The sequence below is a fragment of the Mytilus galloprovincialis genome, chromosome 1, assembly GCF_965363235.1.
Source record: "Mytilus galloprovincialis chromosome 1, xbMytGall1.hap1.1, whole genome shotgun sequence".
Taxonomy (NCBI): Eukaryota; Metazoa; Mollusca; class Bivalvia; order Mytilida; family Mytilidae; genus Mytilus; species Mytilus galloprovincialis.
Window position 1 is genome coordinate 119,850,536 of NC_134838.1, and position 288,358 is coordinate 120,138,893.

The 288,358-nt window shown below is 32.4% G+C and overlaps 6 protein-coding genes and 1 long non-coding RNA gene across 19 annotated transcripts; 3 read left to right on the forward strand and 4 right to left on the reverse strand.

Moving 5' to 3' along the window:
* Positions 1-1,142: 1,142 nt before the first annotated feature.
* On the reverse strand, positions 1,143-43,897 carry LOC143055015 (uncharacterized). 7 transcript variants are annotated; one of them, XM_076228182.1, is made up of 7 exons: positions 14,857-14,919; positions 9,656-9,750; positions 7,880-7,960; positions 7,400-7,638; positions 2,886-3,030; positions 2,148-2,285; positions 1,143-1,856 (listed from the first exon to the last, which is right to left on the reverse strand). In XM_076228182.1, exons 3-7 carry the CDS (start codon positions 7,950-7,952, stop codon positions 1,651-1,653), a joined length of 801 nt encoding a protein of 266 aa, XP_076084297.1. In that variant the 5' UTR covers positions 7,953-7,960; positions 9,656-9,750; positions 14,857-14,919; the 3' UTR covers positions 1,143-1,650. The 7 variants fall into 7 exon arrangements, with proteins under 7 accessions (XP_076084297.1, XP_076084313.1, XP_076084304.1 ...); XM_076228198.1 differs by lacking the exon at positions 14,857-14,919 and adding an exon at positions 12,122-12,202; XM_076228189.1 differs by lacking the exon at positions 14,857-14,919 and adding an exon at positions 12,080-12,121.
* LOC143054984 (cysteine-rich secretory protein LCCL domain-containing 2-like) lies at positions 42,821-108,230 on the forward strand. 3 transcript variants are annotated; one of them, XM_076228099.1, is made up of 8 exons: positions 42,821-42,916; positions 65,784-65,898; positions 101,035-101,223; positions 101,600-101,839; positions 105,953-106,071; positions 106,705-106,805; positions 107,526-107,654; positions 108,084-108,230. In XM_076228099.1, exons 1-8 carry the CDS (start codon positions 42,879-42,881, stop codon positions 108,086-108,088), a joined length of 936 nt encoding a protein of 311 aa, XP_076084214.1. In that variant the 5' UTR covers positions 42,821-42,878; the 3' UTR covers positions 108,089-108,230. The 3 variants fall into 3 exon arrangements, with proteins under 3 accessions (XP_076084214.1, XP_076084221.1, XP_076084228.1); XM_076228106.1 differs by lacking the exons at positions 42,821-42,916; positions 65,784-65,898 and adding an exon at positions 94,889-95,020; XM_076228113.1 differs by lacking the exons at positions 42,821-42,916; positions 65,784-65,898 and adding an exon at positions 100,802-100,866.
* Positions 54,972-66,759, reverse strand: LOC143055058 (uncharacterized). Its single transcript, XR_012971930.1, has 6 exons — positions 66,711-66,759; positions 66,133-66,237; positions 60,203-60,441; positions 58,190-58,331; positions 57,043-57,171; positions 54,972-55,309 (listed from the first exon to the last, which is right to left on the reverse strand). It is a non-coding gene; the product is annotated as an uncharacterized LOC143055058 (long non-coding RNA).
* Positions 71,439-85,439, reverse strand: LOC143054948 (lachesin-like). The gene is made up of 7 exons (XM_076228045.1): positions 85,329-85,439; positions 81,817-81,881; positions 80,011-80,123; positions 77,487-77,745; positions 75,627-75,784; positions 74,942-75,143; positions 71,439-74,258 (listed from the first exon to the last, which is right to left on the reverse strand). Exons 2-7 carry the CDS (start codon positions 81,872-81,874, stop codon positions 74,011-74,013), a joined length of 1,038 nt encoding a protein of 345 aa, XP_076084160.1. The 5' UTR covers positions 81,875-81,881; positions 85,329-85,439; the 3' UTR covers positions 71,439-74,010.
* A 921-nt stretch (positions 108,231-109,151) lies between the features above and the next one.
* Positions 109,152-167,777, reverse strand: LOC143054956 (uncharacterized). 5 transcript variants are annotated; one of them, XM_076228053.1, is made up of 33 exons: positions 167,646-167,777; positions 149,501-150,267; positions 146,569-146,663; positions 146,215-146,229; positions 143,648-143,764; positions 141,555-141,640; positions 141,090-141,145; positions 140,085-140,230; positions 139,189-139,200; positions 135,678-135,941; positions 134,950-135,306; positions 134,375-134,482; positions 132,888-132,917; positions 129,198-129,304; positions 128,351-128,551; positions 127,373-127,438; positions 126,822-126,930; positions 125,781-125,882; positions 124,807-124,885; positions 124,228-124,339; positions 123,932-123,987; positions 123,131-123,257; positions 122,418-122,527; positions 122,115-122,217; positions 121,029-121,179; positions 120,171-120,246; positions 119,832-119,898; positions 119,169-119,254; positions 117,908-118,034; positions 117,282-117,323; positions 116,615-116,677; positions 115,991-116,021; positions 109,152-114,923 (listed from the first exon to the last, which is right to left on the reverse strand). In XM_076228053.1, exons 2-33 carry the CDS (start codon positions 150,160-150,162, stop codon positions 114,343-114,345), a joined length of 4,344 nt encoding a protein of 1,447 aa, XP_076084168.1. In that variant the 5' UTR covers positions 150,163-150,267; positions 167,646-167,777; the 3' UTR covers positions 109,152-114,342. The 5 variants fall into 5 exon arrangements, with proteins under 5 accessions (XP_076084168.1, XP_076084176.1, XP_076084192.1 ...); XM_076228061.1 differs by lacking the exon at positions 167,646-167,777 and adding an exon at positions 157,613-157,682; XM_076228077.1 differs by lacking the exon at positions 146,215-146,229.
* Positions 167,778-177,625: 9,848 nt separating this feature from the next.
* Positions 177,626-188,522, forward strand: LOC143055067 (flavin-containing monooxygenase 5-like). The gene is made up of 7 exons (XM_076228209.1): positions 177,626-178,214; positions 178,780-178,835; positions 181,097-181,284; positions 181,728-181,885; positions 182,999-183,193; positions 185,090-185,187; positions 187,930-188,522. The coding sequence occupies exons 1-7, from the start codon at positions 177,644-177,646 to the stop codon at positions 188,281-188,283; spliced, it is 1,620 nt and encodes a 539-aa protein (XP_076084324.1). The 5' UTR covers positions 177,626-177,643; the 3' UTR covers positions 188,284-188,522.
* Positions 188,523-196,058: 7,536 nt separating this feature from the next.
* Positions 196,059-208,859, forward strand: LOC143055075 (NACHT and WD repeat domain-containing protein 2-like). Its single transcript, XM_076228221.1, has 7 exons — positions 196,059-196,385; positions 198,037-198,125; positions 200,838-200,957; positions 201,468-201,680; positions 201,924-202,068; positions 203,154-203,728; positions 204,155-208,859. The coding sequence occupies exons 1-7, from the start codon at positions 196,262-196,264 to the stop codon at positions 208,127-208,129; spliced, it is 5,241 nt and encodes a 1,746-aa protein (XP_076084336.1). The 5' UTR covers positions 196,059-196,261; the 3' UTR covers positions 208,130-208,859.
* The last annotated feature ends 79,499 nt before the right edge of the window (positions 208,860-288,358 follow it).

Genomic DNA, 288,358 nt, shown 5'->3' on the forward strand with positions numbered 1-288,358 from the left:
GTTACCATACGTTATTTTACCGAGTCGTTATCTTGAACTTGCAATCGGGAGTGCGTGATTTTGCACTATGACCTCACTGCGGCTTCGAGATAAAAATTAACAACAAAGCTGTTTTATAAGATATTTTTTCTTCATGTGTAGTGCATGTAATGAAATTGTGTCGTGATTTGATTTGATTTTTGGTGTTTTAGCGCCACTTTTAAGCACCGCATTTAGGCTATTTCGTAGCGGCCAGTTTTATAGGCGGAGGAAGTCGAAGTGCATGGAGAAAACAATCGACCTTCGATAGGAAAACTGACAATCCTAGACAATTAAGCTCGAGCGTCATATGCCCCTTTAAAAAAATCGTATGTTTTATCATTGAAACGCTGGTTTGGTGTGTCCTTTTGTTCATGTGTAGATTCTAGGGTCCAGTTATTGTATTATTTGCATTTATTTGGTACTTTTATTGTAATTATTCCGTTTTTTGTCTATGATAAAAAATTTGGTGTGTGTTTGTGTAATTTCATGCTGATTTCTAGAATACTGAAACGAATTGGTCGTTTCATCTCATTGACGTTCTTTTAACAGAAAACAACATCCAAACGATGCCTACAAAAATTGTGTTGAAAATTACATTCACTTGAAATTAACTAAAAGATAAAAGTTTTGAGATAAAGATATGAAATTCAATATTCACAATTAAATATTGAATAAAGGCAACAGTAGTATACCGCTGTTCAAAACTCATAAATCTATGGACAAAAAAACAAAATCAGGGTAATAAACTAAAACTGAGGGAAACGCATTAAATATTAGAGGAGAACAACGACACAACATTAAAATGTAACACACACAGCAACGGACTAAGCATTAGACAAAATCCGATGACAATAACCAATATAACATCAAAACCAAATACATGAATTTGGGATAGAAAAGTACCGTGACACGTCTTATAGTAATTTGAATTCACACTCAAAAATAGGAGAAAACAAAGGACACAACGGAAACACAACGTAAAAATGTTACATACACAGAAACGAACTATGATATAACAATGGCCATTTTCCTGACTTGGTACAGGACATTTTTAAAGAAAAAAAAATGGTGGGTTGAACCTGGTTGAAACAGTCAATATACATAATCAATTAAACAAGAAAAAAATCATTATTTTTTATAAGATCGCATCGCATAAACACTTTTTAGATTACATTTGCTTCTACATAACTACAGAATAAATAAAAAGGTATGTATTATAAATAATGTAAACACAAACAATGTTTTATAAATACATTGCATTATTATTTCATAAAGTATTTCAACAACAATGCATTTTGACCTAGACTTATATACAAAAAAAAAAAAGAAATCTTTGAAGTGTATTATATAGACTCTTCAACACGGAAATGTTCCAAAGTTTCACATTATGATTCTGTTACGGAACAAAATATTACCGTGACCATATGTCTTTTACACACTTAGTCGCACGAAACTAGAAAGGTCACACCATTGAACATGGCGTAATTCGTCGAGTCGACATGAAATCCGACAATCTTTTTTTTTAAAATCAAGATGAAAGTAATCACTATCACAGATTAGATAGACATTTCATTTAAAGAATATCAAATGGATTTAACACTCAAAATAAAAAGATATTTTTATATCGGTTTACATTTTTGAAGCTGTATTGTATGCTGGCGGAGGAGCATTGTATGTGTAGCCAGCAAACGCAGGCGCTGATGGAGTATGACCATTTACGATTTGTTGTGTAGGTTGACTTCCTGTTGGTTGAGTGGGATAGCTTCCTGTTAGTGGTGGAGCATAGTTTCCTGCTGGTTGTGATGCATTAGGTGACTGAAATTGTCCCATCCTTACTAAAATGAAAAATTAGACAAATGTACACTGTTTAAGATTCACATAGAGAGACAGTTATCTACCTTGAAAATGAATGATACCCACCCAAAAAACAAACAAACAAAAACAAAAGCAAACAAAACCCAAGTCAACGAAATTGAAGCTACCACCTTATTTATAGTCAATGTCTAACTAAATCTGTATTGACATGTTTTAACATTTTATGCAATGTCTACAATCAGATTGAATTAATGATTTTTATACAAAATAAAATTTCCAAGATCGACAACCATTAATAGATATAATCTTACCTCCAGTACCTGGGTTCATGACCTGTCCAGGTGATCTTCGTCCTCTACAGGCTATACATAATATTACTCCAATAACGACACATATCACCAAAATACCACCAACAACGCTTCCTATTATTATTCCGATTCTTGTATAGTCTGAAATCAAATTCTTTGAGTTGTTACCAAACGAGTCTACATTTATACACAATTTCATAACTACTTAAAAACTGAAGTTTGAACAATCAGATTATCAAGATATAACAATAACAGAGTTGGGTCATATCCTCGGCTTTGACTCTAAATAAATAGTATGGTTTTTTTTGCCGAACACTTAAATTTTGTCTTAGATCGGTTTTTCAAATCTCCTGATCATATTATAATTAGATGTATATTTTTCTGATTTTTTTAACCATTTTATGCTAAATTTGATTAATAATAGGTGAATTTACACTCCTTCAAAATTAATAGTGCCTCGTTGTCCTTAAATATGTAAAAGTTAATCTGATAATCTACAAACATGTCAAATGCACTGATATTTTATCAATATGTTCACTCCTATATTATTGCGTCATAAAAAACGAAGATGAATAATTCAAAATCAAACTGAACAACCTAAAACATGTAAAAGATAGCTAAGAATAATATGCATACAGAAAAAAATATATATACAGAAAAATAACGTCTGCAAAGTGCAACCTTCAACTTCAAATTGCATTATAAGTTAATAAAGGAAACTGTAATCATGTTGTAACTTACAATTGTATGTCATTACAGCTTCAACTTTCAGTTTCACTTGAACATTCTGCAGATTTCTTGAATTTTTATGTTCTAGATAGATGTACATATATTCATCTTGTTCTCCACAATATTTCGTTGTTGGTTTATCGTTACATGTATATTTCTAAAAAAACAAACAAAAACAAACAAAAACAAAAAAAAAAACCGAAAATATGATTTGAAAATAAAACAAAATCAAAACGAGGAAATCTTTGTAAACAAAGTAAGCATATGCATAATACATACATTTAATTTACATGTCACTTTGAAAACATAAAACTCGGTATAAAATGATGCTTGATTGAACCAATGAACAGTTCGGTCATAGAAACAAGCAAATCGGAAATATGCGTCTGAATTTAGGCCAATAATGTTGAAACTTCAATTTGTGATAGAAAATATGTGTTTTCCCTCAGTGGTCCATGATCTCTGTCCAGTGTTCAAGACATCTTAGCAAACATTGCTTTAGGAAAAAAATTGTCAGCAGGGAAAAGCCTTTGCTGTTTAAAGCCGGTTTCATTTACGGCTGTAAATAAAGGTAACAGTAGTATACCGCTGTTCAAAACTCATAAATCCATGGACAAAAAACAAAATCGGGGTAACAAACTAAAACCGAGGGAAACGCATTAAATATAAGAGGAGAAACACAGAACCTGATGTATTGTTGTTACATGCAGAATGAACACCCTGTGGATCAGCTGTTTTTTGTCTGTCGTAAAGGTTGACATAATATCCCCCCTTAGATTCAATATATCAATTTCACCTGAGTATTGAATATACATTTCACAACTCGTTTAGTATTTAAGAGCTTGTAGCTGAGCACAAAGTTGATAAAACAAGGTGTTGTTTAAGAACGTAGTCCTTTTTCTAAAAAAAAGTTCATTAAAAGATACCAAGACCTTGTTGATAATTATTCCCTATCAACTTCATAAATTCAACATGAATGCCCTGAAGTACAGATCCTCCCAGTTTTGCTTATATGCTTTGTCTTTAATATTCTGTTCACAAAACTGTGAATTTTTCGAAAAACTAAGGATTTTCTTATCCCAGACAAAGATTACCTTAGCCGTGTCTGGTAAAACCTTTTGGAATTTCGGGTTCTCAATGCTCTTTAACTTTTAACTTGTTTGGTTTTATAACTTTATTGATTGGAGAGTCACTGGTGAGTCTCAAGCATACGAAACGCGCGTCTGGCGTATCAAATTATAATCCTGGTATATGTACTTTTGATAACTATTAATGTCATTTTGTTTTCTTTGTTGTCATAGTTGTTATGTCATTAGAGTGGAATTTTATACAAGCAGGTTAAATCTATCATTTTCTGCATAAGGAAATTCCTATGCCAAGTCAGGAATATGACAATTGTTTTCCATTCGTTTAATGTGCTTGAGTTTTTGATTTTTCCATTCATAAGGGACATTCCGCTTTAAATTTCATTGGTGTTCGGTATTTTGTTTTCTTACTTTTTATACCATACAGAAAAACAAGTCTGCAAATTGGTGGTTGCAAATTGTGTCCTTCCCATAGTAGGATATTAACGCATGTTATCATGACATTTTGTATATATTATTCTATGTTTTAAATATACACATGATCTAGGATTATCCAGAGCTATCAGCACATATGATAAAATTGAGAATGGAAATGGTGAATGTGTCAAAGGGACAACAAACCGACCAAATAGCAGAAAATAACAGGAGGCCACCAATGGGTCTTCAATCCGCACCCAGAGGCGTGCTTCTGATGGTCTCTACACAAAAATGTGTACTAGTTCAGTGAAAAAAACCGTCATATACTAGTCAACAAAAGAAGACTTACAAGAAATACAAGACTTTTTTCAAATTTAAGATAAAGTTTTCCGTTTATAGGACCAATATGGAAGGTAGTAAAATACATATCATTATGGAAATATAAATCAGTTTAAAAAAATATTTGTTTTGCTTCGTGATGTTTTTTGACGATTTTTTTTTGTTTTTTACAAAATTTACATAAAACGACAATTTGAAAAACAGAAGTTTCAACTAATGATGCCAATCTCTCATTTAAAGGTAAAGACAATGTTTGCCATCAATTTGTTTTTAAAAATCATACAGTTTCTTCGTTTATTTGTTTACCAAAGTTCGGCCCCACGAGAAATCGTTAAAATGTATACATTATCAACTGATTTACCATAGACAGTATGTGTAAAGTGATATTCAAAAAGCGGTCACAATCTTAAAACTAATCCGAAATGTTCCAAATTTACTGTGTGTTGTTTTCATATCCAAAGCATTGATTTGAGACAAAAATAAAAATTTTTGTTTTGCATTTTTTGAGATTTCAAAAAAACACTTTTTTTCTCAATAATTTAAAAAAACAATATTTCAACCCATTAGTTACAACATGAAACACAACTTGATCAAACACATAATAATACGCACAGCAGACTCAGTTTAAAAAAAAGGTCGAGCCAGATGTCAGAAAAGGAAAGTAAAGAAATTAAACAAAATGACAATAATATATAAATTAACAATGTACTAATAGCAGTTACTGACATGCCAGCTCCAGACCTTAATTGAACTAATTGAATGACGATGTCTTCATCATATGAAGCATATCCAGCACAATCCATCCGGTCAGGGGTTTAGTAGCATACCATCATAAAATATATGAGAGGTACATAACCCGTATCATGCCTATACTTGGTTTTAGACTTATATAAATTTGACTGTATGGCTATTTTATAATCCTTTACCACAGATGAAAACAAATTATCTGCATTGAAATCATGTGTTTAGACCGTTTTTCCCCGTTTGAATGGTTTGACACTAGTAACTTTGGGACCCTTTATAGCTTGTTGTTCGGTGTGAGCCAAGGCTCTGTGTTGAAGGCCATACATTGACCTGTAATGGTTTACTTTTATCAATTATTATTTGGATGAAGAGTTGTCTCAATGGCACTCATTCCACATCTTCCTATATCTATTTGAGCAATCTAAGATAAAACCGACCGAATTATACATTAAACAACCTCGTTGAAATGTAGATGCTGCTTTAGCCTAGTCAGTCTAGCTATGAACTTGACGTAGAGGTTTTGGTTTAAGTTTGCTGACGATACAAACATTTGCAATCCATTTTTTGCGTATTCAAAATTGTTGGTATTCATTTGAGATTTGAAATAAAGTTTCTTTAATGATATTTCGGTATTTTGACAAAAAAATGGTTGGCTTGTTATTGTAAGTTATGCTTGAAGTCTCGGAGAGTAATGTGACTAAGACTACGGTATATGTGAACGAGACTGTAGAATATAAACAGCAAAACAGTTTGGATTTGGTTTCTTAAACACTTTTTTATGAAATTGAATTGTTGAGTATAGATATTTACGATTATCTTACCTCCTATACATTTCTAGGAATATGATTGGTTAAAAGCGTCCTAGTGGAAACCGTGTATATTTAATATTAGGTTAGTTGGGAGGCGGGGCTTTTTTCATACACGACTAGTAGTGGAGTTACATCCCTTTATATTCCATATAAGGTGATAAAGAGGCGGGGCGTATTTCATACACGGTTAGTAGGGGTGTTACGTCCCTTTAGAAAAAACAAAACAGTACTGAGAAAAATCTTCAAGGTTTCAACAGACAAAGAAAGTGATAATAAAGTGAAATAAATTCATAAAACACATTTAAATATAACAAGTTGTCATGGTTGGAATCTGTTTTTGTAGAATCAAATGAAGTAGTTTCTTAATCAGGTTAATTAAGAGATAACTGTATTGTATTTGAAGCTTTAAGGACGTCCATCGGAAGTTTTACTGTCGCAAATTTAGTTTACCTGGCGACGCGTAGCGGAGACAGCTTAACGGGTATTTGCGACAGTAAAACTACCGATGGACGTCCGAAAAGCTTCAAATACAATACAGTTATCTCTATTCTAATGCAAAACAAGTTCATAATTAAATTTCAATCATTATTTCAGTGTAAAATCTTCATTAAAGAAAATTCCGCGAAAAGATGTTATCTTTTTTGGTCCCTACACTAGGTGACGCCATAGGTATGCTTCCGGCGTCAAAAATTAACACCGGGCGTTTTCTGGCTTCTGTCCCGCTTCTGAGTGAATTTAAATTTGATAAAAAGAAGATTTTTAGGTGCAACATGTGAGTTTTTGGCTTATTATTGTAGAAACTACATGTCAATACATTCAGCATTTCAAAATGTCGGCTTCCTTAGTTACAGACAAGGAGATAGAGAATTTTACGCTAACTGTCATCCAATCAGAACCATTGATACAAAATAATTGCATTAGAATGCTTACTGTATTAAATGCTCATTTTTATAGATTACTAGTCTAAATTTCACACGTTGTAAAGATAGTCGGTAAGATAAATTCGTTACATAGTGTGCTTCCCTCTCACCCCATATGGAATTTACGGACCCCATATATACCGTATTAGGTCACTAGCACATTATGTAACTAATAATATAAGTTTAGGGGATAGTTTTGATCTAATTGTTACCTTCAATGGTGTACCATCATAACTCTCCCTGTATGTTAACTCTACTGCACAATCAGGGTCCTCGTACACTTCCGGTGTTATACAGATCTCATATTCATTTAGATATCCATCATCTCTCCCGATAAAAGACATGTCCTCACACCAACTGTTAATATCACCTCGCCCATTGTATAGAAGTGTTATTGTTTTTTCTTCGTCTATATGCTTAAGGGTCACAGCACAGTCTTCCCCAAACGTGTCTGCATTATACAGTTATATATACACGCTTTATTTTCTTTTAAAAAATATTAAGAGTATTATTGTGCATTTTTATTTATTTAAGTCTACCATTGCAGTTAATCAAACAGAAATAAAATGAAAGTATAAATATATCCAGTGATTATATTTGTTTCACGTTGTCAAATTCGAATCAGTTAAGGTCTATTTTTCATATCACGAACTATAGCAAATTATAAATATTACCAATGTGTAAATTCTTACATGTTTTTTCACTCTTTCCAATCACTGGCGCAAGAAAATGAAGAAGAGACACAGCTGTGAACAGCAGTTTCATCTTGTCGCCTGAAAATAACAAACTGATATGTGAGAAGTACAGGTATCAACTAGACTAAGTCTTCATTGAGGAAATTATTTTCTTTTTAACTAGAATCACTTATTATGAGATTTGTAACGTATATAGTTATCAAAGGTACCAGGATTATACTTTAATACAACAGACGCTCGTTTATTTCCATAGACTCATCATTGACGCTCAGATAAAAAAGTTATTAAGCCAAACAAGTACAAAGTTGAAGAGCATTGAGGACACAAAATTCCAAAAGGTTGTGCCGAATACGGCTAAGGTAATATGTGCCTGGGATAAAAAAATCCTTTGTGTTTTGAATAATGGAGGCATTTGCAAACAGTTAATTTATTATTTCCAAAACTAATTTAAAACAAAAAACCAAAACCCGGAAGCAAAAAACCCGTGAAGTTAAAAAAACACCACAAAACGAAACCAGTCTCTTATTTATTGTAGTTAAATTTACAACAATAAATAAGTGACGGCTTATAATGATATCCATTATAACAGTTAAAAAAAATAGTAAAATCACATTAATATCGAACTCGGAGGAAAATTCAAAAAGGAAAAGTCCCTAATAAAATTGCAATATTAACGGCTCAAACGCTTCAAACTTATGGATAACAACTGTCATATTCCTGATTTTGTGCAGTCAATTTCTGAGGTAAAAATGATGGATTGAACCTGGTTATATTGATTGCAAAACTTGTTACTTGTGTGACAGTCGCACTAAATTCCACTGTATTGTACAAAACAAACAGACATAATAGGTAAAAATCTAAAAATTCGGATAAGGGTTCAACATTATGTTATCATCCTAATCACTATAAAAACAAACAAATGGAACAAAGAATCACATAAAGGCCTACATCAAATTTAACAACCTTATTCATTGCTAATTTATTATAAAGAAAAGAAACGTTTAAAGTTGATCAAAGGGTTGAAATGTATCTACAAACTGTAAATACTACACATTATGACTTCACTTCATCAGGAGCAAAGTTTTGGAGAAGAAAAGATTTCATATGATACACATTTTTTTAAGAAATGAAATAATTACAATATGATTGATTAAATGAGTCAAGTATGTCATACACGTCAGAGTGATTGAATCGGTTGAATGTCATATGAAATAAATAATAATATTTCTGAAGGCTATTTAACTGTAGAAATCATAGAAAACTTTGCTCATTCGCTGAAATTGCGTTATACAAAGTTTTCCCTGTAATCTATCAAAATATCACCTGACAAGAGCGATGCCATTTTTTTTTTGCAAGAGCAATTACCTCTATTCTATTTGTACTCATGATGTCAACAAAATATGGAAAATCAGACATGATTACACGACATTTCAAACAATCATGGTTCAGTTCCATAATTGAGTAAGCCTAACCCTCCCAGCGCATTCGAGATCATACCCGGTTTATTGTTGGGCAGCGCCTTAAGCTGTTATGTTGTGTTTTGTGTACTGTTTCTTGGCTGTTAGTATTTTCCTCGTTTAGCGATGGGTTGTCAGGATATTTTCAACTTATGAGTTTGAAGGTCCGTTTGTCATTTTTAAAGTATAATTATTAGAATCGGAGTTATATTCCTCTGTCCATAGTTATCAATTATAACCCACGTTTTTAACAATGCAATGTTCAATTGTACATCCCAATGATAGTTTTAAGCAATCTGTACCTTTCAATACTTACTAGCACTTTGATTTTACTACCATAAACTGTAATTGAAACCAGTCTACCACTGTTGACAGTTTTAGAGATCGGCTAACACCAGCTTTTCCCTCTAGCTTCAAATAAACAAATTCAAACAAAATATGTACATATATTTTTATTCACAATCTGTATATACAAACACTTCAATTGTTATAAAATATTATAATGAATTTGTATAAACTTTTATCAATCATGCATGCGCAACAGCATGTATTCTTCAGTATTGAAGCCTTGTTGACCTTAAAGAAGAAGAAGAAGAAGGATATATCTTATCTATCTTAAATATATACTGAAAAGAATTACATTTGTTAACAATACTGTACACTTGGATTGGAACAATATAATTTGCAACATGTATACATGTAATAACCATGAACTGTAAAACTAACTATATATAGATATGAATTCACTGAATAAATTCCCTGGTTATCCAGTGACTAATACACAGGGATATTCGACCAACTGCTGTAGGTCGAGTAATTTGTCACAACAGCAAAGAAAAGTACAATAAAGATATTATTTAAAAAAAAGTAAATATTTTAAATATTTCGTTATCAATACACACCTGATAAAAAAGTATGGGACACCAAAGGCGACTTTATCATTGATGTTCTGTAATGTGACTTAAAGCTCATAGTTACACTGTTTCATATCATAGTATGTACATATGACATTTTTTTAGTATATGGCGCATATATTTGTAATACAGATATACACTTGAAGAATAATAGAATTGTATTCCAATATAAATTTTTCATTCAAATAACCACATCAAAGAATGACACGACCACATCAAATAGTAAAACAAACACATCAAGTAGTGTAAAATCGTAAAATTTTGAAACATCATTACGTAATGTTAAAACCATATAAAGAATAGGCAAATCATCATTACGAAATAACAAAACCACATCATGTAATGAAACAACTATATAACGTTAAGTCACATTCACATCTAGTAATGTTAATACCACATTAACTAATGTCACAACCACATCGAGTAATGACAACCACATCGAGTAATGACAAAACCAAATTGAGTAATGACAAAACCATATTGAGCAATGACAAAACTATACCAAGTCAATGCGAAATCATAACGTGTAATATCGAAACATCATTAAGTAATGTCAAAACCATATTAAGTAAAGACAAAATATCATCAAGTAATAGTAAAACAACATAAAGTTATATCAGAGTTCTACATAAGACAGCTGTGGCGTTCCATAGATTGTTTCCAATTTAAGACCTGATGTGTTCGACTTTGATTTTTCATTGAATGAAAAACTGAAATGATTTGGGATTTAAGAATATTTAGCAAACCATGATTTATATTCAATATGCGAATTATGAACTTTGATTAAAATCAATACTATAATACAATAATAAAAAAAATAGAAGAAATTAAACTGTCAATTGTTCTTGAACAATTGAGAGGTCTTTCCTTTTGTAATGTAAAATACATGTTCAAACAGACGTAGAATGTATTGAAAAGCTTTAAAACACACTGAAAAACCTTTAAATAAGGTTAAAAACACCAAATTCGCTATATGGGACATGACCTTGACCTTTGAACTTTTGACCTTTGTCAAGGTCATTAGTCCCCAATGTCATTGCCGAAGACCCCATGGGTCTAGGACCTTTGGTTATATAGTAAAAGATGATTTTGTCTTTCCAGAAACATAAAACAGGTGTTATGCCCCTTAAAAAAAGGTCAAATCTCTTCGGTCAAAATGTAACAAAGTTGTGCCGTAATGACCCAAACATTTTCCACTATTTAAAACTTCTGTAAGTATAATGGTTTCTGAGATTATCCCATAACAAGGTGTTAGGTCAAAGGTCAAGGTCAACATACAAATTTGACCTTGAGGTATTTTTCAAAGATACATAAATTGATGATGATTGGTGAAGATCCTAGGTGTCTACGACTTACGGTTTCTGAGTTTTGGTGGTCAACCGACACCGGTTAATTTTCATAGGGGCATAACCCTACCAATGAGTCGTTGAATCTTTTCGATCCAAATGTAACGAAGAACCAGGGTCTGGTCCTGAACAAATTTCACCCTTTGTTTTTTTTCTACCTATTACGGTTACGGTGTTGGAACGATAACAAGGTTTTTGGGTTTCGGAGGGATTACTCCGAACCGACAAAATATTTCGACTCACAGGGTGAGTTCCGGAAAGGTATTCATTACACCGATACAAAGTGTGAACATGAAAGCGACACGTCTTACGGTTACGGAGGCTAACTTCGTCAAAGTTTGGCGGAACAATAATAATAATAATAATAATAATAATAATAATAATAATAATAATAATAATCAGAAGAAATACAGTAAGGTCTTTCCTTATAGAAAAGGAAAGACCTTAATAAAGTACTGAAATACTTTTGTTTATACTGACCGTACAGTGAAATGAGGTAACTAACATATTACACCTACATACCCGCTACCTGTATTGTGAAATGATAAACAGGTAAAAATGTAAAAGATGAAATTGATACAATCCCAAGTAATGATCAATACACACCTGGTTAAAGTATGGAATACCAAGGGCGACTATATTATTCGTATTCTAAAACACATCAACGTCTTTATCCGTTTTTTTCTTTCAGTTGAACAGTTCTGTATTCTATTATACTCATATAATTTTGTTTGGTATATAGTTTTTCTCTATTCAATCTATGTCAATTCATTTCGAATCATGGCCTTCATGTTCGGTAGAATATTCATGAATTGTCGGAAGATATAAAAAAAGCTGCAATGTTTTAATGCCTTACAAAAAGAATGGCATTATGCACGACAAGATTTAAATGATGTTGACCAGATATTGTTTTTGATATTATTTTCATCGTAATAAAATATAGACAAGCTGATTGATTCAGATTATATCTGTAAAAAGATAAGATACCAAGTGGGCAATCAATAAAATATTGGATTAAGCACAAACAATACACACAATACAATGGAGAAAAAACTACGAACAGACAAACAATAATAACAAATTATTACACACAGAAAACAGCTGTTGAAGATTGAGGAAAACGAACACCACCAACAACCGGAGATGAACCAAGATTCTCTGGAAGAATAAGTAATATGACATAGAATTTGGTATAAAATCATTTTCAATACAAAATTTTGCTTACCTTTCATAAAGTTACATTAATTATTAATACACGTGTTTTTCATTCTGTTTATCAAGCGATGAAGAACCAATTCATTCAATCAATTTTTAAAAGGGGTAAACTAGTTCAAAGATAACAAAAGTAAACTTCAAAAGAGAGGAAATTGTATTGTAAGTCCACTAACAGATGTTTGAACTATTTAGTATCAATCACAGCACTCCTCGAATAGACAGATTCACACGAAGTATGAAGGCTGATGTTCATTGCTAATAAAACAAGGTTGCAAATACAATGAGAAAAGGTCTTGAGGAGCATTTGGGAGATCCGGCGCATATACCGTTATTTGAAAGGACATTGTAATTTAGTTTTGTTGTCCTTATTCTGGGGTAAAGGACAGTCCTGTTCTCTAACATTTTGAAGATTAAAAACTGACCTCCTTACGACACACCCTAGTTTATCTACCCTTAATGTTTAATTATCATTTCATATTATTTTACTTTGACTTGATTTTTTTCAATCAATTTATGACCAGGAACTTGATAAATACAGGTAACAGTAGTTATCACTGTTCCAAAATAATAAACTACTGTCTCTAACACATGATTATTAGAATTAATTTCCTCCCAAGTAACGATTGCGAGAGTATTTCTGTTTTCGAAGTGAATTGGCAACACACAATTCCTTTAGAACACATATTTAAAATAGTCCTTGGACTTTAATGAATGATGATTGTTTATCACTCCAGTGCCATTTTTTTGTCTTCGTCGGAGCAGAAAAGAAACAATCAAAACACCAAGGACGCTATGGGCAGACAATTTAAAAACCCAAGGCAAACTTGGCAGAAGTTAAGATGAATATTGTGGAAGAATTTCTCAAGTATCAAATAGTGTTTGTAACGTAATGTTTAAACTATCCAAATCTTCCTCTTTCACAAAAGTTATTTCCAATTTATTTTTCAGATTTTAAGTCTAAGATTATGCACATACACTGTTCCATGTCAGAGAAGAGATTGGTGACAGTTAACATGTTTAACCTGTCACATTCTGTATGTATTTGTGCATAGTGAGGACCCAGTAATTTGGTGATTGTTGATTGTTGCTGTATATCATATTTATTTGTTTTGTACATAAATCTCCATAAGTTTAATTAAATCCTCAGTGTATGGAGAAGATTTCAGAAGTATATTACTAGATCTGGTATGAAGCCTGCAGCAACAATGAGAAATAGTAAGCTTATAACGACCACGAAATGACAAATGTAGTAAAATAAATTTCGGCATTTCTCTTCGAAAAATGACTAGTTTTATGCAATAAAACGTCTAATTTGTAAACTTTCTCTTTAATCTCAACAATAGGCTTTTGAAAAATAATCTATTTACAGTGTATTCGTTTTTTTTTAATTTTAAATTTTATAAAAATAGTGGCAATTCTTACCATTCATACCTTTACTTTATTAATAACACATAATATTGACTCGTCCAGTGTCCAGTTTAAAGTTCAGTCACCGTACACATTCGTGCACTTTCGGATTAATCTAAAGTCATGTATGAAAAGCATAAAAAGTTTGAAAGTAAACTAATAACAACTTAAATTAATCAAAGTGCCTAAGATTCAATAACAATGGCCAGTTATAAAAAGTAATAGGGGTAAACTGGATAGGGAGAAAATGTCAGATATTTTCAGTTCATCATTTTGCTACAACGAATAAAAAATGATCAATCAAAAGATTTGCTACAATTTCATAAAACATGTCATTTTGTATTGGTGTAGATTTTTGATCTTTTATTTGCGTATTTAAGCCTTTAGAAAGTTTGGCTTCAAAAGTCAGCATAATTGTTGACTTTATACAAAACCTTCTCATGTTTTAAACATGGAATGTTTCAAAAATAATACGTGACTACAAAGTAAAATCTAATCTTAAAACAATGCTAACAAAATCATTTTGATTGATATAGTGGTATTGTCATTAATTGCGTTGGAATCAACAGTTGTATAACAAACATTGAATTCCCTCACAAAATGTTATCACACACTAAAACAGAAAACGTACATACCCGCTACCCGTATTGCAAAATAATAAAAAACAGGTAAAAAACATGGATACCAATCTCAAGTAATGATCAATACACACCTGGGTAAAGTATGGAATGTCAAGGGCGACTATATTATTTGTATTCTGTGACACATAAATGTTTTTATCTGTGTATTTCTTTCAGTTGAACAGTTTTGTATTCTATTATACTTGTATAGTTTTTGCTTTAAATTTGCCTCTATTTAATCTATGCCAATCCACCTCGAATAATGGCCCGCATTTTTGGTAGAATCTTCATGAATTGTCAGAGTCGAGCATTGTTAGTTCTCTAGGGGTATAACAACGTGAGAAGATCTCAAAATGCTGCAATGTTTCGGTGCCTCACACGAAGAATAGAATTACGCACGGCAACATCTAAATGATGTTGATTATATATATTGTTTTTGATATTTATTTGCATCGTAATAAAATATAGACAAGCTGATTGTTTCAGATTATATCTGTAAAAAGATAAGATACCAATTGGACAATCAACAAAATACACACAATACAATGGAGAAAAAACTGCGAACAGACAAACAACATTAACAAAAACAAATGATTACACAAAAAACTGTTGAAGATTGAGGAAAACGAACACCACCAAAAACCGGGGATAAACTAATATTCTTCGGAAGAATAAGTAGTCCCATAATGTGCTAATGTTTCGTTTCGTGTTACTCTTTTTAAGTAAAAACACGATGAACAGACAGTCTCATTCGGTATTGTTACAATAGAGGACAAGATAATGAAATCATTGTAACAACAATCGAATTAAATCTTTAACACGCATATTTCATAATGGCCAAAAGTGATGTCCATAAAGTATAAGAAAGAACGACTCTTACTTTATCATTTTGGAATAATTGATTCAACATCTTCATTTTACGCAGCTGCCATATACCAAGGCAATATGTGTAATGAAACATAAAGTGGGATATATATACAATCCACATGTTGCTAGCATTTTGCTACACAGTAAGGTTAAGTTCAAAGTGGGAAAACCGACTCTCATTATCAATTGTTAGATGCAAGTCGAGTAAGAAGGAAAATATGAGTTAGTTCCTCTATATTATGTGAATTTAGATATATTCAAATCAGCTTCTTTCCAATCGTTAAGTTTTATAATGTAATGTGATGTAATAACACCATTTATTTATTTATTTATTGGGAAGCTCTCTGGTATATATAAAATCATCTTCATCAAAATAAAGTACGGAGTCGGCATGCACAATAGCGTAGTTATTTTCCATAGTAATGTTAAAAGTCTTTTGAAAATAAAATTTCTGCTGATGTAACAAGTAGTTTTTTTTCAATTTCAAAATCCAGCATCTTCATTGTTTCAATTTCTGGAAATTATATTTGACAAGACTGGTTTCTTTTTATCAATACAAGGTTTGACTTACCTTTTATAAAGTCACACTAACTATTAGTACACACGTTTTCCATTCTGTTTATCAAACGATGTTAAACCATTTTTTAAATCTATTTTTAAAAGGAGGAAACTTGTTTGAAGATTACAAAATTAAACTTCAAAAGAGAGGAAATTGTATTGTTTAGTTCCCTAACAGATTTTTTGAACTATTTAGTATACATATATGATTCACAGCTCCCATAGAATAGACAGATTCAAAAAGGCTTATATTGGTTGCTAACAAAAAAAAAAAGGTTGTAAATAGTATGGAAATAGGTCTTCTGGAGCATTTGGCAGATCCGGTGTATATAATGTTTTTTGAAAGGACATTATTATTTGAGTTTTCAACTTATTATGGAGTAAAGGACAATCCAGGTCTCTAAAATTCTATGGATAAAAAACCGACCTCCTTACCAAGTTGACACACCTGATCTGTCCGCTTTTCAAGTTATCTTTTTATATTAGTTTACCGTGATTTGAATCTTTTTACACAATCTTTTCGATCAGAACCTTGATAAATACAGGCAACAGTTGTATATCGCTGTTCGCTGTTCAAAAATGATAAACTACTGTATCTAACACATAATAAATTGAATTAATGTCTTCCCAAATGACGGTTGCGAGAGTACTTGTTTGTTTTCTTAGTGAAATGTCATCCCACAATTCCTTTAGAACATATATTAAAAATAATCCGTGGATTTTAATGAATTATGATGGTTCATCTTAAATTACTCCAGTGCCATTGTTTCGTCTTCGTCAGAGTAGAAAGAGGAACAAAAAGCACAAACTTTACATTAGACACCTTATGGAACTTCACCCCAAAAAGTTGACAATAACAGTCGGTTGAGTCACTGATGAGTCTTTTGTAGACGAAATGTAGTCCTGGTATCTATGATCAGTTTATTGAAAAAAGAATGATTACGATAAAAGAGATGATTTCAGCCTCCGAATTGTGCACTTTCAGTTTTATGAATCAATATCAAAACAGCGCCTGCATATCAAGTATATATTACACAGCTTGCGTTTTCTCTTATATTATCACTGGTAAAGGATTGCTGGTCACAATGATATTAAACAAAATAGAAGGCATTCTGCGACGTTTTACTCAAACAGGCTTAATTGTAACGAATTAAATGGCATCACCAGAATTCACCTTTAGTTTAAGATGGGGTTTGTTTTACTTGTCTTTAGTTTTGTAAATTTGTGTCTTTTTTTTTGTCTTTCTTATTCTGTCATGGCGTTGTCAGTTTAAATCGACTTATACCTTTTGAATGTACCTTTGTATCATCATTATTTTTCACAAATACTAAAAAATATAATAAAGTAACTTATCTAAGTATCCAGGTTTAAAATTTGGTATGCTATGTCTGTCTTTTTTCTACATACGGCTCGATAGGGGCAAACGAGTCAAGACAGTTAGAAGGCAAATGCAAATACAAAGTTAATGAGTTGCTGTATATGTATATGCATAAGGTAAAAAAAACCTTTATGTTTCAAAGGATTCATCGTTTTTATAAATATTTACAAAGTATAAAAATATCACAGATATTTAATGTAAAACGGAAGGATTAAACTCGACTGGTAATATGATTGGAAACGAAAGGTTCCCCAGCAGCAGCGTTATCAACCAAGTGGTTGTTATCAAAGTGCTTGTCAGCACTGAACGGTAAGGATTACTTTTAAGAAATTCATCAATTAAATATTACATTTGTTGTAGTTGATTGAACAGCAATTGTAGACAAAGGAATCTCTTAAAGATAATTTCAATAATGACATCATTCTATTTTTTTGAACAGATATTAGAATCCTGCACCTTGCAAAAGGTATGTTATTTTCTCGACAAGTGTAGCATGATTTTGTGTCTTGAATATCTGAGCATATATTACATTGATAAATTTCGTGAAATTTTCATAGATAGGATGTATAGAATGTTAATATGATCAATGACTATATTTTGTGTATAAAAACAGGTAGTTTTAAGCCTTGGAACATTTAGAGATCAAGTCAATCCCATAAGGTTGTGATTGCATTTCATGCAAACTTTACCTAAAAACTCTTCCAATATGCTAGGGTAATAATTTGATACGTCAGACATGCGTAGGACTCACCAGTGTGTTTTGGTTCAAAATAGTTGGAAGACCAAATACCATACAATTAAACATTTTATTGACATGTCAATTTTGTTTACACAAAAGAATGGATATTTATATAATATATATGTGTTCTTAGCACTTTATATATAGATTCGTATACATACTAAAACATATATAATAGGAAACTATGACTATATCATATATCTTTATTTAAACTTAAATATTAGATGAGATTCACATAGTGAACATCAATAAAGTAAGTGTCACTGTGGATCTAGTGATATATAGTGTACATGCAAGTACAGGAGAGAGATATGCATCTGAAAATCACAAAATTATGTGTAAAACTTTCATATTTTTGGAGATTTCGTAAACTTAGGTAGATTTACTGTATACCGCTATCCAAGATTGTACAATATCAGTACACAATAAGTTTAGTACTTTGCCTAAATTTCAAATTTGTACACAGATTTGCAATCTATGTGTAAAACTGCTTACTTGTGTAAAAAAGACAATTCATTACATTATACAAAGCATTTAAACAAAACAATATACATTTGTTTTTAGAATTAATTTCAAAGGGAAGATAAGACTTATAATAAACGATATTTTATGCTTGAATGATCCGTGAAGTTTTCGTATTTTACTTGTAGCAAGAAAACCAGTTTGTTGACACCATATATGTATGTAATAATAATAAACTTTGGATCATCAACATTAAGTACATTCTCTAGGTTCTTGCTTTTATTGTAAACGATGTCGATTACTTTGTCAGAATGTTTAATTTCTTTTTCAATGAGAGGCAATTCAAAACAGTAAAACAAATGTCATGTGCTATAATTTGAGATTAGTACAAATATGAGTAAAGAAAATACGAGAATATAAATTGTAATTATGGTTAATTAATATAATTAAAAGTGTTTCCAAGAAGTTTTTACCCTTTACACTTCTAATATAGTTAACTGCCTGTATTTTGGCTTAGTTACAATGAACTGAATATAAAATTGTTACATCACAGAGATGCTAAATAACTAACTTGTAAACATAAGTTTATAATTGTGTGTGACATCATTCATATAAATATATTACGGCATAAGATAAAAAAAGACGTATTCTTCTTTTTTCTTCTAGTTTAAATATATATCTACTAACTGTGTATACTCTTACAAAATAGCGTGGAGAAGATAGGGATAACTCATACAAATGAAATATAAAGACATTTCATCAATAAGAATGCAGAGTATATTTCATGGTCACCATTTTGAATGCATGTTCATGTTTGTATTGATCTACGTTTTTGAAAAATCTGTGTCGGCTGGTGGAGGAGAATTGTATGAATAGCCAGTAAATCCAGGCGCAGATGGGGTATTAGAAGTATCATTTCCGGTTTGTTGTGACGGATAACCAGTTGGTTGGACTGGATAGTTTCCTGTTGGTTGACTTGGATAACTGCCTGGTGGTGGTGCATAATTTCCAGTCGGTTGTGATGGATACGATGCATTAGGGGACTGATATTGAGCCATTGTTACTAAAATGTATAAATAAGCAAATATAAATCATTTAAATGCAAAATTTTCAATCGTTAACTATCTTAGTTTACAACACAACTGTGAGATAATTATCCATATATAAGTAAAGGAATTTTAGTCCGAAACAGTCAATTTGATCTTAACAGTATCTAAAAAGTCTAAACATTGAACTATTGAATCATGTTCAACTTTTCATTTTAATTTTAGACTTATCTATTCCATCAGCTTTTTGGATTAGTCTTATAAATTCACTGAAAAAAGGAAGATAACGTAATATGTTATTGCTCAAGTCTTTTAAGAGCTGTTCAGATCAAAATGACAATTTAGATCCAAATTGGTTTACTATAGGTTTACTATAGCGAATTAATTATGACAAGACCTACAGCAGAAGAAAATGCATTTTTGAACAAGAACATTATTTGGGTATCTATGGTTTTCTATGGTAGAACAGGTAAATTGTTTTGCAATATGTTAAATGCTGTCCTTTTAAAAATTAATCAAATTAATAAAACTTTTTACACATCGATTTGATACAAAAAACAATCTATATTGTATTTTGACCAAACAAAAAGATGGTTTATCATAAAATATGACTGATCTTACTTCCGGTTCCTGGGTTCATAACTTGTCCAGCTGATCTTCGTCCTCTGCATGTGTAACATAAAATAACTCCGACGATAACAGAAATTAATACAATGCCACCAATTACACAACCTATTATAATGCCTATGGTTCTATAGTCTGAAAAAGATGAAGTTTTAAAATTTTACCATTTAGTTCTACATGTGTAAAATACCCTGGTAATCTGCTTGTAACTGTCATTAAATAATGTGGGACCAAATATTATTCTAAACTTTCCTGTCAACATTCCAGACCATGAACATGCTGGTAAAGTTTTAATTAATGATAAAAATATATTTTAGCTATGTGCTATCAAGGCGGGTGGCAGGGATATTTGGAGGGAGTGCGGGCGTTGGTAGGCTTACCGTTAGGAAAATGATACCAAAATAAGTTTTATTCGTAGATTTGTTCAACTATCAAAACTTGCATGATAAATCAAAAATAAGAATGTCATTATAATGTAAAAATGTTTGCACTTCAAAGTTACAGAAGCTTAGTAAGCAAGATGACAATACAATAACGCCATACATAGAGTTACAATCGATAGGTTTTTACCCCATTTACATGCATGTGTTTTTCCTGTGCATGAAATAAAATATGATATACTAATAGAGCCTTTGTATGAGGTCGATACAAGGATATATTGACCTGAAAGAAGTATATTGACTGAGGACAAAGTCAAAGGTCGATATACTTCTTTGGGTCGATATATCCTGTATTGACCTCATACAAAGGCTACATTTGTTATATTATTAAAATTTCCGATAATATTTGTATTTTATTGGACTTTTTTAGATATCATATTGTCTCCTTTATAATAACAAAATATTAGTTGTTATTTCAATTGCTTTTTTTGTTTTTTTGTTTGTCATCTTATGTATTTGAAGATTTTTTTTGTCAAATAATCGATCACAGATATCATTTGTTTCAAAACGTTTAAGATCGTTTAACAATATCCTGAAATTCATTACATGAGGTCACAAAGTATATCGCTTTTTAAATATTCTAAAAATATCCATGCAATATGCTTTTTGCTATCCGCCGTTTTCTCTCTACCTTCGAAAATATAGTTTAACATGCGACTATCCCTAAACGAATCAAATTTGTTAAAATATACGAATTATCAATATGACAAAATACAAAGTACGAAATATGATCAGAGAATGATATAATTTGATAAAATGAAAATAAATACAATACATCATGCAATTAAGTTAAGTTTTTCTGCTGATCATAAAAATATACCTAAGTTATTCAATTCTATAACATGTTTGACAGGTAACAACTGGATAAGTTTGTCTGTAGTTTTGATTTCTCCAATTATAACAACAAGGAAATACAATACGGTATATAATTTGGAACGCGTTGTTCAGAGACTTTATTCTTAGTGACCTTGATGTATGGACCTCGAAATCAAAACGGATCATCCTCCCATCATCTGTGACCATTTATGCATGTTTGATTCCAGTTCAAAACGATTGCATGGTTATTATCTAGAAACCTCCTTTCTATAATAAGGTCAGTATACTTTTAGAAACTATGATATTAACCATAGAAGCTTTGAAACGACTGCATAGTTATTATCTAGAAACCTATTTTCTATTATAAGGTCAGTTTATTCTTACAAAGTATGATATTAACTGTAGAAACAATGATATCAAAATCAAAATAGTATTGATAAAGACAATGCTTAGAATTACTTTTCAACAAAGAAAAGTTCCTTTATGTAGATTAAGCTATGATGATTAACTTACAATTGTAAGTCATAACAGCTTCAATTTGCAGTTTCACTTGAACATTCTGAAGATTATTGGGTTGTTTAGAAGTTAAATAAATATACATATATTCATCTTCTTCTCCACAATATTTCATTGTTGGTTTGTCATTGCATGTATATGTCTAAAATATAAATAAACAAAATCAATAAACAAATAAAATCAAACACAACCAACAACCTATCCTCATCTCCATAGACAAAGAAAAAAGAAAAACGAGAAGACAACACAAAACAATGAATTTCAGTTATTAAATGTGAAAACATGGGAGTACACCAAATTCACTTCTTAATACAAAAAAAACATGTTCCGTGTACACTACTTCAACATCAAATCAATCTTGTTATAGACCGAGTTAATGCCAGCTGTATGTATCTTTTGTCTTTATCGTTGTAACATTCTGTAGAACTGTACAATTTATATGTTTCTTTATAATCGAAATTTCCTCTTTCATGTTCCCCTGAGTTTTGTTGGGTGGGGTTCGTAAAGGTCAGACTTTAGTTGTCTATAGTTTTGTATACTGTTGTTTGTTGTTTGCTTGTTTTATTGCCATGGAATTGTCAGTTTGTTTTCGACAATCAGTTTGAATCTCCCTTTTATATCTTTCTCCTCCCTCTCTTTTCTAGACGACCCAATACTTAAAACGTTTGATAATTTGTTGTTTTCTTCAGATTCACAATCGTTGAAATGTTAATTTGGTCATTCAGTTATGAAGCAAACATTAGAATTATCAAAATCGAACATAAATGTTAAGCATATAAGAAAGTTATTTGTGATAGACTCACCTCGACTTATTCGTCATGATGACATTTAAGGGTAATCTAGTGGTATAGAATGACTAAAATCAAGTTTAAGTGTGAATGAACTCATCATAAATACCTGGATTGAAATTTAGTGTTTGCGCGAGACGCGCGATTCGTCTACAAAATTATCACCAGAGATTATGGTCTGATGAGGAAACGCGGTGGAAGCTATTGAGAGACAAACATCAAACTCAGCTGAGTATAACATATTTTGGAATTATATAGATATGAAACTATTAAACAGAACAAGATAAAAGTACAAATGTATATGTTTAAAGGCAAACATTTGAGTTCGGAAAAAGCTTTGTATGTTTAAAAGATCTTCAGTGTTTGTTGGTATGTGTTATTTAGGCAGTAAGCCAACCTGTGTATTCACTGGTGTCATTAATTGAGAAAGTCAAAGATTAATTTTGTATTAAATAATTATATTCTCGAATCAGAGCGGTTATGGTAGAGGTTTATTTGATGATATATTGATGCTTATATAAAATAACTGTAATGGATTATTTTGATGAAATTTTACTGGTTTTGATTACTATCTTTTAATATCAAAATATATAGAGAGAAACTTTAAATGTCAAAAATGCTCAGTTGAGAAGGATCTACAAATAAGTCAATTGAATCTTTAAGCCGTAGTCAAACCTTACCGGATAGCTTGAACGGACGCCCAACGGATGAAAAAGGTTTCTGTTATTATCCATTTGGAGTCAATTGGTGTACTGAAAAACAACGGACGCGTAACGAATGGGTAACGGACACACATAGAATATGCAACGTACAAGAAATGGAAACGTACCGGACAGAAAGGATGTCGAACTTACATTCAACTGACGAGTACTGCATAAAACGAACACCTAACGGAAGCGTACCGGACAAATCGGAAGACAAGATGCGCGGAAAATTAAAGGCGGCAATAATTTAACATGTAGATCACAAACATATGACCTTAAAATGATTGAAAAGTTTTCGTGTAACTGGTTTAAGATTATAGCTCTGGTCACACCTTACCAGATAGTTCGAAAGGACGCACGGAAAGGATAAAAAGGGTTCCGTTGACATCTGTAATACGTCCGTTAAACGTCCGGTAGAAGTCTGTTGGTGAATTGGTCTAACGGATGTAGAACGGACAAATAACGGCTACAAAATGGAAACGAAACGGACGACTAACGGACGTCAAAAGGACACTTCATCCGTTTGACAACCGTTCGAAGTTTTGAATATACTCAAAAATTGCAGACGGACAGAACGAATGCCGACGGATAAAACGAACTCTGAACGGACATTAAACGGATATGGACAGATTGAAAACAAGTTATCCGTTCGGTGTACGTTTGCGCTATCCGGATAAGACGTGCCAGAGGTTTCATTCTTTTAAATACTTCAAAAGAGGAAGGGTGAAAAAAGAGGCAATAAAATGTCAGAAAAAAACTGTTAGATAGTGAAGACTTACTCCAAGATCCAGCATGAAAAAATAGCATTCATGACACTCAAGAAATCTGATAAATGGCATTTCTGACGCGAAATTTAAAATTAAGAAATAATTCATGGAAGCCATAGATTGTTGGAAATTTACACATGGCTTGTGGCCGTGATATTCGAATTTTATCCTGAGCGTTAGCGAGGGATAAAATCAACGAATATCACGGCCCAGGCCATGTGTAAATTTCCAACAATCTATGGCTTCCATGAATTATTTCGATTCTAATAGGACAAATACGGTCATTAAAAAACTTAAGCGAAGATGGGTATGCTGTGTGTGTGGCTGTTCTTTTTTACTCCCTGTTAGATAAAGCTCAGTCAAATATCTTTATGAATATGTAGCTTGCGTAGGTTATTTCGTAAATAACTGCTAGAAAAAAACTTTTTAATTCTTTAAATTCTCAAACCCGACATTTGCCATTTTTAATTTACATGTTTTGTTCGTAAGCTTCCGTCAAATCCAAAGTTGACATTTTCTAACTAAGGAGCCGCCATGTTGGCTTGCTGAAATGAGTAAATATGCCAATAATGCAATAGCATAGAAAATAAAACAAAACCTACCTCAAAAATCAGTTTTAATATAATATCATACAAATTCCGATGGTTCACGTAAAAGAAAACTTTCAACTTTAGCGGTTTCATTTGTATGACGTCATGTTTTGAAATTACTCAAATGCGTCAAAAAGATTAATAAATTTTCGCGGAATTTTATTTAATTTTTATTTTGTTGATTTCACCGAGCTCTAGTGCATTACTTCTTTTTATTATGCATAGGAATAAGAATAAAAGTTATTTTGTCTTTTTTTAATTGCACGTTTTATAACAATAAAATCGGCAAAGGATCTGCAAATAGGTTCCAATACATGTAGATTTACGTGGGAAGTATATTGTAACTGCCATCATTGTGTATATCTCTGAGTCTGCGCTAAGTATATTTTATCGAGAATTTTATCACAGTGTTGTTTACAAAGCTAAAGAAGCACGTCATATTAGAATTGGCATTTACATTCGGTACGTATCCGTTTTATCCGTTATCATCCCAGTCAGGTCCGTTTCGAATCCGTTTTAGCCGTTAAACGTATAGTAGAAGTCCGTTGGTGAATTGGTCTACCGGACCTCCAACGGATTATAAAGGCCAAGTAAAGAATACAAAAACGGAACCGGAACGGACGAGTACCGTTGAAAACGGCGCATACCGGACGTGCAATGTACACTCCAACCGTTGGACGTCCGTTCAAAGTTTTGAACATTGTTTAAAATTCTCTATCAGACAGACCGGACGTCGACTGATGAAACGGCCGCTGAACGGACATAAAACGGATATAGATGGGCACCTAACAGTTCGAACAGACGTCTGACGAACTTGAACAAAAAAAAAGTAATCCGTTCGGCGTCTGTTCGCGCTATTCGATAAGGTGTGACCGCGGCCTTAAGGTGTTATTGCCTTCAAACTTAAGTTTTTTTTACATTTTTGTCGTGCAAATCTATTTCTTGTTGAAAAGTCTTCTTTAATATTACTGGGCATAATACCATATGTTAACTTAACGTTCCTTAGGGTGTAAAGTTTGTAAATTGTATCCAAAGTGTTGATCCATTATCAATCATTTTGGCTTATATTTCAAAAACTACAGCAGTTAGAGCAAAAGTGACAGGAAGTGAAATTGATTAATGGGCCATAATCTATCTGTTATGACATTTTCAAACAAGGTCGACATTCGATTGTAGGGTTACTGTTGGAAATAATTTATTTTTATTAAATGTTACTGTTTTTGTTATTACCTTTACAATTATAATAGATAGAAAGTATACATTGCAATAAATGTTCATCTAAGTAGCAGTACATCTTTAGAATTTTTAAGAATCCGCATCTGATTAAAACCACTGAATAAATAAAATCTAATCTCAATATTTGTGAAGTCGATCTTTTACTGTAGAAAAGAATAGTAATTGTCAATCAGGAGATATTTTTTTAATAATAAATAAAATCGGAGTAGTTTTAATCACATAAATACCTTCAATGGTGAACCACCATAACGCTCCTTGTACGTTAACTCTACCGCACAATCAGGGTCTTCGTACACTAACGGTGTTATGCAGATTTCATATTCATTCATATAGCCGCTATCTCTCCCAGTAAAGGACATGTGATCACACCAGCTGTCTAAATCTTTTTTTCCATAGTATTCAGCTATGAACGATTCGTCATCATTGACCTTCTCAAGGGTCACAGAACAGTCCTCGCCAAATGTATCTGAATGACAAAGATGTACATGGTTCGTTTTAACGTTTCTTTTTATAAATAATGCAAAGCAGAAGTTTATTTTAGTTGCTGATAATTTGAATTTCCCTTCCCAGAAATGCAATCGAGACAAAAGGAGTCTCCTCTTAATGAAATAAGTGATGTAATAAATTTCATTTTTTTAGACGAGAGGCGCATGCATCTTGTCAATTTCTATTTCAAATTTGTTTACATTATCTAGCGAATATGATATTGACAGCAAATAAATCCGGTTGAATAAACATTAAAAGCAGAAACAGACTGTGCAAAATGTGAACTCTAATTTATGACCAGAACTTAAACACAGAAATCTTACATATTTGCACACTGGTTCCACATACTGCTACAATAACATTGAGTAGATATACAATAGTTGTAATTCGGAGTTTCATCGTATGATCTAAAAGAAACATAATATAATATTCTTGAAATACATTTAGCAAGGCGTTTTGATTAAAAGCAATGGACAAGCATATAGGGCTACAACAATCACCATTGTGTTATAATCTTAATCACAGTAAAACACAAAGAATACAATGTTTAGCTGAGCGCAGTTGCATACATGTACGACCGCAGAGTTATGACCTTAACCCTCAAAATCAATCCAAACCTTCCATTTGTGGTTATAAACCTTGTGTTTAAATTTCATGGATTTGTATTTATTTAAACTAAAGTTATTGTCAGGAAACCAACCGTCTTCGGACGACGACGATCTGATACCAGTATACGACCGTTAACATTTTTTGCAGTCGTATAAAAACATAAAAATACATAAAGACAATCCCACAGCACATTAGGGGAAAAAAACGAACGACAAAGATACAAAAATTCACTATCGCATTTTAACACAATGATGGAAAGTATAAGTACCGAGCCACGTCAAATGGATATTGCCAATCAAAGATCAGATTGCTCTGAGGGATACGATTGCCGTTGTTTCGTTGACACATGTATACATGTAGCTGGATAATATTATTTTCAAAACTAATTCAACTGCACATGTAAAATGTAATTTACGTAATTTGAATAGTTACAAAATAGCCAATCCCGGATAAAAGTGTATGAACAATGTACTTAGACCTATTGTGTTTTATTTTTGTACTATCTATTCCAAGTTTACTTTCCACAGCAGTCACTGAGACTCGGAGTGAGAGAAGGTATTTCACTTCGTATCTTATCATCTATTTTCCTACGTTGATTCTAGGAGGAACCCCATTCCTAACTCTTTAAATATTTAATTTCCTTTGGGTCGGTAATCATGACTCCTTTCCGTACACATTCCTCGGTTTAAATTGCAATCGTTTTTAATATAATACGACGGTTATCGACAGAACGAGCTAATACTCGACGTGTTGTTTTGATTCACAATTCTCGGAAGTTACTTCCGGAAGGGAGACCACTCGAAACGATAATATGGAAGACTCCATTACGCCTGTTCTGGTGACATATGAGTTTCTATACGTGTATGGATTCACTATGCAATCCTGGATATTATGTTAGTTTTTTGTTTTTCTCCGTATATAAGAAAATAGCCATCCATTCGAAAATTTAAAAAAGTAAGCCGAAAAAAAGGCATTTCCCCTATATACCTAAGTAAATTTGTCGCCAAAATTGACGTTTTCCTATGAAAATTACAAAAAAACAAAAATGGTGACCCCCATTTTTTATTACATATTCCGATGTAACTCGATTCAAAGTACACGTATGCCAAAAATTTTGGAAATCAGGAGATACGCCATTCGGTATCGTGTTACCTTAAATAGATAAATAAAAGAACACTTATATACTCAACGTCAGTACATAGCATCTATACTTCAAGGGCATCGTGTATCATTTGTAACACAGAAGTTGATACGAAATATTTATCAGCAAGGTCTTACGATGAACATTCAAGCAAATACATCACATACCCAACTATATCAGTCCTAATCAGGACCGATAACTCTGTCGATAGATATTATAGGGTATACAATATTGTTGAAATCAGAGCAATCGTATTATAGGTCTCTGTTGAAATGTAAACAATAAAATATTTTTTACAAATGTTAAACTTTATATCGATTCATTGAATGCCTGGATTTAGCTTAAAACATTGAATTAAAAGAAAAAATTTAATCATATGCAATGAAATCTCGTTGAATTTCCTATAAAATATAAAAAAATCCATTTGAATTAAAATTTGAATCATAATATTTCTTTAAAATAATTATGGAAAAATAAAAATATTTGAAAATCTTTTAAGCAAAAAATTATTTTCTTAAGACATTTTCATAATATTCATATTTTCTTAAGTTTATTATGATAGATACTTCTTCTGATTTGAAACGGGAAATTAAGAGAAAGTTTATTTGTACATTGATGAAAACTTTTGTATATCGCAAAATTTAAACTCTGGTAATACATGTACACACCACACAGGATGTTTAATATCACCTGGTTGCTTTTGGTTTGCACGTCTACCTGACACTATATTGTTATGTAACATTACAACCCAGTCAGAGTTCACCTGTTCTGTAAAGGGATGAAATTTTAAAGGTATTATAGAATATTTACTATCTATATTAATTTTCGGGCATTGTCATTTTTTCCTCATGGGATGAAAACATTTTTTGTTCTAAAAGGGATGTATAAATACATTTCTAAAGAAAGATAAAATATACAGAAAAACAAAAAAAAAAGAAGAGAAAAATTTTATTTTAATTTTATTGTAAACTATTTTCATGTAACAGTATATCCTGGATATCTGTCAAATAAATGTTCCCGTATTACACTTCAAATAAAAAATTTTATCAAGAAATTTTGAAATCAATCATATCGAAATATCACCAAAGAAAAGAACAGAAACATCAGAGATTCTGCATGAAAATATTAATATAATCTAGGAATGTCTTATTATACAAATCCTTGATTTGATGCAACATTTCCATATTATGGGATATTCATCATCCGCCATTTTGAAAAATTCCGAAAAATTCCATTTTTTAAATCGATATTTGACCGACTTTAACATGAAATTAAACTGTTTTAAGTAGTATTTTTCGCCAGATATATGTTTTAATATACTTAATCGATTTGCAAAGTTTGTTTTTAATGCACGGAATGTCTTTATTCGTTGTACAAATAGACATGGAGGCAACGGAGAAATGACGAGAAAAGTACATGTTTTTACAAGTCTAAAATGGCCGACTTTAATCAAAAATTAAACTGTTAGGATCAACATTGTTTGATGAAAATATGTTTGAATATCAAGGATTGATTTGCAAAACTTAGAAAACTGGTCAGGTTTATGAGAAAATTAAACTTTATTGAAGCATCTATGCATTTTATATTGGGAAATATAATACAAAATGGCGGCCAGAATACGTCACAAAAGTCACGTGATGTCTAACTTAGTTGGATATGATCAAAACAAACAAATAAAAACGAGACGTTCTTTGACATAACTTTTGTTCATCAACTTTTTCCTCAGACACTTGTGACATTTTACATAATCTGAGTAGCATCTGCTCCATCTTTTTGGAGTATTTTAAATGTTTACTCCATTTTTTAAAAATTTATATGGACAAGAAAACTACGGACTGAGTTTTGATTGAGCCTGACTGTCCTTAGTCAAGAAGTTTGTGTATGGTTGCCTCTAGTTGTGCATTAATGTTTTTATCTGGAGGAAATGTGACATGATAGATCTGTTATTGTCTCATTAAAATTTGTACTTGGTTTTTTATCATTTATCTTTATGTCTACTTTTATTCAAACGTTAAACTTAAAAGATGGACGAAAGATACCAGAGGGACAGTCAAACTCATAAATAGAAAATAAACTGACAACGCCATGGCTAAATATGAAAAATAAAAACAGACAAACAATAGTACACATGACACAACATAGAAAACTAAAGAATAAGCAACACGAATCCCACCAAAAACTAGAGGAGATCTCATGTGCTCCGGAAGGGTAAGCTGATCCTGCTCCAAATGTGGCACCCGTCGTGTTGCTTATGTGATAACAAATCCGGTAAATTGTCTTAATTCGGTAGGTCACGTTCATGAAAGAGAAGGGGATTGCAGTTACGACGTTTAAATTATTTAGTGAAAGAACATGGTATATATCATCTATATAGCGGAAAGTAGAGTTAAAGGATATTGCTAACTTCTTATCTTTCTTCCTAAGAAGGTCCTGTATGAAGTTAGCCTCATAATATTAATAAAGAAACAAGTCGACAAGAAGAGGGGCACAATTTGTTTTTAATCTATGTTAACCAGTTGTACGTGTTCTTCAAATTAAACGACAAGGCAAGATGCCTTCCAGAGAAATACTAGATTTGCAGTAAATGGGAATAATCGTGTGGCAAACATATGAGATCAATGAGAGTTGAAAACCAAAACAATTTAAGGGTTATTATCAACCATTTTTTAAAGAGTAATACATCCATATAAACGTATTTGCCGTGGACTCCTTAAATTTTGTACATTTGCGGTTCACATCGTTAATAAACATATGTTCATTTTAGAAGCTGGCGTCGATCGAGTCTTCAGTTGTGAGTAAAAAATACCATATTAAAACAAAATACACTAAGAATTTAATAAATAAGAAGCTTTCTTTCACATATCAAACCGTGTCTGTCTATGTATTTGATAAACATCGAAGTTCAAGAAATATTAATACTTTTCCTCGTTCTTTTGATCGGTGATTGTCTTTGAATTGACAATAATGCTTATTACTGTTATCTATTTTAATTGTAATTAATTTTAATTTAAACATAAATTTGTATTTATTTATAGTGGACTGGGAAACAAGTTTTGCAACTTATATTAATCCCTTTCCTCTTTGTGGGTGCGAGTGCTGCCTAGTAGCGACATTAGCCTGCTCTTTTTCGAAATCTACAAGGGTGTCTTTAACGTGAAAGAGATATGCCTCTCTTTTAACACGGGTCAACCATTAATCGTCCCCTTTCGACGGACTATAATCGTTTCGTCGGGACCACTTGTATTTTTGTCCATCTGATTTTTATAGTTCGTTCTTATGTTGTACTGTTATACCACTGTCCTATGTTTAGGGGGGAGGGTGCCATTGGATCCCACTAACATGTTTAACCCTGCCACATTATGTATGTTTGTGTCCGTCCCGAGTCAGGAGCCTGTAATTCAGTGGTTGTCGTTTGTTTATGTGTTACATAATTGTTTTTCGTTCATTTTTTTTTATATAAATAAGATCGTTAGTTTTCTTGTTTGAATTGTTTTACATTGTCATTTCGGGCCCTTTTAAAGCTTGACTATGCGGCATGGACTTTGCTCATTGTTGAAGGCCGTACGATTACCTATAATTGTTAAATTCTGTGTCATTTTTGGTCTCTTGTGGAGAGTTGTCTCATTGGCAATTATACCACATCTTTTTTTTCATATGTATACACTGTGTATCATCGCCATCGGAAATTGGGTACTAACGAAGCGGAGAGAAATAGAAAAAAGTAAACAAGTTAAGAATTCATTCAATTTAAAGCATTTCCACTCTTTTGATGAGGGTGCCGCTTAAGAAATGATTTTCTGATATACAGTTCTTTAAATTATTAGGCTAATAAGTACAAAATTAATACAAGATTTTGTGTAATACTCCAAAACTTGCCACTTAGTACCGGAAATTTTTGAGGTCGATCGTCCTCTGTCGCCCCATTCTCAAGATATTGAACTCTTTTTCATTATTTTTCTAGACACGTTTTTAGATTATTATAGTGTGGCATCATATTTACTGAAATTTGTCAAAAACATGTTTTTTAAAGAATATGAACAAAAACATTGTTTGTTTGTTGTACGGCGAATTGCAGGACGTTGTACGGCGAATTGCAAAATAACAACTTTTGTCTGTACGGCGTCTTGCAATTTATTATAATTTTAAGAAGAAATTAATCACTGTTTAGGTAATATCAAGTGACGATATTTTGTTAATATGAAAGCTTTACAGGCTTACAAATATACAAAATGTCTACCTTATCAAATATTATTAAATATATGCCGTTAATTCAGTTCAGAAGGCCTCTTTGCGTACCGCTTTTCGATTTTGTACAAAAGTTTTTTTTCAACCATATTATCCTAAATACATCCATAGATCGTTATACTACTAACAACTGTTGTCTTATTTGTTGTTTATAGGGTGAAATTTTGTAAAGAAAGAGTTAGAATGAGTGAAAACTATAGGGCGCGAACATTATCTTTTTTTATAACGGGGGCTCTTATAAATTCGGTTACACTCAGTCAGGGTATTCATACGACTCATTGCTTACATGATTTTATTTTAAGGAATTACGAAGGTTTTAATTACTATTTTTTTTTAAATCATCAAAACCAGTGTATAAATCAGAAAGTAACATGTAAGGTGTCACAAGTTGAAGCACTCTTTCATCTCCAAGTCCCAGTTAAGAACTCTGAGCTGATATAAAAAAAGCCTTGGTCCATCTTTACATTTCTGAAGTCTTAAACTAGCAAATTTGACATCAATTTGAGAACCAAGTCCTCATTGTTCGGCCTCTTCTACCAGGCCACACTGTTCAGTTATTTTACGCATTGCAAATTGAAAAGATACTTTATTTTTGAAAATTCCGTCCAGGTACTTTTGGTCAATATAACTTATCAAACGTTCCACATACATCTGAATTATGTTCATCATAGGACTGACCAGGGTTTTAGCTGGATAAGAAGTGGCCTTTCCTTTTCAAGTTTTGGATACATTACAAAATAGAAGCCAGAAATAACTACATTGGTTAGACGTATAAAGAGGGGCATGAGATATTTTTGGAGAAATTTTGGTTCATTTATATGTTTCAAGAAACACACATTGAACGTCTACCCCCTTTTTGTAGTTAAATGATTGCTCACTTAGGAGACAGCTACAGGTATACCAATACACAGTTACAAGTTTAGTTTCCAGGGGCGGATGCAGGAATTTTCGAAAGGGGGGGTGCTAACCCAGGGCACCCAGGGCAAAGGGGGGGGGTGCAAAACATATGTCCCGATACAAATGCATTGATCGGCAAAAATAAAGGGGGGTGCGCACCCCCGGAACCCCCCCCCCCCCCCCTGGATCCGCCACTGGTTTCGCATTATAGCCATGGTGAATTTTCTAAATATGAAAGTTTTTGTACAATTGAATTGATTTTTAGATAGTTGAATAATAATAATATAGCCTTCCTAGTGGGTTTATATGAACATTTAGATTTATTTTAGCATGTTTTATAAGCCATTTTTCAGTTTGACCGTCCATACGTTCCTATCCGTAGCGCAATAGATTTAAAAATTTTGTATTTTTTTTCAACAAAGATTTGAGGCTCGATCTTTTCAATTCAATTTTATGGAAAAACAGCAGAAATGCATATGATTTTTTTTACCTCTTGATAGATATAATTATGTCTATGGTTTCAGGAAAGGTATCACTCTTATTGATTGAAATTTTCCTTTGAACCAAATTTTTGAGATCTTTGTGACATGTTCAACCCCCTATGTTGCAATATTTGGTATCAAATAAATGCTGATTGTTGCCATGGTCACACAAAAATAAGAGATTATATTTCACCATTATTAGTATTGGAAATCAAATCTATGGACGATTCTCTTTCCATAAATATACACATGCATAACTCAAATATTAAGCCTTATTTATTAGGAAGGAAGGGAAAGAGGGTGTTTAAAAGTTATGAGTGTCAATTCTTAGTTTTTTTCTATCTGTGAATTGACACCCCACCCTAGTGCATAATTTTCTCGCTGCGTTGGGTTGTTTCTTCTATTTGGTCGGCCTTCTGTTTCTTTGACATTTTCCTCATTTCCATTCTCAATTTTATCAAGGATTTACTATACTCAAAGATTTTTTAAAGACACATATATGCTGTTTATGTTACTCCTTTGCGGAAGCAACGTAAAGAAAGAGATGGACAGCAAAGTGATTCTTGTAAATAACTGTTAAGATCAGTTAACAGAGAAAATAATGTCAACAACAGTGAATACTTTAAGTATTAAGTAACAGTTAACAGGAATCTCAATTTAAAAAAAAAACAGTTAACAACATTGCAAATTTTAACAAAACAGATTACAGACAGTTGGTCGAAAACAGTTAACAGTTTTTAAAATTTACCAGTCAAATAACAGTTTTAAACAAATTTAAACCTAGAAAAGGACAAAAACAGTTTAACATAAAAAGGTACCCCCCCCCCCCCCCCCAACAAAAAAATGATCTTTAAACTTAATACTTTATTTTCTTTAAAAGGACGGTAAATTACTATTCATTTCATTTTTGGTCTCTTGTGGAGAGTTGTCTCATTGGCAATCATACCACATCTTCTTTTTTATCTGTATACACTGTGTATCATCGCCATCGGACATTGGGTACTAACGAGGCGGAGAGAAATAGAAAAAAAAAGTAAACAAGTTAAGAATTCATTCAATTTAAAGCATTTCCACTCATTTGATGAGGGTGCCGCTTAAGAAATGATTTTCTGATATATAATTCTTTAAATTATTGGGCTGATAAGTACAAAATTAATACAAGATTTGTGTAATACTCCAAAACTTGCCACTTAGTACCGGAAATTTTTGAGGTCGATCGTCCTCTGTCGCCCCATTCTCAAGATATTGAACTCTTTTTCATTATTTTTCCAGACATGTTTTTAGATTATTATAGTGTGGCATCATATTTTACTGAAATTTGTCAAAAACATGTTTTTTAAAGAATATGAACAAAAACATTGTTTGTTTGTTGTACGGCGAATTAAAGGACGTTGTAGAGCGAATTGCAAAATAACAACTTTTGTCTGTACGGCGTCTTGCAATATATTATAATTTTGAATCTCAATGTCAAAAAAACAGTTAACAACAGTGCAAATTTTAACAAAACAGATTACAGACAGTTGATCGAAAACAGTTAACAGTTTTTAAAATTTACCAGTCAAATAACAGTTTTAAACAAATTTAAACCTTGAAAAGGACAAAAACAGTTTAACATAAAAAGGTACCCCCCCCCCCCCCCCCAATAAAAAAAAAAAGATATTTAAACTTAATACTTTATTTTCTTTAAAAGGACGGTAAATAACTATTCTAAAATTAGCAAGTTGCCATACAGTTGAAAACAAGTTGCCATACAGTAAATTTGTCAACACGAGCAAGTTGGCGTACCCTAGACTTTATTTTTTATGGTCTATATTCTTTAAAATACATCTTTTTGACAACAAATTTCAGTAAATATGATGCCACACTATCATAATCTAAAAACGTGTCTGAAAAAATAACGAATCAAAGAGCTGAATAGCTCTGACGGGAAAGACGGCCGTTGTTTCCGTACTATTTTTTTTTTGGGGGGGGGGGGGGGGGAGGGGGGAGGGTAAGAATGAAAAAAAGAACAGGTTGACATTATTGAAATCAATTGTGGTTTAATGTAAGTTCCTTTCCTTAGTTTAGGATTCAATTTGGACCAATGGAAGAAATCTGCATTTTCTAAATCTAAACATTCAATTTAGTTGATAGTTAATTATCTAAAATTCAACTGAATTCTGTCATTTAACATGTTTAAGGATGTAGTCTTCTGACTTTTCAGTCTCGTTTAGTCTCGTTGAAATCTCGTTCTTGAATTATTTCCAAAAAATGTGATACAAGTGGAAATAATATGCATTTTGTTCTTAAAAATGAGAAAAATCACAAAAATAGAAAATTGACAGCATGGTAAATTTTACTCAAAAAAGCATCAAAATATGATAAAACTTTCTTTTATTAACAATCTACCTATAGTTTTTTTTTAAGTAAAATTTATTCAGATTGGTCCACTTTATCTTAATAGAAAGTATAAAAAAAATTTAATTGTAGAACTGTGATTTTTTTCACGATAATAGCCCAAAAAACGGTAAAAGTCGATGAAAAATTGGAAAATCATCAAAATTGGGCATTTTTAGAGGGCCGTAGAAAAAAAGAAGTCCACTACCATATGATTTTTTCTTCACCAATTATTTTGTTAGAGTCTTTTAAACCCAAAAATCAGGTTAAGAAAAAAAGTTTAATTCTAGAAATTTTTGGCTCCTCAGAGGTGTACGTCCTTAACAACAACTACAATTCTTTGAAATCTTAATTGTGTACCACTGAACTGCAGGCTAGGGTGATTTTTCCATTTTTTGTGACAGTACTCTAAGATTTTTATTTTTTTTCTCAAGAAAGTTAGGACCGAAAAATCTATTCAGTTTTAAATTTCAAATGATTAAGTTCCCAGTTACAACTCTCATCACAAGGATACAGGTACTAATAAAAAAAAAATTGATGTAAACTGTGAGAAGCTTGTTTCCAGATCCTACATTTTGAAACATTTGTAAATTTCATGAATAGATAGGTTTAAACTACAAAATGCAACATTTTTAATTTAATTATTTCTTTACCATTACAATGATTATGTTGGTACACAAATTTAGTTTTAATGGAAGACTACTACATGTAATCATATACTAAACAAGTACACACCCGTGATATCGCGGGTCTGTGACTGAATTAAAGTATATAACTATGCCTAAGCCTTATTTTAGTAATTGGTATTGTCATCTGATAAAGTCATGTCGATTATAAGATACACAGTTTTCTCTGCTTTCAAATCTTTCTGTTTGAACCCGTCGACCTGGAACTTATCAATTATTGGAAATATTAATTATTTGGAAAACAAAAGGTCCAGGCTATCCAGGAATGGGGTATTTTTTAATCAACAGCATTGTCCTATATTAGTTATCTTAGAAAGTCTTGCTGATTGCTGAATAAAGCTACAATAGGGAACAATTTGACAATGATTGAATTTAGTAGTGTCAGCCCTTTGATTATGACCCGTGTATATAGCAAAATCCTAAATACACCGTTTGGTGGTGCGCCTGTCAAATGCGGAACGTACAGATAAGGTAATAGCTAACAGGTGAATATACTATTGGTATCGGTATCGGATTAGACCCGGAACTTGTTAATTATTGGCAATATTAATTATTTGGAAAACAAAAGGGCCAGTGGTGTAATTTTTAATCTACACCATTGTCCTATATTAGTTATATATAGAGTTGAATTCTTTGATTTGTCGTTTTTACCCGATGACGGCTGACAAATTGGACCTCGTAATTTTAGTATTATAGATATCACATTTTAAGTGTTCAGATACATTTACTTTTATATTAGTGAATAATTACTCATCAATTGAGGTGCTCCTGAATTGGAGGAAGATTCTCAAAACAGAATTTTACAAACAAAAAATGAAAATCAAAGCACCAAAGGCGCTGTAGGCAGTTAAGTAAAAAAAAGGAGAGGCAAACTTGGCAGAAGTTAAGACGAATATTGTTGAAAAATTGGTGAAAATATTATCTCGGCTATTTCTCAAGTATTGATTTCTCAAGTACTGAATAATGTTTGTACCCTAAAGTTTTCACTATCCAATCCTGCCACTTAGAGTTAAAATTGTGCCTGTCCATATTGAGGACCCAGTAATTTGGTAATTGTTGCTGTATATCATATCCATTTTTCATAATTGTTTTGTACATAAATCAGGCTGCTGTAGTTTTATTGTTTTACATTTGTAATTTTCTGGTCTTTTAAAGCTTACTATGCAGTATACATGTAGGTTTTGCTAATAGTTACAAGCTGCATGGAGGATTATTCTAATCAGATTAATAATTTCAATAATGGGGTCCAGCAGTGGTGTATGGTTTAATTCAACTATATTCTAAAGTATGAATATGCCATATTAGCAGTTTTAGTTGCATCAGTTGGTGCACCTACATTGTATGCACAATCATCAAATCATAGATGAAACTATCTTAAGTGGTTTAATTTTCTTGTAAGTTATATTACAATAAATGCTGATGTTGTTATAATGGTCTAGCAATGATACAACATTTTTTGAAGCCTGTATGGTTGCCTAACTATAATTGCTTACTTTCTTCATTTATTTTGGTGGATATATATATAGTTGTCTCATTATGATGCATTGGCTATCATTCCACATATTCTTATCTTTATAATAATTGTACATGTCTTATCTATAATCAGCTTTTAATACAGAGACATGTTTTGCCTATTTGTTATTTTGATAATACAAATAATACATGACTGATTGTACAGGGCTGAACAATCCCTATGGAAATAAGATGTGCCAACACTTAATATACAACTGCTTACCAAATAACATTGACTTTTCATAAGTTGTCCCCTTTAAACAAACCCTAACACATAGATTGCTGGTTTCTTAAACTAACATAATTATAGTCAAAGTCAATAGATGATGCATATGACCGAGGGGTAAGGACCAAATATCCTCTATGGAACTGAAACGTACTAATGCTTCTTCACCTACATGGCAATCATCATTAACGTACGACGATTGGTTTCCTTCATAGTAAAATAATCAAAAGCTTTATGAAATTTCAAAGTAACGTAAGTTTCCAAGTAAAAAGAGAATAATTTAGGGGGCAGGGTCAAATATCCTCAATAGAAATTGAAAGTGACAAAGTTTATACAACTGCACACCAAATATCATTGACCATTCACTAGTGGTTCCTTAATAACTCGCCTAATCAAAAACTAATACATGTAAACTAAGTTTCAGAGTCAATTGACTATGACAAAGGGGGTGGGGCTAAATATTCTGGTAATCAGGTAATGAGATATACCTATGCTAACACAACTGGGTACCAAATATCATTGACCTCCCATAAACTAGACCTAATCACACAATCACAAACTACATTTTTGTAATACATTGTTGATGCTGACCATACAACACACCTATATATACATGTATGCCTCTCTTTTTGACTCTGTCATCTTTGGCAAGACAAAAATTCCAACAAATTTGATACAAATGTTTTGTCCATCTTTTTTTAATATTTCTTTATTCTTATTTTCTTAAATAAATCAATGCTGCATTTACACATAATTCGATATCAATTTGAAACGTTTAAAATGTTTAATGTCTACTTCAATACGGGTCAAAATCACTTCACTGTCCAAATGAGCTTAATTTTTAACTCAATTAATAATATTCATTTGTTGTAACTGCTGGCAAGTTTATAAATAATTCCTGTCAGAAAGCTGAATCAAAACTTGTTGTATTAGTTGACATGATTACACCTGGCAAAAACAATCTTCAAAATTGATCATGTATGTAGATTTACATGTAGGTATATGTAAATATTTTCATAACATCGTACATGTAGTAGTCTAGAGTTTCATTGTTGTTGTGGAACTATAGGGGTGAATAGACAATCCAGTTGCTACAGAGAATCATGTATTGTACATATACATATACATGGATGCCTTGCCTCTTCTTGTATTAGCCATTGCAAAAGATTGGAATCAAGCTGAAATAAAAACAAATACAAATAGGTATAATATTCATTATTGCTTTAAATTTTTTACATATACAATGTAGCATAAAGGCTTCATGTCACGTCCACTTGTATTTTTGTCCATCTAATGAGTTAACCTTTTTCAACTGATTTTTATAGTTCGTTTTCATGTTGTACTGTTATACCACTGTCCCAGGTTAGGGGAGGGTTGGGATCCCGCTAACATGTTCAACCCCGCCACATTATTTACCTTTGTGCCTGTCCCAAGTCAGGAGCCTGTGTAATTCAGTGGTAATCGTTTGTTTATGTGTTACATATTTGTTTTTCGTTCATTTTTTTTATATAAATAAGGCTGTTAGTTTTCTCGTTTGAATTGTTTTGCATTGTCTTATTGGGGCCTTTTATATGGGGTATGGGCTTTGCTCATTGTTGAAGGCTGCACGGTGACCTATAGTTGTTAATGTCTGTGTCATTTTGGTCTCTTGTGGACAGTTGTCTCATTGGCAATCATACCACATCTTCTTTTTTATATATTCATGTCTAAAATCTTTATGTATTAGTTTTTTCCATGTTCATGTTCATTGAGGCCCTTATAATTACATTTGTAATGCTTAAATTCTCTAGGGTCCCAAGTCAGGATCGTCTGGCCTTTGTTAGACCCCCCCCCCCCCCTCTTGTTAGTCTTGTATGATTTTCAATTATAGATTCTTCAGTGTATAATTCTAACTTAAGTTTAGTATGACATGAACTCCATAATCATTGAACTAGTAACTTTTGTTTAGGGGTCAATTGAAGCAAGCCTTCATGTTTGAGAGTTTCTCGCTGCATTGAAGACCATTTGGTGGCCTTCGGCTGTTCTCAGCTCTTTGGTCGTGTTGTTGTCTTTTTAGCACATTCCCCATTTTCATTCCAATTTTATTTGAAATTGTTAGTGAAATATCTTGATCACGGATTCGCTGTCATCCATTGCCAATGTTATAATAAAATAATATATCTGTTCTATATGTAGGAATTCAGAAAAATACTGTTTGTAACTTGTTAAAAACGTAACTTCGTAACGCACAACGTTACCTTCTACAGGCTTCTTTTCGTACCATGCGAGTTTTATTTCACAGTAATTTCATAGAAAAGTGGTTTACCAGTATCAAGTTGCTGAAGGAAACGAAAAGTTATGATTCTTGAAAATTTCACGAATGCTTAAAATCCGGAAAATGAAAGTGCTTGTAAATCCAAATCAATTACGGCTTGGGAAGCGTCACAAATTTCGTACTTAATATTTTACAATTATATACTTTTGAAGTGAAATAATGCTGTCCATTAGCAAATTATTGATAAAGTAGTAATCCTTATATTTTTTAAGCGCCTTTGGCTATATCAAAGCACATGTAGCAGTCTGTAACACCAAAGCCTTAACTAAAACACGATTAAGGAAACCATCTTGAAATGACCTTGACATCGACAAAATCTATAAATACGTATTCAAATGAGGTCCCGATTAACATTGCAAAGGCCCTGATCGAGTATAATGTTTGGGGGTTTCCACGATACATAGCAAGTACAGAGAGACACGATGACAAATAATAATAACATCAGCTTGCATTAAATAATTAATTTAAATAAAATACATATCTTCATACAATGTAGAAATAAAATAATCAAGTATTCTTACAAATTCAAGACTTATACATGCAGAGAGGAAGTAAGACAATGCTTTTAAATATTTACCTTTATTGGGATGGAATCCACCAAATTCAACGGCGTGACTGATTAAAAATAGCCGCAAAATTATATCCATGCGCCATTTGGCATATTTTAATGCCTTCATTACAAACATTTTCGGCAATGAAATTATTCTTACAATAGCTCACTTACATCTTCATCAAAAGTACAGACGATAAAAAGCTATGCTTAACTTTTTAATTAGCACTTTTTCAAATGGGGAACATCAATTGTTTTGGGAAAATCGACGATCATTTAAGGTAATCTTCCTTATATCTATTGTTTTTCATAACAAAAAGTGTGAAAAAAATGTCTAATTAGTTATAAATAATCTACCAGACCTGCCAGATCAGAGAAATGACACTTTTTCAAAAATTCCCAGGGGGGAACCAAAATCCAGGGTGCTCACATAAGGCAGCTTAACTGCCTAAAAATCGTTTCTCTCCCCACGGACTTTGTTTACTTTGAAAGTTGTTGACCTACTAATTAAAGTATTGCATGTTGATGTTTGAATCATATACAGCAAACAAAATTATGTTTAAATTTAACAAATACCAATTTTTAATTAGTGCACGATCTCTTAGAATGATTTAAATAACCAGTGAAGGATATCTTTGCTTCTGTGTAGTGTGGCATTCCAACAATGACGTCACTATAATATAATGTAGGTTGGATATATTTAGAATATCTCGTCATACTGATTTTAAACGTAAATAGTGCAAAGGAGAGCTTAAGATACGATAATTTCACGAGAAACAGAAGGGAAATGAGTAAAAAGTCAATCTATTCATTTGTGTGTCTCCTTATCACCAATCTAAGTAAGATTTGTTGGGGGGGGGGGGGGGGGTTTCCACACTATAAAAACAAAATGAATGATGTGAGGGGATGTCACTCTGGTCAACCCCAAAAGGGATTGACGGCTTGAAGCCGTCTTTCCCAAAAACAGTTCAATATCTTGAGAATGGGGCAACAGAGGACGATAGACCTCAAAATATTCCGGTAATTAATTTTGAACTTATCGGCCTAATAATTTAATGAATTAAATATCAGAAAATCATTTCTTAAGCGGCACCCTCATCAAATGAGTGGGAATGCTTTAAATTGAATGAATTCTTAACTTGTTTACTTTTTTTTCTATTTCTCTCCGCTTCACTGGTACCCAATTTCCGGTGGCGATGATACACAGTGGTATATATAGCTCAATTTTCAGTGCAGCTAACCAACCCTCCAACCAATATCTACATGTATGACCATGTATGTATGTATGTATGGAGAATGTATATGTTTTTATTACTTTGTATACAGTTACTGACTGATTCTGTTGAGTCTTTCTAGATATTTCAACATAAATAGAACCATACTTTTTTGTATATATAATTACCTTGAATGAATTTTCAATTAAAAAATCCATGAAACTCTTAAGATTCAGTGTAGAATAACTGGTTTTTGACACCTCAGACAGAAAAGTCGTCCTTACAATATAACATGTGCTATTTATATTTATCTGTTTATTTTTATCTATATTTAGCCCTCGATCGCTAGCCAATCACCAATCCGTGAAGGGCATGTCATGGGTATATTTTAGATGATACTATCCCAAATCTCCAATTTCACGTAAAGTGCTTTGTTTCCTGTGTGCTTTTATAATTTTGTAGTGTAATCATATACGTTTATTTTCTTCTTCCCTTTACATATAGTACAGGTCTCCCTACATGGGAGTATTATCGTACTGTTATTTTCATTGTAGAATCTAAAAACAATGATATATAAACTGGAAAATAAATACAAAATGGTGTTTTGTTGTGCTGATCCTATAACAACATTATTTAAATGATATACTATACTTCACTTCTACATACCCCTTACAGAATGATAAACTAGTAAACAGGTAAATGATCAATATACACACACACACAACCGATAAAAGTATGGAACACCAAGGATGGCTATATTATTTGCTTTCCACATAATGTGAGAGAATGATTTTCTCCTTTTTCATTATTTGGTGTCTTGTCTTGTATTCAAGAGTTCGTGTCATTGTCAGTGCGATTTTATAATTGATTCATGACTTTCTTTTTAACCATTTCATTTCGTTTATTGATTCGTTCTAGTGATACAATGACTTTCTTATATTTTTTTAATTATTTAAGGAATGACTGTAATATTTTTTTAGTCTATGAAGAAATAACATAAAAAAATTTGGTGCACACTGAATAACGCGCGTATCGGGTTAAATAACAGTGTGCACCACATTTTTTATGTTCTTTCGAATAGACAGAAAAAATATTACAGTAATTTCTTATAATTTAATTCTAAATTCCATTTTAAACCGTAGAAAACCATGAAAAAACGTTGATGACGTCACGGTCACATGATTAAATTATGTCTATGGGCTCATAACAAAACAACGTCAGCCAATCAGAAGACGCGTTACATCCAACATTAAATTATTATAAATTGTGTTATAGACATTAGATGACACAATAGTACGATGAAATGATAGATATTCTCTAAGTTTCCTAATTGTGAATTTGAATGTAAATCATGCGATATTTTATTCAGGAATTAACTTTTTGTTTTAATTTACAGTTCGAATCAATAAAGTAAAAAAATTGAGTTAACAACTTAACTGTATTTCTCTATAGTCCAGCTACTCACACTTTTGTTCATTATGTAAAGTAATTAAAACTAAATATTCAAATAAAATGCCGTTTATATATTTTCAAAAGTTATATTAAGCTGTCAAACTGATTTGACTCAAATTCTCAGATTCGACTTATAACATAGTCATGCTAAAAGTATCCCAATAAAAAAAAGTCGGAAAAAATGCATAACTCGAAATTATGTATTAGCATTTCGTGTGTATTTTAGTCTATATGCTATCTTATTAACCACCGAAGATTGACGACGGTTACATAACCCGATATAAACATAAATTTAACATATACACAAACAGATAGATCAATTAATAAGACTAGAACACACCCGTGATATCGCGGGTCCGTGACTGAGTTAAAGTATATAACTATGCGCAAGCCTTATTTTAGTATTAGTATTGTCATCTAAAGTCATGCCGATTATAAGATACATAGTTTTCTCTGCTTTCAAATCTTTCTGTTTAAACCCGTCGAACTGGAACTTATCAATTATTGGTAATATTAATTATTTTGAAAACAAAAGGTCCTGGAATGGAGTATGTTTTAATCAACAGCATTGTCCTATATCAGTTATAAATAAAGTTGAATTCTTTAATTCGCTGTTTTACGTCATGCCCGCTAACAAATTGAAAACTGTATCTATCCGCCTTATTTTTAGTCACAGATTTTTAGTATTCGTATTGTTATCTAAGAAAGTCTTACTGATTAAAATACTACAATTATAGGTAACAATTTGACAATTTAGTAGTGTCAACCCTGTGATTATGACCCGTGTATATAGCATATTAATCCTGAATACACCGTTTGGTGGTGCGCCTGTCAGTTGCGGAACGTACAGATAAGGTAATAGGTAACAGGTGAATATACTACTGGTATCGGTATCGGACTCGACCCGGAACGTCTTAATTATTGGCAATATTAATTACGTGGAAAACAAAAGGGCCTGGAGTGGTGTAATTTTTAATCTACACCGTTGTACTATATTAGTTATATATAAAGTTGAATTCTTTGATTAGTCGTTTTTACGTGATGACGGCTGAAAAATTAGACCTCGTAATTTTAGTATTATAGATAAGAAAACTTTATTTTGATTCTGCAGAATATACAACACAAGCTCTAGGGAGCTTTTGACCGAATATAAAAACATTTAAATACCATAAAAACAGTTTAATTTGACATATAAAACAACCTGTAATACAAAGTTGAATCTCACATATACATAGCATGAATAAAATAAGCAACAAATAGAATGAAGTTAAACACGCTAGAACAGAGCAACCAAAAGCAACATAAATAATAACTAATTTGTGCAATTGAATTTTTCAATGTCTGTTTGAATTTATATTATAGATTAAAACAAAATGTTAATAATCGTTTTTACTTGTATAAGAATCAGATTATTGTGTATCTAATTAGTCAGATGGCTTACCCTTATTTAACTTTCAATTTTACTAGCTGAACACGCCTAGTTCAATTTTTTTCATAATAATATTGATGATGTCTAACCAATAGAATAATCATTTACTAGGAAAAACATGATTCACATTCGTTCTTAGCAATTATACGTATATATACAGAAAAAACAACCTTAAAGAACGTACAAGCTAGCTTAAAGTGATGACGGGCTGAGCTGAAAATCTACGATTGAGTAATGAATTTCCCAACTTATAATAACCATTTTGAACTTGGCTATAATGTTATGAGTGAACATTCAAGAGTTTTTACAGGAAAACTAATTATTGAAAGATTTCAAGTCGTTCGAAATTCATACAAATAGGGCACTTGAAAGAAAACAATAATGTTGTGTAGCTCTCACTGAAGCACACACGAACACTTTTTTATTCTATTTTACCAACCCTTACAGAACTGAAATGCAGCTTGCTGTATGTCTGCTGCAAACAAAATGCTTGCAGGAACCCTTTGAATAATGTTTGCAGATGTTCGCAGCTAGCTGCAAACCTCTTGCAAACATTGCAGCTTTTTGCTGCAAGCTTGCGGCAAGGTTGCAGAAACAAATATGTTTGCTGTAAAATTGCAGGAAAAACTAGAATATAAGGGATGTTCGCAGCTAGATTGCAGGAATCTTTGACAATTTTATATGTTTGCAAGAGCATTGCAAGAAACTACATAAAACGACTGAGCATGTATGCCTATTGGTAACTTCCTGGAAGATAAAGATTTGAAATTTGAAAATGTTGGTGATGTTTGTGTTCAGGGAGGCATTATAGTTTGGCAATTAACAGATAAGTTTTTAAAGACATTATTTGTAAGTATATTTTCGTCGTAGAATTTTAACGTATGAAATTCATTCCGTCCACAGATATCTGCATGAGGTTTAAAATACATTTTCAAATATGTTACCATGCAATGTACATGCAGTACTCCCTCATATGCTTAGAGATTATAACTTACAAAATATATGTAAGTCTAGTTGAATTTTGTGACAATTTTAGTTTAACTATAGCTGTATATAATCATATACATGCGTAAAGAAAATTTCAAATAAATCTTTTTAACTTTAGATTCATGTATGTAATTCATTTGAGAACGTACTTGGAATTAATTTAACTTATTAAACATGTTAAAAGGTATAAACTTATGCTATGATAATTTTTCAAATAATAAAGTAATTGAATTATTTTATGAATGGATGGATGTAACATACCTTTTTAAGAATTTGCTATGTAATATATAGATAAAATGATGTGTACACAACATGACATTGGTTAATTGTATAACAGATTGATTTGAATAAAAATGTTTGCAGCAGGTCTGCAGAAAACACACAGGAGAAAGATTAATTTGCATAAATATGTTTGCAGCATGTCTGCGGCAAACACTCATTTGCATATAAATGTTTGCAGCAGGTCTGCGGCAAACACTAATTTGCATGGTAAATTGTTTGCAGCAGACCTGCAGCGTATTTGCAGTAAACATGCCGCAAACACGGACTCTATGTTCTCTGCAAGTCTGCAGCAAGTTCGCAGCAGACTTGCAGCAAATGTTTGCAGGAGGCTGATTTTTTCAGTAAGGGAAGTGTCCTAAATTAAATGGAAACTTGGCCCTCCATAACATTTATAACTTATTTCGAAATATCACGCTAGAGTATTAATTTACATAAGTTTATCGCCCACAAACAAAATATACTTTATATGTTAAAAAAATATGTAGTAATTTAAGGATGTGTAAATGAACACAGTTTTTGACACACAACAACGATACACAATTTTATCTCTTATTCCTTTGATTTCACTACATTTGTTTGCTTTTTATTAATTTATTTAGGGTCCATAATTCGTTGTTATTATGAGAACAATTGAACTAGGTGTGTTCAGCTAGCAAAATGTTAATAATCGTTTTTACTTGTATAAGAATCAGATTATTGTGTATCGAATTAGTCAAATGATTTACCCTTATTTAACTTTCAATTTTACTAGCTGAACACGCCTAGTTCAATTTTTTTCATAATAACATTGATGGTGTCTAACCAATAAGATAATCATTTACTAAGAAGGTAAACATGATTCACATTCATTATTAACTATTATACGTATATATATTTTTTTGGAAAACAGACTGACGAACGTACAAGCTAGCTTAAAGTGATGACGGGCTGAGCTTAAAATCTACGATTGAGTAATGAATTTCCAAACTTATAATAACTATTTTGAACTTGGCTATAATGTTATGAGTGAACATTCAATAGTTTTTACAGGAAAACTAATTATTGAAAGATTTCAAGTCGTTCGAAATTCATACAAATAGGGCACTTGAAAGAAAACAATAATGTTGTGTAGCTCTCACTGAAGCACACACGAACACTTTTTTTTATTCTATTTTACCAAGTGTCCTAAATTAAATGGAAACTTGTGCCTCCATAACATTTATTACTTATTTCGAAATATCACGATAGAGTATTAATTTACATAAGTTTATCGCCCACAAACTAATAAATATACTTTATATGTTAAAAAAATATGTAGAAATTTAAGGATGTGTAAATGAACACAGTTTTTGACATACATCAACGATACACAATTTTATCTCTTATTCCTTTGATTTCACTACATTTGTTTGCTTTTTATTAATTTATTTATGGTCCATAAATCGTTGTTATTATGAGAACAATTGAACTAGGTGTGTTCAGCTAGCAAAATTGAAAGTTTAACCTATACGATAAGGTATGGAACACCAAGGGTGGCTATATTATTTGTTTTCTTCGTAATGTGAGTGCATGATATTCCCGTTCTTCATTATTTATTTTGTATTCAAAATATCGTGTCATTAATAGTGCGAAAAAATTGATTGCACGAATAAGCTATCTATTTGTATCTAGGATTATGTTTATATCGGGTTATATTTATAATTATAATTACCGTCGTCAATCTTCAAAAGGTCACCTCGATGGTTAATTACATGGCATATAGACTAAAATACACACGAAACGCTAATACATAATTTCGAGTTAGGCATTTTTTCAGTCTTTTTTTTTTTTTTAATTTGGATATACGTTTAAAGATGCGATAAAACTTTTTATCTGTTTAAGCGCACGAATTTCATGATAGCCTAGCCAGGAGATTTCTAGCTAGGCTTATGGGATAACCTAATCTAACATGTTCTTTTTGTATATTTATCAAGTATATCCTGAAAGAAAACACAATGTTAATGTATTTCCACAGATTCACATAACTGTGCTTTGGCTCTTTTTGTATTTCGACATATGAAGTTTTCGAAAGCGTTTGTGTATTTAAAAGTAATTATTATTTTTTACTTTTGGCTTAGGTTATAAAATAAATATCTAGTCATGTGGTAGAAATAAACGCACAGTAAATAACTTATAATTTTTACAGTATGATAATAGAATTAAATTTACGTGAATCCTATAGCTCTGGAATGACAGATCAGAAAAATTCTAAATAGATCGATCTCCTTCCGTTTCTTATTTTAGCAACTGTAGATAGTTTCGAGCATACTCAACTTATGGTACAATATATGCAAATAGTAATTTAATTAAATCTGAGTGCTGAAGTCTCGTAACTCTGCAAAGTGAGCCAAGAATTTATCAAAATCGAAAGGAGGCTTCAATCTATCACCCCTACCCAATCCCCATAAAAAAAGAAGAAAAACGCGTAAAGTTTTATGGAAATCAATCCAAACAGTTTGGAGTAAGTGCGCAAAAAATTTCACTATGGATCAGGAGTGCCACTCCGATGTATAAAAAAAAATCGAAAAAGGATTTTTTATTTCCATCCTAATGTTGCAAAAGAATTTTATTGACATTGTTAGAGCACTTTTGAAACTTTGGACGAAAGAGGAATGTACACGCGGAATGATGGGTTACGATACTATGTTTCGTTCAGTCTAAGACGAGCATTTAATACCACACTTTTCATTCTATACACAAACGAGATCTTTATATGTATCCCGTTTTTCTGATCTGTTATTCCAGAGTTATATGACTATGACTATCAGATATTCTTATCTGCCATTTCAGATTAATAAAAGATAACCGTCCGATTTTCTGATCTGTCATTTCAGAGTTATAGGAAGATAACCGTCCGATTTTCTGATCTGTCATTCCAAAGTTATAGGGCGAAGACCGTCAGACTTTCTGATTTCTCATTCCAGAGTTATATGACCATTATACGATGTTTCAATTGTCGTAACTACAGTCCTGTCCCCTTTATACCGAATGTGACCAAACGAATTAGACTTGTTACCGGGTTTGTACTAACACGAGCAACACGACGAATGCCACAGTTGGAGCAGGATCTGCCTTCCCTTTCTGAGCACGTGAGATCACCCCCAGTTTTTGATGGGGTTCATGTTGCTTAATCTTTAGTTTTCTATGTTGTGTTTCTTGTACTATGGGTATAGTGTGTCTTTCTATGTTGTACTATGGTTATAGTGTGTCTTTCTATGTTGTACTATGGTTATAGTGTGTCTTTCTATGTTGTACTATGGTTATAGTGTGTCTTTCTATGTTGTACTATGGTTATAGTGTGTCTTTTTCTGTGTTGTACTATGGTTATAGTGTGTCTTTCTTTGTTGTACTATGGTTATAGTGTGTCTTTTTCTTTGTTGTACTATGGTTATAGTGCGTCTTTCTATGTTGTACTATGGTTATAGTGTGTCTTTCTATGTTGTACTATGGTTATAGTGTGTCTTTTTCTGTGTTGTACTATGGTTATAGTGTGTAGTGTGTCTTTCTTTGTTGTACTATGGTTATAGTGTGTCTTTTTCTATGTTGTACTATGGTTATAGTGTGTCTTTCTATCTTGTACTATGGTTATAGTGTGTCTTTCTATGTTGTACTATGGTTATAGTGTGTAGTGTGTCTTTCTGTGTTGTACTATGGTTATAGTGTGTCTTTCTATGTTGTACTATGGTTATAGTGTGTCTTTCTATGTTGTACTATGGTTATAGTGTGTCTTTTTCTGTGTTGTACTATGGTTATAGTGTGTAGTGTGTCTTTCTTTGTTGTACTATGGTTATAGTGTGTCTTTTTCTATGTTGTACTATGGTTATAGTGTGTCTTTCTATCTTGTACTATGGTTATAGTGTGTCTTTCTATGTTGTACTATGGTTATAGTGTGTAGTGTGTCTTTCTTTGTTGTACTATGGTTATAGTGTGTCTTTCTATGTTGTACTATGGTTATAGTGTGTCTTTCTTTGTTGTACTATGGTTATAGTGTGTCTTTCTATGTTGTACTATGGTTATAGTGTGTCTTTCTATGTTGTACTATGGTTATAGTGTGTCTTTCTATCTTGTACTATGGTTATAGTGTGTCTTTCTATGTTGTACTATGGTTATAGTGTGTAGTGTGTCTTTCTTTGTTGTACTATGGTTATAGTGTGTCTTTCTATGTTGTACTATGGTTATAGTGTGTCTTTCTATGTTGTACTATGGGTATAGTGTGTCTTTCTATGTTGTACTATGGTTATAGTGTGTCTTTCTATGTTGTACTATGGTTATAGTGTGTCTTTCTATGTTGTACTATGGTTATAGTGTGTCTTTTTCTGTGTTGTACTATGGTTATAGTGTGTAGTGTGTCTTTCTTTGTTGTACTATGGTTATAGTGTGTCTTTTTCTTTGTTGTACTATGGTTATAGTGTGTCTTTCTGTGTTGTACTATGGTTATAGTGTGTCTTTCTATGTTGTACTATGGTTATAGTGTGTCTTTCTATGTTGTACTATGGTTATAGTGTGTCTTTCTATGTTGTACTATGGTTATAGTGTGTCTTTCTATGTTGTACTATGGTTATAGTGTGTATTTCTATGTTGTACTATGGTTATAGTGTGTCTTTCTATCTTGTACTATGGTTATAGTGTGTCTTTCTATGTTGTACTATGGTTATAGTGTGTCTTTCTATGTTGTACTATGGTTATAGTGTGTCTTTTTCTGTGTTGTACTATGGTTATAGTGTGTAGTGTGTCTTTCTTTGTTGTACTATGGTTATAGTGTGTCTTTTTCTATGTTGTACTATGGTTATAGTGTGTCTTTCTATCTTGTACTATGGTTATAGTGTGTCTTTCTATGTTGTACTATGGTTATAGTGTGTAGTGTGTCTTTCTATGTTGTACTATGGTTATAGTGTGTCTTTTTCTTTGTTGTACTATGGTTATAGTGTGTCTTTCTATGTTGTACTATGGTTATAGTGTGTCTTTCTATGTTGTACTATGGTTATAGTGTGTCTTTCTATGTTGTACTATGGTTATAGTGTGTCTTTTTCTGTGTTGTACTATGGTTATAGTGTGTAGTGTGTCTTTCTTTGTTGTACTATGGTTATAGTGTGTCTTTTTCTATGTTGTACTATGGTTATAGTGTGTCTTTCTATCTTGTACTATGGTTATAGTGTGTCTTTCTATGTTGTACTATGGTTATAGTGTGTAGTGTGTCTTTCTTTGTTGTACTATGGTTATAGTGTGTCTTTCTATGTTGTACTATGGTTATAGTGTGTCTTTCTTTGTTGTACTATGGTTATAGTGTGTCTTTCTATGTTGTACTATGGTTATAGTGTGTCTTTCTATGTTGTACTATGGTTATAGTGTGTCTTTCTATGTTGTACTATGGTTATAGTGTGTCTTTCTATGTTGTACTATGGTTATAGTGTGTCTTTCTATGTTGTACTATGGTTATAGTGTGTCTTTCTTTGTTGTACTATGGTTATAGCGTGTCTTTCTATGTTGTAGTATGGTTATAGTGTGTCTTTCTATGTTGTACTATGGTTATAGTGTGTCTTTCTATGTTGTACTATGGTTATAGTGTGTAGTGTGTCTTTCTATGTTGTACTATGGTTATAGTGTGTCTTTTTCTGTGTTGTACTATGGTTATAGTGTGTAGTGTGTCTTTCTGTGTTGTACTATGGTTATAGTGTGTCTTTCTATGTTGTACTATGGTTATAGTGTGTCTTTCTATGTTGTACTATGGTTATAGTGTGTCTTTTTCTGTGTTGTACTATGGTTATAGTGTGTAGTGTGTCTTTCTTTGTTGTACTATGGTTATAGTGTGTCTTTTTCTATGTTGTACTATGGTTATAGTGTGTCTTTCTATCTTGTACTATGGTTATAGTGTGTCTTTCTATGTTGTACTATGGTTATAGTGTGTAGTGTGTCTTTCTTTGTTGTACTATGGTTATAGTGTGTCTTTCTATGTTGTACTATGGTTATAGTGTGTCTTTCTTTGTTGTACTATGGTTATAGTGTGTCTTTCTATGTTGTACTATGGTTATAGTGTGTCTTTCTATGTTGTACTATGGTTATAGTGTGTCTTTCTATGTTGTACTATGGTTATAGTGTGTCTTTCTATCTTGTACTATGGTTATAGTGTGTCTTTCTATGTTGTACTATGGTTATAGTGTGTAGTGTGTCTTTCTTTGTTGTACTATGGTTATAGTGTGTCTTTCTATGTTGTACTATGGTTATAGTGTGTCTTTCTATGTTGTACTATGGTTATAGTGTGTCTTTTTCTGTGTTGTACTATGGTTATAGTGTGTCTTTTTCTTTGTTGTACTATGGTTATAGTGTGTCTTTCTGTGTTGTACTATGGTTATAGTGTGTCTTTCTATGTTGTACTATGGTTATAGTGTGTCTTTCTATGTTGTACTATGGTTATAGTGTGTCTTTTTCTGTGTTGTACTATGGTTATAGTGTGTAGTGTGTCTTTCTTTGTTGTACTATGGTTATAGTGTGTCTTTTTCTATGTTGTACTATGGTTATAGTGTGTCTTTCTATCTTGTACTATGGTTATAGTGTGTCTTTCTATGTTGTACTATGGTTATAGTGTGTAGTGTGTCTTTCTTTGTTGTACTATGGTTATAGTGTGTCTTTCTATGTTGTACTATGGTTATAGTGTGTCTTTCTATGTTGTACTATGGTTATAGTGTGTAGTGTGTCTTTCTATGTTGTACTATGGTTATAGTGTGTCTTTCTGTGTTGTACTATGGTTATAGTGTGTCTTTCTATGTTGTACTATGGTTATAGTGTGTCTTTCTATGTTGTACTATGGTTATAGTGTGTCTTTCTATGTTGTACTATGGTTATAGTGTGTCTTTCTATGTTGTACTATGGTTATAGTGTGTCTTTCTATGTTGTACTATGGTTATAGTGTGTATTTCTATGTTGTACTATGGTTATAGTGTGTCTTTCTTTGTTGTACTATGGTTATAGCGTGTCTTTCTATGTTGTAGTATGGTTATAGTGTGTCTTTCTATGTTGTACTATGGTTATAGTGTGTCTTTCTATGTTGTACTATGGTTATAGTGTGTCTTTCTATGTTGTACTATGGTTATAGTGTGTCTTTCTATGTTGGGATGATACACTTTTGTTTCAGATAAGGATGAATGTTGGTACCTATTACAACGTTTAAACTCGATGCAATTGTTTCCACCTGTCCTAAGTCAGGAACCAGACGTTCAGTGGTTGTCGTTTGTTGATGTGGGTCATACGTGTTTCTCGTTTCTCATTTTTTTATATAGATTAGATCGTTGGTTTTCCATTTGAATGGTTTTACACTAGTCTTTTTTGTCGTTTCTACAGTCCCGACCCCTTTGTCCCGAATGTGACCTACGAATTTAGATTTGTTACCGAGTTTTTACTTACATGAGGGTGCCACATGTGGAGTATGAATTGTTTACCCTTCCGGAGCACATAAGATCACTCCAAGTTTTTGGTGGGGTTCGTGTTGCCCAGTCTTTAGTTTTCTATGTTGTGTTTTGTTTACTGTTGTTTTTCATTTGTCCTTTTGTAGTCATGGCGTTGTCAGTTTATTTTTGACTTATGCGTTTGAATGTCAATTAGGTATCTTGCAACTCTCTTTTATAAAGACACTATGAAATAATGCTACTAAACGTAACATAGACTACGGGTATGGCTTCACACATATTGCAAACGAATATTTAAAACAAAATTTAATACTGCTGATATAAAACAAAATTAAAACAGAATGATTCAGGAAGAGTCTTTGGTGCAAAGTAGTTATCTTAGTAAGAGACAGGAACTAGTTAAACAATATACACCCTCCTTTCTTCAGGAAGGCATAATAGTTCAATCACATCATATCTGTTTAACTTGGTTGATGCTTCTTATATATATTCTTGTATCAATTATAATTTACTTTGTATTACATATTATCAATTAAGTATGTTGTTGCTGTCTGTGTGATTGATAGCGATCCTTCAGTCGATAATAAATCAATGTTCTGTCATCACAAAACCTCGCGCTCAGTCCGGTTCACTGAAATAAAAGCAATATAAACATAATGCATTTATCAAAACTTATGTTCGTACCAATATGCACATTTTATTACTGGAACATTTATTCTTTAAACCAAAGCATATCAGATAATAACTTAAAAAAATCTCTATCGTTTGCAGTCTCTATTGCTACCTGATGAAAGATTATCATACATTTTCTCGTTTTTTTGCAATGCTGACATAGTATCAACGGAAGAGCACTTATGAAACCAGTTGGCTGATACGCCATAGAAAAAGGGGAGGGGTGGGGTTATTATACATAGCATTTTCCATATCGGGCCTGGAACGAAATTTCAAACTTTAAACATGAATTGACAATACATATATATTACCTGAAAACTTTTTTGTTTACTTCTATTTTTTTTGTTTTCTTGTATGTTCAAGTCAGTCGGGCGAGCGGTCGGTTGTGAAAACAAACAATGTTTTTGAAACTGCAATGCAAGCTTGCACACATATCTAAATTTTGAAGTTGCTGTTATGGTATTGTTTCTTCTTTCTTCAGAATTGAAAACTTAAGTCATTCTCAGCAAAATTTACAAAAGACGGTTCATATTCGGTGTGATCAACTTCTTCTACAATCTCTATCCACATCATTGAAACTTGTTTACTTACAAATTTCTTTTTGTTATGCCCCACCTACGATAGTAGAGGGGCATTATGTTTTCTGGTATGTGCGTCCGTTCGTCCGTCCTTTCGTTCGTCTGCCCGTTCATTTGTCCTTCCGTCTGTCCCGCTTCAGGTTAAAGTTTTTGTTCAAGGTAGTTTTTGATGACGTAGAAGTCAAATCAAATTGAAACTTAGTACACATGTTCCCTATGATATGATCTTTCTAATTTTAGTATTAAATTAGAGTTTATATCCAAATTTCACGGTTCACACTTAAGATAGAAAATGTTAGTGCGAGTGGGGCGTCCGTGTACTTTGGACACATTCTTGTTTATTATTGTCATAAAGAATGTTTTTGTTATTCTAATCTAGTCTAGTCTTGTTACTTTGCTGGGTTTTTTTTTCTGATATATTTTTCTCTCATTATAGAAATGTGTATATGCGTTTTTGTTATTGTCATCAAGACATTTTTTGTTCTTTGCTATTCTAATCTAGTCTAGTCTTGTTACTTTGCTGGTTTTTTTTTTGGATATATTTTTCTCTTATTATAGAAATGTGTATATGCGTTTTTTGATTGAGTTAAGCCTTCCAATTGATATTTTATAGTATGTTTTTCTATGTTGTGATGTTATACTATTGTTTTAGAAAAGGGAGAAGGTTTGGTACCATTAAAACGTTTAATCCTGCTGCAAATGTTTGCACCTGTCCTAAGTCAGGAATCTGATGTACAATAGTTGTCGTCTGTTTATATAGTTCATACGTGTTTCTCGTTTCTCGCTTTTATATAGATTAGACCGTCGGTTCTCCCATTTGAATGGTTTTACATTAATTAGTTTTGGGGCCCTTTATAGCTTGCTGTTCGGTGTGAGCCAAGGCTCCGTGTTGAAAGCCGTAACTTGACCTATAATGGTTTACTTTTATATATTGTTATTTGGATGGAGAGTTGTCTCATTGGCACTCATACCACATCTTCTTATATCTATGATATTTTATTATTAAATTTGTTCAAGTATCAAACACCTTATAAGGCATCAACCAATTTATTCCTTAAGCAGAGCTCTTGGTCTCGGGTTGATGTGATATTGAAATCTCCATTAATATATTCACCTGGAGTTAACACTTGTCCTGGTGATCTTTTTCTTTTACAGGTCATGAATATAATGACTCCAGTAACGATACATATAAATACAAATCCACCAATTACTCCACCAACAACCGCCGCAACAAAGGAATTATCTGGAAAAGTTAATAATACGACGTCCTTCAAACGGTTTGAATACACAACCATGGTAAAAAGCCTATTTTCTTAAATAAAGTAAGATTATTAATTAAATGTAACTATATCGGGCGAACCTGGAATCCTGCAAAACAGGTTTGTTTTCAAATGCTTCACTTAAAAAATAAAGTATTACAATCGTCGACAAAAGTGGAACAAGTTACAAAAAAATATATGTCTTATTTGTTTTTTAGTTTTCATGTGAGAAACTAACAATTTGATAGTTCATTTAGTCTATATCTTACCCTTTCCAAACACTCTCTTCTACATTTCATTTCTCCTCTTTCAATTCAAAATCTCGGTTTACACTTTTTTCGTTTTTGTTTATTCGGCTCACGCGCATAGTATAATAGAATGTTCTTTTCATCTTAGTGTTAGGTATCGGCTTTGCTAATTGTTTTAACACGACCAATTAAAATTTCTAAAACGCACAAATCTCAAAGTGTAATGTTCAATTCTAAATATGCATTCTTTAAGTTTTGAAGCATCAGTATTTTAAGTAAAGGTAGGTGAGTTATTTATAATTTTTATTTTGATTTAACCTCCTGCATAAATGCTTAAAAAACCGAATTGAACATAGTCGGCATAGTTTTGATAAGATATTCATATTAGGGATCAGTTAATTTTTCAGGTCACAAAAACGCACGTCGCTCTACTCCACAAAGGCATCATATCAATGTCCATCTTTAAGTTTCGGTTAAAATTGATAAACTTGTCACATGACAAACATTGTATTTGAATTATAGCGAAACGTAAATTGTTTCTTTTTTATTTCTTATGTCGTCAACAAAGATTTCTCCCTTTTGAACCAGTTTGTTTTGATCGTTACGAACGACATTTGTTGTGATCCCGGTCTAAGTAATATCACCCTGTCATAGTTTGACATATACACTGTGTTTTTTTCAATTACGTTTACAGATATAGGGACTATAGTTTCAAGGCTAAATATTCTATTTTGTTTTCATTTAAATCTCTTACAGTTAAAAGTCAGTTCAGCTTCAACCTGTAGTTTAAATCTCACATCTCTTGTCATGACCGCCAGCAGTTTAAGGTCGATGAATAAAGAATCTTTTCCTTTGCCACAATACCTAGAATTGGGTTTACTGTCGCAGTTATAAGTCTAAAAATGTATAAGACACATATCATACATACTTAGTACATTATTTCTCAATCAAATAGCCATTCCATACGTATTTCTGTATTAAAAAGAATAACGGACCAAGCTTGTCTGTGTTAAATAAGCTTTTAAAGCATAGTAAAAAATAACAAGAAATAATAAAAAAGGTTTAAAAATGACTATAAAGCTATAAAGGGCAATAACTCCTTAAGAGGTAAAATGACTATTTTGGTCTTGTTGACTTATTTGTAGATTTTACTTTGCTTAACAGTATTGCTGTTTACATTTTATTGCTATCTATTATAATAAGTATTCACGATAAAAACCAAAAACTGCAAAATTTCAGTCAAATGACCAATAAAGGGACAGAACCCAACAACAGGTTGTCTGATACGTCTGAAAATTTCAGGGCAGATAGATCTTAACCCGATAAACATTTTAGCTTGATGTCAGATTTGCTGTAAATGCTTTAGTTTCAGATATATTACCAAAATCTGCATTTTACACCCCTGATTTATTTTTAGCCATGGCGACCATGTTGGTGGATGGGCGGTATCATTGGACACATTTTTAAAACTAGATACACTAAGGATGATTTAGGCGAACTTTGTTTTTAGTTGGACAGTAGTTTCTGAGGAGAAGATTTTTGAAAAAAGTTAACGGGCGGGGCCAAGCATCCAAGTGATGGGAAAAGCTCTCATTTGGCCCTTCTCAGGGGGTCTAGGTGAGCTAAAAAAAAAAAAGAAATTAAATTGAAGACGACTTGATTGGCTTACATGTTTGGGATGTGTTTGTAAACAGGTAATGTATCCCTCTTCTAAAAAAGGCAGACCAACAGTTGTTAGCTTCTCAGTATGACATATGGTATATAATGGAGAGTTATCTCATTAGAAAACACACCACATCTTTTAATTTTCTTCTCATTTTAGATAAACATCCTTTAAATAAACTCATTCTGAAAGGTTACCAATTCAACACAGTAATTATATCATATATAGCAAACTAAATAGTATTGTTATATACATATACACATTCATGGATCTACAATCTGTCGATACCTGTATCTTGGTATTGCACAAGGTCATGTTTTTCTCTGACTGTTTATGACGTCTTTACACTAATTTCATTAGATGTTGGAGGTGTACTGATTGATAATTAAGTTTTAGATGCATGATTATTTTTATTAGTTGTTAGTGGCTTGTAACTAGCTGTCAGTAATTACGAGTACTCTTTTCGTTGTTGGGATATACAAGTACCCTGCCACGTCCACTCTGTGTAATATTTGTATTTGTACAAAATGTAACCATCTGATGAGTTAAGCTTTTTTCAACCGAACTTTATAGTTTGTTCTTATGTTCTACTGTTACACCACTGTCCCAGATTAGGAGGAGGTTTGGAATCCCGCTAACACGTTTAACACCGCCACATTATGTCTGTATGTGCCTGTCCAAAGTCATGAGCCTGCAATTCAGTGGTTGTTGTTTGTTTATGTGTTACATATTTGTTTTTCGTTCATTTTTTGTACATAAATTAGGCTGTTATTTGTGTCGTTTGAATTGTTTTACATTTGTCAATTCGGTGCATTTTAAAGCTGACTATGCGATGTGAGCTTTGTTCGTTGTTGAAGGCCGTACATTGACCTATAGTTGTTAATTTCTCTCTCAATTGGTCTCTTGTGGAGAGTTGTTTCATTGGCAATCACACCACGTCTTCTTCTTTTTTTTTTATATAGTTGCGGTATGTTAACGCCAGCCTTACACCATGGCAAATTTGGGCAATTTGAAGTCCAGATAATTAATCCAAAAAATTGGTTACGTACATGTTCCGTAAGCTTGTTCAACCTGATTTAGATGTTCCGTTATTTGCATGTATACCTTAAGCGGAGATCCTCTATAGGAATTACGATATATCACTGTAACTGCACAATCCGGATCTTCATAATATTCGGGAGTCACACATACTCTGTATTCATCACCAGGGTTATCTTCGTCAAAACCAGAAAACGACATGTCATTACAGGTCTCATGAAGTTGTTCGCCATCATACTTAACAAATATATCTGCGTGATAATGTATGCGTTCAAGGTCAACTGAGCAGTTCTTACCGAATGTATCTGTAAAATACAAAACAATAAAAGTAGATGTTATCACACAAGACTTTCTTAAGGTAGCACCATACAAAGATTTTTCATCCCCAATCAGACATCTTTAAACTGATGTAATTCCACTGATCCTTCTTTAAATTTTATAAATGAGGTACCAAAAGAAAGAAGAATGATTAATCTTTCAAATTGTGATAATTTCATTATGACATAATTATTACATAATTAATTGTTATGTAATTAGTTGCTATATTGTGATGTCCACACTTGAATGAATTTAGCTTCTTTGTTATTCATAGCATCCCAAAATATTTTATAGATTCTTGCACAACACAGTTTGACCTCCAAAACTGTGTCTCAGATTTTTCCTATTGTATTTCATTCTCTCATAAATCTTCAATGAAGTTTGCAACATCAATTCATAAGAGATCACTAAATTCAATGTGATATAAAATTTGTTCTATTGATGTTTTTGGAAATCTGAGGAAAAAAGTAATTCTCTGGAAACTAGCGTACAAGCTATGAGTGATATGTATGATCAGTGTAAAACAGAATATAAAACTTCGTCAAACCAAATAAGCGCTCTCAACAAAAAAGTTGACTATCTTGAAAAAAAGTTGGAGCAAAGCCAAAAAAATATCTGTCAATCGTCTACAAAACAGGTACAAGACGATGAAATAATTGAACTTAAAGATAAAATATTAGACCTCCAGTGTCGTAGTATGAAGAATAACCTCATTTTCACAGGCCTTTGTCATTCAAAATTTGAAAATTGTGAAAACAAACTCCGAGGATTCTTACGTCAAGAATTAGAAGTAAATCACTTCATTGAGTTTGGAAACGTTCATCGCTTTGGTAAGCCTGGTCTTAATGGTGCTCGCCCGATCGTCGCTCGATTCATTTACCACAGCGACCTCCAATTTGTGCTTAATAACGCCAACAAGCTGAGAGGTGCCCCATTTGGCATAAGTGAACAGTTCCCTGCAGAAATTGTGAAACGTAGGAAAAACTATACCCGGTATTGAAAGATGCTAAACAACAACAAAGGGATGTAGTTCTCGTCCGGGACCGCCTGTATATTGATGGACAACTATACAATTTACAGGAAGATGACGACTTTGAACGACATATGGAAAGTGACAGTGCTGTAAAGCAAGCCCCTCCGTCACCATTGAGGTCACCGCCGAACAACAGAATAACGCCAGATAAAAGACCAACTAAAAGACGTCGTCAAAATGGTACAACGCCGAGTTAGGGATGTCAGGGAGAACCCACAAGCACAAGTCTTATTGTAGATAATCCAAACTGTTTTCATCATTATGACATTAATAACCCTGTTTTGAACTTTAACAAAACAAAATTAAAAAGGAAAATTGATGAAGTTGATCAAACCGAAAATATTGACAATCAAAATGTTATTGATAAAAATGTAATTATGTCTACAGACAGTTTCTATGATACAAATGCTTCTTTTGATACAGAAAATTTAGATATGTCAAATAATGGTTTAAAAAGTATATCTCCTGATATGCTCAATATTTTATCACTTAACTGTTCTGGAATTATAAAAAAACTACAATATCCTGAATTTGAAAATTTGTTAAGAAGTCATGACATTATATGCTTAGTTGAAACAAAACTTGATGATAGAGATGAAATAAAACTACCAGGTTATATATTTAGATTTAAAAATAAAAAAAAAATTGCAAAAGTGAACTCTGGTGGAATACTACTTGGTTACAAACAGAAATATGAACACTTCATTGAAGTTATTGATACAGGTAGCAAGTTTGTTTTTTGGTTCAAGATAAGTTCTAAAATTATGAACACCGATACAGATACAGTTTTTGGAATTGTGTATATTCCACCAGAGTACACGTCTTATGCATCTTGGGATGCTTTTAGTCAGATAGAAAATGAGTTTCTGGACTTGTCATCAAGATATAAATTTGTCAGTTTGGTTTGAGATTTTAATGGTCGAACAGCATCAGAGAAAGATTTTCTTATTTTAGATTCTCATGATCCTTCAAATAATTTCTCTGATTTAATAGAAAATAGTGTGTCCATTTTGGACTTTTTAGATATTCCGAGGGAAAGAAAAAATAGAGATATTGGAAAAAATAAATATGGTTCTTTATTATTGGACTTTTGCAAGGGGAATAACTGTTTTATACTTAATGGGAGGATAAATGGTGACAAGGAAGGAAAGTTGACTTGCAGGAATGCAAGTGTTGTAGATTATTGCATTAGTAATGTGAATTTTATAAATAGATTTTGTACTTTGGAAGTAGTAGATTTTTCAAAATTATTTTCTGATGTACATTGTCTATTAGTGTATGCAACAAATGTAGACGGATATTAGGTACCTGATTATATAGAAGAAAGTGCAGAAAGGATAAGAAAGTGGGACAGGGATAAATTGATAGAATTTCAGCAAAATATAAACCAAGGTAAAATAAAAGATCTTTTGTATAATTTGAAAAAACCAAGGGTTGAGGTAAATGTTAATATACATGTTGAGAAACTATGTGAAATTTTTATAGAAAGTGCAAAAGCTACATTTGGCATTTCTCATAGTAAAAACGGGAAAACACGTCAGAAATCGTTTATGAATAAACCCTGGTTTAACCGAGAATGTAAATTTGCGAGACAAAATTATCGTAAATTTAGACGAAAATTTAAAAAAAATCGAACTACAGTAAATAGATCCAATTTGGCTGGATCTGAAAACATATACAAGAAAACTCTCGACAAAAATCATAGATTATACCGGCAAAATCTTTCAAAAAAAATGAAAGAATTGAGAACCAAAAATTCTAGAGACTATTGGAAAGTACTTAACCAGGGAAAGCGTAAAAAGCAACCGGATATCCCAATAGAGAAATTATTTGATTTCTTTAAGGATCTAAATGCTTCTCCGACGGATGATAATGGAGCTGATTTACCACCTCTCGATGAAGACCAGGTAAATCAACTTAATTATGATTTGAATTTGTATATAGAAAAAGGAGAAATTTTGAAATGTATTAAAAATTTGAAAAACGATAAGTCTGGTGGTGAAGATGCTGTTATAAATGAATACATAAAAGCAACTTCAAACCAGCTTATCGATATTTATGAAACATTATTTAATTTGATATTTGATACCGGATTTGTACCAGAGAGTTGGTTAGTTGGTAATATCATACCAATATTCAAGAATAAAGGAGACCGAAATAATCCTAAAAATTTTCGACCAATTACCATTGTCAGTTGTTTGGGTAAACTGTTTACTGCTGTTCTAACCGCGCGTTTGAACAAATATTCTGACGATTTCCTAATTTTACATGAAACACAATGTGGCTTTAGGCAAGGCTATAGCACTATGGATAATTTATTTATATTACATTCTTTGTTTGAACTTCTGAAGAAAAGAAAGAAAAAACTTTATTGTGCATTTATAGACTTTGAAAAGGCTTTTGACAAAATTTGGAGGGATGGACTTTGGCATAAACTATTGTTAAACAATGTAAATGGGAAAATGTTAAATGTGATTCAAAGTATGTACAAAAATATTAAATCAAATATTATTTTTAATAACAGCAAGTCTGATTATTTTCCGTGTAATAATGGGGTAAGGCAAGGGGAAAATATGTCCCCTTTTTTGTTTGCAGTTTTTTTTAAATGACTTGGAAATTTTTTTTTTAAAACAAAAAACTGTAAGGACCTTTTCACAGTTACAGAAGAATTAGAACATGAACTTGATGTATTTCTCAATATCATTTTATTACTATATGCTGATGATACTGTTTTGATGTCTGAAACACCACAAGATCTTCAAATACAGTTAGATTTTTTTAATGAATACTGTAACTACTGGAAATTAAAAGTAAATGTATCCAAAACCAAAATATTATGTTTTTCATATGGAAGATTACCGGACAATTTACACTTTGTTTTAGATGAACAAGAAATAGAAATCGTTCAAGAGTTTAGTTATTTGGGTATCTTATTGACAAAAACGGGAAATTATAAAAAGGCGATTAAATCACAAGTTGAAAAAGGGACAAAAGCGATGTATGAGATACTAAAAAGGGGGAAATTTCATAGCCTATCAGTTTCTTGTCAGTTAGATCTTTTTGATAGAGTAGTAAAACCTGTTCTTTTATATGGATCAGAAATATGGGGATTCAGCAACTGATATTGTCGAAAAGGTTCATCTAAAATTTTGTAAGTTGCTCCTAAATCTGAAATCTTCCACTCCAAACTGTATGATATACGGTGAGCTAGGACGTTTTCCACTCTCTATTGATGTAAAATTAAGGATGATATCCTACTGGTCTAAATTAATCATGGGAAAGCAGTCAAAGTATTCATGTATTATTTATAAGCTACTGTACCACTTGTATTGTACTAAACACATAGATTTTAAATGGTTAATACGTGTTAAAAATATATTCGATGAATGTGGATTTTCTTATATCTGGAACACACAGCTCTTTTTAAATGATGTATGGTTGAAATATAATATCAAAGTAAGATTGTGTGATCAATTCAAACAAACATGGAACGAGACTATTCAAAACTGTTCCAAAGCCTTGAATTATCGTATTTTTAAGAATTTATTGTGTTTTGAAGAATATTTTAATATTTTAGACGAAAAAGATTTTTTGACATTATGTAAATTTAGAATATGTAACCATAAACTTCCAGTCGAACTTGGAAGATGGTACAATATAGAAAGGGAAAAAAGAAAGTGTAATTTATGTAAGCTAGATATTGGAGATGAATTTCATTACATTATTAATTGTTCACATTTTACAGAAGAGAGAAATAAATTTATAAATCGAAATTTTAGTATAAGGCCAAATATTATAGTATTTACTGAAATTATGTCGTCTACAAATAGGACAGATCTCATTAATTTATGTAAGTTTATACGAATTATAAACAAGCGAGTGTGTCCTCCTGAATAAGTTCTTTTTGTCTTTGTTGTAGTTGTTGTATATATTGTATATTTTATGTTTATGTAGTTAATATATTGTATTATACATGCATGTCTTCTCTGTACCTATGTATTTGGTGATGAGAATAAAGATATATATATAAAGGATGAAATGAATTACATCAGTTTAAAGTTGTCTGATTGGGAGTGAACAAATCTTTGTATTGTGCTACCTTAGTAATATAACAATTATTTCTACTTCTACTTCTACCATATAGTGAACAGCTTCAAGAAATTAAAGATTATGCCACGGAGGATCGTTACAAGATACATATAATATGTAAAAGTCAATATCCTAATGCACAAGGACTATTATAAGTGTAATCGAGTATTCTATAACACGCCAACCAATTACATTTGTCTATTTCAGGTCCATTTTTGGTCATGTAACTCTTCAACTGTTACCATCATTGGCTTTCAAATATCCGGCTTTGAGCGTTTCTGATGAAGATAAATCCAGAAAAGTGCCCCGGACGCATGACATAGTAAGTATTGTTTTATTTTTTATTAATCTGTAAAACGATCACTTCGAGGTTTTGACTTTCCAAATATCATTTAAAGAATAGTTGTGTTAGGCAGAAGTTTATAATTTGAAAGTTTCAGCGTACACATAGTTGTTCTTTATATAATTATTTTGTATTATTCACTAGTTTTTTAATATAAAAAGAACCAAAACTATTTTAATATAATATGAGTAATAAATTGATAATGTGACTTACAAGTAGTCGCTTGACAACAACAAATGATTGAAAGAAGTAAGACTAGGATGGTATAAATCATGTCTGTATATACCCAATTACGTCTTCTGTCTCTTCTGTAAGATACTGGAGGATAACATTGCAATTAATAGCTATACTAGTACGATCCAGCCATTTTAAAAGGTGATTCAAACCCATTATAAAGGGGGTTCCAACATATATCCCGATTCAAAAGCATTAATCGCAAAAGAAAAAGAAACCTTATTGTACACAGACGACAGATTTTAGTAATACATTTCCGACTGCTAAACGTATGGGTTATATTTACAAAATAACAACAAAATGTGAATAACATGTATATGTAGGTGAGTATCGATATAAATAGATGTAGATCTTGACCGATAAATACACTGACTGTCTATAGTGTATTTGTTATTGTTCCATATGTAGGCTAATGTTCTATTTACCTCATTTTAAACAAATCTTGCGACTTTATTTCTGAATATTTCACAATACACACCCGTAATATACTAATATAATTATGAGTTTTATATTTTAAAATTTCTATAAACTTATGACTTATCTATTACGTTACAAACCTGATCATGATTACAGTTAGCTTTCCCTATGGAAGACAGTTAGTGACTCTTTAGTTTTAGTGATTCAACCGGAAACTTTGAAAAAAGTGTACAACTTCTTCATATACCTGCCAATGTTGAATATAATGTTATTGGAAATGAGGAGCACACAAAGATGTTCGAGTCTTTTAGAACAAACTTTTAATGGTTTCTATTTATTTGTCGAAACAACAAAACAGGCAATATTAAAGTCATATGAAACGAGTGACTGGTGAAAAATAATGTTTATCCAATTCTTGAACCAATGCATGTTTATAACATAAACTTAGTCTTCTGTGCACGATTCTATCATTTTTTACGCAAATATAGCCTATAATCGTATTTTTTTTCACTCTCTGTCTGTTATGATTTAACAAATATGACAGCTCATTAAATGCCGTGTTTTGACTCTGGAGTTTATCGATTGTCACCTTATAATAAATAAACAATCAACAAAAAAACATGGATATTGATCACCTGTTTAACATGTACAATCAAATTATAGTTTATTTTAGTGACAGATCCATGCGTATTGCGATAACCGGATTATTACGAGAGGGTCACGCTCAGGTCACTTTTGCATACGGAAATTATGTCGGCGAAGCAAGCAATTAAAAAAAAGTAAACTTCTTCAAAATGTGGACAAATTAAAGAATTTTCTTCCGAAAAAAACATATTTATATAAGTTTAATAATGAAAACTATCCGTTTTGTTATAAAAAAACATATGCATCATTTTTTTTTATTTTGAGGTTTCATATGACTTAAAAAAAAACATGCGTTGATGCGAGATTTATACATATTTGTACTTTGAAAAAGTAATAATTACGGTGAAAATTAATTTTTTCGACTATTGCTTGCCGGGACAATTACTGTTTAAATTTCATTTCTTAATATGAAACGAGTGACTGGGGAAAATGTTGTTTATCCAATTCTTGAACCAATGCATGTATAGTCTTCTGTGCACACTTTTATCATTTTTTACGTAATTATATCGTATAATCGTCATATGTTTCTCTCTGTGTCTGTTATGATTTTACATATATGGCAGCTCATTAAATGCCGTGTTCTGACTCCGAAGTTTACCGATTGTCACCTTATTGTAAAATTCATCAAAAAAGCATGGATATTGAGCACGTGTTTAACATATACAATCAGATAATAGTTTATTTCAGTGACAGATCCATGCGTATTGCGATCACCGGATTTTTACGAGGAGGTTCACGCTAAGCTAGGTCACTTTGCATACGTAAAATATGTCGGCGAATTGCTTCCTGGAAGCAAGCTATTAGAAAATAGTAAACTTCTTCTAAATGTGGACAAATTAAAGAATTTTCTTCAGAAATAAGTATGTGTACATAAGTTTAATAATGAAAACTATCCATTTTGTTATAAAAACATATGCATATTTTTTTTTGGATTTGAGCTTTCGGAATAAAGTATTATTATGACTTTAAATGTAAAAGAAAAGGAAATTCGTGTACATGATTTATATATTAAGTTATTCTTAACGCCGGTAAAACGAGTCAAGGTAGATTGGAAAATACCTTCATTATTGCCCAGAGTTTTTTGTTTTTTTTTTATTTTGGGGGGCGGGAGGAGGAAAGGGGGAGATTGGAATTATATTAAAAATAAATGAACAAAAATACCGAATTTTAAGGTTGAATCAACGTTAAACTTTCTCAACTACGGACTCGCCGTAATGTAGCCTATTTACGCTGATCCTGCATAAAGCAATCACTAATCAACAATTAAATCGACTAACTGAACTAAATGAAACAAGTACAACAAAAAATACCGAGCTCCAAAGCAAATTCAATAAGTTGAAATCCATAAAAACTAACAAAAGCAAACGCTATCAATCGACGGAACATTTAGCGGCATTTTTAAATTCCCATATTAGAGGGAGGTTTGGCTAGCCGTCAAACGATATTTTACCGGCCCTTTTTTCATAAAATGTGCTATACCAAGTCAGGAATATGACAGGTGTTATCAGAGAGGCTGTTTCTATGTATGTTGGTGTGTGCTTTTGTTGTAGTTCAGTGTTCTGTTGTTTCCTTGTTTTCCTCTTATACTTGATTTTATTCCCTCGGTATTAGTTAGTTATCCGGATTTGGTTTTGCTTAAACGAATTAGGACTTTTGAACATCAGTATACCACTGTCGTTTTTTTTCACCTTGATTGTTCTTTCTGAATAATTGTTTTGATGAAGCACCATATTAAAAAAAAAAACAGTCTGTGGCCTATTTAATTAAACAGGTATAATCATAAACGTAATCTCTATAATACCAATCAACCTCTATTTATCCCTACTGTTTACACTAATAAAAAAAAGTATCAAGTGACACCTGGTTCCTTCGTCTTAGCTGTAATACCACCAAATTCATGTACAATTCTCTTTTATTTTGGTTTTATATGATATATTTTGGAAACTAGAGGTTACATGGTTACTTTAAAACAACATAAAACCGAACTCCAAGGAAAATTCAAATCGGTAAGTCCCATATCAAATGGTAAAATTAAAATCTCAAAGACATCAAACGAATGGAAAACAACTGGCATATTCCTTAAATTGGTACCGTCATTTCCTTTTGTAGAAATGTATGATTTAACCAGGATTTGTAGCTAGCTAAACCTCTCACCTGTATGTTGTTTTCCTCTTATAGTTTATGTGTTTCCCTCGGTTTTGGTTGGTGACTAGGATTTTTTTCAGTTAAATCGATTCATGACTATTAAACTGCGGTATACTTTATCTAATTCTGTTTGTTGACCTACATGTGTCTTTTAGGTTCTGTCGTTCGTTTGTTGTATCTCTTAAGTATACTTAACAACTATCGTCGTTCAAATCTAGTTTACCATGAACTTAGAAAAAGCTTTTTTATGAGGCAAAATATGTTAATTAGAATTTCTAAGATTGGATTTGGATTCGAGCGTCACTGATGAGTCTTTTGTAGACGAAACGCGCGTCTGGCGTATATACAAAATTTAGTCCTGGTATCTATGATTAGTTTATTTACAACCACTGGGTCGATGCCACTGCTGGTGGAGATTTATTTCTTCGAAGGTATCACAAGCCCAGTAGTCAGCACTTTTTGTGCTGACATGAATTATCATTGATATAGTTATACTTATACATTAACTGTTTACAAAATTTTGAATTTTTTGAAATAAAAAGGTTTTTCTACCTTAGCTGTATTTGCCAACACTTTTGGGAATTTTGGATCTCAATGTCCTTCAACTTTGTACTTTATTTTGCTTTTTTAACTTTTGGATTCGAGCGTCACTGATGAGTCTTTTGTAGACGAAACGCGCGTCTGGCGTATATACAAAATTAAGTCCTGGTATGTATGATGAGTTTATTTAGTATTCTACAATTTTTTGTATTTCTTTTTTTCTCTCCAGTATCTAATGTAATCAGTTCTAAACATATTAAGAATGCCCGATGAAAAACTGAACTGTAAGTTGATTTGAAAAAAAGAACAGCGTAGAATAGCAGTAACACCAATTTTAATTATGACTGTTGAGATTATCAACATTTTTTCAAACACAAATCACAAATGCAAAAAACTGCCTCTGTATGTACTTTTTCTTCGACCTTCTAGTATTGAACCACAAAATTCAGACCCGGTCGGAAAGAATATATAGTATCGAATTCACAACAGTGTGGCTATGGACATTGATTGGCGCACTTTAATATCCCATTGACTGGGACAGATTAGGTGAACGATCGTCTATAACGCCCATTGCTCACGACGTCCTTAATATAAACATTTAAACCGTGGGGTCACCAAAGGTTCTCAACGCCTATATAAAATAATTCGAAATACTAACTTCAGGAATTTGTGTTTTGATTTATATTGATTAATTAAACGTCCTTTACTTGTGTTTTTGTTATGTTTCGACAATCAATTTTCATAATAAGATATCGCAAAGCCATGTTCTTTCAGAAAAAAGAATGACTTACTGAATGCATGTATTGATTGATTATCTTTTTCGGATTTAACAATTTCGATTGTCGAGTTATGTTATATTTTAACTTTTATCTGGTCTAATTTTATTTTAGAACGAATGCATAATCCACTTTCAAAAGTTGTGCAAATACGAAACATAAAGACAAAATATACTTCTGCCCTGTCTTTTTCGTACTTGAAAGTTATTGGATAGTAAGAAAGCTATTTGGATTAAACCTTGTGAAATTTGCATGCATTTACCTTATTGTATTGGCAAAATGTATCATTTGGTGTATATAGGAAACTTAAACCGTTCTGCTATACTGCTACTATACTTGTGAAAAACACTTGGCAACAGAAACGCATTCATCTTTTCTATATAAAAAAAATCGACCCAATTTACATAGAAATGGACGTTTTCGTGCATTTGTGATCGCAAATAAAATATGTTCCGGACCTTATGAGTATTTGGACCATACGTGTATGGTTGGACCATATTAGTATACCCTTATGGTCATGATATATGCGTTTAATTTTTTTCTTTTGTTGATGGATTTGACGTCTTTCTGTGAGTGATTATTTGTTCATGACTTAAAACTTACTTGCAAATAATTTAAAAACAAGACTTGATTTATAAAAATGTCCAAACAAACCATGATTTTTTTTTTAAACATACATCACATCCATTGCAAAAGGCTAAAATTCGCCAGGTCTTTAATTTCAACTAAGTGAGTTGACTAAATTGATGTTGCGGACCATTTTCCAATTTCCATGCAGTATCCCTATTTTTTTTTTCTCGCTCATCTTTTATGTTTGTTTTTTTCATCCCAAGACCTCTTGGAGCTTTCATTCTATAAAGTGTGTATTTTGCTAATGGTCGAAGGCCATACGGGGACCTATAGCTTGATAACGCCTGTTGGTCCCTGGAAAGAATGTGTCTGATTGTCTATCACACTTCATATTCTTATTTTAACATGCAGTTATATCTATGATAAGAATGAAAATTGAATTGTCATTGAGACAAAAACCCAACCAAAGAGCAAAAAAAAAAAAAAAGCCCAAGGCAACATGTAGATCTTTCGTATCAAGGGAATTGCTATAAATATATTTATTTCAGGTTAATAGTATTAGGCCATACTCAAGTTATAAAATAGATCTTGTCGTCAACTTTTGCAACCAGCTTCTATGTTTCTATAATGCACTGTTCATCTTTTTTGGGCTTCGACTTTTCCATTGGACAGACAATTTTGTTTTCGACTGTTTTAAAAAGATGCATTTTTTTACAAAATCATACAAGTAAGGAGTCTCTGGCCTTTGGTAGTGTTGTATGTTAATTAATGTTTGTTTATTTATTTGTTTAGGAAATAAGTATGACGTACATTTTCACTGAACTAGGACACTTTTTATAATAGTTTTTCGATATCGCTCGGGCAAAAATAATCACGAATATAATGCCTACCCATGCATTGAAAAAAAACGGGTATAAACTACACAGTGCAGTTTCCAACAAGAATACAAGATTTATTGATTTTCAAAATGCGACCAAAATTAAAAATTTGCTCGCAGCGGGAAAAATTCAACAGTTTGATTTTCATTGAAATAAAATAATTGTTATGATTTACACACCGTTACTTTTTCCAATATAAATATTCGAACTATTTTGTTTGTTGTTTCCTTTATAAATTTACATCATTTTTAAAAAGACCACGCGTCTTCGATATTCAGAAGACTATAAAAGCGATGTTCATTATCTTTCTTCTGCTGTAAGTTTAATTTAGTTATTTTGTGTCATAATTGCCATCTCGTATGTTTTAAATTTGAATAAAGAAGATTCAGGTTGTCTTATACGTCAATGATACACACAAAAAAACACGATAACAAATAAAATAAGGTGCAACATTCATTCTCCATGAAAAGAATACATCACATGGATGTAATTTTTGTAAGAAAAATACCAATTTCGTGAGTAGTTGTGTGTTGGACTTGAAGAGCCAAGGCAAACTGACAAATATCTGAATGAACGAATCGATTTATGGTATATAAAAAAAAAGCCCACATGGTTAGCATTGAATAAATACAAGGCCACTCTTAAATGATCACAACGTAGAAGTTTTTGTTCTCTTAATCAATAAGATATTTTCTGAAATAACGCGGGTCCCTATTAACTTAAAAGTTTTTTTGGTTTTTTTTACCATGAATAAACTTTTTTTTTTATTATTATTTATTGATATCAGCTCTGGACATTAATATTCTTAAAAGTGAAACTGTTGTAAGTGATGGTATAACAATTATTTAAAATAAATTCCTTAAATGATTTGTGAAAAGAAAGTTTCATTTTATGTATCAGAATTTGTAACAAATGATTATTTAAATCCCCACTTGAAGGCCTCAGACAGACTGAGTGAGCATAAAATCATCGCCCACGACAAACAAGTTAAAGGTAAACTTTTCAGTACAATTACTAATAAACGTTTTACTGTCGTCCACACTGTTATGAATTTCGTTCTAACTATATTTTAAACAAAATAGTTGCTACGTATAGCTGTATCTTTGTCAATAGGTGAAATATTTGGGTAGTTGAATCCAGTGAAAGCTTAGGGCAATGTGATCACTATAGAACCCTTGTTGAAAGTTTCTTTTGAATAATAAAGCAGTATACAACATTTTAATTCAAATGTTTACATAGACACTACAAATAGATGATGAGATTTTTTCTAAGCTTCAGGAGATGGTCAGTTCGGCCATTGGCAATTCATAGTTTCTAAAACAAAAAAGTATAGAATTCAAAAGTCGTAGCTACAAAAGTATTTCTAACATTGACAAAACTAAACAGGGGGAATTTATTCATGAAACGAAAACATTACACGACTGAAATAAAACCTAGAGCTAAGAAATAACGGTTTTACTTATGGTTTTAACACAAGAATATCAACAATATTGTTTTGCAGACACGAAATATTATTGATGCTGATAGTTTCTTACTTTACTTTCCATAACATGTGTAAGCAATTAGAATACATAATATAATATGAATTTAAAGTAACAGTCAGGCCTTCAACATGGAACAAAAAGTGCGACACCATAGCAGGTTAAGGCACTACTTTGCACTTTGAAAGTGATTGAATACATGTCATTTTAAAATTAATCTTTAAAAAAAACTGCATTAGTTATATTTTCCTTGAGATTGTGACAAAATCAAATTTACAAGTTAATTTTTGATACTGAATGAGCCCAAACTAATGCAAAAGATAAATAAAATAATCATCAATTTCAGAGTAACAAGGATGTCATAAACAAGACAAAGACTGAAGTAGGACCACTCATAATTGAATGTCAACCAAAACTACTAAAAAGTGTAACTTTTGCTTGACTTTCTCCATATTCATTCCTTGCTGTACAATAGTAATCTCCATAATCATTTCGTTGTACAGTTTTTATTGCCAGAGTGTACCATCTCTCAAACGGTTTTGAGTAGTTTGAATACTGTTCATCAAGGTTGTATTTGTCACCGCCATGAATCTGTTCCCTTTCTTTTGTTGCTCTATTTTTCTTGTACCATGAAACCTCTGCTCTAGGATTAGCTTAATATGAAAAAAAGTATTTAATTTTTTTTATTATTAATTCGTATTCTTAAAATATTGATTTAATTGGCAACATTTTGTACAAAAATAAAACAAACCAGTAAGTTTAAAGGTAGCAATAATGCATCATAATTAGAAAAAAAATTAAATAACGCAATTTTAAATGTGAAATAAAGTGTTAACAATATACCACAAACGCTGCATTGAAATAAAAGATTGCCAAGTATGTCAAAGGTTTGCCAAAATCAATCATCGTATTCGTCTTTAAAAAAATACCAGTTAGTATTTCAGACAGCTATTTATAATGATGGAATATATGTTTAACCATTTAATGGCTTCATTGTATTTTTATACTCTTATATTTGGGAAAAACCTACATTTATCTGTTTTGCTTTATAATATATAAGAAAACAAATCAAAAGTAAACCTAATAGATGTAATTTGATAACACTCCTACACTGAATATTCCTAAGCAGGTGTTAGTGAAATATTTCTCACACAACTTTCTACTCAGTAGTTTTGTTCATCCCTCTAAATGTTATTTTTCCTAAGTGTTTATCATAGAAGGCACTAGTCTTGTATTACGATTGATTGTAATGCATTTAAAAAAAATATATGGAAAAACTTAAATTTCATGTAGCGAACAGAAACACAATTTGCCTGATTTCAAATTGTTATCTTACCAGCTACTAAGCACTCTAATTTCGCATTAAATCTCTGGTTTTGTCCCTGACCGACTACATCCTGAACAGCGATACAGACAGGAACAAATGTGACATCGAGTTGTACTGTGAAGGATGCTGGTGGCTTAACCTCGTTATCAGCTGTGCACATAAACTTCCCACAATCGGTAACACTGATTCCGTATATTGTGTATATACTACCCTACAACAAAGTGTATTCATTATAGAAGTTCAGGGGTATAATATTTCTTTTTAGATCAAGTCTTTGTTGACCGAACTAGATTTGTCACTGTGTTTGTACTATAACGGTTGACACAAGTGGAGCATTATCTTTTTATCTTTCTGGACCACCTAAGATTAACTTCTTTTTTGTGGGGTTCATGTTGTTTAGTCCTAAGTTTTCTTTGTTGTGATTTGTATATCATTGTTCGTCTTCAATTTTGCCATGGCATTGCGAGTTTATTTTCGATTGTCCATCTAGTATCTTTCGCCCCTCTTTTTGGTATCTTTTTCCTTTCTTTAAGTGTCGAAAAAGGCGCCTCTGGTGTATTACAATTGGTACCTTTCTCAACTTACTATTTATTTTGCAAAGTATATGCTTTTACGGTACACTATCTGTTCATACAAAGCGTGAAGTTAGTGTGTTGATATCCAAAAAAACAATAAAAGCAATCCCCATACTTACCCTTTCCTGGAATTCACCATTAGGCAGTGGTCCTCTGTCGTTTCTTTTCCAAGTTATATTTGGTAGAGGATACCCATTAGCCTCACACACCAGTGTGATATTGTGCCCCGAGTGGGCTTGTATTTCGGCGGGATTGTCAGGTTTGAAAGTAGGAGGAGCTGTAAAACAAAGTTTTATATTAAGAATGAATTCAACAATTTTTCAATTTAATTTGTTATTTTTTATTTTTTAAATCGACAAGTGCTGAAGACGGTGGTTTTAGGCCACACAGCGCACTCCCAACAGTCCACAACACCACGCACAAACATTCATGATTGAAACCAAAGATTTAAAATTCTGTGTTTTCATTTTTAGTTTCTGTACAAATCCACCTACGACGCACATGCATGTATATTTGAGAATTAATTTGTGAACTTTTCACAAATGTCTTTTTTTCTATCTGATGTGATGACATGATAAATAAACTAATATAGCAATACAAAGGGTTATTCCAGGAACACATCAGAAGAAGTAACATGAAAGATGAATTTTATACTATTTTCTTTTTTGATTGCATGATTAAGTTACTAGGCTGCTATGATTCATTTTATCTACTAACAATGTTGTACATGGTTGGCATGTCACTTTTCGTTTTCATTATTTTACAATATAATTTATTATCAATATCCATACAGAATAGTTGTTAAAACTAGATGCACATTTCATTTGGTGCTATGTACGGGGAACAAAATACCAAACCTGAAATCCTAGTTGTTATATTTTGTTTTGGTTATAATTTCATCAATTTGGATAACCCTTTTTATACTATATATGAAATGCTTAAAGGTCTAATTTTATATCAATGGAAAAGTATCATCCAAATTAATCAAACATGATTTACCTTTAGCATGTTGCTGTCCCAAGTTAGAATAAGCATATTGTTGAAGTACTCCTCTTTATAAGTTACACAAAATTACAAGGCTACGACACCTGATTAGGATGAACGTCTTCATTAGACAATTTTGACCTAAATTGGTGTATCATTTGCTCAGTAGACAGTACTTCGATACTGCCATTATTTATAGCAAACCTTTATAAAATTTTCCGTTTATAAATTTATAAAGAAAATAAGGATTCAACTCCCTCATTCAAGGTTGACCTTTGACGGATAGAGCTATATTTTAGCGTTGTATTGTTGTTATATAGCTCTGTTTGGGTTTTGGCTTTCAAATATTCGGCTTTTGACGAACCTGATAAAAGGTGAATATAGAAAAGCACTTTTTTGACATTTCTTAACATGTTGCTTCATTTTATTAGATCTGAGGCACTTCAGTCGGAAATAAACTAATAGGAAATCAACAAAAATATTACAGCAAAATAGAAAATAGTATTTAATATATATGGCATTTAATTAACAGAATTAAATGCTTGATCGAAATATGTGTAAAATTTGCCTGGATTGGTAATGGGCATGTCTTTTATCCAAATTGTTGTTGGTAACTGTCTGTAATATTTGTTTTTTTGTTTATTTGATGAAGCAATTAGAAAAAAAAAATCAAAAACAAAAACAAAACAGATCGTTGGTTTCTTTGTTTGAATTGTTTAATAATTTTATCTTGTCGATCTCTTTAATAGTTACTATTTGGAATGGACCCAACTCCTTGGTTAAACCGTACTCCTATCAATAGATGATGCTCCCACTTTATTCGGTCTTTGTTAGATAAATGTCTCATTGGCAATCATACATATAAGTCTAAACAGCGCTAGTTATTGTGCGTCTGGGAAAGGCTACCTTCATGCTTAATTCTGGTCCCCTTAATATCTAATATCTATATACACAAATTTGCTTTAAAAATTGTTCGGGCACTAGAAATCACTTACTAAACACAATTAAATCCATTATCTTTTGTGGCCATTCTTTATAATTATCATAAGGCAGATAAATTTGACATGTATAATTTCCTGCGTCTGTCTCTGTAACTGACTGTATGATCAGTTGATATATTTCACGGTTGTCGTATTTGTATTTCATCACTTCATATTTTCTGCTACCTCCGACAACAAAACCAACTCGAATTGTTTCGTCCGAAGAAATATGCAAAGGGTCCCCAGTTGGTGTGGTTCGTTTAATCCATTGTACCTTTAAAATTAGATATATTGTTAAAGAAAAAAAGTAAAATCTGAGGAAAATTAACAATGGAAAGTCCCTAATCAAATGGCAAAATCGAAAGCTCAAACACATCTAATGAAGGAATAACAACTGTCATATTCCTGACTTGATACAGGCATTTTCTTATGTAGAAAATGGTGGATTGAACCTGATGTTATAGCCAGCTAAACCTCCTACTTGTATGACAGTTGCATCAAATTCCATCATATTGAAAACGATACGTGAACAAAACAAACAGACATAATATGTACGAATGTCAATAATACAGCAGTCAACATTGTGCTATTACAATACAGGAAGAGTGTGATTTTATAATATTTTTAGAAAGAGTGAAACTATATACTTCCAAATAGAAACTAGTATATTTCCCATTTTGCTATTCATTGAAATTAAAATGAACATTATCGCCTAGTCATGCTAAAAAATAGCATTCAATGTTTTTAAAATCGTCGAGTGGCCACCATTTGCATACATCTTATAATAAATTGAACATGCATTATTACCTCTTATGAACGCAATGTGTTGTTTAGTTGTTTCATTGATGTATGCTTAACATATCTGTGTCATCGTATTGTTTCCAAAAACGGAAGTTGCATGTCTATCATTATCTATTCTTAGCAGGAACACATGCATTTATAAACGTTAATTTCCAAGGTTTGTAGCTAAGGACTAGTATAAATGCATGATTTTTTAAGGATTTCTTGGATGTGAATATATGTTATTGAGAGCTAATCTTTCATATCCGATCTGTTTGCAATCGTTAATACTAGATTCACACGTCACTTCTGTTAAATTTCGCAATGCAGGTAAAAAGGTTTCATATCGCAAACAAATTAAAACTAATGAAAAAAAAACAAACTGAAATGGCGTTGATTGAATAGGATTTAAAAGTGATATACACCGTATTACATTAATGACTATGAACTAACACGTGTATAGGTTTTGTTATTTAAAAGAATTACTCAATTGTTTAAAGTTTGCTTCTAAATTTTACAGAAGTTATATCTGTTGAAAGGAAACATTGTATGATAAATATGACTTCTCGATATAAATAAAACAATTTGCAGAAAAATAAATGCGAAAGAGAGAAGTATGAATTTTGACCAACAAACAAAACGAAAAAACTAAATATAAATTTATGTATATCTATCAATTAACTCGATGAAGAATTCTGAATTAGCTGATTAATTTCTAAACAGATTCATATGAATAAAAATCAAGAAGAAAAAAAAATGTTTATATAGTGATGAATTATAAAGAAACTGGGATTAGGGCATGACAACAGTTTCACTTTTTATACAAATTAAGCATAACATTATTTAAAATACTAATCCAATGTAAAGAATAATATTTTTTTAACATATGGTCCTTTTTTGCATATATAAAATTGCAGATAAGCAGACAATTCCTGCAAAACATTATTATGTACAAAGGTTTTATAGCTAGCTAAACCTAAAACCAGAACGGGAGTAACACAATTGGTATTTTCAATAATGGCGGTTTTTTTCACTTAAATTTTGTAAAAATAATATATTAGTAGCTAATCAATTCACATTTCTAAATAAATTTGCATGCAAAAATATGTCTTAAATGACTAACAGAGAGATGATCAATGAATATGTATGACCTGTTGTAGAAGCTTATTGAATCATATATAGCTCAGACATTTATAATAAATAACATCCATTTACTTTTGACATAAGAAACCAACATTATAACTCACCACCTATTTCAAATTAAAAGAAGCAGGAAGTCTGTTTTAGTGGATGGAGCATGCTTAGTATAGGAAATAAGCTACATATAATAGTAAAGGCATGCTATAAAGTTTGCAGTGAAGTTTCAACAAACTTTGGGCCTGCTGTTTAGCCTGATTATACAGTTCTTTCAATTTTAAGAAAGCTAAGAGATCGAGCTTTCGGCAAACAACAACAAATGAGTGTTTTTAACGACCTGGACTGGCTATAGCCCTTGCTCGATCGGTCCTTGATTGCGCCTTTTGGCGCATTTGATAATTAGTTTTTTACCATTGATATAATTTAGTGAGAGCTTTCGGCAAACTTTATATTTTTTTGTCGCGAGGTCGCTGCAAGCGACAAAACACTGGTGAACAATTTTCAGGTATTTTGGCGAAAAGACTACTGCAAGTTACCGGTATCTTCCACCTTATGGTTAGGTATCAACAAACTTCTTCTTTTCATAAGGGATTATATGTAATATATTTTGCATTTGATATACCTGTGCTGGTAACCTAACATTTGTGACAGCACAATTCAGATACGCTATCTGGCCTTGTCTTTGCACTACTGGTAAATTATCAGCTACTATTGTTGGTCGTCCGACAGCATTAGCTGAAAAAATCGAAAGAGAAGTATTCAACAGGGAATGTATTCTTCACCTTTAAAAAATTGTTAAAGTACTTTTCTTTTTCAAAACTGCATATTTAGGCTAACTCGGCTGTGATTTTTTATGTGCTGGTTTAGATTGTTTTATGTATATGGTTTTAGTCTGTAGTTAGTCACCACTTCGGTGTTATCATGTATGTCTATTATATAGTCATTTTTATAAATATACTGTTTGCAAAAATATATAATTATTCTAAATACTAAGGATGTTCTTATCCCAGGCAGATAACCTTAGCCGTATTAGGCACAACTTTTTGGAACTTTTGGCCTCAATGCTCTTCCACTTTGAACTTGTTTTGTATTTTTGATCCGAGCGTCATTAATAAGTCTGGTGTAGACAAATACGCGTTTGGCGTATTAAATTATAAACCTGGTACCTTTTGATAGCTATTGTTTGTGTGTTTATCTGTCCAATATGTTCTCCCATTTGTTATTATTGTAGTCCTGTCATGAAATCTTGTCGTTTTAATTATATTTAACATTGCCACAAAATCGGGAGGTTTGGCTAGCAACAAAACCTGGTTCAATCCACCTTTTTTTTTTTAAATGTCCTGTACCAAGTCAGGAAATTGGCCATTGTTATAATATAGTTTGTGTCTGTGTGTGGTACTTCTTAGTGTTGTGTTTCTGTTGTGTCGTAGTTCTCCTCTTATGTTTGATGTGTTTCCCTCAGTTTTAGTTTGTAGCCCGGATTTGTTTTTATCTAAATCGATTTATGAATTTCGAACATCGATTTACTACTGTTTCCTTTATTTACTTCCTATAGCTAATCTGAACAAAATTTATATAATACTAGCCAATGACTTTGAATTCAATGTAGCACGATAATCAGATGGATCTGATCAGCTTGAAATTCGATAACGACTTAAAAAACCGAGATGTATACGTATTCTAACTCGCAGATAGCGGATGACTATTATAGAAAAAAACAGTCATAGGTAGCACTGATTCACTTTTCCAACATCAGCATAATTATTAACGTGCAAATATAACATTCAACACTAACTAACAGTATTGCACCAGAGGTGCAAATCGAAATAAATGTTTTTTAATCATAGTCGAGGCCAAAATATTTTCAAAAATCTTTTATCTAACATGTGACGTTACTATTGTAATCTACTTTGACTTATCCAAAATCTAACATGTGACGATACTATTGAATACTACATTTACTTATCCAAAATTTAACATTTCATGTTACTAGTGTAACATGTGACGTTAATATTGAATACTACTTAGACTTATCAATAACAATAATTTTAGGTTTATTTGACATATTCAGTTTTTCAGCGTAAATAAACTCATCATAGATACCAACAAAATGACAAACAAATTATCCAAAGACCAAATTGAAGCCTGAACACGAACAACCAGAATGATTGGTTGCAATAAGAGCATTTAAAATTTGATAAGAAATTTCTCCAAACGTAATTTAGATAATCAAATTGCGAGAGAATATCGTTATTGCCATACAATCAAACACGACGCGATAATAATCTACTATACGGTACTACTGGTTGATCAATTCGTTCTTGATATATAAATATGTTAATATTTCCAATAACCCTCCTGTAGCTGCGGTTTGTTCGTTTTGTTCGTTTGTATCATTGTTTTATTTTCCTGAATAATTCAAAATTACCTGATGTTATGAATATGATGCCGAGCATACACACGAATCCTGCCAATAATTCGAACATTGTCAGCCTGTAACATAGAAAGTTGAATTTTGAAAAAAATATTGCTAAAATCCCTCCTATTGCAAGGATAACTATGGATGTTTATGTCCCCTAGAAATCATTTTTATGTAAAATGAGGATTCTTTCTCTTCATCGAGCGATTGTCTTCACTTGATAAATTTAATCCTAACACCAGGAATTATGTTGTCTATTTAATATAATCTATAGAAATATCTAACTATTGTGGTAATTATGTTTTATGTTAACTATTAAATTAAATATATAACTGTTGTGTTTCATATGTTTATGCTATTTGTTTGAATTAATATCTACATATTGTCTCACTTATGTTTAATGTTAAATATTTGATTAGAATATCAATATTGTGTAATGTGTTTTATATTAATTATTCGATTAGATATCTTAATATTGTGTTATATGTGTTTTATGTTTATTATTTGGTTAGATATCTAAATATTGTGTTACATAAGCTTTATGCTCTTTATTTGAATAAATATCTAAAGATTGTCTGACATATGTTTAATGTTGAATATTTGATAAGATATCTCAATATTGTGTAGATCACATAATAGATATAAAAAAATTAAAATACAAATAAAGGTGATCTCTTCCTGAAGTGTACCTGTAGAATACGAAATGTATTGCATTTCAATTTGGTCGTAATGACCGATTTTGAAAATGTTCATTCATTCATTTGCGCCGATTTCATTTTTTCATTTGCGCCGATTTATATTTTCTCCTAATTGAATTTACAGGTAAGTTACACACCATTTGGAACTCTTGGTTTAATAGCTTCCTTGTGAGCAGCAACCCTCTATCAATAAAATCACGATAGGAAATGCAAGCACGGGAATATCGTATCAATTGGGAGATATATACCCCGTATGCAGGTGCTGTTGGAATGTTGCTACTTAGAAATGGAAAGTTCACAATTGGAAAGCTGAAATCATCTCTTTTGTCGTAAAGTTTTGTTTTCAACCGACCCTCATTGTCAATTTCTAGATGTAAGTCAAGATATGAGGCCGACTTAAATGTATCTGTAGTATCCTTTATCTCTAGTTCGATGGGATAGATGCTTTCAACATAGTCACCAAATTTTGAATTATTTAGTGAAAGAACATCATCATGTTTAATATAGGAAGTACAGACCCTAGTTGTCTGCTATGCAAACATTTTCAAACTAGATGTCCATCTCTGGAAGGGGTCCGAAGGACTTTTTATGCTTCATTTAATTTTTCAAAATAGAGAAACATCAAGCCAATTGTTTACTGCAGAAAACTAGTGGGTTTTACACTTTCGAACGGCAGTAATTTCTTAAATGAGGTTGAATCAATTTTTGGAACTTGTGTGATAAATTACATCAACAGAGGTTAACTCAGAGCAATGCTCTATCATTATAAAAATTCATCATTCATCACATGGTTCTCATGTTGTGTTAAGTATATTGTTGTTGATCTTCTAATCGTTTTCCTTTTTTTTGCTATGGCGTTGTTAGTTAATTGTTGACATATAAATTTGACTGTCCCTTTTGTATTTTTTATTTAATTTTCCGTACTAATGGATGACTTTAACTTCATCACTGGGATCCAGTGGTGCAATAACTTGGTATTTAACAGAACAACGTTGTATCACGAGCATCGTGATAACGACAAAAGCAGTAAATATTGTTTATACTCCATTTACAGGGTACTGAAATAATGCTATACGGAGATGTAATTATCTCGATTTCAGTAACTGTGAGTTAAGTATTTTGTGGCTTTGTTTTTTCTGTCAGTCGGTTTGTGTGTTTCATTTCGATTTCAGGAGAAAATCCAGTTTATTCTTACGTTTTGCTTTAACACGCCTGTCAAGGTTATTAGCTGGTAGGAAGTCTACATAAAATATTGAGCCCAACATATTCTGTATGTCTGAACAGGGGAGGTGCTATATAACCCAAAAGGACGTAGAAATAATAGCCAGATCGATCTCAGATAAACTTTGCAGCAAGTCTTTTCTGTTCGTGCGAATGGAAAAAAACTACTAAAAAGGCATTCGTATATCTAATCTATGTGTTATAACTATTTTCCTATTTCACAAAACTGGGAGTAGAATAATTTTGTTAAAAATGACATGTCATAAACTTTGTTGTTGTCCACACGTTTGCTGTTTTTGATCTTTTGATTTTACCATTTGATTAGGGACTTTCCGTTATGAATTTTCCTCGGAGTCAAGTACTTTTAGCCTAAGACGTATTTTGCAGAGTTCGTAGTTTTAGGGTTTCAATGCTTTTCAATTTTTTGGTGAGACTTCAAATGGTTATGATATAGATATAATGCGTCAAGCCTGATGAAAATGATTTTGGCAGTCCGTTTTAATGTTGTGTTGCTAAACACTATCCCAAAATGGCAATGATGTTTGGTGGTAATAAAAGCAATATACATATAGTCATTTCGTCTTTGTCCTTGATACGACATCAACATATGAAGTTCATGTTAGTGAAAACATTCATAGAACTCTTTTAAATGTTAATCTAATCCATAAGTAATTTTACATGTTTAATATCGACTTGTAAGTTTAAGATTTTTCGCAAGACAGTTGCATAAGACAGATGATATACAACTAGTTCTCATGTTGTGCTAATTATATTGTTGTTGGTCTTTTTATCGTTTTCCTTTTTTTTTTTGCTATGGCGTTGTTAGTTAATTTTTGACATATAAATTTGACTGCCCCTTTGGTATTTTTCGCCTAACTTTTGTTTGATTATCAAATGATCTTAAATATCTGTCATAGAACTTTCTAGCTATAAAAAAAAGATGTGGTATGATTGCCAATGAGATAACTCTCTACAAGAGATATACGTTTCATTGACAATCATACCAGATCTCGTCTTATATTGAGACATTCCTAGCAAGACCATGAAAGAATGAGATACAGCATTATAGTAGTTGTTCCCTGGGTGTACCGTAAACAAATATTTAATACCCAACGAGTACCTATTTTGCTTATGTATTGAAATTTGCAATTAACTAATTCGTCATCATAGTAAAAAAGTAAATATCAAAATTTCAATTAGATTGATTTCATTAATTTTTTATTTTTTTTTTATTAAACTGAGTTTGTCACAATAAAGCAAGATTTAGAACCCGTTGTAACACTGATTCCTAATGAAATACTTATATATAGTTACACTCACTATCAAACATTTACTAATTGTGTTCTTGGTTTTGCTAATAAAATACAAAAGAGGGGGGTCATACTACGTACATGCTGAAAATGCAAAATCTTCTTAGTAAAAGTGACCACCAAAAGGGTCAGTGTATGTGCTTGTTGTAACACTTATTTTGGTCAGTTTAATAAATTATAATAAAGAACATTGTTAGTAAGAGGGTATTTGAACTTTTCGCTTCCTAACGGACGCGTGGTGTAATATAGTCAATTGGACATAACACCATACCATATCAAGAAATTTCCATACCTTTAGTTATTCTGCGATTATTTCTGCGAATATCCTCTCAAGTAACACACTTTTACAAAATAGGACAATTTTGTAATGCCAATGATATGAGCACAGTTAACACGGGCATACTTCAACTTAATATATATATACGTACGAAGCCTTGACACGTGCTGTAGTGAATAGTTGGAAAACACATTTTTAATCACAGGCATGAATCATTTAAAACGGAAAATTATAGTTAGAAGTACATCCGTGTTCCTGCATTATTGTGCAACTGGTTTTTTTTTCTTATTATTTAATTAAAGTTGTTTTAAACCCAATTTTGATTATGCAGCGGTACATGCAATTTTACAGAAGCAAATCATGCTGTGTTGTCATTGATTTTGCTACACCTTGTGTATGTGAACACGAACATTGAATTAATAAAAAGGTGAATCAAGTCTAGAAACTGGGTCTGTCTTGTTGACCAACGGTTCTTGTCGGGATGTTAAAAAGATAAATGAACTCAAAGTTTGTTTGCATGTCCACTGAAAGCACTGACCTATACATAATGATTCATCACCTTTAAATTATTTTTTTGTGTTCTCAGAAATATTGTTTTTCTTAACAATATAACATTTTGGTTCACTATAAATTCTGTCAGTAGTCATGTTTTTTTCTCTAAGCAAAAAGCAAAACTTTGAAACTACTTTCCATAAAGAAAACGCAGACGAGTTTGTGTTTTACCCATTCAGAATTTTCGACTGAAATGCAATTGACAACTGAGAAGCTATCAATGAATAAAAGATCACAGTTGGTTATAACATGTAATTCAATTTTGTGCATGTTGTGTCGTTAACCTATTATGTCTGTTTGTGTTGTTCAACTATCGTTGTCAATATAATGGAATTTTATGTGACTTCCATACAAGTGAGAGGTTTACCTAGCTATAAAATTATGTTTAATCCACCATTTTCTACATAAGAAAATGCTTGTACCAAGTCAGGAATATCACTGTTTGTATCCAATCATTTGATGTTGCGCTTTGTAAATACAACATTTCACAAACCAAGCCTCATTTTTTTTGGAGATAAGGTATTAGGACGTAAGGACTATATTAGTAGTTTGAATTAATAAAGTGAAAGATTGAAAACTTTTCCTGATCACAGGAGAATTGCGGGTTTAGTATCTGTTCATTCAAATATTGAACGAGTAAAACCTAGTACACATTACACATTTCCAACAATTTTATCAAATTGAAAATGCCGCATGCAGCATTATTTCTATCACGTTGGCATCATTTAAAAGACAACCAATAGCAAAGCTAATTGCATCTAAACGCAGGTACCAGATTTCAATTTGCGTCCAATGTAGGTTATTTGACATTTCAATATATGTTTTCTAAAAACAATTCGCGCGAGAACTCATGCGTCAGTATTTTATTTTTTAATTCGCTTTGTAAGAAATTTAAGACTATTAAATAAAAAAAAGTATAAAAAAAATATCTGAAGTCCAAGGAGAATGCAAAAAAAGGAATAGTGCATCAGAATTGACAAAATCAAACGCGAGACTTTATCAAAGCAGTTCAGGAAAGCCATACGGACGCATGAAATTTTAAAGTGTTGTTTTAATCTTTTTATGGTATACCAAATGTGTATATTTTTCGGTTGTATTGAAATTGCCAAAAAAAAAAAACTCTTCTGTAATAATTGAAAAACAGTTTTGAATTTAAAATAGCTATAGTTTAGTTCAATGTTTTTGATCAAATGACTTGCTAAAATGTTCAAAAAATAATAGTTGTAAAAGTGATTATTAGTTAAAAGAGGGGCGAACGATACCAGAGGGACAGTCAAACTCATAGATCGAAATTAAACTGACAACGCCATGGCTAAAAATGACAAACAGACAAATAATAGTACACATGACACAACATAGCAAACTAAAGACTAAGCAACACGAGCCCAACCAAAAATATTGAACGCAATTACAGAATTGATTATGATCATTTACCCTTTGTATTGTAATTTTTCTTATGAAATGCAGATGTGTGGTGAGATACTATCTACACATGCTACAATTTCAAAATCATCTTTTTTAAAGAGACAAAATGTCTGTGTAGGTATCTGTTTTAACAGAGTATTCACTAAGTAAGTTCAATATATAATAAATAATAACATCGCTGAATCATTAAATGCTCATACGTTTAGTTATTCAGAAATTATTTCTGAAAAAATCCTACCACTATTAACCTACACCAGATAGGTCAATTTTATAATACCAATATTACAAGCATTAACATTTACGCTGACATCATTCAAAAACGAAGATCTACGTTCTAAAATTTCAACCCGCTTAGTAATGCGTATAGATAGAAAACCTTTATTTAATTACAGGTATGAATCATTTAAACCGGCTAAAAGTACATCCGGAATCCAGCATTATTGTGAAATAATATTTTACCCTATTTAGTGAAAATTGTAAAATTCAATTACATGCTACATAGATGTGGGCCTAACATGGTTTTTAATAATTGATGTTGCCATACATTCTGTATGCGAAAACGACCAATAAACGGACAAAAGATGAATCAAGTCTAAAACTGGCTTTGTCGTGTTGAAAACCCCATCTTTTACCAAGAGATGCTAAAAGTTTAAAGAACTCAAAGTTTGTTTGTCTGCTCATTGATGCTTTAAACTTGACTTCCATTCAGTTTTTCCCTCAAACATATCATTTTTATTTTAATTATAAAACAATGCTCAAACATAAATTTTATCACAACTAATAATGTTATTTTCTGTTGGAGATTTTACTGAGCAGACCGTTCCATAAGAAAGTTATAGTGTGATCTGGTCAGGATTAAATAAATCTGGACTGAAATGACATAGACTAACGAAAACAATAACCAAAGTTACCAATGATATTAAATGTCACACATGTTTATGCCCGTCCATCTTTAACTGATACTAGTATTATATTATTCCACTGCATGTTGATTTTGACATCGAAATCAAAATTTGATTGGTGGAAACTTTCACACGTGACGACGAACAAAACTTCATATTCACTTCTGAGTATCATATTCCCCTCTGAAATGTCGGGACTAAATCGTGCGACGTTAAGCGCGGTTTATGTACATAACGTCTTGAACTTCTTATTTTCTAAATACTTTTAGCAAATATCATTATCGTATTTCAGACATTAAAACAAAAAGACTAATTAAACAATTAATGTTTATCCGTACTGTTTATCAATATGTATGTTGTGTTTAGTAATAATTCCGGTATGCAAACTAATATTTGAAGTTCAGATAGTATACAAAGCTTAGGCAGTGGAATAAAACATTCATTTCCCTTGGCCTCTGGAGATATGAAGATTTGTTCACCCAAGAATAATCATATTTCACGAGGGAGAGCCCTCGTGAAATATGATTATTCTTTGGTGAACAAATCTTCACCCTCGTGAAATATGATTATTCTTTGGTGAACAAATCTTCATATCTCCCTCAGGCACGGGAAATAAATGTATAATGTTATACTAGTGGTCGATCATTCTGTTATGTACCTTTAAGTTAATTTGTTCTCTCGACAGAAAACTTTGGTTTACATTATTCCACTCTCTACATACTTTACTGCGCTCATGTTGAATAATAAAATTGCTTAAACGCATCTGAGTTCTAATTCACTCTCGCAATCTCATTCATTTCATTGTAATTCTAAAGTGTTTAACTCAAGAAGTTACAAGCTAATATAATAATCCCATGACACACTTTGAACCCAATTTATGGTTATTGAGGTTTACATTTATCATCTAACAACGTTGTTTCCTTATATTTATCGTGATCCTGGCTTATAAATTCGAAAAGATCTTGCTGGTATAATCATCCCATTAGTCTGAATTCGTCTTAGCCGATAAAGGTGGTTTATTCGGCCCAGTCGTCTGAATTCGTCTTAGCCGATCTAGGTGGTTTAATCAGTCCAGTCGTCTGAATTCGTCTTAGCCGATCTGGGTGGTTTAATCAGTCCAGTCGTCTGAATTCGTCTATGCCGATCTAGGTGGTTTAATCAGTCCAGTCGTCTGAATTCGTCTTAACCGATCTAGGTGGTTTAATCAGTCCAGTCGTCTGAATTCGTCTATGCCGATCTAGGTGGTTTAATCAGTCCAGTCATCTGAATTCGTCTTAACCGATCTAGGTGGTTTAATCAGTCCAGTCGTCTGAACTCGTCTATGCCGATCTCAGTCTAGAAGTCTTTTAAAAATCTTCAATGGCGATCTCGATGGTATAATCAGCCGAGTAGTCTGAACTCGTCTATGCCGATCTCAGCCTAGTGGTCTTTTAAAAATCGGCAATGGCGATCTCGATGGTATAATCAGCCGAGTAGTCTGTACTCGTCTATGCCGATCTCAGCATAGTAGTCTTTTAAAAAGTGTCAATGGCGATCTCGATGGTATAATCAGCCAAGTAGTCCGAACTCGTCTATGCCGATCTCAGTCCAGTAGTCTTTTAAAAAGCGTAAATGGCGATCTCGATGGTATAATCAGCCAAGTAGTCTGAACTCGTCTATGCTCTCAGTCCAGTAGTCTATTAAAAAGCGTAAATGGCGATCTCGATGGTATAATCAGCCTAGTATTCAGCACTTTTGTGTCGACAATAATTACCATAGATAATATGTTCATTTTCTTTACAGTTAATACACTGTCAAAAATATCCGAAGCATAAATTTTTGTACCGTTAGGCAAAGAAAGTCTTAGTCGTATCTCTTCGGAATTTTAGGTTTCCAATGCTTTTCCATTTCGTTTTTGATCGGACAGCCAATGATAATGATTCGAGTCCCACTGGATAGTCTTATTAAGAAAACTTGGTCGTCTGGCGTAGCAAATTATAAGCCCCGTGAACTTATCTCGGATTTTAAATATGGCTTATTGAATCTTTATCTGGGAAAGAAGAGCAGTAGTGTTTCGGATTAACAAACAAAATAACAATAAATCAAGAGAAAAATGAACATATTATCAATGATAATTTATGTCAACACAGAAGAGGTGACTATTGGGCTTAAATAAAGGCAACATTAGGTTACCGCTGTTCGAAAGTCATCAATCGATTTTGAGATAAAAACAAATCCGGTTTACAGACTAAAACCGAGGGAAACAACAGAAACACTGAAGTGTAAGTTTAAAAGTTTATGGAAATGTCTAAACAAATATAAGTAGTTGCATTCATATCTTTTAATAAAAAAGATGAAAAGTTTAGTAACCTTTGAACTTTATTGACAATATATATGTTTTGTTTTTATATATTTCGGTCAGTAGGTTAATATTGTTTAAGGTGAAATCTGTCAAACTTTTGTGTTTGAGTACATTATAGTAATAGTTGTAGTTTGTAATTTATTTTGCATGTAACTGACGGATAAGGTCATATAAATATTGATATATTGACTACAACAAACATTGACAATTACACAATTACGAGACCCGAAAAGTTGTTTAATAAAACACATACTCCCTTTTGATACGTATTGTAATTATGAATTCATTGTAAAACAACAAAGGAAAGACCTACAAACTTGTGTGATAAATCAAACGGTCACTTCTAAAGATGACACACAAATAAACTTCGCTCAAACAAGAAAATACACGAATAAATGGACAAAAATAAGCTTTCTTTAATATTGATGTGACAGTTTCATCATGGCAAATTGAACAACAAATCTTTTTCGTTTGCATTTAATGTTCAGTCAGAAATATTTCATAAATATTCTTAACGAGATTTAGTTAAAAAAAATACAATATTGATCTCTAAAGGGAAAACTTTGGTTGTTCTTGAAAAGAGGCAATGGGGTCCTTTTAAAACATAATGTGATAACTCTTCAATTGCAAAACGTTATTTCTATTGATTGTGACATCGATATGTACACTCCACACAAATCTAAAGAAGATTTTGATATGGTAGATCATAATATGTCCTGTCAAAAACTTCAAGATGTTACAAGATCTCAAATGATGTTTCACTTTGTTGGTTTGAATCTCGTCTTTCTTTAAGAACATAAATCGTTTATGTTTAAAGGACTAACTCTGTTTTTGGAGTGCTTCAAGGGTCAATACTGGGTGTTTTTTGTTAATTTTGATTATAAATGATAAATGAATGTCAAATTGACATGTATGCTAAAGACACAACATCACAGTGTGCTCTATTCAGTAATAGTTTTATGTGTGGTGTAATAAGAACAACATTTGAATAAATCCAGCATAAAGCATAAGTATGCTTAAAGGTACCCCTGTCCAGAGGAAAAAAGGACCGACAAATAAATGTTAGCATAGATAATGAAAGTATTCAAATACTGAATACACAAAAGGTATAAGAGATTTCCAATAAAATGACATGTGTAAATAACTCGACGCACGAACCTAAAGGGGTCAGTTATTGTTAATCCAAGAATTTTCTAAAATACAGTGAATAAGTTTGAACTCAGTATTCAAATACAAAAAACAAAAACACAATTTACAAGAACTTTGTTAACATCACATAATCTTAGAGGATGAAAAGGATAGAAATCATGTCATTACGTGATTCTCAAGAGTCCCGCCTAAATTTTGCAATATAATAAGATCTCAATGTTACGATACTTCAATCATGATAGTCTTTCAATCGTTATATATTACATTTATTTAGTTCTCAATACAATGTGTACATCATCCGTTGTTATGAAAGAGAGGCGAAAGATACATTTTACAAGAGCAACATGCAAACTCGTAGGTCAAAAGTAAACTGAAAACGCCATGAATTAAACAATAATGCAAACAGCCACAATAGAATACAAAACACAACATAAAAAACTATAGACTTAGCAACACGTACCCAACCATATACCGGGGGGGGGGGGGGGGGATATATTTATTATGTGCTCCGGAAGGGTAAGTTACTTCCACATTGTTTTGTAGAACCCGAAAGGCACATAACATCTCTACTCTTTGGTCTTTTCAATGTTCACAAATACTTTTTTTAGGCCTGTGTACATAATACATTGTTTTCAACGTGATATATAAATGATCCACGACCAACATTCGTATACGTTATACCTGCACGTGGCAGCTAGTATTGTAAACAATAAGGTCAAATTAAATGGGAAACGACCTCTCTTAAATCAGGCCACAACAAAGTAATCCGATACAAAAAATAGATAAAACAAACAGATCAAACCACAAAAAAGAAAACTTGCGGTTAAATAAGTAATGGATAGATTTGAACTAACTGTGAGGTTAAAATTATTTTACTATTTTTAGATTAAATGACGATTTGAACAACTATCAATGAACTTTCAATACTCTCAGTGTTTACCATTAAATCCCGAGATACATTCTCTTATTTGTAATTCACAATGAAGGAGCCTGATATTTATAAACTCCAGATAAATAAATCGAATGCACAACTTGTAAACAGCAATTAACACATGATATATATGTTGTGTACAAGTTGTAATGTTGTACAAATTATAATTTGTACAGATATTTTGTACAAGTTATCAGAGTTTAATGAACTGCTTTACACAAATGGATGATGCAAGCAAACAGTCTTTTGTTTCACATATTTCGATCATATTTCCACAACTACATGATACAGTCTAATACTGAGCATTGATATAAAAAACATAAACAGACTTTTTATGGATATGATTTTGGTATATTGAGAAAAATAAAACTAGAAATTAAACCATTCAGGTATCCTCATTTCCAGTTTTAGGACAATGAGAATGGGACTAAAGTTTAAGTTGAAATATATAGATTTGAATTTAAGAAATTTATCTGAAACATTTTAGAAGATAAACTTGTATCATCTGTTGCAAGAAGGTAGGTGTAAAAAAACTTATAACTTGTACACAACATATATATTACACAACTGGATAATTTTGCCTGTATAATATCAGGAATAGGATAGTTGATTTCAATTCGTTTTAAGTGTTTTGGGCTTTTGTTTTTGTATTTTGATAGAGGATTTTTCGTTTTGAATATCTTTGTTATTTTACTTTTGAAAAAGTATATATTTTGCTAACATATAAAACATTTTCTTAAGAATGATGTTTAGTTTGTCATATGACAAAGAGCCAGAAGATACCAAAGGGCATTTAAACTCTTACAACTCGTACAAAAGGATAAAACTTACAACTCGTACAAAAGGATAAAACTTACAACTCGTACAAAAGAATAAAACTTACAACTCGTACAAAAGGATAAAACTTACAACTCGTACAAAAGGATAAAACTTTACAAAAGGATAAAACTTGAGTATGACAAAATATGAAACAATCCAAATGAAGAACAAAACAAAAACCCGGTTCATGCTTAGACAACAACCCACGATGAAACTTGTACGACTCCTATATATACTGGTACTTCTCGTGGATGCAACTCCTACAAAATGCCTGAATGGATTCCAATAGATTTCACACAAGTATATCTATTGCTAACATAAAACATTTTCTTGAGCCTACTGAACTTATTGGTTTCACTTTTTGTGCACTTGTGTGTAACCCTTGGTCGTTAGAATGCTCGTAAATACTTAATAAAAAGCGTGGTATCCAAATATTTTAGCTACTGGTCGATGAGTTGAGACGTAAGGTGAATGACCTCTATGATCCGAGCGCTGTGACATTTTGATCTACTTGATGACCTCCTTGATGATCTGACCTCTGTCATTGTTCTATGTCATCTTACTTTTATGACCTAGCATACACTGTCTTCAATCAAGGACAGCGTTCCAAATGCATGCCGATAATTATTGAGGGCAAATCATCATAAAATGGAGAAATGAAGAAAAAATAAAACAAAAACAAAAAACAAATGAAAATATGACAGAAATATCGTGTTATGTATGTGTAATACAGGAAAAATCTGTCTCCTTGTCTTGTCCAATGTTCACTTTTTAATATATTACGTTAAATGAAGAACACACACATGCAAATATGTCCGTTATATACATGTTATCATGACTAAACTATATTTCGGACTACATGGACTATTTAATCTGACTATCAAATTAAGGAAGTTATACATTTCTACACCAATTACATATAATAGGAGAGAAAATACAAATTCTTAAAAATAAAAAAGATTTCTAAACTTAAATGCTACATTACATACACATTTTAGAGGCATGCGCTCTGGAAATTGACAAATTCGTTGACATGCATATGAATGAAACACATACACCGTACGAATCATTATCTTAATTTCTGTACATACTTATACACGAATGATATGTTATTAAAAAGAAACCATAGTTTAACAAGTTCCCACTATTCAATAAATGTTTAATACATAGATAAATATACTTAAAAGCAACAACAAAAAAATAAAAAAGGCTACTTATATAAGATCAGATTTGGAGACTTTGGTGACTGATCACGAACAGACAGACAAGCATAGTAAAATATTAAACACTGTCTCCAAAAATAATATGGTTTTGGTTTTTGTCATTTCGAAAGTGTCAAACAGCAATCTTGTGTTTATCACGAAAAAATTTAAATCGATGTATAATGTTAAACAAATAAAATTGGTAAACCAGTGCTGGTTCATATCATATGACGTAATCTTTACGTGAATAACAGGTGAAAAAAAATACTCAACACGAAAACACTAAAAAGCTGGGACATGAAAGTAATTGTGATGTCAATGTTTTGGACACTATATAAAGCGGATGCAAGACCTTAAATGGCACGTGTTTCCAGATCACACAAGAGGTTTGTTTTTATTTATACATTTTAAATACATAACTCGGGGTATATGATTTATAAATATAGTTTGAGAATTTACTGTACTGAAAATACTTTATTTATGTTTCAAACTTTAAACATATTTTTGAAAACTTTAAACTTTTGAATATGAAACTAATTTAAAACTTATAAATGTTTTATTGAATGTTCGGTTATATTTTTATACAAAGGGAGGAACTCTGGGTTGCTTCAGAAGAGTAACTAGTCACTAACTGCAAATGAAAATTCAATGATAAGTTGCATTCAGCTATGCTAGATGTGAGATACAGTGAGTGACTTTGGCTTTAACCATTGAAATTATTAAAAGTCAAAGGTGACACATTTATTTCCTGAACTATAATGATCGCGTTCTTAAGGATGACTTCATACTTCTATCATTATTCATTCAAAAGTTTCATTGTAAGCAGCCTCTTTATACACTTATTTGTAATGCGCTACATAGTACACTAATTTAAGATTTCCAGAAAACCGGGAGTTATTTTGGTAGTACCTGTCTTTTCAAAATCAGAAATTTGTTACAAGACTTTAAACATTGGTTGAAAATTGGCATGTAGGAAGGTGATACATGTACAATTCAGGATATACCTGGTTTCCTTGAAGTTAAACTTAAGGTAAAATATTTAGAAAGCTGTGAAAATTGCAAAATTTGGTTGAACAGATAGGGATTTTTAATTGGTGGTCTGACACCTTTTGTCATTTGATTTTGCCATTTGAATAGTGACTTTCCGATTGAATTTTCCTCGGAGTTCAGTATTTTTGTGGTACGATGTTTAAATCATTGTATACATACCTAAATGTGTGTTGTCGTTTGCTGCTGTGTTTCCATGCATTATTTTGTGTGTTTTCGTTTGCTGCTGTGTTTTCATGCATTATTTTGTGTGTTGTCGTTTGCTGCTGTGTTTCCATGCATTATTTTGTAAATAAATTAAGCCGTTAGTTTTCTCGTTTGATTTGTTTTACATTTGTCATTTCGTTTTGTTTTTTTTAACCGACTATGTGGTATGAGCTTCCACATTGTTGAAGGTCGTACGGTGACATATAGTTGTTAATTTCTGTGTCATTTGGTTACTTGTGTAGAGTTGTCTCATTGGCAATCATACTGCAAGTATAATTAATTATGTTAAGATAAAAGTAAAAGTGCATATATTTAAATCAAATATCAGGGTTTTAAAGCTATAAAAAAATTAGTATACTCTGAAAGTTATACAGATTACATCAAAATGCCACATATGTATAAGGTAAAAACATAAGCCAATATTTCGCCAAACACGTCGACCTTTTTCCTTAGGGAACTTTTAAATTAGCTCTTTTTATGAGAATTATTACGACATAGTGTCTACTTTTTTGAAGAAATATTCGCTAGACAGGTGATATATAAGCATTTTTTGGAGACATAAAGCAAATAGTCTACTTTTATCCAATAACTTATAAAAACTTCTCTTATATTGACATGAATTTGATTTCAACTACAAGGAACTATTTTTGTTGTGTAATTAGTAAAGGACATATGTTATATGGTTCTCTAAGATGTTATTGCTATGTATACATACTTTATAGCATATGTATGTACTGGTATTGTAAAGAAACAAAGGACAAATATATATTTACAAAACAAGTAGCAAATCAAAGATGACCCGGTTAAATGCGTTGGCCGGTCAGTTGAGCATTATTTATCCTCCGATGTTGCTACAAAGATCTTTCGCATTTATTGGTTTATTCGTCTTAATTCCTGCGATTTTCTCACCCGAAAAGATCCAAAAACAATGAAGAATGAATTAAAGCTGATGTTTCGATAGACAATAACTTTATGAGGAGAGTATTCATTATGTGAAAAAAAGTACTTTTCACTTACTGGCTTCGTATCAATCTATGAACTAGTGTTTATAAATTATTTCTAAACTGTAGCAAGGGTGTGTGTCATTATTTTGAATAGTGATGCGTTTGTCCCGAATTGCAATCCTTAAGAGCCATGTTTATATATCTCAACTTGTACGATTCGCTCGTGTATGTAACAATGTTTTAGATTTTTACGAGAGAAATTTATGTATTACTGAAAAATTATTACACCAGGGTTTTCGATATCACAAACTAGTCAAAACATTTACTAAATTTTATCATCGGTATAAGGACATCATTCGTAAATACAGCTCAACATGCAGACTTCTTATACGTTCAGGTATTTCACATCCAATTTTTTATGGAAATATTCTTTATAAAGCACAAATGTGTCAGTATTCACCTCAAAAACTAACAAAACCTTTGAATAGACTTATTAAGAAGGGATATAGTTACGATACTGTTGTCAGGTCATTAAAGATTGCATATTTTGGCGTTAATATTGATTCACTTATAGGGTCTTTGCATTGGAACTAAACACATTTATTCAAAAACCAGTTGTTGGCATGACACGGGTTATGTTCTTCTCATATATGTTATGATGGTATTATACTAAACCCCTAACGGGAAGGATTGTGCCTGATGTTCATATGATGAAATCATAATCTTTCAGTCAGTTTAATTGAAGTCTGGAGCTGGCATGTCAGTTAACTGCTAGTAGTCTGTTGTTATTTATGTATTATTGTCATTTTGTTTATTTTCTTTGGTTACATCTTCTAACATCAGACTCGGACTTCTCTTGAACTGAATTTTAATGTGCGTATTGTTATGCGTTTACTTTTCTACATTGGCTAGAGGTATAGGTAGAGGGTTGAGATCTCATAAACATGTTTAACCCCGCCGCATTTTTGCTCCTGTCCCAAGTCAGGAGCCTCTGGCCTTTGTTAGTCTTGTATTATTTTAATTTTAGTTTCTTGTGTACAATTTGGAAATTAGTATGGCGTTCATTATCACTGAACTAGTATATATTTGATTAGGGGCCAGCTGAAGGACGCCTCCGGGTGCGGGAATTTCTCGCTACATTGAAGACCTGTTGGTGACCTTCTGCTGCTGTTTTTTTCTATGGTCGGGTTGTTGTCTGTTTGGCACATTCCCCATTTCCATTCTCAATTTTAATATTGCTTTCTTTTTGTGTTTTGTAATGCAGAAATGTTTTGATTTCCTGTATTCGCATTTAGAAATATATTTTTATGACCACGTGGCACGTGCTATTGATCAGCTCTTTTCCATTGCTCTTGCGCGTGTGTGCTACTGACCATTTAATTGCTTGTACCAAAGCTTGTTAACAACAGGAAGCTGTTGTAGTGGTCAGTTGTTAACGTTGTATTGTGTTGTAGAACATGGTTTATGTGTTAACCAAAACCCTGATATGACTTGACACTATTCTGTTATACAACTGGACAGTGGTAATTCATATAATGAGAATCTATAAAGAATCTTTATGGTGTTCCGAGTTCTTTTATTTATAGATGAACACGTTTTAGCAAACTTATTTTATTACTTCAATTTGTACAAACAGGACAGTACACAAGTTCAAATAGCGCACTCGAAATATTCGATTACCAACTATCGTTTCCAATTGGAAAACTAATGTGTGAAACTTTATTATGTAGTACGTATTAAGTCCAAATACTAATAGTTGTATGTAAGAAGCCCCTGAAATATTTCAGGATCTCCATAGTTCGAATTCTGGATATCCATCAATCATTAATAAATTCGAGATATAAAACTTTTGTATTTTTGTTTGTTTACGGGAGAATTTTCTAAAGCATACAAAACTATTTGTGAAGCGAAAATATTACTATACAGCAACAATTATCGACCACCAATCAAATAGACAATAAAAGAACAAACAACACAGTTGATAACGAGAGTCTGTCTTATACAGACACAACATGTACATGTTTTTGTATTACTTTCATTTGTAATACATTTAAAAGCTGGAGATGAGAGTTCAATGTCAGTATGAGATGGAGATCCCATTGCATAATTGAAGAGTAATAAAAACAAGACATCAAGATGTCTGCGTACAATCTTTAGCGAAATACAAGCGACTATATTAGTGGGAGATATTATGGAAATAAATGTGCAAATCGTTTACTGGTATATCAGACGATTTCTGAAGTTTTATGCAAATGAAATTGAGAAGGGAAATGGGGAATGTGTCAAAGCGACAACAACCCGACCATTGAGCAGACAACAGCCGAAGGCCACCAATGGGTCTTCAATGTAGAGAGAAACTCCCGCCCCTGTAGGCGTCCTTCAGCTGGCCCCTTAAATATATATATATATATATATATATATATATATATATATATATATATATATATATATATATATATATATACTAGTACAGTGATAATGGACGTCATACTAAACTCCGAATAATAAGCCATTTAAAAAAAATTGTAAATTTTGAGAAAACAATTGTATTATCCCTTATTTAAATATTTAAACATTTATATAATAAAATTAAGAATGAAAACAGGGAATTAATGTGTCAAAGAGACAACAACCCGACGAAAGAGCAGAACATACAGCTATTTCTGTCCTACATGAGCAATTGTTACTGTTTCAACATTTTTGAACTAATAATTTCTTCAACATAAATTTTAGGATTTCATATGCCGCACCTATGTCATCTTTAGTTATTGTGTTTTGAGCACCTTGCATTACGGGCTACCGACTAGTTAATTGACTGTTATTTGGCTTGTTCACAACAGGAAATCGTTGTAACGGTCAGTGGTTTACGATGTATTACTGTTGTAGTACATTTTCTATGTGTTATCTAAAATCTGACACTGGACAATACTCATTCATTTTTTGTGTAATTTTACACTAAAATATGAATGGAAAGTTGTTTCACCAGAGTGAATGGCCATTCATAAATATATTTATAGAAAATAATGAGGGCACTACAAAAACTTAATATAGATTTTATTCCAAAATAGTTTTGTAAGTTTTCTTCACGCACAAGTAAAAAGGGACTTAAATGAGATATTAAAACTCATTATTTATACTGCTCGAATCAGAAATAATGACCAACACTTTCCTTACTTTTAACTTCAGACCAAATAAAAAACTAGTCAATTGCACGAGACGAACAAAACATCCACGTCTACTCTGTGTAGTGTTTCTATTTGTAGCAATCTGATGAGTTGAGCCTTTTTCAACTGATTTTTATAGTTCGTTCTTATGTTGTGATGTTACACCACTGTCCCGGGTTAGGGGAGGTTGGGATTGTGCTAACATGTTTAATCCCGCCACATTCTGTATGTATCTGTCTGTCGTCCAAAGTCAGCAGACTGTTATTCAGGGGTTGCCGTGTGTTGCCGTGGGTCGTACGGTGACCTATAGTTGTTTGTCATTTGGTCTCTTGTTGAGTATTGTCTCATTGGCACTTGCCTAGTATTAAAAATGCCTATCAATTTATATATATCAACAAACTACAGTGCTTTTAAATTGTCAAAGTCTGCAGGTAAGATATTTAACTTTCATAGAATAAAATCACTTAAAATATTTTTAAAGTTGCATCAACTTTGTTTTATTCGTTAAACGACATCAACTAATACCGCTGACGGAAGAACAAACTGAACATATCTTAAGTTGATGGGATAAATTTGTGACGAAGTGTATAAATATATACGAAAAGTCTTCGAAACGAGATTTTCACGGTTCAATGGCAACATAAACAAAACATTCAAAGCTATTGTATAATGTAGAAAGTGTCGGAACCTTATGTGCCCACAACAAACAAGGAAACACAAATTTGTGGTTGGCAATGTTAATTGTGACAAGACCTTGGTTAGTTTTTTCCCTGTTTACATGATTAGTTCTTGTTGTATAAATACTGACCAGGTTTGATCCTTTCATTCATAAAGTTGAAGAAGTGAAGAAAAGGAAAGAAGTAATTCTTAGTAAGTAATACTTGGATTTATTATGAAAATCATATGGGATATTAGAACATTTTCTAATTTTAAACAAGTTAAAATGAATCTGTAAAATACATGAAAACAAAACGTAATTAAATTTAAAACTTAACTTAAAAAAATCACTTTAATAAATTAAAAATTTTATAATTTCAGGAAACCAATCAACGAATGATGTATTCGTCTTTTCTAACCACAATGTTATCACACCTATTCGTCGGCTTGTGTTTACTCTTCATTCAAGTTGCGGCTGTATTGGTGAACATAGACCGATATAAAGGGGAAATCCAAAGGACTCACAATATGCTCAGATCATGGCAAAATGCTGCAGATATGAAATATATGGTAAGTTCTTCATTCAAATACTCATACGAATCAATTTTATAAATTAAGATGTAAAAAATACTGAAAATATGAATACAGTGAAGGTACATATACTCGACTAGTAAATGTAATATGTTAATCTATAGGAACTAGCGATATGAGACAAACTCGTCTCATGACAGAAAAACAACTACATGAATTAAATCTTTAATTTCGCAAGAAGTGTAAACATGTTGCCTACCAATACTAGACCGCTGGTCCAGCGTGTATCTCTTGGTACTATTTAATGCTTACAGTAAAATAACAAAAATCTCATTCTACAACTTCATCCAATGAAGAGAATTCCGGGTAGTTAATTTATTTCTTAATTTCACATACCCTCATTATTTTATTTAAGTACTGGGATAGCGATTTGGAAGCTCGTGCCGGACAGTGGTCAGAAGGATGTAGATTTGAACATCAGATGCGTGGTTATGGAGAAAATTTGGCTTTTATGTCTAGCACTGGTCCTGCACCTAGGCCTCGGGAAACAATTATGGACGGTATAAGGAATTGGTATAATGAGATCAGTTTGTGGCAGCGCAGAAGTCCACAACAGAGGCTACAATTTTGTGGTGCAGCTTGTCATTATACACAGGTAATTGATAGGTTAAATACAATTGTAGACATAAAATCAATAACTTCGTTTGTTGACGACAAAATGTATATTACTTTTTGTCTGCAAACGGTAAATGTATCAAAGATGTTTGTCAGAAAAGACCTATATTCATCTATTTACAAGGCATACATTGCATTCTTGATATCTAAAAATCTCACCACAGATACCAGGCTTATTATTTAGTACATTAGACATACGTTTCATCTACATAAGAGATACTAACATCAAACTTGCTATATGATAAACAATACTAAGGAAATTGTTATAAGATATATCATGCTTATAAATAAGAGCACCAAACGGACAGAACTTTGCTGCACAGACGACTCACTGACACATACATGTAGGATATCTTGACTTAATGAGCAAATGAGTAGAAGTAGCGATGTATCGAAACTGCACTCACGTGTTGTGTCATCAGAATCAAAAAGCCGTATGATCAACGAAGATTTTATATTTCATTTTTGATTGTGTATATGTTGCGGACCATATGAGTATTTGGACCATACGCGTATGGTCGGGGTAATTAACACTCTGTTACAGTTTACTTTTAATACTTCTAAACTCTTCATATGGTATGACCGTTCATTAAAAAGACGCTATCATATAGGTTTTTTTATTATTATATAATAATAAAACGATTAGCTAAATACAAACAAAGACAAAGACAAAGACAAAATATTTTATTTCCTCAGACACAAACGTGTACAAGAGGTCAAACCATAATAAAGTATACATATAAATCGACAGCAGAGTAGTGTACGATAATAGCACGTGATTTTCATGACATTGAGACATATACATTATATATATTACCTATTGAGTTTAGAGGATTACATATATACAGAATTCTTTCTTATTGTTCAGTGATTGTGAGTACATAAATATATATAAATGTATAAAAATTGCATCTACAAAAAATAAGTAATCTTTCTAAGGAAAGTACATACTTTCCTATACACCTTTATGTTGCAAAATGAAAGTAAACCGATCAATTTTTGCCTTGAAGGATATTGTAGGTAATAATTAGGTACAAGATTTTGTCTAAGAAGTGATACACTAGGATGTGAACAAACACACAAATAGTGATATTCGTCGCCAATATTTTGATTACATAGATGACATATCCTATTTTCTTTTAAAATATTTTTCCATCTTCCCGTTTCAATTGGGAATTTAAGATTTGAGCATCTAAATTTAGCCATATACAATCTATCCGTATTTCCCAATCGAAGTAGATAGGGTTCTAATTCAAATATACTTTTGAATTTACCATAGAATTCTCCTTTAGAAGAATTATTAATTACAGAAAACCATTGTTGTATAAACTGATCAACAAGTTTTTGTTTGACAAGAGATTTCAATATTTCTCTATTCATAGGTATTTGATCATTCCATATAAAAGTAAGACCACATTCATCAAAAATGGATTTAATGTACGTAACCCATTTAAAATGTGTGGGTTTACTCTGGTGAAGTTGTATCATAAGTCTATATAATGTATTAGATAATTTATTCTCACTTGAGAGCATATCATTCCAAAACATAACCATACGTAGCTTAATAGTAATATCAATGGGATAACGACCCAGTTCCCCGTAAACCATAAAATTTGGCGTACTTTTCCTCACGTGCAGAATATTTTTACAAAACTGCAAGTGCATCCGTTCCAATCCCTGTTTATTTTCAAATCCCCATACTTCACTAGAGTAAATCATTATAGGTAGAATAAGACAATCAAAAAGCTTTAGCTGTATATCTACGGGTATTGCAATATTTCTTATCTTTCTATATAGTGCATACAGTGCTTTATTGGACTGTTCCAATAATTTCTTTCTAGCTGAACAAAAAGAGCCGTTATAATTAAATACAATACCCAGATAAGTATACGAGTCTAATACATCAATATTTTTACCATAGATTTCAAAATCTGCTTTAACCTTGAATTTCTTTTTGCTGAAAATTACAATTTTAGTTTTACTTGTATTAACTGTGAGTTTCCACTCATTACAATATTGCTCAAAAACTTTCAATGCATGTTGCAGATCCTTCTCTGATTCAGATAAAATAACTGTGTCATCTGCATATAATATTATAAATATTTTTACATAACATAATAAGGTCTCTTTGCATTTATCAGATATATTTTCAAGGTCTTTAACATCATTATCTAGTAAAAATTTCTCCAAATCATTCAAAAAGAGAGAAAACAGAAAGGGGGATAAATTCTCCCCTTGTTTCACTCCTATATTACAACTAAAAAATGCAGAAATATCCTTTCCCATTCTAATACATGTCTGGATATTCTGATACATATTATGTATAACTCTCAATATTTTGCCTTGAATATTATATTGTAGCATCTTTTGCCAAAGTCCAGCTCTCCAAACTGTATCAAATGCACTTTTGAAATCAATGAACGAGCAAAATAATTTTTTACCAAATGAAAAATATAGAGAAATAAGTGAATGTAAAATAAAAATATTGTCCATAGTAGAAAACCCTTTTCTGAACCCAGCCTGTGCTCCTGTAATTAAGCCTATTTCATCTGACAATTTATTCAATCTATTATTGAGCACAGCAGTGAATGTTTTACTAAGACATGAATTGAGAGTAATACCTCTGTAAGAATTCGGGTCAGATTTGGAACCCTTGTTCTTGAAAATTGGAACCATTATTCCTTTGGTCCAACATTCTGGTATAATACCAGTGTCTAACACAATGTTAAATAACATTACATACACATTAATCATATCATCTAATGTACATTTAATATATTCATTTAATATATTATCATATCCAGCAGATTTATTATTCTTTAATTTTTTTACAGCACATTTTATTTCTTCTACTGTTATTGGAGAATTTAACAATTCTTCTATATCTGGTGGTAAATTATTAACATCAATATCTATATCAATTTCATCATGTACATTATTTTCATTCATGGATTTAAAATAATCATGTAATGTTTCTACAGATATTTCAGATTTCTCATCTTTATTTTTAACAAATTTATTCAAAATTTTCCAAAACTCTTTCCCTTGTTTTTTTGACGTATTTCTCAATTTTTGTTCAAAGTCAAATTGATAGTTTTTGTATGCTTGGTTTGTAACCATCTTGTATGATTTACTTGTCTCTAGTAGTTGTTTGCGTGTTACTTCATTTTTATGAATGTTATATCGTTTTCTGGCTTTATGAACAAGAAGTTTCACAAAGTTTATTTTACTTACTTGTCAAAACTATAATAAAGACATTTTATACCGATGGTCATTACCGATTTGTTATTACGTGTGAATGGCAATATGTCGACTTAAAAAAATAAATTCCAAAAATTTCGTAATGAACTGTTACACAAAAAGTCACTTGAAAGTAACATAGTTTATTTAAGTTATCTTGAGAGTATGGTGTATTGCAGTCATGCTACGATATTTGAGATCTAGAGCTTCTAAAAAACACAAAAGAAATGTCACCGTCGACATATTATATTGGCCCAAGACCTCGGTACCACTGTACACAGCTACAAAAAGGCAAGCTTTTCACTCGCAAACAAAAGGTGTAAATGAAAAGGATCGAGCACAATCAAGACTTGCAAATGCAAAACAACTATGATACCGGTTGGAAGTAAATGTCACCCCAAGTCTACATGCAAGAATGTAATTAGCGATATAAACCAACTATGGCATCAATATTTGATTTTTACGTAGTATTTGAATTATAAAAATAATACACTGTCATGTAACCATCATTGTTTTTTTAGATTAAGTTTTTGTATTATTGAAACTTTTATAATGTAATTTAAAAAAAAACATACCTATATGGTCCAAATACTCATATGGTCCGGTCCGTTAATAACCAAACGAGTATTATACTCATATGGTCCGACCATACGCGTATGGTCGGACCAAACGCGTATGGTCGGACCATATGAGTATACGCATATGGTCATGACCATACGCGTATGGTCCAAATACTCATATGGTCCGGAACATATATATATATATATATATATATATATATATATATATATATATATATATATATATATATTTAATATTGCAATATTTCATTTCATGCAAATCTTACTTTTAGTTGGTATGGTCACGAACGAGTCGATTAGGATGTACTCTAAGTTATTGTCCAGTGTTGGTGGACGATAGAGGATCGACCTATCGAAATGCCATGTATTTTGTCTGCTTTTATGACCCACAGTGAGTATATGCCTTAGGTGTTTGATCCTAACTGTAATGATATGAATTATGTATAGGTAAACGTCAAAGAGACAGCAACCTATCACAATAAATATCGAAATAATGTATGATAAGAATAAACCATAAAGTCTTCGGTCACTATACGGTTTATTTAACTCTTCGCTTAACCGAATCTAGACGAAAACGAAAACAACACAATATAAATGTTATGCTTCCGAAGACTAATGAACAAACTACATTGTGCCATTAGTGAAGGGTTGAGATTGTACTCAGAATATAGTTAAATTAAAATTAAAAATATGATCACGTGCCTGCCAAAGTAAGTAATCCCAATGTGTTTTTTTATGACATTTCTGAATGATAATGATGATAAAATTTTGTATTGATAACTACTGACGAGGCTCAGGGACATGAGCTTGTGGCTATTTTAAAACATTTTCTGTTAAAATGTCGATTTTTTTCTGGGACTAGTATAATATTAAAAGTCCGAGATTTTTCTTCTTTCTTTTTTTTTTCTCTCTTTCAAAATATATCTTTATTGCGCTTTTCTTTGCTGTAATGACAATATACTCGAGCTACTGTCAATTGTTCTGGATCCTTATAAGACATGTTGAATATTATTCGTATTTTCAGAGGAAATATAGTGGGACAGCCTGTGTTCACTCCAGGTCCCCCATGCACCAGATGTCCGGGAGGCAGGGAACCTTGCAGAAACGGTTTATGTGCAGGTCCAGGTAAATTTAAAGATAATAAATGGTGTGCAAGTCAGGGTTTAAACTAAGGAAAAAATACTCAATACATTGCGTTACTCTTTGAAATTGGCTGCTGAATTTTCTAGATTGAAGGATAGTTTTTTAACTATTTTTCAATTTGTTTATAAATAAATTCTGTGAAAGTGCTTCCCAGAGATTATGAGTTTGGTATATATGCCATAATATAATGAAAATGTCTCTTCTAAAGTTTATCATTCTGTTTTCAACCTTCAAATGTATGTCTGAAATCTTAAGTTGGGTTAAATGTAAAGATAGGAAGATGTGGTATGATCAGTATGAACTAGTTTAACCCCGTGGTAACACTACCTAACTTGGGACAGTGGTATAAGTGTACAATATAAGAACAAACAATGAAAACTAGCTGAGATAGGAATTTTAACTCATTAGATTGATACAAGCAGAAATACACATAACAAAACACAGAGTAGACGTGGCAGTGCACTTACATTTCCACAGCTTTATGTTGTTTATTAACTCTTATTCTTTGTTATGTTGCTTTGTCCTTTGATCTCCAGTGGATATTTATCTCATTGTCAATCACACCGCATCTCTTTATTTTCATATCAACTTAAAGACAGTCGATTGACCAACAGAACTTTTCAAGTATAACTGTCCCTAAATTGGCTGTAGTATAATGAGTATTTTTTTTTTTTTTTTACAAATTCAGCATTTTTTTTACAGATATAGCGAGGAGATTTCGTAGAAGTGCAGCAATTACTGAATCTTGGATGTGTCAGTCACCAAAAGTAAAATGTTCATCGCCAAATATTCCAGAAAAATGCCCAACAAAATGCTCATCAGAAAATGAAGGTATTTTTCAAACACATTGATACGTCACTCTTCTTGACGATTGAATTAGAGAGATGTGAAATGATTGATATTAATTAGTTTTGATAAGAATTTATCAAACAGAGTTGAGATCACATGAATTTAAGCAATGCTATGTTACTATTAAGCCTTCAACAATGAGCAAATCCCATACCGTGTAGTAAATTTTTAACAACACAAAAACACAACTTAAAAACAAAAACAATTAACAGATGTAGAGATGTACTTATTTTTAAAACGTGAAGAAAAATGAAAATTGTTGTTACTGACACATGGACATGTGAAATGTAAAACAAGGAATTCATTTTAGGTACCTACCTTCCAAATTGTATTCACAATCACTAAAAAGAGCGTACAATAAAAAGACTGATCTCTATACCTATTGACAAATTATTTTTCACTTTTTTCCAGGTTGATGTAAATGGATGCTACGATTTTGTCCCAGTTTTGACTCTAATGCATAATTAATGATAACTCTGTTGTCCTTGTATATATGTACAAAATATGTATCTTTATTTATGTACAATCTAGATAATACAATAAATATGATATATATTACGTTTTGTTTCGTGTAAGTAATAACCAAGTTTCTGATATGACCGATATATGTTTGGTCATACCCGATATAACATATATCTATAGTTTTCATGTCACACGATATATCTGTGATTTAAAAAAGAATTCCTCATCTAAGATTAAATATGTATTGACAATTTTTAAGGCACATTTTTTTTTTTTTTTTTCTTTTTTTTTAAAGATTTCATATTAATTCGTTAACACACACTGGTATTGAATTTGAATTATTCCAAATACTTGCGATCGAAATCAGGGCATTATCACCAATCTATGCCACTCAAGATGGTTGTTTAACTAAATGCATAATCAGGACGAGAACATGATAAAACGAAATGAATATAAACCCTAATTTGTCCTACATCGACAAGCTGTGCTGGATTTTAATATGTTTAATCACAAAGATGATACTCCACAACAATTCATGTCACCTCACCCGGACACATAAATACAACTCCAAGGCGACCAGCCTTTTCTCTTGCTTCTAAATATCGCTTCTTTAGCCAAAACAGGTGTTCAAATACTACCTTCTATATTCATCAACTGCTTCTTCGAATAAACATTTGGAATCACGATGTGAACCATTTGTTTGCCTATGGTCGCCGTCATGTAAAATTGGCACTATGATATTTGTAAAATGTTTTTAAATATCAGCCGGTTTTACTCCAGATGATGTTTTTCATTTAGTGGAAGAAAAATCCTGTACAGATATTCACTACTGTCCTACCTTTTATTGTGTTTGCACTGTATTATCCTAATTCATATTTATTGAACGGTTGCAACTATAAATGAATCAATAACTGTATCAAAAACGATAGTATATATGTTTTATGACAGCTTTGAGTCATTGTTTAACGAATTTGATTGATCATCGACATTTCCTCTCTCAGCAAAAGAGACAAGAGATGAAAGTAGTCAACACACATCTATTTTATTCACATTATTCACATAATGCTTATGTAACATTGTATCACCATTACTACACTGTGTTCAACACCATATACCACTCGTTCAACAAGGTTATAAACAAGTATAGCTTTTGCTATTTGGGTAATGCCATACAAAATTGAGAATGTAGTTGAACAGAAATATATATTTGAAATAAAACAAACATCAAAATAAATAATGAAAGTAATTTAATGGTAATAAAATTTGTAATGGTGACATAAAACAAAAAATAACAATAGTAAAATATAATTTATTATGATGACATTTCTTCATTGTACAGGCTGTACAGTGTCGGAATGCTGGTTTTTCTAATGATTATTATAAAGGAGGAATGGTAATAAAAACAAATGATTATTGATACCTTTTGAAGTCGGAGCTTAAAAGGTATTTTATCTATTACGTGTAAAATGGTTAGAACGCTCCATTCCATCTCATACGTTGAGTTTATTAATCATTTCTTTTATAAATGAATCCTATTTGAAACTTGATGCCTCGGGCACATATTGAGGTGAATAAGGAACTACTGTAAACTATTCAACTTCATCTAACTAATTTTTTTCCACATTCCCATGAAATGGCTCAAAAGGATTGATGAAATACTATCAAGGTATTGTTTATATGAACCAATTCGTTTCGTGAATAAAATTTTGCAAACATGTAAGACTTCTACTTTTTTGTAGATATTGTAAACCAAAAAAAGTAAGATCATTTAAACGCAACATTTAAGTTTTATTCAAATAAGAGAAAAACTAAAATAACCATACAAAAAATGTATGTTAGAGAATAGATTCACTAAATAATGACGCAAATATTTAGAAAAAAAAACCTCCCTTTTTTTAAAATATGGTTTACACAAAAACCCGACCAATAACGTTTAAGCTCCCTTTTATGTGCATCATCATCATCATCATCATCATCATCATCATCATCATCATCATCATCATCATCATCATCATCATCATCATCATCATCATCATTCGACAACATCTGTTAAGAAAGTTCATATCAAAACCGGTTTTACCAGCTAAAATATAAACTCATTTGTCGTTATATTACATTAAAGATATATGTGTCTATTACAATGCATATTAACATAATTATATATAGCAATAGTAACGATACAATTAATAGATTACTAAGATAAAAAAAAAAAGAATTGTTCATATAACAATATACGGTTCGACATCTTATAGAAACTAAAGGTATTGAAAATAATCATTATGATTATCTAAAGAGCACTTAATTTGCTGAATTTTATTCAGTGCATAGTAAAATTATCTCGTTCATAAAAAAAACAGTATAACAATTTACAACAATATTACATGTTTGTAGCTTATGGAAAATCCCATCAGAGATATGAGTCTGATAATTCAAATAGTAAAAATGTTTCAACAGTATGTTTTTTTTTAAGTCGATCGCATCAAGTATTTTTTTTTCTCATCAGACTATATAACAGGTGAAACCCTCGAGGACAGAATGAATAAATTGTGATTACAATATGATAGAAAGGCTCTACAAGAACTTGACAAATTCAAAGACAAAGGAACAGTGTTTGCATTTGCATCCCTTTCTCAAGGTCACGTGCACTGTGTGGTCTTAAACACAGAAAAAACCGGTTCACACTTCACTGAAAGCTTAAAAACGTTCATATCACCGGTTTGAACGGAATTCTTACCGTGTTTTATCATAGAAAAGGCACGTTAATATTTTAAATAAATTACAATTTTTTGTACAAAAAGTGCAACACATACACCGGATTTCTATTTCATCAGATCATAAAATTACCACAAACGTAGATTAAAAAGGCCATTGTATTGAGCAAACAGATTTTATACTTCAAAATATACGACTGACCCTAAGCAGAAAATCGATTAAACATTTTAATATTCAAAGTGTCGGTAACGAAAGAAATAAATCAATCAGAAATAAAGATTCTTAGAATAACTTTTGAACTCTATTCTGTAAATCTCGTTTTGTCACAATTATGGATAATATACTCGTAATTGTCTATAGATGGATTTCGTGAAAATAGAAAACATTTGACTAGTTAAAATTATTGCATCGAACAATTTTCGAAAATGGAATGCAGTTATGATTGTCTTATTAAATTTGATCACAATTTTTACAACAAAAACTAGCAAAAAATAATACATTAACTATACTAAATGAAATACAAAATAAATATGTCACTTTTTAATGAATACATGCTCGATTGAAAAAAACCCAGTTGGAATGCTTAAAAATCATGCCTTAGTCTTCAACGAATTCATAAATAATAAAGCTAAAACAGGTTTCGACTCAATGCTTCTTAATATGTTCAGCATACCTTTCGGGTATACTACACGACCAATAAGATCTTGTTTTATATACATTACACTTCACTTTATCAGTTTGTCTTACATACATTTATATGTATATTTTAATGAAGGCACACAACCGATCACAATTATTTCTATGCAACGTCTATATCTAATGATTAAAATATTATTCTGAATTTTGCACAATTAGTTTGAAATAATTATCCTACCATCACATTACCTCACATACTACCAGATATAATCACTTACTACCAGATTTAATCAAACACTAAGAGATATCCGTTCAGGCAATCAGATATCATCACATACTATCAGATATCATCACATACTATCAGATATTATCACTTTCTGTCAAATATCGTCACATACAACCAGATAGCATCACATACTATCAGATAGCATCACATACTATAGGGTTATTGCATGAATATTGGGGAATATTGTCCCGAGTAGAATTTTATATTGCACGAGCTTGCGAGTGCAATATATATTCTACGAGGGACAATATTCCCCAATATTCATGCAATAACCCTTTTATTGTATAGCAATAGAATATTTGAAACTAAAAATTGGTTTAAACTAAGATTTTGTCGTTGATGACGTCATTAATATGAAGATATATTGAAGATTTATTGCATTAGTGCAATATTATAGGGTTATTGCATGAATATTGGGGAATATTGTCCAGAGTAGAATTTTATATTGCACGAGCTTGCGAGTACAATATATGTTCTATGAGTGACAATATTCCCTAATATTCATGCAATAACCCTTTTATTGTATAGCAATATAATATTTGAAAGTAAAAATTGGTTTTAACTAAGATTTCGTCATTGATGACGTCATGAATTTTGAAGATTTATTGCACTAATGCAATATTGGAATTTATTGCACGCTAACTTTTGGTTACTTTCTGTGGGAAATATTATATTGCTATGCAATAATATCAGATATCATCACATACTATCAGATATCATCACATACTATCAGATATCATTGCATACTATCAGATATCATCACATACTATCAAATTTCATCACATACTATCAGATTTCATCACATACTATCAGATATCACCACATACTATTAGATATCATAACATACTATCAAATTTCATCACATACTATCAAATTTTATCAAATTTCATCACATACTATCAGATTTCATCACATACTATCAGATATCATCACATACTATCAAATTTCTTCACATACTATCAAATTTCATCACATACAATCAGATATCATCACATACAACCAGTTGTCATCACATACTATCAGATATTATCACATACTATCAAATATCATCACATTCTATCAGATATCATCACATACTATCAGATATCATAACATACTACCAGATACCATCACATACAATCAGATATCATCACATACAACCAGATGTCATCACATAATATTATTAATTCGTATATTTTAACAAATTTGATTCGTTTAGGGATAGTCACATGTTAAACTATATTTTCGAAGGTAGAGAGAAAACGGCGGATAGCAAAAAGCATATTGACCTGCAAAAAGCATATTGCACGGTTATTTTTAGAATATCTAAAAACCAATATACTTTGTGACGTCATGTAATGAATTTCAGGATATTGTTTAACGTTTTGAAACAAATGATATCTGTGATCGATTATTTGACGAAAACAATTCTTCAAATACATAAGATGTCCAAAAAAAATAAAATAAAATAACAACTAATTATATGTTGTTATTGTCAAGGAGACAATGTAATATCTATAAAGTTCCAACAAACCTAAATGACGATTTTGATACAAACATGGTCGGAAATTAATAATATAACAAATATAGCCTTTGTATGAGGTCAATACAGGATATATCGACCCAAAGAAGTATATCGACCTCGGACTTCGTCCTCAGTCAATATACTTCTTTCAGGTCAATATATCCTTGTATCGACCTCATACAAAGGCTATATTTGTATACTACCAGAAATCATAACATACTATCCTATATCATCACATACTATCAAATATCATCACATACTATCAGATATCATCACATACCATCAGATATCATCGCATACTATCAGATACCATCACATACTATCAGATATCATCACATACTATCAAATATCATCACATTCTATCAGATATCATCACATACTATCAGATATCATAACATACTACCAGATACCATCACATACAATCAGATATCATCACATACAACCAGATGTCATCACATACTACCAGACATCATAACATACTATCAGATATCATCACATACTATCCTATATCATCACATACTATCAAATATCATCACATTCTATCAGATATCATCACAAACTATCAGATATCATAGCATACTACCAGATACCATCACATACAATCAGATATCATAACATACAACCAGATGTCATCACATACTACCGGACATCATAACATACTATCAGATATCATCACATACTATCAAATATCATCACATACTATCTAATATCATCACATACTATCAGATATTCTCATTTCCTTCAGATATCCGTTCAGGCAATCAGATACCATCACATACTATCAGATATCATCACATACTATCAGATACCCGTTCATGCAATCCTATATCGTCACATACACTCAGATGCTAAAAGATACCATCATATTACACACCATTGTATTATAAAATACATTTCCTCGCACACTTTTAGATATCATCTAATTGCATCCCATACTAACATATAGCATCACATTACCTCACATTACATTATATTACATACTATCAGCTTATATTACATTCAACCATGTGACATCATATAACATCACATAATATTAGATTACGTCATTAATCATATAATATCAATATACATCACATACTATCAGATTCATTTTCTTCGCTTTTATCATCTGGTTTCTTTTCTTGAATTAACAAAGTTGTAGACTCACCAGATTCCGAAATAACTTTATTCGCTTTAGGGTCTATATAATAACTATATTTTGGACGAACAATTCCATTAGATGGTGTCGATGATTGAATAAATATATCTTTACAAGCTCGTCGTTGAATAAGTTCTGGAAAAGGTTCCAAGCTTTCTGTCATAATAGATCCATTTTGTAAAACAGGCGAATGAACATCTGCTACTGTAATGGCTATTTTACTAAACGATGACCTTTGACTGAATTGTTCAAGGTCGCTATTTAAAAACCTTTCCGTTTCAGACCCAAAGATACCACTATCAGCAGCACCATTGTCTTGTGGCAAACTTCTGTTGGAACGTCTGTCTTGATTATAAGCTACTAAATTTACCCCAGTCTGAGAACTCCCTAAAAGGTCTGAAAGCTGTCTTTTGCGTTCATGGGTAAATTTCATACGATTAACTTGATCATAATGCTTATTCGCACCATGTCTCTCAGGTATGAATTGTTCTGGGAGCTCAGGTTTCATATAACCTACAATTAAGATATATATATATATATATATATATATATATATATATATATATATATATATATATATATATATATATATATATATATATATATATATATATATATATATATATATATATATATATATATATATATATATATATATATATATATATATATATATAACGTCTAAAAATAGCAACAATCAACATTCAATCTATTATAGCGTGGACCAGTTTGTGAAAATAAACTGATACAGTTACTGAATTAAAATTATATAAATGTCTAAGAATATACACAAACACGCTAATTAATACATTAAAAAGTTCTATTAAATTTTAAATAGAAATACGCAATATTTCGCTAAACAAATTAGCTTCATCAGGCGTGTGCATCTCCCAAGGTGAAATCGGATCCTTGACAAAAACCTATTTTTGTAGCTTAATCTACACAAGATTTGATGAAAAGTGTAACATATTTATTGATGTTTGTAGCTACAACTACACAAAGTTGGAAATAAAAGTTAACACATTTATTGATGTTCGATAAATTGTATGAATTTCTATAAATTAATTTGTATTCAAAATTATGGTTTTGATTTGTTTTTAAATCTTTTTCTGTCTCTTTCTATTTCTATAAATTAATTTGTATGATTTCAAAATTACGGTTTTGATTTGTTTTTAAATCTTTTTTGTCTCTCTCTATTTTTGAAATCATACAAATCTAAGTGATGTAACTGAAGAATTATTACATCTCATAAATTTAATAATTATAATTGGAAGGAGATAACATACTGCTGTCGTTGTAAAGAACACTCCATTTAATTATTTGGACCATAGTAAAACTATCAAGCATATAGAAGTTGATAATATCATAAACTAAACTGTATAAGAAATTGCTCAAATTACAGGCTACACGGAAGAACGAAAACGTACAATGGCACAAGCGAAGATACCAAAAGTCTATCTTTAATATTGCATGGTTTAATACAAATAAAAAGTACAACATGTACATCTTATCGAAAAATAGTAAATCTAACGTATTTTCTATACCTTTACGTTATATTGTACTATCGAATTATAAATTACCTTTAAATGAGCTGCTGCTTTGGTTTCGATTCTGAAAATAAAATAAAAACGCTTCTGAATTTAATCTGAATACACTTATATATCTTCAATGCTCGAGTATTTTTCTTGAGTCTGTTGTATAAACTATTTGTTTTACCTTCCTCTGTTTAGGCACACGGCTGACATATTGAACTGCACTCATATTGAGAGTTCGGTTCGTTTTCATTGCTGTTACTTTTAAGATGAAAAACAGCAATAAAGTGTTATCTCTAAGCTTTAGGTTGGTTCAAAAGTGTGAAGTGATTCCATTTCATGAAATAATCTATGCTTTCCATCACAAAGTTACTTCTTAAATCCGATTCTTTAATTGCATACATATTTCTAACACATATATTTTCCCGTCGATTCGTGAACACTTACACTTTTTCTTTTATAAACATAAGTATCAGAAAAGAAATTTTCCAAGTCATATTCAATATCCCACATTCAATTGATTTTTAACCCTACAATCATGATAATCTAACATTTGAATAAAAATTGTTTTGAAACTGCATTTTCCTCCCATTTAACCAGACAGTACCTCCCGCCTTTTGTTTTATATAGAATGTAGACCAATATCAAGTATCAGTCACACACGATACCTACCATTTGTTGCATTGGTGGTTTATCTTTAAACGGTGACAGTCTTCTCCAAAGAATTGTCATTATCTGAAGACAGATAAATATATTTGTTATTCAACTATATATTGCAATATTTTTCTTCTACATTTTTGCAATAGACTACATTTTATAAAAACAAATTTTGGACAAGAAATAACAAGAAAACTGACAAAAACTATGCAAAGAATAACGAGCACAGAAACTAGGACACACGCCTCTTATGATATAATACTTCTGGAGCACCTGAGATCACCCCCAGTTTTTCGTGGGGTTCGTGTTACTAAGTCTTTAGTTTTCTATGGTGTGTCTTGTGTACTATTATTTGTCTGTTTGTTTTATGTTTTGGCTATGGCGTTGACAGTTTATATTCGATCTATGAGTTTGACTGTCCCTCTTTTGCAACTAATAAGTATTTGCTGTCTTACCAGTGCGGTTATAATAAAATAAAACGTTATGGTTTAAAGGACTATATAAATCAAGTAACTGGCTACTTATGATTTATAATAAAAGCTCACCAATAGTTATACATCAGGGACAAATAAACTGACAATGAGCTGTTTACACCGTTTCATAAGTCAAGTAGATATTTACACTAGTTTACACGTTTGTATAATTAATATATAATAACTTATTTAAGGTAGTAGTACCGTACCTCCTTATCAATAACGCATCGTGATACGAAAATAACCATCACCTACAAAGAAATTGAAAAACATTTTTAAGAAACATCTCACTTAATTGTTTGATGTAATATATATATTTTCTATTAACATTTTACGTATACTATCAATTCGGTTTTATATTGAATAAGTGATGTAAATAATGTGATCTCAAAATCATTATTTTCAATATATAAACGTAGACAATGCTCCATTGACATAATTTAACTGATAACGTGCTGGATTGAACAAGCATATACCGAGAATTTAAATGTAACAGCTTCCCATGTTGTTTAATTATTTCGAGATCATCCAATAATGAATTTGCTAAAAAAACCAAATGGACGATTATTATCTTTGTGACATTAGAATATTGATTTGAGAAGTAATTTCAATTGTTGAATTAGAGTAAAGAAGAAATATGATATATTTTTCAAGTTTTATTTAATTAATTTTCCTCCTAAACTTGAATTTCTAGAGTAAGCATACTTTATGTGCACAAAACAGTTAACATTCAAAATAGTACATACCAAACCACAACCAGAACTAAGTAATGTGAAACCAAGATGTACTTACCAATAAGATCACGAGAACTGAATATATGCCAAGATAAACTTACCAATAAGATGACAAGAATTGAATATGAGATTACGTATCCCTCATGGTCACCTCTACCTATACCAGTACTGAGGTAACTCACAACATTTAGTAAAAGTAAAATGGAAATGGATTTCAGGCAAGTAACACTGAAATTCAGAAAATGTAAAATTGAAAAAAAAGTGGTATATACATATATGCGCTACATGCAATGTTTCATCTCTGATTACAGAAATGAAGGAATCATAAATTCACTACAAATCTATGTATCAGTGCGAAAAAATATTTTAATGTTTCTCAAAAAACACCGCTCTCCTCTCTCTTACTTACTAAGTAACTTTTAAAAAAGATTTAATGTATCAATGTTTCTCAAAAAACACCGCTCTCCTCTCTCTTACTTACTAAGTAACTTTTAAAAAAGATTTAATGTATCAATGATCACAGAAAGATAAAAAAAAACCGACAACCCCTCAGAACGATCAAAACGGATTCGTAAAAAAATGAAAGATTTATTTACAATCATTGCAATTTTGCAACAATATAGACTATAAAACATGTTTTTCGATACACGATACTACAATTGGTCACCATTATTTTAAAAATTGGCTCAATCATATTGTTCGGCATGAAGGTCATTGAAGCTACAAATTGTTTGATTTAGGTTGCGAAAAGGAAAATACAAAGCGATTCAACTTTGTCAACTTCTGTAAATTGATATTTTTTACGAACAGTCAGTATTTTAATTGGCACTGAATGTATTCCCCACAATGTGTTTGTGTTCATTTGAAGCAGAATTGACAAAAGATCTTCTTAAGGTCAAAACGAAATAACTTTACTTCATCCTTTTGCTCCTTTAAAATGATACAGCGGATTAGAATCTATATGTAACATGTCGATTTCAGTCGCCACTAGAAAGAAACGTTTTGCCAATTGCCATGTTAGTTTTGTAAATTAAGAATTTATTAGGAAACTAATGTCCAGACTCTCTCAGGTAGAGTTGCCCTTCGATGGATGTCGCTATTTTTTATGTTACTTACTTTCAGTTATATCACTTATTATGCGTTCGGTACTTTGACGTTGATCGTTCCTAGTGAAGATGCATCTTGAAAAGCGCTTCGGACGATTTATCTTTATGAAGCGTTTTTTCTTCATTTATTTAATTTCTTTTTCACATTGGTAAACTGCTGCGGTCTCTTAATTAATATGAAATAATGAATAAAACATGAAAATCTTTCTGTACGTATTTCAAATTGTTTTGAAAATATGATTTAAAATGCTCTCACCAGAATGTTCGCTTTGATGTATATCTGGCTTCATCTTGGTGTCGTATGCATGAGTGCAAGGCAAATATCAGCATGAATAAAATGGCCTAAAATGAAGATAAACAGCACTGTTACACTAGATTGCATTTATTATAAACTGTACAAAATGAAGATAGTCGTTAACGCCAAGAATATCATAGATTGTGATTTTTTGTAACCACCTTACATTGTATTTCTTAATATTTGTTTTTTAATTAACCCGATTGAAATAGAATGTATTTTTAACGATAGAACGTTAAACATCGGTATTCAAACAAATCGCAATTACTTATGATAAAAAAGCTCGACAAATATCAAGTTTTCAAATATTGTAAGTGTTGGTAAAACACAATTACAGTGAAAACTACAATTACTGACGTAATAAAGATTTATAAACAAACAGAACGAATTGAAAACAACTGACATATTCCTCATTTGGTACAGGAAATTTCCGAAGAGAATGTTGGGTTGAGCTTAGTTTTATAGCTAGCATAATCTCTAATTTGTATGACAATTGTTCATATACAGTTCCGTGATATTGAAATAATAGGTAAATACATAAGGGTTTTTTGACGATTACTTTGTTTGTACATTATTTATATCAAATGACAGACCTTACACCCACGCCAAGAACAATTTACTTACAATATCTAAGGCTACAATAGGAATGATGAATCCATAAAAATGCCACTGGTCACCTTCAATCCAGCATCTATTGAAAATATTAAACTATAAAGTACATGTATAGAATAAAAGCAACATCAGTTTACGATAAACTTTGTTTTTTTCTGTCTATGAATTATTATCAATATATATCTTTTTCACACTTATACTTTAAGATGGTATAAAAAATAATGTACGATTTAAAACGTAAAAATGAAATGTTTAAAACTCTTTTTTCCAATCTAACTACCTTTAAACGTATTGTTACAGAGGAATCTTGCACTTCATAAATGCATTTTACATAATTATATGTAATCTTACACAAGTAAGCTGTTATCATTTGCTGGAAATATTTTTGATGCAACACCAAAGAAAACTGCTAGAATCACTGGTATCACTATAGAAAAAAAAATCATTAGTTTAATATTAACCATGATTACAAATCCTTACTGTAGGATTGATCCCTGTCTTTGCTGATTTCAGTCTCTTTCATGGTGATGCTAGTAATTATTTTAATGTAAATAAATTCCGAAGATGAAGAACATCTATAAAAGGAGTTTCCTTTGAACTTTGTCAGTTTTTCGCTGTGCATGTACTGTTTTATGTTATGGATGGATACCCTATATCCTTTGTTTCAAAATTCCATAGCTTTCGATCTTTGGATGTTAATCTGATGATCATAAGATGCTCACTTTTGTTCAACGGGTTTTACTCAATCGTGGTTAGTCTCTATCTGATTTTGAAAATGATGATAATTGCCGCCTGTGGATCACCATACAATTTCCCTTTTTATTTTGTTTTAAAAAAGTTTAGTCGTCGATATATTCTTATTTTTTTAGCGTATCTGCGTGAATCTATTTGGTTTTGTTTGTCCTTTTTATATTTGTTAACTTTTTTTTGTTTTATCTTTTACTCATGGAAGCTAAATATATATTTTTTAATATTTTTTCATATAAATGATTTATTTTAAAAAAAAGAGGTGAAAGAATCCAAAGGGACATTAAAACATTAGTTGAAAATAAAATGACAACGCCATGGCTAAAATAGAAAAAAAGACCAACAGAACACAAAACGCAACATAGAGTGTGTCTGATACGTTGATATCTTATTATTTGCCATTGTTGTCTAATTCAGTATATAAATGTAAATGAAAAACTACATGTAAAAAAAAGAACTCACCCCAACCAATTAATAAATATTTATACGACTGCCTGCTAATCTGCTGCTTCCTTGCAGTGGAAATATAAATTTGCATAGATTCAGCAAACAAACATGAAAATGCTGCCAGAAAACAGAAATAAACAACTATTCTGCCCACAGAACACAATGCCTAAAACACAAATTGAAACTACTTTTTATGAACAATGTTGTTTTCTCATTAAACTAAAATGGTATTGTGTAAACTTACTTCAATGTACCTCTTTGATTAATTTAAACACAGAAAAGCAATTTTGTGAAGAAATACATTAATAATTTGTTTCTAATCAGTAATTTTATAAATATTCAATATGACAATCCGTTAATATGCTTTACTAACATCCAAATAATTTTGATTATTGGTAAATTTTTCTAATTTGCAATCAAAAAGCATCTTCTAATTTCATATTGAATAACCTGTAATTAACTTCAAACTAATGAATTTCATCGCGTAGTAAACAAGAATTTTGTTAACGTCTTGCATAATTTTGTTTATGAAAGCAGCTATTGTTTTCAGTTTTTATTTTAAGCACACACAATGTATCATTTGTTGAATTTATACATACATTTGTTTTCTTAAATATTCTTATTATTTCACTAAATAGCTAATGTAACTAAACATAAATACAATTAATGTTAATTTTCAGATTTTGTTAAGGTCATGCTATTTCATCTACTTCATTATTCATTGCCTGTACTCAGTCAGGAATATGGCAGTTGTCCTTTCGTTTGATTTTTTTGTGCTTTTGATTTTGCCGGATTATTAGGGACTTTCCGTTTTGAATTTTCCTTGGAGTTCAGAATTTTTGTGATTTAACTTTTTATAAATAATATGAATACAAGGAAATCTGTTAAAACTTTTAAGTTCCGTTATATGTGTAAAAAACATTAGAAAAAAATGTTCGTTCTATGTGCAGGTATTTACTTGGAACACCCAAAGAAATCCTGGCGTTTTATAATTTTACAGTAAAGGCTACATAGCCGCATGGGGCTACATAGTGTAAAAAGGCTACAAAGAAAAGTATCTACACATCAGCTGTCTGTATTCATACTATACATGTAACTTACTGTGTTGTGTACATTTTTAAGGCAAACCAGGAATGTTATACTTTGTAACAAAATTGACACCATAAAGCTGAAATGTATGGGATATTCATCACCAACCAACCATCTGCAAATACAAACAAAGAGGTGTGAATATTCCATTGTTTGTGAAAATTAAATTCATGTGAAACTTTTGTTTAAATCAAATAAAAAAGTAAAATGTAGTACAGATTATGTATATTTTATGTAAAATATAAGAGGAAACAAATATATTAACAAAACGCAACACATTTTAACATTATACAATCAAAACCACGATACACTTACTTTCTCTTCAGAATGTAAATAAAAACACCGATTCCAAGTACGACGATGTTAATTATACAGGCTATGATAATAGGTAGAGCAGGATTAGGTTCAGTGACAACTTTTGGTATCTGAAAATCAGAACGAAAAATCAGTGTAAAAAGTGAAAAAATATCTTTAAAATAGACAGGCAAATTGAAGAATAAAAACATTGTATAAGCTAAAACACAAAGTGTATTTGACGGTGAAAATATATATGAAATAAAGAAGTACTATTCTAACCTGTCAAAACTGCAGACTGATAAATATGGAAATTATTAAAAAAAAAACTGGAGTTTCAACTGCCTCACGCAAAGTTGATATTCAGTTTTGTAAGAAAGCTTCAATTTTTTGTTTCTTTACATAGTCTTGACTTTTCAATGGGTTGGAATACGCATTCATAGTGACGGTAAACCAAGAAAAGGTTTACGAACTCATGCAATTTATAAAAATTTATTTCTTGAAATTATTGACATTTAAAAAAAAAAATTGCACATCTTAAATCTACAAAATGATGGATAATTTTACCTTATCACATACAATTATATTGTATTAAGATATATTATTGTATATTGTATTAAGATATATTATTGTATATGGTATTAAGATATATTATTGTATGTTGCATTAAGATCTATTATTGTACATTGTATTAAGTAATGTATTAAGTTATAAAATCAAAATAATACACTCACTTTGATATTAGTGGATATAGATACAACCATGAAATGACCTGGAAGTGAACATTTACAAACAGTCTGACTTTCATCTGTTCTTGAAACTGTACATTGATTTTTAGTCCAACGACCAAACTGGGGTTCTCTATAATTAAAAAGTTAAAGATATATACATTTTTCTAACAAAGATGTTGATTATTTTTATTTTACAATCTGATTTATTATGTTTCAATGATTTCAAATGTATCAATCATGAGCAATAATTCATAAAAGAGCAGATTACCAATACAAAAGCAAGAGAAACAAAGCATGTTGTGTCAAAAAAACGTACGATTTTAATTTCCTGTCGGATGACAATTGGCGTCAATTGAAAAGCTGAACTATTAGACGCTTGTAAAAGAAACCAATCTATATTACTAGTAGTAGAAAAAATGAAATATCATTTTCGAATCTTTTTTTGATTTTTCATTCTTATTATTTATTGACGTAATGCGCATCTGGTGTAGAAAATTGATACCGTTAATGCTATTACTACCACTGGGTCGATACCTCTGTTAATGTACGATTAATCCACGGACATATCCCCAGCACAGTAGTCAGTACATCGGTACTAGCATGAACATACGTATATTGTGTTACTAAAATTTGTAGTATCAATTTTGGAAATAATCAGAAATTAAAGATTATGTCTTACGCCTTCACATATACTTGTTATTCTACTATTATAGTTCTGTGTTGTCTGTTCTACCAGTCTCAATGTTGGTAAAACGTTCTGGCACAAAACCAAAATAACAGTATTGCAAAGATATTAAAGCTTACCGTTGATCAAACTCCCATGAAACACAGACTGTTTGATTATATTTATTTGTGGATGACTGCAAAAAAAGGATATGGATATGTTATGAAAATATAATGAATCACGTAAGGAAAACATCCGGAAAAAAATATTAATGTCATTAAAAGTTGACTAACGTTATATAATAGTAATAACTTGTATGCTTGAAAAATTTAGAGCATCACAATACATGCTTTTTTTACATTAATATCTTGCTCAAAACAATAGTAACACACGAGGAAGACTTAATCTACCTGTCTATTTATCCAAGACTACTTACCTGAGTAGTATGTTTGATTGGAATGTAAGCGATGAGATTCTCTGGGTGTAGACTGCTGCCTTGCATTAGGAATATCGAATGGACATCGGAGATAGGAGACAGGAATTTAATGCTGAAATATTTTAAAGTGATCACACTTTCAATGCTTTACTATTTAAACTTTAGGTACTTTGTCTAATTAAGATCAAAATAAACTATAAATAACAAAATACTTGGAGCTAGTTCGATTACCATTGCTTATAATAATAAACTTTTTGTCGGTCTTATATCTGAGCATTGCACATTAACTGAATATAAGTGTGCTACGATTTCCTATTATAACCAAAAGAACCACTAAGATATGAATATTGTATTATATAATAGCAAGTATCTGCTATTATTGATATCACATTCATCAGTTGAACTGGAGCAAATGTTTTACAAGAAGTAAGAAAACAAACACGGTTGGTGTCACATTTGTTTTTATATTGATATATCTATTGTGCTAAAATTTATATTGACAATAATTGAACATCCAAATGTTCTTATTCACAATAAAAAATTTTAATCATATGTCAAAGTTCAAAAGTATTAACAAACCTTGGGTTTTGTTCTTTTGCTGATAGCATAGACACAATAGCTTTGTTTTTAAATGAGAGAACCTGCAGTTTCTCCATGTCTGAAAACAAATTTTAATAAACTGATTATTTGTCTGCACTTTCTCAAACCTCTCAGTTGCAGATTGTATTTATCACTTACAAGAACTAGTTTATAAAATATCGAATTATTTATTGAAATACACATATTTTAGACAAATAGGTATGAACTACAAGGGTCTCGATGGTCATAGCTTAGATAAAAAAAAAACTGACTATGATTATTTAGTAGCAAATGCGACTTAAATAAAATTGACATTTTTTTCCTATTTTGATCACAGAGACAACATGTAGAACCTATATTGAGAAACTAGCATGTCTTATGCCATTAACACATTTACATAGATTAAAAGAGGTCAAAATAACCTGCTGATGAAGTTTCCTTTTTTTATAACTTTCATGAATATTTTTTTTTTTCTGTAATTATTTTGGAGAGGCTTGGTCTGATGAAAAGTATAAAGGGGATTTTCTGTCTAAAAGAATCAATATGTAATAGTATCTATACTTTCGCTCTATATTTTTTTAAAACCAGGTTTAATCAACCATTTTCTACATAAGAAGGTACCTGCACTAAGTTCAGAATACGACAATTTTTATCCATTCGTTTGATGTTTTTGAGATTTTCATTTCGTCATTTGATTAGGGACTTTCCTTTTTGAATTTTCCTCTGAGTTCAGTGTTTTTGTGATTTTTTTTTTTATTCTTATATTTGAAAAAAAAACTTTGTTGGCAGAAAAAGGTGTGCAGATTTCTGCCAATGTCAATTTTTACTGGTATAATATCAAAGACGTATTGTAACGAAACTGATCAAAGATACCAGGATTAAAAAAATTTACGCTTGGCCAGTGTTTCGTCGAACATTGGCTTCCAGTCAAACAATTACAAATTAGTAATAATAACATACAAACTACAACTTACCAGTTAAGTATTCTGGTTCTCCTAATTCTGCAGAATCAGCAATACTTGTGTTTGAATTATTTCCAGTATCGATTTGTACAGGTAATAAATCTGTTTTTACATCTGTAAATAGAACACATTTCGAACTAAACCACAAACTTATAAGAAAACATTTCTTGTTCTTAAATTTCATCAAATTTCATTAACCCTCAGATCTTCTAAAATTCGATGGCAAATTCGTAACAATTCTATGAAAAAAATAACATCCTTCAAATAGTTTTTGGAAATCACCATTTTTATATATTGTTGTACGGGTGCACAGAAACATTTGCTTTGTTCTCAACATTGTAGGTATATATAAGGCATTTGCACTCGTTTACATACTGCATATATGTACAAAATGTATATGTTGAAGATACACACTTGTACACACAAGTGAGAGATTTAGCTAGTTATAAAACCAGGTTCAATCCACCATTTTCTACATTTGAAAATGCCTGTACCAAGTCAGGAATATGACAGTTCTTGTCCATTCGTTTTTGATGAGTTTTGTTTTTTGATTTTGCAATGTGATTATTGACTTTCCGAATTGATTTTCCTCTGAGTTCAGTATTTTTGTGATTTTACTTTTGTCTAATTGTAACCCGATTTATTTTTTCCGGATAGTTTTGTTTTAGTAAACTTGTGGTTTGTGTGGTCTCAGTTCTTTATTAGTCAAGACAATACGTGATGATGTCATACTTAAACATTTGTTTTGGGTAAATCAAAGGAATTTAAGTCCTAATTTCATTAGAAAAACAGATTCAGTCACATAAACTCGTGCAAAACGGTATTTATCTACACATGACAGTTGAACATGATAATACTAATAAACAAACGACAAGCGGCGTGTTTCTTCTATGAGTATTTATCCATTTCAAGTGGAGAAATATCGTATCACAATTGATGTAGTAATGTACTTAATTTTACATCTCTAGCGAGTAGCACGATATGAAAAATTATCACAAAAAGAGATAAAAGGAAAAATGCACAAAATAGCGATAATCTATATATATATCTTACCTATCGACTCTGAAGTATACTTGGAATCAGGTTCCATGTACAGAACACTTGAAATGCTTCTGGATATAATCTGATTTATCTTCAAGAAGTACGGTGCTGCCTTCATATCCTAATCATAACATATAATGCATATTGATCACAAAATTATAATTGAGCATAGATTCTAATAATTATACATCAATGTATTCATTTTCAATTTTATGTTAATGTAAATTATAGTTACGTTTTTGCTTTAGAAGAATCAGATTTGATGAAAAGATCCTGCAAAATGCAAATAAAATAAAATAAGGTAAATAAATTAATAAGTATATTACATGATTTGGTATGCCATGGAGAAGAGAATAATCAATAAAGAATATTATAATATGAATAATATTCGTTCTTATGTATTAGTCAAATTGATGCAGTAATATTTCGATTCATTAAGGGATTTTCGAGAGCTTACAGGTTCGTATGATATGCACGTAATTTGGTTCTTTTCGGCAGTGTGATGCATTTATTTATTTCACTAATTATGAATTCAGGGAATGTTTTGAAATATTTAATTTCACCTGTTTTTCCTCCCATGTTGATTGGTTTGCTGCGAACAACATCACGTTCATTAGATCTATGAGTGACTGAAATAAATAATTATATAACAAGTTAGTGTTTTGTTTTGCAAGACGCAGTAAACAACATCACAATGAACATATTGAAATAATGACAATATAATTGCTCTAATGTCTTTAAAGATGAAAAACGTACGACAATAATTAGGGACACTAAAAAACGTATTTAGTGATCTCGCATAAAAGCATGTTTCCTCTTGACAAAAAGATAGGTTTAATGATAATTTGATTTCGCCAGAAGTGTCAAATACTAGCATGGGAAATCCTCAAGTCAAGAGTCCGTCTGAGTGCACAAATGATCTAAAATATAACGTACTTTACTATTCATAATTTCCTGTGACGGCTATCAAACAGTCATACAATAGCTGAGGCAATTAATATTCAGTGACTGACCAATTATTAGAGAAACCAAACTAATAAGTAAGTAACCAATCGGAATTTAGAATGCACTTTATGTTGCCTTTTAATCTTGTGTCAATTGAGAGTCCCCGAGTAGTTTTTGTAGACAATGTTAAACGAACTAAATTATACAGCCGGTTTTTTTAATGATGTTTTTTTTATTATCTACCTAGTATTTTTAATGAGTTTTGTTTTACGTCCGAAAATGATATAGGACAACAAAACACCACCAAATAATATATTTCTTTATTAAACATTTGTTCGAGAAGTTTATAAAAAGAATATAAACGCTCTTTTAATGTAACGACGAAATGAAGATGCATATATCTTGCATGGTTCCTGTTTTAGTTTTTAAGCAAAACTGCTAAGAACTTTAGGTTTGACTAGGTAACCATTTTTTAAAAGAGATTCGATAGTTCTTACAAGTATTACATGTACATGTACATGTAAAATTGTCACGTTATGGTGGATATTTACTTGATTTAAGAAGATTATAATATACAGGACTAAGTAACTACCAACCTTCAAAGTAATCTTGTCATCTCTAGCTGACAATTGTGGATATTGTTCCAAATGTCTCAGTAACTCATGAAGAATGCTTACAGCTAACTCAACATCTCCAGAATACAAGTGGTTATTATTTCTTTTAATGATAAACTCACATAGACGATCATAAACGTACTTGATAGTTGTTTGCTGATAGCCAAGCCGAAGCATCTCCAGCTGGAAGATAATACATTAGTACAGACATTAGTACATCATTATATCATTAGAATGATTATAACAATAGCACTTTAGTGCACACTACAAGATGTTCGTTCTTTCAGATGGTCTTGTCATGATCATAACGGATTTACAATCAATTCAAAACGCAAATTATTGCATGTATAACATGCTGTCTTGTTAAAGCAAATATTTAGTAAAAGTTGCTATTCTGTTTTATATAAAATAATATACAGTTATATATTTTTTAAATTTTTATTTCAGTTAAGAGAAAATAAATAAACAAATATAGCAAACTCCAAGTTACATTAAAGAAAAGAGGAGTCTATCAAACTTGACAAAATGAAATACATGCCTATAATAACAAAACGAACAAATAAAAATCAACTGTCATATTTCTGAATTGGTACATGCATCTTTCAAAAAACAATATGGTGTTTTCAACCTGGTTTTATCCCTAGCTTATTCTTCATCTTGTATGGCTGTTGTTCATATTTCCGGCATTTTGATAAAATTGTTTGTGCAACCATAACAAGACATTATTGGTTTACGTTTCAATAATTGGGAAATTCATGTTATTTTAACCCAATGGAAGTGGTCCCAAGTGAAAGTAGAACTTACCAGGGAGTGAAATAATATTGATTACCTTGTCATAAACCTCATAGACTAAGTAAACAGACTGACATTTTGCATAGTTTGGTTCAGCCCAAGTACAAGTCTCACCAGTGCATACACATTGTCTTGTAGCATAACCTACAAATCAAATATAATGTTCAGATGAAAATATTAGAGAGCGGAAATATTATTGGAACAAGCTGATATACAAAATTTTATTTCTGACATCTATGATGAGTTAATATATCACAAGAAGAAAATATGTTTACTGTTCACTTTGTTTTTTGTATTAATTCAAATAATTTTCTTCAATAAGGGCACTTTACATATATGCACATCAAACAAATAAACTGATTATCGACTATTGTTACAGAAAACGGAGGAATTAGTTGTTGGTGATTTATCGCTTTGGAAGGATTTCACAAAGGGCATTGGGAACGACTGATATACATTTCTTTTAAACTGGAAACAATAAAACTGACCTCGACGAAAACACTTAAAACAAACCAAAATAAAAAAATGTATTACACCTGATTGAAGAATAACGCAAACAAATGTTAATGTATTTAAAAAATGTTATCTGTAAACGTAACTGTTCAGTTCCTTTCTTTGACATATGAATATGAACAATGTTGAAGCAAACGTAAGTCAAGAATTGTCACATTAAGAATATATCTTAGTTTTTGTAGTATTGAAATTAAAACTTCTGAATAACTCGATATGCAGGTTTTTTATTGTATGTCATGTAAAAATGATCATATTATTTCGTACGGAAAACGATTATTTTTTTTATTTTGTTTGGAATAACATCCACAAGTGTGAACAAATTTTAAGAAAACTCAATAGTATATTAACGTTGGACACCGATAAGTTTAAACTAAATTAACGTTTGATAGCTAGGTTTAGTTATTATCGTTTAATATCGACAAACATCGCCTGAATAAATGAGCCTATGTAAACATTGCTGATGAAATAATTATCTTAAGTTTAACGAAGTTGTAAAATAATATATGTATATATTTGAGTTAAAATTACTATGCATGTTTGCCTATCCTTGTATCATTCACCTTAGATACACTAATATGTTCCCATTATGTATACTACTTGTATGGAATGTCTTCGTTTCGTTTTTTTAAATGAAGCTTGTGAAAATCTACAGACTGCCTTTTCGACTTTTATATTCTACTTGATTATAAAAGCTAATATTTCTTGTACATAATTTTACAAGCAAGCACATAAGTTAGCATTCTTACACTGTATATACTTTGTAGTCTAATTATTACTTTAACATGAAGCTTAATTTATTGATTTCTCCATATATATGCTAAAGCATAATTAAGTTAACGAAAATATCATACAGCAGCCAATATACTAAGGAATATCACGTGACAACAAACTAACAGTCTTTCTGGTGTCAACTACACAACATGAGGTTTTTTCGTACCATGATTTTTTTTTCACTGTTTGCACAAAAGACGTGTGTGCAATACTGTGACATTTGCAAGACTGTATTTAAACTTGCAATACATCGACACGTAACGGTTTACTCATTCAGAACACAAAAGAGTAGAACGACGAATTGTTATGAAATAAACGAACATATTTCATGTGGAACAGGATTTGTTTACTTTTCCTGATCACCAGAGATTACAATTATAGGGTTTGGTCTTTAGTGTCCTATGTTGTGATTTGGTACTGCTGTTTGTCTTTTTGTCTTTTTCTTCTTTTTTTCCATGTGTTTGTCAGTTTATTTTTGACTTTCGAGTATGAATGTCTCTTTGCTATATTTCTTCTGTCTTTTTCACTACTTGTGTTTCTAATGGACATCGAAACAAAATAATCTATGTCACTATAAACAGACATGCTAAAACTATTCCCCACCAAGAGAAATTAAAACCGAACGATCTATACAATACAATCAAACAAACAAATGTGTGTTTTGAAAAGGTTTTTCACTTGAATTGTGTCTACTTATATATTCATTATCGTGACATAAAACATCGTTGGTGTCTTCCAACTTTTATACAATTCATTCCATTCACAAGCAATCTACATTTCTTTATTCTTATAAATCTTTTGTTCAGGAAGCAATTTAGTTATATTGGATCAAAATAAAAACTTTACAAATATCATATATTAAATATGAGCGTTTAAAAGGGTTCATTATCAGATACAAAATCGTCAAGATCGAATGAAATAACTACCACAAAACTTTTCGAAGAAAATGTCGTCATACTTTGCTACACGATGTATCTCGTAATGTTGACTATGTTAATTCATGGGAAATATATCGAAGAAACGTTTTGTCGAATCTTACCAAAATTACCCCAAAATGGCTGGACGGGTGTTTTATTGTTTTTCATTAAAGTACAGATAAGGATAATTTCAGTTAATTATAATAGTATCACTATTTCACACAAGCCAATGATAAGTCGAATTGAACCTATCTTGAAGTGAAAAGTATCTTTTTATTTTTATTTTACAAATCGATTGGTTGTTGAACAACTGAAGTTATGGTGTATTAATTGTGAGAGTCGCACCTTTACATATACATAGTCATGTTAATTTGGTTTCCACGTCACAAGACTCTACATTACATTTATTACCCAACTGCAAGACTGTTATAATTTAAAATAATACAGGAAGAGTTCATTTTTGTACATAATTCACTTGATTTGAATTTTCTAGCAGCGCAATTATAATTAGAGACTATACGTAAATATGTGGAATTTCCTTTCTCACTCAAATACTCGATACTCTTTAATAGAACATTGCAATAATAAACATCGACTGTAAACAGTCAAATATATTTTGAGTTATTGTCAACTTTCTCTTTGAATATACCATTAGTTTCAACATTTGACCATGCATCAGTCTACAAATACATGCAACAATATAACATTAGTTGGTTAAAACGTATCAGCTCGTAGTTAACTGCGACTACAATACAAATGAGTGAAGACTATGAAAATAAGACTTAGTATCGAAGCCATTTCAACTGCATTTTTATTTATCATCGTTATAATTACAAAATCATCAAACTTGTCACTTCAGAAAATTGACTTCGCTTTCTATCAATCAATTAGTTTTAAATTGATTTCACATTGGAAAAAACAGCTAGTCCAAGGCAATTTGTGAAACAGTTGTTATAGAAAAGAATCATAGCTGTTTAATTGAAAGAAAAACTAAATGAACTTTCAAATTCAAGAAAGAATTTCATAAAGAAAGGTTATATATTCATATTCTAAAATTGGAATGATTTAAAAATGAATTATCAAAATTATTTCAAATTTTACCAGGCTTATCGAAGTAGACCCTTACAAATAACACCAAAAGTTTTAACTGTCGTGTTCTACATTTGAAAATGCCTTTTCCAAGTCAGGAATGTGACAGTTGTTGTCCATTCGTTTGATACGCTTTATCATTTAATTTTGCCATTTGAAAAGGGACCTTCCGTTTTGAATTTTCCTTGTGATTTTATTTTTTAAGATAAAAATACAAAGGATCAAATATCAAAATTGAATTCCAGTATGATGTGTTCGTTTTTATCAAATCAAGGTTAAATCATATCAGAAATGGTTAACAATTAGCATTATTAAAACTTTTTTCGCGAGTCAGTCCAAGAAAAAGAAAAGCCATTTCCATTTATCTTCACTCACCATATTACAGCCTTTGTGAACATTAAGGACGTTAACATAGTGGATTATTGTCTACCACTTACCAACATTAATTGGACCATAAACACTGAAATCTAAATTAAGCAATGCCTCTTCTATTATAACAAACACATTAAGGTTAACTAAATATACGGTATGCTGAACATCTTATACGGTCTGTACCAGTCTCAGGTTTAACACCGAAAATGTTACGGATAAAGGAATCATAATGTATTTGATAAGATATGAAAGAAGAAAAAACGAGAATGAAAAAAATGTGAATTTATATCACACTATTAGTGTACAAGGTATGTAATCTTAATCAATGATATATCGTTATTCATTTGTTCCGAACAATTTTGAATTTTGTGCTTCTTATGTATGGAAGATACTGTGTTATATAGTATAAAAGTGTAATTGGACTGTAAGTTGAGTGACCTCATCTATAAAACGATATAACCTAAGGAGCCACTCGATATAAGTTGCCGCATCGTAAATTTTCATCATATTTCAACGTTACAAAAAAAAATCGAAATGCCAAACCAACGGCCGAATTAAGCAGAAAAAAGTTTGTTACATATCAGAGATACCAGGCTTATCATTTTATAAGTAAACAAATAATAAAAAAATGTCACACTTTAGAACATGGGCAACACATAATGCACATATAGCAAACACGTACTTAACTAAAAACTGAAAAAAAATATATGAGTATATACCACAATTACGGGGACACGTTCTACTGCACTCAATCACATACAGCAGTCACTATAAAATTATACCTTACATGAGCATTATGGAGAAAATGAAATTCTTTATCTTATAATTTGTATTTGCGTTTGGAATCAACTATTATATTATCAGTGGGAAGTATTATAAATCATTTGAAATATATAAATAGTTATGTTGTATTAGAAATGTATTATATCTGTTTTGTATTTGTGCAAATCGTATGGAACTTTACTGCCGTCACAATTATGTGAATGCTTATGGTATTACACTCTTAATATTGTGTTGACATGCATCAATACGGTATCTGTTTTCCATTCACATGTTTCTGATTTTCGGCTTTAGGCTAATTATAATTTGCTTCATCTCAACTGAAGTTTGAATGTCGTAAAGCCGAAAACAAAATACGATTTTGATGACGGATTGTTGTATCGAAAATAGAACTATGAAACTTACAAGCATGCAAACAATCACGAAGAGTTAGAAATTCAATCAAAAAGAGATACATTCTAGGGTATTATTATGAAATGTTTCAGTGTATAGTTATGTCTTTTTAATTGTAAATTGAAGGTATAAACAGAAAGTGTCAGTGGAATTCGGTTTATTGCGAAACCGTATCTTTCGTCAGCATAGCCTGTTACATGGAGGGCTTAGGTAATGACATACAGGTATCTTTAGAATAAAGACATTCTACCAGTATATAAAAATATATGTTTTGTGGTATTTTAGGAAGGAAGTGAACAAAGTTGAGTCGTGCAACTAGTAAGACTGTTTTAGAAATGTCAGTAAATGCAAACAACTCTTGTTGTGCATATAACCTTACCTCCAGTTTCTGATGGACAGCGTTCTTTGTCAAAATGATTTCCTGCGGTTTTTGTCCACATAACTTGTTTATGATAACTTTTTCCACATGTCATATTAGCAGCTGAAGCTAAAAGCAAATTGTATAGACATTATGTTGAGACTTCCAGTTTCAAAAACGTCGAAGTAATAATGTCATCATGTCCAAGAAGGATATTGTCTGGCATTTGGTCGATTTATCGTTAGTTGACATGATTAATATTGTTCGTCACTGTCCGACTAACAATGTTTTAGATTTTACCTTCTTTTTTTGTTACTTTTTTTTGTTATACGTAGCCCTTATAGTTTATATTGACAGTAGACCAATTTGAAATCAAGAATATGTACATCCCGCCTCCGTATGAGGGATATTATGTCGATGTGTTAAAACCCCATTTTTAGACTTTGGATGTTTTCTGTTCTGTAGTCGGGTTGTTGTCTATTTGACACATTTCCCGTTTCAGTTTTATATGTATTTGATTTGTTCATTTAACAGTAATAATGTTCTAAATTTCAAAAATGCAAACTTGTTAAAAAACTAAGTATACACAACCTTACCTTTTTGTACGAAGACATGTGACGTTAGTGTAAATGCGCCGGCTTTATTCTCAACGGTACAGGAGAAGTTTGCAGATTTATTAATTTTCCGGACAAACAGTCTCGTTCCAGTAGGAAATAAATCTTCAACAATTTGATCTGGTTGTCCCGGTGGTATGTACGTTCTCCCACTGTGCCAAGTATAAGTAAAGTTTTTGGCAGTATCCTCAGGTGACATACATATAATACTCATACTCTCTCCCTCCACTACGGAGATAGACAAAGGGTAAAGGTCAACCAGAGGAACTGTGAGCACATTTATCGATATGGATTTGTTTTCTGCTTTTTCGCCATCTCGTGCTTCACAGGTAAATGTTCCTGTCAGAAAATACAAAAAATATATAAAACTAAAGCCGTATTAACAAGTAGGTTTAAAAAGTCGTGAAATAAAATTTCGAGGAATCTTTATATCTAAATTATTGTTGATTAGGTAATCAGGTGGTTGAAGATGACGATGTGCAATTTCAAAGAGATTAAAAAGTTAACAACGATATCTAGACTCTTATATTATTATGTATTTTTCTTTCAATGTGCTTTTAAAGTAGGTTTAATAAAATTGAAAGCATTAAACGACATTTACAGTAGGTTTAGGTTAGGATAAAAATATTTAAGAATACTGATATGGTTTATATTTTAACATAAAGAAACATTACATATCGCCGCCCCTTAGATAATTTCTTACAACTTGCCTCTATCTAATGGACTAACATGGTCAAATGTTATAACAGATCTCAGAATACCATCTCTGCTTGCTGGAATTAACGTTTCTTGTGCACGTTTACGGAATAAGCTTACGTCAAAGCGTAAGTCAAGTAAATATCCATCCTTGAACCATTTGAAGGTTATACTTGGTCGACCTCTAGCCACACAAGATAGTGTCATACTTTTGTCTTCTAATGCTGCTAATCCCGATCCTGTGTCTACTCTCATTGTAACACTCAGTAGATACAATTCTGAAGTTTAAAAAATAAATTGATAAGACAAAACGAATTTCACACTCACTTTACACCTTTAAACGACAAAGAATGAAAAATAGTATCATATCTGAAAAATCAACATATACCACACATATATGCAAAAGGGCATTATACCCAAACAGATAATAAAAATATTCTTTATGAAACTTATAGGAAAAGAAGTGACATCTAACAAAATGAACAAAAAGGCAAATTATGTTTAGCAACATCGAATGGCTCATCAAAATGACTCAGACGACCGCTACTGTAATAAAAGCAAAAGCGATCTTGTGAAATCATAGGTTTTTTTAATTAAACATTTCATGGTGTAATAATTTGTTATTAAAAGTAACTTTAATTTAGTACACCATTAGTTTGAAAAGTTTTCAACTGCTATTTTGAACACAGTTATTTTAAAAGGCACAGTTGTGTGCTAGCCAAGAGGATATATGATTGCCAACGAGACAACTCTCTGCAAGAGACCAAAATGACACAGAAATTAACAACTATAGGTCATCGTACGGCCTTCAACAATGAGCAAAGCCCATACCACATAGTCCACAATAAAGGCCCCGAAATTATCATGTAAAACAATTCAAACGAGAAAACTAACAGCCTCATTTATTTACAAAAAAAATGAACGAAAAACAAAAATGTAACACATAAACAAACGACAACCACTGAATTACAGGCTCCTGACTTGGAACAGGCACATAAAAAATGATAGCACTGTTTTGTCTGCATTAAATAGCATATCAACGGCGTGTTGCAGTTCATAAAATTGTTAAAATTATTAGAAACAGATGTTTTTATCTCCATGCATAAATTGCATTAGCAGATTTGCTAAGGCAATTTAATTTTTATTTTTTGGGGTTTTCAGTATTTCATCTTGAATATTGATTTAAACTGCCAATGTTTTTGTTTAAATTATACTGATGATTCTTTTTGAACACTCGGTTGTCATACATAGTTTTAAACCTTGTATCTTTGATGATCTTTTATTACAATATAGCGGTCGCTACCACGTTACGTTCTCGTGCGTATTATTAACCCAATGTCCCATTGGTCAGCACTTATTTGCTAACATCATATACAATTGGTATGGGCAATTTCTGTACTTTTACTATTCTTAAAATGTTTAAAAGCATTGGAAACACAATGGTTTCTATACTTTCAGGCATAGATGTTCTTTTTTGTTGTATTTTTCAATTTTAAATGCTCATTTGTATCTTCCTTACTAATTTGACATTTTGTAATTTTTTTTTAACTACTGAAAGCGATCCTTTATAAGACACTATCATTCACGAACTGGTTGACCGACACGAAGTTTTGCGTCTTAACTTGCTATAGACATGTTTCAGTGATCTTATATCTGTACAGCTGTGGTATCTTGATGTGTATCTCATACTGAATTTATCGACATTTAAACATTGGTCAACAACTGTTGCCTCTAACGAATTCGAGTTTGCTGCATCTAAAGGATTCGTGTGTCAATGTCGAAACGAGTGTCTGGTTTACTAAATGATAAGACCGGCATATTTGACGTTCAATACCACTTTTGGTGGCTGTTTCGTTTTAGAGGTATCGACAGTCAAGTTATGTATTGCATAGCATCGTTTGATCTGTCAATCAATAATATATATTGTAGATCAGACTTCGAAAATTATTAAGGTCTTGTATATAAACATTGACGTCGACATAAATTCTTTCTTCCATTTGTAACGGTAACATGTAATAGTTTGTTTTGTATAACATATAAACAATGCACAGTGAGTTAAAGGCATTCTGAATGTACTTCTGACATTTAAATAATTATTCTGTTGTTCTCATATTGCAATTTATTGGTGTAATTGTAAACAGGGTACAATTATGTTAATTTACTCCACCACAAAAACATTCAACATAACGTACAGATATTAAAACACGATTACGTAGACATATAAAATATATAATGTAAAATTGAATTGTTTGATTAAGCAAATGATAATATATAATTAACAAGTATGCTTTACTGTCAAAATTTATGTATATTTTCACAGATACATTGAACGATTTCCATTAATCATAATATTAATATAACTTTAGGTATTCTGAAAGCGACGATATATCTGAAGCTTCTTAAATAAGATTGCTGCGTAGCATAATCTGACTGTCCTTTTTATTTGGCAACTTTATCAATTAGCTGTAAGTAACCATATTATGTAGCTTCAACATATTGGTAAGTAAGACAATGACAAACATGTGCACGTAATTAATCGTTTTAACTGAGAATTATCAATTTACTTCTTAATTATAAGTCAGAAAAAAAAGGAATGACGAATGTTTATTGATGTTAATGATAGCCCTTTATTCCAATAGAGTTTGAAATCAAGCAAACCCTTTATTATAATAGAGTTTGAAATAAAGCAGTACAAGACACCAATGATTTTTTATTAGTATAACTTTATTTTCATAGAGCTTTATTTGTTTTGCACTGTATGACCACACCAAAGTCTTTACTTCAATGTTGATCTAAAAGAACAGCAGATATTCAGTACTTCTATGAATCTGAAAATAGTTGAGGCTTCCAGGAATAAGGAATTAATGTTTTCTCGGTTTTGGTTTGTAACCCAGATTTGTTTTCTCTCAATCGATTTAGGACTTTTGAATGCCGGTATACTACTGTTGCCTTTATTATTATTATAATCCTATTTATTTTAAGTTTTCTCCATTTATTTCAATGATATGCTGTTTTCAAAGTTTTATTTTGGTTACTAATGAACAATTAATACCCTTTTAGGACATTGTACCGGTTATGAAGGTAAAGTAACATGTATTGTTTTTACGTTTCCGTACAGCAAACTGAAAAGAGAATCTTCGAGGACAAACGTTCCTGTGTCAGGTTATAGGAATTTAACAAATATTGTTGGCTTCGAAATTCGTTTGTACTATGCACCATACACTTGCATGCGTCTATAAAACAACAAATTACCAGACAATCTAGTTATACATGAAAACATTTTTTCCTTTAATAATAGTTTGTTCATGCTAGTAATTAAAATTTATCAATCATTTAAAAAAATGTGTTTAATTTATCTTAATTCAAAATTGAAAGCAATTTCTTCGTTAAGTGTTATATAAGTATTGTGGATATATTTCAATGAGTGCAATGCAGTATTTCACTTTAGCTCGAGTGAGATACGCAACTAATACATCTTTAAAACAACACAATTCTTGTTAGTCACATGCAAGCAAGTATACTTACTCTCTAGTCGGTCTACAATAGTTTGGTTTTAATTACATATAGTTTTTATCTGCTTATAAAACAGACAGCAACTCAATCTTGTTGCAAAATAGCTGAATATTTACCTCAAAATGCCTAATAGTAATTCATTTTAAAGTTATTACATCTGGTAAAGGAAGTCGAATTGTAAAAACATATTGCCCAAAGTATTATAAGACACTGATGCTTAACTTCATAAACCCATCTTTCGAGAATGATCTTACACCTTCCCGACTGGAAAGCAGTGTATACATGTGTATGAAATCCTCTGTAATTAACTACAGTTCTAGGAATGTGAACGTACTGTTTTAAGAATCCCCGTTGCGATTTACTAATAAACATGTTTGTAATAAAAATTCATTTGTTCTGAAATTCGAATAGTTTGGGAAATTTGGAAACTGGCTCCATTATAAGTTGCATTTAGAAAGTTTTGTGAATCGGCATACATAAAGAAGATTAGTTCCTACTTTGAGGAGAAAGATTTGTTTTAATGTATAAGACATCTATCGGAAATAACTGCTGTAAGAATATCAATCGTTAGATTACAATAATTTGAGAGGGACAATATTAGGGACGCAAAACCTTGGCATGGCTTTTAGAGCTTTAAATAAATTTTGGCTTATTTTGGCCCATCTTAGAATTTATGTAATTAACGTCTATAATATAAACTGGGTTTGAAAATATCATTAAGCTGGAACCAAGCCAAAGAATAAGAGATAATTATTCAGAATGTTACTGTCTTATCATGCTTCACTCAGTAATCTTATGTGTTGCACCCAGATAAATAATTTCATACAAGATGCATTGTACATTCAAATGAAACAATAAAATTTGTTAAGTCCATTCAGCACATTCTTTATCTTTATTGAATACCTTACCTGGTACTGACGTTATTTGTAGTGTTTCCATATCCAAGTTAACTCCCTCTAATCTCCGTAACACTTCTGGTAAGTTGCTGTCTAATATTGATCTTTCAATTGATTCTATGTATAGTCTTATGTCAATGTAGTCTTCTGAATCTTGTCTGTTGATTGAAATTTAATATGAAAAACAAATAAACAAACAATTTTGGAAACTTGAATGTACGCTTTTCAAAACGGAGAGCGTGAGAAAAATGAATCTACAATCGGTCATGTCGATTTTTATTCTTGTATTGAAACCTTTTCCAGTTTTCATCTAAATGTATTCTAAAGAATCATTCTCTCAACATTCTTACGGAGAAACTAAGTTTAATTGTCACACGTATGTTAACAAGGTGATCTGCTCAATCATGAAGGTAGAAATAATTGTTGGTGTTTTCAGTGCTATTTACCATTGTCTTTTTGCTCAACGTTTTTGCGGCTAACTGAAGAGTTCCAATCTGATGAGAAAAAAGCTTGATCTGTGCTGTAAATCAAATTTATACAAAATTTCAGTCCTAGTATCTATGGTGAGTTTATTTACAACCACTGGATCGATGCCAATGCTGGTGAAGTTTTTATTCCCCGAGGATATCACCAGCCCAATAGTCAACACTTCTGCGTTGAAATGAGTTTTGAAAAAGATTACAACGACGGGCCACTGATGACGACGCATGTAAAAGCAATAGTTCACATGACTCATTAGGCAAAGTGAGCTTAAAAAAGTTCAATCTGTAAATTCCCCTTTCCCTTTAACATATAACCAATGAACCGGAACCGATTCATCAGCATATTTTGAAAGTAGTAACCTGGATGGTGTCACAACTATAGCAGGAATCCTGACCCTTCTAGAGTATGTGAGTTCACGCCTGAATAAAACAGCACGTTAAAAGATGATATAATTCTATCCAGTTTATATACATAAAGTTATGCAATACTATCTGTCAATTGTAAATTGTATGTGGCAATGGTTTCATTACTTACCTTATGGTTACGTTTTCTACTGAAAATACTCCTCTCTGTTGTAACATGATATTTATCTACAACAACAAAATCGCAAATTATTGTAAAAGGATATTACTGTTTAATAATAACAATTGATCTAAAAATCAAAAAGAAAAAATCATAAAATATATCAAAACTCCGATGAAAATTCAAAACGAAAAGTCCCTAATCAAATGGCAAAATCAAAAGCTCAAACACATCAAACGAATTGATAACAACTGTTACATCCCTATTTTGGTACAGACATTTTCTTATGTAGAAAATGTTCACTTTGATTGTTGTGTCCTGTTGGATGACTGTCTTATATTGAATATGATAATCCACTTACTTGTTCCTTTTCTGATTACACGCAGTGAACTTCTTTTCATTGTGCAAATGTCTCTCAAAGCAATTTCAATACAAAAATGTCAATAATTTTCAGGGTCAATAAAAGAATAGACTTACTTTCTGTTGAATAGCATTACGTTCTCCTGAAGTCAGCAATGTTGAACTGTTTTGCAGATCACATCTGATGTCATATTTGTGACGATCTGAAAACGCACGAATATAAATATGATAAATTTAATAAACTCGGGCAATAACTCGGTTGATGTTTTTTTTCATGTTCCATTTTTTGCGTTTTTGTAAATCAGTTTGTGACATTTAAGGTTGATCCAGAAATGTGCATTACACAATACACTTTACTTTAAAATACTGAGATGCTTTACCTTTAATATGAACACACGTTCTTTTATCTATGTTAAGTCTGAAATCATGGTTACAGCTACTTACCAATATGAACACATGTTCTTTTATCTCTGTTAAGTCTTAATCCATGGTTACAGCTACTTACCAATATGAACACACGTCCTTTTATCTCTGTTAAGTCTAAATCCATAGTTACAGCTAATTACCAATATGAACACATGTTCTTTTATCTCTGTTAAGTCTGAATCCATGGTTACAGCTACTTACCAGTATGAACACATGTCCTTTTATCTCTGTTAAGTCTGAATCCATGGTTACAGCTACTTACCAATATGAACACATGTTCTCTTATCTCTGTTAAGTCTAAATCCAGGGTAAAACTTACCAATATGAAAACATGTTCTTTTATCTCTGTTAAGTCTTAATCCATGGTTACAACTACTTACCAATATGAACACATGTTCTTTTATCTCTGTTAAGTCTAAATCCATGGTTACAGCTACTTACAAATATGAACACATGTTCTTTTATCTCTGTTAAGTCTGAATCCATGGTTACAGCTACTTACCAATATGAACACATGTTCTTTTATCTCTGTTAAGTCTGAATCCATGGTTACAGCTACTTACCAATATGAACACATGTTCTTTTATCTCTGTAAAGTCTGAATCCATGGTTACAACTACTTACCAATATGAACACATGTTCTTTTATCTCTGTTAAGTCTTAATCCATGGTTACAGCTACTTACCAATATGAACACATGTTCTTTTATCTCTGTTAAGTCTAATTCCATGGTTACAGCTACTTACCAAAATGAACACATGTTCTTTTATCTCTGTTAAGTCTAAATCTATGGTTACAGCTACTTACCAATATGAACACAAGTTCTTTTCTCTCTGTTAAGTCTAATTCCATGATTACAGCTACTTACCAATATGAACACATGTTCTTTTATCTCTGTTAAGTCTAAATCCATTGTTACAGCTACTTACCAATATGAACACATGTTCTTTTTATCTCTGTTAAGTCTAAATCCATTGTTACAGCTACTTACCAATATGAACACATGTTCTTTTATCTCTGTTAAGTCTGAATCCATGGTTACAGCTACTTACCAATATGAACACACGTTCTTTTATCTCTGTTAAGTCTAAATCCATGGTTACAGCTACTTACCAATATGAACACATGTTCTTTTATCTCTATAAAGTCTAAATCCATGGTTACAGCTACTTACCAATATGAACACACGTTCTTTTATCTCTGTTAAGTATAAATCCATGGTTACAGCTACTTACCAATATGAACACACGTTCTTTTATTTCTGTTAAGTCTGAATCCATGGTCACAGCTACTCACCAATATGAACACCTGTTCTTTTATCTCTGTTAAGTCTAATTCCATGATTACAGCTACTTACCAATATGAACACATGTTCTTTTATCTCTGTTTAGTCTAAATCCATTGTTACAGCTACTTACCAATATGAACACATGTTCTTTTATCTCTGTTAAGTCTGAATCCATGGTTACAGCTACTTACCAATATGAACACACGTTCTTTTATCTCTGTTAAGTCTAAATCCATGGTTACAGCTACTTACCAATATGAACACATGTTCTTTAATCTCTGTAAAGTCTAAATCCATGGTTACAGCTACTAACCAATATGAACACATGTTCTTTTATTTCTGTTAAGTATAAATCCATGGTTACAGCTACTTACCAATATGAACACACGTTCTTTTATCTCTGTTAAGTGTAAATCCATGGTTACAGCTACTTACCAATATGAACACGCGTTCTTTTATTTCTGTTAAGTCTGAATCCATGGTTACAGCTACTCACCAATATGAACACACGTTCTTTTATCTCTGTTAAGTCTAAATCCATGGTTACAGCCACAAGAAGCAGTAGAAATCTTGCTTGTTATACAGGTCTGTTCACAGTCTAATACTGCGCATGCTATAAATAAAATTATTATGATTAGATACGACCATGAAACAAAAGGAGATAAGTGGCAAGGTTAAACAAGGCAGCCACCAAAACAGCAAATGCTTGCAAATTGCGGCATGAAACTATTCAAAACTTTGAATGAAAGTTTTAATAGGTTTCACAGTTTCATTGACAAATAATATTTTGAGTATTACAGCTATATTAATGTTGTTGGTTTTTTTTTTCTTCAAACACATCCTGAAATAGGCAAACAGCCTTTTAAAAGTCTGAATATTATACACATCTAAAAATTTTATATCATTAACATTATAAACAATTCATAGTTGTTTAACCAATAAATATTGAGAGCAATATTTTAATATCTGGTAAAAACACTTGTACTATTACATTATAGTGTTATCTAAAAAAATGTCCATGTACTCGCAAGTATCTAAAGATGTGCTTTCGTTTCAAAGTTCAGCTAAATGTAGTAGTGAAAATTACAGTATTTTTATTAATTACTTTTACAACTCAATAAACATGATCAAAATTATCTCAGTAATTTCTTAGAAACCGCATCATAGCTTTGTATTCCGTGGTTACTGCGACTCTAGATAGAGGTTAACAATGGGGTTCTCCAGAAACCAATACATATGTATCTATATGCCTGTTGTTGACAATCGTCCAAACTGTTAAACATTTTGTGGTGAATTGCATGATAAATATAGAATTATAAGAACCATCATTTGTTTTCCTTATGAACACTGTCATTCTTACTTAAAAACTCTTCATTTTGTTACCGGCTGCACTATAATGATGATGTTTTGAAGCAGTTTTATAATATTTTATTGTGCGTTGGATGAATGTTAGAAAAATTTCAGTACACATGTACTACATTTATGTATATGTATTTTCTAAGCCAATTAATTTATATTGCAAACGTACCCAACAGATCTCAAAGAGATGATTAAATTGAGTTAATGAATACCGCATGTATGATGAAAAGTCAAATATTGTACAAGTTAATAGCATTTATTCACCTAGTATTTTGAAAGTAGTGTATCTAGTTTACAAATAGTGAACAGCCATTAGACTGCTTATGAAACTTCTCAATAGTCAGGTATTCAGAGAGACATTTGTCTACATAAAGATTCTTCGTCAAATAATGACATTAAAACATGAATTTTAAAAGAATAAGAAGGACTAAAGTACGTTCAACAACAGGCCAACAAACAAACACTTCCCATCTCAAAACAAAACGAAAATGAAAAGAAAAGACAAACAGATACAAAATATAAGGACACATGTACTAAGTTAAACCTCATTCAAATATCTCTTCCTTTTGCTTTTTGCTTGCTAAAATAGGTTCCAATAGTGAATTCTATAAAATCAAAGCCTTGGTATTCATTCATTGTCCCCGTGTCATCTTCAAAAACATTTTGACCAATGAAATGATAAAAAATCAGATATTGGCGTCTCTGTTTCGCCCTATCGAAAGTCATAATTTCGAAGCACCTGCCTACTATAGTGTTGTTTCCGTTTAATCTTAACTTCATGGACATGATTTTTTAACAACAAAAAAGAACACACCCGCGATATCGCAGGTCCGTGACTGAATTAAAACGTATTGTCAACCCTGTGATTATGACCCGTGTATACAACAAATCCCAAATACACCGTTTGTGGTACATAGAGATAAGGTAATAGGTAACATGTGGCATATGACTACAAGGAAATCGCATCGGATAGTTCTGGAACTTATTAATTTGTCTTATTGCTTATTGTTTGAAATAGTAATCGATATAAACATGATAAAAGGGTAAAATGTTCAGTATACCCTATCAAGTATAGATACCCTTATATAAGTTTGACTTGAAGCTTTCTTTGGTTATACGTTTATTAGGTGAACAAAATTTAACCGCTCTTTAGATTTAGCAGTACAGATTTGTACCAATACAACAGTTTTTGCCTGGTTACATATTCATGGCCAGAACGAAATAGTATTTAGCCAACCGCCAACTCACATCCATACAATACCAATAAACCAATTGCATGAACTGACTATCAGAATAATTAAACGACAAAAAAATAAACCTTAAACAGATCAAAAAGTAAAACAATGCAGCATAATACTGATGAATATAATCGCTCGGTATGGCTGATAGCGAAAAGGATAACTTGCTTTTTATTCAAGATGAAAATTAATGAATACTTTAACTTTTAATTTTACAATGTAATACCAATCAGTAAGGATAATTTATTTTGCATATAAAACGCTGATAGTGAAACTTAACGTTTGTGATCATTATTAAACAGTGATGACAGACGTTTTAACACTGAAAGTGACATGAATCTTTATTATAATCACCAAATGCATACTTAGTGTTCTGAGATGTTAGAAGTGAGGCAGTTGATTAGCTATAAGTATATTGTTAAAATAGTGGCAGTCGACTTTAATTGCATTATTAACTTTAACTTACCGTAGTAATCTAATTCTATCAAATACAAAACATATAGTGAGAAAAGAATTAAAGAAGTCCATTGAACTGTTTTTGTTTTGGTTTTTTTTGGCTGTGCTTTGTATATAATATTTCAAATATTTTTGCCAGCTTTATTAACTGCAATTTATCTAATTAAGAGATGGGTATATACACTGAAATATTTTAAATCATAAAGTGGAAGCATGGTGGAAATATAAACCTTACATTCTCCTGATCATGACGCTATAGACGTAAATATAATCATTAAATGATGACGCTTCTACCTGTATATGTAGATGTTTCTTAATAGAGTTGCATATGCAATAATGAATGACAGTTAAATCTAGAATTTACCACTTGGATGAATCCCGTTTATCTTCTGTTCGCACATTGAACCAAGGTAGCCAGGAACACACTGGCATATATTCACATAGTCGCCATACAGGTATCTAGAAGAAAAAAGGTGATTCGTATCTTAAAGGCTATTGATACAAAGTTAAATAGCAATTGAGAGGTTTCCTTTTTTTTCTAATCACTTGCATGTGTAAGTCATGTGTATTGATAAGTACAATTATATATAACGCCGATCGATTTCCTAAGATTTTTCTTGTAATCTTGAAATGCAGATAAAAGCCAAACAGGCTGATGTTGATTTCAATTTTCTTGAAAAAAATGTGGGCTAATATCGTTTTCAAAGTGCGAATTTTGTGATCAATATGAGATACTTGGTATAAATTGGAATGTAAAACTTTCCTAATAAGATCGTTTATCAGGAAGAGAAAGCGATTAGATTTGGAATAAAACAAAATGCAGTTATTTGCCTTCTTTCTCGAACACGTCAAAACTAATAACCACTCTTGTGAAAAATGAGAAGTTGTGGTATGATTGCCAATGAGAAAACTCTCCACCAGAGTTCCAATAATGTAGAAGGTTATCAAATATAGGTAACCGTGCCTCTTTCAACAATGAGCAAATTCCATACAGCATGGCAAGCTTTAAAAGGTACCGAAACGATGAATGTAAAACAATTCAAAGCGAAAAATAACGGCTTGATTTATTTACTTCTGCATATATTATCATCTGCAATGTGTAAATTGAACCAATAACAAAACTAGTAACACAAGGGTGGCTTACATAACGGAATATTGGTTGAAAGAATTAAGAGACAAACATTAGGAATAACACTACATTTGCACTGAGGTGTATGAATAAAGACAGAGTTCTGAAACCTGTGTTTATGGCCCCTAGAAGTTGAACACTGAATACAATTGCATTTAACAATTAAAAACCAATTGTTCAGAGAACAATTGAAGGTCTTTCCACTAGTAAAGATGTATTTTGATATTGAAATATGAAAAATCAGTTTAAAATGTTAGTTCCTATGGCTTTATGATGTCTTAATATCAATTTAAAGCAAAGGTCAAAATCTAGAACGTCCTATTAACCTATGACCTTGACCTCAATTTCAAGGTCACAAACCAAGGACCTTAAATCAAAAGACCCTAGGTCTTTAATATGTTTGGTTAAAGAGTAATATCACTTTACACATAATTCTAAATGTAAGATGGGCAAAAACTCCCATTTATTTTCTGCGCACCCTTTCAACCAAAATATACAAGTTAGGACATGTCACAACTAACAATTTATGAAAAATTATTTGTCGATATGTCATACGGTATTTGAAAATCAGTGAAAATAAACAAAAATCAAAATTTAGAACATGACCTTGACTTTGACCTTGACCTCATTTTCATTTTTTGGGACCGAGGACCTCAAATCTGAAGACCCTAGGTCTCTATCACTTATGGTTTACCAGTTAGAAATGCATATTACTTATATCATTTGCATAAGGGGAAATAACTCTCATATGGAGTCTCTGGAAAGCTTCGGTCCAAATGAATTGGCTAATCCTGAAGATGTAACGAGCAATTTGGTAAAATAAATTTGTCGTAATCTTTTACGGTTGCGAAGGAGTAGTGGCCACAAGAAAAACAGTGTTTGGGGAGATTAACATATTCCAAATATCTAAGCGACATCTTTTGAAACGTCAATATTACGCAAGAAAAAAATTAGGTGGAAGAAAAAAAAAATAATAATAATTAAAAACCAATTGTTCAAAGAACAATTGAAGGTCTTTCCACAAGTAAAGATCTATTTTATTATCAAAATATTAAAAATGAATCTAAAATGTCAGTTCCTATGACTTTATGATGTATAAATATGAATTTAAAGCAAAGGTCAAAATCTAGAACGTCCTATTAACCTTTGACCTTGACCTCAATTTCAAGGTCACAACCAAGGACCTCAAATAAAAAGACCCTAGATCTGTAATATGTATGGTTAATGAGTTATATCACTTTAGGCATAATTTTAAATATAAGATGGGCGAAAACTCTCATTTATTGTTTACGCACCCTTCCAACCAAAATTTATAAGTTACAACATGTCGCAACTAACAATTTAGTAAAAATAATTTGTCAATATCTTTCACGGTTGTTGAAAATAAGAGAAAATAAGCCAAAATCAAAATTTAGAATATGACCTTGACTTTTGACCTTGACCTTATTTTCATTTTTTAGGACCAAGGAACTTAAATCCAAAGACCCTAGGCCTATATCACTGATGGTTTACCAGTTAGAAACGCATATCACTTATATCAAATGCATAAGGGGAAATAACTCTCATATGGAGTCTCCGGATAGCTTTGGTCCAAATAAATATCCTAATCCTGAAGAAGTAACGAGCAATTTGGTAAAATAAAGTTGTCGTAATCTTTTACGGTTGCGAAGGAGTAGTGGCCACAAGAAAAACAGTGTTTGGGGAGATAACTCTTACAACGTAAAGTGTTTTGTTACGCAGTTGTAAATTTTTAAAGCGTATAAACTATACGACATCATATTCCAAATATCTAAGCAACATCTTTTGAAACATCAATACTACGCAAGAAAAAAATTAAGGCGGAAGAAAAAAAAAAAAATAATAATCAGAACAAATTCAACAGGTCTTTCCACGGAAAGGTGGAAAGACCTAATAATAATCAGAACAAAATCAATAGGTCTTTCCACGGAAAGGTGGAAAGACCTAATAATCAGAACAAAATCAATAGGTCTTTCCACGGAAAGGTGGAAAGACCTAATTATATAATATACATTACATCTTTTCAGTTATGAATTACAATTACTTATCCCTGATTAAGATTTATGTTTTTTAAAACCTGTCAGATGTGTAACTTGAATTGAACATTTATGTGATTAACTGTACATAACTAGTTAGTTACATGACTTACCTACAACTGCCATTGTTTTGACACATATTCTTCTCAATCATCGGGTTACAATGTGGACCATACTGACACTCCTCCCCAGAGAAGTTGGGAAAGCAATGGCATTTGTATTCGGAGTAGTCCGCACTAGCATAACAGTTACCAAGGTATGAACAATCAAAGGCCGAACAAGTCCACTTACTGTCCACTTCATGTTTACTGACCATTTCATAGGTAATGTTAAATCCATAAACATCAATTAAATGGTCCAACACACGAAGGTGAATATTGCCCATCTCTTGAACGGCGAATCTTAACACCATGAACGGTTTGTGGGCGACGATTGACCAGATTTCATCTTCACAGTTGACAGTAGCTAGTTTGCGTTCTCCTATCCACTCATCTTTGTTAGTATAGTGGTCGAATTCATAAACATGGAAAAATCCCTTCAGGTAATACTGTGTCAAATATAAAACAATTTTGAGTTTCGGTGGAGCCTGTATAACCCATTCACAAAACACGGGTGTCTCGAAAGGCCCAGGATAATTAGGAGACTGTATAACTCCTTGCTTCTGTGTTAACCGACCACCACATCGATTATATTGACCACTACAAATCGATATCAACATATATATAATCAATAGTAACGTCACTAGCTTAACGGTGGTCATTGTGCACGATGTCATGTCGTCCTGGCCGCTCAGACATTTCTATATAGTGTCATTCTGAATGTTCATGGTTGGATGGGAAGCGATCAGCTGTCATTAGCTCTTGATGTTTCTCTAAATATTCTGTAACAGATGAAACAATAAGATGCATGATATCTAACGTAATCAAGCATACAATCAACTTCATATTTCCGTCTGTGAGGTGCAATACTATTAATAATAAATTGTTTTGACAATTAGTTAGGTGTGTTAACATTCACTGCTCATAACAGTATTATTAACTTCCTATAAGTTATGAGCTACATACGAATAAAACACAGAGGTCGTAAATCTAATATAAAAAAGGATATAACCACATTCATCCGAATTCAGGCATTGTGATTCCAATTCTAACGACTAATTTAAAAATCCATTGCATGTATTCTAACATTTCAAAAAGAGTGGAAAATACTAATCCTAGTAGAATGAATTGTCTATCTATACGACCATCTTTGATATGGCAACGTCAGCTGTGAACTTTTAATTTTTCCAAATGTATTTCAATTACTTAATTAGAAGCAATGTAATGACTATTTCTATCGAATTTGTTTTCACTATAATGAAGTTTAGCAGCGGTAAAATACACAATTTAAAATTGACTGTAAATGTTCCCAAAAAATATTTTCTGCTTATTTCAATGATTCGATTTAAGCTGTAGTTCACTTTCGAAAAAAAGTATTTAACATAGAAGAGGAGGGTCAAGAAAAGGGTTTGTCTTTATACTATGGCAATATACAGGTGAATTTATACTATGTCAACATTCATGTGTCTATAATATATGTCTACAGTCATGTTTCTATATCTGTGTCACCAGACATGAGTCTATATATTATTTCAACAAACATATGTCTATACAATATGTCAACATAGATATGTCTATGCAATATGTTAACAGACATGTGTCGATACAGTATTTAAACAGACATGTGCCTATATATTATGCCAACAGACATGTGTGTATATACTATGTCAACATGCGTGTTTATGCAATATGTCAACAGACATATTTCTAGCTACTATGTCAACAGACATATGTATATATACTATGTCAACAGACATGTGTATATATACTATGTCAACAGACATGTGTCTAGCTACTATGTCAACAGACATGTGTCTATATACTATGTCAACATACATGTGTTTATATACTATGTCAACATACATGTGTCTATATACTATGTCAACATACATGTGTCTATATACTATGTCAACAAACATGTGCCTATGCAATATGTCAACAGACATGTGTCGATACAATACATCAACAGCCATGTGTCTACTATGTCAACAGAGATGTGTCTAGCTACTTTGTCAACAGATATGTGCCTTTGCAATATGCCAAAAGACATGTGTCTATCCTCTATGTCAGCATACATGAGTCTATATACTATATCAACAGACATGTGTCTATATCCTATGTCAACAGACAAGTATATATATACTATGTCAACAGACATTTGTCTGCAATATGTCAACATGTTGACATACATGTGTCGATACAATATTTCAACAGCCATTTGTCTTATAACTTCTTCAACAGACATGTTTTTAGCTACTATGTCAACAGACATGTCTCTATCATCTATGTCAACATACAAGTGTCTACGCAATATGTCAACAGACATGTGTCTATACAATAATTCAACAGACATGTGTCTATACAATATGTAACCAACAAAAGTATGATATTGGTGATATAGTACTTAAAATAAACTCTGCTACTAAAGTGGGCCAAACCCCAAAGTTTAAACAACCCTGGAAAGGACCTTATATTGTCACAGAAGTAAAATCTCCAGTACTATATAAGATACAAGATAAGAAAACAGAGTCTGTGGTTCACCATGACCGACTTAAGATGTGTTACTTCACAGAACTTCCTATTTGGTTAAAAAGATTGAGGAATAATATTTTACATGACACTGACAGCAACGTACCAATAGAGAATGAAGATTCAGAAGATTTAGATGATATCTATGATATTTCTGGACTATTTACTAACCCAGATCCGGTGTCGGATTCTCTGACATCGGAACCTGATATTAATTTGACACATAATTTACAGGATATCACTCTGGAGTCGGATACTCTGACCCCAGATCAGGGACATAGACCCGTTATCCAGAATATAGACGAATTGTTAGACCACTCTACGGACCTGGATCATACATTTGTATATGATGTCAAAGAAAATAACACAGAAACAGCTACTGCTAGTAGGGGGAGACGGAGACGTCAGCTACCAGCATATCTTGCAGATTACGTGCAAGATTGGGAGTTAGAATAGACCATTCGCTGAAGTATATTGGTAATGTATATATGTATAGTAATTGGTTCATGGTTTTTAATATTATTTGTATTCATTGAATGTTAGTATTCACTGAATTTTTGCAGTATGGATGAAGACTTGGACTATGAAGACTACATCTCAGACAAAGATGAAACAGAAGCACAGGAGACTAGAGCAAAACATATTAATGGGGCAACTTTAATAAAGAAAAGAGGCCGTAGCTGTCCTTTGTGTAAAGGTAAATTCACACACCCTAGAAGGCACACTCTTCGTGCACATTTGCCATGGTATTTATACCCAAGTACAGCATGCTGGAGTTGCAAACTTCAATTCGGCCAAGCAAGGTTTGTACAAATACACATGATCGAAGTTCACTCCTCAGATGATGTCGGCTGTAGGTACACAGATGAACAGTATGAACAGAAGTGGGTTGAGTTAGTTAATGGCTACTTAAAGCAAATATCAAATGCATTTGGTTTCAAAGAAGTTTCACAAGCCTGTGATTATGTAAACCAAAACATAAGATTTAGAGAGTCATGCCACCAATCCACCTTCCTGGATGAAGACATTTCTCCCATTCTGTCATTCAACCGTATAAACCATTTAGAACCGGATACAGCCTACATGAAACCATACCCAGCCGTCTCTCTATCTTCTCTTCTTCATTGGAAAGTACTTTCATTACTCACTTTGGATTCTGGTTACCTTGATACGTCTACAGAACAACGTCTACAACTATACATACCTCCAGTTAAAATCAACTTTGTGGATTCACATTTCCATTTGGAAAAATTAAGGAGGAGAGTCGGATCTTCTGACTTTCCGCAATTTAACACTGATAAAGACCAGATAAAAAACTTTCTTCAATTTGGAATTTCAAACTACTGTTTCCCTAAGAAATGGCCAAGCAGTTCTGAACGCGAAAAAATTAGAGAAGATAAAAGGGTAAGATTGACATTCGGCTTACATCCTAGAACAGTCAACTATGAAAGCCCAAGAACTCTGCAGATATGGCTAGAGGACTTAGAGGGATTGTTGGACTCCAAGAAAGTAGTTGCGGTAGGAGAATGTGGGTTAGATATAACTGACAGACCATCGTCAAAAGATTTTGAGAAACAAAAAGATATCCTGAGAAAGCAGGCAAGAATTGCAAAACAGAAAAGATTACCTGTGGTCATACATTGTCGGGGAAACTATGACACATCCAACGAATGCCTCAGATGTCTCACAGCAAACTTACCTGCAGACCACCATATCCACAGACACTGCTTCAATGGATCGTATGCGGAATATATCAAATGGAAAATTGCATTTCCAGAAGTAAAATTCGGAATATCCCCTTTCCTACTCAATGAGATAAAATATCCCCAATTCAGGGAATTAGTATGCAAGATGGAACTAGGGGATCTGCTATTGGAAACAGACGCACCATATCTACCAGGAGCAGATGAAAGTACTGGTTCTCCATTGTTGGTGAAAGATTTGGCTGAAAAGATAGCCAACCTCCACAATGTCTCCACAGAGGAGGTGGCCAGGATAACAACAGATAATGCCAAGAAGTTATACAAAATAAAAGAACTGTAGCTAACATATTACTTTATGTATAGGATAGGTTTTAGTGTACAGAAGGACAAGTTTTACCATTGATTGTTGGATAATTTTGTGTTGCGATATTTTTAATCTGTGGACATGTATATAGTCTTATAGTGGAATTATATGGAGATGATCACTCTTGCTGAAAACGGGGAGGAATGTTGTATTGATAAAGTTGGTATTTAGTCATACCGGAAACCGGAAATATAGAACAGCTGACAGCGGGAACTTGACGATTTGAATCAGTTACTTGCAAACAACCTCTGTGTCTAGACGTATACTTAGAACTAGAGACTTGATTGATAACCTAGTTGGTTGGATACTCCCGACTAAAAGGTAACTCATATATTCACACATTCACACATACTCATTCATTCACCATTCGCCCATTTACAACAATACTATGTCAACAGACATGTGTCTATATACTATGTCAACAGACATATGTCTATATACTATGTAAACAGACATCTGTATATATACTATGTCAACAGACATGTGTCTATATACTATGTCAACAGACATGTGTCTATTTACTTTGTCAACAGACATCTGTCTATATACTATGTCAACCGACATGTGACTATATACTATGTCAACAGACATGTATCTATATACTATGTAAACAGACATGTGTCTATATACTATGTCAACAGACATGTGACTATATACTATGTCAACAGACATGTCTATTTACTTTTTCAACAGACATGTGTCTGTGCAATATGTCAACAGACATGTGTATATGCAATATGTCAACAGATATGTCTATCTACTATGCCAATATACATGTGTCTAGCTACTATGTCAACAGACATGTGTCTATCATCTATGTCAACATACAAGTGTCTACGCAATATGTCAACAGACATTTGTCTATCATCTATGTCAACATACAAGTGTCTATGCAATATGTCAACAGACATGTGTCTATACAAAAATTCAACAGACATGTGACTATATACTATGTCAACATACAAGTGTCTACGCAATATGTCAACTGACATGTGTCTATACAATAATTCAACAGACATGTGTCTATACAGTAATTCAACAGACATGTGTCTATATATTATGTCAACAGACATGTGTCTATATACTATGTCAACAGACATGCGACTATATACTATGTCAACAGACATGTGTCTATTTACTTTGTCAACAGACATGTGTCTATATACTATGTCAACAGACATGTGACTATATACTATGTCAACAGACATGTATCTATATACTATGTCAACAGACATGTGTCTATATACTATGTCAACAGACATGTGACTATATACTTTGTCAACAGACATGTGTCTATTTACTTTGTCAACAGACATGTGTCTGTGCAATATGTCAACAGACATGTGTCTATGCAATATGTTAACAGACATGTGTCTATGCAATATGTCAACAGACATGTCTATCTACTATGTCAACAGACATGTGTATATATACTATGTCAACAGACATGTGTTTATATACTATGCCAACAGACATTTGTCTATTTACTATGCCAACAGACATGTGTCTATATACTATGCCAACAGACATTTGTCTATTTACTATGCCTACAGACATGTGTGTTTACGCTATGGCAAAAGACAGGTTATTATACAAGATGTCAACTTGAACCTCTTATAATATCTCGAGACTATAATATTTTCGAGTAAATTAAACAGCTCATAAAAGATATCGGGAACAGTTCTGTTATTTGCAGATATTCATTGAAAAGGAATCCATTTAAACTGGCACATGGTGAAACAGGCGAGAATACATTGTTATGTGAAATCCCTTCAACGGTTATGTAATCGTTACACATTTCGGCCACTTAGGCAGCAACCATTTGATTTTCTGGGGGGGGCTATGGTTTTTTTTTCTGGACAAATTATTTTTTTCGCCTGCTGCGAAAAACAACCTATTTTTTTTGCAACAAGTCGAAAACAATTTTTTTCTTTCAATTTTAGCATTACATATAGTGGCAGCTGAGGGTGAAACAAACAATTTTTTTTTCTCAGAATCAAAAACAAATTATTTTTTTCTCCAAAAACTGGAAACAAACTTTTTTTTCCAAAAAAAACCATAGCCCCCCCTAAAATATGTTTAACTAGTTAATTTACTGTGTAAATCACCATAATATATGCATGGTTTAATGTAGTAAATTATTTTTTTCTGCACAAAGGCGTTAAGATTTAAAACATGGTTCACGAAATACATCACAAACATGGCATCAATGAGGGGGGCCAATGAGCATGCGAATGCAAATGTAAATATATATGAACTTCCAATTTAAATTATAATTTTTATTAACTTTGTCCAAAAAAATAAAAATATTCTGACATAATTGACATATAAATGTGTTATAAAAGTCCTATTCAATAGGAGTGAAATTGAAAATCGCAGTTGCAAAAAGTGCACAAAAAGAAACGCATAAAGGTCCCATTCATTTATTTTAATTGAATAATTGAATAGTTAAGCAAAATATAGTTTATTTTAGGTGGTTACAGTATTTTAAATATACAATGTCGGTATTCATGAGCAATTTTGAAATTCGGCAAACATGAAAAATGAAGGTTGCAGATACCGTGCGATGACCCTCAAAGTACCCGGAATTAAAACCCCGCCCTCAATCATTTTACCAACTCACGCCATCGTTGCAACATAAACATCAAATGTTCACAAAGGTCTGAATACACATGGCAAAAAGATGGAGAACAGCCGTACAAGTTTGTCAAAATAAAGACTGAATTTTAAATTTGTCAAGTCTTTATACTAAACGAATTTATTAATTCCCAACAAAAAAAAAGCTCCAAAAATCTTACAGACAGTTGTTCTATACTAGTACACTTGTTCTATACTGATAGACATTTAATGAATAAACCTTATTTTGAAGATTGTAAAATGTTTATATGTTTCCTTTATTGATTTAATGACGCTACAATGCAACATCGTCATATTAGATTATTGGAATTAACAGCAAAGTGTTCTTCGAAATCAATGACTTAAAATCGACTCTTGATTCATACATGACACCACCGTATGTGTACGCCGATATTAAGCTATATATATATATATGTACATAAATAAAGAGATGTGGGTATGATTGTCAAAGAAAGAAGTAACCACTACAGCAAACAATACGTGGATTTAGACTGTTACTGTAAATACTGTGTAAAATAGAACTTAAAAGGAACGTGATGTACATGTTTAGCCTAAAATTGCATTTATATTTTTGAAATTTTCAATAGAAAATCAATCACTGGCACAATCATTAGTATTACATGTATTATAAATATTTACAATATAGAACAGCTCAATATAGAATTATATAATGTGATATTATTACGTTGGGGGAAACATAATATCAAGTAGCAAACAAGTATAACAAAAATACCCAACTCAAAGCTAATTTCAAAATCGGAAAGTCCATAACAACTAACACAATTAAACGCTGTATATTAATCAACAGAACAAGTGAAAAACAATTATAATATTCCTGAAAATTGGAAGAACTTTATCAATGAACTACTTAAATCTATTAAAAAGCTTTCTTACCTTTTCGGCAATGAGGGTTTAATAAAACAAATTAAACGACTGTTTAATATCAATGAGTTTTATTTGAAATCAATATGGATTCCAAAGAAACCTATCTGTTAAAACCAAAAATCAAAACGAGTTGTCTTTTAAATTAATTTCCAAAGAATATCGGATATCTTTGATGTAAGGGGCTTCTGTGTCGACCTAGAAACAATTATAGATACTATAGGTGTGATTTATACCTCTGGTGTCATCAAATGCAATCTGTGCTTATTTAAATTGTTCTTTTTCTATTACTTTCATGAAATTTTATCCTCATATTAAAAATAAAGTTCACCAATCAATGTACGATACACAAGTTTACACTGTACTTTTTGAGGATAGATGAAAAAAGATTGTCTGTGTCCCACTTATATATTTTAAGTTCACAGATTCAGATTCAATATTTTATTACAATAGCACATCTCAATTTCAATTTTAAGATGTCAATTTCGGTCGTGTACTGATCAGTTTACAGTATAGGTAATTAATATCAGGAATATATATTTAGTACATCGTACATCTGTATTATATATCGTATACAGATACTGTATAAATGGTAAGTGTTTTCACTGACGTGGGTTAATACTGAAACTTATATCCTACATTTTGGGTAAAATATCCCTTTATCAGACGAATTGTTTCAAAGGTTAATAACCTTCGGACGTATTCATCAATTCAGATGTAGGTGAATCAAAACATACATGTTTGTATCACACAAGTCTAGATAATTTAATTGCTTTTTACACATGGTTACAAAATGTGTACTTACAATATCTATATGTTGATGGTTACCTCAAAGACAGTCAGAACACAACCTAAACGGTTATCACTGAAAACCAAATCGTTTTGTACCGGATAGTAACAATAGGCTAAACGCATTAAGACAAAAGACTAAACCCATTAAATCAATAGGCTAAAGCAAAAATTTCGCACATATGTATTCTGTAAAAGCAAAGACAGGTTTGTAAAACTATCATATTATTATAGGCAGCATTTTACCTAATTTAGATTTTATCATATTATATTCTTAAATTTGCAATTGAATTTAAATATTTTTGTGAGTTAAAATTCAAAATTTCCAATATAAACCAAGTACGTAGTTTAACCCATTAATAGAGACCGAATTTATCGACCAGGAACAAAAATTGTAGAGATAATTCATAGTCAGGAAACCAACAGTCAGGTAAACAACAGTCAGGTAACCAACAGTCAGGAAACCAACAGTCAGGAAACCAACATGGCATGACTCCAGAATTGTGTAAAATTAATGCGAGATGACCCCAGATTGACATAGGTTTCTGGGTTTCGTCTTAAGTACCTGTGTTTAATTGCTCTCTTCTTTGTCAGTTGGTAAGCTCAATCCTTGATAATAATTCATTGGCTTCCTCGATACAATAGATTATCGTCAGTGGACTCATTTATTCATAGGTTAGAACCTTGGTATTGATAAATGATGTCCAGAGTAGAATCATTTATCTCAAGAGTTTATACGTAATCTTTACAACTATTTGTGCAATAAATAGCTATAGGAAGATGTGGTGTGAGTGCCAATGATACAACTCTTCATCCAAATAACAATTTATAAAAGTAAACCATTAAAGGTCAATGTACGGCCTTCAACACGGAGCCTTTGCTCACACCGAATATCAAGCTATAAATGGTCCTAAAATTACAAGTGTAAAACCATTCAAACGGGAAAACCAACAGTCTAATCTATATAAAAACGAGAAACGAGAAACACGTATAAATTAAACAAACAAACGACAACTACTGTACATCAAATTCATGACTTAGGACAGGTTCAAACATTTAAAAAGTTTACTTTCATCTGCTGAGCAAAACTGAATTGAATAAAAGGACAAGGCACATCTATGCTTAGTAGGTATACACAAATCTGCATAGGTAACTTATAAACCCGCGCGAACAAACGAGCGCTTCTTACAGTCTAATAACACACGTTCGAATCATCATGTTTCTAGATCGAGTTAAAATTCTATTTCTTTTATAAGTGCAAATATGAAAAAGACAAAACCCTTGTGATATTATAAAGAAAGCATTCCTGTGTTATTCAATGACAAATATCAGTTTACATTCGAATATAACCGATTAATTTATGTAGACTTTAACAGAAGATCTTCATCAACCGATATAATTTTATACACGAATTTATAAAATATCTCTTTCTCAGTCTCTTTCAAAACAAAGGATTTCGTATATAGAAATAAGAAGATGTGGTATGAATGTCAATGAGACAACTCTCCATCCAAGTCACAATTTATAAAAGCAAACTATTATAGGTGAAATTATGTTCTTCCGGGATATGTATATATCAATTGTTAAATTCAATTATTCTGATCAATTACGACAGACCTTGACATATTCATCTAACTTTAGAAATAACATGATTAAGAAGTCTGTAAAGATCGTTAGTAAACATGTTTATTTGGAATCTGGAAAGGAACACTTAGCTTGCTCTAAAATAAACAAAGAAGGGGAATTATACTTTGCTGGTTCATGGTCACGAAGGACAAAAAACACTTGAAGTCACACAACCTGCACATGTATCTGTCTCTTAAGTCAATTCTACTAAAACATGTTCGAAACATACGTATTTTATCCGTTTTACCGAAAATCAAAGAACTGACTTACAGTTAACTCGGATTGTCCAAAGATATGTTGACAGACGAGTTAATGATAGGGACTGCAATCTCACTGAATACGATAAGCAGCAACTGATTTAGTGGTGTTTAATTTAAGTGCAGTGTTAAAAAAGAAAAGCGAAAGATACCAGAGGGACATTCAAACGCATAAGTTGAATATTATTAGTAACATAGTGTGTTAGTGACCTAATATGATATATACAGGGTCAGTAAATTCCATATGGGATGAGAGCGAAGCTCGAACCCCATATGGAATGTACTTACCTCGAACCCCATATGGAATGTACTTACCCTGTATATATCATATTAGGTCACTAGCACACTATGTAATATGGCAAGCCGTTCTCGTCAAAACTATGTTTAAATCATTTTTCGAAAAATTTACACACTGAGAATTACAACAAAGTACACTGAGATTAAAAAACTTCAAAACGCACACTGAGAATTGAAAATTACACACTGAGAATTGAAAATTACACACTGAGAATTAAAAATTACACACTGAGATTTCATAAAGACGCACTGAGATTACAAAAATGAAAAACGCACACTGAGAATTGAAAATTACACACTGAGAATTGAAAATTACACACTGAGAATTGAAAATTACACACTGAGATTTCAAAAAGACACACTGAGAATAAATAAACTGAAAACACACACTGAGAATTTGAAATTACACACTGAGAATTTAAAATTACACACTGAGATTTGTGCGCACTTTTTATGCGCACATATCTAATTAGCATACTTAATCTGAATCTGTTACAAGCTTAAAACAACAAGGGGACAGAACTCGTTAGTCCTTCGATTTGGTTCCAAATTATTAATTAAAAAAACTTTAGAAATACAAGAACAAGAAAAATACCCACTAACTCTTATAACAAAATGGGTCATTCCAGTTAATATCTGCTAAAGGGGGATGGATGGTCCTTTCTGAGGGGTGTAAAATTTATACATCTTAGGGGTGAAATTTGGGGTTTTTTCATCTGACACGTACACTTAAACGCAAAAATTTCTGAGGGTCTTGCAGCAGTAAATAATTAAAAATAATTACATCTTAGGGGTTACAAAAAATACCTATTTCAGATCTTAGGGGTGCTTTGGAATGAAGACAGTTTCTTATCATGCATTATCTGGTATTGTATTTAAAATTCTGATGGGTACAATCCTTGCAGTAAAAAATTCTGATATGTCAATTTTTCCCATGAAAGCCCATCCACCCAATATGAACAGAAACTCTACATCTGATAGGTCTTAATTTATAGATCTGATAGGTAGTTTTTCATGATGTTTTTTTCTGATAGGTATGAAAAAAATCTCCCCATCCATCCCCACCTGTCAGAAATTAACTGGAATGGCCCAATATAACCAAATGGTGAAAAACTTTATTAAAATTATAAGAAAACATTGGAACAATCTGCAAAAGAATGCGGTGAAATTTTTACTCAAGTGTCTATTATAGCATATAAACGTAACAAAAATATAAAAGATTAACTAGCGAAATCGGGGAAACAGTTGGAAGACTTTTGGAAAGAGACCCACGGTTTTAAGTAAAAAAAAACATCCCGATACACTGGTAGTAATGATCTGAATTATAGGCAACAAACTTATGAATATGAGCGATGTTAAGTCTTGAAATTTGTTACGAATGTTGGTTGAAGGAATCACATTTCATTATAATGACAAGAGTTCTTGAGATCAAGATATTAATCTGTTGAATTATTCATCTCATGAATATTCATTAGTAATTTGCATATTAATCTCAGTGTGTATTTTTGAAATCTCAGTGTGTAATTAACAATTCTCAGTGTGTGTTTTTCAATTTATTTCATCTCGGAGTGTCTTTTTAAAATCTCAGTGTGTAATTTTGAATTCTCAGTGTGTGTTTTTTATTTTTTCAAATCTCAGTGTGTAATTTCGATTTCTCAGTGTGTTATTTTAGGTTTTTAAATCTCAGTGTGTATTTTTTTTCGAAAAAAGGGTTTAAACACAGTTTTGACGAGAACGGCTTGCCATAATGTAACACATTTATCTTACAGACTATCTTTATTTGTTGAATTTAGACTAAAGTTGCCTTATTTGCTATATTAACACATCTTCTTATTTCTGTAGAATTACAAAGTGTAAGATGTCAATTGTTAAACAAAATTCAAATCGTATACTCACTAAACATTAGATCAGTCAGTAGTTTTATAGTAAGATTTTAAGTTTCAGCATCTAGTTTAAAAAGTACATGTAGCCGCACTGGCCGGTTGGTGTTTAATGACATGTGTTTAGTCAGGTGGTTTCCAGTAAAACATAGGATTTTAAGTCCACAAGTACCTGAAGTACTTAATTATGCTTAATAGATCGTTAACATAATATGAAATAATTTTGGTCATAAAATTACTTGCTAACTTGCTTATTTCAAATCTCGATACATATTACTCAGAGCAAATATGACCCAACATAATAACATATAATCGATTATCGAATATCAAAAAAATGTATTTAGATGCGTATAATCAGTCACTCTGAAACGCATGTGGAAAGTTTAATTGTGTAGCAGTTGGTATGTTATCATGACGATAACCCTGTCAGAATGATTACCAAACTATTTGGAACCCGGCCTTCATCTTCCAAAAAACGCCACAATCAAAATAAACCAACTATTCGCGCATGGTTCATAATCGTTCCGTACGTGTTCTGCAATACTACAGTTATATTTAGTGATGGGGGAAAACGATAGTACTCACTACTACCATAAGAAACAATACTATCATTTTACATGTTTTATGAATTTACTTCTTCATAAAATAAAAAATCCAAGAAAAACAAGAAAGTGATGTGTGGTAGTCGTGCTCTTTATCATTCTGTTTAAAAATTCAAAGAGAACGACCATATTTCTTTTGAGTTGTTGCCATAGCAACCTTTATTTAAGAAGCATATTTGAAGACGAAAAAATCCTACTACTACATTCAATCCCAGCGTACCAAAGTTGACCTCCTTCACACGAGTGGGTACGCAAAAGGGCAAGATAACGCCAGGTACCAAAGTTGACCTCCTTCACACGAGTGGGTACGCAAAAGGGTAAGATAACGCCTGGGACCAAAGTTGACTTCCTTCACACGAGTGGGTACGCAAAAGGGCAAGATAACGCAAGGGAAATTAAAAACTACTATTTTCCTTGAACTGTTACGTGGTATAAGCGAAACGGATTTGACTTTTGAGTGTGAGATTGAAGTAAAACTACTACGAGATTTATGGCAGGAGTTAAAATAGGATAGCAAAACTTCGAATACCGTAAAGGTTATTTTCGTAAGGGATGCTGTTACGAACAACGCGGACATAGAACCAGAATTAAGAATTTCAACTTACAATACTCATTTGTCTTACATTCGTTTAAATAACAACAGATTTTAGGTGGGTTTCTAAAAGTGGTCCGGTAGCGAGGGAAACGATATTTGCTGTGATTATTTGTATTTTATTTTCCTGTCGAGATATGTTTATTTTCTACTCCATGTTGTTTGACTTTTGACTGTTTTCAGTGTCAATGGAGGTATCAATAATGCTTTTGTACGTGCATATAGATTCCTATTGACATGATTGACCACACGTTTATATGGAATGTGAGATCAACAAACGGTCAACAAAAATAATAATAGACGATTTCACGATCAATTATGCAATAGTTCTAGTGATATAAGTGTTCGCCAGAGAACTCTTGTTTCATTAATTACATTATTGATAACATTGTCCACGTCAAACTTAAACTGACCTTCAACTCTGGGTTGTAAACATAAGACGATAAGCAGGAGCTAATCTAAGTAATAAAAACCACAGGTGCCACAGGTGAAATGAATTTATATTTCCAAAACTTTTCAAATCGTGATTTTGTTATATCAACATGATAACCATGATTTTCGAATTCAGTAATAATTGTTCAGAGAAAACTTAACGATGTTACCATATCATATTATAAAAGCTTCAGATTTAAAGACTTATAAATAATGCCGAAATATATCCAAGTTCAAACAATCAGCTCACTAATTTCAAAACTATCAATCTTATCATTAATATTCATGATCATATTCATGGACAGTAAATGGTATATGAATTATTATAAAGTAATTTCAAGCTTATAATACAGAAACGATTTTCTGTGAAAAATTGAAAACCACTGACTATCATGACTATAGGCCTTTAATAGACCTCTAATTATGTTAATGGTGTCCAGCTAAATGCTGACATTTGAAATAATAACGGACACATAGACAACTGCCTTCTGTGTTAAAATATCTAATTTGTATCTCACTTTTGACCTTTAAGATGCTTATGGAGAATAACTGATTTAATTTCAAATTCAATAAATTATAAAGTATGCTAGGTATCCAGCAATGCTGGTAATGTTGTTTTTTTTTAACTAATAATCGTATGAAAGCTAGGATAAATGTCAGTTTTATATTTATTCCAGTTCAAACTTACATCAATGCGGATAGCGACACAAACATTGAGATATATTACATGACCATGATCTTAAACATTACTTTTGGTTACATTACTTCTGCCCGTGACAATCATAAGAAAGACTCCGTGAATGGAACATTAGTCTTTAAAAGTACGATTCAGGGCAACACCATACCACAATTCCTTTACGTCAAACTAATTTGACGAAAATTCACTTGAATCCAAACATTGCTTAACAAAAATTGTGATCAATATTCAAATCTTGCAGTTTTTATTTCTTTTCCAAAAAAAAAAAATCTTCTGACGAGAAAAAGCCAGCAACAATTCCGCTACAAGACCAAGTTTCGACCTTACCTTTATTTATTTCAGCCCCTGTCTGTGTACGGAGGCATTTGTCTTACCCTTTATCACGTGTATCAGGAATGATCATGAATCATTTATAGAAAAAAAAATGGAATTTTTATGGTCAAGTTCTTATATAAAGCACTTTAATGTGCAAATCGAGATAAATACATGTATAGACATATTGAACAGCAAATATTTTTGAAACTTCATTGTGTTAACAGGTTAATGTAAACAATTCTTGCATCTTAAAATTAGTTCACAACGAGTGATATGTTCACAACTTTGCATAACATAGAGGCGTAGGCATCATCCGTATTTTCTATAATGGATAGTGGCATTTTCACAACTTGGTGTGGAACAGGTGTATGCCATCACCCGTGTTTCCTTTAAAATCCAATGTAGGGTGGTATTTAATTAAAATTCGGTGATTCATGATGACCTTAAAGTCTTGGTTAATAAATATTAACTGCTTTTAATTATTATGGCGTGCAAAACTGCGATGTTACATATATGGAAATAGAACACACATATTCTGCCTGTTACAATTTGGTGTGTGTTTAAAATCAGTTTACTACGAAATAGACAAAGCTGTGTAAAGCAACTAGTTATATTTACCTTAAGAGGTATCTCTCTCTACATAAAACAAGTACGCAATTTTCATAATAAAGGATTGAGAATGTACAAGGTATAACACTTATTTGGTGTTGAAACCGTTTTTCACACCTCTAAACATTTCACTATTTTCTGATTTAATTAAAATATGTAGTTTGGTTTTAGTCGTTTTAACATATATTACGTGTCTCGTTTTGTCGATTTCAAAACCTATCTCTTAATACAGTATGCAATCGACTTGAGGTTATTCAAAAATCTAGATTGTAAAAAAATGGACTGAAAGCCTGCATTGTAAACTTGTTAAGACAGTGATGTCTACTAATATCACTTCAAGGCTATCACTTATTCGTCACTGTTTTATATAATCCTTATTGTATACTGAAGATTTGTACAAGCAGTGAAAGTGTTACATATATATACATGTATATGCATATAAAATAAATAGTGACCGAAAACCAAGAAGCAAGACGTTTTGATAGGATTCATGTCAAGAACATTGCAAAGAACTGTCAAATATTGCATTTTGCAACATTGAAATGACAAAATTAAAAGGATAAGAAGAAAAAACAATGTTAAGTGTCATTTCTTACTTTGCCACATACTTGTATCGTTTTAAAAGCCTTTTAAAGTTATTATTTGACCTTCTAAAAGCTACACAATATTATATTTATTTAGGATAAGGGTCATAAAATGCTATAAGAATTGACAAAATAAAATATTTACTCAATAAGTATTAAGGTTTAATAATTGCTAGTTATTTCTTATCGTTTTCTATTTTCATGTCAATGACTTTAACCGCATTTGTTTACATGTACATGTATACATAAATCTTAAATCCGTTTAAACTGATCGTGACCTTTAACTTATTCTAACAGAAATATAAAGTTCCGTTAAACCTTGACGACAATTCCCTTAGCTTACTAATACAATAATCCAAAAAAATTGTAGGGATTAGGTTTTGAAATACATGTATCAAGAATTATTCTTCAAGGGTAATGAAATATATTTTTTACGGTTGTTTACGTAACCTTACTTTGAATATTTAACACTGAGTGGCATTCGAATCGCAACATTAACCTTATGTTGAATTTATTTCTTGTTTAAATTTACGATTGCGAGTTGATCACGGTACTTTTAATATGAAAATCGGGTTTTTCAATAATAGAACAGATGTTCCTTCATATTCATTAATTTTGTTAGCAGCACAAAAACATAATAAAAACTACGTATTTTAAAACAAACACAATATTAATCTCTCTAATATACATACGTCATTTGGTTTTTTTAAATTTTCACTATACATAATAATAAATGATAATAAAAATTATAAATAATTATATTTATAAAACAAGATATATGTTGGTTCGTGTATTAGTATTGGTGTCGATGCACCTAGCTTTGACATAAATGTGAGAAGTCAATCGAGAGAAGTGTTGCTCTTGCAAATGAAAATGTGAGGACATCTAGATTAGCTGTACTTATAACACCAATATGTCGAACACTCTTAGGTACAGAGCACCTTAAAAAACCCAAATATTTTAAAAACTGTAGATCATTCATTTGAAATGTTTTATTCTACCTAGTCTTAAAACATATCTATTTTCGCTTTCTTTTTTGACATATGCTAATATGTCGAACACGCATAAGTTAGTATAGTAGCGTATCCAAATCCTACGTTAAAAAACCCAAATATTTCTAAAACTATAAATCATTCATTTGAAATGTTTTATTTCTACCAGAAAAATAACAGATATACATGTGTATATATGTCTCTGATTTTACCTTGTCTAAGACATGTCTATTTCGCTTTCTTGTTTTGACATATATGCGCCATATGAATTTTCAGAATTTACTTATTATATCAACATGTCTAGGTTTCTATTTTCATTTTTGGTTTAGAGCCATTTCACCTGTATATAAGGAATCACCTGTTTACCACTAACCTGATATATTAGCTGTCACTCCACATTATCACCATTGTGTAATCCAAAATATTTCATTAAAACATAAAACTCTTATTTATAATTATGTCCCTTTTATCTTGAAAATTTAAAATGTATACATGTAGATGTTCAAAACATGAAATCAATCAAAGGGATTTTAACGCATGCGTTAACTGACCATCCTCTATCGATAAACTGACCACTAGAAATTGTTTGATTACACAAACAATACTTGAATAACATACCTAGGCAGATTATTATAAATAATATAATACACAACGGGTGATTAAATGTATCGGCTAAAGAGAAGACTTGTATGGTCATGGAAGAAAATTAGAGACTTTTATTCACGCATAGAAATTAGTATTTCAATATTCTAAATGAATACAATAACGATCTGTACAAGTACTGCACATATGAATAAAATATTAGTCGATATGTAGTTCAAAAATCTACATGTAGCAAAGATTACACAAACAAAGAGCGTACATTGGCACTGGCAAAAATAGCAATTACAGACTTGTTTCGATGAACAATATGCAAATAGCGAAGATGCTATGTTGACAGTCTACCTTTCTGCTCTTTTAAAGATAATGTTTTACATTCTAACTCGTATTTTTATTTGAGGGGAGGGGTGGGCAACAAGTTTTTCACATGACGAATCAGTCTTTGTCGGTAGTTGTTGGTGGACAGATGAATCAATCTTTGTCTGTAGTTGTCGTCGGTCATTATGTTGACTGCTGGAATAAATACTTGATTTTAAGCAATTTTCTAGAAATGTATAACTGCATCACCACAAATCAGGTTAGTTTTAAAAATAACATTTGTAAAAATATTTAACAAAACAAGTTCATATCACGAACTTGAAAATTAAATACAGCATAAAAGATGTTAATAGCAAATTGTTTTTAGTGATCAGAAATATTAACATTGATTACTATAACATTAGCAATCTAAACGGACTTAAAGGGTTTGCTTTTACATTTGATACCATTGAAGGACACAAAGGATCAATATTTAATGACAAGTACATGCGCACAAAACTTTACTTAGTGTTATAAGAATCTAAACCTTCTCTTGAATAGACAACAAAGACAAATGAATAAATAAATATAATACAATAAACAGCGGGCAATAAATTGAACGTGTATTTGTATTGACTAAAGAGCATATAGACAATCAAATTCAAGAGTATGGTTATGAAGGGGCGAATAAGTGGACGAAGTCAGAATAGATAGTTATGAATATAAGCAAATTAGTTTCTCCTTTTTGTTATTTGATATACAAACTAGCCTGAAAGTGTACATTGATTTGGCTGAATGAGAAAGAAAGCGATATAGTCAATGAATTAGTTATGGCAAATTCAAACCAATTAAGCAGTTGTTTAGTCAATTTTACTGCCATCAAGATGACGTGGGACGATTTCGATATAGTCACATTTGAGCAGGCGTATCATTGATTAACATGGCCTAACCATGCTATGAACATGCAGCAGATATGATGTTTTCACGGATGAACGGTACTCAAACTGTTTAAATAAACATTTTAAAACGAAGAGAATAGTTTTTTTATTTATATATATTTTCTGAAATGATATCAACATGTTCAAATATGTTATCCAGTCTAGCGAGATACTATTGAAAAAAACTATACAAAAGTATACTGTATGGCAAATAAACTACCCATATTGAAAGTCAATATTTATCTTATGGGTGTACACGCTTATTGACTGGTCATAAATTCGGACACCTGTTGACCATTACAAGAAATGTAACTACACTTTGTACAGCTAGAAATGGTTAAAAGACAGAACTCTATTTCAGTCATTCCGATTGTAAAAGTCCTGTCTGGAATAATTAATTTATTCTATAGATAATTGTAGTTGTTTATTTACAGATACAACTAAGTAATAAGTGGTGGAACATGTGACCAAACTACGTCAAATATAAAGTGATAATGTATTATTCTTCTGTTAGATATGTATTCGTTTAATTTGAATAGTATGAAATTCCATACGCTTAAAGGAGAAGGTAATGCTAAACACCATGGATACATTGTAGGCCCCCTATTTTAGTGAAATATTAAAGACAATTGTTTTTTTTTTTTATCAAATATATGTTTTTTTCAACTTCCATAGATATCGAACTATCATTAACAACATTTAACTCCGAATGCTTCAAACTTTTAACATATTCAAAGACACGTTTTTCCTTGCCTAGTAAGCAACGCAACCAAATGGTCAGTACTTTTTCGAAGTTTATAAAAAAACAACATTTATGTATTAATTGAAGATATGGTAAACCAAAATAGATAAAAGTAGCACTGGATTATTCGTCAACGATGCAGAACCCAGCAATATTTGTAGTTGGGTAAAACGCTCATCAGTCGAGCGCATAGTTCTAAGTTATTGTGTATACAACCATGCTTTATATCACATTTACTTGTATAAAGAAAATGTGATTTGATATCCAATGATACAACTCTCCACTATAGACCAGAATGACACAAAAATTAACAGATATAGGTCAACGTACGACCTTCAACAATGAGCAAAGCCAATACCACATAGTCAGCTATAAAAGGCCACGAAAAGACGAATGTTTTTAACAATTCAATTTGAAACAAGAAAACTAACAGTATAATTCATGTGGTTAAACAATTTTGAAGGCGCCAAACCTTCATATAACATTGGACAGTAGCCTAACCGTACAAAATTTCCGTGAGAAACAAAAGACAACTACAGACCTCGTTCCTGACATGAAAGACTCTTGCACATAAAGCAGCGAAAACCTTTGTCTTGTCTCTTCTCCAATCCGACCAACCCCTCTCTGAGGCACTCCTTAACTTTTTGGAGAATGTTAAACTTAGTAGCATGGGTTTCACTTAAATTAATGAATCATTTTTTTCGATTTTTAGTGTGAGTTGTAGATGTCTGAATAGTTTGCAATCCAATGAAAATCGGAAACATTTCCGATTTACAAAAGCACATTTTATTTTTATATAAAATAAAGAGATGTGGTATGACTGTCAATGAGAGAACAATCTACTAAAATTCAAATGAGTGGATGTAAGCAAATTGATAGGCAACCGTAAGGCCTTCAAAAATGAAAAAAAAAACATATCATAGTGTCGGCTATACAATGCATCGATTGGTATAAAAAAAAATATGAAGCATTTCAATTTAGAAAACAAACAGCCTTATCTATAACAAAACAATTTACGGAAAACAATATGAGAGACATGGACCAACATACCGGAACAATAGATTGGAAGCATACTAACGTCGCTCCAGCTTTTAAAAAGGAAGACATCAAAAGCAGTAAACTATCGACCTATTTCATTAACTTACATCTGTTGCAAGTTAATGGAACACATAGTCACAAACCATCGTATGAAACATCTCGAAAATAACAACATCCTCAATGATCTCAAACACGGCTTCCAAAATTCACGCTCATGTGGAACTCAACTGATAAGTACCTTCCTTCATACAAGAATTATCAGAAACAGACAATAAAAATATTCAAACAGATTTAATTATTCTTGATTTTGCTAAGGCATTTATTAAGGTTCCACAGCGAAGACTTCTCTATAAGTTACAGTATAATGACTGGCTGATGGCTTTCCATCCAGATAAATGTACTGTTCTATCTATCACCAAAAAAAAAAAAAAAAAAAAACCTATACAGCACAACTACATTTTAAATGGTAATTCACTTGAATCAGTAACATCAGCTAAGTACATTGGTGTCACAATACAGTCAGACCTCAAGTGGAACAAACATATAAATGACATTTATACATCCAAAGGTAACAAATCACGGGGTTTTCTAAAACGAAATTTAAAAACAACAAACCCACACATAAAATCCCAGCCATACCAAGCACTCGTCAATCCCAAACTTGAATGTTCTTGTTCTGTTTGGGACCCTCACACAACCGAATCGGTATCCAAAATTGAGATGGTCCAACGACGAGCTGCTCGGTGTGTCTGCAATAAATACCATAATACAATTAGTGTTACAATAAAATTGTGAATGGGAATGGAGAATGTGTCAAAGAGACAACAACTCGACCATGCTTACTACATGAAATTTACCATCACCTACAGAACGCAGACTACGTCCAAGATTGTTAATGATGAACAAAATATCATACCATCTTATTGCTATTCCATCAGTCATACTCATAAAAGCAGACTCAAGAACAAGAAAAAATATAACATCCACTCTCATATAGACATATCCATATATCAAAAGACTCCTACAGACATTCATACTTCCCGTACACAATACCACAGTGGAACCAGCTCCCTAGTTTAGGAATCATCCATTGATAGCTTCAAGGAACAGCTCACTTCAGCTGTTCTCTGTCCTATTAATTAAAGGCATTACTTTAAATTGTACATAGTTTTAATAAAAAAAAATGTGAATTTTTCATTGCACTTCAATTACATTTGTTTAAATTGGGGTAAACATTTTGTAGATAGTCCACGTATGCGAACAGTATAGTTGTAATCATCGGATGTCGATGGAATATTGTATACCAAAAGAAGACACGCTCCTTTGCGTCAGGCACAAAAAGAATGAACGAATGAATGATTTAATGAATATTATAATATTAAAGTGCCACCTGAATTACAACAAACAATTATATTCAAATGTACAAATGATGATCTGATGCACTCTATGAAATGATACACATTATCTTTTTATTACCAACAAAAATGGTTCAAATTGAGACGAAATGTGACGAGTGTGGGGGGGGGTTATAAAGTAATTTTCAAAATCGTACATAGGTATATTTGGTCTTATAAGAGCTTTCTTACAAATTGACGAAAGGTACGTACGCATGACGAATCATACGTAAGACTCGTTTTAGGGATCCTTTATTTTGACATATCTAAATAATAGTCATGGAACCTCAGACAGACCATTACCCTTCATGCATCGACATTTTTTTCCGATATATAGGACATATAGGATTTCGGGACGTACGATAGGTTAACATATAATACCGCCAGGTGGAAGGAGATAACTCTATCATGAAAATATCCTAAATTTAGGGAATTCAGAAGAAAAAATGCCCGTAAAAAAAAACCCCAAAAAAACCCTTAAGCTGGGGTCACACATTCACGATTTTTACTGCCGTCCTTGACAGGACCGTTCCCGATTAAAATTTGTCAAAAGTATGATCAAGATCCTGTGAATCGTGGATGTAAATTCAGACTTCAATTAAAATTTGTAAAACAAATAATTTAAATAATTTAATCACAAACACATATTGTGGTCATGCAGATTACAAACAAAAAATTCTGAATCAAGATTTTCCCTTTACCCTACCTGTGTTAAAATTTTGAAAAAAAAATCAATTGCTTTATAGCGTCGAAAAACCAAGAAAAGAAAAAAAACATTACCCCTCCTCTTTTGAAGTTGGTTGCTCCCGTAACTTGTTTTCCCCCATTTTATACTTGTTTCACAGTGTGGACTTTGTAACGTTCATATTTAACTGAATTTGCAATCATAACTTAAAGTTATAGTTTCAGATAGAAAAAAAAAATGATCACAATTCATTTCACATTACTTTTTCAAAACAATGCAGCATTATTGTTTTGCAAATCTCTATATTTCACGTTAACAATTTGCTGAAAGTGTAATATAAAAAATTAAAAAAAAATGTGAATCTTGTCGTTAAATTTAAACTAACGTACCTCAATAATGCCATTAAAATTTTAATCATGAAACTCGTGCTTAAAATATTCCCGCGGAAATTTGTGTACTCGTGGTTTACGTACAAGTAACGTATCGGACGTAAGTGTATTTGACACTATTTTTCTTTGTTTTCTTATATTAAAAGTGTGTATTATTTGCGATATGCTTATTTTTGAAAGATAAATTTGATCCAGGAAAGAACGCTGTTTTACCGAATAAAGTAAAGACTCTAAATAGTTATTGTGGAAATGAAATACGTGCTCCCTTTACGTTCGTTCGTACCTTTCGTCATTTTGTAAGAAAGCTCTATAATAACATAGTACAATACAGTTATAAACATGCATTATTAATACTGTGTAATATTATTATAAGCCTTTTGTAACACGATTTACGTATTTATAACACTTATCTTGATTTTAATTCTATTTTAAGATTTATTTAATCTGTCAAAATTATATCAGTATGAAAGTTATAATCTGATGGTATTAACTAAATTAAGTAGCATCACTTATTCTTGTGTAAGCTGAAGTATGTCCACTTACATACTTTCTCATTTCTACTTTAAACATTGGCGCAATTATAATGACCAGCTTTTTCTGAGTGAATTAGCATTAATGGTTTAAGATTCGCTCACTCCTTTGATTGGGACGTCCTCCTTATTCTAAATAATCGCAAATCTTTGCTTCTATTTCGATATAATCCCCGTGAAAGTATTCTTAATGTTATGAGAAAAAAAGTAGGTTTAACAACAGTCCTCGTATAGACCAACTATTGACAAAATTTGTGTTAATTAACGTGTTCCTTAACATGTTTATATATCATGTCACCAATCCGCAAGATACTTCGCAATCCGAGCGAATTCAACATCTTAATATATTCCCAAAAGATACATGTTTCGCCATCTAACAACTTAAAGAGTCTAAAATAGTCGTCTTGTCTGAAATTTAAGTGGTTCTTTTCTTTAATGACATGGTTAACTGAATTTGGATTCGAATAGTGAGTGGTGCAGCAGGAGACGCTTTACTCCAGCCCCCTCTTAGTGACTTACTTTCAGTTTAGCTATATTTTCTGCTCACTATAGCCCTTCCTCTGTTAACTTCGACGGAAAAGATCGATTTATAATCCATACACTCACAATGTTTGGCACATCGTCACTTCCCACTTTTCACATATTCTGAATATTTCTCCAAAAATCCCTTATTAAATGGCAAAATCATAGGCTAAAACACATTAAACAAATGCAAACAACAGTAATACTCCTGAATTGGTACAGGCATTTCCTTGTATAAAAATGGTGGACCAAACCTGGATTTATAGCAAGCTGAACCTCTCACTTATATAACAGTTGCATAGAATTCCATTAAATTGACAATAATGTGTAAACAAATCAAACGGACATACTAGGTATAAATGTCAAATATAGGGGTACAGCAGTCAAAATTGTTTGATAATGGTAATCACTATAAAACAAACAAATATGTCAACAAAGAAAAAACAAAACAGACCTTATCTTAGATAGATTTGGTTAATTTTAAATCTTTTTGATGATGTAGATATTGAACTGTTTTATTTAGGCTCTTAAACATCAACGGCTTTCAAATATTCGGCTTTAAACCTTGTATATAAATGTAAATCGATTAAGCGTTTTCAGGTGCATGACATTTTTAATTGGTTGTATTCAAATTTTCTGATGAAGTAAATCCAGAAAAACGAAAAGAACGCACCAAGTCTATAAAATTTTATTTTCATGCCATCCAGGTAAAAGGTAGATACATAGCATCGATTGCGATGTTTAACAGTTGTACATTCAAATGCGAACTCAGAAGGACCTGGAAATTATTGCATAAACTCAAAACAGAGCAACACGAGCTTCAGTTAACAATTAGATGATGACTATAGATCGATGTACAACCTTTTAATATAGTAGCTAAATATTACCAGGTTCATCACAAAGACCATAAGAAATGAAAATGCAAGGACCGAAGCTCTTTCCTGGATGTATTTCCACCACGAAGTGTCAGAGCCTAGTATTGGAAAGCCAAGGATGTAAAAAGACAGAAACATGCAAAGAGCTATATGACAAAACAAAAAGCTAACTAAAAGACAAAACATGTAGTTAAATGCCTATAAGGCAAACTAGGTCAGATAACAGAATCACTGACTACTGCTGAGCTCATGATACCCGTGGGAACTAATAGTCCACCAGGAATCCACTCAGTGCAATAAAGATTAAAAGAAACAACACTAATATTAAATGGTATGTGTCAGATGCGCTTGTATGAATTTCCCTGTACTAGGAACAGTCACAGGTATTTATGAAAGGCAAGGATGTGCTAGTTGTAGAAACAGTCACATCTGAATTTCGATCACCAGAAAGAAGCCATGTATTAATTTTGCTGCATATGATATATACAATAAATGCACAGCCATGTCTTAAAATCTTGGAGTTTAACATCAGCAGAGGTAAAAATCCATTGCAATAAAAAAGAAAACAAAAACAAAAAGAATTATATATGGTATGTGTCAGAAGCGCATGTCTGAACAAACCTACTCCAGGAACACTCAAAGTCAAATTTGTGAAAGGAATTAAGGGATGTTCTAGTTGAAGAAACAGTCATATCTTAATTTCTGCCAGCAGGAAAAAGACATGTATTAATTTTGCTGCATATGATATATACGATAAGTACACAATATAAAAAAGAAGATATGGTATGATTGCCAATGAGACAACTATCCACAAAAGACCAAAATGACACAGACATTAACAACTATAGGTCACCGTACGGCCTTCAACAATGAGCAAAGCCCATATCGCATAGTCGGCTACAACCATGTTTATAACACTTGAAGGTGGTCCAAACTGGATATCACGGTTCTGAAATACCTATATACCCTTGTGTAAAAAGATATGTATTAATTTTGCTTTATTTGATATACACAAAAATACACAGTTATGTCTTATTATCTTGGAGTAGGTTGAAGCTGAATATACCTGTATACTCTTGTGTTGCAATAATTTTGATTAACTCACATCTTTACTCAATCTACCCACACATCAGATATTACACATTATTATATATGGTAACTTGTTTACAATTCTGATATTAGAACAAAAATAAACATGAAACCGATAAAAAGATTGTTTAAGCTACACAAAAATAATGTTTGACTTAATGCTGGTTTCCTATTCCTAGGTAGTCTGCAATTCTTGATATGGCAGACGTAAAACACAGGCAACCTGTCCCTACGCGTTAGTGAACAAATGACAAAACAGGTCAATGATGATATGATAAGCAGGCAAAAAGTAAAGTAACAAAAATACGGAACTCCTAGAAAAATTCAAAATTGAAAGTCCCATATCAAATGGCAAAATCAAAAGATCAAAAACAGCAAACTTTCGGATAGCAATTGTCATTTCCAATGTAGAAAATAGGGAATTAGAGCTGGTTTTATTGCTATCTAACTCTCTCACTTATACGAAAAAGTTATCAAAGGTACCAAGATTATAATTTAGTACGCCAGACGCGCGTTTCGTCTACATAAGACTCATCAGTGACGCTCATATCAAAATATTTATAAAGCCAAACAAGTACAAAGTTGAAGAGCATTGAGGATCCAAAATTCCAAACAGTTGTGCCAAATACGGCTACGGTAATCTATGCCTGGGATAAGAAAATCCTTAGTTTTTCGAAAAATTCAAAGTTTTGTAAACAGGAAATTTGTAAAAATGACCACATTATTGATATTCATGTCAACACCAAAGTGTTGACTACTGGGCTGGTGATACCCTCGGGGACGAAACGTCCACCAGCAGTGGTATCGACCCAGTGGTGTAAAAAGTTATCAAAGGTACCAGGATTATAATTTAGTACGCCAGACGCTCGTTTCGTCTACATAAGACTGATCATACGACAGTCACATACAGTTCCATAATATTGACAACGATGTGTGAATAAAACAAAGAAATATAATAAAAATATCCTTAGCTAAATATATTGCAACAAATTTTTTATATCATAAATTGGTCAAACATTTTACATAACTTTAATACAGATATATGGGCTTCCCTATTCTAGTATTTATTTGATTGTAAATCTGTGTATAAGAAGATCTTGATTTCAAAAGATAAATAAAATTTCTCGGATATCCCTGAACATTGATAGATTTGTCTGTTATGCTGGTATAGCATTGATAGCACCATCATACTCCCGCCATGTTCAAGGTTGTTTTAACATTAGGTGCAATACAATGAGAAAGAAAAGTGTTACATATGTGAAAACGTCAAACATGAAGAGACGTGTAGCAATTATTGGTGCCGGTTGTAGTGGTCTTACGGCAATAAAAGCTTGTCTGGAGGAACACTTACAACCTGTCTGCTTTGAGCGTGAAGATGATGTTGGAGGACTTTGGAACTACAACGATGAGCCCAAGCTTGGAAAAGGGAATGTGTTCAAAAGTACTGTTATCAATGTTAGTAAAGAAATGATGGCGTTCAGTGATTTTCCGCCACCAAGACATTTCGCTACGTTTGGTCCTCATCGTCAAGTCTTGGATTACTTCAAGTTGTATGCAGAAAACTTTGGACTGTCGGAGTTTATTAGATTTAACACAAGCGTTGAGAAAGTGGAACAGGCAGAGGACTATGAAGAGACAGGGCGATGGACACTTATCTATCGAAATGCGACAACTGATGACGTCAAAACAGAAATATTTGACGGCGTTATGGTATGTACTGGACATCATACATTCCCTCACATGCCAATATTTTATGGGAAAAGACAATTCAGAGGAAGAATAATGCATTCACATAGTTACAGAGACAGCACAGAATATGCAGACAAAAAAGTTCTTGTAGTTGGTGAGTTGGTCCTCATAGTTTCTATTTTCAAGTGAAGTGTTATTGTTAGATTTTTACTTGTATTTTCTTTTCATTATTTGTTGTTTTTAAATATTAAAAAAATATTTCAAACTTATTCTAACCCAACCTCATATTTACCAAACTGATTGTTACAAAATCACGTCTGAAACTTCTCTAATTTACTGTATTTATTAGGTCACAATTTTCTCATAACCACTTCATATGCGGCAAGTAGATTGGCTTTAATGATTTGTAATGTGTAAACACTGTTCGGATCTTTAAGATACCTATTATCGGTTTCCCAATACGTTTTTTCAATACGTTGAAATAAAATTTTCGTCATATATTTCTCCAATAGCACTGATAGAATATGTATGTGATTTTCTAAACTGTTTTCTGTTGTGTAATGATTTAAATAATGAGTTGGGTATTGTCATTACAAATTTTAAAGAACCAGATGATGGCCGTTGATTTTTTTACTTTCACGTTCTCGTTCTAATGTCTCTAAAAATATATTGTTTCAATTGAAATCCCATTTATTTTCTCTATATTTTTTTATTTATAGGTTTGGGAAATTCGGGAGTTGATATAGCTGTAGATCTGTGTAAACATGCAAAGCAGGTACATTGTAGTTTTCCTATTCTAGATTATTTATTCGTATACAGACATTATTTTTTTTTTATTTTTTTTTAAATATTTAGTAAATTTCACAAAAGTTCTAACGACTAAAATTGATCGTAAGTATACTGAATTGTTCATAACTTACGATCTTTTTAAATTGTCTTCAGTTTTGAATTTTTAATATGAGAATAAAAGAATTTGTAAAATTTCTCATAATTTTCATGTATTTTCAAGAAGCAATAACACGTTTTGGTTTTCGCCACATTTCAGTTATAATATTGTTTAGTTTATTTCAGTCTAGACCATATGTGATATGATTGCCAATGAGACAATGTAACTGAGCTCACATGACTTTATGTTTTGTTATATCGAGTGATTATGTGAACAGTTCATAGTAATACCCCATTACAAGATAACACACGATTGCGAGTCTTTAACCGCAGTATATTAAGAATTCATATCTTTTCTTTCAATTATATTTTTCCAATAGAAATATCCTTATCATTATATCATTTTTAGTCGTATAATGTGTTTCATTTAACATTAGATAGCAGCTAACTAATGTCGACTAATTGATTCTTTATCGTGCAAAAATGTTTCTTCGGAGACAAATTGTTTTACTATTTGGCTATCACAAAAGTAATCATATAAAGAACAATTGTTTAACATTTATCAACGAAACAATGAGGTTTCGTTGTATGCTTTAACTATACAAAATAATGAAATGAAATGAACTGACTCCATATTGATCCATATTTGTGTTACAGTTTAATTTGATATCAAAACAATTTACAGAACACAAAAAATAAACGAGAGGGGTCCTGTTCCAGGACAAATCTTTACGAGTGATTTAAAATCGGACCAAATTAAAATTTGCAAGTATTAGCGAAGATGAGCCATAAGTATATGTGCAAGCTCGGTAACAACAAACACTGATGAACTCTGTATGAATGAATATTTATATGACAACATCTATTATTAATAATTAGTTTTAACAATAACTAAGAAATTATAAGAGCCGATCAGGAAAAGGTATTTTCTACAAATTTTAATTCCTGCTTTGCACAAGGTCACCACTTACACTGTAGATGATTGTATATAACGTTGCTATATATGAATCTTCTTCTTGAAAGAAATCTGCATTCGCTGAAGAAGAGGAAGATTTCAGATTAGCAGGATTTCATCCGCCGAGTAGGCATTACTTCTGTTTTGACGTGATTCAAATTATACGTTTTGTTTGAATATCCAGTTCATAAAACCTAATGTTATAACACTCTCAAGCAAAGCAATCGGTCTTAGATGGTTTTGACTGTCCTATTTGGGTCATTTTGTATTTGTACTGAGGTACTTCGATAATACGCTCAATAGAGTTGTTTTTTTATAATTGCATGTCTAAAACTTAGATCTTTACTAGAACACACCCGCGACATCGGGGCTAACTGAATCAAAGTACACCTTATTTGAGTGAATATTTAAAATTCGTATTGTCATCTGATATTGGCATGCTGCTTAAAAGGTGCACAGTTTTCTATGCTATCAAAACCTATCCAAACGGGCATTGAATAGTGTTATTTCTAATCAACAACATTGGCTTAAATAAGTAACATGTGAAGTTGTATCCTTTGATTCGTAATATGAAGTTGATTTTTTTTTATTCGTCGCTGGCTATCAAAGTGGACCTCGTTACTTAGTATTGTAGATACTTATTGCTTAAATGCAGGTAATTACTTATCATAAATTATGCTCTATATTAATTGTGTTTGTTACGGTCATTTATAATGATTTTTGTTTACAAAAAATGAGCAATGAGTTATACCCTTTCCATTAAATGTGTTTTGAGGATGCAAACAAGCTCCACATTATAGTCACACTCATTAACAAAAGTTTGATACATGTTTAGACGACGATGTGTTTGTATCAAGTTACTAACGCTTACAAAAACAAAAATTGTAAAAATTCGCTCTTTTTTGATATTTAAAGAAAAAACAATCGGAAAGTTTATCGCGGCCATGTTGTTGAAGGTTTTTTATGGTCATAAATTGAAGACCGAATAAATGGTTAACGAATAAATTGTAAACGGTCGATTCGGTCTTCAATGTATGGCCATAAAAAAAACTTCAACACCATGGCCGCATATTATCTTCCAAAACATCAACAATACACATAAAATATAGGGCAAACATTTGTTAAAGTCATACAAGAATAGTTATTCTGAAGCGAATTGATCACACATTAAGTGCAAAACCTCTTCTTTCTCCTAGGTATATTTAAGTTCAAGAAGAGGTGCATGGGTTATAAGCAGAAAATTTCTATGTGGCATTCCAGCAGATGCATTTGCCAACACCAGATTTTTATTTTCTTTGCCTAAAGCTTTTCTGAGATGGGCATTTCAATTCTTTGCCAATTTACATTTTAACCATGGATTATTTGGATTGAAACCACAGCACAGGTAAGTAAACATTTTAATTTTAGCAGAGATAATAGTATTTTTGTACACAATCGGGGACTAAATTATTTCATTGTCAGAAATTTAATATACAATGCATTGATTAAAAGACTCTTTTAAGGAATTGTCACTTTTACAAAGTTGTTCGTACACATGTTTATCTAAGCTGTATTTTTCCTTTTCCCTTTCTTCCCGTTTTTGAACATATTTACACTGATCAACAAATTTTTGCACCTGATCTCTATACCATGTCGATGGTGTCAAATTCTAGCTAACTCCTTAGATTGTTTATAAATATTAACCCTTAGTTCTCTTTGACTGATAAATTTTCTATCCGACTAATTTTTCGACAGACGTTTTCTATCGGAGAGAAAAGTGGACATTGCTATATCATATTAGGAAACTAATGTTATAACATATGAGCTGACCATAGATATTTGTTTTAGAGGTCTTGAAACCCATCCTACAATCAGTGATGATCTTCCGGTAAAAATGTTATCAGGACAGGTGATCCTTAAACCAAACGTCCAGCATTTCACAGAAACTGGTGTTATTCTAGACAACAATGAATGTATTGAAGTTGATGATGTTATATTTGCAACAGGTAATAAACGTATTTTACCGTTGATTCCCGAATATTGTGGTGACAGCTACTTTAAATGGCAAAATCAAACACTCAAACACATCTAATGAAGGAATAACAACTGTCATATTCCTGACTTGATACAGGCATTTTCTTATGTAGAAAATGGAGGATTGAACCTAGTTTTATAGCTACCTTAACCTCTCACTGGCATGACACGACAGTCGCATCAAATTCCATTATATTGAAAACGATACGGGAACAAATCAAAAAGACATTATAGGTAAAAATGTCAAAAATGCACCTCCATCAAACAATTATTGAAAATAAACCGACATGTATTAAACTCATATTGAATTATTCCCCTTAGACCAGTTTATTTTCGTGAGTTGCGAAAATAATGTTAGAAAATACTTTAATTGAACACCGTAAATCTGACAAAAGGCATACAGAAGAGATAAAAACAAATGTAAATTGTGTGTTTACAATACTTATTATAACGTTATGCAATGTGTAAGATGACAATTTATGATCATTCTGTTTGCATATGAAGACATGCTAAAGCTGTACATGATGTGAACACTCATCATTGAAGATATATATCGGTATCTCAGACTTTATGTCTTTTAATGATGTCATTATGACCAGGACATTTGTGTGCGTATGTCAACCCAGCGACTAAAACAAAACCCACACACATGTATGCACCAACTTATAGAGGCCAATATACGGTTTCGACAATAGAAAAGTGTCGATACAATATGAAAAGATTTCTACCACTCTGAATAAAGAAAAAGGTGAACAGATGTGAATGATATCAGCAGCAATTTTTATTGTTATATTACAATTCTATTCAAGATAACTCTTAATTCGTTTACTTGAATTTACCAATTTTCTACCTTGGAGTTCAGTATCTTTTTTATTTTAGTTTTTAAAAGTTTTAACTGTATCAAACAACACTTAAACTGGAACAATAACTCACCAAATACTTAGGTATACTGATATGCATATAAATATATGTATAACAAAAGAAATAGCATTGTAAAGGCATGATACATCAATGCAACTTGTTCATCAACACTAGAAACATATGTATATGCGTACATTCTATACAACTTTACATTTTATCTGTAGGATATGATTTTAAATATCCGTTTCTTGATGATCAAGTGGTATCAGTCGACAAGAACAAAGTCTATCTATACAAGTATATGTTCCCGCCACATCTTCCGTACCCTACAATGGCATTCATTGGACTTGTCCAGGTTATTGGTGCTGTCATGCCAGTCTCAGAGATGCAATGTCGTTGGTTTACAAGACTCTTAAAAGGTATGTGTAGGTAGTAATAGAATTTCGGTAACTATTCCTTTGGTTTGTTGATTTAATTTTTTACAGGCTCATGTTTATTATTACAAGCACAAGATTAAGTTTTTTTCTTCTTTTCCTGCATATCATAAATGTTATCAATGGTATTATTCCGGCGTTGTTTTATTAGACGAAACAATTTGAATTATCTCCCTTTGGTCTATTGAATTTATTACCTTTGATTGACAACAATAAACTGTTTATGTTTCAAAATCTAATAAGCTTTAAATAAATAAAATTATTATCAAAAAGCTCGGAAAATAATGTTTTGAAAAAATATGGGATACTTTGTGTGTGTGTGTGTTTTACAGTGCAATTATGAATCAAAATGGCACTTTAGTAATATTTATTAAAAATATAATATATTGCCTTTTCTTTTATTTTCAACCGTCTGTTGAACACATTCAGTAAAATTTGAGGAACAGGTTTTATAAACAGTAATGTCTCCCATAAATATGGAGAGGAGAAGAGTATCTAACCTAAATGATGTTCAACTAACATAATCTACGATTCAGTTCGAAACTGGTGAAATATCAAGGATGTTCCACGATAAAAAACAAAAAATATTTGTTTCTTTGTAAATATTTCACGTATTCTATATTTTTAGGCAACATTTTGAGATTTCCTTTCTTTTCCCTCAGCCACAAGGCTTCTGTAATGCGAGGTTCACACATTGCCGATTATTGCTCCCGTTTTAGATCAGATAATGATACGACACGAAAAGTGAAAAAGTCGGATTACTATCATCAATTATATTGAATGTCCTATCATTGTCTGAACGCTGTCGTTTAAGTTCGTAACAGATTCCTACGGGTCGGGAAGGGTCCGAATAGTTCGGCGAAGCACCCCGATAGATAGGTGCGTCCCGTAACATTCGGGGACACTTAGCCGATTTAGTCTAGTCGGATTACAATCGTGCCTTTGTCCAATCTAATTAGATTGGCCTTTGTCGTGACAGATTCTGCTGTATCGGATCAAAATCCTAACAATGTTCTGTGTATTCTTGACGGTGTCCTGTGGAACGGGAATGATCTGGAGAAATTTTTCATTGCTGTTTTTCTGCCGATTGAGTCCAGATTGCATCCAGATCTTGTCGATTGCGAACCGTTTATCAATAATACCCACGTGAGAGTCCCGACAATTACAAAATACAATACGACTGACACCAGACAAAGCCGTTTGCAATGAGATAGAGCGGACCGTGATAGGATTACGTTCCGACAGTATCTGCTCATTCAGGTTATGCCGACAGTTTTCGAACGGATAACTTCCGTCAGCGTCGGTTCACTGTCTGGTCACTGTCTGATCTCTGTCGGATTACATTCGGTAGAATCGGGACGCAGTTGAAACAGACTCGGTCGAATTTTACCTGGCGAAAGATACAAATTGGATTAGAAGCGGATTGAGAACGGGATTATCGGGATAAATTCGCTTGGAAACGGTTGAATATCGACGCTTCCTGAACTGATTGTTGTCGTGATTTAATTATTAATTTTGTTTTACAAATTCTAATTAAAGTTTGAATTTCCATCCGCGATTCACAGGATCTTGATCAGACTTTTGACAAATTTCAATCGGGAATGGTCCTGTTAAGGACGGCAGTAAAAATCGTGAATGTGTGAACCCAGCTTAAGCGATTGAAATAGAAGTACATGTTTTATCTAAAAAAAAGAAAGAAGGAAATGACGCGTTTGATTAAGGATCTAATGACTATCTTTGACTGCATTGAGAAACTAATCTCAGTTCAATTTACAGAAAATTGAATGAAGAATGTGTATTGCGATTTAACAATAGTTATTTCCTTTTACGTAAAGAATTTACGTGATGGAATATCTTATTACAATCATATAAATTTAACAGGAAAGAATACACTGCCGTTCAGAGAAATAATGGAGGAAGACATAGAACAGAAAAGAATAAGTTCTCGCTATATAAAAACACAACGACATACAATACAGGTACCCGTAATTTTAATAACCCGATTGATTGAAGATCTCGTATAAGAATTAACTTTCCATCTTGACCTTCTGCAGTCATATCTTCTACCCAAGGGTTACAATCCCCTCCTTGAAGCGTAAGTATTGGCTAGTGAAGATGACTGCAGTGATATATGTAATAAAGATACAACAGTTTGATTGTTCAGGGTGGTAATTTACACAAACACAATACAGTGTCTAATTTGGAAGAAATCGTAGTATCTTCGAGTTAAAGCAACCGAACACTAACACTCCATAGGTCTCAATAGGTAATTTTTCGGGGACAGCTTAACTTTTGATATAATTATCATTATCCTTCCCTCTTTTGTCAAAATATTTTTTCGGGGGTTTATACACTTGACTTCGTTCTGATTATGCATACATTGACATGTTACATAGCTTAAGAAAATCAAAGACCAAATCAAAAGACAATTGCAAAATATGTGTGTGCATACTTTTAACAAATATATCTGAGGCTCCTATTCAGTCACATAGAGAACCTGGAATATCTCTAAAGCTCGCGTTCATTTACACAAAGAATACATCTTTTGTGCTTCGGGGATTGATTTTCATCTGGATTATTTTCTATTGAATATTCAATGGCTTCGAATATAATACTAAGATTTCTGCTTGGGGTCAGATTCGTTAGCAGACTTAGCTCTAAAATTACAACACTCTGTCACTATGTAATAAAGAATCTTAAGTTTTAATGTCGGTCGTGAGAAAATACTTCATAAAGAGCAAAGTTGCACGATTGTAGCGTTGAAGAAGAAATGCTAGACTTCTACCAATTAACCATTATTTCACATAAGGTTCAATTCGTTGATTGGTTCTAAAAAACGATTTTCTGTACACACAATGGACTTGGCATCGGCTTCAGTTCTAAAACTAAGTATCATTTAATACCTTATTGGACGGAATTATAAGGCATTATTTCACAGGATTCCAAATTAAAAATGTCATGGTTTAATGATGAAAAAAGTCATGGTTTTATGACGATAAAACTTATTGCTGAAACAAGATAGATAAACAATTACCAGTAAAACGAATTATCATACATCTGCACAGACAAAAGTACATTTGTCGATATGCTGTTTCAATCAAATTATCTGCCAGTCTTAGCTGTCACAAAGATAGGTCTTTGTCTTGGAGAGCAGTGTTATCGATCGCGATAGAAGATACTTTAGAATGAAGTCATATGAACGCTTTCTTCAGGAACCATTGAAGCGCAAGTGTCATGGTACAAATGATCAATAGTTTAAGTGTGTTCTTGTCATTTATAGTTTACCTTGAATGTCAATGACAATGAGTTGTAATAATGACATCTAAGGCACTGGGTCTGTTTTAGTCATTTGTTTTTAAATTTGTGAGCCCTAAAACAGTTATAAGTAACATGCAGGAATCGAAATATAACAAAATCCAGAGGAAACTGTAGAGCCGATTAAAAAACCAATTCTCTCTACATTCTAGAGTGGTCATAATTTCTCACTTACTTTGGAATTTTAGCTTTATTCTACACATAACGTAACAAGAAATGAATGGATTGTGTGTCAAATCACATAGAGCTTTATTCTACACATAACGTAACAAGAAATGAATGGATTGTGTGACAAATCACATAGAGCTTTATTCTACACATAACGTAACAAGAAATGAATGGATTGTGTGTCAAATCACATAGAAGCATAAAGCCAGACATGGTAAATTGATGCTTTAGCCATTTCCGCATAAGATATTTTCAACATGCAGTAAGGTTGACAAAGAACATTTCAAAACAGTTTCTTTCGATGACGCGGGACAATATTTTATTTCTTTTGAAATAATAAGTTTTTACCTAATTTCAGAAGATTTTGTATAAGAGAAAATGTAAGATAAATCTGCATTAAAAAAAATGAATGACACGTACAGTGTAAGGGTAGAAGTAAGATATTTGCTTAGTACATTAACTAGAGATTAACCAATGGATCCTAAACATTTCTTTTCGATCATCAACATTGCAAAAGACATTATTACCTTTTCTGGAGCCAACATTTTCAAAAGCACTCAACTATTTCATCAAATATATGGCTTTGTGTTTTTTTTTAGTTGGATGGTAGTGTAAAAATATAAGACAGTTACATGTGCAGTAATGAACATGAAAAATGGGATTATGGGATTTAATCAAACGGGAATTAAAATTTAAAAGTACAAACAAAATAACACATGGTTAATCTGTTTTAAATTGTCATATTATGTGTTATTAATAAAATACAGCTATAGGTTGTAATGCGATTACTTTAAGGAATAAACATGCCATGGTTGAATATTCAAGGGTAATGTGAAAGTTAAAAAGTTTAATGTTGACATTTAACTTATATGTCGCAAACAGATTTTTAACTGGCAACTTCTGAAGTTTTAGTGGTTGTATCAATGATTTTTTTTAAGAATGATTCTTTAAGCACTTCACTGTCTGATATGTTCTAGTATTTTTAACATACTTTTACATATGACATACATGTATGTAACTCAAAATACGCAAATACCATGGAGGGGCACCTGCTGCCTTCCCCTAGTTAAATTTAATTCAAATTCAAATTAAGCACTTAAATTGTTACAGTATACAAAATGGTGTGTAAATTGGTTGCATTGTAACTTGATAAAATGGTAGTAAAAAAGTTTACTGAATTGTGTTTTTGTTAGATTATTGAATGTATTATTTATTCATTATCTGTTTATATTTTTTAGTCATTTTATATTGAATACATGGATGAGCTTGCAAAGGAAATTGGAGCGAAACCAAACTTGTTCCGAATGATTTTCAAAGACCCCGTCTTGGCATTCCACTGTTTTTGCAGTCCCTGTATTCCTGCCCAGTACAGACTTGTTGGTCCGTGTAAATGGGATGGAGCTAGGGAATGCATCAAAACAGCATGGCAACGAAGCTTATCTCCCTTGTCTGAAACGTCATTTCCCTGGAACAGGAGTGACGTCAAGAAAGGTTCGACCGATAACAAAAAGTGGTTGGCTGGCGACATATCCAGTACCGCTTTAGTCACAGTGCTCGTCTTTATTGTAATTTACATGTATTTTTTCACCTAGAACTCACTTGGGTAGTTTTAACTTTTCAAGGTGGATGTTACTATTTGTTGAGTATAACTTTTACTAACTGTATGTATGAGTCTTTAAACTGAAAATGCATTTGCTTTGTAAATGCAAAGTTTAAGTCGTATAGTGCAAATATATTTAAATCTGTCAATACAGGGTCAACTTAATAAATATACATGTCATGTAAGGTATTGGAAATCGAATTTTCACAAAATAAAAGCTTAAAAAGATAACTGTAGATTTATAAGGGGATCTGTTTTTGACATTTTAACAAAGTGTTATCTTATTGAACACTAGATATAACTATGGTTTATTGACTATTGATCTTCTGCGTAGAATGGTTACTCTTTACAAATGCACGAGAAAACGACGAAAGTTTGAGTTTAATGTATTCAAGCATTTATTTAGATTTTATAGAAGTTTTATTTTAGTAAGATTTAGTAGCGGTTTGTGTTACATAATTTCCAATGTTTATGATCTATTTATGTGTATTTGTTTTGTCTGTGTGAATTGTCATCGTTTTTATTCATTCCTAGAATATGTTTTTTTTTTTAATTTTCTATGTTTTTAACTGTACGGTCTTCAACACGGAGCCTTGGTTCACTTCCTACATACCACATGTTTGCAATATATCGGCTATTTTCAGGTAGGTCAGCAATGTGCAGTTCAGTAGTGAAACACAGACATATGCATTACACGCCGCAGGATGTCAATTTATATTGATTTAAATCCACTTCATTTCGACTATGTTATTGTTTGCAATCATACCACATTTCCTTATTTGTTATCAAAAAAGTTTTTTTTATTGCCAACCTATTGCCATATTATTTTTTTTTTGGCTTTGTTTTGGCGTTGGTAACAAGCCAGGAAGCACACAGAAAATAACGGTGCCCAAAAGTTATTCTGCCACGGCAACAGTTTCAGATTCACGAGGAAAATTGACAGAAAATGATAGCTTCAAATTTTACGCGTCTCGGAAGAAGTATCTCCGCAGACATTGTCAAATAGTTTTTCGTAGACAATAAACGAATAACTAAATATTATGAATATTTAAGCTAAACCACTGGCATTTGAATGACTCATCACCGGATTTTTTCTTACAAGAGCAACACGACAGGTGCCACATTTCGATCCATGAGTTTGACTGTCCCTCTGCATGGTATATTTCGCTCTCTTGAATCGGGATCTGCTTACCCTTCCGGAGAACATGAGATCACTCGTGGTCTTGGTTGAGTTCGTGTTGCCCAGTCATAAGTTTTTACGCGTTGTTGTGTTTTGTATACTGCTGATTCTCTTGTGGTCCTTTTCTGTATTTTTACCATATATAACATTATCGGATTTATTTTGGACTAATGAGTTTGAATATAGCGTATCTCTCGCCTCCCTTTTCTGGTAATTGAACAATAAAATTATTTGGAAGGAATATGGCCAATTTTCAGGGTCAAAACTCTTATTTAATTATTTTACATCTTTCTTTTACTCAAAAAGTAATTCAGCGGTACAGCAGTTGCTGACTGAGGCAACGTATACTTTACATGTTTTATCAAACTCAATCTAATTAAAAACCGATCTCTCATCGCTCCTGTTTCTGATATGTCGCGTGGGAGATCTAACGAAACCCGCTTTGAGGTCATATGTGTGTGACCTCGTAGGTGTGTCTTTTTCGACCAATGAAATTAAGTCTTCCACGATCTTGAAAGTTTAACGTAAGGTAAAGGGATGTAACTCATTTTATTTACGACGAAATCGTCAGTCAAAATAATTCATAAACTTTTTTGATTGGTTTATTAATAGGTCGTCAACTCATTTGCATATCATTATAAATTCATTATTTTTAGTTCACTCACATGTGACCTCAAAGCCGGTTTCGTTAGATCTCCCACGCGACATATCAGAAACAGGAGCGATGAGAGATCGGTTTTAAATTAGATTGTATCAAACTTTGCATCAAAGAACATCGCTAAACAAAAGGAATGTATTTGTTTTCAACACATGGCTTAAATTCTTCTGACATAATTGTGGTTTCTATTAGCAATGACCTTATACATTTTTAGTATAAACTCAAAAGAAATATTATTTTGAAAATGTTAAATTTTATAAAATCTTAATTTTGGTCGAATAGAGTATAAATGGATACACCATAACGAGACCACAACCAAACAGCACACGATCACTAAAAACAAACGTCTTTTAGACACTAGAAAGGCAGAAACTGCTTAAATAGATACTTTAAGAGCACCCGAGTTTACCTCCTGTTTTTGTAAATGTTCGTGATGCTTAATCTTTGGTATCCTGTTTAATATTTTGCGTTCCTTTATTTTTGTCTTTTCGTCGTTGGTTTTGTTTCGTTTTAGTATTTGATTGAACCCTTAAGCTAGGTTCACACTGCCGATCAGATCAACTCGATCAACCCCGATCAAGACAAATTACGTGATCTGGACACTGGTCTGACTCAATCGACAAGAATGTTCGGGATAGTCTACCTTGCTCGTCATCGATCTGGCTTTCTACCCGAGAGTTTTTGACATGTCAAAAACATTCGAGTAAGGATCAAGAAGAAAGTCACTCGAGAAGAGATCGAGAATTCGTCGAGTAGCGGTCGAATTGATCGGGAAAGGATCGTGTAGAGATCGAGTTTGGTCGGAATACAAAAAAATTACCGTTCAGAACTCGATCATTTCGACCATTGCTCGACTAATCTCCGATCATTTTCAGATTAACTAGACCAATGCCCGATCGCTTCCAGATCACTGCGACTTATATATTTATTTTATCCCAGACCAACTCGACCAATACCCGATCCCTTCGCGACCACATTCGACCACTCTTCGATCTCTTCTCGTCCATACACGAGAACACATGACTGCAACATGATTCTTTAAAAGTGTGTGCAGATCTGATTAACTCTCATAACTCTGCTTCTGCAAAATTATATTGGTTACATTATTTTTAACTGTACAAAAATTCCCTCCATGTACAGTACGTGTCTTTACTTTTTAAAGGAGAGGTAACATTTTGAAAGAAAGGCAAAAGACACCAAAGGAACAATCAAACTCAAAAGTCGAAAACAAACCGACACAGACATAACGAAAAACGAAAACCGACGAGAATACAAACAGCAAACCACATAACATAGAAAACTAAAAACTTAGCAACAAGTAATCCAACAAAACCTGGGATGAACTCAGGTGTTCCGGAAGGGAAGAAAATCCTGCAATTTAGTCACCGCCGGATTGTTCAAATATGAAATACGAAAGAAATTGTGCAATAACATTCATTATTAGACTTATGATGGCTTTGTTATCTTTCAAAGATGGTTAATACGAACACCAAGATTATATTTTGCCTGTTTAATGGGATTTTTTCTGTTTTGTCTGTCCGTATTTTCCGTTTGTCCAGAGATGTTTGTAGTATAAAAAAGAAGATGTGGTACAATTGCCAATGAGACAGCTCTTCAAAGAACACAAAATGACACAGAAATTATTAATAACAACTATAGGTCACCTTACAGTCAATTTTTTTTCATTAGAACTTTTTGACGTAATTTCATACAAAAAGGAGATGAAAGACAAATATATTTCATTTGGAGCGAATTTCTTTACAAACTGTACAGCGAGCACACGTTTTGATCATTTGTCTTTTGGCCAAATTTGCATAAACTTGCTTGTCATAACTCTAAACAATGTCTAAACTTACTCAAATTTATGTATTACCCTCCTTTCGTACATTTAAATAACAGCTATGAAAGAAAGGATGGTAGTACCTAAATTTGAGTAATTTAAGACAATATTTTGAGTTATGACAAGCAAGACCATACCTCTTTTATAAAAAGGCTTTATCATCACTATCTTCATACATTCATCTGATTAAGATGATGAACTGCCAATAAAATTGAATATGCATAGAGGACCGATGTCCTCTGTGTCTATAACATCTACGAAGTCTATTTCCCCGCGGAATATGTTCAAATAACAACAAAATGTGCATGCGTTTCTAACAGTTCAAACAAGGTCAGCTAACTCTGATTGAACGATGCATTTGTTTCTACTTCTGCAACGATTAACAAACTATAACAAATGGAGCACAATGTTAACAAAACTTTGGTTAGAGAGAATTGCACTCTTGATCTCTTGATAGATAGATGTAAAGTTGTAAACAGTTTCAGAAAAGGTATCACTCCAGGGGATTGAAACTTTGGGTCAAATTTTGGGGAAATATATGCCATCTTTGCCCTCTTTTTGCAATATTATTTATCAAATACATACAGGTTTGTCATACTGCAAAACTAAAATATATTTTACCATTCAACTGATGGATATCAAATCTATGAACAAACTTATTACATACTAATGCACATATATGACACAAACAGTGCGCTTTATTTGTAAGAAAGCAAGGAAAAGGGGATAGTAAAGATTATGTAACATAAGTACTAATCCAGACTGAGTGACAAATCTCATTTTGTGCTGTCATTTCCAAAAAAGTCCAATTAAACTACAATTACATATCAGTGTCCACTATGAAGAAGTTTTTTTTATAAGCATTGGGTTCCTCTTTGTTGAGTTAGGGACGACATCAAAAGTTCAATGTAGGATAAAAAAACTTAATTCACATAGTTTTTTTTCACTGACCCCCACCCCTCCCTCTTAACTTAATTTGGGAAAAATTGATTTACCAATAGGGATATGTAAAAATCGATTTTATATATACAAAACTTGCAGAATTTTACCCCACCCCTCCCACCCCCAAACTATTTCATTTAAGTTTTTTTTTTATCCTACATCGATCTTTTGATGTCGTCCCTAAGTGCAAGTCTCTCATACTGCCCACACAGTGACCGTCGCGTCAGCCACTGCCTCATCTCGATTTCTCGTTGCTGTCTACACCATCTTGTTCGTCACAGCTATTAACCTGTCTCTCTGAGCTCTTACCATCTTGCTCACAAATCCAATTGCTTTTTTCTATGTAGATATTTCAAATGTATGATTTTACTCGGACCTTCTACTGAATTTAACCAAGTAAACTGAGAATGTGCCCATGGGACACTGATAATGCCCCATATATATATATATATATATATATATATATCAGTCTAAAGATTTGCACAACGGTATATATATAACATTATAAAGGGCCATGTGGGGACGTATGTGCGTAAGGACGGACAAGGGTACCACTAAATGCCCACTCCGAAGCTGCGGGGAATAAAAATATTTGGACGTTTTTATACTAAAAATGTGCATACCCGTCCGATTCCCGATTGATCCTACGACCCATGTACGATCAGGTCGATCTGGTCTGGTCGAGATCAGACTGAGATCGTGAATAGTTGATTTGGTCTAGCTAGTCGAGTAAAGATCGTGTAAAGATCGTGAATTGATCGGAATTATCGAATAGGTATTCATTTTGTTGTCGGGATGGAGTCGTGAAGGAGTCATTAAGGAGTCGTGAATGGTCGAGTTCAGGTCGTGTGACGATCTGGTAGAAGTCGTTGACAGGCCCGATCAAGAATTTGGTTGAGCTTGGTCGTGGAAATTTGGACAATCGGACCATCGAGTTGATCTGATCGGCAGTGAACCTAGCTTTAGTATCTTCTCCTTCTGTCCACCGTACGTGTGTCTTTTCGCTCAAGAAATGCGCAAGCACCGTATTAAAATGTATTTTCCCAATTGTTCTTTATTTAAAAGACGATGAATTATCTATAGCACCTACATCAAATTATTTTAAACAGTAAGTGATACAAACGTAAAAAATCATTGGCGTCACGAGATGCTTGACTTGGACAGAAACATTTAAAACATGCGGCGTTATTTCAAGAGAGAGAAAAAAACACAAGTAAGTCAATATAGTACCACGTTATCACTAACAACAACAAATAACATTACAGCTACACACTAAATATGTGGCGGATCCAGTCATTTATATAAAAAAAAGCATTGATAGTATGCACATTCATGTGTCAACGATCTTCGATACTTGTACCTGGCAGAAAGTCAGATTGATGACGAGCAAGGTAGACTATACCGAACATCGATTGAGTCAGACCAGTCTCCCGATTACGTAATTTGTCTTGATCTGGCTTGATCGAGCTGATCTGGTCGGCAGTGTGAACTTAGCTTTACACAAGGTCATGTTTTTCATGGGTTTTATGCGTACTTTTGTTTGCTTATTATTTTACATTTTTTGTATAGTTCTGTTGCACCACAGTTCCAGGATTAAGAAAGAGATGGGCTCCCACTGCCACATAATGTATTTATGTATCAATCCCAAGTGTCTGTAATCCAGTGGTTGCTGTTTGTTGCTGTGTTACATATTTGTTCTTCGTTCGAAATATTGTAAATAAGTTAGGTCGTTAGTTTTCTCTTTTGAATTGTTTAACATTTGTAATTTCGGGGCCTTTTACATATAACTATGCGGTTTGAGCTTTGCTTATTGTTGAAGCCCGTACGGTGAACTATAGTTTTTTATTTTCTGTGTCATTTGGTCTCTTGCTAAAAGTTGTCGCATTGGCAATCATATCTCATCTTCTTGTTTATATCATCGTTGTTCAGTGGCGGTTCCAGGGGTTAGGAACTCCCTTTTATTATTTACAACTAATGTTTTTTTTTTTTTTCTGGGGACATATGGTTGACCCCCTTTTTATATGACTTGCATATGTTAGAACACCTTTAAGATATGGCTGTTGGTGTTGTCAGGCTTTTGATACAAATACAAATACAAATGATTATATTTTGCAATGAGCGCCCAAAGGGGCAGAAATATAAATTCAAATACAAGCACAAATTATACAAAACACAAAATTCAATATGGATTGGTACAATATTGATAAAGTTATTAATATTGATATAAAATGGCATAGGGAAGGGAACATGAAAACAGATGCATATAGTAATGAAATATATATATAATATATATATACATTACAAGTAAAGTGATTCAACAGACGAACTACTTAGAACACTCGGACCCCGAGACTCCAACTTTGTCTTTAACTGTAAAATACGCAAGAGTTCCGTATGACACTCACCAAATAAACACAATTACAGTTTACTTCGGGCGACGTCAAATGGAACTATTCCAGTACAAAAATCATAGAATTTGTTTATACCTTTCTACAGGGAAATGGTATCCAAGTGAGGTACATGCACAAACTTAACAACTATAACTAAATAGAAAAGATTAGTTTTCCCCAATATAAATTGATTGTTTTTCTGAAAAGTCTCGGTCATTAACGTGATTTAATTAGCGATTGATTATAGTCATTATAATTAGTCGGTACAAAGATCATGCCAATTTAGTTGTGCCTTTTTAATTACTTTTATTTAGAGTTAAGAAGGTGAAACGGAAATTAAACTTATGTAATGCTACCATTGACTTCTTGTATTACATGAAACTGAGTTATGCATGACGTTTTATATATATGTGATATTATAGTATGAATAACATCTATATGTAATACTAATCCTTTTAAAATCTGAAAATAGAAATATCGATCAATATCTAACAAATTTTAAGAATTAAATCGTATGACAGAAATTATAAAGATTACATTAATCAATATGCAGTACACAACATATATTTAAATTTTAAAAAGTGATTTAAAATATAAATCTATATTTTTCCATTAAATAAGATAGCATAGATTCATTTACATGATATTTTTATGGTTAAAATTCAAATCACACCGAAAGTAATATTAAGTATATTTTATAGAATTGCTCGGTTGATTGGGACAGGTAAAATAGCCAGCCTTCTACCTGAGACATTTAAATTCGATTCAAAGCGTCCTTGGCAACCGTTGATCCATGCCCTAACGAGTCGTTGACATACTCGTGTTGATGTAATGTCACACAAACATGGTGTTTTGAAAGCTTTATTTTTTTATTTTCTGACTTCAAGTTTTCTTGATGACTGAAAGGGAGTGCTAGTTGTGATTTCAGGAACCCCTAAACACAAGGGGTGCTCATTCAAAATGGCAACTACTAACGGAGGACACCTTCCGTTGAAGGCGATCTTGTCAGGACATTTACGAGGATATGAGATTCCAAACATCCCACCAAAAGTTGTCCGAGTTTTCCTGGCCTCTACAGGACAAGGTAAGACGAAACTGATGTTAAATGCAATCTTGTTTTGATCAATGCATTTTTCTGTCAATATTTAACGATTTTTATTGAAAGATAATGTAACATAAAATCTATGACATGCTGCTAGGGAAACTAGATATTAATATTTGCAGTAAATACATTGATTGCATGGAGAACACATTTTGTTATTCTTTGCGCAGGGTATAAAATGATATGTTCAGCACTATATAGGAATGATTTTTCAGAGCTAATCTTAGCCATGTACTTTATTATCCCCCTTTTTTATCATTTGAAATCAACATTTTTATACTAAAGTATAACAAGTCACGGCTTAGACTTTAAAATAGTAAACACTAGTAATTTTACCTCATTTTATAGTTAGCAAAATATTATAGATGCAGATAGGAAGAAAAGGGGGTGTTTTAATGTTAATATGTATATTATGTTATTAATATTTTGGGAAAAAATGCTTCGAGCTTATGCTTGTATTGTTATACGTGACTGAACCGAATCAAAATAAAACTTTTGCATTCGCATTCGTATTCAAGATGTGGAAAATATATATCTATTTACTGAGACTTGGGTCCACATTTGAATTTCAAGTGATTCAAGACCATTACAAGCTTAATAATGATTTAATAGTAAATCAACTATCGAAATATACCACTTGAATTGTAGTGTGTATATAAGTTTCAAAGAAAATAAATGAAACAGAAGCATGGTAGGACGATGTGTGTTGTCAACAGTGTCTTACTATGTCCCTTTAAATTCAAATAAAGAAAATTCAAATTAATGTTTTAAACTAAACAATTTGGCACTCTGTCAATTCAGAACATAAAGTACCAAATTTCAAAAAGCAATAAACTTGAATAAACATTAATATTAAAAGGTATATTTGAACTTAAAATTTAAAACTTTCTCATGAAAACTTTAATCGAGTTTACCTTAAGTTTGCTTAATACTTTTGACTGACCGAGTTCAGTTTTATAGTTGAATTGCTTTGAAAATTTAGATTCCATATTTGATATAATGTCAATATAGTGTCAATATTTATGCATGGACATTTTAATTTAGTTGTGTTTATGACTTTCATAACAAAATAGGTACTAAAACAAGTTAAACAATCGATCCCTTCTCTTTGGTTAATAATACTTTATTGCCGATTCAAATCTTCACGGATTATTGTCTATACGAACCGTAGATCTTACTGGTAAACTGCACAAACAAAAACACACTAACACACATCCGTACCCTTTATCTCTTTATCTTTACAAGTTAATCATGGTATTCCAATATATCCTTTATTGCAAATATATCCTAATTAGCCAATATCACTACGTGACGTTAAACACCAATAAACAATAATATTCTAGTCTTTTTTACAGTCAGTCATATTTGAGACTGAGTCCACCTAAGACTGAGACCACAGTGTTTGGTGGGGTTCGTGTTGCTTAGTCTCTATTTTTTGTCTGTTGTGTCTTGTGTACTATTGTTTGTCTGTTTGTCTTTTCTTATTTAGCCATGGCGTTGTCAGTTTATTTTCTATTTAGGAGTTTGAATGTCCCTCTGGTATCTTTCGCCCTGGTCCACTTGAAGAATGAACCGGTTATAGAGTAAGTTACATGAATAGTTTTACATTTTTCGTCATCTCTCTCTTTGACAGACACAGTGACAGAGAGGAATACATTAGTTAGAGAAGTTTACCCTCAGTTACGACAGTATTGTAGACAGAAATACGGATTGGAATTTCAGGTAATATATAGGATTAAGGTGTAAATATTAGGTCAAAATACTTAATTATGATACTATTACGCATTCGACTCATTTTAAGGAGTTTCTATCTAAGATCTTAATATTAGTTAATAAAGAATAACAAGAATAATGTCTTTACAAGTATATATTATAATTTATTTCTTGAAAGAGTATGATCAACAGAAGAAATCAAAAATATCGATAATATGACTTTTGTTTCAAAATCAATTTTGGTGATCGCAATATGCCAGCAAAGTACAACATATGAATACAAATTGACAAAGGGATATGTTGAATAGACGCCAGTCAGTACATACGATCAGTAAATGTCTCTATGTAGAACATTTTCAACCATTTTAAAGCTCACCAAAATTGATTTTGAAATTAAAGTCATATCATGGATACATTTTCCTCAAGACACACATAGTATTCTGCTTCGATGAAGGCGGAAACCGTCAAGGACAACTAGAGGATAGAAGTGTCCTCACACGTCTGGAATACTGTAGTCAGTTACACCCTCCCAAAGGAAAACTTTAAGACGAAAAGGACGCCAAGTTGGGTATAACTCGAATGGAGCTTACAATGTTACATTTAATTTATTGTTACGACACTTATAAGACCACTTTTTTTGTAGGAGTGAGTAAATATATTTTGTGTCATTACATTTTCCGCACATTGCACCCTTGTGGACCCCAAGGAGAACCATTGCAATCTAACTTATTTGTTTGATTTGTATATATAAACCAGTCTGAAAACACATAGCATATTTGCTTTCGGATGTTAATCAATTTACAATCAAATATATATGTTTCGTTTTATCAATGCATCCACCAATACGTGTTGTCGTCTTCAAAGCAGCCATTCCCCATAGTTATACACCTAACTCACTTATTTAAGGCTTACCACTTTTCGACGTACTGAATCACCATTATTTGTTCTCTTTTAAAAACAAATTGGGGTTTTTCTCCCACAGTAGAAAAAAAACCACTAAAAGACAGTTTCAAGGGGGTTTTAAGATTTGTAAAAACTCCTAAATGTAATATACATGTACATGTATATATGATTTTTGTCGCTTCCTTATATTGCTATCTATTTACAAACAAGATGCTAGTCTTTGTCCTGTTAACTCTGTAAGTGGTCTGCTCTCAACCAACAAGATGAAAATTATAAGCAGTAAACCATGCACAGCATCCCGTGTCTGACATTTTAGCATATGGTTCTTAAAATCAGGAAAATTTGTTTTAAAGAATCACAGCATCATGACGCACGAAGGTTTTAATGAAAACTTTTTTATGTGTTCATCGGCTTGCTGTCTTATTTAGACGCACAAAGATGAAATTAGCTCGAGAATAACAACGTTGATTGTCTCTTAATTGCACTCTGAGAACCATACGTCTTTCCATTTACCAAAGAAACAAGTTGAAGCATTTATTAAGCTGAAGTTTGATGGATTTTCTATGGAAACCCCATAATCAAATTAATTGAGCACAAAACGTACTGATTTAGAAACTGTCTTTATATATGGATATAGTAAGAAACGTCGCAGCATGTTTTCTCTTTACACTAACGACATTGTCGTCTTGTATAAATCTTGTCATGCGGTGGATTTTTAAATTTGTAATTCACACACGTAAAACAATTAAAATTCAATAAATGGATATCTTTATGACCTGTCGCCTCTTTTTTCATTTTAAATTTGATTCATTACAGAGTTTAATCTAAATACTGCACCAACGTTATCTATAGTTCAAAATCTACGAAAATCAGTTGAATCTATAAATAAAGTTAAACTCATAATTATGTTAAAGGTGTTATACTTATTTGAAATACAAATATTAATATAAAAAAGGATGTAACTGCTACAACGTTAAGTTACATGGGTGTAATTTGTCGATTAATTGACTGGAAGTCGCGTAAGACCCACATTATATGCTTGATTCATTGCGTTTTTTGTTGTACTTTTCTCGCTTTTCTATATACATTTATTCGCCCCATTTTTTAAGGGGAAAGGTATATAGTGTATAATTATCAAAAAAACAAATCCTATCAAGAAATACAAGTCGTGTTTGATTTGGAATACATACATACACTTTTTAGGTCTCAAAAGGGTCAGAACAATTTTCTGAAGATAATCCAGATATGAAAGTACACATATGAGTATGAACTGACAGTGATGTAACAATTCCATATACACTATGTTGTCAATGGTATATCTGTATAACTAATGGTTCAAGATACATGTGATATCATTCCTTGTTTTTACTTGAATCTTATTTTTAGTCCTGTTTTTTTTTTTAGAATAAAAAAATAAAATGCAGTTTAAGTAGTTTTCATTCATCGATACGTATGCTTTAAGGGAAGCATCTGTTGCAGCCGTTTTAATTATTTTCTTTCCTTTATATCATAATCCCATCGATGATCACAATATCTTCAGAAATTCTGGTCTTTCATCTATATTTGTAGTAACACTTAAACCAAAATCATTCAACAGTTTAACACACAGGCACTCGTCTCAGAAAAAAAAATTCCTATATACCTTTATATAACGGTATATCGGATTTTTTTTCTGAGACGAGTGCCTGTGGTTTAACATTATAATGATCTTGACTGACATACAGTTTATATGTATATTTATAAATTTGTGTATTCCAGCTTAAAGATTATGCCCAGATAATCATTTTATAAACAGAGTTTCTTCTTTTATGTTTTTAGATTGTGGATCTGGACTGGGGTCTACCGACAGATAGTTTGCATGCAGACCAAAGCCTTACAGACTTCAAACTTCGTGAAATAAGACGATGCCAAAGATATACTGCTGGACCTACGTTTGTCGTAAGTGAACGTGTATATATAGGTTTTGTTTTCATTTAATTAAATGGCATTGAGGCTAGTAGAGATACGAATAACCTTAAAAGAGACTTTTAACGATTTTCGATGATAAAGAAATTATTATGTCTTACACACTAATGTCGGTAGCTGTACTTCGAGGTTAATATCATATAACAGCATCAAATATATAGATAAATAAGCGTGATATAGTTATCACATTTAACAATGAATATGATATCCCTAACATAAAGATTTGAAGGTCAATTTCTAAATTGGCGTGCTTTATAAGTGATAGTAAGTTAAATATAAAAAAGAAGATGTGATATGATTGCCAATGAGACAACTGTTCACAAGAGACCAAAATGACACAGACATTAACAACTATAGGTCACCGTACGGCCTTCAACAGAAAAGCTCTTTATATTAAACTCTTCATGTTAGACTCTTAAATTTGTATACTTCAACAATAGACATGCATATGTTATGAATCTATTTTCAAAAACTTATTTTCAGGCTATAATTGGTCAGAGATATGGAAGCAAAGTCTTGCAGACATCAATCTCGGCAGAGGAATATGACCTTATTAGAATGGTACTCCATAAACACAAAGGTAGAGAAACAAGGGCAGCACCAATACTGGATAAGTGGTACATCAAGGACAATAACTCTATTGCTCCTGTGTTTGTGTTACAAGATGTCGCTTCAGTCATTCCGGACATAAAATCCGTAAGCATTTGCATCGGGTTGATCGACGATCGTGTGTTTCTAAATGTCGGGAAACATGTTCTTTTATGCAACTTATGTTGATTTTATTTGCAACTGGAGATGTTTTAAACTTGTATTTTGAAAAAGAGTAATTGATTATTTTAGAATTTCTTTTTCAATCAACCTAAATATCTGGGATTTAATTAGTTTTTAAGCTATATCTCCGAGATCTCTATTTTAATGCTTTTATATTTTATTTTAAAGAGCGACAAGGAGAAGCAGAAAAAAGCTGATCAAGAATGGAAAGAAGCTGAATCTGAGATGAAAAGATTATTGAATAAAGGAGCAGAATTCTGTTACCTCGAAGGTCTTATTGACTCAGATACTAAACAAAAGTACACTATGTCAGGTATGTATCAGATTAGGGTACTTATCTCCTTAGTAGTTATAAAAGACATTTGTAAATATTTAGGGATTAATTAATGCTATTCAGGAAAGTTAAATATAAATTGTTTTATATACTAGTTATCAAAGTGATTAGTTTAATTGAGAGTAAGTTGTGTGTTTGATAATATAACTATCTAGTTCGTGTGTTTGTTAATGTTTTCTCCTCGTCTCTGATGGTTTACTGTACATGAACATAACATTGAAATTATGATTTGGTTGACCACCTGTTAATTTCCTTACGTAAGAAAACACCTGTAAGTTATTTGAGCATATTTTACAACTGTCCTAATTCCAGCACCAAACGTTACTTATCACCGAATATGTGTACTTACAATATTAATGAACCACATGTGGGTTTTACTTGTGGAACCGGAACTGCCTATCCCTTCTGGTGCACTTGCGTTTACCCCTATATTTTGTTCGCGTATTTATCTGTCTGGGAATGTTTTGTTTACCGTTTTGTTTTCTTTCCTGTCTGTACTATTTTTAGCCATGGAGTTCTCTTGGGTTTCTTCCGACTATTGGTTTGTATTGCTTCCTTGGTAACGTCTCCATCTTTAATGCTTAAGGATACGGAAGAACATTGTTATACTTACGAAAATGATTGGTGGTAAGAGATATACTTTTGTTCCGAATTACTTATATCTAGAACGAAATTGCCTACGTATGTCCTTTAAGGTTTAGTGTCGTTGGGTTACTGTCTAAATGGTTCATACCCATCATCTGTATTTTTCACACTAATTTAGTAAAGCATATAAATAAAGTGAGATTTAGGGTACACTTTTAGTTTCCTTGGTTTTAAATGTCCTAAATGGGTAATTACAGTACATTATGTTGAATATTTTATAAAAGTGTAAAAGTGTATGGAAGTTATATTGTTATAGAGGGTTAATTGCTATTCAACGTCAAATGATTCTTTGTAAAGAAGCGTGTATATTATACATGTAAATTATAAATAGTAAGTAGTTTCATTTTAGTTAGAAATGTTGATTGTATAGGATTTATTAATCATGTCTCAATGTACTGTTAAAACTTTTAATATTTTAGAATTTGAAAATCAAACACAGATCGGAATTGAAGAAAGCAGCTGTCCATCTTCTCTTGGTGTTGTACTTCTACGGAGAATTGTAGATCTGACCAATTACATAGATGATCCAAAAGCTCCTATATTTACCGAAATATTATACAACGATAAGACAGAAGAGTATGAAACAGATACAGTATCCAGTCATCTCCTCAGTAAAATGGCAAACAGACTCAGAAATCTAGTTTCAGAAAACAACACAACATCATTCGACGTTTTATGGAGATATGATGATGTCATCAGTCCAGAACTACACAAAGATTATTTGAAATCATTTTGTGATAATTTTAAAAACAAATTAATAACTCTTATTGACAACGAGGCTTCAAAACTACCAGTAGACGTAGAGCCAGAAATATGCGAAGAGGCGTTAAGTCATCTCATGCGATGCCGTGATTTGGCTGACGATTTCTGTGTCCGAGCTGAAGAATTAGTTGCCTTACAAAACTACCTCCAAAATAATCACAACCATCCCATTGTTATTCATGGAGTCTCAGGATCTGGGAAAAGTACTCTGATTTCAAAGTTGTGTGTTGAGGTAAGTAATAACCAGATAAGTATAGCAATAAGTAAAGTAATGTGCATCCATGACAATTTTTTGCAGGTATTGAAAGTAACCTTTTATTTAATCATGTTTCAAAAGAATTAGAGTAGCTCTACCGTTACACTTTGTTTTTATTACATTTTAATATATAGACTGATCTGTACAAATTACTGTCTGATTCCGAATATGTTAAATTATAGCAACAGTTCAAAAAAAACATTTCGAAACCAAATAGTAAAGTATTCACAAACATACACATCGCATTGAATATGCATCATGGACGTTACAATCAAACATTGAAAAAAAAATTTTTTAATATAAAGCAATGCATACATGCAACTAAAAATCGAAATGAACTAATAATAGTCAACATTCATAGGTAATGGTTTATGTAATTCCATTCTCTTTTTCTGTTTTCAGATACCAGAAGTGTTCAACAAGAATGCAATTACTATTGTACGATATGTTGGATATACGTCCAAGAGTTCTGATATCAAACAGTTGCTGAACAGTCTCTGTACCCAGATTTTAGCTGCGTTAGGGAAAGAGAATAACGAAATCCCAAAAGATTTCAAAGACCAACAGAACCTGTTCCACAATTTACTCAAGCACATTCCAGACGACAAACTGTTGATAATATTATTGGATGGAATAGAACAGATTTCAAAGGACTACAACGCTCACTTGTTGTCATGGCTACCTGGTCAATTGCCAACAAATGTTAAAATCATTTTAACAACTGATCCGGTTTCTAACAAAATTCTGGAGAAACTGAAGAAAGACGTCGTTACAAATGAATCTTCATTCATTGAACTCCGAGATTTAGATCTTGAATCATGCGTACTTACACTTGACTTTTTTCTGTTTCGATATGGACGGAAACTAACCGATCAACAAAAAATGGCATTTCAAAGTGCATTTTCAAAACATCCATGTCTTCTTTACATTAGTCTTTGTGCTGAGAAAGCTCGTCACTTGAAATCCACTGAAACGATGGAAAACATTATTTTTCCAGAAAATACTATTGATGCAATACATAGATTATTCGATGAATTAGAAACGGATCATGGAACCACGTTAGTTTCCCGCGCAATGTGCTATCTGGTGGCATCAATGACGGGACTAGGAGATCTGGAAATGGAAGATGTTCTATCAATGGACGACGATGTTCTAAATGCAATCTATGTCACGCACCATCCACCAACAAGACGTATACCGTTTATAAAATGGCTGCGTTTAAAGGAAGTAATCAATAGGTTCCTTCTAGAGAGAGTAACCAATGGTGTAACATTTTATTATTGGCGGCATGACCAGTTTGCAGACGTCATTCGAGAACGATATATGAAAGATGAAAGCATTGTGAAGACTGTCCACTCGTTGCTTGCCGATTATTTCCTTGGAACATGGGCAAATAAACCAAAACCAATTTCACCAATGTCAAATGAATGCAGCGCGGTGATTAAAGCGTCTGGAACCAACGGCGAACGTTTTGTACCGGAACAACCTTTGACTTTTCAACTTAATAACAGTCCAGTAAGATTTAATCGCAGGATGTACGACCAGGTACCTAGAAATTTGTATAAAGCAGAGAGATTTGATGAACTTAATAAACTGATTTTGTTTAATTATGAATGGATATACAGCAAAACGAAAGCTTTGTCACTTCAGCATATTTTTGCAGACTTTGCTTTAAACCCAGGTGTGGAGGCTCATTTAGTTGAAGAAGCTTTGCGTGTTGCAGAAGCTACAATCGAGACCGATATCAATAATATGGCACCTGAGATTTCCGGACATCTCCTACCATACTACAAAACACTTCCTAATATAAAAGCTTTAGTATATCAGTGTGATACGGCCGGTTTAAAACACTGTGCAATGGTGCCAAATTTTTCTTACTTGCAAGTTCCTGGAAGCTCTCTTCAGTTTACATTTAGCACCGAAGTTCCATCTGATTACTTCCGGTTTATGAAAGATGAACGATTTCTTCTGTCTAAGCACCGGGATTCTCCATACATAAATGTATTTGACATGATCACAGGTGAAACCAAGAAGAACATTTTTACATCAAATGGTGCGCTATACGTTACGCCAGACGGTGCAAAATTTCTTATTGTAGATCATGTGACCGAAAAAGCCATTAAAGTTCACAAATCTGAAACAGGAGAATTCATTGGTCAATTAATTGTTCTAAATAACATTGATGTGAAACCAAAAGAGAAATACAAGATAAGTGATATTTGTCTAACAAATGACAGACTATGTGTGTTAGTAACTACTGATGTAAGTTACCTGTGCATAGCTGACATAGAGTCTTGCCAGTTCTTACAGATCATTTGTCTAGATGGACGTTCGGACATGTGTAGGATCTCGAATGATGGTCAGTTTGTCTTCTGCAATTCTAATGAGTTTCTTCTATCATACGACATGTACTCACTCGAACATATTTATACCCTAGCAATAGCTTATCGACCAGTCTCAATGGCTTTTACCAAAGATGGATGCAGAGCTTATCTGTGCAATGAATCGGAAACGAAACTGACTATCATTCACTTGCACCGTGGGTCAGTTGAAATGGTGTATAAAACAGTACTAGATGAAGACATGCCTAACGACAGACTTCAAAATCTGTGCATTTCACCAAATGACGAGATGGTGCTTGTACGAGGTCTAGAGAACATTGTGGTATATGGACGATCAAATGAAAAGGTTATTGCAAGGTTTCCTCGACCAAAGGATGTTCCAAAAGAGTTCAAACTACCAAAGAGGAATATTGTAGAACTGAGTTATAAACAAGCAGAATTTTCAAGAGATGGTAAATTTGTTATCGGCACAATATTTCGTAACATTTATCTTTGGCAGATATCAACAGGTAATCTTATCACCACAATACAAGCACCAGTTGGTATTATTGCAAGGCTAATGGTTTGTCAAAAGAGTAGCCACGTCGTAACGCAGCTGGACCACTCAAACGAGATACAAGTTTGGAATATAGGTGATGCTGTGAATCAGGTCGATATGCTGGACAAATTATCAGGACCAATAGTTGACGTCCAAGTCACGTCCGACAACTCAATTGCATATGTTGTATGCAAAAATAGCGACGAAATAGGTGTAATTGACATGTGCAGTGGTGTCATGTTGGATTTACTTACACATGATAGCAACGTAAAGGATTTTGCTATCACCCCAACCGGAAGTTATGCCCTGGTATCTACATCAACAAAAAAGAAAGACATTTCAAACAAACTATGGGATATGTCAGAAAGACAAATTATAAAGGAATTTGGAAATGCCGTAGGCTTTTGTATATCACCGCACCAAGAATCTTACATTTTATTCGTGTCACAAGAAAACATGAAATATCAAGCTCCCTATTCCGTCACCATGTTTAGATTCATCGGAGACGCTTTCCACGAATACGTTCATCCATTGGCTTTGAAATTCGTCCTCGACAAACCGTTTTTGACCTATGATGACAAATATTTAGTAGTTCTTACAGCACAGGACCACATACAGACAAAAGCAGCGTATGATACTCCAACCATCTGTACATTTTCAATGGAAGAAGATATGAAGGTTGCGTATTTTACACCGGAAAGTTTCGAAGGTTCTGTCAATATTGGGTCAATACTAAAGTTGATGCCTTGTAAAAACAATCCATATACGATTGCAGTACTTTATGAATCAAGTGATGATATCAACAAAAACTATTACGCAAATGAATCCGGAATGGGTCGCGGATTTCTGATTCTTGACATCTGCAGTGGGTCTTTGATAAGTATATGCTACCCATTCATGCCGAATGAACCAAGAGTTGATAGGGGCATTCTTTTTGCGGACGACTTTTCATTTTGCCTCGACGATCTGTCAAATATATTCGACATAGGGCAACAAGACTATATTGGCCGATTAACAGATATTGGCGTTATGCCCTGCTTAACGGCATTAAATGGTGACGTCATTGTTTATTGTGACAACACAAAACTGCTTGTAGTGCGTGTGCGTGATGGAAAGACTATCGCCGCTTGCGACGTTCATTCCCGATTGTGCAAGTTAAAATTGTGTCCAAATGAGAGAACTCTAATTGCTGGATGTGATGACGGAACCATCGCCTCATACGTCATTATTGACCCGGAAGCAGATGATTCTGAATCAATCGTTCAACATCTAGGCAGTAGGCAAGTTGAAAACAGTGGTGAAATGGATGGGCGTATGTCCCGATCATGGGATAAAGTGTCAAGTGAAGCAAACCTGTCTCGACCACCATCTGCAATGAGCAATGGTCCCAAAGAAAGAATACTCTTGAACAAAGTCGAGCACATGCCAGTAGTAAGGCCGAGCTCTGATACACTTTTGTACCTTAATGCAAACTCAAAAACATGTTCTGTTATGTAATTCATCATAGTCTAGTCTTATTTTATGTTCAGAAAGTTGGATTTTCTTTGCTTTTTTTTTATGTATACGGCATGCATGTCACATACTAATTTATACTACTTTACATAGTGACTTGCATTCCCCAACATGCTTAATAACTGTTTGGTCTGTTCCAATTTTATAATTGATATATAATTTTTTTAAAAGCAGCCTTTTTATATATCAATCAATGCTTTTTATCGAGATATATCACTGCAATCATGTGCATTTGCCTTACAGAAGATTTTGAGACAATGCATACATAATATACAGTATATTTAAGATCTGATTTCATGAAAATTAATTGCTTTTTTTTATTGAAGATGCATAGCCGAATTTCCGCATCTTATTTGTCTTTTTGGCGATTTCCGCCAATCTTCCTTGTCACTTTAATAAAATAGTAATAGCAATGAAAATATAGTCTGTAATATTCTAAATACATATCTTAATTAGCAGTTAAAGCAAGATGGTCTGGCAATTTTAAACTCGTTTTCTTATATATAAGTAAGCTGAAATATTTATTTGTAAAACAGGACAATATAGGTTGAGATAATATAAACGTTTCGTATATTTCGGAAACGTCACTATATGGTCCAGTATATATTTATTGTTGTATTTTAATTACCAAACAAGTGCTCTTAATATACAATTGTTAGAAGTCAAAGTCTGTGATATTTGTATGCTTATTATTAAAACTACGTAACTGTAAGAATAGTTCTATTCTTTGATGTGAATACAAGAAAATAAAGAGTGAACGTCAATGAGACAACATCCCAACAACTCAATAAAACCAAAGAATCAAGTCCATTGCCTTTTGATATATTATATATATACTCCCTTAAGGAGTTATTGCCCTTTATAGTCAATTTTAACAATTTTTTCGTCATTTTTTGTAACTTGTACAAAAATCTTCTTCTCTGAAACTACTGGGCCAAATTTAACCAAACTTGGCCACAACCAAATGATACAGAAATTAACAACTATGGGTCAACGTATGGCCTTCAACAATGAGCAAAGCCAATACCGCATAGACAGCTATAAAAGGCCTCGAAATGACAAAATGTAAAACAAACGAGAAAACTCAAAATATTCATAGATATAGGAAGATGTGGTGTGAGTGCCAATGAGACAACTCTCCATCCAAATAACAAAAAAAGTAAACCATTATAGGTCAATGTACCGTTTTCAACACGGAGCCTTGGCTCACGCCGAACACCAAGCTATAAAGGGCCCAAAATTACTTGTGTAAAATCATCCAAACGGGAAAACCAACGGTCTAATCTATATAAAATTAAAACAAAAAATAAAACAACATGTTTAAAATGTTCAATCATGAATATGATAGTGAAAATTCTAGGACAACAAAGTGTTAATTCAAGGTTTCATCTTTAATTACCCGAATGAAGTTATCACTAGATTAAAGCGCTAGCTGATCATAAAATATAAACGTATCAACTTTACACTGGATTATAACTGAATTAATTTATGATCACTTGATTATATCTGATTTAGAATTTTCAACGGAAATCTACTTGTCATGTACTAAATAGCGGTAGCCACAATTTGAGAAGGACCTAGTTACACTATCGAGTCATCTACACCGTCCTCAGCCATCAGTGTAGTTCCTATTGGACAGTCGTGTTGGGGTACTTACCAACCTTAATTTTCGTATAAATTATTTTCATCATGCCATGAATTGTTTTTTTTTCTTTCTTTTTTTTCTCACTTTTACTCTTTTATATTACAGACGATGTCTTTTCCTACATATTTTGTTTCCTTTGTACTCTTTTTCTTAAATTCGATGTCGCTGCCATATGATCTTTATACTTAAATCACGAATCTAGAGTATGATAGCAAGGACGTATATTAGAAACCTGTATACATGCCTCTATGCATCGTATGTTGTTATTTTATCTTCTCGTGGTAATTCCGAAACCTGATGAATGAATCTCACTATTCACTTAGAATCTAACAAAATGTGTCAGCAAGGAGATCAGATAACTAATCTGTATTTTCTATGTTTCTATGCTACAGTTTAAAGAATGGCCTTGTCAAATCTAGCAGCAGAAATATAATATTAACTCAATAATTGCCGTTTATTGATTCCTTCACTGATGATTTCGTATAGTAGTTATTTGTTTCAACAATTTGATAAGATTTGATATCTATAGTATCTGGCTTTAGTATTCCCTCGGCATCTATTTTACTCAATTTGAGAAAACTAAATGAACCCTGTAGCAACCGAATATTAAAAATTGTTTAAGGACGGCGGTATGATTTTCTTTGGGGCATGTATGAAGGTATTGATAATTTAAAACGTGGCCTGGTAAAAAATTTAAAAAAAACCACTAACTTTGTTTTCGACAGATTAACACTGAATATTCTGCAACACAAATAATATGCACAAAACTTGGTGAAAAAACACATTCTCGCGGCGTTATAGCATGCGGAAAAAATATCCACCAAAAGATATCAAACAACTTTGACTACCTGTCTATAAGGGTCTCATAAGGTCCGTTTTATTTCACAAGCCATACTATGCAATGATGAAATAAAGTGTCAAAGCAGATTTAGGAATAAAAAAATAAGGAGTTGTCTTACGTTTGCATTCGTATGATTTATAAACTCAAACATTAAAAGAAAGGTATTATTTATTTCAGTTTCACAGAATACTTAACATTGTCATACTTTAAATTTTAGTTTACATTCTATAACAACCTGATAATATAATTGCTGTGTTGATCAGTGTTGTTATATTGTCATACATTCTCATAATTCCCGATACAGTTTAACTAGAAAGCTTGATCAAAATCTTCATTCTTAGAAGTTCTATTCTCACCCTAGACATTTATTTGGAATTGACATCCTGATTATCCGTCTTGTCAATACCAGCAGTCAAATAATAACAGGTATATAAAACTGTCACCCTTAGATGTCTATATCAGTGTTTGATAACAAGAGGTATATACAATTGTCAGTCTTGGCTGTCTAGCTCTTAATTGGTCTGCGACTTTGTGTTTCTATCAACGCAGAGTATATTTTTGATTGGGATTCTCAAATGCTTTTGAATGAGATTTGGTCTTCATTTTAAGTTCTATGAGGGATAGAATATTAATGTTGTACATTCATTATTTTCTCGTAGTTAAATAACATCCAAAGAACCGTCTCAAATACACATCTGTGCTTTGAAGTTTTTGATCTCCGAATATAGTGTGTTTTGTTAATTATCCATTTTTAGATGATGACGTTCCCTTCTCACCATCTTATGGTGTTTATATATCTTAACTTGTTCAATTCGGTCGTGTATCATTAAAGATGGCATAATTTGGTATTAAAATTGATTCACTCATATGGTCTTTGCATCGGAAATACACATATGAATTCTAAAACCAATTGTTCGAATTATACGGGTTTAAACATTCTTCTCATATCTTTTTTGATGTTCTGATACTAAACCTCTAACGGGAGGGATTGTGTCTGATTTTCATATGATAAAGATATAATCTATAAATAATTTTAATCGAGGTCTGAAGCCGGCATGTCATTTACTCCTAGTAGTCCTTTCACAGGCACTTGTCTCAGAAAAAAATTTCCTATATACCTTATTATAACACATACCAGTTGGAAGTGCTAATATAAAAAAGAAGATGTGGTATGATTGCCAATGAAACAACTATCCACAAAAGACCAAAATGACATAGAAATTAACAACTATAGGTCACCGTACGGCCTTCAACAATGAGCAAAGCCCATACCGCACAGTGAGCTATAAAAGGCCCCGATAAGACAATGTAAAACAATTCAAACGAGAAAACCAACGGCCTTATTTATGTAAAAAAATGAACAAAACACAAATATGTAACACATAAACAAACTACAACCACTGAATTACAGGCTCCTGACTTGGGACAGGCACATACATAAATAATGTGGCGGAGTTAAACATGTTATCGGGATCCCAACCCTCCCCCTAACATGGGACAGTGGTATAACAGTACAGCATAAGAACGAAACCGACCTCAGTCTCCGGACCATTCCCGATTCGTAGGACTATGTAAAAAACGTATGCAACTGCGTTCAGACAATGATATGATATTTCAGATCATTGAGGATAGTAATCCGACTTTTTCACTGCCTGTGCCTTACATTTAGCGCTGTACGTAACTCTGATCTCAAACAGCAGCCATAAACAGCATTGCGTGAATTCTGCATTTAAAGTTACAAAATATAGAGAAATACATTTTAGATGCAGCTCAACAATATCTATACTAATCAAACTTTTTCTCCGAATGAACTTTAATGCAATAGTAATCCATACTCGCATTTTTTTCTCTTGGATAAAAAAAATCCAATAGGTTTGCAAAATATATTTGACATAGAGATATGATATAATGGAAATTACTTCTCAACTAAAACAAATCGTCATTTCGGTGGGTATTCTTTATTATCTCAAAAATAAGTACACATTTTTTTTTATTGAAAAATGAATGATTTCCCAATAGGCACTCAGGGATTAAAACATACAACGTATCACAACCTTAACACTAACATGGCATACATGGAATTATGTAATACAAATAATGTCTTCTTGAAAACGAAGCACCAATCAAGAATGTTTTAGTTGTCTAGATGTCATGTATGTAATTTCTCTCTTGACGATAAGCGAAAACATGTCCATAGTTATCAATCTATAATATTTAAAGTTAATATTATATATTACATATCGCCACACAAATTGTATCTAGAAATAAAACTGTAAAAGCGAATAAAGATTCCAACTTACATATCTAAATTGATAATTTGATAAACAGTTAACCTTCTCTCGTGTACCATTAAAGTTGATTTTTTCACATTTTTCATACAAGAATTGTGTAATTCAAATACGACGACAATATTTAACAGACACAATAGTTGCTTAGCTAGCACTAAAGCGACACAGATCAGAGAGCTCACAAAGGAACATTTTCATTTATGACTTGTATGTACATATTTGATTTGCTGTGATCTGACTTTGGAGTGACATTGACATTGGGGTCTGGATTATCCTCATACTGACCTTGAAAAACCGAATCACTACTGTTAAATGTACTATTTTTACACAATAACATTTCTCGTGAATCTTCATCTTCTTCGTTTATATTAGTATCCGCTTTCTCTATCAGATCCATGTGCATTAAGCTTTTTGCTATATTTGGCAAATTCTGAATTTTATCTACTAATTTTTCACGTCGATCTGTTTTCCGTAACATGGCCATTTCCTTGATGTACGTACGTAGCTGATTATCTTGCTTGTTTTTGCGGATGTGTGAAGCAATCATCATTACGATTGATAATCCGTAGATTAGCACCACTGCTACAACATAATACAGTGCACCTATATCGTCATTGTCTTTACGTACAGTATCAACCACTGCTATAAATGTCTCGTTTTCATTACTCGTCGACTTGATATGAATTTCTAAATTACTTCCAATGTCCATCATTTTCCTGAAAATATAAACAGAAAAATTTTGAAACGCATTAAATTGATTTTATATTATAATAATCACTTTATTATCCATTCTCATATGATTGTAAAACGTGATAGCTTCAGAAATAAATAATAATGATATCACTGAATTCTATCCCCGCTTGTCTATTATTGTTGTCAGCTCAGCAGATTCTGAAATAAAAAATATATTATGATATTGACTATCTTAGAAGGCGACCGTTCTTCAGCAATACAATTTAATCGTCAGTATTTACAATTTCAGCTGCAGGGACGGCATAATTAAAAAGTTGATTACAACATGAATAACCTTCAAACTAGTTTTGTTTCCTTTTGTTCGATTACCTTATTGATAAGTGTTATCAGTTAAGTGTACTTTTGGGATAAATATCTCACAAAGAGGAGATAAGTTACCCCTCAACATCAACCTCATCACCTGGTAATGTGCCTTTCCCAATTAACCTCATTACCTGGTAATGTGCCTACCCCAGTCAACCGCATCACCGGATAGTGTGCCTTCCCCAGTCAACCGCATCACCTGATAATGTGGCTGCCCAAGTCAACCTCATCACCTGATAATGTTCCCAGCCCAGTCAACCTCATCACCTGATAATGAGCTTACCCCAGTCAACCTCATCACCTGATAATGTGCCTACCTTAGTCAACCGTATCACCTGATAATGTGCCTTCCCCAGTCAACTTCAACACCTTATAATGTGCCTTCCCTAGTCAACCTCATCACCTGATAATGTGTCTAGCTCAGTCAACCTCATCACCTGATAATGTGTCTTCCCCAGTCAACCCCATCACCTGATAATGTGCCTAGCCCAGTCAATCTCATCACCTAATAATTTTCCTACCCTATTAAACCTCATCAACTGATAATGTGCCTACCCTAGTAAACCTCATCACCAGATTATGTTCCTACAGCAGTCAACCTCATCACCTGATAATGTGCCTACCCTAGTCAACCTCAGCAAATGTTAATGAGCAAACCTCATCACAAAAGTCATGATAATGTGCCTACCTTGGTCAACCTCATTACCTGATAATGTGCCTACTGAAGTCAACCTCGTCACCTGATAATGTGCCTACCCTAGCCAACCTCATTACCTGATAATGTGCCTACCCTAGTCAACCTTATCACCTGATAATGCTATCATAGTCAATCTCATCACCTGATAATGTGCCTACCCTTGTCAAATTTATCACCTGATAATATTCCTAACCCAGTAAACCTCATCATCTGATAATGTGCCTACCCTAGTCAACCTCATCACCAAATAATGTGCCTACCCTAGCCAATCTCATTACCTGATAATGTGCCTACCCCAGTAAACCTCATCATATGATAATGTGCCTACCCCAGTAAACCTCATCACATGATAATGTGCCTACCCCGGTAAACCTCATCAACTGATAATGTGCCTACCCTAGCCAACCTCATCACATGATAATGTGCCTACCCTAGTAAACCTCATCACATGATAATGTGCCTACCCCAGTAAACCTCATCAACTGATAATGTGCCTACCCTAGTCAAGCATATCATATAATAATGTGCCTACCCTTGTAAACCTCATCAGATGATGATGTGCCTACCCCAGTAAACCTCATCACATGATAATGTGCCTACCCCAGTAAACCTCATCACATGATAATGTGCCTACCCCAGTAAACCTCATGACATGATGATGTACCTACCCTACTAAACCTCATGACATGATGATGTGCCTACCCCAGTAAACCTCATTACATTATAATGTGCCTATCCCAGTAAACTTCATCACATGATAATGTGTCTATCCCAGTCAACCTTATCACATGCTAATGTGCCTACCCTAGCCAACCTCATCACCAGATAATGTGCCTACCCCAGTAAACCTCATCACATGATGATTTGCCTACCCCAGTAAACCTCATCACATGATAATGTGCCTACCCCAGTAAACCTCATCACATGTTGATGTGCCTACCCCAGTAAACTTCATCACATGATAATTTGTCCACCCCAGTAGACCTCATCACATGATGATGAGTCTACTGAAGTCAACCTCATCACATGATAATGTGACTACTGAAGTCAACCTCATCACCAGATAATGTGCATACACCAGTAAACCTCATCACATGCTAATGTGCCTACCCTAGCCAACTTCATCACCAGATAATGTGCCTATCCCAGTAAACCTCATCACATGATAATGTGCCTACCCCAGTAAACCTCATCACATGATAATGTTGTCGGGAATTTAGCGCGAATATATACATGTTAACGTTGCTACCTGACTTATGTTATTATGACGTTACTTATATAGCAATGGCTAGGCGTTAGAATAAACACGATCTATACACAACGCATTTATCTACTTTACACAACATTTATGGTGTCGTGACTGTCGGAAACAATGGAATCAAAGTTAAAAGCAGTACGTAGAGGACACAGAGGGCAAGTTACAAAGTTATTAAAGAAATTTGATGAGATTGAAAAGAATTCGTACTTAGACAAAGACGATGTGAAATTAAATTCGGATGCAATTAAACAGGTACAGAGGACTATTGTGGATTTGAATGAAAAGATACTGGATTTAACGTCGGAGGAGGATGTAGCAGAGGAAATTCAAGAGTCTGATGAGTATATGTTTAATTTAGAGTCCAAACTTCGGGAAATAAAATATCACATTCTGATTCACTTTCTCAAAATTGCATCAATGTCTCTAAATCCAAATGCAAACAGTTTTACGCCATCTTACCACACAAATACATCGCTAGCCAATGACAATGTTATACGCAGCAATGAAACTGAAATTAATGTATAGCCAACCCATTTTGGTCATTTTCGCTCCATGCAAAATACCCATCGTGACTTGCAGTCTACAAATTATTTGTAAAACCAAGGCTTTTCTTCGGTATCAAATAGCAGTCAAAACCACAGATTACCAAAACTAGATTTACCGCACTTTGATGGGGAAATTTTACAATGGCGAACCTTTTCCGAATCCTATGAATCAACTATTCATTTCAACAGTACTTTGACCAAGATACAGAATTTAGTTACTTGAAGGCCCATCTCCATGGCCATGCCGCCCAAACTATTGAAGGTTTCGCACTGACAAATGCCAATTACACCACTGCCGTTAATTTGCTCAAATAACGTTTTTGATCGCCTCACACGATTATTCATGCCAACATGAAAGCTTCAATGGATCTTTCTTCACTGTCAAATGATTTAAACAGCCTAAGAAGGTATGGAGACCACCTAGAAACGTACGTAAGAGGTCTTGAATGTTTGGGTCAAACACAAAAAATGTATGGCGCGCTACTAGTACCTATAATTATTAGCAAACTACCAGTAGAAACGAAAAAAAGTATTGGCCGTGAATATGATAGCGATCATATAACTCTAAACAACCTCAGAAAATCCATCACAAAAGAAGCGAGAATTCTTGAAGCGGGACAATTTACCGACCGCGACGGTTTACATACTACCGCAATATTACTGACCGAAGCTCGTAATATTTCGAGCGAGATTTCAATACAAACACTCCACGTTTCAATGACAAAAAAGTCCATGCATCTACTGCACTGGTGTACATTTTCCGGGAGATTGCACGATAAATTCTGACGTGAATGAAAGACTGAACATCGTAAAGCAAAGGCAAAAATGTTTCAACTGTCTAGGAAACCACGGTGTTTCCGAGTGTAAATCGCGTAATTGATGTAAGAAATGCAACAAGAAACATCACACCAGTATTTGCGGGGAACAAGCTACAGATGGAAAAGGACAGGACATCAAGGAGAAATCAGCTATTGTAAGCTTGGTAAAAACAGAAGAACCAGAAACCGCAGAAATGTATACCTCACAACACACAAGCGTTTAATTGAAAACAGTTATCGCACCTATATCATACGGAAAACAGATCACAGAAGCTAGTATTTTATATGACGAAGGTGCCCAACGTTCATTCATCACTCAGAGTATAACCGAAAAATTACAGATAAGACCAAGTGGAAGGGACACAATTGAACTGTCAGTTTTTGGCGACAAGGAAAAGAATATACGCCATTTGGATACAGCAACTGTTCAACTACAAACAGACAAAGGTGAGATTGTAAACATTAATGCATTGATTGTTCCAGATATTGCAATCACTTCAAAACCAGACGAAATACCTTACACGCAATTTGCCATACTTGAAAGATTTAAAGCTCGCACATCCTGCAAATAACGCTGATATCTTTGAAATTTCTCTCTTGATAGGAGCCAATTATTATTGGGATATAGTTCAAGATCACGTGATTAGAGGGAATGGACCTACATCCGTAGCATAAAAAAATGATTACTTGTTAGCTGGACCCGTAATAATAAACGAAAAGAAATCCTTTTCTTCATCAGTTCTTTTAGATGTTACTTCACACCATGCAGAGGAAAGCGAGATCGAGAAATTCTCGAATCTAGAATCGTTAGGAGTACGTTTATCACATCAGAACGATGAGGAGAGTTTTGTAAAGACTTATCAACAAGACTGTATTAAATTTGTAAACGAACGTTGCCATAGAAACTGGATCATCCGGACTTACCTTCAAATATTATGATCGCTAAAGCAAGGACACTAAGCACAATTAGAAAACTAAGTCGTGAACCACATTTATTAAGAAAATATTTATTCAGAAATTATTGAAGACCAAAAGATGAGCGGGTTCATAGAGAAAGTAAACGATAAAAATCTTAATGGTAAAAGCACTCACTTTATACCATATCATGCCAAGAAAAAGGATTCGACAACACCAATTCGTATAGTGTACGACTGTAGCTGTAAAAAGTCGACAGATCACGCAAGTTTGAATGATTGCCTAATGTCAACTCCGCCAGACTTGAATGACTTGGCAAAAATATTAATGGAATTCAGAACCAATAAGTACGCAATAAGCACGGACATTGAAAAGGCTTTCTTACATATTGGATTAGATGAGAAGGATCGAGATTTTACACGTTTTGTTTTTGGTTGAGCGACACAGATAATCCCAGCAGTACTCTTACAACATATCGATTTAAATCTATTTTGATTAGTGCAACAAGTTCACCGTTCATTCTAAATGCATTACTGCTTAAACACTTGGATGCATGCAACACAAATATATCAGCAATGATGAAGAATGACCTTTACGTGGATAATATTTTGTCTAGTTTGGAAAATGAAGATGACGCCGCAAAGTATTTTGTACAAGCCAGATCATTGATGTCGGAGGATGGATTCAACCTTCGTTCATGGAGTTCAAATTGCTCAAAACTTATAGATTTAACCAAACAACATAACGTATGTGAAAAAGAAACTTTTGTCAAAATACTTGGACTGAAATGGGATACAGTTAAAGATACGATCACTTTTCAAAAAATCGACTTATTTGATATTGAACTACCCAATATTACGAAAAGAACACACTATGGTTCAACGGACCCGAATGGATCACTGAGATATCAAAATGGCCGTCGTGGACCAGTACAGATATAGAAGATTCAAGTACAGCGGACAATGAAATAGATAATCAACAAGGAATACACCAAATTGTGCAAATTACTAGACATACTAGTAGTACATTATCAAAATTATTACGAATAACAGCTTATCTTTGACGATTTATACGAAATTGTCGTTCGCCTATATTACAGAGAAATAAGGCAAAATACAGTTCAAGATGCAACAGACTGTTGGATACTAAATTGTCAAAGAACTTCATGTAAGGACGAAATGGGATACTTGAAATTAAAGGATACTAAACCTACTGTTTTAGTTAGACAACTTAGATTGTACCTTAATAACAAAGACGCAATTTGCTGTGGAGGGAGAATGTATAACACACCTGTTTGTGAAAATACGAAATTTTCTTATTTGTTACCTAGAAGTCAACCTTTTACGAAATTAGTTGTTCTTGATATACACAAGTACATGAAACACTCAGGAGTTTTATCAACAGATACGACAAACTTACTGGATACCTTGAATTCGCCAATACGCAAGAGGAATTTTGCGAAATTGCGTAATTTGTCGAAAAATCAACAGTAAACCATATACAGCACCTGATCCGCCACCACTCCCAAAAGTTCGATTACTGGAAGCGCCGTCTTTTACAATTACCGGCGTCGACTTTACATGAGCGCTGTACGTTAGAGATAAACATGATACTGAAAACAAGGTTTTTATATGCCTATTTACTTGTGCTTCAACGAGAGCAGTACACCTGGAAGTTGTACCGGACCTATCCGAAAAATCAAACTTAAAAGCCTTTAGAAGATTTGCTAGTCGTAAATCTAGACCACACACCATGATTTCGGATAACGCTTCGACATATTTAGCCGCTTTGGAAACATTAAAGAAATTGACACAATCACTATCGCTAAACGATACGTTGTCAACATATGGAACAAATTGGAGATTTATACCGAAAAGAGCGCCCTGGTATGGTGGATGATGGGAACGCTTTATAGAAATTACAAAAACTTGTTTGAGGAAAACATTAGGTAGATCTTACGTTACCATGGATACACTTCAAACAATTCCGACAGAAATAGAAGACATCCTTAATGATAGACCATTATCCTACGTATCACCGGATATTGAGGACGAGGAGCCGTTACCTCCGTCACACTTACTGTACGGAAGAAGAATAACTTTAACGCCGTATCCACAACCGAATATTGAGTACATTGCCGTGAATAGTGGAAAACAAGAACTGCATAAACATTTGAATAAACAGTCGAGTTTAATGGAACATTTTTGGAGCCGATGGAAATCCGAATATATAACGACGCTAAGCAGGAAACAATTTACAAACTATTTAAGTTGTAGATGTAGTGCAAGTCCAAGATGGTAATTTACAGAAAAACTGATCGAACATTGCCGTTGTTGATGAATTGATCACCGGAAACGATGGTTTTACACGAGCAGCTATAATACGAACTTGTGCAGGACGTGCATCACATCCTATAATAAAAAACTGTACCCGCTAAAAATCCAAACAAACATTAACAATTTAGAAAACAAAAATGATGATACTTTAACAGAGAGATTGACAAGAGTTCTACCAAAACGAGAGGCATCAGTCTGGGCTCGAGAGAACATCAAGAAATGGACTACCCAAAAGTAATAGACTTTGATAAAAGTGAAAATTTAATAAGTGAATTATTTGAATTTGTTTTAGAAAGGCAATTCATTATTTAACTAGACATTTAATTTTCAGTAATATCTATTCGATTGACATTTAAAGTAATTAATAATTTTATATTTCAACTGTTGCCGGCCCCGGGACTGTCGGGAATTAAGCGAAAATATATACATGCTAACGTTGCTACCTGATTTATGTAATATATGTTATATATATATAGTAATAGCTAGACGTTAAAATACACACCATCTATACACAACGCATTTATCTACTTTACACAACAAATGTGCCTACCCCAGTAAACCTCATCACATGATGATGTGCCTACCCCAGTAAACCTCCTCAACTGATAATGTGCCTACCCCAGTAAACCTCATCAAATGATAATGTGCCTACCCTAGTAAACCTCATCACATGAAAATGTGCCTACCCAAGTAAACCTCATCACATGATAATGTGCCTACACCAGTAAACCTCATCACACGGTAATGTGTCTACCTCAGTAAACCTCATCATATGATAATGTGCCTACCCAAGTAAATAGTTATCAAATGTATTTACCCAAGTAAACCTCATCACATGATAATGTGCCTACCACAGTAAACCTCATCACATGATAATGTGCCTACCCCAGTAAACCTCATCACATGGTAATGTGCCTACCCCAGTAAACCTCATCATATGATAATGTGCCTACCCCAGTAAACCTCATCTACTGATAATGTGCCTACCCCAGTAAACCTCATCAACTGATAATGTGCCTATCCCAGTAAACCTCATCAACTGATAATGTGCCTACCCTAGCCAACCTCATCACATGATAATGTGCCTACCCTAGCCAACCTCATCACATGATAATGTGCCTACCACAGTCAACCTAATCAAATGATGTGCATACCCTAGTAAACCTCATCACATGATAATGTGCCTACCCCAGTAAACCTCATCACATGATAATGTGTCTACCTCAGTAAACCTCATCACATGATGATGTGCCTACCCTAGTAAACCTCATCACATGATAATGATCCAACCCCAGTCAACCTCATCACATGATAATGTGCCTACCCTAGTAAACCTCATCACATGATAATGTGCCTACCACAGTAAACCTCATCACATGATAATGTGCCTACCCCAGTAAACCTCATCACATGATAATGTGTCTACCCCAGTAAACCTCATCACATGATGATGTGCCTACCCTAGTAAACCTCATCACATGATAATGTGCCTACCCCAGTCAACCTCATCACATGATAATGTACCTACCCTAGTAAACCTCATCATATGATAATGTGCCTACCCCAGTAAACCTCATCACATGATAATGTGCCTACCCCAGTAAACTTCATCACATGGTAATGTGTCGACCTCAGTAAACCTCATCATATGATTATGTGCCTACCCCAGTAAACCTCATCACATGATAATGTGTCTACCCCAGTAAACCTCATCACATGATGATGTGCCTACCCTAGTAAACCTCATCACATGATAATGTGCCTACCCCAGTCAACCTCATCACATGATAATGTGCCTACCCTAGTAAACCTCATCATATGATAATGTGCCTACCCCAGTAAACCTCATCACATGATAATGTGCCTACCCCAGTAAACCTCATCACATGATAATGTGCCTACCACAGTAAACCTCATCACATGATAATGTGCCTACCCCAGTAAACCTCATCACATGATAATGTGTCTACCCCAGTAAACCTCATCACATGATGATGTGCCTACCCTAGTAAACCTCATCACATGATAATGTGCCTACCACAGTAAACCTCATCACATGGTAATGTGCCTACCCCAGTAAACCTCATCACATGGTAATGTGCCTACCCCAGTAAACCTCATCATATGATAATGTGCCTACCCCAGTAAACCTCATCTACTGATAATGTGCCTACCCCAGTAAACCTCATCAACTGATAATGTGCCTATCCTAGTAAACCTCATCAACTGATAATGTGCCTACCCTAGACAACCTCATCACATGATAATGTGCCTACCCTAGCCAACCTCATCACATGATAATGTGCCTATCCTAGTAAACCTCATCACATGATAATGTGCCTACCCTAGTAAACCTCATCACATGATAATGTGCCTACCCCAGTAAACCTCATCATATGATAATGTGCCTACCCCAGTCAACCTCATCACATGATAATGTGACTACCCTAATAAACCTCATCACATGATAATGTGCCTACCCCAGTGAACCTCATCATATGATAATGTGTCTACCTCAGTAAACCTCATCACATGGTAATGTGCCTACCCCAGTAAACCTCATCACATGATAATGTGACTATCCCAGTCAACCTCATAACATGATAATGTGCCTACCCTAGTAAACCTCATCATATGATAATGTGTTTACCCCAGTAAACCTCATCATGTGATAAGGTGCCTACCCCAGTTAACCTCATCACATGATAATGTGTCTACCCCAGTAAACCTCATCACATGATAATGTGCCTACCCCAATAACCTCATGACATGATAATGTGTCTACCTCAGTAAACCTCATCATATAATAATGTGTCTACCCCAGTAAACCTTATCATATGATAATGTGCCTACCCCAGTAAACCTCATCACATGATAATGTGCCTACCCTAGTCAACTCCATCACATGATAATGTGCCTACCCTAGTAAACCTCATCACATGATAATGTGCCTACCCCAGTAAACCTCATCACATAATAATGTGCCTACCTCAGTAAACCTCATCAACTGATAATGTGCCTACCCTAACCAACCTCATATAATGTGCCTACCCATGTAAACCTCATCACATGATAATGTGCCTACCCCAGAAAACCTCATCAACTGATAATGTGCCTACCCCAGTAAACCTCATCATATGATAATGTGTCTACCCCAGTAAACATCATCATATGATAATGTGCCTACCCTAGTAAACCTCATGACATGATAATGTGTCTACCTCAGTAAACCTCATCACATGATGATGTGCCTATCCCAGTCAACCTCATCACATGATAATGTGCCTACCCTAGTAAACTTCATCACATGATAATGTGCCTACCCCAGTAAACCTCATCATATGATAATGTGCCTACCCTAGTAAACTTCATTACACGATAATGTGCCTTCCCAGTAAACCTTATCACATGATAATGTGCCTACCTCAGTAAACCGGATTACATGATAATGTGCCTACCGCAGTAAATTTCATCAACTGATAATGTGCCTACCTAGTAAACCTCATTATATGATAATGTGTCTACTCCAGTAAACCTCATCATATGATAATGTGCCTACCGCAGTAAATTTCATCAACTGATAATGTGTCTACCCCAGTAAACCTCATCAACTGATAATGTGCCTACCCCAGTAAACCTCATCAACTGATAATGTGCCTACCCCAGTAAACCTCATGACATGATGATGTGCCTACCCCAGTAAACCTCATCACATGATAATGTGTCTACCTCAGTAAACCTCATCTACTGATAATGTGCCTACCCCAGTAAACCTCATCACATGATAATGTGTCTACCCCAGTAAACCTCATCATACAATAATGTGCCTACCCCAGTCAACCTCATTACATGATAATGTGCCTACCCCAGTAAACCTCATCACATGATAATGTGCCTACCCTAGTAATCCTCGTCACCAGATAATGTGCCTATCCTAGTAAACCTCATTACATGATCATGGGCCTACCCTAGCTAACATCATCACCAAATAATGTGCCTACTGAAGTCAACCTCATTACATGATTATCATCTCTTCACCTGATATACCTCATAGAACTAAAATGTAACCTCTTATTTCTTCATTTCACGTTCATTCGTCTGTATCAGTTTCTTCATACATAACATTTATATACTAGTCACATGTTTAACAGACTGGGCTTGAATGGGCAAACTGCAGCAAAGCATTCCCCCGCGAGAACAAAATCTAAAGTTTTATTTTTTAAATAAATGTGTTACATAGAACAGGAAAAAAACTGAATAGACAAAAGCTAAGTTTTCCTTCCGTTATGTTTATAAGACAGTACAGAACATCTGTCCCCAACAAGTTGAATGATTTGATGATCCACCACAGCACGAGACAATATTAAGTGCGTTGTCTACAAGCTTGAAGAAAAGAAATACTAGTAATTAGTATCTATTGTGTTTAGTTCAATGCCTTTATCAGACAACTTGCGTCAAATCTTTTCTTTTATAGATTAATGTCGGTTATTTGGTATATGTTGTTAGCTCAAACTATTGTTCGGAAAAGAACTTGGTAAACTACTAATTACTGTTGACTTCCAGAAGCACTTGTATTTTTACAAGATTTAGTTTGTTTAGGAGTAAAGGATATGTGGAATACTAGTAAACGTCAATTAAAATCAACCGAATAACAGAATAATGAGATATAAGGGTCAACGTACTACCCTATTTGTGTAAATATGAACATATTTCAATTACTAAATCTTTTCTGAGCCTAGCCATGCAATGTATACTTTTAACATTTCATACCACCATATATGTGCCACAAAATAATCATGAAAGACACAAACCCACTGGCAATGTTCAGACTCAGTACACGAACATTGAAATGATACGGTGTTTTAATTTGTGACGACCTTTTGCTGTACGGATCACTAGAATGACAAAAGTTAAAGGAAAGCACAAACAAATAAAAAAAAAAACTCCAATACAATCGGTAATACAGACGTCAGAAACGAGTCTAACAATACAAACTAACATCGCATGCTTATAATCAATGAATGATTTGCTTGATTGAAATAATCATAATTATCTTACCTCCTATACATTTCTAGTAATATGATTGGTTAAAAGCGCCCTCGTGGGTCAGTCAATTCCATATGGGGATTCGAGCTTCACTCTCACCCCATAGGGAATTGATTGACCTCATACATACCGTATTAGGTCACTAGCACACTATGTAACTAATAATCTTTTAAGATTGACACATACAATGATAATATTTTTTTCCAGTCACTTAGTATCTGTTTTATGTACCTGTATGAATATTTCAGTGTGTAAATATTATTAGTGTGCTAGTGACCTAATACGGTATATATGGGGTCAGTAAATTCCATATGGGATTAAGAAAGCCCCATCTTCCTCTAACCTAATATGGAATATAAAGGGACGTAACTCCCTTACTAACCGTGTTTGAAATAAGCCCCGCCTCTCTACTAACCTAATATGAAATATACACGGTCTCCACGCGAATGCTTTTAATCAATCATATTCCTAGAAATTGCATAGGGGGTAAGATAAATATAGTTGTATGTTGTTAGACTGAGAATCTGAGTCTTGAAGGTAGGCAAAAGGTTTAATAGTCTAACATGCTGATAATCGAAAGCATGGCATCATCGGTCGCCCATCCTATACTTTCTATTTATATTTCACATTGTAGCTTTGCATATTAACAATATCTTTTGCTATGTATTGTGTGTGAATATTGTAAGGGTGAACTCATTGTTTTAGAATCAAAATAATTTAATCATCTTTGATTTATCTACAATAATGCAGGATAAAACAGGGAAAGTAAGGGATAAGCCGTTAAACCGGTAGTGATACGTTAACATTATGAAATATGCTATTAAAATATTTATGGTAAAAATCTAAGATAATAGAAAGTGATTCTAGTTACATCTAAAATAAGATACTGAATACTATAGTGGTATTAACTGGCTGTTTCTGTATTGTCACTGGTATAGATTCAAGGTTTGCTGTATTGACCTCGAGACCCGTAGGGTCGAGGGTCAATTCGGCTGACCTTGAATCTATACCAGTGCCAATACAGAAACAGCCAGTTCATAACACTTTTATTAAATAATCCAACTTTTTCAAAACTTAACAAGTACCTTTAATATATTGTGCTTGGTATACAGCATGAATTATTAAATTATATGTTAGTTTAAGTTTACTTTTGCCAATTTAAAAGACGTTTCTATATATATATATTTGGCTTTCCAATTTTTGTGTTTAACCGTATGATATAAAGTAAATTCCTGATGTCCATGTCGTAATTTACGTACTGCCTGTTTGTTGTATGCATAAACATGAATGTATTTCCATCATGTAAGTATTCAACGTAGTGCTGGTATCAAGATTAAATTCATATTTAACATGAACTCATATTTCATCATTTATATAAATCTGAAAAATACACGATTTTATACAATATAAACTATGTATTATCTAAAACATAGAACACGATAATGTTTACAAGAGATTTAAGAATTTAAGGATGAACAATAAAACTGCCATCTAAACTCATTGTAACGCATATTGCAAATATAAATTATAGGCTGTTAAATTAAAAATTACAAAAATACAAAAATACTCACACTATTTATATATGTACCATAATGCTACAGCATGTAAACTGTGTCCCTGTTTCAAGTGTTTCCGTTATAAATATGTTTATTCCAGCTAGCTATGACAGGAAGTTAAATCCCATCAAAAGTGTACGGCTTAGCACATTTGACTAATGTGTTTTAAGTTAGCAGCTGTCATTCCAGAACACTATTGATTTTAATGACAACAATACTGGACTCATTACAGTCGTAAATTCTATAAACAAATGATTCCGAACATCGAGAGGTTTCATCGCAGATCTCTCTAATTAACATCATGTTTTAAAGGTAATTGTCTTACTTAAAAAAGAATTCACAAAATTATGGGTGGTCAAAAATGCAATTTATCTCGCTGACCGTTAACACAGAACGAAGTAATTGTTTTGTTTTTCTGCTTTAATCATATGTGGAATTGGTGATAAAATGTGTTTTAAGTAAGATATGAATGATACTCACTATCATCCGGGTACCAACTGAATTATATATTTGTCACTTTAATGTGTTGGCTTAATTTGTTAAATAAAATGAAACAGTGTGTGAACACCGGCATTGTAGTAACCCAAATGCGCAAAGAAATAAAGCATTTAGAGGCTACTATAGCTATGGTTTTTATCATAGAAATGGGGTCCAAACATCTTCATACTTGATTGTAAATTTTGAGCAAGATTGGTAACCCGAAAAGCAATGTGGCCTAAACAACTTAAACATAACTGTGTATCGTAACTATAATGTTTGTTGCGAGCATGGAATATTTTAAATTAAAAAAAGGTAGTAAACTAGGTAAACAAAATGTGTTGTTATCATTTTTTGTGAAAAGCAACACAATTTGATGCCTTTGGATGAATCTATGTTTGGTTCTATTCTCTTTTTTGTAGTAATCTATGAACGCAATAAAATACTTCAAAGGCATTTTTGTGCAAGACAATTCTTATTACTTAATGATCATACATCTTTACAGACTTCGTGAATAAAACAAAATCCAAGTTTGCCAAATATTGTAAATTGTGTTTGAAGTGAATAAAAATAAGATTAAAACAGTTGGAATCGCATATTTATTTTGAACAATTTCCATACTAAGTTTATTGTTATTTTTAAGAATTCTTCATTTTGCGATTTAAAACGAGCAACAGTCTGTTCAACGATCTAATAATGAATACCCCCAGAGCAAAATATCTCATCGCATTAACATCTTATGGTCTTAAAAGAAACTAATTGTCAACAACTTATATTCATACTCACTAAATCAACAAATGAAAAGTTGTGTTATTTAAAAAAGAAGCTAGTTAATTAACTGTTGTTCGACGGTTTAATCACTGTCAGACAGCAACATACCAATCTTTTTGTTTCCATGAAACCCCAATGATTGCTACAACAATTCCAAACTAACTATATCACCCGCCTACATTCTTTACACAACTATGGACAAATCTGTAATTCCCAAACTAATTACATGGTAACAGATGACAATATATAGATAGTTTATTTGCTTTAAATATACTACAAATATTTACTGACGGGAGATATTTTCTCATTTACAGTTTGAACGCTAGCCGCAGACAATTTTCCACATTTAATGATGGGTCCCTGGAGAACAATATGTAGACAGATGATACAGTACTTAAATCTACCGACCTTTATGACAGACGCATTTCTTCTATTAAATAATTCAATAACTGTTGTGATTTGTGATGAACTTGTAAAAATAATATAATCTAAATTTCATAGCGTATTCAAATCATGTCATGTTGATCTCATTTAAGAACGCTGATCCAAACAGTTTACTCACAATAATATCATAGTTATGGAATGCATTTTGTAATATAATAACCAACTGTAGACACATAAACATTAATATTGTATCATATCTTCTAAATAATGTAAGAAACTGCATTCCTTTCAAAACAAAAGACTTCCTCCAACCAAGCTGACTACGTGACTGCAGCTGTGTGCATCATTGTTAAATATTTCGAGCACCACAGACTCTGAGACCACAGATGAGAAATTAAGTTGTCACTCGAAAATTGCTTCCAGGCTTATATACCTATATACTGATAACTTATAATTTTGAATTACTAAGACTGAATGGAGATTCTGTTTCTGCTGGATAGTGTTTCAATGAAAGTATATTAAACATGTCTTAGATTAAAAGGAACATTACAATCGAATAAATTAAAAAAGAATAAAAAAGCAATGAGATAGGCACCACAAATAATCATAACAAGCAAAGCATTTGCTTAAATCAAGTAAAGAAAGAAAAGTTAGCAGTTAGTGACATACTTTAACTTTACTTTCTGGTATAAAGATGACGTTCTCTCACTAAATAGTTCAAAATTTGGTGAATATGTTGAAAGGATCGACCCCATCGAACTTGAGATAAAGGATACTTCAGATACATCCAAGTCCGCCTCATATCTCGACTTACATCTCGAAATTGACAATGAGGGTCTGTTGACAACAAAACTTTAGGACAAAAGAGATTGTATGTCGTATAATGATTTCCTTGATAGAAGGTTGCTTCTCACAAAATAGCTATTAAACCAAGAGTTATATGTGGTGAAGATGAAATCATCTCTTCGTAAGTTTTACGGACGCCATCATGAGTTGGTTGATATGGAATATGCGTTTCTCAGATGATGCCGGATATGATACTAATATCATAACTACAATCCCGTTCCCTTTTCCGAAATGTGACCTACCGAATTAGACTTATCACCGGGTTTGCACCAACATGAGCAACCCAACAGGTGTTGCATGTGAAGCAGTATCTACTTACCTGTCTATATCACATGAGATCACCCCAGTTGTTCCATCAGTCTTTAGTTTTCTATCTGTCTAGATCACATGAGATCACCCCAGTTGTTCCATCAGTCTTTAGTTTTCTATCTGTCTATATCACATGAGATCACCCCAGTTGTTCCATCAGTCTTTAGTTTTCTATCTGTCTAGATCACATGAGATCACCCCAGTTGTTCCATCAGTCTTTAGTTTTCTATCTGTCTAGATCACATGAGATCACCCCAGTTGTTCCATCAGTCTTTAGTTTTCTATCTGTCTAGATCACATGAGATCACCCCAGTTGTTCCATCAGTCTTTAGTTTTCTATCTGTCTAGATCACATGAGATCACCCCAGTTGTTCCATCAGTCTTTAGTTTTCTATCTGTCTATATCACATGAGATCACCCCAGTTGTTCCATCAGTCTTTAGTTTTCTATCTGTCTAGATCACATGAGATCACCCCAGTTGTTCCATCAGTCTTTAGTTTTCTATCTGTCTAGATCACATGAGATCACCCCAGTTGTTCCATCAGTTTTTAGTTTTCTATCTGTCTATATCACATGAGATCACCCCAGTTGTTCCATCAGTCTTTAGTTTTCTATCTGTCTATATCACATGAGATCACCCCAGTTGTTCCATCAGTCTTTAGTTTTCTATCTGTCTATATCACATGAGATCACCCCAGTTGTTCCATCAGTCTTTAGTTTTCTATGTTGTGTTTTATGTACTGTGGTGTGTCTGTCCCCCCCCCCCCTGTCCCCCCCCCCCCCGTTTATAGCCATGGCGTTGTTAGGTTATTTTCGAGTTATAACTTTGAATGTCTCTCTGGTAGTTTTTGCCTCTCTTTTCTCTACCATCCATTTACCTCCATGACACACATGTTGTTGTTCCCGCAGATAAAGCACCAAATAACATTATTTTTGTGTGTAAAACTCATTATATAAACGTTTTGATAAATGAATTAGGTATTGACAATTCACTAGGAAACTCAACTTATACCCTATCGACACTTACCAAAGAGGAAATCCCGGATAATCATAGGTCTGTTCTATGTACCTTTGGAATTTCAAGAACTGGATCTTCCATCACTGTATTGGATGCCTGAACTACATTCGTGTCCTTACAAACAGCGGTTTACTGCTGGGTATTCCAAGTGCTCCACGAAACCTCTTTCTAAATTAGTAACATCTATTTTATCAGCAATCTATTCAAGAGCTGGCGTGAATCAGATGTGGATACTAAAAATTACATGAGATCTTTTAGAGTACATACAATCTAAGACTCTTTCATCTTGCAATAATATTAAAACATTTGACTTTTCTACTCTTTACACAAGTATTCCCCATTCCAAACTAAAAGACAAATTGAAAGAGCTGGTATTTCTTTATTTCATAAAAAAGAACGCCAAGGGTAGATTCAAGTATCTTGTCTTAGGGAGGGACAAATCCTACTTTGTAAAGGATCACTCTGATTCAAACAAAAAAATCTTTTAAAATGACTTTAGAGTTTATTTTGAGGCTGGCTTTATACAGGAACTTCTCACGAAGAAAGAGAAGAAATTAGCAATATCCTTTAACCTTATGTTCCGCTACATAGATGATTTTCTCTTACTAAATAATACATAATTTGGTGACTATGTTGAACTCATCTATCCCATCGAACTACAGATAAAGGATACAACATATACAGTTAAGTCTGCCTCATATCTTGACTTGCATCTATAAATTGACAATGAAGGTCGGTTTGTAATTACATGAGCAACACGACGGGTGCCTCATGTAGAGCAAGATCTGCTTAATTTAGTTTAAACATATTTATTTATAGTGGATTGGGAAATTTTGCAACTTACATTAATCCCTTTCCATTTTGCGGGTGCGAGTGCTTCCTTGTAGCATCATTAGTCTGTTCTTTTTTGAAATCTACAAGGGTGTCTTTAATGTACAAGATATATGGCTCTCTCTCTCTTAACACGGTTCAGCCATTTATCGTCCCCTTCCGACGGACTATCATCGTTTCCTCAAGACCATACTCGTAAATGGTGTCAAGAGAGAGTAGAAAATTCAGTCCTTGAAATTTTCATCCCGGAACGGTTATCGAACCAGGAACCTTTGTTTTAGTAGTCCAAAGTAAAATCACAAAAATACTGAACTCAGAGAAAAATCAATTCGGAAAGTCCATAATCACATGGCAAAATCAAATAACAAAACGCATCAAAAACGAATGGACAAGAACTGTCATATTCCTGACTTGGTACAGGCATTTTCAAATGTAGAAAATGGTGGATTGAACCTGGTTTTATAGCTAGCTAAACCTCTCACTTGTATGACAGTCGCATCAAATTCCATTACATAGTCACCGATGCGTGAACAAAACAAACAGACATAATAGGTAAAAATGTCAAAAATAGGGGTACAGCAGTCACCATTGTGTTATCATCTTAATCACTATAAAAACAACAAATGTAACGAAGAAGCACAAAAAGGCATACATCAAATTAACATCCTCATTTTGATTATATTATACGATTATATTTGTCTATGTAAAATGCACCCATCAAGGAAGGAGGGTATGGGTACTGGTGTAAAATTGCGCGTTTGAAATTCGCACAGGTAGACATGAAATAATTTTGTCGTTCAAAGTATGACGGGATGCACAAATACAGTCACGCAAAATAGATATAGTAAACACTGACTTAGCAGTTAAAGTAATAATAATAAATAAAATAATAGTGTGGTTCAAAGTATGACCTGATACATAAGTACAGAGTCACGTAAAATGTATATCACAAAAAAAGTTGGTTAACAGTAAAAGTAATATTAATGAATAAAATAATTTTGTCATTCAAAGTATGACAAGATACATAGGTACAGAGTCACATCATAAAATAATTTTGTCATTCAAAGTATGACAAGATACATAGGTACAGAGTCACATCATAAAATAATTTTGTCGTTCAAAGTATGATGGGATATATAAGCACAGAGTTACGTCAAAAGGATATCTCTAAAAACAGACAACAGTAAAAGTAATATTAATAAAGACAAATAAAAGAATAATATAACACGTAATTAAGATGATAAACAACGTCAGTACGCAAAATCTATACTTCAAGACCATCGTGTATTATTTGTGAAGTTGATACGGAATATTTATCAACAAGTTCTGGGTACCTTCCGATGAACTTTTTTAGAAAAAGAACGAGACGTTCTTTGACATACCCCTGGTTCATCAACTTTCTGCTCAGACATTGGTGACGTTTTACAAAGTCTGAGTAGGAGCTGCAAGCTCTTGAATACCGAATAAGTTGGGAAATGTATATTCCATATGCAGGTGAAGTTGGTATGTTGCTACTAAGGTGGGGGAAATTGATAATTTCAAAATCAAAATAGTCTCGTTTGTCATAGATTCTGGTACTAAGATGACTGTGTATGTCAAATTCGAGGTATAAGTCTAAAAATGAGGCGGATGAAGCCGTGTCTGTTGTCTCTTTAATTTCTAGTTCTGGTGGATATATTAATGGAACCCAATCAGAAAAGTTTGGATTGTTAATGGAAAGAACATCATCAATATATCTGAAAGTGAAATTAAATAACCTGGCTTCTTTGATCTTCTTGTTTTTGACAAGTGTCTGAAGGAACTCCGATTCATATGAAAACAAGAAGAGGTCAGCAAGGAGAGGCGCGCAGTTCGTTCCCATAGGAATGCCGACAGTTTGTTGAAAAAGTCTACCTCCAAACTCAACAAATATGTTGTCGATAAGAAACTCCAGCATACTGACCACTTGTTCTTTTGTGTAGCAGGTTTTACCTTTTTGTTTGTCACTATTAACGAAATATGCCTTATGAAATCCCAAAGTAATAAATTTATAGCGTATGCTACCATTTTTATGTTGAAAGGCATTGTGGATTATTTCTTTTAGGCGATTTTTCAATTTCACATGGGGAATGGTGGTATACAGGGTTGAAAAATCAAAAGTTTTGATAGAACTAATTTCAGAAATAGACCGAGATTTAAAATTGTCTAGAAGTTCTTTAGAATTTTTAAGAATCCACATATGGTTAATACCACTACGCGAGTAAACAGTTTCACAGTATTTCTGAAGACCCTCTTTCACTGCGGATAAAATTTTAGTCAATCTAATGGACAATTCTTTAGTGGAACATGAAGATGAGCCAGCAATATACCGTTGTTTGTACGGAATTTTATGAAGCTTTGGTATCCAATACAAACAAGGTAAGTCCTCCGATTTGGTGTTCAATGTAATGTTTATGGAAGCCATGAAGGACTTATGATTTGCTAAAATCTCATCCTTGTCAAATGATATGTCTTTGTATGTGGAATTACCTGAGTGCTCCTTTATACCCAATTCTTTTACAAGACATTCGTAGTAATACGATTTACATACAAAGACAATATTATTTGAAGCTTTGTCCGCAGGAACAACAACATACGTATCATGAAGAGATGATAGACATTTCATGGCCTCTTTGTCTCTGAAAATGGACTTTGGTCGATCGTTAACACAGTTTTTCAACTTGTGAATGCGACGTTTTATCAGAGACCTGATAGTTTTAACCCATTCTGACAAAGTGTCCAGTTCAACTTCTTCTCGTTTAGCCCATGCTCTGGCGTAGTCCTCAATGGAATCCATATTTATTTTGAAGTTATGGTTCCAATTGATGTGTTGGGGTTCTCTAAACTTAGGACCATGAGAAATCACCTTTCGGAGATTTTCATGTTGAATTATGTTTAGATCTCCAGTTATAACATGACCAGAGGGGCTGTAATTATAAGGCGAGTGGGAACCGTCACATGTCGGAGGGCTTTTTAAGTATTGTTCTAAGTCAAGGTCCTGCAATGCTTGTTTATAGTTAAATATTTTAGGTGCAATGGTTTTGGTGTAACTGTAGGATACAATAGGAACAGATTGATTTTGAAAATAAATAGGAATTTTAGATGTTACCTCCTTGTGATGTAGAACGTTGCCGAGATTGATTGCATCAATTCCTCTATTGGCAAAATCAACAGGAAGGAATTTCCTCTTTTCCTCATGTAAAGGTTCCGATCTTACTGGTTTGAAAAGTCGGAAAAGAGCTACATCACAAATAATACTGACTAGTCTGTATATTGCAGAAAATGTATTGGTACCTCCTTTGTCAAGTGCATAATCTCTCAAACGTTTTAGAAAATTAAGTGGCAGTGAAAAGAGAATAGTTCTTATGTAATGTAACCCTAGTGGATGATGAAGATGTGAAAGAAGGTCATCAAAGCTCCCAGAGAGTGATCTAGATTTGGAAGACTTTTTAACATTAGGCCGATGGTAATGTTTTTGCCCATGACTACGTTGTTGTCGTAAGGTAGTATTAAATAAACTCATTACATTAATATCACTGCAGGCAGGACTTGACAAATTTCCTACTCCTTTAATATTGTCATTGCAACCATATGGCATTGCAGTCCCTAACTCCCTTATCCAGAAATTTTCTCTATCTTTGCGGAAAGGAGTACTTAGTACAGGGCTATTTGTGTGGTGATAAATTTTCTCAATGATGCGTACTTTCATAGATAAAGAAGGGTCATGGTCCGGTTGATTAAAATGGTTATAAAGAACTCTAAATTGAGGATCTTTATTATCAGACCGGTGTTGATTCATTCTTTTACGCAAAGTTTGACGAGTTTCACCAACATAAAGTAGTCCACACAAAGTACATTCGATTCCGTACACGACATTGTCCGTGGAACAGTCCAGAGGCTCGAAAGATTTAGTATAATAAGTTTTAGATGTTAAATTACTAGTGAAATCAGGAGTCGTGATTAACATATCACATGTCTTACATGTGCTCCTTTTTCCTTTTTTATGTTTACAAGAAGAAATAATAGGTGTTGATTCACTAGTAGCAGGTGTCTTTAAACAGTCAAAAATATTGACACAACATGGCTTTAATCTATGAAAAGTATCTGAATTTTTGAAATAGTAATTACCTTCTGGCTGAACATATGTCAAATCAGGGGTATCCCGGAGGATATTTCGTGGAACACACAAATCAAATGCTACAGTGTTCCGTGCAGCAAAAGAGGACCTTGGTAACCCGGGCGACGTCCCAGCCGGTTTGTTCTTCGTATTATTTGTATTCATCATGCATAAAGCTACCAAGTTAATGATGCCCTCGGGGAATAATCCACCAGCAGTAAAGTTTCTTCTGTGAAGAAACTTGACATCGACTTGGTTGTAGTAAAAAGTAAAATCACAAAAATACTGAACTCAGAGAAAAATCAATTCGGAAAGTCCATAATCACATGGCAAAATCAAATAACAAAACGCATCAAAAACGAATGGACAAGAACTGTCATATTCCTGACTTGGTACAGGCATTTTCAAATGTAGAAAATGGTGGATTGAACCTGGTTTTATAGCTAGCTAAACCTCTCACTTGTATGACAGTCGCATCAAATTCCATTACATAGTCACCGATGCGTGAACAAAACAAACAGACATAATAGGTAAAAATGTCAAAAATAGGGGTACAGCAGTCACCATTGTGTTATCATCTTAATCACTATAAAAACAACAAATGTAACGAAGAAGCACAAAAAGGCATACATCAAATTAACATCCTCATTTTGATTATATTATACGATTATATTTGTCTATGTAAAATGCACCCATCAAGGAAGGAGGGTATGGGTACTGGTGTAAAATTGCGCGTTTGAAATTCGCACAGGTAGACATGAAATAATTTTGTCGTTCAAAGTATGCACTAACCACTACAAAACGGCTCTCTAAGATCTGCTTACCCTTCTGAAGCAACTGGGATCACCCCTGTTTTAGTTGGGTTCGTGTTGCCTAGTCTTTAGTTTTCTATGTTGTGTCTTGTGTACTATTATTTGTCTGTTTATCTTTATCATTTTTAACCATGGCGTTGTCAGTTTATTTTCGATCTATGAGTTTGACTGTCACTCTGTTATCTTTCGCCCCTCTTTAAAGGTAATAATATTTTAAAGAGAACAATTTTTGGAATTTAATTTTTTTCTCTTCCTTTTATGGTTTGATTGGCTTATAGATTACAGCTTAACATGCTGATTTGTCCGAAAATTGGGTCTAGTATTTTTGAGAATGAACTTTAGTTCTTTTACAAATAGTTCGAAACGAGCCTTAACAAGTTGCTTACATTTACGTCGTTAAAATTTTGTTACCGGGATCGTCATACGATCTCATACTACATCTTTTTGATATAAATATTGTTGAAACCGTTGTACGGACGGTAACCTGTAATTGCTTCAATACACGTTTATTTGTTTCTTTTTGATAGTTGTCTTGTTACTAATCAAACAACTCTTTTTTTTATATTCTTGTACTTCATGAGAATCACGTAGCTGTATTGTCGTTTGATATTTAGTTTGAAAAACTGCTATCGATATTATAGTATAGGAAGAATAGAAACATTATAGAAGGACGAGTTCTTGCTCTTTAATGTACTAGTACTTTTATTTTGTTATCCATTATATCAGTATCATGTAATTATTTATTTTCCTGAACGTTTTTTTTTTATTATAATCTGAACATCTTTTGTACAAGAAATAATGGGAAAAGTTATGAATATGTAGTCGTTAATGTGTATCATAATGAACGAAATCTTTATAAGATTGAAAAAAAAAACCAATTCAAAGGACCAACTAATGGAACATAACCTAAATAAATGATTCTACATGTTATTAAGGATGAAAGAACACCAGTTTTGTTTGTCGTTATATGTTGAAACTTAAAACGAATCTGTAAAAAGAAAGTGTAAATCTTTCTGAAACTCTACGACAGGATAAGAGTAGTTATGGCGATGGTCGCTTAAAACAAACGACAATTATCTATCAGCATATATAATTCAATAATATTGTCAATTAAAGAAAACAGTACATATCATATAATAATTAAAAGAAACGATGATAGAAAAGTAATATTGTGTTGTCATATTGTTACGACAAGATTAATGTAATATGCCAGAGTGTTGGTTCGTGACATTTTATCATTCATACCTCGCTATCGTGTTCACCATTAGTGTAAGAATTATATAACATTTCTTAATAAAAGTAATAATTATCGTGTAACATGAAGAGCTTTTAAGATAATTTACAGGACAGATATAGAAACCTCCTAGAGCTTTATCTTTATTAGGAAGTTTGCTGATGAACATAGAAAATAAGGTTATCTTCATACTGTAAATAACCAAACAATATTGAAAAATGTAAAAGTACATAACAGCCATGATACCAGGTTTAAATAGTACAATCTTGTCACGGTACCAAAGAAAGCAGCCATGATACCAGGTTTAAATAGTACAATCTTGTCACGGTGCCAAAGAAAGCAGCCATGATACCAGGTTTAAATAGTATAATCTTGTCACGGTGCCAAAGAAAGCAGCCATGATACCAGGTTTAGATGGTATAATCTTGTCACGGTACCAAAGAAAGCAGCCATGATACCAGGTTTAGATGGTATAATCTTGTCACGGTGCCAAAGAAAGCAGCCATGATACCAGGTTTAGATAGTATAATCTTGTCACGGTGCCAAAGAAAGCAGCCATGATACCAGGTTTAGATAGTATAATCTTGTCACGGTACCAAACAAAGCAGCCATGATACCAGGTTTAAATAGTATAATCTTGTCACGGTGCCAAAGAAAGCAGCCATGATACCAGGTTTAAATAGTACAATCTTGTCATGGTACCAAACAAAGCAGCCATGATACCAGGTTTAAATAGTATAATCTTGTCACGGTGCCAAAGAAAGCAGCCATGATACCAGGTTTAAATAGTATAATCTTGTCACGGTACCAAAGAAAGCAGCCATGATACCAGGTTTAGATAGTACAATCTTGTCACGGTGCCAAAGAAAGCAGCCATGATACCAGGTTTAGATAGTACAATCTTGTCACGGTACCAAACAAAGCAGCCATGATACCAGGTTTAAATAGTATAATCTTGTCACGGTGCCAAAGAAAGCAGCCATGATACCAGGTTTAAATAGTACAATCTTGTCATGGTACCAAACAAAGCAGCCATGATACCAGGTTTAGATAGTATAATCTTGTCACGGTGCCAAAGAAAGCAGCCATGATACCAGGTTTAAATAGTATAATCTTGTCACGGTACCAAAGAAAGCAGCCATGATACCAGGTTTAGATAGTACAATCTTGTCACGGTACCAAAGAAAGCAGCCATGATACCAGGTTTAAATAGTACAATCTTGTCACGGTACCAAAGAAAGCAGCCATGATACCAGGTTTAGATAGTACAATCTTGTCACGGTACCAAAGAAAGCAGCCATGATACCAGGTTTAAATAGTATAATCTTGTCACGGTGCCAAAGAAAGCAGCCATGATACCAGGTTTAAATAGTATAATCTTGTCACGGTACCAAAGAAAGCAGCCATGATACCAGGTTTAGATAGTACAATCTTGTCACGGTGCCAAAGAAAGCAGCCATGATACCAGGTTTAGATAGTACAATCTTGTCACGGTACCAAACAAAGCAGCCATGATACCAGGTTTAAATAGTATAATCTTGTCACGGTGCCAAAGAAAGCAGCCATGATACTAGGTTTAAATAGTACAATCTTGTCATGGTACCAAACAAAGCAGCCATGATACCAGGTTTAGATAGTATAATCTTGTCACGGTGCCAAAGAAAGCAGCCATGATACCAGGTTTAAATAGTACAATCTTGTCACGGTACCAAAGAAAGCAGCCATGATACCAGGTTTAAATAGTATAATCTTGTCACGGTGCCAAAGAAAGCAGCCATGATACCAGGTTTAAATAGTATAATCTTGTCACGGTACCAAAGAAAGCAGCCATGATACCAGGTTTAAATAGTATAATCTTGTCACGGTACCAAAGAAATTCGTAGACCATAATGATTTGTTAAAAAGTTATTTCATGTTTATTTATTCGTTAAAGGTATTGGTACTGCATTGAGAGACAATTAAAATATTTAGAACATTGCTCTTCATTTCACTTTTCAAAGTTTTAGATACTAGTTCCCGAAGTTTGACCTTTAATGGATTACTTTTTACGAAGTTTGACCTTTAATGGATTACTTTTTACGAAGTTTGACCTTTAATGGATTACTTTTTTACACATTGTGACTTAGATGTAGAGTTGTCTCATTGTCACTCATAACAAATAGTCTTATTTCTGATCAAAGTATTTAAAAAAAAAACTTGATGAAAAGAATGGATGGCTCGTTTTATGACAATATTATAGTTGTGTGTGCTGTATCCTTTTTTTTTGACATTTTTACCAATTAATTTTCAATATAATAGAATTTGATGCGACTGTCATACCAGTGAGAGTTTTAGTTTTTTTAAACCAGGTTAAAGCCACAATTTTCTATATAAAAAAAATGCCTGTTTCAAGTCAGAAATATGACAGTTGTTATCCATTCGTTTGATGTGTTCGAGCTTTGGATTTTGCCACTTGATTAGGAACGTTTTTTTTTTCGTTTTTTTTTCAATTTTCATCGGAGTTCAGTAATTTTGTAATTATTGTTTTTATTACATCTTGTTGAATGACAAGATTCACGATATTGCAAATCCATTTTTAAAAACTATCTACTCTACTTTTTTTTTAATTTACAATGACTGAGTAGTACATGGTTGTACATAGTACTCGATGTTATTTATTTGAAATTCGTGTTCCACAATTAATTGTAGAATAAATCTTAAACCAGCAATTAATTCGTTAGAACTTCCGGAGTAAAAACCTAAAATTTCCTGTCTTATAAGAAGATAAGGGAATATGTCAATACTTGACGTCAATAACATATACGAAAAATATCACAAAGACCCAGCTTCCAAGAATATTAAGTTTATTAATAATTATAGGATGAAGTGCATTCTTTGGCAATTAAAAAGAACTAAATCTAATCAAATAACATTTTAATGAATTATATAATTCTCCCGAAAATCATTTATTTTGTTCTTGTATCAACTTGAAATTTCTTATCATCAATTTTCCTGTATCAAAAATTAAATATTGGACATTGTCCTACTGGATATATTGAAATTAAATGCAATTGCAGCATTTTGTCACAATGTTTAAGCTTTATTCAAATGCAATTGACTCCAAGGACAAATGATTCGTTGTGGAAATCACATTGTATGTTTCGGGTTGTTGAGCTTGTCAGCTATTTAATCAATTGCTGAAAAAACAAATGCAATGATCCTAGTACACCCTTCGATTTCAATAATCTTACTACGCTTCATTATATACCTTAAAAGGCTTTTGGAGGATCCTCTGGTGTTTGTCGTGATGATATACAACTTTGAAAAGCTGAAGGCTGACATTGTACCTGCAATAATGTTTAGAACAAAAAGAAGAATGGAGCAATGTTAGATCATGGTAAGCAAAGTACGGGCAAAAAATGTTTCTCTTAATCGAATTGATAGAAATTCAAATTCAGTGAAAGTCTACGAATAATACGGAATAATACATAAAATAACAAAATGCACTGTCTACGTGTAGTTCTTAAAAAGTCATCGTCAGCTGTGCAACATATTAAATAAGTTAACTTTTAAAGAATTGAATGTTAATGAGAATTGCCCATACAAATAGCACACAAGAAGGACAAGAAAACATTTTGCAGTCAAACAGAAGTGGTCTAGATCTGGATGGTTATCTAAATTAAATGGCAATTACTGCATTCATTGCTTATATCGAAAGACGTACTCTACGTCAGGAATGAAATAGTTCAAAAGTATTTTTTTCCTCAATTTCTTAAAGGCTAACTCAGTATAAGAGATAAAGTAAAACATAAGCTTTTAGCAAAATTGTGATAATTTCTATAGCAGGATGCTACAATTATTATTACAATAAAAAAAAAAAACAGCTAAAATTTCCTGTTTGATAAAAACATAATGGAAATATCAATAGTATACTCTAGAGGTGGCCTGAATTAAAGGTGTAACGCAATCTAAGTCTTTTTCCTCTTGAAATAAACTAATATTAAAGCGTTTGACTGTTCTGTCCTATGCACAAGTATTCTTCATCCAAACCAAAACACTAATTAAAAAACCCAACTCAGTTACCAATATCTTGTCTTAGTTAAATGGGAGAATAAATCGTACTTTGTGAAAGATAACATAATAAAAACAAAACAATGATTGAAACAGACATTGTCAATATGCTTGATTTCTTCATCGACAACATATTTGGTATATTAAAAGGACGTGTTTTCCAAAACCAACTATAAAAAATTGGCATATATAAACTGTATATATTTAAAGCTGTATATAAATTTGTACATATTTAAAGCTGTATATAAACTGCACATATGTGTACAAGGTAAACATATATATATTCTACCACTGCATCTTGTGTGATTCTATATCTATCCACAGTTTGTATATAGCCTTACAGATGTAAAGTTTATATACAGCTTTACAGAAGTACAGTTTGTATACAGCTTTACAGATGTACAGTTAAAATACAGCCTTACAGATGTACAGTTTATATACAGCCTTACAGATGTACAGTTTATATACAGCTTTACAGCTGTACAGTTTATATACAGCTTTACAGCTGTACAGTTTATATTATAAGTTATCTACGTTCATATCCGTAGATATGGATATTTTAACACCCTGAATTACCCAAGTACACAATAAGGCGTAGCCGAAGGGTGTACAAGGTACTGAAGGGTGTTAAAATATCCATATCTACGGATATGAACGTAGATAACGAATTTATCCCCGGTCTTAGTCCGAATCGGGCGAGTTTTATGGAAATTCGGGTATAAAGTGTAACGTACAAACAACGTTTTTTTTCATTATCTAAAAAATTTTTATTGAAATTTGGAAATTTTACATAGTTTCTACGGGGTGTAGGGTTCTACCTTTGGTAGAACCCTACAGGTAGTCAAATATAAGACGTTTTTAATACGGAGACAGAGAAAATGAATCGAGTCAAATTTGGCGCTCAATGTTGTGAGAGTTACGTCATAGATGGTGTGACGTCAACGTGGGTCATTTGCATAGCTAGGTCAGTATTCCCATTCCTTGACAATGTGGCAGTCAAGTGACGCATTTAATGAAATGAGTGTAAATGATCGGCATAATAGGACAAAGTCGTTAATGAATTAAATATTTAATTACAAACATCATGGATAATCTACAGAATTCAATATTTCACAAGGAGCAATCATGGAACAACTAAGGAAAACTTGCGTAAAGTTCCCCGGGATAATGGTTAGCAACGTCCGGGGATATGGGTTAGCAACACCCAGGGGCTATGGGTTTTGTAACGACGTGCCTTAACCAATCAAAATCCTAGATATATACTAAGCCGGGGATAAACAGCTTTATAGCTGTACAGTGTATATACAGCTTTACAGATGTACATTTGATAAGCATCTTTTGAACTGTACATCAAAATTACTTGTATAAATTAGCTGTGTAGCATTTGTTTCACAGATGACTATGGATATATTCCATCTGTCGTTTTTACAATCCCGTCTTTTTCCTCAAATATGATTTACCAGATTAGAAATACCACCGGTTTGGTACATACATGGTCAACACGAAGGTTTTCTACAAGTGGAGCAAGATCTTCTTAACCTTTCTGAACACCCGGAATCACTCCTGGTTCATGACGGCGTCGGTGTTACTCGTTCTAAGTTATCTATGTTGCCTATAAAAGAAGTAATATTTAGATTTTTTGGGAATATTTGATATATTTGCTCAATTATAAATTTGGTAACAAGTGAGATAATTTGATGGTCTGCCATTGCTGCAAGATTCTCTTACATGTATCAATTGAAATCTTATAAATCGTTATAGATGAAAAGGGAGCAGACACACTGCTTTATTTTTTTAATGATTAAAACCATCGGTTGATATAAAACATATAAAGGTAACAGCAGTATACCGCTGTTCAAAAGTCATAAATGTCCATGACTTTTAATCTAACATTGCTATTGGTTTCGTCATGTCTCTCGCTCTGACCTTTCATTCTATCATGGTATGGTTTCTTAAATGTATAAAGAGAGATGCATCATGCTTGGTCATAATCATTTTGATTTCATACGATATCATTTTTCTTTCCCCATATTTGTCTGTTTTCACATTCGCTTCAATTAACATCGCAAACTAACCAGCAAATCACGAATATGGAATGTATAATTACAACTGATATATCTGTTGGTCAGAATTGATAAGTTGATTGTTTATATCATGCTGCTAGGAGACGAGACTTATCAGTCACTTTGAAAATTATATTCATTAATTTATCCCTACCTCACTCTCTTTACATCGCACACCTACACGTATACTATCAAATATCTTTCTTTAAACATCGAAACCATTCTGTTGTGATAATTATAAAATTATTTCACACATGCATACGTCCATGGTTTGATTATAGCGAATAGATTATGGATGCTATTCAATAAATTGTGGGTTTTTTCTGATGGAATATTAGATATTTTCAAACTATCACGATTGTCTTTATCAAGATGTCATAGGTATTATTTCATTTATATAACATAAATTAATGATTTTCAAGAAATGCTTGTTTATTTTACTTAAGTTTTTTTCACACTCAATTGATTCGCTTTTTTAACCATCGTAGTATTTTTCACAAAAACACTACCACTGTTCTGAAATTTCCTCTTATTAATTTCAAAATTCGACGACACTCTGCATTAAATCCCAGAGCAGAGATCTGCATTTTTAAATTGCCGCCAAAAGAGTGTTTACTGTCAATATTACCTTTTCTTACATACTATAATCTGAAAATGTCAAATAATAAAAATACTGAACACAAAGGAAAATTAAAATTGGAAAGAACCTTGTCAAAAGAACAAATCAAAAGCGAAAACGCATTAAACGGATGGAAAACAATTGTCATATTGCTGAAGTAGAACAGCCGTTTCTTTATATAGAAAATGTTAGATTAAGCGTTTAAAGTTAACCTGTTTAACTATCTGTCATGCAAGAGATACCGCTCTGCAATTTGAACCGATATCAAGAACGTCTTATAATGTTCTAAACTATATAGAAAAGAGAATTGGCAAGGATATTGTACTGAATGAGTCAAATAACAAAAATAATTTGATTGTAAGAGGAATAACTCTTTGTATCCCAAAGTTGATTAAAATTGTAAACGACTTTGTCCCCCTTTGTATTCGAAGAAACCAAAAAAAAAAAAAAAACACTTACACGTGTTTACTTATTGATTGTTGTTTTTTCATATAAAGACTTCAGTTATTATCATTTACGTATGTACCAAATGTGTTTCTTGGAATACATTTTCAATTTATGCATTAATGCCTGGATGTAATTTTAAAGATTTAAATTAAAATCATATGATCAAAGAGTCATGCTTAAAATTATTTAGGTAATTGGGAGGCTCGCGGGTATAACATTTTCAGAAAAAAATTAAACATTAATTTTTCATTACAAATTTTATTGATTACCTTAAGTAGCTGTTACTTTATCATATGGTACAAAAATCATTCCAAAAAATCAATTCGTGTTGGCCCCAGCGGACTTTTAAACTGTAGATGCCATGGAAAAAGCTTCAAATTATCTCCCTTTGGTGCAAAAATGCCATTTTTTTGGCATAAAAATTGAAATATCTTTTTTAACTCATCGGTGACCTATATTTTTTATTGTTGTTTTCGAATAAGCTGTACATAGACTAAATAATTGTAAAATTTTAGCGATTTCTGTAATTTAGTTATTTTTTTATTTCGATATTGCCGCTATTTCTCCTATTAGTTCAACAGAAAAAAAGGACATTAAAAAAAATGTATGCTCCTTTCGAAGGCAGATTGTGAGCGTAAATGAACGGTGACCCCATTTTTTTATTTCATTTTTCTATTAAGTATAAGATAAAGTTCATTTATAGAAAAATATAGAGAAATCCTATATTAAATAAAAAATTTCATTTAGACCCGCGAGCCCCCTTAAATAATAAAAATTGTAATGTTTTAGATGTAGCCTGAATTGTTATTCTAGATTGTTATGTCTGTTTTTGTTTTGGAAATTTTCCTTTTTTATGGATCGCATTAATCATGACTTCATTTGACTGTTGTTCAACAGAAGCTTGTGTACTTATCGCACTTTTTTTAAATTGACAACTTTGACAAAACATTGTATATAACTCGAATATGGCTCCTTTACACAATAATCAAAATCTTTAATATATCATTCTGACACGTTCACATGTAAAAATTATGAAATATTCTTCTACTTTTCACGAATAGGTATTTTGTAAGAAACTAATCTTTCATATCAACAATAAGCTAACATACCACGTCGATAGAAGCAACAATAATGACTTATATATTTTTCATTACAAATAAATCAGAACTGTTGAATGCAAACGTTGTCCAGGGACAAATCTTGAAACAAAGCAATTTAAAACGATGTTCATAACGTTCACTTATCACGAAATTCTAAAGATTAGAATTATTTTAAAAAAAATATCGTTGATTTTTTATAAATACTCTATTATACTTTGTTAGTTTAACAAAACAAAAAAATAAAAATAAAAGAATTGTATAAAATGTTATGTTTACAACTATTTTAATCGATGTTTATTCTAATTCGTTTGTTGTTTAAAATTTGAAATGATTTTTGAAAATTTTCACGGAATAGTACATTTTTTTAATTTTATTAATTTCACTAAAATGCCAAATATATCGTTTATTTCACAGTAGTTTAGTTTAATGTGCTTACTGTTTTTAACTGACCTGTCTATCCCATTGGCGTATACCCTATTATCTAGTTTTATCATATTTGAAAAATTTTTAATTATGTTCAGTTCTTCTTTTTTTTCAAAAAGGTAAGTTTTGATTTCACTACGTAACACATGTTAACGATTGTACGATACTGGATTTGGCTCTCATATTTGTCGGCTGTTTTTTTTCTTTTTTTTTTTCGATTTCGCATATTACCTTTATAATTATTTAAAATAACCAACAGATCTCTTTCATGGAATGAAATAAATACACCAGTTACAAAAGTTGATGGCATTTGTCATGCTGCGTAGAAACAAGCAATGCTAGCAATAATTAAAAGTTATATTCAGTAATGTATCACTACGCGATTATCCTTAAATTGTACGCCTACAGATAGATTATCATATGTCGTTCTTTCATCATCAAAAACCTACCATTCTGTTGTGGTAATGATAAAATTGTTTCACACATGCTTGCTTTTATCGTTTGATCAATATTTCAAAGGAATAGAGAATAGTAGATGCTGTTAAATTAATGGTACTTTCTGTTGGAATTTTCAGTTTTTCGGACATGAACATCAAATCATGTGTCCTCCAGACCAAACTGTTAAATATAATATATTCTTTGATATGACATAACTGTCCACAACTTTTAAAACTATAAATGTATATCTTGTTAAATATAATATATCCCTCTATTTAATTTAAAGAGCCGCCTTCTGTAAAACCAAACCCACAATTTTTCGTATGTTGGTATCTCTGTTCGGAGATTGTGCCCTCAACCTTGTCAATCCCTCAAAGATGGAATATAGAATAAGCCAAACCAACCACACATTTTGAGGGTAGGAAGAATAACTCTTTGTATCCAGACTTATTTAAAATTAAAAATGGCGTTAACCCCCTTTGTATTAAAAAGAATCACAAAATTTGCATATTATTATATATACTTATTGGGGTTTTTTTATGAAGAATGTCCGATGCAATGTGATTGCAAGAAGTGATTTGTTTGCTTCATTTTAAAAATTCTGATAAAAATGTTCCTCGAAGTTCGGAATTTTTGTTATTCTTCTTTTTAAATAAATAAAGGTAAACATTAAAAATATTACAATATTTTGAAAGTTTTAGGATTGTTATGCTTTACCAATTATTTATCGGATCAAAATTCGAAAAAGTTTATTTAAGTTCGTTCAAGTGTGAATTCTAGTGCACAGTAATCTGAAGACTTTCGATTTAATAATTTCGTTATTTAGTGCTTGTAAAGGAAAGGTTCCAATTCTGATTGACTTTGAAATAGAAGTTAAACACGATGGTAAAATTATACCTGTAAACGGTACAGCTGCGTCTGGAATGGCGTTGAAAAATTACGTTAATATTTGTTTTTCGGAGAGTATAAGAATAAGAGAATTCATATTATGTATAGAAAATTTGATGATATAAAATTTCTGTCTGTTTGTTTTTGATGTATGAGGTCGAATGTCCCTCTGGTATCTTTCGTTCCTTTTGTACACTAATACAGCAAATAAGCAAAAAAAATTACAACAAACAAATTAACAGAGAAATTAAATGTTGTATTGTGTATTATTTTTTACAGATGTAAGCTTGACTATAATTATTGACATTTTATAATTTCATGTAGACTGGTTATTTTAGATCGTTATCTTATCCTTGTCTTGTTTAAACAACAAAATAATTAAAATATAGTGACTGAGACAAAATTTGCATCTAGCGTACACAATTATGAGCATGGCAAAATTTTCGCTTTGAGCTTTTCTAGTGAGATTATATCCAGAAAAGCTCTTCGGAGTTATGAAATTTGTGTTGTCTTCAGCTTGTAACTGCTTACCTACGGCATGATGACCTATGCGAAATATAGCAAAATGTCTTTTAGTTTGTGATAAATGTTTTAATCAAGGAATCATTAAACTTCCTTCAATGAATGTTTTCATTTTATTAATGCTCTTATGATAGAAGCTTGAAAAGATTTTTATTTTCTTTTTATTTATAGCTAGCACCGAGCATCGAACGTAACCTGAAAATTAATATATAATATTATGTCATTCTGACAAGTTCACTTGTCAAAGTAATGAAAGATACGCTCATCATTTTTCTATTTTTGACAAATAGGTGGTTTGTTAGAATTAAACAATCCATATCAATATGAAACCAATAGACCAATCGAAGCAAAACTAATAAATAATATACTTTTAATTAAATGTAAACCAGAACTGTTGAAGGCAAAATGTTGTCAAGGGACAAGACTTGAAACATAGCAATTTGAAACAAATCCATGACTATTTGTAATCCTGACATTTCATTTATGGTTTTTATATAACTCCTCTTTTATATTTTGTCATTGTTTAATCATATACTAAAAATAAAACAATTGTAAAAGTGTGTTTATAATTTAAATTGATATCTTTTCTAAGAAAGCTATTTTTTGTTAAAGCGAAATGATTTCTTAAGAATTTTCACGAACTAACTATACATAATTTATTTTAGTTGATTTGCATACTTCAGTTAACTCATGTTTACAAAAACAAATATCTTCAATATGACCTGTTTTCAAAATCGTATAATTTCGATTTCTGAACGAACAACATGTTTACAGCCAAGAAAAATAAAGAATATACTGTTTCCTGGAAGGCATGAGGACAGTCAAACTAAAAGAAGAAAAAACAGTTTTTATTTTTCGTGACCATTTTGTTATACAATTGAATCAAAATTTTCTTTCAACAGTTTATTTAAACATTATTTAAGATCAATTGTTTAGCAAGTACGCCTTTGGAGCATTCATTTAGTAAAAAAAAAGAAAGATACCAGATGGAGATTCAAACTCATAGGTAGAAAATTAACTGACCACGCCGTCGCTGAAAAAAATTTGACCAACAGACAAACAGTAATACTCAAAACACAACATAGAAAACTAAAGTTTAAGCAATACGAACCCACCAAATCTAGGGGTGATCTCAGGTAAATCCTACTCAACATGTGGCACCCGCAGTGTTGCTCATTTCAGAACAAACCCGATAATCAGCCTAATTCAATAGGTCACATTCGGGAAAAGGGGACAGGAATGTAGCTACGACATTAAGAAGATAACGCTATCATCTGTGATGACGATCAACCAACTCGTGACGGCGTCCGTGATTTTAACATCACAACTTGGAACTCTTGGTTTATTAGCTTCCGAGGAGCACCATCCTTTGAGAAAATCAGAATAGGAAATACAAGCCCTTGGATATCGTATCAACTGTGAGATATATACTCTGTATGCAGGCGCTGCTGGAATTTTGCTAGAAAATGCGATCTTTATCCAGGTGTATATTTACATAGTAAAATAAAAGTCAGAAGATCACAAGTCTATAACAATGATCGCCTATTTGTTTAACATTATTCGAAAATTAAAAAATTACAAAAAAGGAGCTCTTACTGGGCACATTATTACAAAATTGTCGAAATAAAACGGTTTGACGATCTAAAAGAACAGAACAAAATTGTAGTCAAGTATTGACGCATGTATAACTGTTGCGTGTCCAGTATGTTTCTGCTACTTCACTTAAGCTTCTTCTTTAATAACAAGTATGGCATTGGTTTGATTATCATTTGTGAAAAGATCATTTGAACCAAACGGATTCCTTTCCGCATAATTGGTCTGATGGTATACCATAAATAAGAAAATGAAAGTCATAATCTCTTGTTATGAAGTATTTCATATCGGAACGATTAATTTGAATATCACTTGGATGAGTACACTATTATTTCAAGATCAATGCGAACGTGAAAGTATTATCAATAACAGAATTCATCAAATTTAAGCTACTTTGTTATATCTCAAAAATAAGAGGAGCATATCAGTAAAACAAATATAGCATATGACCTTTTAACATGGGTTCTTTGCTTTAAATGTCGTGCACTTAACGAGTGCTCCTAGTGTTATAGAACGGACCTATTCTAAAAGATTTAATATGAATGTTTCGTTATTTCTTCATATTATATTTGTGTAATTGGAATTGTTATCATGGTATGATTGTCTGTCTTACAGAAATCAGCTGGTTTAACAATCAGTATTCATTCCACAAAAGAGAAATTTATAAGTCCTTGGATAATTGTCACTGAATAAAATATTCTTAGACTGGCAATGTTTTCTAGTAGTTCCTGTTTAGCCTATTGATAATTGACGATTATGCATTACTTTTCCGACACTGGCGCTTGCTTTCACAAACGTAAAACATTAGTTATTTCTTAAGCCATGAACTTGACACATTCACGCATTTTTAATGATCGAGTTTCCTGTCATGTTTAATGTGTCAAGTTCATGGCTTAAGAAATAACTAATGTTTTTATGGTAAATTTTGACTTCTGTAATTGAATAATAATCATTCTTTCTTAGATATTTCTCATCTGATTCAAATTAATAAAGATACGTTCAGATAAACAGAGATGGCATAACCAGTATACTTAATTTGTTCTTTAAATACTTTCATATTTATGTTCAATTTGTTTGGTTAAAGTAATAAAATATGATTCCAACACAATGTTATTTTAATTTCCTTTGTAATAGTGTCAAACGTTGAATGTGACTAAATATTCCTATTTTAATCTGTTTTTACTATACTGCGAAACATTGGCTTGTCAAAGTAGTGAACTATTTGCATCGTGCCAGGAAATTCCGATTTTGAATTGTTTATCCCTAAGGATGATAAATAATCTTTATACTTTTTTTATCAGCGGAACAATGTGTAGAAACCATAAACTCGACTGATATATGTTCTTTTTGTCGTACATTTATGAAACCAATCATCGTTATAAAGGATGGACACTGCGTATACCAACTTTATAAGAAACATACATCATTCTTTTAATTTAAGATAAAAAGTAAATAAAAGATGTGGAATGATTGGAAATGAGATAATAAGCCATCAAAGATTCAGTTCCTACATCAATTCACTTGAGTTAGGAACACATTTTTATAGTTATTTAAAGCTGTGTTTTCCTTCGAATTTTGAAAGATTTGGTCATTAGGTATTATACACTCCTACGGCTAATCTTACAATGTGTATTTAAAATAATTTTTTTTTTTTTAAATCGAGATTGGTATCTCAATATGTTAAAAGCCGTAATATTTCTGTATATACCATTTGCAAGCATCCACTAAATATTCGAAAAATCCATAACAATTGAATCGGCAGGGTCAAATTACTTTTGATGAGATTTGTGATACATGTATATTGTTTTGGCTTTTACTAGCTGTCGTTAACTGCGAGTACTCGCAAATCGTACTGTTTTGTTTAATAATTTGACCTGTTGATATCATAGATCCAATCTATTTATTCAGTGTATGTTCACTTGTGGTAATATGTGTTTTGATTGAGTAAAGCCATTTCAATTGATATTTTTAGTGTGTCTTTCTATGTTGTGATGTTACATTATTGTTTCAGATAAGGGCGAAGGTTTTCTACCACTAAATCGTTTAAACCCGCTGAAATTGTTTACACATGTTTGGAGACTGATGTTCAGTACTTGTCGTTTGTTGATGTGGTCATAAGTGTATATCGTTTTTTATATATATTATACCGTTGTTTTTTCCCATTTGAATGGTTTTACACTAGTTTTTTGGGGCTGGATTTGCTTGTTATGAGCCAAGGCTCTGTGTCGAAGATCGTACTTTGACCTATAATGGTTTACTTTTATAAATTGTGTCTTGGATGGAGAGTTGTCTCATTGGCACTCATACTCTTCTTATATTCATATATTTTAAATGTCAATGATGAGTTCATGAAACGAGACATTTTCAACATTAATCAAATCCATGATTGCAATCGAAGAAATTGTGCTGGTGACTTTGTAATAAAAATATTTTAATCAAGGTTATAAACAAGTGACAAATTAGGCTGGGTGGGTTTACAAATACTTAGCCACGTCTGTAAAAGCATATTAACACAGGGAAGCACTTGAATTAAGTATGATCGATGATGTCTATTGTAATTTTCTGTTGTGTTTGTTGCGTCGATGTTTACCTAGTATCACCCTTTTCAAGTTGAGTGTTTAATGATTGATAAGTCACATATATATTTTAGTCTATATGAATAAAGGTGACGCGTATGTGTCTTTATATTGACACTTGACACTTTTAAATAAGCTTGTGAATGAATTTAAATTCATTTTGTGGGATTTTACATCAATAAAGATATTGTTCCTGTGTACTAGTAAACGAAGTTAAAGAAATATTTTCTTTTTCTTAGCCAGGATGTTTTCTGTTTTTCTCTACTTAAGCTTTTTGATTTCCCTTCTTTCTTTATTTAAAACCAATTAATTTTGGTCTATTGAAGTGTATATCAAGGGAAGGGAAAGGATGCTAACGGACCAATACCATTCAATTATGAGTTTATATCACATGTGAAAGCCGAATACCTACTATATTAATTTTGAATATTCTAGTTTGGACAGTAATTTCCATTTTTATATTTGTTGTTTTTTACAAAAGATATCGGATTATAACATACCCCTCTCATTTCCCCCCTTTTAATACTACCCAAAATGATTTGACTGTGATATTTCACTCGAGTATGATATAAATAAAACATGTTCTATACATCGTTTTTATCCTTTATTTAAAAGGGCTCCTACATATACTTCTGATGGACTAAATGTAATAGACATATAGTGTTGAAACAATGACTTGATTTTGTATTTGAATTTTATTGTCTTTTTATTTTACTATTGGTTAAATTTTGACGGAGTTTACAATTGCAACTGTATACCGACATTTTTTATTGTAAAATGTCTGTTTACAATTAGTTTAGACCTTTGCTTAAATCTGCTAATTTTGAGACAGATTGGCAATTATCATGTATGACTGTTTCTTTGAATGATGCAAAATAAGTGAGTTATCGATTTATTCAAAGTGATTTAATAAATTCAAAATAATTTTGTTTGTTTGTTATTTTCTACTGTTTTTAGCCATTTTCGGAATGAAAAATCATATAGTATAAATTGTATGAAGGAACGATAGAGGTCGGTCACACCATTATATCCGGTTTTTTTTCTAATTAATATTTTAGATATATTTTATATAAAAATTCTATCTCATAGATTTACTTTTTTTCACGAAAGATTGTTTTTCATGAATAATCCATGCACATTTGTGCAGTTTTGCAAGACTTAAAAAATAGCACAGTGACCAATGCCTTTTGTTATATTTTTGAAAAAAGCAGGGTTAAATCAGTGACCAATGCCTTTTGTTATATTTTTGAAAAAAGCAGGGCTAAATCTACATTTTGGCAAAGTATAAGAAATATTATCTCATGAAATATTCTAAGGATCCACCATACCACATGGTTCTGTTTGACCATGCACCTCAAAACTTGAGAGTCTTAAATAAATTATCTTTCTATGTCATGGTTTAGATAAATACTAGCATACAGCCTATGGGAGATTTATTACCTGTACTAGTTTTAACTTTTATGAACAGTATACGTACTAAACCATTGTGTACCGTTCACATGCTAATCTCGAATTGGTATCCTTGATTTATGTTTTTTTTTTGTATTCCAATGTTTGAACCTTTTTTAAATATATATATTTTCACATATCAAGAGACTTATTAATAACAGAGATGATATATTGCGTAAATTACAAAAAAGAAGGCGATGCAATAAATAATTCAAACAAGTTATCAGGAGTATGTATTTTTCGTTTGATGAATTATTATGTCATGTTGATATTTATAAAACATCTGCAACAACTGGATCTTTTTGGAATGTAATTGAAGCGGTTATATTTGTACAGTATTGCTGTTTCAATTTAATTCATAGTTCATAATCAAATATATGTACTTTTTATTTAATTCATTAAGAAACGCCATCAAAAGCCAATGGATGCCATTAGACTTAACTAAATCTTTTCAATTTACTTTTTTATTAATTAGCTATACATATCAGCTGAATAATGAAATTTAGGTAGTGTTCTTTTAAAAAGATATATTTTATTCTTAGAAAATTACTGCTTGACGTATAAAATAAACAAAATTATAGTAAAAGAGGGACGAAAGATACCAGAGGGACATTCAAACTCATAAATCGAAAATAAACTGACAACGCCATGGCCAAAAATGAAAAGAACAAACAGACAAACAATAGTACACATAACACAACATAGAAAACTAAAGAATAAACAACACGAACACCACCAAAAACAAGGGGTGATCTTAGGTGCTCCGGAAGGGTAAGCTGATCCTTCTCCACATGTGGCATCCGTCGTGTTGCTTATGAGATTACAAATCCGGTAAATAGTCTAATTCGGTAGGTCAAATTCATGAATGGGAAAGGGATTGTAGTTACGACGTAAGGAACATATCCGATATCATTTGTGAAACGGTTATTCCATAACGGTCAACCAACTAGTAAACTGGAAACAGAAAAAAGGAATCATTTTTGTGAATGAAATCTTGTCTTTGTATTAATTGTAACCACCTAACCCCTACTAGGAGGCATCTATCACCGCCATCTTATTTTTATGATGCAGATTCATTTAAAAATTACACTAAGATAGTCAAATTGAAATAAATGAGATCTCTGACAGAATTCAAAAGCTGCCTGTGATTCAAAGAAACGAGACACGTTGGTCATTGTTTAATTCATGATTCCAATTGATGTACTCTAGTGAATTAAGAAGTAAAATTACAAAAATACTGAACTTCGAGGAAAATTCTAAACGGGGAGTCCCCAATCAAATGGTAAAATCAAAACGATAAAACACATCTAACGAATGAACAACTACTGTCATTTTCCATGACTTGATACAGGCATTTTCTGATGTACAAAAAGATCGATTGGACCTAGTTCTATAGCGCTTAACCTCTCACTTGTATGACAGTTGCATCAAAATCCATCATATTGACAACGCTGCGTGAACAACACAGACATCATCAAAGGTAAAATTGTAAAAATAGGGCTAGGCCAGTCATCACAGCAAAAAACAAAAAGAGAACAGAGTGTGTCATTGTTTTAAGTAATGATTGCCTGGACGCCTCATACATATCCTGCTCATTCTACCGTTTTGTAACCAAATTGATTTTGCACTGATTGTTAAGTACGTTTGTATAATATGATAACAATCATACAAAACGATTACACATATGGAACAGAGTCTGTGTGATCTCTACATGGCAAAGATAACTTTAAACTTCATATGACTGGTCTGATATCCGTGGTTTTCTTTCCGTTTAATGTTATTACAATGATTAATGTTTTTTGCTCGCTGTCATTTTGCTTTGTTAACACTTTATGGTTTTGCTACAAAGTTATATGCTATTCGGGGTCGTCACTTTCGAAAAAAATCCAGGCTATTGTTCTGTATCCTCTATTTCTTCAGACGGATTGGACATGAGGACCTGACAGGAAAAGGTTCTACTATCACATGTGAAGCCAAAATTTTAACTGGTATGCTCGAATGTCCTGATTGTAAAGTGAATTAATATCCCTATATTATTTTTTGTCACAGAAGATACGAGATCATATTCCCCGTCAATACAATCATTCGAATAACATGGACTAACCGGGATATCACACTTAAGTATAATATAAGTACACAATAACCAACCTCTTAATCTTTCTTCAAATTCTATTGTACGTAATATTCTGTAGACCGTGTTGCGACAAAAGCATATTTTTTTTCAATTTATTGTTGTTTGTTTTTAAATTATTTTTGTATTGTTATTGTCTGGGAAAAAGTAGAATAACAAAAATACCGAACTCGGAAAAATTTAAAACGGGATGACCAAATCAAAAACATTCAAGCACATCAAACAAATGAAGAAAATGACATTTTATTTTTTAGTTGATTCTGAACCGATATATCATGTTAAGGAGGGGTAGTTGCGAAAAATACCAGTCGAGAGAATGTTAAATTTCGCGAGCCGTTAGGCGAGGGAAATTCATTCTCAAGACTGGTATTTTTCGCAAATACCCCTCAAGAACATGCTATATCGGTTTAATTACATCGCATGTTAATGTCCAAAAACGCAATGATGATCGTGACGTTACAAACGTCCAGTCGGATAGAGTATTTTTGACAAACACCACGGCAGAGAGGGTTAAAAAGGAATAAATCGAATGTATTATAAAATTGAAAAATAAAGGTATCTGCTGATATAATTAAAATAAAAAGATTTCTTTCAAAAAAGAATGTCAAGTCTAAGAATGGTTGACGTATATAATAAATTGCATTATTGTAAAACTAAAAAAAAAAAAAAAAAAAAAAAAAAAAAATAAGGCACAAATTTGATTAAATTCACACTTAAATATATAAATCCATGAACAGATCTGGATATGACGACACTGTCAGCTATTTCAAGGTTTAAGAATATTACAAAACATCAGCCTGTGATATAAAGCATACATAGTGCACGGTCATTTCAAAGACACAGTAAAAGCCAGTAAATACGTGGATAAACAATAAGCAACAAACTAATCAACAATATGGATAAACAATGCAATTGCAAATGAAATAAAACATTTTAATTTATCCGCAGTAATCTCCATGCTTGCTCACAACGTGTGAAGGCAGCTGCATATGTATCTATGGTAGACCCGCAGTGGAATAAGTAAGCACAGAATGGGATTAACCAAACCAAAATTTGATCAGGGCAATATGAGTTACACAAAAGAGCGGCAAGATGTGTGCACATTAAACCGATTTAAAAGAGATTATTCACGACTGCATGGGTTGTCTTATGATATGATATAAGTATTTCATCACTGCGAATGTTGGAATATAATCTTTTTATTCTTAGTGTACCACCTCTTTTCTTTAACACAAAAAAGTATTTGCAACATTCGCCATTTTGAGTCTTCAATGCTGTTCAATGTTTTACTTAATTTGATCTATTGTTTTGATAAGAGTTGCACTGATGAGTCATAAATCCACGAAACGCACGTCTGGCGTATAAAATATTAAACCTGGTATGTTTGATAAGCTTATCGTATTCATAAATTGTTTAAACCTCGAAATAAAGCATCTATAAACTTTTCAAAAACCTGCGAAAATTTAATTAGATGAATCAATTGGACACAACTAAGATTTAAGGGTAACATTGTATGTACATAATGTTTATCAGTGAATTAAGTAAAATCTACAAGTCTATAAAAGAATAAAGTCTTTCCACAGTTTATGTCTAATTTCTGGAAATTATGTACATATCATTGCTCTGTAAGACCCTTTGATTACGATAACATTATCTTTCTCAACCTGTCAAACAACAATGAGATTGTTCCATTAATAAAAAAAAAATGTTGACTGCTTGAAAATATTATCTGTTTAAATTAAGACTATTTATTTCAAAAGAAGTATGTCAAACAGTTCTTGCAAAACTATTTTCGGGTCGCCTATGTGTCCTGTTGAACGGCAGAATATCTGCCCCCTACTACATACACTTATTTTCAAATGGCAGTATTACTCTCTTATCGTAGTCCTTGTAAACCCACACGTTGAATATTATAATTATCATTTCGAATGAACAGAAAAGAATTTTGGCCATTGAACATTTAGAAAACAATCAATCATCAACGAATTTTACTTATCTGTTACTTTGCATTCACTTAAGCATAGCCATTACCCCCTACTACATACAATTATTTTCAAATGGCAGTATTGCTCTCTTATCGTAGTCCTTGTAAACCCACAAGATGAATATTATAATTATCATCTCGAATGAGCAGAAAAGAATTTTGGCCATTGAACATTTAGAAAACAATCAATCATCAACGAATTTTACTTATCTGTTACTTTGCATTCACTTAACCATAGCCATTACCCCCTACTACATACAATTATTTTCAAATGGCAGTATTACTCTCTTATTGTAGTCCTTGTAAACCCACAACATGAATATTATAATTATCATCTCGAATGAGCAGAAAAGAAGTTTGGCCATTGAACATTTAGAAAAAAATCAATCATCAACGAATTTTACTTATCTGTTACTTTGCATTCACTTAAGCATAGCCATTGCCCGATAATGCATATGTATGACATTGGTTTGTCGGTGGAGCTGCTTACGATTTTTGTAAACCAAAAAAAATTAATTTATCTTAACAATAACTGTTGTGATGTAAAGTTTAATTAAAGTACTGTCATACAGAATACCTTACAAGTGATATTTAGTGTGAATTCTTTGAGTTTCAAAACAAAAATATACTCATACACGTAGTATATAGCGTCTGGCTATCAAATCTTCATGAGTAAAGACTTGGTCTTGTCCTTAAATGTAAAAAGTGTCCATGGATAACCTTAATAAAGTCCCAAAAGTTCTAAATGAGTAAAAGACATGTAACGTTTTGTCAGCTCTGAGCCATCATTAATAGTGAAAGACTGATGTGCATGCAGAGCTTTGCCAGAATTTGATTTACTAAATCAATCACTCTTTAGTATATAACCGTAGAAATCACAAGTTAAAAAGTTTCCAGTCGACCTTTATATTTTCTTGCTCTGACAAATAAGCGTATGCAATTTTTCATTTTAGGATTTTTTATCCATGTTTCTTAAAAGTTGTTGTAGTGAAAGCATAGTGTATGTAGGAGTTTCAAAAACATGCAAACATTGGATGATCCTGTAATAATTAATTTGAAACATAAACTACAACGCTCAACATAGAATATAGTATTATCTTGGAAAAATTTAAAAAAAAACACCTATACGTAACTACATGATGTTTATGTCCAAATTAAGGACAAGTTAATGAGCCTCCAAATTTTACAATTAATTAACTGTAGTTAAGTATAATGCCATATATTGGTTTTTATGGCTTTTCTTAATGAATAAGACATAGAAATTAACATTTAGCCGAAGATTAAAAGTTTATCTAATAAGCCACATATGGAGTAGGATCTGCTTACCCTTCCGGAGCACCTGAGATCGCCCCTAGTTTTTGATGGGGTTCGTGTTGTTTATTCTTTAGTTTTCTATGTTGTGTCATGTGTACTATTGTTTGTCTGTCTTTTTCATTTTTGGCCATGTCGTTGTCAGTTTATTTTCGATTTATGAGTTTGACTGTCCCTCTGGTATCTTTTTCCCCTCTTTTTAAAAGTATTTATGTATTAAGGCATTAAAGCGGGAGATTTGACTAGCCACAAAACCAGGTTCAACCCATTATTTTTTTCTTAAAATGTCCTGTACCAAGTCAGGATAATGGCTGTTGTTATCTTATAGTTCGTGTCTGTGTATGTTGCATTTAAGTATTTCTGTTGTGTTGTTGTTCTTCTCTTATATTTGATGTGTTTCCCTCAGTTTTATTTTGTAACCCGGATTTTTGTTTTCTAAATTGATTTATGAATTTTGAAGAGCAGTATACTACTGTTGCCTTTATTTAGTGAAGCTCATTGTGTTTTTTTTAAGGGCCAGGTGAGCTTTTCTGATCACTTTTCGTCCGTCGTCCGTCGTCGTCGTCGTCTGTTAACTTTTACAAAAATCTTCTCCTCTGAAACTACTGGGTCAAATTTAACCAAACTTGGCCACTATTATCATTGGGGTATTTAGTTTAAAAAAAATGTGTCCGGTGACCCGGCCAACCAACCAAGATTGCCGCCATGGCTAAAAATAGAACATAGGGGTAAAATATAGATTTTGGCTTATATCTCTGAAACCAAAGCATTTAGAGCAAATCTGACAGGGGTAAAATTGTTTATTAGGTCAAGATCTATCTGCCCTGAAATTGTCAGATGAATCTGAGAACCTGTTGTTGGGTTGCTGTCACTAAATTGGTAATTTAAGAAAATTTTGCAGTTTTTGGTTATTAATTTGAATATTATTATAGATAGAGATAAACTGTAAACATCATGATGTTCAGCAAAGTAAGATCTACAAAAAAAGTCAACATGATCAAAATGGTCAGTTGACTCCTTAAGGAGTTATTGGCCTTTATAGTCATTTTTTACCAATTTTTCGTAAATTTTTGTAATCTTCTACAAAAATCTGCTCCTCTGAAACTACAGCGACAAATTTAATCAAACTTAGCCACAATCATTATTAGGGTATCTAGTTTAAAAATACGTGCGGTGTCCCGGCTAACCAACCAAGATGCCCGCCATGGCTAAAGATAGAACATAGGGGTAAAATGTAGATCTTGGCTTATAACTTTGAAACCAAAGCATTTAAAGCAAATCTGACAAGCGGTTAAATTGTTTATCAAGTAAATAGCTATCTGCCCTGAAATTTTCAGATGAATTGGACAACTAGTTGTTGGGTTGCTGTCCCCCAATTGGTAATTTTTAAAGAAATTTTGCCATTTTTTGGTTATTATCTTGAATACTATTATAGATAGAGATAAACTGTAAACAGTAATATTGTTCAGCAAAGTAAGATCTACAAATAAGTCAAGTGACCAAAATTGTCAGTTGACCCCTTAAGGAGTTATTGCCCTTAATAATAAATTTTTAAACAATTTTCATTAATTTGGTAAATTTTTGTAAATTTTTACAAAATATTTTCCTCTGTAATAAAAGGGCCAAGTTTATTATAGATAGAGACAATTGTAAGTAGCAAAAATTTCAGTAAATAAAGATCAACAAACACATCACCATCACCAAAACACAATTTTGTCATGAATCCATCTGTGTAATTTGTTTAATATGCACAGCGACACAGGCTCTAAAGAGCCTCTAGTTTAGTTTAATCTGTGGGAAAACCAGAAAGATTCAAGTAATCTAGGTCGCATGTTTTGTATAGATTTGGACTTTTCGTCGCGGATAGAACAAAGCATGTTTAAGATAGACTAGTATGAACCCTTCCATGACCCATAATAGTTATTTTCAAGTTTAAACTACAACGTTCAAAACAAATTAAAAGTTTCCTTTGAAGAAATAAATCACAAACAGCTCACTGCATAATGTTTGAATTCATAATTAAAACTATTAAAGAACTTTTTTTGAAATTTTTTTTAAATAATCATAAAAATATTAATGATTAATATAAAAGCCAAAAAGTTGTCGGTCACAATCATAAATCTACACGTATCTTATGTATTAAGCCGTTCTATGATAATTAAGAATGACATCTTATGAAAAAAAATAAAACTTGTTATTATAATCCTTTATATCTACCTAAATTTAATAAAGGTATTGGTCATACATTTTTGGGGTTTTAACTTTTGATCTTATCCGAGATACAAAGAAGAAAGAATATATGTAATGCTAGACTATTACTTATTGTGTAATTACGTCATTTATTTCTTGCTGGTGAAAGCCAAGGTAGAAAACTAAGACAGAACTCATTTCTTTATTGAGTGCTATTGATTTAGAACTATTGTTCCTGCTGCCTTCCATTAGTAAAATTTACCGTTTAAATTGACGAAAATTGAATACGAGCGTCTACTTTCTGAATAAATGCGACACTCGGTGAACATGAATCCTAAAATTCGTATATTATCGTTCAAATAGACTACTTTCGCGTATGTCTTTCATCAGAAAAGTTCGTCAATGTCGTGCGCCTTGATGACGTCATTTACCAGATGGAGGGGGCTGTCTGTATCCCTGTACTATCAAAGCTCGTCAAGCGTCTACGTGATCGTCATTATGCAGGATAAACTAGAAATAATTGTTGTTCCATAGTTACTTCATACTTTTTTCTGTTAATGTGGTTCCTCTGTAAGACGTTATAGTTTGTCAAAAGTATTTAAATATTGATTCAAAATACGAATGAAACAAAGAAAATAGTTATTTCAACATACTAACAGATATCAAAATTGTTTCTACTACATTGAAGTTATAAAGAATAAGTACATTGTGAACTTTGTAAGAATTAACAGGACGGTATTAATATAGTTTACGCGTATTTTTCTCTTTTCTAACAGTTTCACACATCAATTTGCAATTCATAGCATTATAAACAAATATTTCAAGGATAAATATTAGACATTAAATTTCAACTTAATCTTCTTACGCAGCCAATCAAAAGCTGCACGTATCGATATTTCTTATCAAAATGGTAGTTTTGGATGTACAGTGACCAAGGAGATTCTTTTGAGAAGTGTGATTATTTAGGACGAATTTTCGTCGGAAAAAACCTGGACCCAGTCAGAAATATGGCCGCTTATTTGTCCTCGTTCTGCTGTTATATTACATTTGATTTTGTACATTTTTTTATGGATTTTCCCTTTTTGAATCTTCGTTAGAGATCGCTATTTTTGTATACTTTTCAATGCTTTTTTTTTATTAACAAGGTCAGAATCTGTACACACGAATAATTGATTACAGGTTTTGCTATAATTAAAGTGTAATTTATTTGTTCGCCCATTGTTATGTTCAATGCCGTGTTCTATGGGTCGTATATTTATCTTGATTTGAATAACTCTTTGTGTGATCTCACCTAACCAAATTTAAATTTACTTACACGAAAAAACGACCTGAAATACTTTTAAAAGTTCTAGATATTCTCCTTTAACATATTTGATGGTATCACTGTCGATGGACAAGTTTTTAAAAACGTTTTGATAATTACAAAATTAATAGACAAAGAGGATAAACTAATTTATAAAATATCATAGTCTTTATATCTGATATGTAACATATTATTTACCGTTTGTCTAAATTAAAGGTATATGGTCTGAAATATTTCTTTGTCAACAAAGTAACATCATCTAGTGTCATGTGTACTATTGTTTGTCTGTTTGTACCTCTGTTACAGTGGTATGTTTTATCAAAGAATGAAAGGTAATAAAATTGATTTATAATATTATAGTCAATGCTTTTTACACTTCCATCGTTCGGTGTCTCTTGAGTATTTCTCCTCATTGTTGTCACAGACCACTTGCCTATAAAAGTGTGATTGTATGTTTGTGATTATTGTATGCTGCCGCATTAGTTTTTTTCAGCACTGAACAGGCGTTCTTGTAAAGTGTGGTACCAATGTCATTGTGGATAGGCTAGCATGTTGAATGACCAATTTTATTGCCGAAGAATTATATGTGTGTTACTAATAATACAAGCGCTTCATTGCACACACAATGGATATTTTCAAAAATAATTCATTTTTTTTATACAGCTTGAAAAATCCTTCTGGCTCAATAACATTGGCACTTGACTTTAACAATCATTGTTTTGTAATCAATAATTTTTTGTTGGATGCATTTCCGCTTTGTATCGATCAAATGAATAAAGTCCTTTTCAACCTAATGCTTTTTTGTTCTAATGTTGTACTGGTACACCACTGTCCCAGGTTACATGAAGGGTTGGCACGCCTTCAAACTAGTTGAACCCCGTCACATTCTATAATTGCTAGTCCCGAGTCAGTAACCTGGAATTGAGTGGTTGTCGTTTGATACTTTCATTCAAGTTTATTTGGAATATGAAGGATCAGAGTCATTCTAGTCATGGAGCCAAAGGCACGAGAGGATGTTAAAATTTACTAATCTAGTTTGGAGAGTATTGTCTGCCCAACCCAATTGTTTGGCTGAACAAACAAGTTTGCATGTTTAACCCCGCCACATTATTTATGTATGTGCCTGTCCCAAGTCAGGAGCCTGTAATTCAGTGGTTGTCGTTTGTTTATGTGTTACATATTTGTTTTTCGTTCATTTTTTTTTTATATAAATGAGGCCGTTAGTTTTGAATTGTTTTACATTGTCATATCGGGGCCTTTTATAACTGACTTTGCGGTATGGGCTTTGCTCATTGTTGAAGGCCGTATGGTGACCTATAGTTGTAAATATCTGTGTCATTTTGGTCTTTTGTAGACAGTTGTCTCATTGGCAATCATACCACGTCTTCTGTTTTTATATTTGAATCATGATTGACACAGGTAATAGCCTCAGTATTTACAGCAAAAGATATAACTAAGTCATACCCATAGGTCAAGGATTTCGACCTTTTTAAATGAGATGCCTCGTTGCACATCAGGAAATGAATGCTATAGTTTCATCCTCTCGAGCCGCAGGCTCCATTACTAGAATGACTATCATCCTTCATATTCCAAGTTATACTTTGATGAGAGTCCATTTTGTGTACATCAATCGAGCCTTTAGTTTATTTAGTTTGGATTGTTTTACATTTGTCATTTACAGGCCTTTTGTAGCAAATACGGTATGGACTTTTATTCATTACTGAAGGTCTTACGTTGACCTATAGCGCAAGCTTAAATGATTATTTTAACAAAACAAAGGGCTTAAAAATACAATCTCCTTCCGTTTTAATGAATGTGACCTACCAAATTATACTATTTACCGTGTTTGTAATGACATGACGGGAGCCACATGAGTAGCAGTATCTGCTTACCCTTCCGGAGCACCTGAGATCACACCTATATTTTGATGGGTTTCGTGTTGCTCAGTCTTTAGTTTTCTTTGTTGTTTCTTGTGTACTATTATTTGTCTCTTTCATTTTAAGCCATGGCGTTGTCAGTTTTTTTTTCGATATACGAGTTTGACTGTCCCTCTGGTATCTTTCTCCTCTCTTTTGTAATAAATCATAATTTGGAAACACTGCGAACAATTAATTTAAACAATCCACATAACGACCTTAAACTATAAACATGATGCAATTTGACTCAGACGACAAGATGCATCAGTAATAATACGCAGTCATGCTATAAGTTTGTCGCAGACATCTTTCATAGACTTCAAGATAATTGTTTATTTATCATTTGCCTGACGTTTCGCTAAAAAAAAAAATTTTCACTTGAATTTCAACTTTTTGTAAAAATTATCATTTTTGCTTTCATTAATTTGTGTATCGATTTCCATTTTTTTAAACCATATATCATGATATTAAAAAAAAATCCTGTTTCATTTAAGTTTAAAGAATTTGTACCATTTTGACCAAAATAACCTACTCTAGAACAGTTAGGCCATATTATCTTCATTTAGTTTCTCGCCAAACACATTTTTCGCGTACACAAGCGCAATCAATGACGATCAACGAGGAAAACACTAATACATGTGTAATGGATTCCCACTGTGCGAAATTCTAGCCATTTCATGAATAAACTTTAAAACGACAAATTTAATCAAACTTAATTTTCAAATGATAATATGATCTTATTTAAATAAGTATACTTCCTGTTTCAATGCTAGTTTTGGATTGGTGAATACAAAGGTAGCATTCTACTCAGCGGGGGATTTTTTTCAAGGTCACTTTCTCGTTGAAAACCAATAGTATAATAAACACTAATTGAATTTAAATTCATTATTAAAGCGAAAATGAATTTAAAATATATCTGACAATAGGAACAGAGGATATTTAGGTCAATAGTTTTAATAACCAAGATTATAGAGTAGATTATTACCAAATCGGTTTCGTAACAGTTCACTTTTTTTGTCGCAACAAACCCTTTGTACTCTAAGTTATCTGTTTATAATCTTGAAATTAAAAGTAAAATAACAAAAACACTCCAAGGAAAATTTAAAACGGAAAATCCATGTCTTATGGCAAAACACATCAAAAGAATGTAATCGACCATTGTTATATGTTTTATCCAGAGTTGAAAAAACCCGAGTGCACAATTTGCAACTTAGTGGCCTGTTGGGTTATAACTTTTTACAACTACAACTTTCACACATAGTTATGCTTATTTACAAAATTTTTTAATAACATTTAGTCGTCTATGGTGTATACATTAACAAACTAATTTAACTTTGTAAGACGTGTATGCACCTGAAATACTTTGTAATGTTTTGTTGTTGGCTGACATGTTATTTCAGATATAATTTAGTCATAGATCTGGAGACAAAAGTATTTCAAAAACGATAGATCATGGACTATCTTTTATTTGTATAACGAATTTCAAAAGAAATCTTTTTACTCCATTTTGATATAAAACAATAGATTTAATTGGTTTATTTGGTCTCAAATAAGAATGAAAAATTTTGTGTATTGAACTTCATTGTTGTTTTATAACTAATTCATACCAAGTGGCGTTTCACTTTTTCTCATAATAGAATATACATAATCAATCTAGTAAATCCATAAAAAAAAAAAGGAAAAATATATTAAAGAATCAAATAACATTTGATTTGGATTGTTGTCGACGCCTTTATGATAATATAAATAGTCTTTGATAATAAAAAAGTTGACGTATACAATTAACTATATTCTTGTAAAATTTGAAAAAATCAACAGAAAAGGAAATTAAACTCACATTTGTATATGTAGAATCTTATTCTTTTTGTGTTTTAGTAATGTATGTAACGGCTCTTTGGAAAGTGTATTAACCAATGTAACTGTCTTGTAGTTGATTAAGTTTTTCTGTTCAATCATTCTCAATGACCCTCAGCTTACTGTTATAGTTTTCAATCAAATGACATGTATCTCTTTTTCCCGATGGTGACATTTTGCCTCTGTAAAATGATTCGTATGGCAGGTAATGTACGCATTCTAAGAGCCAATCTAACCTTTGCAGTTCATACATTTTCCCTTATTACTCTATTGAATGGTGCAGATTGCTTGAATGAGTAGTATGAACTTCCCTGTTCTAAGCCATGTATATGTCAACATTTGGGCATTCCAAAAAGACGTGTTGTGTGTAAGGAAATGACAGCATTCATATTGCATCAGAAATTGATAGCATTCATATTTAACACTTTACAGCCTACAAAGTCAAATACATTGTCAAAGACTTAATTCTAAATCAAAGTGTGATAGTTTTATAACAGCAATTAAAATGTGTTTTCTCCATGTGTTTTGATTGCATCTAGTTTTTTAGTAAACGAAATCCAGAGACCAAAAAGCCTCGTAGTGTACCATAAGAGTTTGGCGCGTTGTCGATATTTTAAGTATTTGCCTGGCGCTTTGAGTTACATTTTCCTGATAAATTCTACCATTATTTCTCTTTCCTATATAGAAAGTTAACAACGATATTTAATAAAGTACTTTTTAAAGAGTTATTATGTACTCGATGGTCAATAACATGAGTATTTTAAAATGCAAAAACTAAAGTAAATTGTTACATCATTCTTAAAGGGGCACTACCTCCTAATTATGTAAAAATTGAATATGATTTTGTTTATTTCAATTATTAATAAAAGTGAAATATAAATAAAGATTCGTCTGAGTCAGGTCGGTGATGAATTATTCACTTGCAAGTAAATAATTCGACCTCATTGAATCCGTTTTCATGTGACCTTTATTTCAACCAATTAACTAAATATTGGCATGCATTAGTCGTGTTCAGCCATTAAAAGGAAAACAATGAAAGTAAAAACAGGTGAACCATTTCGTTGACTGATTCATTCAACAACAACAAAATCAATCTTAAACAGGTGAAAATGACACTTTACTTGTTTGTTAACCTTTAACATGAAATCAAACAGGCCTACACATATTCAATTGCACAACATCGCTATTTCTTTATATCTATGTTCATGTTTATATCGGGTTAAGTGACCGTCAGTTGTCTCCGAAGGCCATCTCCATAGTTATGAGGATGGCATATAGACTAAAATATACAAGAAATTCTAATATAGTTTTTCGAGTACATGCATTGTTAACTGGTAATTTCAGACTTATTGCTATTTTGATACAAGTTCTTGTATGTAAGAAATCAAAAATGAGCATTTGAGTCAAATCAGATATATTTGACGGCCAATGCCCTTTTATTTAACCAAGATGTAGTGATCTAAACGTTTGAACTGGCTTCATATATAAAACTTTTGCTACAAAATCAACCAATATAAATATATGACAGAACCTTCAATGGCGTTATCAAGCCTAGACATTATATCTTGATAAATCACGAATGTGAACGACATATCTTACAGCATAGATGATGAACGAATATGTAGACTCACGTACAAAAAATATAACAATCGTTTGCAATGTCTCGATCAATTAAACAGCTTAGCTACAAGTGATGGATCATCACTTAGGGATTTAAATAATCGTGCATATACGTATATTATTAATATTATCAGCAACCATAGGAGACTACAGTCACACATCATGTGTCTAAGGCCGTCAGAAGAAGTTGTTATTTAGTTAGTTTAGTTACCCAGAGCAAAATATTCAGGAAATGGAGGCAGATTATTTTTGTTTATAATTAGTTAACAAACATATTGTTTTTTGTTGTGCCACATCCAAAACGTTTAAGGGGTAGAACATTTGAATTAATTTTTAATTTATTTTATTGTACATGTGTTGATGGTAGTTGTAAAATCTGCAACACAGTCAAATGCAATGTCTGACAAAATTGTCTTAGACTTTCAAATAAACTTTAAGCTAATCCCAAGTTTTATTTGAAAGTCTTAGACAATTAATGGACAATTGACAAAAGACATTTTTGATAAATTTTGATGCTGAAGCCGATATTTACATTTTTCACCAGATGAAAGGGTGTTTGGCAAATAAATAATACCTAATATAATTAAGTTACTTAAATTTTCGTTATTTGGTTGGAAATGTCATATTATCAAACAAACAATCTCTTATTTAATATTTGTGTCTATTTCTTTTATAATTTGTTTTAATAAGAAGATATTTAAAAGCAACAGGAAGTGTCAATTATATTGATATACATGTTACACAAGACTAACAAAATGTGATTGAATTGCCCTCGAAACAACTTTCCACCAGAGACAAATTGATGAAGATGTTAACAGCGGTAAGGTATTGTCAAATCTGTGACAATTGGGAAAAGGTCCTGATATTAAACTGTTGTCTTTTTTTTACAAAAATGAACCAAATGGCAGATGTAATAATTCACAATAATTTGCGTTGGTATACAAAGTATGTGTAATTGTGCAGTCAAGATTTTTCGAATAATTGTTTCTATGTTAGTGACGTAAACGATTTGGGTTTTCCAATTCTTTTTAACAAATACAATACAGAGCATAAAATTTCCACAAGGGCATTTAATTATCTCATTGGAAAATATAAGTCCAATAGTCTTGATAATATGTATATTGTTATATTGTTAAAGACTATAAAAGTAAACCTATGAACGTTTAAATGTCCACTTTACAATCGGTATTATCAGTTGAACACTTACACATGCAGTATATAATTTTTCAATGGATAACAAAATATTTTTGCTGTTTATAAGCTTAACATCAAATATAACGTGCATAAATGGATCAAATGGATATAGTCCTTGGAGTCCTGATGGAATAAAAGACCTGTGGTGTCCTAAAAGCTCCAACTGTAATGCCGAACCATCGCCAACACATATCGACCACTGTTGTGCATGTGATGCTTTGCCTGAATGGGAGATGCTAAATTATTCCCCACAGTATCTTAGTTTGGAAATCACCAATGTGAAGGGTTCCAGTCGACTGATACAAAATACTGTTCCAGCCAATAATCGAATAACTTTTATTCATACCAATGGAATTTTATCGATGTTCCCAGAAAATGTTTGTAATTTTAGTATACTATATGTCGACGTATCCTGGAATCAATTAAGATCCGTGGGTAATATCACGTGCCTTACAGAATTGGATACGTTGATTATGAAAAACAACAAAGTAACATACATTTCCAACCAAACATTTGTTGGATTAACAAAATTAAGAATAGTGGACTTTTCCTACAATTTAATATCTAAATTGGACTACAATATTTTCGGAAGCATCCATATTATGACATTTAATTTTGAAGGTAACTATTTGGCAAAACTAGATGTCTCAAACGTTCTCATTGTGAATAAAACCATATGTGGGGGAAGCTATGCTAATAATAGAAACCCCATTGAGATGACAAATATAGGGCAGTCATTTCTTGGAGAATTCAGTGGTTTCATATGCGGCGATTCTGATTTCTCAAATGTGTCTATTAACGAACACCCGATATTTACAGTTTCTGAAAAGATAGACCAGAGGACAATCAAACAATATGCTCCGTGTGGCAAAGGTAGATACAGTGGTTTAGCATACGACTGTGATTGCAAGGTCGCAGAGTTTTTTCATCTACAATACTATGAATTTAGTCGGATATATTCAAAAGAATACAGTGAAAGCCACTGCCGTAGTCCAAGTATCCTGGAAAATATACGTATTGAAGATCTGTATTTTAATCAAACACTACGTGATTATATGACGTGTGACATAATTGATTCATGTCCAACCATTGGGGACTGTAAATGCGAATGTACAGCACAACCAAATCAGTTTGCTATCATCGTGAACTGTTCAAATCAATCGTGTACTGATTTTCCAGCTACAGTACCGACGGTTTTGAATGATTCGCCATTGAAAAGTGATGCATTTTCGACTATTCCTGATGTGATACTTAAACATGACATTATACTAGATATGGGTCACAACAAAATTTCAAATGTCCATCCAAGACATGCTTATTTTTCCCGAGTAAGGACTTTAGATTTAAGACACAATCCCATTAAAACAATAAGTGATGATATTTCGAATCTAAAATCTGCAACTGATATCATCCTGATGCAACATAAATTAAATGACTTGCCACAAAATATAAGAAATCTAGAACCAGACATTTTCCATTTCGGAAAAAATGGGATACAATGTAGTTGTGAAAATCGTTGGATCGGTGAATGGAGATTGTTCAAAGACGCTTCTAAACATTACCCATATGCTTTGTTATGCGCGAACTATAAAAACAAAACGTTTGAGGACATGCTAAACGAGTTTTCGGAATGTTATGAAATAGAGACATATTATTGGACGCTATCCTTTATTATTCCGATATCTTTGCTTCTTACTTGTTTTTGGATGTATCAATGTTTACACTTTGAGTTTATGATTTTAAAAAAGAGAATATTTTCTTCAGAAAAAAATCAAAAGTCATGGGAAACTGATGTCTATATATCGTTTGACGATGATAGCTTAGAAATACGTTACTTTGTACTCGTAATATTAGAACAGTTCTTTAAAAGAAAGAAAATGACGACATATATCCCATGTCGCGATGCATGGCTTGGACGTACCGAGGAAGACAATATTAAATGTAATATGAACAAGTGTAAATATGGTCTCGTTATTCAGTCCAGCGGAATGTACGATTCTGACAAAAGTGGTGGATTTACAAGGCGCATGGAATATATATTAGCCTGGGATTTGTTCACAAAAAACAAAATCAAGAAAATTCTTATCTTAACCTTCGATAGTAAAACACCACAACAATTCAAATCGTCAAGATCACGTGCTTTGTTTAGATATGGACTGGGGTTTGTTGTTCCGAATAGAACGAACTCTTTGTATGATAAAATAGTACTTACGTTTGACGAACCTTTAATAGTTAATTCAAAATATAAAGTACAACGTTCGAAACAAATTCAAAATAACCTGTGGAAAAATAAAACACAAACAGACGTAACCACATAATGAATATCTCTGTTTGAAGTTTGTTTATAGTTCTTGATTCCTGGAGTTTTGTTTAAGCGAAATTTACGACTGTTATATACTGAATCATGTATGTGTGTTAAATACATACAAACGAACAGATTTGCTTATATGGAATGAATTGTTATATACCATAATAAAATCAAAATATTTTTTAGCGTTTTATATGTATTAACATTTATTGTCATCCAGATACATTTTGAAATACAAAAAAAAGCGGTTAAATTTCAAATTTGACCAATGTCAGTGTACAAGTCCGTTTGTACTTTCCTGTTTGTAAAATAATGAAAAACAATTCGATGAAAAACCCAATCAGACATATTTCCATTCTCAATTTTATAGTTGGTTAATGTGAAATAGGTTGGAATCAAGCAACCAAAACTATGTAGACATAAAACACTTACAACATACCTTCATGCTATAGAATGTCAGTTGTTTTTTCAGTCATTTTCTCTTAATATTTTTTTTTTTTTTTTTTTTTGCTGTTTATTATATACTTTATTGATTTTTTTTTTATTTGTAAGTTTGATACAAAAACAAAGTACCGGTACCTTATCCCGGCCTTGTTAAACATTAGATTGTATATTTAGAAAATTTGTTAGTAATTGTTAGTATTTAAAATTATAACATATATACAATATATTTTGTGTATCCATTATTTCAATATTGATAAATAAAGCCAGAATTTTATTTAAGAGAGAAAGTGGGAAGAGAAGAGAAAATAATAAGGAAATAAAAAAAAAAACAGTTGCAAAACAAAAACAAAAAAATTATAAGAAAAAAATAAAAAAATAAAAATACTTGAAATTTGGAAATTGGTAGCAGTGTTTTTTTTCTTAGGATACAACATTAAATAAAATTGGCAAAGTTGGTTTTCCATTGTAAATAATTCATACAAACACAAAACAGATATTAAACAATGTACATGCTATTTTTGGCACAAAACAAGAAAATAAAACCAATAAACAACATGTAACAGTATATAATATAAAACATATATATGATGGTGTGGAGAAGGCTAAAACAATATACACAATAACATTACATGGGGTAATGCTAAGTTATATTTTCTTAATATAATTGGAAGTTTGTTTTGTAGGTTCTAAGGACTTTATCTTTAATTTACCATTGAGTTTGGATTTTTTGTGAACTTATACTTTACTAGACTAGAACTCGATAGTTGCATTTTTTCCCTATCATTTGAATAAGTCTTTCAATAATTCCTAACATTTTACACGATTATATTTTTGTAGAATAGTGATTGTTGATTCAAAAACATTATTGTTTTAAGTGTTGCAATTACAGATGTACAAATTCTAACTAAATAGTCTATACCTTCTCGTTTATTCCAGAAGAGGAGGAGTAACTTCGCATGTTCGGTTAATGGGGAAGTGCCAAAATATGGTCATCATTTTGCAAGATTATTTTCAATGACATCCGTTATTAAAATGCATTTCCTTTTGATAACTGATATGGGATATGATCTATTATCATATTTGAATATTGAGATTATTACATTATTAAAGGGGCACTAGCTACGAGATATATGAAAAAACTAAAGTAAGATTTTTTTTTGTTCAATCAATAATGAAAGTGAAATAGTGAAATAATAATTCGCTTTTAGCAGCCAAAATGGTTCAATTTTGTCAAATGAAGCGAAGAAACATTGATAATTACTCATTCACTTGCAAGTGAATTAGTCGACCATATTAAATCTGTATTCATGTGAACTTCAATTTAACCCCTTGCTAGAGATTGACAACGCATGCATTGTACGTGTACTGGTTATTAAAAAAAAATGTCAAAAAAAAATCCAATTGCACGTGTTGGTTTAATCTATTCATATCTTCATTCATGTTTACATCGCTTATATGGTCATCTGAGGTCAAATCGATAGTTAATTAGATGGCGTCTGGACTAAAATACACACGAAAAGAACCTACATATTATCTACCCCATGCTCTGTAAACTGTTTATTTTAGACTTTTGGTAGTTTGGATAAATGTTTTACACTATTATAAATCAAATATGAGAATTTGAGTCAAATCGGTGACCACGAAGTTGAGAGCTAGTGCCCCGTCAATGGTCAATAATTTTGTCAAATTAAATCTATTGATTTGAAAATTCACCTTTCAAATAAGTTCCCAAAAAAACTCTGTTAATTTGTCTCCTGATTTGATGGGTTATATATATTCTAAATATTGAACTTAAGTATAGTTAATAAAATTGAGAATGGAAATGGGGAATGTGTCAAAGAGACAACAACTCGACCATAGAAAAGAACACAACAGCAGAAGGTCACCAATAGGTCTTCAATGTAGCGAGAAATTCCCGCACCCGGAGGCGTCCTTCAGCTGTCCCCTAAACAAATATATATAAATGTTTTCATTTAAATTGGTACGTTTTCGAAGAAAAAATGTCACAGCCCATAAAGAAAAATGTAAGTTATCGCTCCCCCTTAACCCCTGTATCAACTCCATTTCAAATATAGTGTTTACTCAAATACATTGGCAACATCGCATGGCCATGATCGAATTGAATCTGTCCTTCTATTTAGCTGGTTTTTTTTTTGTTCTTGTTGTTAGTTTAAACATATGTATTTATAATGGATTGGGAAATAAGTTATTACAACTTATGCTAATTCCTTTCCTCTTTGCGGGTTCGAGGGCTGCCTTGTAGTGGCATTAGCCTTCTCTTTTCCGAGATCTACAAAGGTGTCTTTTACGTGCAAGAGATATTACTCTCTCTTAATACGGGCCCACCATTTATCGTTCCCTTCCGACGGACTATCATCGTTTCTCAAGACCATTCTTGCAAATGGGGTCGAGGTCGAGCCGACAGGTCAGTCCCTGAAATTTTCTCCCCGTCACGGGCATCAAACCAGGAACCTTTGTGTTTGTAGTCCAATGCACTTTTTTATCTGTAGTCCGATGCACTTTTTTATCTGTTGTCCGATGCATTTAATACTACTCCACGGTTCTAGTTTTATCTGCTGATGTCACACAATGCTTAAGGTGGATTTATTTTCTGATTATAAAAACTGTTTTCATCATGAGAGGTGGAATATACCAAATGGATGTTCAAACTCATTAGTCAAAGACAAACTATAATGCCATGGCAACATCATATGACAAAACGACAAAAAAACAACTACAGATAAACCAAAACGAATCCCACCGAAACCAGGAGGTGATTTCATGTGCACAAGAAGGATGAGAAGGTCCTTATCTACATGGGCACCCGTCGTGTTGCACATGAAGACAGCTTTGGTGAAAATAAGTGCGGAGATAGTGTAATAGATATGACTGTTCATAATTGGTCATTCCTTGTTTATTTCATTGCACCTTCAGTTTTAGCGGGATAAACAGTAATGACTATGCACAATTAAACGATTTAACATAATTCCAACCAGTATGCATTTGAGTATGCATTTGAGTAAACACGAATATATCAGTTCTTGTGTCCCTATTCAGAATATAATCCCAGTATACTTTGTACATCTTTGTAATTTTGCTCACCATAGAAATATATTTTGTTGATTCCTCATTTACCTACATTGCATTTGTACTCATATGAAGCATAATTCATACATTCCTAAAGAAACAAAAGAAAAGAGTTATCCGGCAAATTTCTTTAATTTCGTTTTCAAATTCATGTACTTGTATATTGATTTTATCTATATTCAAGGTGACGGTCACAAATACTATTATGATATGCTATTATTTTGGTATCGGTAATCTGCCTACAAAGAATAATTTTTAACTATTGAGCTGCTTTTTATGTTATAAAATGTTGCTAAATTTAGTTGGATGTATGAAAGACTTCGCAATACATATTATTGATAAATTGATACAGAGCGACAGAGAAACGTGACGTTCCTGCATTGTTTCATGACGGCGTTTTTCGACAATTACATTCTGTTTGTGTTATAATGAATGATAAAACAGCAGGTTTAAAGAGGAAGGAAGTATCCCTGGTGTGGTATACATCATAGTTTGGCTCAATTCAACTCATTAAAATATAAGCACAGTCAGTAATGAATGAAATAGAATCCAATGACATTTGTCATGTTCTCATGTAGAGACTTTGAACTCAACAACATTTTGATACTAAAACCGTTGATATTCTAGAACTAAATAATTAAATGATTTGACCCGAAGTCTTTCATTTTATCTGTAATAACTTATGTGTTTACCCAGTGTATTTGTGAATCCGCTTGTTTCGGTCTCCCGTATTTAGGCAACATTTGTTTGACGAGATGATGTTACCTAGTGTATTTTTGAAGCCTCTTGGTTTTTCACTACGTTAGACAACTTCTCTTTGACGGGATGATGTTATTCAGTGTATTTGTGAAGCCTCTCAGTTTTGTCTTTAATAGTATCCAAGTAACATTTAACTGACAAACTGATGGTGGTAGAAACTAAAAGGTTTACACTCATAATATTGTTTGATGTAATAATCAAATTTTTATGTTTACATAATACCTCACTGTGAATATTTTAGATAATAAATCTTTTCGTTTGATTTCCAAATACGAAAGTTAAGTATGAATGCCACAGAAAAATGTAAATAAGGATATGCACAACTACATGTACACAGTTTACTTTCCATATGCAGTATTGAATAAATAAGTACTTTAAAGAATAGATACTCCTATAAATGACTCTTTTCAAGACGCTTTACCTATACACGTCTGATATTTTTCATGTTAGTCTAAACAGATATCATCAATTACACTTTGAAGTTTAAATGCATATTTAAATTACCTCACTAATACAAACAGTTATGTATATTACTTTGTTTTTAATTTATTCACTTTTCTATTAACTCTGTGCCTTTAAATGTTAAGACACATTAAATGGCAATACAGTTTTCTTTCCGACAATTATACAACTCATGATCATATTTACTTACAGAGGTCAGAATTTGGGATTATATATGAGAGATAAATATTTCAAAATGTAATCAAAATGCTCACAGACATGTATGGTTTTTTAATTATGTAAAATATGTGTAATAATATTTAGAAGTAAAAGTAATAAGTAATTTCAATACCACTTTATTTTTTTTATATGCCCCTGTATTATTTATAAATTATTGACGAAGGACAGAGATAGCACAGTACAAATTTGATTTCAATTAGAAATTTGGTTTATCATGATTATTTAAAGTTCTATTTTGTAGCCCTTGTTTGTCCAATATAAAACGTCGGTCAGAAATCTGATGTAACTTGATTTTCGAAAGTGTGCAACTGAAGGACGCCTTAGGGTGCGCAAGTTTCTCGCTGCATTGAAGACCAATTGGTGGCTTTCGACTGTAGTCTGCTCTATGGTCGGGTTGTTGTCTTTTTGTCACATTCCCCATTTCCATTCTAAATTTTACATCGATAATAGTTAAGAATAATAAATGTGTAATATGTTGATCTCAATGCGGACGACTCATGTTTATCAAAATGTGATTCCAGTCTCAGTGCCTTGGTCTTTTTCATTATTTTTTCTACTTATGAAATTGTGACAAAATCCCGACCAAAGAACAGCAACCAGGCGAAGGCCATCAATGGGTTTTCAACATGGTAAAATATACCACATTTTGATTCTGGCTTCAACTGGTACTTTAAAAATGTGTCCTAGTTCGGCAAAAAATGACGTCACACCGAAACATAAAAATGAACAAAAAATTTAAAAAAATAAAACATTCAGGATTAACGAAGGTCAAAAGTTATTGACTTGGGATAAGCACAAAAATGCTGTCAGGTTAAGCATGTTATGTGAAATTTTAACCCTTCACATATAACTCTGGCAAATGTAGTATAAAAAACGCACGGCAATACGCATAGTAAAGCTCTTATAAAATAAGAGAAATGTCAGAATAGGTTACAGACGAATTACGACATGTTTCTTTGTATATTATAAATTATAGTACCATAAAAGATTGGATTATAAATACCTAAACATTTTAGAAAACTACATGTTGATTTAAATTTACGAATGGTGTCCTTGTACGTTGTACATATGATACAATTTAGTAAATGTTTTGACTACATGTGGAGAGGATCTGCTTACCCTTCCGGAGCACCTGAGATCACCCCTAGTTTTTTGATGGGGTTCGTGTTGTTTATTCTTTAGTTTTCTATGTTGTGTCATGTGTGCTGTTGTTTGTTTGTCTTTTTCATTTTTAATCATGGCGTTGTCAGTTTGTTTTTGATTTTATGAGTTTGACTGTCCCTTTGGTATCTTTAGTCCCTCTTTTGTGACATCGAATATCTGTTGGTTTGTACTCTTTGGTCGGTTTGTTGTTATTTTGACACGTTCGCTGTTTCCATTCTCTATGTTAAAGATATCTTCCGTTAATATCAAATCTATGCTACATACATTTCTTTCTTAAAAATGATTAATTGATAAAACTTGCATTTTATTCTATTACTATATATATAATACAATAAAACTAATGTCTGAAATATTTTTAGTGACACAAAATAGCATATTATATTTGAATATTATATTGAACTGGATATTAATTGATTAAAAATAAAGTCTACTTCAAAGGAATATTTATTTACAACCACTGGGTCGATGCCACTGCTGGTGGAGATCTATTTCCCCGAGGGTATCACCATCCAACTTGTCAGCACTTTTTTGTAAATTTGGAATTTTTGAAAAACTAAGGCTTTTCTACCTCAGGCATAAATTAACTTAGTTGGATTTGGCAAAACTTTAAGGAATTTTGGTCCTCAATGCTCTTCAACTTCGTACTTTATTTGGCCTTTATAACTTTTTTGGATTCGAGCGTCACTGATGAGTCTTTTGTAGACGAAACGCGCGTCTGACGTATATACAAAATTTAGTCCTGGGTATCTATGATGAGTTTATCTACAACCACTGGGTCGATGCCACTGCTGGTGGAGATTTATTTCCCCGAGGGTATCACCAGCCCAGTTGTCAGCACTTTTTTGTGTTGACATGAATTATCATTGATATGGTTATATTTATAAATTAACTGTTCACAAAATTTAGAATTTTTGAAATACCAAGGCTTTTCTACCTCAGGCATAGATCACCTTAGCTGGATTTTGCAAAACTTTTAGGAATTTTGGTCCTCAATGCTCTTCAACTTCGTACTTATTTGGCCTTTTAACTTTTTTGGATTCGAGCGTCATTGATGAGTCTTTTGTAGACGAAACGCGCGTCTAGTGTATATACAAAATTTAGTCCTGGGTATCTATGATGAGTTTATTTACATTCTTGGATAATTCGAACTTTTTAATTTAAACCTTTTATTCGTGATTTTTGCAATTCTAGCAATTGCAAATAACTTGACATGAAAGGAAATATAATATATAAATCTACCTAATTGTTCTGATGATTTATAGAAACCTTACAACAGATTTCGTTAACAGGACAAACACATTTTAAACAATGGCAATTAAACTCATAATTATTGTCGGAGAATCTTCTTATAATATAGTGATTTGATGCTACAGAGCTAAGAGTTAATTAGTTTGGTTTTAGACAGGATTATTGGCCTTTTAATTGATAATTCATCATAGCTTCCATGTTACTCGCTTATTTATTCACTGTCTGGACTTCATGTTCACCCATTTATGGAAATAACAAAAATATACAAATATTGTACACATTATTTGAGATAGAACATCAGTAATATAATAACAATTTTTTATAATTAGTATAATCATCTCAGAGGAATTTATGTTATATGTATCAAAGTTGGCCTCATACGGAAAATAGTTTGATGTTTCCTATTCAATTTTGGTTCGTATGCCCATGTTTAATCACGTAATGAATCATAAAAACATGTTTTATTTGTAACTTAGAAAATATGTATGGCATAAAACGGACGATGCCTATTTGTATGTTGCAATTTCAACATTATTTTAGATATGACAACTGTCAAATTCATTTGCATGTATATAGCACAATGGCAGTTTGTTTTGTAAAACCGATTTGAAGGCCATGTGTTAAAAAATAAAGCTGACAATGTTACAGAAAAGCCTTCCCACGGGAGACCTTGTGTATTTTGAAAATGATTGATATGATGGAAAACAAAAGTTAATTACTATTTACATTTGCACATTAGAGAATGTTTTGTTTTTGTGATAATTACACTGATAAAATTACCTTCGGTTTTAGTGGTCTTGACATTCCTATATTGTAAGTCGTTGACTATAAAATCAAATTTCCGTGCGTTTCATGTTATAAAATTTATAGATTCTGTTACACATATTACCAAACTCTATTAGATATATCTGGGTCCTTAAAGTAAAGAAGAGCTATAATAATTGTGATTTAAAAAAGATTAGTTGTATTTATGTCTTTAACAGGTAATTTTTTTGACAGAATAAGTGTATTGTTTCAGTCTTTCTTTGTTGATTATGGTACGGATTTTTACCGAATATAACACTGTCGTAGTGAAAAGAATTTATTTAATACAACCAACGTAATTTAAAGGAACATGTCTCCTATTAACATCCGAATTTCACACAAGTAATAAGGATGCTGGTAATGACACATCACTTTTCATGTCAAACTCTTGAATAATTTGCAATCTTTCAAGGACGTTTATAATTACTGAGGTTCCTCACAACATATAGTAATAAAAGCTGAAGACAATGAACACATAGTTTTGATATTATATTATAATTGTTCTCGTTATACAACAAACGAACAGAATATCCGGTTATATTAGTTTTGTATGAAAATACAAACAAAAGACTTTATTCATTTTCTACTGGAGTATGAGTCAAAATACAGAGTTGTTACTCAAAGATAGAGATGTCTTCAGACTGACTAGTTTTTCTAAATGTGGTTTCAGAAGTTAACTAATGGAGCAAAATATACCAGAGGTATATCATAGATTGAAAACAAATTGACAATGCCATGGTTAAAAAGAAGACAAACAGACAAATAATAGTATACAAGACACAACATAGAAAACTACAGACTAGGCAAAAAGAACCCCACCAAAAACCTCAGATGCTCTGGAAGGTTAAAAAGATCCTGCTACACATGTGGCACCCGTTGTGTTACTTATGTTATTACAAATCCGGTTGATAGTCTAATTCGGTAGGTCACATTCGTGAAAAGGGAAGGGTAATGTAGTTACGACATAAGGAACATATACAATATCATCTGTAAACGGTAATTCTAAAACGATCAACGAACTCGTGATGGCGTCCGTAAAATTTACGAAGGGATGATTTCAACTTCACCATTTAAAATTTTTGGTTTAATAGCTTCCTTGTGAGAAGCAACCCTCTATGAAGGAAATCATGATATACAAGCCCGGGAACATCGTATCAATTGGGAGATATCTACTCCGTATGCAGGCGTCAGGATTCTGTCGTACTGTGTGGTTGGTGTGGTTCATATGAGTTTCTCATTCTCCCTGTTTGTTTATATAGATAAGACCCGTATTTTTTCCTGCTTGAATTTTAAGACCTTTTATAGCTGTGCGTATTGAGCGTTTTAAAAGCCGTACTTTGACCTATAATTGTTATCATCTTATAAATTGTGTCTTGGATGAAGAGTTGTCTTATTGACTCTCATACCACATCTACTTATCTGCACTTAGCTAGTTTTGGCAAAGCCTTTTGGAATATTTGGTTCTAAATGCTCTCAAAGTTCGGGCTTTATTATGACTTTAACTACGTTTCTTCGGGCAACAATGATGACGAAAAAAAATTACCAACTGTTTTTGCGATTGATGTACGTACACATCACTTTTGACAAAAAGAGTTATTTGGAAACCATTTCTTTGGTAAGTTGTAGCTTAGTTTCGGTTGGTTGGTTGTTAATTTGTCTTGGACACTTTAATAGTGTGTTTATGCTATATGAACATTTACCTGAAAAATTTGGTTGAAGTTTAACTTAATAGAATATGTAGCGTCCACTTGTATTTTTGTCCATCTGATGAGTTAAGCCTTTTTCAACTGATTTTTATAGGTCGTTCTTATGTTGGACTGTTTTACCACTGTCCCAGGTTAGGAGGAGGGTTGGGATCCCGCCAACATGTTTAACCCCGCCACATTATTTATGTATGTGTCTGTCCCAAGTCAGGAGCCTGTAATTCAGTGGTTGTCGTTTGTTTATGTGTTACATATTTGTTTTTTCGTTCATTTTTTTACATAAATAAGGCCGTTAGTTTTCTCGTTTGAATTGTTTTACATTGTTTTATCGGGGCCTTTTATAGCTGACTATGCGGTATGGGCTTTGCTCATAGTTGAAGGCCGTACTGTGACCTATAGTTGTAAATGTCTGTGTCATTTTGGTCTTTTGTGTATAGTTGTCTCATTGGCAATCACACCACATCTTCTTTTTTATATCCTCTTGTTGACCTTACCAAATATTTCATAGTTTTTATCTTATAATTAAAGTAAGATTATTTTGTTCACCAGATTTCCCCTGGTCAGTGAATAGTCTGCAGCTATTTCAGTGTGTGCGCGACAAAGATATGAAAATAGTAAAATCCCCAAAATACTGAACTCCGAGGAAAGTTCAAAAAGAAAAGTCCCTCTTCAAATGGCTTAACTAAAAGCTCAAACACATCAAGCGAATGGATACTAACTGTCGCATTCTTGACTTTGTCGGACCTTTTCCCATGTAGAAAATGGTGGATTTAACCCGGTTTTTAAGCAAGCTAAACCTATCACTTATTTGACAGTAGCATCAAATTTCTATTATATTGACAATGATGTCTGAACAAAGCAAACAGACATAAAAGGTTAAAAATTCAAAAATAGGCGTACAGCAGTCAACATCGTGTCATAATTTTAAAAAAAGAATTGTGTGTTATGATTAGTTTAGACATCCTTAAATCTTTAAATAAGAAAATAAACGTAAACAAGAAATTGTTGAATGAGTGTCATGGAGATAGCTACGAAGAGATCAAATGACAAAGAGTTGAACATCTACCGGTCATCGTACATCCTTCAACGTGAAAAGCAGAACGCATTGTAAGCTATAAAGCTTAAGGGTCCATGTAAGAATAAATGTCAAATGATTCAAAGGAGACCAACGAACTTATCTACAATGTAAACATTCAGTATTGTGAAAGACAAATAGGACATACAAAATAAACCAGTCATGATACCTGCTCCCATTATCATGTTTCCATTTTTAGGAAAACAAGTTTTACAACTTAAATTAACCCCTTTCCACTTTGCGGGTGCGAGTGCTGCCTTGTAGAGGCATTAGCCTACTCTTTTTTCGAAATGTATAAGGGTGTCTTTTTCGTGTAAGAGATATGAATCGCTCCTAACACAGGTCAGCCATTTATCTTCCCTTTCCGTTCGTGGTAAAAGAAAGCGTTAGGATACCATAGGGATATTAAAACACAAACTGAAACCGTCATGTGTATAAACACTGAATTCGAACTTCATAAAAAGTTGAGGATAAACTGCCGTTAACAAAACTTATCTTTATACTACACGAAATAACATTTGGAAATACAGACAGAATGACGAATGGTCCACTATCTTGAAAACACAACACCCATTTTTATCGTACGCGGAGCATACAAAATTTGGTCTTAATAATACGAGACATCAAAAATCACTCAGTTATGTCCGAATTTCAACTCCACTTCATATCAGTGTATATAGCAAAAAGACACTTTAACCTCATTAGTACAAATTATTGTGGGTTTTATCAAATGTTTCTTTCGAGTTGTTATTTTAGATCTGTTTAACGTATGTTTGATATGAGTGCACTACTAAGCAATCTAAAAAAATGTGTTATTATTGAAATCAATGAACCAAGTGCACGTAAATAATTAATGATACATATGAACTATCTGTTGTTCTCTATCAAACATTGCTGTAAGAGGTCTAAGTAATGCGTACATAATGCATATTAATCGCTTTATTAACACTAAATCACTGTTCCAAACGATGTTCTCGTCATTAATTGAATTGATAATAAATCCAAAGGTCTAATCATAACGCTATCATTGATTTAAGAACACAATTGCCAATCTAATATGAAAGTGTTTGACGTAATATACCCATTGCCATTTTCCTTCAGTTTAAGTGCAAACTCTCAACTGATCTAATTGATATCATCAAGTTATATTTGTTTTCGATTTTATTATTACCTAGATTAAGAAATTGTTATACGGTTCCTCAAAGCGAATCCACAGGAGATTAGATAGAACATTATTCAGTACTTATTGAAAAAAGTCAGGTGGATAGGTCTTTTTGAATGAATAATTAATCACCGGTGCTATAGAATAGACACAATTCATAGCTAATTTATTCACTAAGTTGTTGTTTACTACCTTGATTTTTGTTTTCTTAATTGGTTTATGAGATTTGAAAATCGGTAAAACATTTTATCCTAGTTTATTGAGTTTTTTGTTTGAATAATCTGTGTTTAAAGTTTGCACTTTGTAAATACAGCTGTTCTCAAACCACGCCTCTTTTGGGAAGATCTTGAATATGCATAGAAAATAATTTTGTTTACATACCGGTTCCCTGTTATGCTCTCTGTGTTCCATCTCACAGAGACATAACTTGGGAATGTTACCAGTAAATAAACATGTGCATATGATTTATATTGAAAACTGTGGTAACCCTTCATTTTAGGTAGGAGTGGTTAAGAAAATTGGTGTTCGTTTAAACTCTGAGAAGTTCAGGGCATATAAACGTTGCAAAAATGCCGCACAGCCCTATATTTTGACTTTTGAAAAATATTGATTTGCATATCAGCTTTCAATTCTAGGATAAAATTTTTCAAAACTTCATAGTAAAAGTGGTACAGTTTTAGCCATAAAAGGAGTTCCTATGGGAAATTGCCTTGTCAATATTTACAGAAATGCAACCTAAAATGACCTCAGTTTATTAACAGCGCCACATACAGCTTAATGCGAAAAGTATGATCAAACATATTGCAATTTAACTACGATTTCAGCAATAACGGCAACATCATGTTTCATATAAATACTAGTCCATTTCTTCTAATTTTCGTTAATTCGACGAAATGTTATCCGTAATAACTTAAAGCGACCTATTACAAAATTTAAAATATCCCATTTATTTTCATCCATAACGATTGTGGTTTTATTTTTATACTTTTCAACCTGAGAATGAATTAATACGATCGTTTTATGTATTTTGTAAAGTTTCAGGTACCTTTTATGATAAAAAAAATATGTCTCAAATGTTAGAAAGGATGCCTTCAAACATGTCATATGCACTGATATTTGTTCTGCTTTAGTCAATTACAATGCGTCATAAACAAAACTTCGACAGTGCAAGTTGTAACTGTAAAACTATAAGTAGTAAGTCTGGAGTAATCTCGACGTTATCTAATCCTCTAATATTCTATCATTTTACTGTCGTCCTTGTCATTATACTTGAATGGTCTATACATTCAGTTGTTACAGCTTCAAAGAGAATTCTTATTTTGCTACAATAACTTATACATACTAAGTATACATGCCGGTACATCTTACATGTAAAAGAAATCATATTAAAATAAAATTAACTAGAAAACAGGCATTGAATCAATCCCAAGTTTTTAGTCGGGTTCGCCTTAATAGGTCATTTGTTTGTTATGTTGTGTTTTATATACTGTTCTTTGTCTTTTGGTCCATTTCTTTTTACTTAAAGTTGTCGTTGTCAGTTTTTGTCGGCTTAGGAGTTTCGATGTACCTTTTTTGGTATTTTTTGCCTCTCTTTTAGCATGCATCACATATATATTATGTATGAGTACATTTTTGGACGATACAAATAAAGCTTGATTTCTAAGCTAAAAGAGAAAGAATTTTGTAAACTGGCTAATTGTTGTTGAATTTGTAAAAAAATACTTTCTTTGAAACATTACCCATGTTTATGTTTTAATGTTGTGTCGTTGTTCTCTTCTTATATTTAATGCATTTCCCTCAGTTTAAGTTTGTAACCCGGATTTGTTTTTTTTTTTCTTCTATCAAAGTTTCGGTATACTATCGGTATACAGCGGTATACTACTGTTGCATTTATTTGTTAAAGAGTTAGTTACCTTTGTTGTATAATAAAGAATAACAAGAAAAAAGACTCTGCATAACAAGAATGTGTCCATAGTACACGGATGACCCGTCCGCATAATAATTTTCTATGTTCAGTAGACCTGGGGTAAAATCTCGAATTTGGTATTAAAGTTAGATAGATCATATCAGAGAGAACATGTGTACCAAGTTTCAAGATTATTGGACTTCAACTTCATCAAAAACTACCTCGACCAAAAACTTTAACATGAAGCGGAACAAACGTACGGACGAACGGACGCACAGACCAGAAAACATAATGCCAATAAATGGGGCATAAAAATTTGACTTTAAAATTTTGCCAGATATTTTATCAGTTGTCAATAACAATTTTTTTATTAGATATAACACAGTAAACAACAAAATCCTAATTGATTCGTACTTTTCGCGCAAATTGATGTTTATTTCCAATTCACTTACGTTTAATTCAGTTGTACCAATTTTGCCATGTTTGTGTCTGTGTAACTATGTTTCTTGTTATTTGTTATATTTTAGTTTTGTCACGTGCACCCTATTTTCGATTCTAAGGTTTAACTTATCAATGTGAATAATGAACCATATGCACAATAAATATTTGGATAATCATTAAATGTCTTTAGTTTGAGTACAAACTCAGCTGTAGGATATGTTAGTATTTATTTCTAAAGTATTTTACAGGTTTCAATAAATGTTTGATGTTCATATTTAATGCGTTTTTGTCTTTAAATGATTTTGTTTTTAAGACGAAAGACAAGAATGTATATGTAACCTTAGATTCTATAATTGTAAAAATCAATTTGTTAGCGATATATATTATATACTGAAATATTTTCTTAGATCTAGAATTAAGTGGGTGGAAGAAGGGGGAAAAATACAAAATTCTTTTTAGGATTAGAAAAATCTAGGCAAACAAAAAAAACAATAACAGCCCTTAAAGATAAAGATGGGGAGATACACAGAGATCCTACAAAAATATTGCAACTTGAAAGAGAATTTTATCAAGATATATACAAAAGTTCAAACCCTAACATAACTTATATTAAAGATTACATTATGAATACAGAAATTGATCATAAATTAACCAATAAAGAAAGTGAAAGTATGGAAGGTCTATTAAGTATCCAGGAATGCACAGAATCTCTATTTAAAATGAAACTCAATAAAGCCCCAGGCATTGATGGTTTAAGTGTAGAGTTTTACAAGATATTTTGGGAAGATCTGAAAGAATTTGCTGTTAATACATTCAATTTTTCATATGAAAAAGGGGAGTTAACTAATTTACAAAAAATAGGAGTTATTTCCCTTCTACATAAAAAAAATGACCCACTATCTTTAGATAACTATAGGCCAATAACATTATTAAATGTAGATACAAAGATTGTAGCTCAGTCATTAGCACAAAGAATTAGTAAAATATTACCACAAATTATTCATGGGGATCAAAATGGGTATGTAAAAAATAGATATATTGGATATAACATTAGACAAATTCAAGATATCATTGATTTTGCAGAAAAATTCAACATAGAAGGAGCTCTTCTTTTCTTAGATTTCTCTAAAGCTTTTGATTCTTTAGAGTGGGATTTCATGTTTTTAGCTTTAAACAAATTTGGATTCAAAAGTTCAATGTTGAAATGGATTAAAGTTCTATATACTGATATTAAAAGCTCAGTTATAAACAATGGTTGGATTTCAAAACCTATAAGCATTTTTCGTGGGATTAGGCAAGGGTGCCCATGTAGTGCGATAATTTTTGTAATTGCTGTTGAAATTTTAGCATGTAGGATCAGACAAGATCATGACCTCAAAGGCTTTGAAATTAAACTTGATGGCAAAACTCACACATTAAAAATAAGTCAACTAGCAGATGATACCAATCTTTTTCTTAGAACAAAACAAGACATTTCAAAAGCACTTAATATGATTGAAACATTTGGAACATTGTCAGGTTTGAAATTAAACAGAGCTAAAACTGAGGGTGTTTGGCTTGGGAAGCAAAAAAACTGCAAAGATAAATATGAAAATATTAACTGGACAAATATACCTGTAAAAAGCCTAGGTATATATTTTGGTCATAATAAAAAAGAGTGTCAAAGATTAAATGCTGAAAAACTTTTAGAAAAATCAGCAAAAATTATTCTTAATTGGAAAAAGAGAAACTTAACCATGATAGGAAGGATAACAGTTACTAAATCATTAATTATTCCTAATATTACATTTTTAGCATCTGTCTCGACCATAGATAAAGAGTATTTAAACCAGTTTAAAAAAATGATATATGAATTTTTATGGAATAACAAAACAGAAAAAGTTAAACGCTCCGTACTAAGTTACGACAAATTAAATGGGGGATTAAAAATGATTAATTTAGAG

Excerpts from the sequence above, each read along its gene's own strand:
- LOC143054984 (XM_076228099.1), top strand. The coding sequence starts at position 42,879 with ATGGGGCAACAGAGGACGATAGACCTCAAAATATTCCG. Across the intron at positions 106,072-106,704 it reads GTCTGCTTTTATGACCCACA|AGGAAATATAGTGGGACAGC; the intron begins GTGAGTATATGC and ends TCGTATTTTCAG. Across the intron at positions 106,806-107,525 it reads CGGTTTATGTGCAGGTCCAG|ATATAGCGAGGAGATTTCGT; the intron begins GTAAATTTAAAG and ends TTTTTTTTACAG.
- LOC143055015 (XM_076228153.1), bottom strand. The coding sequence starts at position 27,257 with ATGAAACTCCGAATTACAACTATTGTATATCTACTCAATGTTATTGTA. Across the intron at positions 26,839-27,181 it reads TGGAACCAGTGTGCAAATAT|ATACATTTGGCGAGGACTGT; the intron begins GTAAGATTTCTG and ends TTTGTCATTCAG. Across the intron at positions 20,651-22,284 it reads AGCTGTTATGACTTACAATT|ACTATAGAACCATAGGCATT; the intron begins GTAAGTTAATCA and ends CATCTTTTTCAG.
- LOC143054956 (XM_076228053.1), bottom strand. The coding sequence starts at position 150,162 with ATGACATCGTGCACAATGACCACCGTTAAGCTAGTGACGTTACTATTG. Across the intron at positions 141,146-141,554 it reads GTAATGCTATTCAACAGAAA|ATAAATATCATGTTACAACA; the intron begins GTAAGTCTATTC and ends TTGTTGTTGTAG. Across the intron at positions 124,340-124,806 it reads GCAAAAGAACAAAACCCAAG|CATTAAATTCCTGTCTCCTA; the intron begins GTTTGTTAATAC and ends AAAATATTTCAG.
- LOC143055075 (XM_076228221.1), top strand. The coding sequence starts at position 196,262 with ATGGCAACTACTAACGGAGGACACCTTCCGTTGAAGGCGATCTTGTCA. Across the intron at positions 198,126-200,837 it reads AATACGGATTGGAATTTCAG|ATTGTGGATCTGGACTGGGG; the intron begins GTAATATATAGG and ends TTATGTTTTTAG. Across the intron at positions 202,069-203,153 it reads ACAAAAGTACACTATGTCAG|AATTTGAAAATCAAACACAG; the intron begins GTATGTATCAGA and ends TTAATATTTTAG.
- LOC143055067 (XM_076228209.1), top strand. The coding sequence starts at position 177,644 with ATGAAGAGACGTGTAGCAATTATTGGTGCCGGTTGTAGTGGTCTTACG. Across the intron at positions 181,285-181,727 it reads GGATTGAAACCACAGCACAG|AGGTCTTGAAACCCATCCTA; the intron begins GTAAGTAAACAT and ends TATTTGTTTTAG. Across the intron at positions 183,194-185,089 it reads GTTTACAAGACTCTTAAAAG|GAAAGAATACACTGCCGTTC; the intron begins GTATGTGTAGGT and ends TAAATTTAACAG.
- LOC143054948 (XM_076228045.1), bottom strand. The coding sequence starts at position 81,874 with ATGTTCGAATTATTGGCAGGATTCGTGTGTATGCTCGGCATCATATTC. Across the intron at positions 80,124-81,816 it reads CATCATATTCATAACATCAG|CTAATGCTGTCGGACGACCA; the intron begins GTAATTTTGAAT and ends CGATTTTTTCAG. Across the intron at positions 74,259-74,941 it reads ATTAGAGTGCTTAGTAGCTG|CTAATCCTAGAGCAGAGGTT; the intron begins GTAAGATAACAA and ends TTTCATATTAAG.